The sequence below is a fragment of the Vulpes lagopus genome, chromosome 15 (assembly GCF_018345385.1).
Source record: "Vulpes lagopus strain Blue_001 chromosome 15, ASM1834538v1, whole genome shotgun sequence".
Lineage (NCBI taxonomy): Eukaryota > Metazoa > Chordata > Mammalia > Carnivora > Canidae > Vulpes > Vulpes lagopus.
The window spans coordinates 18,763,484-19,044,209 of record NC_054838.1 but is presented as its reverse complement, the minus strand read 5'-3'; the positions used below and the strand labels follow the sequence as shown (position 1 = coordinate 19,044,209).

The window sequence follows — 280,726 nt, the reverse complement described above, 5'->3', positions numbered from 1 at the left end:
TAGAACCTCAGAGAGGCAATGGGTTGAATCCTCTGCCACCTGTCTGCCAATCCTCGGCCTCTCCCCTGGGCCAGATGGAGAGAGTCTCTCATCTACCTGTCCTGTTTCTCTGGTGTTCTCTGGCAGCACTTCTCAAACTCATGTGTGCAGGGGACAGCTGGGGCATCTCATTCAAATGCAGACCCTGATCCAGTCTGTCTTTCCTGGGGTCTGAGATTCTGTATTTCTGTTAAACTCTTGGGTAAGGCCAATGCTGCTGGTCTATGGGCCAGACCCTGGGTGACAAGGGTCTGCAGGATATGAGAAGGCTTCAGTCCTTTACACTAAAAAGCTTCTCAGCAACTCCAACATTCCTCCCCTGTAGGGCCTAAAAAATGGGCTGGAGAGCACATGTTAGGAAGCCCGTTTCACTTCAAATCCAAGCCAAATCCACCAATTCAGGCTTATCAGATCAAAGCCTGTATATACTGATTTCTATTTGACATCTATCTATTCCTCAATTGGTTCAGAAGTCAGGAGAGAGAGGAGAAAGGTATTGTTATTTTACAGACAGGAAAATGGACACATAATGAAGCTGAACGAATGATTTCAAGGCACATGTGGAGGAAGTACAGACTCAGATGCAAAGCCTCTCAATTTGACCCTAGCATTTACCCCATTACCTGCTGTTTCATACTGCCCCCCTCAAAACTGCGCTGCCCCACGTGATCTGATTGCTGTGTTGCAGTGAATGACACTGCAGTCCCTGTCCCCTATTTTGTATCCCCCACACTAGTCACGGCTTCCTTATCCTTTTTTGCTTCTTGGCCATCTTCTTACCTATCAATATGCAGATCAAGGTCTGCCTTCTTTCTGAAGCTTTTCTTTGATGCTTCAGCAAGAAATAATCCCTTCCTATTTGTCTCTTGGTTTACTGTGTACAGAATCTCATTGGTTCCCTTGCCAGTAGTTATTGCATTTGTGTGTTACATGCCAATTTCCTCTACTTGGAAAGATAGGAATAGTGTTTGCTTCATCTTTTCTTCCCAGTGCCCTGCTCAGGGCTTACACTTATTAAGTGCTAAATATGTACTGAATGAATGTTTAATGCCAGTTTTGGAACTAAGTGGCTGAATGCTGCTGTGCCCCATCTTCCTTTCCCTCTCTCCTCCTCTTCTATCCCTTGCATTTTGTTTGAAATGTCCATTTCCTTCTCCACCATATGAGCAGAAATAGAGAGAGAGGGCAGGGGCAATGTCTTACTTGCTCATCACTTGGTGAGGACCTTGCACAGACTTGTGACAAAATAGAAGCTTGGTAATAAAATACTTCTGTGTCCTGAGAAGAGCAAAATACAACTTTTAGCTCAAAATTAAAAGAACCAGATATCCCATTAATGAGTGGACTTGTTATCTCAATTATCTGAACTTTTAAAAAGATTTATTTATATTAGAGAGAGAGGGGGGTAAGGGGAAGGTCAGAAGGAAAGGGAGAGGATCCCAAGCAGACTTCTTACTGAACATGGAGCCTGTTGCAAGGCTGGATGCTGGCTCAATGCCACAACCTGAGCCTGATCATGACCTGAGCCAGAATCAAGAGTCTGACACTTATCCAGCTGAGCTGCCTAGGTGCACTTAAATTATCTGAACGTTTCCACCCTTATCTGTAAGATGATGGTGTTGACACCAAAGTTTAAGGATAAAATGAAATAGTGCATCTTAAAGAACAGCAGGCACTCAATCCCCTAGCTTCCTTTTAGCCATCTTCACTGCCAGCATGAGGTTTAAGACCTCATCATACTTGTTTCTTTCTACTTCCCGTCCCTCCTGTTTTGGTCCATTCAGCATACATTGCCATGGCCCTCTCCCTAAACACAATATTCACCCTGATGCTCTTCTGCTTTATGATCTTGTCACTAACAAGATAAAATCCAAGCAGCCTTATTCCAAGGTGCCCCTTCAGCCTCCCACTGTGCCCTGACACCAGTTCCTGCTCCAGGCTAAGTGGGCAGCCTCTACTTCTTTGAACATACAGTTTACTTTCTTATCCCTGGGCAGTTTCTCATGTGGTTCCATTTACTAATTATACTCAACTATTGAGAATCCAAATCTTATCCTCAAAATATACTGCAAACCTTAATTTCCCAGGCACCATGTATAATGTGTGCTTGCTCTTCTGACCTGTGTGTCCCAATTAAGGTAATTGGCTTTGCATTTTCCTATTGGAATAGTACTTTTCCTATTGTTTGAAAAGCCCCTTTAATCTTGCTGCACCATTTTCCCTCTTCTACCAAAGGCAGAGTCCTTAGGAGCAGGGCCCATGCCTTGTATTCCACCTAACTTTGTATTCCAACCACTGCCAAACATGCAGTGTTTTGTTTGTTCAGCCCCATAACAGCAGTTTGCTCTATGCCAGGCACTAGTGTATGAAAATAAATATCAAGACATGGCATATGAGGATTTTTAACCTAATTATGGAGAAGCAGGTGTAACACAGGGGGTATGGTAGATAAAAATGTCCATGGATTCTGTGTAACTCCTTTCATCAAGAGGTGAAGTATATCCCCCTGTTCCTTGAATCTGGCTGGTCTTATGAAGTACTTTTCCAGTAGAATGCAGCAGAAGTGACATCATGTGAGCCCTTGCAGCATATATTCTCCTTCTCTTGGGATACTGCAACTGTGAGCCACTAATGAAAGCACATACATCAAAATACAGGCTGCAAGGTGCTATGGAGGGGGACATGAATTGTCTCACTGAGCTCCAGTTTTCTTCTTTTTGGCGAGTCTTACTTTTTGCAAGGTGCTATGGAGGGGGACATGAATTGTCTCACTGAGCTCCAGTTTTCTTCTTTTTGGCGAGTCTTACTTTTTGCAACTTACTTAAGTTTAGCTTACTGAAAAGCTAAAAAAAAAAAAAAAGATATTTCCTAGACTCTCTTTCAGCTAGGGTTCTGGATAAATTAGATCCTACCAATTTGATGGATGCATATATGATTTAGAAGGGCAAATTCCTGCCCCTTTGGTTATTTTCTCTTGGCAAGGTCCTGTGATTAGTCTGCTCCAGCATCCCAATGCCCATTTAGCAACTTTGTGGCTGCCAAGAGGCAATTTCGGTTGAGGTATTGACAGCTTTCCAACTCTGATCTTCTGATCCCTGGATCATAGGTATCATGTGTTTTCTTATGCTAAGGTCCGTTCTGTAGTGTTCTGAGTCATTTCAGAAGACCTATCCTAGAACCCTTGGAACAATTTTGTAATCATTTAATTCTCAGTCTTAAATCTCAGTCTGCTTAAAGCACTTAGTGTGGTTTCTGTTTCCTGTACTGAACATTTACAGATGGTATAAAAGTATATAAACAAAGTAATGAGAATCCAGCCAAGTGCATGACTAATTCTGCTTGGGAGATTTGGACAAATTTCCATGGAGGAAGTGATAATATTATGTATCTTGAAGGATGAGTACTAATAATTATTCAGTAGGCAACTAAGAGAGGGAAGGGCAGTGACAGCATTGAAAAAAGAACTCATGTAGAAACCCAGAGGTGCTGAAGATACCAGTGTTCAGGGAATGAGAAATAAACCTCTGAATTTCTACTGCCATTTCCAGCCCGTTTTCTAGTTATCTTCTTTTAATAATGCAATTATACCTCAGTTAGTATTTCCCCATGGAGTGCCAATTTTTTATAGAATTTTTCATGTCATAAGTACCAGTATGTATGTGTATATGTGTGTGTGGAATTAGATATACCTTTCTCATGTCCAACCAAGCAGTAGAGAGATGTGAGGGAGTAGTATATATAGTAAGGTGATTAGGTTATGTGATTGGGAATAAGATTGCCTTAATGATAACCACCCCCTCTATTTTCTCCTCCATAAAAATAGGGATAATAATAGTATCTTCTCACCAAATAATTGTTTGGAGGATTAAGATTAACCCATGTAAAATGCTGAGACCATAGTAGACATGCAGAATGCCCTCAATAAAGTTACTATGGTAATAGCTTAATCTTACGGTTGTACTGTCTCAGCCAGAGAGAGCTAGTGGACTAGCTTGTGCTCTTTGCAGTTGGAATGACCTTCACAAGTCTGTTTGTTTGCTCTTCTGTCATAGTTCTTTTTACTGTAATTTGTTTTTGAGAACTATTTTGACCCTTTCTGGCTATTAAAAGTTATGCCAAGAAGAGTGCTTGTAGTGCCACAAAATTGCCAAGGAGGAATTTCATGCTGGTGAAAATGCAATGTTTATGATGGTTCAAGGCATTTGATGTAACGGGCAAGGCAACAGAAGATAAATATCAGTAGAAATTGGTGCAAATCTTTTGACATTTTAAAGGGTATTGTTGTAAACAGTACTGCAGACCAATGATTGTATGACAGGACCTAGAAAGAATAATGTAAGTGGCATAGAGGCTCTGCTAAAACTTTAAAACTTAATACTCTCGTTTCCAAGAAAAGATTTACTAAACTAAAAAGGCTATGCCTGTACCTTCTTTTTAAATCTGTGCTCTTTGTGCTGTCCTCCCTGCCCCCCCCCCTTTTTTAAAATATTTTATTTATTTATCCCTGAGAGACACCAAGAGAGACATAGGCAGAAGGAGAAGCAGGCTCCCTGTGCTGAGCCCTATGGGGGTGGAGGTGGGAGTCTCCATTCCGGGACTCCAGGATCACGCCCTGAGCCAAAGGCAGAAGCTCAACCACTGAGCCACCCAGGTGTTCCTGTCCTGTTTTTTTGTCACCTTTGCACATTTCTGAAGATTTTGGGGACCTGACTTTTTATTGTCTATCCCACAGACTTTCCTGCGAACTCCCAGAAAAACTTCAACTGACAATTTTCGGTTCTAACCGTCGTTAGAACTACAATGTAGGCCCCTGTTGTCAGCAACTTTGACCTTCTCTTTCTATTAAGAGCTCCACTTTAGGAAATCCCTTCAGGCCACATTAGGGAAGGCATTCGGTCCCACCCCTTGAGTCTGTGTACCCTAGAGACCTTGACCTCTTGTTTTCATACCTTATCCTTAAATCTGTTCCATCACAGTACCCTTTTACCCTTTTATAAATGTCTGCAGTTGTTTCCTATTCTGAAGCAAAACCAAACCCTTTCCTTTGTTATTAATCTAACTATTTCTTAATTTTCTTTCTTTTAACAACATTTACTTGGGGAATCCCTGGGTGGCGCAGTGGTTTAGCGCCTGCCTTTGGCCCAGGGTGCGATCCTGGAGACCCGGGATCGAATCCCACGTCGGGCTCCGGGTGCATGGAGCCTGCTTCTCTCTCTGCCTGTGTCTCTGCCTCTCTCTCTCTCCCTCTCTCTGTGGCTATCATAAATAAATAAAAAAAAAAAATTAAAAAAAAAAACCAACAACATTTACTTAAGCCACTATTATGTGTGTTCTAGACCCTTGGGATTCAGAACAGGAAGACCATCCCTATTCCCAAGGAATATTCAATGTGATGGAACAAAGGAGTAAAACCTAAAACAGCTGGTGATTTAAGCAACTGCCAAATTCTGTAGGAAAACTAAGAAGGACACAGAACCAAGACTTGCTTGGGGAGCAAAACTGGTTAATTTTTATTAACGGTGTAAAGGAATATCCAACTTCATTCTTTTGCACGTGGTTATCAAGTTTCCCAGAACTCTTTGTTGAAAAAAAATTCTTTCCCCATTGGATGATGTTGACATCCTTGTAAAAAATTAGTTATCCATGGACATACAGGCTTATTCCTAGACTCTCCATTCCATTCCATTCCATTCCATTCCATTCCATTCCATTGATCTGTATATCTGTCCTTATGCCAATACCATACTGTCTTGATTACTGTTGCTTTGTACAAGCTTTGAAATAAGAAAGAGTGAGTATTCTTACTTGTTCATCTTTTCTGAAATTGTTTTGGCTGTCTGAAAAGGCCACATACTGTATGATTCCAATTATGTGACATTTGGGAAAAGGCAAAACTAATAGAGACAGTAAGCAGATCATTAGTTGCCAGAGGTTTAGGGTGGAGGAGGGTTGAATAAGTGAAACTCAGGGGATTTTTTTTAGGTTGATTAAACTGTTCACTATTCACGTGGCAGTGTAATGGTGTATATAGGACACTGTGCATTTTTCAAAACCCATAAAAATTTAAAGCAATAGAGTGAATCCTTAATGTATGCAAATTTTAAAATCATTTGGAGGTTGGAGATCTCAGGGTAGAATGCAGACTTTAGCAAAAGAATCTAATCATGTTACAATTATATTACAAAAGTGTCTATGGGACTTATAATATTCTCATTTTGTAAATGTTAGAAATTTTTCATTATTCTTTGTAAAGGTAAGTGAAATATGAAAATATATGCATGCATGCATATATGCATGCACACACATATAAAATCTGTGGTGCTGCAGATTCCAGTCACTTGAAAGCAAATGCTCAGTTGGAATTTACCATGCAAGATGTTTATTAAGGAGTGTCCTTGAAATTAAAACCTGTGGAAGAGAAGCAAAGGAAGGAAGCAGGAGTGTGTAGAGGGAAAAGTCAAGCAGCAATGTAAGGCCAACTTCAAGTGGAGCTCAGGAGCAAGAATAGTGTTTTAGAGTTTTCCCAAGTTGGGCCTAGCAGGCCAGGATTTTGTACTCCTGCATCAGTGAGTCACTGGATGTGGGATAGCCCAGGAAGGATTGTGACATCAGGCAAGGCAGCTCTCCGTAACCCCTAACGGGTCTGACAGCTAAAGGTTGTCTACTGACAACACTTCAAGCAGCTAAGCTGATGCAGCAAGTCCTTCCTTGAAATGGGATCTGAGCAGTGCAACATTGGGTCCAACACAGGTGGTAACCAGGTCATACAGATGCGAGAAGTCAAGGCGAGCCAGAATCTATGCAGGAGAACATGGATGGGTTCAAGATCAAGTAAGTTTCCAGAGTTCAGGGAGGTGTGCAAGAATATGCCATAAAAATGCTGGGGAAAGGAGTGGTGGGAAAGCCAAAGAGGCAAGCAAGAAAGGCTTCACAAAGCCTCAGCATGAGAGGGCTTTTGAAACTGTAGACAATTTATGACCTAGAAAGAAATTTTTCACTAAAAGGCCAGAGCCAGCAACTGACTATTGCAATGGGAAGGAGGAAAGAAGGAATAGTAACTAAGTGCTTTGAATGACCTGCTTAGAATTCCACAACTTGCAGAGAGATCTATGCTCATCCTGCTTAGTGATACTTAACGGTTGCCTGATAGGAGGGAGAAAATGCTTTCATTCGTGGAGAAGTCCCTCTCAATCGTTAAATCCTATTTCCAACCTAAATGTTCTAAGATTCATAATCTGCTTTCTAGATCTTTTCTCATTCCCAGAATTACCTTGTTGCTAAATGTAAAGAACTCTGATCAGATTTCTTTGTTCATGGATGCTACTAGTCATTCCACCTTGTATACTTAGTTTCTGAGAATCTGTGAGTCTTCTTACATTCTGCATCTTTCACTGGAACACTTTGCCTCTCACCGACAGACATCTCAGATAACCCTGTCCATCTTTGATTGAACCAATAGGCTCTGGGTCTTCACCTCTTTGTGCCACATTACCTGTTTGGATTGTCCAGCCTATTGACTTGTGGGCATTTCTAAATGGTAGGATATCTTTTCTAACATGTCTAGCGAATAGGATCATATACAAGATTAATGAAGAAAACTTCACTTATAACATAGGGGTCTTACATCCCATCTAGTGTCATGAAATGTTCCTCGTTACCTGATGATGAGGCATAGGTGTCAACTTTCTCTTCCTTGGTTCTCAGTTGGAAAAACTTTACCTAGGCTGCTCCTTCCAAATATCTATATTTGATCTTTCTGGCTACTTTACCTAGAATACCCTGCTTTGTCTTCTAAGTTTGTGGCTCAGCAATGACTTGTATTTTTTAGTTTACCAACCACCTCTTCTCTTTCTTCTAATTTTTATCTGTAACTTGTTATTTTTATGAAGGAAACATTTTAAAAGAAATATTCCAAAGAAATTCTTGCTGACTTCCTTAATATTTCTATTTAGTTAATAGAGATTTGTAGAAAGATACTCTGCAGAATGCTTCTCTGCAGGAGTCTTCCTCTGACTAGGAAGGTTTCCTACTTCACATTTCCATATCTTAAGCATATAACTTACATACATACATACATACACACAGAGGCTGATTCATTCAAATTCACAGTCATTTATAGGAATGGAGTCTCCCTTACCTTGGGATGGATGTATTGTCATATTTCTTCCAGATTTAATAGCAGCCTTCCCTCGTGTGATTGCTTTCTGTTTTCTAAGCTATGTGACAAGTTGGAATAAGATAGAGGCAGGTAATGTAGAGAAGGACATGTGTACACCAGGGCAGCAGACTAGAGATCCAAGTGTCTGAAGCAGCTGGGGCTGGGAGGAACTAGGAATTTAGTATGACTGGAGCATGGTGAATGAGAGAAGATTGTGGGAACTGAAGTTGGAGGGTGGGGATGTAGGTGGGGACAGGAAGTGCAGGTGTTTTGGATCCTTTGCGGCCACAGTAAGCACATTTATAGTTGTATCTGAGGAGCATGAGAAATCTTCTGTTCTCCTTATCTCTATTCAGTTTTATTTTTTCAGAAACATCTTTTAATTTTTTTCCAAAAATGTGTAACTGTGGTAAATGCACATAACATAAAACTTACTATCTCTACTATTTTTAATGTATAGTTCAGCTGTATTGTATATTCATGTTGTGCAATCATCACCACCATCCATCTCCAGAATTCTTTTAATCTTGCAAAATTGAAGTTCTAAACAGTAACTCACCATGACCCCTTCTCCACAGCCATTTGCAACCACCATTTTTTCTTTCTTTCTTTCTTTCTTGTTTCTTTCTTTCTTTCTTTCTTTCTTTCTTTCTTTCTTTCTTTTTTCTTTCTTTCTTTCTTTCTTTCTTTCTTTCTTTCTTCTTTCTCTTTTTCTTTTCTTTTCTTACTTTCTCTCTGTCTCTCTCTATTTTTAAAAGATTTATTTATTTGAGAAATAGAGCATACTAGCCCATGAGCTACGAAATATGCAGAGGAAGAGGGAGACAAGCAGGCTCCCCGCTGAGTACAGAGCTCAATGTAGGACTTGATCCCTGGACATTGAGATCATGACCCAGGCCAAACCCTAGAGTCGAATACTTAACCAACTGAGCCACTCAGTCATCCCTCTTTTTCTCTTTTTTTAAATCTCCCCTATTCCCTAATAACCTCTGGTAACCAACATTTTACCATATGTAGTACTATGGAGTTTACCTTTTTTTCTGTTTTATTTCTACATACAAATCAGATCATGCAATATTTGTCTTTCTGAATCTGGCTTCATTCTACTTAGCATAATGCCTTCCAGTTTCATCCACATTGCCACAAATGGTAGGGTCTCCTTTTTTAAGGCTGAATAATATCCCATGTTTTTCTCTAGGAGTTTTTTTGTTTCAGTCCTTACATTGAAGTCTTGAATCCATTTTGAGTTAATTTTTGTGAGTGGTGTAAGATTGGGGTCTAATTTTATTTTTTTTGCATATGAATGAATATCTGGTTTTTCCAACTAGAAAGAAGATTCTCTTTTTTGCGTTCAAAGTTAAATCCTATCTAGTCTCTGTTCTTCCTTATTTTATAAATTGTATTTTTAAACGTATTGACACTTGTTACTTAATTATGATTTTATGGAAATTTAAACTTTCATATAGTCTTTAATCATGTTTTTTTACCTTAAAACCAAGATTTGCCTTTAACTCTCATGTGGTTTTGTGATTTTTAATAAGAAATATATATTGTCTTTGTCCCTTTCTGGCAAAGCTCCTAAAACCCTTGGAATTTCCTAAGTGATGCGGGGGAAGAGTAAGAGGTGTCTTTATTGTGATAATAAAGTGACTATACATCACCTAAGGATGGCTACTGGTTGCCAGGAGGACCAACCATGTGATTGGAGGGTTGGAGCTTTCAGTCCTACCCCCAGACTTTTGGGGAAGGGAGAGGAGCTAGAATTTGAATCAATTGCCATTGGCCAATGATTCAATCAATCATGCCTATGCAATGGAGCCTCCATAGAAACCCAGAAGAACTCCATTCAGAGAGCTTCTGGAATGGTGAACTCAAGGAGGTGCTGGGCAGATTGTTCGCCTGAATGGCAGCTCCATTCCTTTTCCCCATACCTTGCCCTATGAATCTTTTCTATATGGCTATTTCTGAGTTACAGCCTTTTAAAATAAATCAGTGACCTAGTAAGTAAAATATTCCTTTGAGTTCTATGAGCAGCTCTGGCAAATTAATCAAACCCAAGGAAGGGGTTGTGGGAACTTTTGATTTATAGCCAGTTTATCAGAAGTGTAGGTGACAACCTGCTGTTGAGACTGGCATCTGAAGCCCAAGGAAGAGGTAGTTCAAACCTCCTCCTTTGTTGCTGGCACATCAGAAGCACTGGTAACAATCTGGTTTGGGAGTGGCATCTGAGGGGTGTGTGTGTGTGTGTGTGTGTGTGTGTGTGTGTCTGGCAGGGGTGTGTGTGGGAGGCAGTTTTGTAGGACTGAGTTCTTAACCTATGAATTCTGCCCCTGTTCTGGGAGGATAATGTCAGAATTGAGTTGAATTCTCAGATACCCTGGTGGTGTCAGAGAATTGCTTGGTTGATTTTTTTTTTGAGGGGGGGGGGATCCTTACCACCACCACATTGTAATTGGGTCCTAGAATCATTTTATCTCACTTCCCTGTCTAGCTAATATCCTATTTTGTTTTGTTCCTTTATAACTAAATTTTTAAAAGAGATTTTATTTATTCATTCATGAGAGACACAGAGAGAGAGAGAGAAAGGCAGAGACACAGGCAGGGAGAAGCAGGCTCCACGCAGGGAGCCCGACGTGGAACTCGATCCCGGGTTTCCAGGATCATGCCCTGAGGTGAAGGCAGACACTAAACCGCTGAGCCACCCAGGCTGCCCCATAACTAAATTTTTTAAAAAGATTTTATTTTTTTATTTATTCATGAGAGACAGAAAGAGGGAGGGTGGGCAGAAACACAGGCAGACGTAGAAGCAAGCTCCATGCAGGAGCCTGATGTGGGACTCGATCCTGGGATCCCAGGATCACACCCTGGGCCGAAGGCAGGCGCTAAACCGCAGGCACTAAACCGCTGAGCCACCCAGGGATCCCCCATAACTAAATTTTTAAAACAGGAGCCTACCTTCCCTTTTTTGCTTCATCTCCTAGTCATGATACAAATCATAGTGGTCTGTTATTCACAGAAGTGACTCTCCAGAAATATCTATTGCTAAATGCACAAACTACCCCTAATTGGTCAAATTCAATAAAACCACTTCAGTCCTTTTCATACATGTACTTTATATTGCCTAGTCATTTTACCTTGAGATTCTTTCGTTGTCTGGCTTCCAAACCACTTTTTCTTTTCTTATCTCTGCTAGTGCTTTGTTAGCTCCTCTCTCCATTCAGCTCTATATTTTGGTATTAACCAGCATCATGTTTTGGGGTTTATTACTTTTCTAAACACTTAAGTTGAATTATTTCATTCACACACACAATTTCAGTTACTGTGTAATAACCTATCAACTTCTAAACCAGTCTCTGACCTTGACATCTTTCTTGAGTTTATATATACTTACATGTGTTTATCTGGCATTTTTCACATTAATCTGTCACAGATGTCTGAAGCTGAACCTGTCCAAACCATAGTGTTTGCTTCTCAATTTATATTCATTAAGGCTAATAAAAAACACAGAAACCTTTTTTCCTTTTTTCCACTTTCTACGCTAATATTAAACCTGTTAATTCTCTTTGTCAGTAAGTCCCAAACCTATCACCTCATCTCAATTCCCACTACCCCTGTCTTAGTTCAGGTTATTATTATTATATTGTCTAGACTACTTAAATACCTTCTTAATTCCTCCTCCTTTAAACTTCAATTGCTTGATTATTATGGAAGTCTCACTTCATGGTCTGTGATGATATTTACCCCACTTCTTGCATATCCTCCTTTCCCATTGCCCCTGCTACATAATGATTTAAGTGCTTGATGAGATAAAATTTTGAGTTATAAGAACTTAACTGTACATAGAAGAGGCTTAAAGGAGTTTGTTTAGGGCATAAAAATGCCTTTCAGAAACTCACTGGGATTAGTGCTTGGCAGTGTGCCAATTTCCCCCTGTGATCCTAATATTTTCTGGAGCTGCCTATGAATAACAATCACAGAAGTCTCTTTCTTGCTGCATGGGGAGATAGAGCCTTTTAGTTTATTTTAACAGTTATTTCTACTGACTGCCAGATGTTAAGCCAGCCAGCTATAAAACCCTTATTCAGCCAATGTGTATTCTGTACCTAGTTGGTGCCAGGCACTGAGGTAGATGTGGGCACACCATGATGGCTGAAACAGCTTCACTGCCTCCTTGTAGTTTAGAGTTTCTGTGGACAGACAAGCATGTGAACTGGTAACCTCAGTGCAATATTACAAATACTATCCCATATATAGACAGGATGCTAAGAGAGTATTGAGGATGGTACACTTAAACTTGATTTGGAAGGAAAGAAAACTTTGGGGGAAGAGTTGACACTGAGGTGAGTCTTGAAAGGGAATAGGAGAGTTTATTACATTGACAAGGCCATGCCACAAAGAGGGAACATGTTGAGTAAAGTCTTGGATTTAAGAAAGATCATACGTAGGATAAAGGTCTCATGTTGTTTGGCTTTCTTACAATTCACATAGCCTGTTGAGAGGCAGGAAATGAGTATGGAAAGATATTCATGGCAAAGACCTTAATAGATTTTATATGTCAAGACAACAAGTTTGGTATTTTTCTTACTGATCATGAACATGAAAAACGATTTGTAATTTTCTGGCATTGGTTGCAGCTTTCTTTCTCCAGTTGGCAAAGTCAGTTACATTTGCCATTTGTTTTCCAACTCCCTGAATTTTGTTGCTGTTGCTTCTAATCACTTCTAATTCTTTGTTCCTTCCCCTTGAGAATTTTATCGCTCTTCTATAATGGGGGGGGGCATGGAAAAGAGGGGAGCTAGATGCATTTAGTTAATCTATCATTAGGAAGTCCTCATCAGCTTTTTATTTTGAAATTGCTCCCAGCTCTTTATTTTGAAAAACCTAAAAGATACATAAAAGTTGAAAGAATACTCTCATGAGCACTCATATCCCCCTTCACTCAGATTTATCAATTGTTAGCCTTTTCCCATAATTGTTTTCTATTTCTGTCTCTGGCAAGTTTTGGGCAATTAGAGGCTAAAAAACAATGATCTATTTTTGCTAATCCATTTGAAATTAGGTTGCAGATATTATGAACTACACTCCAAAATGTATGCAGAGCCTTAAGTACATGAAGAATAAAGAAATCCTTGTACATAAGCACATTACCATTTCACACCTAAAAATTTAACAATAACCCAAAGGAAATAGTCAACAAAACTAAAAGGCAACCTAAGGAATAGGAGAGGATATTTGGAAATGACATATCTGATAAAGGGTTAGTATCCAAAATATATAAAGACCTTATAAAACTAACACCCCCCCCCAAAAAAAATAATCCAGTTTAAAATGGGGCAAAAGACCTGAATAGACATTTTTCCAAAGAAAACATGCAGATGGCTAGCAGACACATGAAAAGATGCCCAACATCACTCATCAATAGGGAAATGCAAGTCAAAACTACAATGAGATATATCACCTCACACCAATCAGAATGGCTATATAAACAACATAAGAAACAACAGGTAATTGGTGAGGATGTGGAGAAAGGAGAACCTTTTACACTGTTGGTGGGAAGACACTGGTGCAGCCCCTCTGGAAAACGGTATGGAGGTTCCTCTAAAAGTTAAAAATAGAACGATCCTGATCCAGCAATTACACTACTAGGTATTTACCCAAAGGTTACAAAAATACAAATTCGAATAGGTACATGCACCCTGATGTTTACAGCCATGTTATCTACAATTATGGAAAGAGCCCAAATGTTCATCAACTGATAAATGGATAAATATTTTATTGATTTGTTTATATCAAACTTTTGTCTCTTTTTCCTTAACATGAAAATCTTGGTACCTGTATATTTTCTTTATTCCACGGTATACATTAAACTGTTTCAGAATTACATTACTGATATTACTACTAACAGTAAAATATAAGTTGTTCAGGATTTCTTTGCAGTTCATTTTGTCCTCAGAGTAGATGCCACTAGAAATATAGAGCTACAGTGCTGTATTCAAAAGTTATTTTAAAAAATTGTTTTCCTGTGTCATATCATCAATTTCAAAAATAGCTAGCTTTCTCATCTTATCTTTATGTTCAGTTGTAAATGTTTTCTTTTTAAATGTTTGTTCTTTAATTTTATATATTGAATATATAAAGCATGTACATTATTCCAAAATCAGAACTATATGAAAATGTATAGTCAGATAAGGATATGTGAAAGCATGTATTCAGATAAAGGTATACTTAGACACTAGCTCCTCACCTTACCCTCTCCACCCTTCTCCCCCACATGTTACATAACTGTAGGAGGCAATCACTCAATTTAGATAATCACTGTCATGTTCTGATCTTTCCTTCTTGTGATTCTTTTTGCAAAAGTGAGCATATATTTATATTCTTATTTTCTCTTCTTTCGTATATGAAAGGAAGCATTCTCTTTATATGCTCTTTTGTAGCTTTTTTCCTACTTAATTATGGAAATTAAAATGGAAATTACTCCCTATCAGTTTGTAGAAATCTTTCTAATTATTTTTAGAAGCATAGTAGTTTATTACATAGACATTTGTTGAGCCATATTTGTGACAGGAATTTGTGTTGTCCCACATTTCAATAGACTTTACTATTATGAAAATGCTGCAATGAATAAACTTATGCATATGCTGTATTATTCTTGTACCTTCAAGGTAAGTTCTAGAACTGGAATTGGTTAAAGTGTAAATGCATAAATATTTTTAAAGTCTTCTCCACAGGAGCTAATCAACTTTTAAAAATATCTAAGCTTAATACCTAACTACCTTTGTTAGGTAATTTTGATGCCTTTTTATAAGTAACAGTTTAAAAAATCTTTGCATACACCCTTCAAACATTAACTCAAAATAGATCACAGACATAAAAGTAAAATACAAAACTATAAAACTACTGGAAGGTAACATAGGAAAAAATCTAGGTGACCTTGGGTGTGGTGATGGCTTTAGGTACAACCCCAAATGTACAATCTTTGAAAGACATAATTAATAGTCTGAATTTCAGTAAAATTAAAAGCTTCATCTCTGCAGAATACATTGTCAAGAGAATGAGAAGACAAGCCACAGACTGGGAGTAAATATTTGCAAAAGATATATTTGATAAAGGACTGTTACCCAAAATATACAACTCACAAAATTCAACATAAGTACTCATAAAACTCAGCAATAAGAAGACAACCTGATTTAAAAATGGGTCAAAGACCTTAATAGACACCTCATCAAAAAAGGATATACAGATGGCAAATAAGCATATGAAGAATGCTCCACATCATATCTCATCAGGGAAATGCAAATTAATACAACAGTGATACCAGTACACACAGATTAGAATAGCCAAATTTGGAACACTGACAACATCAAATGCTGGCCAGCATGTGAACAACAGGAACTGTTTTTTTAAAAAATAACTTTTATATTTATTACATGGTGGAATGACATTTTGGATATTGGCTAAATAAAATATATTATTAAATCTTTTCACCTCTCTTCTTATTTTTAATTAAGTTTTTGTTTTAATGAGAGACACCTAACTCTGAGAAATGAAAAGGGGTAGTGGAAAGGGAGGTGGGTGGGGGGTTGGGGTGACTGGGTGATGGGCACTGAGGGGGGGCACTTGACAGGATGAGCACTGGGTGTTATGCTATATGTTGGCATATCGAACTCCAATAAAAAAATATACAAAAAAAAGAAAAAAGTTTTTGTTTTAATTCTAGTATAGTTAACATATATTATTATATTAGTTTCAGGTATATGATATACTGATCAACAATTCTATATGTTACTTAATGTTCATCATGTTAAGTATGTTCTTTAATACCTATCACCTGTTTCACCCATCCCTCCCACCCACATCCCTTCTAGTAAGCATGTTTGTTCTCTGTAGTTAAGAATACGTTTCTTGGATTGTCTCTCTTTTTTTCCTTTGTGCATTTTTGTTTCTTAAATTCCACATGTGACTGAAATCATATGGTATTTGTCTTTCTCTGACTGACTCATTTCACTCAGCATTATCCTCTCTAGCTCCATCCATGTTGTTGCAAATGGCAAGACTTCTTTTTTTTATAGCTGAGTAATGTTCCATTATATATATGTTCCATGTCTTCTTTATCCATTCATCTATTGATGGACACTTGGGCTGCTTCCAAAATTTGGCTATATCAACAGAAACTCGAATTCATTGCCTAGTGGAAATGTAAAATGGTGCAGTCATTTGGAATATAGTTGGGTGGTTTCTTACAAAACTAATCATACTCTTACCCTGTGATCCAGCAATTGCATTCCTTGGTATTTTCCCAAAGGAGTTGAAAACACTCATCCACACGAAAACCTGCACATAGCTGTTTATAACAGCTTTATTCATAATTGCCAAAATTTGGAAGCAACTAAGATGTCCTTCAGTAGGTGAATGAACAAATAAACTGGTACATCCAGACAATGGAATATTATTAAGTGCTAAAAGCAAATGAGTAATCAAGCTATGAAAATACATGGAGGAAACTTACATGCATACTAGTAAGGGAAAGAAGCCTGTCTGAAAAGGCTCTATACTGTATGATTCCAACTAAATGCCATTCTGAAAGGGCAAAACTATGGAGACAGTAAAAAGATGAGTAGTTGCCAAGGGTTGGAAATGAATAAGCAGAGCACAGAGGATTTGGGAGCAATGGAAATACTTTGCATGATACCATAATGTTGGATGCATGTCATTATACATTTGTCCAAACCCTTAGAATGTACAATATCAAGAGTCAATTGTATTATTGGCAAATCGAACTTCAATAAAAACAAACAAAAGAGTCAATTGTAATGTAAACTGTAGACTTTGGGTGACAATGATGTGTCAGTGTAGGTTTATCAGTTGTTACAGAGGTACCACTCTGGTGGAGGATTTTGACAATGGGAGGCTATGCATGAGTGGAGGCAGGGGCTATATGGGGAATCCCTGTCCTTTCCCCTCACTTTTGCTATGCATTTTTAATTGCTCTAAAGAAATAGTTTTAATTTAAAAAAAAAACACCAAAATATTTGCATGACCTTTTGAAGAACTAGAATTTTGTTTTATTTTAATCTATTATTTAGCCCTTTTTCCTTTAATGCTTTGATACCCACCTACATCCAGTTTTTCCTTGTAATTTCTCAATAATCTTAAAACGTTTTATGGATCCTTTTCTGGGACCCTATAGTTATGGAAGTATATTTTGTACTTCACAATTGTCTCTTGTTAGCCCACCCATGTTAAGATGTTAGCCGCTTATCTTTTCAATGTGTACCTCTCTGTAAAACCAGCTCAATCAATCACAGTATTCCTCAGAGGCATGGTATTTTCTGTTATTGTGGTTTGGGAAATGTTTTTCTTCTCCCTTCAAAGAGAATAGCAACTTAGCAAGATAATTGATCTGTGGTGAGAGAACATATCCCATAAGTGTTCTATAAGTATTATCCCAGACTCTTTGGTCCTCTAATCTTTAAGTTATGAAAGTAAATATCTTCTTTTCTTCCCACCTTTGAATGTTAGGTCTCCTCTTATCCTCGCTGCATGTAGTTCAAGTTCTTTGAATTTGTAATCTGAAATACTAAGAAACATATTGGTTTAATGCTGATGATGGGAGACATGTTAAATCTCTCTCAAATTCTAAGATATGTGTTTTTTTTTTTATCAATTCAGGAAAATTGTTATAGATCAGTTTCTTAGTTTCATAATTGTGGTTTAATTTTTTTTTCCATGTCTCCTTGGGTAATGCATTTGTTCACAGAGTAGCTTACATTTATGATACACCTCAGGCTTTATTTTCAGTTTATTATGTATAGTTAACATCCATTCTAGTTGCAGTGTCCATTCTGATCGGTTAGTATCCATTCCATACAGGTGTAAAATACATTTAATATCTCCCTAGTGTGATATCATCACACTAAATCAGTGGACCAGTGCCAGTCCCTGATGAAATTTGCATTTATCTCTGACTAATTGAGAAATATTAGGACAATAAAATCAGTTTGTAATAAAGATAAGGTTATTCAGTTTACAAAACAATTCATAGGCTGTGTCACTCCTAAAGTTTTGGTTACAAAATGATTGTTCTTTTGTGGAAAAAAAAAGGAAATTTAAAAATAAAACATTCTTATTTGGCTTAATAGAAGGATGCTAACACTGTCCTCAAAAATTTAAAAAGGAGAAAAAATCAATTTGTCAAATTCAAAAGTCTGGGAAAACTATTCTTTGCCATTGCCTGTAAGTTAATGTCCAAGCCAGTTAGTTGTTTTTGAATCTGTCTATATCATTTCTCTAGGATTAAGATTTGAGATTGAGATTTTTTTTTTAAAGATTTATTTATCTATTTATTCAGAGAGAGCGAAAGAGAGGCAGAGACACAGGCAGAGAGAGAAGCAGGCTCCATGCAGAGAGCTCGACGTGGGACTCGATCCCGGGTCTCCAGGATCATACCCCGGGCCAAAGGCGGCGCTAAACCGATGCGCCACCGGGGCTGCCCGAGATTGAGATTTAATTTTGTCTTTGGAGTTACTGAGCCTTGTTCCCTTCCTTTTGGCTATTTTCAGGAGTTTTTATAACTCTTCTTTTTTTCACTTTGATCCAAACCATTCAGTTCTTGTATATTTTTATAGTTGATGTTGTCTACTTCACATTCCTCTGGTTGCAGAGGCCAAGGAGCATAGCAATGGTAATAAAGAGAATCTAGTAATAAATGAGATTTTTCTGGCTCTAGTCTTCACCTACCATTACACATTTCCCACTCTGCAAATTCTCCTTCTGTTGTTTCCAGAAGTCACTAGTGAGCATTTCACGTGTGTGCATTAATCAGTTTCTTGGGTCCACTAGTTGCATGTAGCTCTGTAGCCCACATTGCTAATAAAGATGCTTTGTCATCATCAGTGGCACCAAAGCTCACTCTTGTGAATATGATGTCTGGCCAGTAATGCTATGTTCTCATACTCCCATAGATGAGGGCAATCAGTACTGGAAAGATTGAAACAATATTTTATTATCTGTAGTTAAAAATTGTATATTAGAAACTTTCCAGGGATCCCTGGGTGGCGCAGCGGTTTGGCGCCTGCCTTTGGCCCAGGGCGCGATCCTGGAGACCCGGGATCAAGTCCCACATCGGGCTTCCGGTGCAGGGAGCCTGCTTCTCCCTCTGCCTGTGTCTCTGCCTCTCTCTCTCTCTCTCTGTGACTATCATAAATAAATAAAAATAAAAAAAAAAAGAAACTTTCCAACAATTGGCAAAAAATAATATTAGTTTTTTGAGAAGGCATGTCATGGGCAAAAAAAATAATGCTCTAATGTATTAATAATAAATGGAAAGTCTAAACAAGAAAGGCCCTTCCTCAATACACACATACAAATACACACACACACACACAAACACATAAAGGCACTGGAATAAAATAATAATACATAACTGCATAATGGAAATAATAAAACCTTGATAAATATAAACAAAAGTTTTGAGCAAATATAGCAAGCCAGTTAAGAGATAGGGAGAAAAAAACATCTGTTAACTTTTGCTGCAATTCTAGGATCTAGAGTTGGAGAAGGAAAACAGGAGAACCTGGCAAATAGTCTAAAATACTAGAAACAAAGTAATAGGAAAAAAACATAGCACCTTTCAGGGAACACAGGCCAGAAACCAAGTAACTGAAAAGATCTGACCAATAATAAAAAGAGAAGTAAAGGAAAAAGAACAAAGTTCAGGGCCAAAGGTCCATTAAAGCATATTTTAAAAAAGCAAGAGAATAGACTCAGGGAGGAGGGAGGGCATGCATGGGGTGTAAGGCAGAGCTTGAAGAGTTTCCCATACAAATGGATTCAAATGAAATGCAAACGGAAAATATGTAGTTAGCAGTCACATCACAGGTGTTACAAATGCCAAGCTAATCGAATAATTTTCCAAGAGCTTAAAAGTTACACACAATTCTGATTAGCACTCCAACCAGATTTTAACTTAGAAAACAACAAAATGCCTCTAAATTTCACATGAAAAGTGAACAGATCACACAATCACAGAACCTAAAAGGAGTAGTGAAAGGCCTGTTCTACGAGTATTAGAACGTGGTAGATACTAAAATGTTCGGCTTCCGATTCTACCAAAGAATATAATAAATATTAGGACAGATTAGAACTCTAAAAACTGTGTGATGAAGCAATCAGCATCACAGAAGAACTGAAAAAGACCATGTATTAAATGACAAGTTGATCACTGGATAATACTTTGAGAAACCAGTAATTTAAATCCAACACATACCGAATTTATATCTCTTGCCAAAATGAACCCTTCACTGACTGTTTAACACTGGCCCCACTTTCCCTCCCGTGTGATTTGTACTTGTTACCTCTCATACAAGATTCTGAGCTTCTTGAAGAATTGATATACAATGTACCAAACACAAAACAATAAATATAAAATAAAGAAAACGTTTAAAATCAGCTGTATTGTATATTTATATTTGCAAGGGAACAGAGATGCATATGCATATGTGCATAAATATGCCTTTACTTTTATATGTGTAGGGAGAAAAGGAAGATACCTAAAAAATCACAAATATGTTTATTGCTGGAGAGTAGAATTACTCTAGGATAATGGTTTTCAATTTTTTTTTTTTTTTGTCTTTTGGCTCCTTTATATCCTTAAACATCATTGAGGACCCCATGGAGTTTTTTTCTATATAGAAAAATAATCATATTTTCCAAACTAAAAATATTAAGGAGAAGAGTAACATTGTTTTGCCTTTTTATAATTCTCTTTAATGTCTGGCTAAATAGAGACAGTTGGATTTTTATTCTGCTTTTGAATTTAATCTGGTGTACTGTACACTCCTGAGAGAGAGTATAAGAGGAAAATAAAATCTTAGTATTATTATGAAAATAGTTTTGACCCAGATCCCCCAACACTTCAGGAACTACTTTTCTAGAAAAGAGAGAAAGGTTTTTGTTTTCAGTGGAGATAGTTTGTGTTTTATAGTTCTCTAAGCCTTATCTATTAAATAGGAAAAATAATACTGCTTTATTGAATATTTGTGATGAATGTATATAATGTGCTTAGAAGAGAAATAAGCATATTTCAGGCAAGTAAAAAATGATAGACGTCATTATAATGGTAATTTATTATGATGATGGTTAAATGCAAAGGCAGGATGAAAACTTCTGAATTTAAATCCAGTACTTTTTTCACTGAGGCAACTTATTGCTTAGAGGCTGCATGGAGTTGCAAAGGCTTAATACAGCCTCCTTTCTCTGAGATCTCTGAAGAGAAAGGAGGCCAGAGAAAGGCAACCAATTAATCAACTCAGAGTCTTGTGTATCTATTGAAGGACCCACAAGAGCTTATACCCAGAACAGTATTGGGCACAACTCAAAAACGATAATGAAGCTGGTGGTCTAAGAAGTGAAGGGTGATATGATGGTGTTGAAAAGTAGAGCAGACACGTCAGAGTACAGCCTGCACTGGCAAAGCCAGGAAGCTCGCCCAAAATTTCACCTGCTCCCCAACACTCTTATGGTTAAGTCAGGTCAACATGGCTGGTTTTGGACAATGGAATAAAAAGGGATAAATAATTTAATATATACATTGTGAAGTGGCAGTTAAGAGGCACAAAGGAGATTTATTTGATAGAAGTCCAAAAGAATCTAAGAGAGGAAATGAAAAAAAAAATCTCAGGAGATAAAAATTGAAATTTTTACAATCAAATAAATATGGATCTTTAGACTAAATATGTACTCCTGGGAGCGCCTGGGTGGCTCAGTTAGTTAAGCGTCTGCCTTCAGTTCAGGTCATGATCTTTGTGTCCTGGGATCAAGCCCGGCTTTGGGCTCCCTGCTCAGTGGGAAGTCTGCTTGTCCCTCTTTCGCTGCCGCTCCCCCTGCTTGTGCTCTCTCTTTCCATTGCAAATAAATAAATAGATAAAATCTTTAAAAAAATGAAAAATAAAAAGGTATACTCCTGGAACCAAATAGGTACTTACCATGTGCCACACCTAGACATTTTACAGTGAACCTGTAGAGCATTGGGATGAAAGGAAATCTTTATTTTTTAAAAAATATTTTATTTGTTTATTTGAGAGAGAGAGAGAGAGAGAGTACAAGGAGGGTGAGGAGCAGAGGGAGAAGCAGACTCCCTACTGAGCAGGGAGCCCAAATTGGGGCTGGATCCCATGATATGAGCAGATGCTAATCCACTGAGCCACTGAGGTGCCCCTGAAAGGAAATCTTTAATACTATTAGAAGAAAAATACAGATTACATACGAAGCAACAACATTTGATAGCTGACTTCTTGGTGATAATAGATGGCAAAAGACAAAAGTAATATTGAATGATAAGCTATTAATCAAGATTAAGACAAAAAATGTTTTCAGCTTTTTTTTTTTTTTTTAGGAGGGAGGGGCAGAGGGAGAGAGACTATGTTTAGCAAGCTTCACACCCAGCATGGAGCCTAACTTGGGGCTTGATCTCATGACCCTGAGATCATGACCCTGAGTTTAAGATCCCATCCCTATGTTTAACTGAGCCACCTAGTGCCTCTTAGCTTTTCCTTAATAAGACCCAAGGTTAGAGGTTAGAAATAGGACTACATGTGTATGTGCTAAATATTGCCTGAGGCTCTACCCCCAGGTTCTATAGGCAGAGAAAGCCAGGAAACTGGGAATATATGGAAGCTACTAGGAATTCTAGAACTAAATCTGCCCCCAATATTGCAGTGGAGCAGTAAACTGAACAATCCTTAAAAGACTGGATACTAAGCTGGAGAATTGTGGGGATGCATCTGCAAAACCCTTAATAAGAAAAGGTAAACGCAGAGGAAAAAGGAAAAAAAAAAAGAAGAAATCTTTAACATTCAGAATTGAGCTTGCAAACCAAAACTCAAACATATTAAGAGACTTAATGTTAAGAAAACAGCCTACAAAATCAACTCCAAAATCAGGGGTGCCTGGGTGTCCCAGTCCAACTCTTGGTTTCGGCTGAGGTCATGATCTCAGAGGGTCATGATTTCAGGGTCATGGGATCAATCCCTGTGTCCACACTCAGCAGAGAGTTAGCTAGAGATTCTCTTTCCCTTTCAGTTTCCCTTTACCCCTCTCTCCCTTTCTTTCTCTCTCAAATCAATGAGAAAAAAAAAAAGTGAAAAGTTTATTATAGATGTGATTACATTTCTAGGACAGATGGTTATAAAGTCAGTGTACTAAATGTATTTGAAGAGGTAAATGAAGACAAACATCTCATTATAAAAATAAAAATAAATTATGTTCCAAATAGGCAAGGATAAAAACAGATTTTAAAAGGACAATTAAAATACCTTGGAAATGAAGAGTACAGTCATTAAAGTAAGAAGCTAAAATAATAATATAAACTCAATATAAATTCTTAAGAGAATTGGGTATTTGGAAGAAATAAATTTGAAAGTCATCCAGAACATAGTCCAGAGAGACAAAGAGATCAGAAAGTATATTTGTGTAACTAAGAGATGAGGAGATCAGAATAGGATACCTGCTTTTGCCATTTCTATTCAATGTTACACTTGGAGGTTCTAGTCAGGGCAGTTAGGTCAGAAAAAGAAATTAAAAGCATACAATTTGGAAAGGAAGAAGTAAAACTATCTCTTCACAGATGGCAAGACCTTGTATATTAAAAATCTCGAGGACCACACCCCCCCAAAACTATTAGAGCCAATAAATGAGTTCATCAAGGCTGTAAGATACAGTATACAAAACTCAATTGTATTTCTATACACTAGCAATGAAAAATCTGAAAATGAAATTAAGAAAACAATCCCATTCATAAGAGCATCAAAAAGATACGTTACTTAGGAATAAATATAACAAAAGTAGTATAAGACTTGTCCACTGAAAACTACATAATACTGTAGGATCATGTGGTATAGGTATAGGATAGACATATAGATCAATGGAATAGAATTAGAAGTCCAGAAGTAAAGCCATACATCTATAGTCAATTGATATTGAACAAGGGTAGGGAAAAAGTAATCTTTTCAACAATGGAGCTTGGACAACTGGATTGTCACACACAAAAGAATGAATTTGGAGCCCATCCTTTAAACCATATACAAAAAAATTAATTCAATATCAATCAAAGACTTAAAGACCTGAAGTCGTAAGAACCAAAGCTGTAAAATTCTTAGAAGAAAACATAGCAGTAAATCTTTGTGGCCTTGGATTAGGTGACATTTTCTTAAATAGGACACCTAAGGCACAAGCAACCAAGGACAAAGTAGATAAATGAGAGTTCATTGAAATTAAAAACTTATGTGTTTCAAAGGGCACTATAAAGAATTGAAAAGACAAACCACAGAATGCGAGAAGATATTTGCAAATTGTATTTCTGGTAAGGGTTTGATATCTCAGTCATGTGAAAATAAATGAGAAATAGTATTGGCATTGGGTTTTTCTTCAGCATTACAGAATGCAAGAAGACATCGACCTAATTGAGAATATGTTAGAAGCACTCCCTTTTAAAACAGGAACAGAAGAAATGCTATGTGTTCTCATGAAGAAGAAAAGTAATTCCAAATTCATCTATTGACTCAGTGTAATTCCAATTAAAATAACTAAAGAGCACTTTTACAGAATTTACTAAGCTAATTCTAAAATTCTTATGGAGAAATTATGGACCAAAAATAGAAAATCTATTTTACATAAAAAGATCAGGGGAAAGGTATGACTTACCATTGTGAGATTACATTGTATCCAAATGATTTCTAGACAGAAAGAGGAATAAACATTTATAATTAGTTTATCTCCAGTTTATGAATCTAGAATTCATTTAAATATTAATAACATCCTACTGAATATTTACATAGCTTGTACATAAACTGATAAATCAAATTTAAGCACTAAACAGATTAAATTTCCCCAAACACTTAAATGTTGATTGGAAACTTAATCAAACACTTCTAAACCTTTAATTAGAATCCCTTTGAATATATCAGAATCTCTTAAGTGCTCTAAAATTTCAAAGAGCTGTCAGAAATAACATGCAGTGTAATTATTATGCTGCTGATCAGATGTTCACCAGAAAATCACTGTATAAAGAGTTTAAACCAAGGTTTTAAAGTTATTTCTTTGTTATCTTCATTCTTATACTTATTTCTTACTGGAGTTGCCTTTAAGATGAAGTTTAGCAGTTTTTTACGTTTATACCTCCCTAAAATTTCCTTAGTTTTTCAGACCTCCAAGAAAAGAGGTACTCAGGTGAGAACCGCTGAGATTTCAGTCTGGGTTTGGGCTACCTCGCTGTTGGTGAGGACACATGAAGTTGAGTCCTTCTTTATAGTAATGCTTTCGTTGTTACGTTGTGAGACTGTTTCATGCACCATCTATCATATTGATATTAATTTGTGACACTTGGTATCTTTACCAGAAACGATAATGTATTTACTATTCATTATACTTTTCCATTTTTTTATGTTTCAAAAATTTTAAAAATTCAAAATGTGCAAATGTATATAAAGTAAGAAATTAGTGTCTCCTGTACAACTCATTACACTTTATTCCTACTCCCTGAGAGAAACTATTAATAGACTTTTTTCTATAACAAGCAACTATAACACACATGTGTACACATCCAAAAATATAAATATTAAATGCTGTATAACATAAATATAAAATTAAAGTTATATACCATATAAATGTGTCAAAATATAAAATATCTTCATTAAGCAAGCAAACAATATACATATTTTCCCATAACTCAGTATCATTCCATGTGAATATACACAGAACGGCATCATTTTAATGCTTATTACATACAAATATTTCTGTAAGTGTCTTAAGTACTGTCTTTCAGTTGGACATTGTGGTTACCTCTGATCTTTTAGCTCTTACAAATAATGTTCCAGTGAACAACCTTATACATTTAATTGTATACAATTGTGTAAGTATTTCTATAATTTATACCAGTGCTGTCCAGTAAGTCTTTCTTAGAAATAAGAATAAGTGTTTTAATAGAAATGTTTTATGTCTCTTCGGTCTAGCATTGCAGCCTCTAGCTATGTGTGGCCATTGAATACTTGAAATGTGGTTAGAGTGACTGAGGAAGTGAATTTTTTGTTAAGATTATTTATTTATTTATTCATGAGAGACAGAGAGGCAGAGACACAGACAGAGGGAGAAGCAGGCTCCCCACGGGGAGCCCAATGCAGGACTCAATCCCAGTACCCTGTGAACACACCCTGAGCCAAAGGCAGACTCTCAACCACTGAGCCATCCATGCATCCCTGAATTATTAATTTTATGTTTAAGACACATACCATGAGTTAAACCAAACTTCAGGGCAGATATCAAGTACTGTGGCCCTGTTAGAGTCCTCAGTTTTAAGTAAAGCATTTCCTTATGCTTTTGCTGGGTTTGAAACCCCAGTGACTCCCCACAAAAGAGGGAATTCAGACCATCCAGGCACTAGCAACAGTGTGAATTCCTTGCATGAAGGCAGAAAGAACAGCAGGACAGTGGAAGGCTATGTTTGTGGGATACCTGGGCTCTTCCATTATAATCGTAATTGTTTAGTGGTCTTCCTCTGCCACGTTTAGGGTTTACTATCATACCCAGTACAACTACATTCTTCCCTTCCACTAATTAAGGGGAATTGTGTTTGACATTTTAATGAGAATGAAAATTAAACCAAATCAGCGATTAAGGATTTATCTCCTTGTGATCAGTGAAACAATCTTAAAACTTAGGTGAGAGGGGATGAAGTGAGGCATAGTGCTGAACCACAACCCCTAAAATTACTGCTAAAAGCGGAGCAGTGCAGGAGGCACTGCCCCAGTGCCAAGGAGGTTGTAGCAGCTGAATCCCACCAGGAAACAGCCAGCTCATGTGGAGGGTTTAACTCCAGAGAGCTGCATGGAGGGGGCCAACAAGAATTGTGAAATACCCCTACGACCTGTAGCAGGAAGCAGGGACAACCCCGGGATGTGAAGAGGCTAGGAGAGGATGGGGGGGGGGAATCATTCAGTAAGTGTGTTTTGAAGTATTAAAAGTGTGTTATAAAGTATAAAATGGCACCCCTTTCCACCATTATTTCTTGGTTCTCAAACCCATGTATTCTCTAAAAGAGATGTTTATGTAAAGATTTTGTAAACATAATTATATGTAAATGTAGTCATGCATACCTTAATATTTAAATACGTTTTTTACTTTATATAAGGTTTTTTTTAAAAAAAGATTATTTATTTATTTATTCATGAGAGACAGAGAGAGGCAAAGACATAGGCAGAGGGAGAAACAGTCTCCCTGCAGGGAGCCTGAGCCTGATGTGCAACTCGATTCTAGGACCCTGGGATCACGCCCTGAGCCAAGGGCAGATCCTCAACCACTGAGCCACCCAGGTGCCCTACAGGTGTTTTTAAGACACATCTCTATCTATCATCTATCTCTATCTATCTATCTATCATCTATATACACACACATGTTTAAGGTATATATCACATTTTATCTTTATATCTATATCTATACACACACAAACACCTGTATTAAAGTTAAAAAATGTATTTAAATATAAATTTATATATAAATACAGTTACATGATTATATTTACATAAGTTTATATTCCTATTTGTATAAGCATATATTTATATATCTTTAAGACATATTCCTCATCCCATTGAATAGCACCATGGTTCACAGAATATTGTCCCATATTTACTGCCCTTGTTGAGCTTCCCCAGGCTGTTTGGCACTCCTGTCAGCCCAGCTGCTTCTAGGGGATTCTACAGTTAGAGCTCATTGCTACACTTCTTTTGCTGTAAAATATATTCCTTGGTTGGAAATGGTATTGTGTAGGATGACCTGACAGTGAATAAGACAATCCAACATCCAGAAATGGCAGTGTGAGAGTATATGGGAAAAGGATCACAGGGGTGCGTGGGTGGCTCAGTGGTTGAGCATCTGCCTTTAGCTCACGTTGTGATCCCAGGGTCCTGGGATTGAGTCCCACATAGTGTTTCCCGTGGGGAGTCTGCTTCTCCCTCTGCCTGTATCCCTACCTCTCTCTGTGTGTCTCTTATGAATAGATAAATAAAATCTTTCAAAAAAAAAAAAGGAAAAGGAAACCCAAATTTGAACCCCGATTTTGAGTCTGTGGCTATGAGGAGAAATCTCTGCCGACCCCATGATGGAAGGAAAATTGAAATAATCAAAAACATGTATCACTGGGGTGATAAAAAATAATGGAAAGAATATAACTCCAGTCTTGGAAGTAATGCATAAGGGGTAATTTATGTCTGTAAAGGTAGCTGTTTAAATTAGTAGGGAAAAACAAAGATTAGTAAATAAAATTAAGACAGTTATCTAGCCATTAAAAAAAATCTGGATTCCTACCTCATTTACTATACCAATGTAAATTCTTGCTAAAACCATAAAATACTAAAGCACTGATGAATACTTTTATAATCTTGGGTTGGGAAAGACCTAAGTTTGTCTCAGTATTAGAAAACATAATAGGAAAGGTTGGTAAACTTGACTACTAAAAGTGAAACTTCTTTGTAAAATAAACACCATAAGAGTTTGAAAAGTGGAAGACAAATTGGAAACTTATTTGCAAAATGTTAGACAAAGGATCAATATCCTAGATGAATAGAGAGCTCTTAAAAATCAATAAGGAAAATATTTAATGTTTTAATGGGAAAATGGGCAAAATACACTGAGGCAAGTTACCAAAGAAACACAGAGACTTATGAAAAATGTTTAGCCTCATGAATAATCAAAGAAATGCTAGTAAAATGTGAATAGTCATTGCCTCCATCAAACTAGCAAAGGTTACAATTATTGACAAACTTGAATTTGCAGTTCTGAGGGGCAGCAAGTCTTCTGCAATATTGTTGACAGTGTAGAATAGTCACATCACCTTAGGAAAGTAGTACAGCACTGTATCTTGAAATGTAGATTATTTCTAGCTGTAGCATACTTCTGGGAATTTACCCTAAGGAGATGAATGCACATTACTGCTCTATTTACAATATTGAAAATGTGAAGCAACCTCAATGCCCATCGATAATGGACTGAGAAAGTAAATTATGATGTAGGAATTTCATACAGCTCTTAAAAGTGGACTCTATATTTATTGACTGGAAAGATCTTGTTGAATGAAAAATAAAGGATTCAGAATACAGGCCACGTAAAATTAGAATAGATTTGTATGCCTATTTATGAATAAAGAGGTGCTTGAAAGGATGCTAACCCTCTCACCCTCTTTGCTCCCCCTAAAGAAAAGTAAAAATAAAAAATAAATAAATAAATAAATAAATAAATAAAACATGTTTCATGTTTAATTTTTTTTTTTTTTTTTTATGATAGTCACAGAGAGAGAGAGAGAGGCAGAGACACAGGCGGAGGGAGAAGCAGGCTGCATGCACCGGGAGCCCGACGTGGGATTCGATCCCGGGTCTCCAGGATCGCGCCCTGGGCCAAAGGCAGGCGCCAAACCGCTGCGCCACCCAGGGATCCCATGTTTCATGTTTAAAAAGAAGTCTGATGACACAGAAATGTAAAAAGGAAAAGGTCAAAGTGCTTCTCTCACAGATTCCACATAACACCTGCCTCCAGGGATATAAGCAGTGTTAATCAGTTGAGTTCTATCTAACCTTAAGATCTCAGAACCCATATCTGTCCTTGTGCTAACATGGGTGGATACAGAGATATATTGATATTTACAAAATATATGTTCTACTACTTTTAAATGTATTTCATGGCAGTATTGTTTGCATACATAAAAGTGCACATGCCACAACTGTACATCTCAGTCGAGCACACCAGAGTAGCCAGTGCCAAGGTAAAACAATGCCTCTACCACCGCAGGACATTACTGTCGCTCCAGAAGACCTCCTAGTGCCCCCTTTCCAGTCACTACTCTGACAGTGCTGACTTCTAATAGGAGTGAATCACGTGGCTAGTTTTGTATTTTAAATAAACATAACAACAGCAGGGGCAGCATCGATAATATGTGCATGTGTGCATTGGAGTCTGGCTTAGTTTGTTCAGTGTCCTATCACTGAGATAAGGCCACGTTGCTACATGGGATTGTAGATTGTTTATGCTCATCACCATCTAATATTCCACCATGTAACTGTACTCCAGTGTATTTATCCATTGCACTTTCCATAGGTTTCTGGAGAGTATTCAGTTTATAGTGCTGCTGCTGTGAACAACTGGGCATGCTTTTTGGGAATCATGCATATGCATTTCTATTGACTCTAAACTAAGGGGTAGAGCTAATGGGTCAGAAGAGAGTATAATATTCAGCTCTGGTGTACAGTTCAAAGACATTTCCCAAAGTCCACTTACATCCCTTATGATAGTTAATTTTACATGTCTACTTCTCTAGGCCACAGTACCCAGATAGTTGGTGAAATTTTATTCTAGATGTTTCTTTTTTTTAAAGATTTTAATTATTTATCTGAGAGAAAGAGAGAGAGCACAAGCAGGGGGAAGGGCAGAGGGAGAGAGAAGCAGACTCCCTGCTGAGCAGGGAGCCCAAAGGGATGTGGGGCTCGATCCTAGGACCCTGGGATCATGACCCAAGTTGAAGGTAAATGCCCAACTGACTAAGCCACCCAGGCGCCCCTATTCTAGAAGTTTCTGTGAAGGTATATTTTACATGAGATTAACATTCAAATCAGTAGACTTTGAATAAAGCAGATTGTCCTCTGTAATGTATATGGACCTCATTCAATACTTACAGGCCTGACCTACTTGGAGGAAGAGAGAATTTTGTTAGCAGGCAGCCTTCACACTGGAACTATATAGCTCTTCCTGGGTCTCCAGCCTGCTGGCCCAGCCTGCAGATTCTGGACTGCCAGCCTCCACAATTCATGAGCCAATTCCTTAAAATAAATCTCTCTCTATATTTACACATCTGGTTGTTTCCATGTCTCTGGAGAACTCTGACTAATACACCTCTACCAGACAGTGTTTGAGAATTGCTTTTCCTCCTCCACATACTTCCTAAATATGGTATTTCCTGTCTTTGATTTTAGCAGGCTGGTGGGTGTAGTACCACTTGTTTTAGCAGCATACTTTGGACAACATTTCACATCAAGATATTTGGCCTTTATTTGACTTTACAGGCTATACATCTTCCACTTTATGTCTATATCATCTTTTATTTAACTACCTCCTACTAATGGACATTTAGGTTATTGCTGGTTTTTCATTATTATAAATAATACTGCCGTGAAAAAAAATTGTGCAGAAATCCTTAAAAATTTTGTGTTTCTTGGGCCCCTGGTTGGCTTAGTTGGTTAGAGCATGCAGCTCTTGATCTTGGGGTCTTGAATTCAAGCCCCATGTTGGGCATACAAATTACTTAAAAAAAAAAAAAAAAAAAAAAAAAAACCAAAAACCTGTGTTTCTCTAAGCTACATTCCTGGAACTGAAAATCTGAAAATTGGCTCATAAACACACATATTTAAAGTGATGGTGAGTATTTTCAAAGTGTTCTCCAAATGTGTGCCAGTATTGTACTCCTACCAGTAGTGAGTTGAAATACTTAATTTTCCACCCCATTGCCAGGTAAGATGTATTTTAAAAACCTCTCTGATTTTCGTTTTTATTTTATTTGTATTTCTTTGGTTATTTTCTAGGTTGACTTTTAAAAATATGTATTAGTCATGTATATTTCTTATGGTTTTTCTGTTTATATCTTTCCCCCCACTTTTTCTATTGACTTAATTTGTCTTTCTAAATCGTATGTAAGAGTTCTATAGGTATCATAGATATTATTGTGTGGGATATTTTGTGATGCAAAGATTTTTTCAGCTTTTCATGTATTAAGGAGGCAATGTAGTACACTTGTTAAGCAAAGAGGTTTTAGAGTCAAAGTTTGTTGATAACTCAGCTTTGTTGCTAACTCATTGAATAACCTTAGGGAAGTTATTTAACCACCACCCCCTACCAAACCTCAGTTTTCATAATTTTAAGTATAGATGACAATAACTTTTTCATAATGGGATAATTGTGGAAATTAAATATTGCATTATAAATATAAAACACCTAGCCATTTTGTCATTGAAAAGTGCTTATTGTTATTGGAGTTGTCTTATAACTTCTTATATGATTTCTTGAGAAAGTTATAATTCTTATGTTAAATCAGCCAATTTTCATGACCTCTCAGTCTCCTGATGTCCGCCTGTAAGATAATAAAATAGTGCTCTTTGGTTTCTTCTAGTATTTACATAATTTTATGTTCTTTGAGATTATCAAGCCACATGGAATTTATTTTTTATATGTTATAGAGATTTACCTTCATCATCTTTCAAATAGAGAGCCAAATACCAAAAGTCATTTTTGTAATCATCAGGCATTTCCTCGCAGACTTTAAATGTCACTGTTTTAATACTAAAATAATATTTGTACTCGCATGTGTTTCTGGACTCTCTTTTATGTTCCCATTGATCTATGTCCTCAATTTTACACTGGCTGTGTGCTATTTTAGCTTTGCGGTGTTTTTTCATATCTGCTGGTCAAGCCTCTTTTTATTATTGGTCTTGTTTACACTGGTTCATTCTTATTTATTTATTTATTTATTTATTATATTTTTTTATTGGAGTTCAATTTGCCAACATATAGCATATCACCCAGTGCTCATCCCGTCAAGTGCCCCCTCAGTGCCCATCACCCACTCACCCCAACCCCCCGCCCACCTCCCTTTCCACCACCCCTTGCTCATTTTCCAGAGTTAGGAGTCTCTCATGTTCCGTCATCCTCACTGATATTTCCCACTCATTTTTTCTCCTTTCCCCTTTATTCCCTTTCACTATTTTTTATATTCCCCAAATGAATGAGACCATATAATTAATGTTTGTCCTTCTCCGATTGACTTACTTCACTCAGCATAATACCCTCCAGTTCCATCCACATTAAAGCAAACGGTGGGTATTTGTTGTTCTAATGGCTGAGTAATACCATTGTATACATAGACCACATCTTCTTTATCCATTCATCTTTCAATCTTACACCGGGTTCTTTTTTTTTTAATAAATTAATGTTTTGTTGGTGTTCAATTTACCAACATACAAAATAACACCCAGTGCTCATCCCGTCAAGTGCCCCCCTCAGTGCCCGTCACCCAGTCACCCCCACCCCCCGCCCTCCTCCCCTTCCACCACCCCTAGTTCGTTTCCCCGAGTTAGGAGTCTTTTTCTTCTCCCTTCCCTTAAATTCCCTTTCACTGTTATTTATATTCCCCAAATGAATGAGAACATACACTGTCCTTCTCCAATTGACTTACTTCACTCAGCATAATACCCTCCAGCTCCATCCACATTGAAGCAAATGGTGGGTATTTGTCATTTCTAATGGCTGAGGAATATTCCATTGTGTACATAGACCACATCTTCTTTATCCATTCCTCTTTCGATGGACACCGAGGCTACTTCCACAGTTTGGCTATTGTGGACATTGCTGCTAGAAACATCGGGGTGCAGGTGTCCCGGCGTTTCATTGCATCTGTATCTTTGGGGTAAATCCCCAGCAGTGCAGTTGCTGGGTCGTAGGGCAGGTCTATTTTTAACTCTTTGAGGAACCTCCACACAGTTTTCCAGAGTGGCTGTACCAGTTCACATTCCCACCAACAGTGCAAGAGGGTTCCCTTTTCTCCGCATCCTCTCCAACATTTGTTGTTTCCTGCCTTGTTAATTTTCCCCATTCTCACTGGTGTGAGGTGGTATCTCATCGTGGTTTTGATTTGTATTTCCCTGATGGCAAGTGATGCAGAGCATTTTCTCATGCTTACACCAGGTTCTTGATTGTTACTGCAGATTAATGCTTTCACACAGAATGCAGAATCAAGTAGTCAAATCAACATCCTGTGGCATGATGCGATTCCTCTTCATTTTTCTTTTTAGTATTTTTCTGATCTTTTAAACTCGTCATTGATTTTTTCTTTCTTCATTGATGTTTGGATTCAAAGAATATGTGTCCTCTGTAATTGCTCTGAGAAGGAAGAGATGGTTTTGATTTCAGTGTTTTCTTTTTTGTTGTTTCTATGCTGTGTTCATGTTATTTCCTTTCTGCCAATTATTTATCCAGAATGGGGAACAGGGCCACAATCCTAGGAGGCATTGTTCACAGAGTTGCAGTGCAGATCCTACAAATTTGTTGTACAGCAGGCCTAGGGATCAGTTGTATGGGAACTTCTATGGACTCAAGAATAGCATGCATTAATTCTCCTTGATTCTCCTCTCTGGTATCCTGGACACTATTTTAATTGTGGTGTTATATACTGAGCCAGAGAATCATTTGTGTCATGGTTTATCATCTCTGCAGTATTTCATTTACTGTTAGGGGACAGGAAGCCAGGACTGGAACAACCAGTGTACTGAGGCAAACTATTCAGAAAGGTGGTATCACGGCACTGTGGCAGATGGCCCAGCTCCCATGGTGGTTAGGTGTGGTCACATGACAAGTTCTTATCAAGGCAATGTGAGCTCAAGTCATGGGTGTCACCACAAGGATGAAGTGATTAAGAAGTAGAGAAATCTTTTCTACTGTGATATAGTGAAAATATGTATTTAGTCTTTGTCTTGTATTCCTGCCCTGGAGCTCTTAAAACCCTTGGAAACTTTCAAGTGATAAGAATGATTTTGTATGCAGGGCTCCTGGATGACTCGGTTAAGCATCTGATTCTTGGTTTCGGTTTGGGTCATGGTCTCTCTCTCTAGGTCATGGGATGGAGCCCGACTGCAGGCTCTGTACTCGGCATGGAATCTGCTTGAGATTCTCTTTCCCTTTTCCTCTGCCCACCTCCACTTGCACTTTCTCTCCCTCTCTCTAAAATAAATAAAATCTTAAAAAAAAAAAAAAAAAAAAGAATGTTGTTGTATGCTAATGAGATCACGCCTGGCTAAAGGGGTAGGAGGGTCTAGAAAGCTTCTGACTGGTGGCCAGAAAAACCAAGCCATGATTAAAGGTTGGGACCTGGGCAGCCTGGGTGGCTCAGCGGTTTAGCACGGCTTTTAGCCCAGGGCGTGATCCTGGAGATCCAGGATCGAGGCTCACATTGGGCTCCCTCCATGGAGCCTGCTTCTCCATCTGCCTGTGTCTCTGCCATTCTCTCTCTCTCTCTCTGTCTCTCATGAATAAATAAAATATTTTAAAAAAATAAATAAAGGTTGGGACGTTCAACCCCATCTCCTAACCTGGAGAGGAGAGAGAGGCTGGAGATTGAATTAATCGCCAATAGTCAATGATTTAATCAGTCATGCCTCTGTAATGAAACCTCATAAACACCCATAAATGATGAGTTCAGAGAGCTTCTGGTTTGGTGAATACATTGAGTTACTAGAAAGGTTCCATACCAAGCCATGGAAATTCTGCACTCACCTCTCTGTGTACTCCCTGCTTCACTTTGCCTCATGTATCTCTTCAGTTTGGACGTTTCTGAGCTGTATCCTTTGTAATAATAAGCAAAGTGCTTTTCTGAGTTCTGTGAGTCATTCTGGTGAATTATCAAACCTGAAGAGGGGGTGTGGGAACCCCTGAATTTATAACCAGTCAGTCAGAAGTCAGGGTAGCAACCTGGGACTTCTGACTGGTATCTGACATGGGAGTGGTCTTATGGGACTGAGCCTCTAATCTGTGTGGTTTGTGTTAATTCTGCATAGTTAGTGTCAGAATTGAATTGAATTGAATTGAATTGAACTGTTGGACACCCAGTTGGTGTTGAAGTGATGTCAAAAAAAAAAAAAAAGGCAACACATCCACCCTTTATATTTCAGTCTTCTATATAAATACTGTGAGGCCCTAGAGGAAGGTGAAACCACAAGATAGAAGGAGCCTTTGATCCTGAATGACAGGTAGATGACAACAACCACCAACCAGGAATGCTTACATTGGATAGCTATGTGAGGAAGAAATTACTTTTTATTGTATTAAACCATTCAAATTGGAAGTTGTTTTTTTTTTTTTAAAGATTTTATTTATTCATGAGAAACACAGAGTGGGGGGGGGGGCGGGGGGGCAGAGACACAGGCAGAGGGAGAAGTAGGCTCCATGCAGGGAGCCTGATATGGGACTCGATCCTGGGTCTCCAGGATCACGCCCTGGGCTGAAGGCAGGCTCTACACTACTGAGCCACCCAGGATCCCAGGAAGTTGGTTTGTTATAGGATATGCTTCCAAATAAAATGTAGAATAAACTAGCCACATGAATCTCCTGAGCCACGACCCCTGACCCCTTCCTTACTGGGTTTGTTTTGGTGTCTTTGTTGATATTTTGATTCAAAGAATACATTACCTCTTTAATTTCTCTGAGAATGTAGAAGATTTGATTTCAACATAGAATAACAAAAAAGGATATTGTTAGCAATATTCCAATTAATATTAATACCACCAAATATAACAAGTTGTCAACCCTAAATCATGATTCCCCTCAGCAATTTTTACACCCCTTTTAAATAAGTAGGACACTGATGGTACAATGTGAAGCTCTTTTGGCTTATATTTAGGACCCTTACTACATAGATCATATTTTAGTGATTTAGTTTTAATTTGTTTGATTTTTAATATCTGTTCAGTTAACTTTACAGCTGATGTCAAACTAATCTGATGGCCAAATTAATCTCCTAGAACTTGTATATTTATATTTTATTCTTATTGTCCAGGCTTGACACCTGCCACTCTTCTCAGTGTACTGTTGCATAGCCACACTTTATTCTTCTCATTCTTCAAATATATGCTCCACTTTATTTGTCCTCACCTTACTCCTGCTATGGCTTAGTCTGGGACAATTTCCTCTGTTTTCACCACTATGAAAAGCTTAACTAATCCCTCTATAGTAAGCTCCAATACCACTTTATCCATGAGATCATCACTGTATAAATTTTTCCTTTCTTGCAATTCTTCATAGCTTTCTTTGTATCATTTAGTTTATATTGCATTATAATTATTTACATGTTTATATCCACCTCCAAATTATCAAGGAAATATATTTTACTCACTATTGTATTTTCTTCATGCCTGGTATGGAGCCTAGAAAAAAGGGGGCATCATGAGATGATCACTGATTTAATGTCCCATGTTAATTAACTTAATAAATATCATTTAAGCACTTACTATATACCAGGCATCTGATACAAAGAATCTAATTTCAAAGTTGCTTTGTGAGTGAAGAGCTTCCATATTACCTGACCCACAGTTTATTCTCAGTGTGAATATTGTGATTGCATGTGGTTATTAGAGGAGGCATTTGCAAATAGCCATTCTTGGTAAATCAACATAAATTCTCCTACTTGGCCACTTCCTAACACAGATGGAAAATTTGAAACTCTCTCTCTTTATGACCAGTCTAGTCGGAGCATATATATAGGCTCAGTAACTCATTCAAGAATAAATAAGTTGCTGTGCTTGGCTGTCAGAGTTCAAGTAGGGTGAGGAGGTGTTTGTGTGGAGAGGCAGTCTGGTACAGAGTATGCATTCTAGTGCAGCTTGTGGAGGGTGTTGACACAGAGGAGCTCCCTGATGGAATTCAGGGACCACGTGGTATGGGGAAGGCACCCACACAGGTGCCCTGGAGTGGGATGCTAGAATCAGAGCAAGTAGAGTAGAGTATTCACATAGGGAAGAGGATAGGCAGAGTGATGGGAGATTGGTTACCTACCCTGGAGTTGGTAAAGTAGGAAATATAATAAAGATAATAGGAGTGAGATTTCTCACTATCACAGAAGAGAGTTACAGATATGGACAGAGATAAAACTAGGATGAACTGTAGTGTGTGAATTCATGGACTTCTCTAAATATAGGTAGATATAGAAATAAATGTATATATAAATGTATGTGAATGCTCTGTTGACTATGAGGCCTGGAGGCCTTACCTCAATAGGAGTGAGCACATGGTACCCAGATCTTGACTTCTAAATGTCATTTTCCAATAAAAGAAACCAGTGCTTCCTGGAGAAATGGCTGATCCTAAGGCTGGGCAGAGAGATGAGCCCAGAACATTTTTTCATACCAGAAAGCAAGGAAGTGCTCAAAGAATGATGAGACATGTCCAAAAGACACATGAGCCATCTTGAAGGCCATCACATCTGAGGATCAAAATATATTGTGGGAATAAAGGATTATAACCCATTGAGTAAAATAGGAACCAATAGTCTGTTCTGATAGAAATAAGAACATTTGATGAATAATGGGATAATTACATAGTTTTTAAAAACCTCTTCACAAATCACTTCCTAATTTCAAAGGAAAACAATGTAATTTACAGTAAAGAAGTGTAGCATAAACTACCTCATGAAAGTGAACATGATCAATAATGGGACAAACTGAAATCTTATGTTACCTGATGGGATGCAATGACAAGAGCACAGCATTATTCTCTGATAAATTAATCTGATTCTGATCATGAGGAGGTATCAGACACACCAAAAAAGAGACATGATGCAAAATAATTGGTCCATAATCTTCAGAAGTCATAAATGCAACACACAATTCCTAACAGTTAAATGCAATATTTAATTCTAGATTGGATCTTCTTGCTATAAAGGACATTATTGGGACAACTCGAAAAATCTAATGGGGGTGTAAGACTGAGATAGTATTAATGTATCACAATGGTTTCTTGATTTTGATGTTTATGTTATGATCATTGAAACAATATCCTTGCTTGTAGGAAATACAAGTCAACAATCCACTTTCAAAGTTTTTTTGTACTGTACACACTACTTTTCTGGAAGTGCAAGATTGTTTAAAAATAGAAAACTACATGCCAAAGAAAGAATAAAATGGTTTGTGGGATATTCTATCACCTTAAAATCAGAACTTCCATTTCTAGTCCCAAATAGGTTTTCCCTGAAGTGCATGCTCACCTTCACAGCCTCGAGCAGCTTCTTTTCTCAGATGGCTCACCATGGCACTGATCACACTAGCCACTCCTGTCTCCTCTTCACTACTGTTCAGTGAACTCTTTCTGGACTTAGAGTGTACTTATTTTTAGAGCCCATATTTTAACCATTAGAAGAAAGGTGTAAACACTTTAGGTGCATTTCAGCATATCCATGTTAATCAGAACTTGTGATCAAGTTCTCAGAGTCCTTAGTCGATATGATATTAAATCTGTATTTTTTGTTCCATTGCATCATTATATTTGATTCTCATGAAAACTTTTTTATTATGCAAACCCAATGACATTGCATTATGTATTTTCTCATATGCAGCCTATAAAAGTTTACATAGAAAATACATTTTATCTTATTTTAATAATTAAAACTTTTGAAAATTATCAATAATTTCTTTAAAGTTTGCAAATATATTTAGCTTAGAGAAGTGACAGATAAATATTGCAATGTATTGATATAAACATAGTATACTCTAAGTGTAGGAAACCAAATTATCTGTCAGGGAAAACACAATATGTTTATTGCCATCTGCCTAGATAAGTAAAAAAAAAAAGTATAAATCAACTAACTGAAGGAAAATTGAAATACCAAAGACACTCCCTTATGTGTCAGGGAAAGGAATATGATTGCTCAGCTATTTAGGTATTTCCTTTTGAATGGAGGGGCTTTGTAACAACTTGAAATAAATGCACTATTATGAACACTGCAATGGTTGTTTAGTATAGGGGTTAGAAGTATACATCAGTGGACCATAAAATAGGAAACTCCTTTGGCTACTTTGTCACTATGGTGGTCTAGTATGTGCCAGCCTGCTTACACCATGACAGTCCACTGACATTAACCCAATATGTTGCCTACCTGTCCCAGGAGGGCACTACATATGTCTTATCAGCTCAAAGTATGTCAGTGTGTGTGTACCATGCCGGCTCATGACCCACTGTGACAGCCCTATATATTAATCTGCATGTGCCATGACAACCAAGTATATATGACAGCACTGAATAGGTCAGTTCGTATACACCTGGAGAGCCATTTTACACTATGCAGGACCAGTATGTGTCAGTCTCATTCACCATAACACTCCCATATTCGCTGAAACAGCACAGAGTATGTCAGGATGTATGTATCATGACAGCCAATATAATCTGGGGCAGCACAGGATCTATGAGCTGGCATGCACTGTGACACTATTCTGCATATACCTTGGCAGCTCAGTATATATACCATGACAGCCTTACATGAACCACATTAGCCATCTTACACAAATAGGGGTGGCATTTCATGTCAGTCTGCATGTACCATGATTGCCTGGGGTAGATATCGTAACATGCTAGCAGACCAATATGGGTCAGCCTGCCAGTACTCTAACAGCCTGTGTACACTGTGACAGCACACATCTTATCAGCCTGCATGCTCCATCACAGCCACTGCCTGTCCTAACAGCCCAGCACCAGCCATTCTGCAGATATAATGACAAATACAGACTGTGATCACCCAGTGTGTGGCAGTCTACATGGACCGGGATAGTCAGTACATAATGTGATGGTTCATAATGTGTCCAGACTTTTGCTCCGACAATGCAGCTTGGTGTGTTGTCCCTGTGTATGTGTGCTGTATATGCTTAATTTACCTACACTGGTTCTACTTGTACTTCTTTCCATTGCATTGGCTTCTATTTCAGATTATTTGCTTTCTGCTTCCACTTCCTGCAAGTGTTTGTGTCTCATTTCTGTACCATCTTTTAGTATTTGCTTTCCTCATTCCAGAGGGCCACAACAGCCTATTGGCTGGCTATCACTTAATGTTTTTTTTTGAACTAGGAGCACTTGGGTGGCTCATTTGGTTAAGTATCTGACTCTTGTTTTTGGCTCAGGCTGTGATCTCAGGGTTGTGGGACTGAGCCCCACATGGAGTCCTTCACCAGGCTTCGTGCTCAGTGTGGAGTCTGCTTGAGAGAGATTCTCTCTCCCCCTTTCCCACTGCCCCTCCTTCTACTCATGCTCTCTCTCTCACTCTCTCAAAAATAAATAATTTTATTTATTTATTCATGAGAGACACACACAGAGAGAGAGGCAGAGACATAGGCAGAGGGAGAAGCAGGATCCATGTAGGAAGCCTGGCGTGGGACTTGATCCTGGGACTGTGGGACCATGCCCTGAGCCAAAGGCAGATGGATGCTCAACCACTGAGTCACCCAGAGATCCTTTTTTTTTTTTTTTTAATGTCCTTCCTTCTAATCATAGACTTCTCTGTGGAAATCCACTTGTGTGATTTATTTATTTATTTTTATTATTTTTTAAAGATTTTCTTTATTTATCTATGAGAGACACAAGGAGAGAGAGACACAGGCGGAGGGAGAATCAGGCTCCGTGCAGGAAACCTAATGTGGGACTAGATGCCTGGACCCGGGATCACGGCCTGAGCCAAAGGCAGATGCTCAACTTACTGAGCCACCCATGCACCCCTCAAATTTTAGTTTAATCTCCTTTCCTCTCCTTTGGTTGTCTACAACTATAACCTCACGCTCTCTTCATCTCTTTCCTCTCTCTGTCTCTCTGCTTCTCACTCTCTCTCTCACACACACATACACACAATGGCACTTACATCACATTTTTAAAAACACTCAAAGTTTCCCATTGCTAAAGAAACAAATTAGCATCACTGCCATGACCTCCCATGCTTTTCTTCAACTTTTCATTCCAATCTATTTTTGTATTATGCTTTGCCCCATTTCATGAATGAAGCTCTGCACTTTCCCACCATTGGACCTTGATTTGCTGTGTGCCCTCTTGGTATGATGTACATCTCTGAATATTTTGTAAGTTTGAGACCTTTCGCTCTTTCTGTCCAGTTTTCCCCCTTTCATTGACTCAAAAAGCTGAATATTTGATGGGGGAATAGTATTTCATTAAAAGGATAGAGTTCACATTAAGCATTTGTTTTTAATTGTGAGGGATTTTAGTGGGATATTAAACCAGCACAATTTCTTCTAACAAATGGCACCCCATCTCAAGTTCCAGTTTCAAAAAGATTATTCTACCTAAATATATCTGTTGACCAATCAATATTCTGTGAGATATGCATGATTTATTAGGATGATTTTCATTAACTTGTAATTAGAGGAAACTGGGTAGTCACACCAACTCCAAATCATTGGAACCAGTTTTTTACAACCTCCCTACCTTTTGGAATTAAAAATTTTTTGGAGGAAATTATTATTATTCACAATTATTGTGTGTAACAAACATTTTGTTTAGGTAATGAAAAAAATTGCCTATTGTAACCAAAGACCTATATTTTAATTGTTGGGACTATGTTAGTAATTTTTAGTGTTCTATTCAGTATACTAATAAATTTTTGTTTCAGTTTCACCATCTAATAGTTATTTGAATATGAACCAGATAATATATATAAGCCTCAGTTTCTTCATTTGTAACATAAGAAAGTTTTTTTTAACACTTACCTCATAACATTGTGAGGGGTAAATGAGATCATTTATTCGTTCAAATATTTATTGAATACCTGCTACATGCCAGTAACTAACTGTTCTTAGTGCTGAGAATATATTGATGAGCAAAACAGGGGAAAAATTATTTACCCTCAAGAAATTTGCATTTCTAGTAAATAGTAATGGTTACAGTATATTAGAAGTACTATAGAGACACAGGGTGGGTCAAGAGAGACTGAGTTCTGGGGTGGGGATGGGGGAAGTTATCACTGAGAAAGTGACATTTCAGCAGTCTTGAAAAATGCCCTGGAATAAATGAAGCAAACATCTTGGGGAAAGAGTGCTCTAGTATATGGGGAGCAGCCAGGACAATAGCCCTACAGTTCAAAGAACCTTAAGCATATTCAAGGAATGGCAAGGAGACCAGTGCAGCTGGAGCAGAGTGGGTAGGGGGAGAAGGAAGGAGATGAGACCAGAAAGGTAACAGAGACCCAGATCACATGGGGTATCGTTGGTTATTGTAAGAATCATGTGTTTACTCTGAATGAGATCAAAGACCATTGGAGATGTTTGAACAGAGGGATGACGTGAGCTTATTTACATTTTGAAAAATTTACACTAGCCCCTGTGCTGAGAATGATAGAAGGGTAAGAATAAAAACAGGGACACCAGGATTAAGGAGTGTACTTGTGATGAGCACTGAGTAATGTATAGAATTGTTGAATCACTATATGTATGCCTGAAACTAATATAACACTGAGTATATTAACTGTACAGGAATTAAAAACAGAATGAAATTTTAAAAAGAAGAAAATAAGAAGTCCAAATCCAGGTGAGAGATGATTATAAACGTAGAGAAAAGTGGTCAGAATCTAGATCTATTTTGAACAGAGTTCAAAGGATTTACTGATGAATATATGTGAAATATGAGAAAAAGAGAATAAATGGATAGCTGCAAAGTTTTTGGCTTAAGCAATGGAAAGGATGCCATTAGCTGGAATTTTCTAGAGTGCAGGTGAAACAGGATAGGGCTGGGTAAGAACAGCTCAAATTTGGACATGATAAATTTGAGGTGGTGATTTGACATTCAAGTATAGACGGGTTTTTTTGTTTGTTTGTTTTAAGATTTTATTTATTTATTCGTGAGAGACACAGAGAGAGGCAGAGACATAGGCAGAGGGAGAAGCAGGCTCCCTGCTGGGACCCCATGCAGAACTCCATCCCAGTACCCCAGGATCACAACCTGAACTGAAGGCAGATGCTCAAATTGAGCCACCTGGGTGCCCCAGGAGTTGTCATTTCGTACATGATACTTAAAGCTATGAGACAAAGAGGGAGTATGAATAGAGAAAGGAAGTCTAGGGATCGCTGCGTGGCTCAGCTGTTAAGCGTCTGCCTTCAGCTCAGGGCATGATCCTGGAGTCTCCGGATCGAGTCCCACATCGGGCTCCCTGCATGGAGCCTGCTTCTCCCTCCTCCTATGTCTCTACCTCTCTCTTTGTGTCTCTCATGTATAAATAAATAAAATCTTAAAGAGAGAGAGAGAGAGAGAGAGAGAGAGAGAGAAAGGAAGTCTATGGACTAAGCCTTGAGATCCTCCACCTTTAAGAAATCAGGAGTGGAGAAGAACCAACACAGGTTAGGAATGAGGATGTGAAGGAGTGGTCAGTAGGGGTGAAGAGTTACCAGGAGATAAGTAGTACTGAATGCAAAGTGTCTATTACTGCTTATTAGTCAGGTAACATGAGGATGTGGAATGAAATATTGAGTCAAATGGAATTTAAATACGGAATTAAACATTGGATTTTTGGATCTGGCAAAAATGGGGTCATTGTTGATCTTGAAAAAAGTAGTTTTAGTGAAGTAGTAGAAGCAAAGTCTGAGTGAGTATAAGAGAAAATGGAAAGAGAACCATATTAGTGAGTATATACAGCTCCTTAAATTTTTTTTTTTTCTGTAAGGGGAATAGAAAAACAAAATAGTAGCTGGAAACAGAAGTAAGGTTAAGAGAGTTCTCTTTCTTTATTTTTATTTTCTTTCTTCTTTCTTTTGTGGGACAAATAATAATATGTTCACAGGTTGATAGGAAAGTTCTAGAAGAGAGGGAAATTGTTTTTTCAGGAGCAAGAAGGAAAAATCACAAGAATGATATCCTTGAGTGACAAGAAAAGGTGAGATCTCGCACATCTAGTGGTGTTTCTGAGTCCTACTCATGCAAGCTCCAAAGACCAGATTATGAACATCTCTTTCAGCTCCAAGTTCAATGACATCAGATAGGCCATCTTGGGACTCTTTACACCACAGAAATCAGTAGAGGCTACAAATCTGAGCTCTTTTACCCCAGGAGAATAGGATATTAACATCTGTGAGCATACCACTGAGTCTGTCAGTGGAGGGGCTTTAGATAAGCAAGCACACAAAGTGTTCATCAATGGGAGAGAAAGGAGAGAAAGAATAAAGGTGCAGATTCTGGTGAATGGAGATATGTATGCACCATACTTGTCCCCAGTGACTATCACACAGTAGTGATTATTAATTTTTATCACCTCATTCAATCATAGCACATTGCCTCCAGCTACAACAAGGCTTGCAGACTATGTAGTATAACATTATGTCTTTAAAAGGAGGAAGATAAAATATTCAATCTCTATGGACTAAGACTTTAAGCTCATTGATTCTTTAATTCATTCATTCAATAAGCATTTATTGAGTGTCTATTAGGTGCTCCAAATTATGTCTTAGATTCAATTAAAGTAAATCCAGTAAATATTTGATAAGAAATGATACTAGACAAAGTATTTTAGTGGGTACAGTAAAGGACCAAAGATGAATTCTGGTTAAAAAATATTAAGTTTGTACATGAGTTCTAAAACATATAAGCATGTTGTGTGGTATAAGTATATAAAATAAATAAAATCAAAATAGCAGAACTAAATTTATTATATATAATTTGGGGAATTTTAGGCATAGGATAAGTGTCACTTATAAGTATGCATTTTATTTTTCAGTAATTCATTGATAATCTAATTCTATTCAATTTGGGAATAGGAGCTACTAAAGGAATCTTGGAACTAGAAGAAAGCTTAATACCAATTGTTTTCTAATTCTTATCCTATTGGACTTTTCTTTAACATATTTCCTTTTTTGGAAATATTTTATTCTGTTTTTGAAACTCTCCCCTCTTGGCTTCTTTAATCACATCATATTTTGGTTCTTCTATATCATTGACCTCTATTTTGAAAGAACAAAAGGTTATCTTCCTCTGCTCTCCTTCCCGTATTATTTTTATATTTCAATCTCCCTCAAGATATCTCATAGACACCTTAAACTCAACACAGTCACCTCCTGGAAACCAAGGAATTGCCTGAGTTCCTCCTCTCTCTCCCTACTGCATCTGCTCAGACATCCAGTTCTATCAGTTCTTCTGATAGATATTCACTGTCCCTGCCAATTCTTTAGTTTAGTGATTACTATTTTTATCTCAGTCATTGCTAACAGTCTCTTTAAAAAAAAATTTTTTGTTTATTCATGAGAGACACAGAGAGAGAGAGGCAGAGACATAGGCAGAAGGAGAAGCTGGCTCCCTATGGGGAGCCTGATATGGGACTTGATCCCAGGACCCTGTGATCATGACCTGAGCTGAAGGCAGATGCTCAGCCACTGAGCCACCCAGGTGCCCCTTGCTAGAGTCTCCTATTTTGTTTCCTTATGTCCAGTTCTTTTCCTTTTCATCCGAACTGTTTTTCTGAAGATTTGTTTTTTTATATGAGAGAATGAGAGAGAGAGAGAGAGAGAGAGAGAGAGCTAGCAAGAGGAAGGGCAGAGGGAGACGGAGAGAATCTCAAGCAGACTCTCCGCTGAGTGCGGAATCCGATGCAAGACTTGATCTCACAACCCTGAGATCATGACCTGAGCCAAAATCGAGAGTCAGACGTTTAATTGACTGAGCCACCAGGTGCCCATCAGAACTATTTTTCTGAGATACTCATATGATCAGATTAAATTCCTTCTAAAAATCTGCAACTATCTATCCTAAGGATATTGTGTAATATTTAATAGAAACACAAATGCATGTATGAAGATGTAAATCACAGTATTATATGAGTGAAAAAATGGAAATGACATAAATTTTCAACAATAAGGGAGTGGGTAAGTTGACTCCAATAGTAATAATTTTACAGACAACCAGAGCAGACTGAGTCTAAGGGATGCTTATTGGAGCTAGTGCAAATTTATGTTCTTATTTTTTTCTACAGCCCACACAGATTTCTGACTTAATCCTCCCAAAAAATTGCTTCGTGCTCATGGATATCACATACAATTTCAATAGATCTCAGAAACTTTGCAAATCTTTTTTTTAAGGTTTTATTTATTTATTCATGAGAGACACAGAGAGAAGCAGAGACATAAGCAGAGGAGAAGCAGGCTCCCTGCAAGGAGCCCAGTGAGGGACTGGATCCCAGGAGGACCTGGGGATCATGATGTGAGCCGAAGGCAGAGCTCAACCACTGAATTGACGTGTCCCAACTCTGCAATATTATTCCCCAAAAAACTATAAGCAGTTTCATAAAGGTGATCACCAACACTTCTGTGCCTGTGCTCTTGCTTTCTTCATCCCTGATTTTTGTCTCTTGAGCCCTGACCCCAAATTTAATATCCAATTCTAGTCCCATAGGCTTTTAACAAATTAGGACAGACAGTCTTCCATCACTCACTCAAGGCAACTGATGAGAAATGGTCACTGTGCTACCCCTGCAAAAGGGAATGCAGCATGCTTATATGAGGATGAGAAATTACAGACAGGAAACTGCTCTTGTCACATTGACAATGATGAAGTTTGAAATCATGACAGAGTATTCATAAGAATTGTGAGAAAAGGCATTCCTTGACCCAGTCTCCTTCCTAAAACTGATTTAAGGTGGTTGGGGTGGAGGGAGAGCAAGAAATGTCCATAAGAAATGCTCAGACTTTCTCCTGCATAAGCCACCTACAGTTTGTAGGGAGCCTTGAAAGAGAGGCTTTTCTTGCTGTTTGTTTATCTAAAAATGAATAATAAGCGGGTGGTCTCCATCCAAGTAGAAGGAGTCCCTTTTAATGGAATACAGAGGATTCTGGGACCCCAAGTGTCATGTAGTTAACATCCTATATCATATATATTTCCTTTATCTCCTTTATCGCCTGTGTATCCTGTGTTTAGGATGTACTGAATGCTGATAAAAGTGAACATTTCTCTCTGGCAAGGTAAAGAAGTGGGAGCCTTCCTATAGCTCAGCGTTTATCTTGCTGGTTTTACATCTATAAAGAAACCTCTCCCTTTTGTGGGTTGAGGAAAGACTTCATTTCTTCATGGCTATGGCCCTTCATCCCATACAGGGGAAGGAATATGTGTTCTATTCACCACTGCTTCCCCAGAGTCCAGTGCAGCATCTAGTAAGGAGGTGTTCAATAGATATTTGTTGAATGAGTGAAGGTATGATTGCCTCTTTGCCACACAGCCTCTGTCCTATTCCTAGAATGCCATTTCATGTGTGAAAGTTTCTACCTCTGCACAGAGACAAGTATATTCGTCCCTTAGTATAGTATTCCCCAGGTGTTATTAAATTTAGCCATCTGATTTTCCATACTGCTAGAGTACCAATCACCTCTTCAGTCTTCTATGATCAAACTTGTTCTCATCTAGTTATCAGACGTCTCCTTGTGGCCAAATCAAACTATTTTATCAGACCTTTCTGCTGCATATTACCCTAATTCTTCTTGAAATCTTCCTGTGCCTTAACTACATCTGTGAATTTCATTTTCAAAAATATATGTCTCTAGTCCTGATCTTGGTCTTCAGTCCCAGATATTCAATTAATTGTCAGAGAGGAAGCTCAGATTCGGTGTGGGAAAAATTTGGTTTATAATCATCCTCTCAGAAAAGCTTCTTTTCCTGTATTTATCATCGTAGTTAATGAACTGGATTGATCAAATTATGTTTGTTCCTCTTTTCATCAATTGATTTTAAAGTCCTGTAACCTATTTCAAGTTTTCTACTGCTTTCCTTACCTTAAATAGACATTTCGAACCTTTTTGTTTTTTTCTAGTGGTGTTAAGAATTAAATAGAAATTATGTTTCTGTCCTCTCAGTGATATAATAACAATAGCAGTGATGATGATGATAGGTGATGTTTATTAGGCACTTACTATATGCTGAATACTTTTCTAAGCCCTTTATATGTACTAATTTTAATACGTGTGAAATACTTTTCCAAGCTTAATATGAATACTAATTTATTTATTCTTCACAACACCCCTATGAAGCAGATGCTATTATCAAGCTTATTATACTGAGGAAGAAACCAAGGCACAAGAGGTCAAATAATATGCTCTTGATTATAATAGCTAGAAAGTGATAGAAGTAGTGGTTAAACTTGAGGATCTGCATTCTTGAATTTATTCTTACATTGTTATTCATTTTTGCTTACATTATGTCCTTTCTATTTCAAGAAATCTTTGTTAACAATTCCCACATACCTCAGGACCATAGTACCAACTGTTATTTAGATTGAATTACCACTAGTTTCATTGATTGCTACTCTTTCTTGTATATTAAATTTTCACCATCTTGAGATCTTTATGCTAATGCAATTTTCATTTGGCTAGAGTACTTTTATGAATATCTTTTTTTTTCAGAAAGGAAATATGGATGTAATACTTTCTAAGTACTTGCATGTCTAAAAATTCCTTGCCATCACAAATGAACAAAATTCGGTCGGATATGGTAATGCAGAATTACCCTCTCTTTTTTTAAAAAAATGCACAGATATTGCTCCATTGATACTGTATATCCAGTATTACATATGAAGATACTGGTGCCAACCTGATTAAAATTTTTTTTAGGTAACTGCTCTTTTCTCTGTGGGAGCTTTTAGGACTTTATCTTTTGATTCTAAAATGTCACTGGATATGTTTAAGTATACATAGATATTTTTCCAGTAATCTTGGCCAGTATTTGGTTTTTCAACTCAGAGAAATTTTCTTCCAGGTTAGCTTTTATTGGCATTTCTTCTCCATCAGCTCTTTTCTCTATTTTCAATTCTCTCATTATTCAGATTAGAGCACCTGAATTTGTCCTCTATGAGTTTTCTCATAATTTCTTTTGATCCTCTTGCTCAGCATTCTGGGAGAATGTGTGTTTCAGTAATTAAACTACATTCAAGAATGTAGCATACATTCTTCTGTTCATTGCCTCTGTTGAATGTTTTATTTTGGCAAATATAATTTTTATATTGAAAAACACTTTTTTATTGTCAAATTGCTCTTTAGTATGGCAGCCTGCTGAGTTTTATCAATCCAATATCCTATTAACAGAGCATAGGGTTTAGGGGTGCCTGCGTGGCTCAGTCAGTTATGCATCCAACTCTTGATTTCAGCTCAGATAATGATCTCAGGGTCATGAGATGAGCCCCAAGCCAGGCTGCATGCTCAGCTAGGAGTCTGCTTGAGATTCTCCCCACTCAGCCCTTCCCCTTGCTCACTCACACTTGCTTGCTCTCCCTCTCTCTCTCAAATAAGTAAATAAAATAATCTTTTAAAAAAGCAGAAAAGGGTTTAGAATTCTTTAAAGTCTTCTCCTATTTTTTACATTAACTCTTTTTTTTATGAAAGAAATGCGATTTCTTTGCTCTGATTACTCTGTTTAATACTCAGTTTTGAAGTACTAGTTTTATTTTCTCCATGATTTTGTTCTGCCTTGAAGAGCTACAAAGTTTCCCTCACCCTGGGGTAGATTCCTTCAAATTCTATGTAATTCTGATATCTGTATACCTAGAGAAGCAGCAATTGAGTTTATTTCCTAGAAGATCATAGATGAGAAGTGGGAAGGCCCTCTTACACAAGGTAATAGATGCATAGATCTTCACCTCAGGTGAGTCTTTTCTAAGAGTTAAATGACTATAAGAACCTCTCAGATTATATATGTGACTATGGGAATTCTTTCCTTTTGCCATGTTATATTTTTCTGGAGGCTATATAGGTTGGAGGTGGCAGAAATATGACTGCCAAGCAGACCCTCAATCTAGGCATCATCTATGGGTAGTTTGAGCTCATTTTGGCTTTATCTATTTACAGGAAAGTAAAATATCTACAGTCAGGTGGCATGGACCTCAGTTAGCCAAGAGAGCTGCCACCTAGCCAGCCACCAGTTTCATGCAGTGACTAATTACAGGCAGTAGACATGTGATTATCTTTTAAAGTCATTTTCCTTGGAACATAGTTTATGAACCTAACATTGCAGGTATGTTGGTTTGGTCCACTTCTGTTTTCCAGTGATGATAATTTTTCTGTGCTCTACTTTCATCATTTGTTGGGTTGTCTCAATAGCAAGTTGAATTTAGAATCCTATATTCTCAGAGTCCTAAATATCTTTTATGCCTTATTTTTCCTAACTTTAATTTTGAAGTGATGGTGGTACACATTTTTATCTCTAGGAATTGTCTCCATTTATCTCCACCCCTCCAATTGTATGGGCTACAGAACATTCAGGTAAAACTTACCAACCTGTCCTCACCCGTATAGTTCTCCTTGGACGATGTGGTCAGATGAGAAGTGCTATGGACACACAACTCACTTCGGCAAAATAGTCTCCAGAAGTGGGAAAGGATGGTCCAAATGAATCACCAGAAGCAAGACATGGTAGTATGAGGACCATGAAAAATTTTGGAAATTGCAGAAGATCTGGAGTGTCTGCAGTGGAATGTGGCAAAAGATAAGGCGACAGAGCTGGGCAAGAGCCAGATCCTGGGATTTCTTTTAATGGCATGACAAAGAATTTGAACATTATCCAGAAGGCAATCAGAAGTTGAAAGCTTTTAAGGAAGGGAGCAAAAACATTAGATGTGTGTTTTAAGCATATCATCCTATTAGCAGTCTGGAAAATGAATTGGAGGAAGAGAGAATGGCACGAGGAACCCCATTAGGAAGTTCTCAGAGAGGTTTAGGTGAGAATTTATGAGGCTTCTACTAGGGCCAGAGGCAATGGGAAGAATAGTCGAGATATTCAAAAGCTACTTAGCAAGTAGAATAAACAGACTTAGTGTTTGATTACACTTGGAATGAGAAGAAGCCAGAGCCTAGGATGGCTTGATGATGGGTATGTCTGGTGATATATTTCTTGAGGCAGGGAATGTATATTTAGAGAAAAAGAGGCCATATTGTGTATAATTTGTCTAAGACGTTTGTATGTAAATGTCCCAAGTATATCTAATATGTATACCACACATCACACATATATAACAAAATTGCTCATTAAGGATACATGCGCTAAATTTGTAGATATGCACATAGATAGCATATGGTTGATATGTAAAGAAAGAATATAATAGTGAATACAATTTCTGGGTTTTTAGTATGATCTAGATCCTATATTGGTGTTTTGAAGATAGACAGAGGAGTCTAGAATCTCAAAGATTAGAGCCAGAAGTAAACAGAATATGAAGAGAATGTGAGGTCAAAAACATGGAGGAGGGAAAGAAGGGAGTCTCAAAGTGTAAAATAAGCTCATATTCTAGAGATGTCAAATGAGTTGGGGAATAAAAAGTGTCCTTTGGAAATACAAATAAAAACCACAATGAGATACCACCTCACACCAGTGAGAATGGGGAAAATTAACAAGGCAGGAAATGACAAATGTTGGAGAGGATGTGGAGAAAGGGGAACCCTCCTGCACTGTTGGTGGGAATGGGAACTGGTGCAGCCACTCTGGAAAACTGTGTGGAGGTTCCTCAAAGAGGTAAAAATAGATCTGCCCTACGACCCAGCAATTGCACTGCTGGGGATTTACCCCAGAGATACAGATGTAATGAAATGCCGGGACACCTGCACCCCGATGTTTCTAGCAGCAATGTCCGCAATAGCCAAACTGTGGAAGGAGCCTCGGTGTCCATCGAAAGATGAATGGATACAGAAGATGTGGTCTATGTATACAATGGAATATTCCTCAGCCATTAGAAATGACAAATACCCACCATTTGCTTCAACGTGGATGGAACTGGAGGGTATTATGCTGAGTGAAGTAAGTCAATTGGAGAAGGACAAACATTATATGGTCTCATTCATTTGGGAAATATAAAAAATAGTGAGAGGGAATAAAGGGGAAAGGAGAAAACATAAGTGGTAAATATCAGAAAGGGAGACAGAACATGAAAGACTCCTAACTCTAGGAAACGAACTAGGGGTGGTGGAAGGGGAGGTGGGCGGGGGGGTGAGGGTGACTGGGTGACGGGGACTGAGGTGGGCACTTGACGGGATGAGCACTGGGTGTTATTCTGTATGTCGACAAATTGAACACCAATAAAAAATAAATTTATTTTAAAAAAGTGTCCTTTGATTTTGGTAATTAGGAAGTCATTAAAACTCTAATTAAGTTGGAAGTATAGACAAAGGATATGGAAGAGTTCCGGTTTCTTTCTTTAAAATTGGATTTAAAAAAAAATAAATAAAATTGGATTTGACTTTGATTATTCACCTTTTGAACAGGTTTTAATCTTGAAATTAGAAAGAAGCCTCTGGGAAGAAAATTGTGGTGGTGGCTTGTTATTGAAGGGTGAATAGAGCCCACTTCCTAAAGTGGGAGAGAAGGAATAAAGCAAATCTTGCTCTCAACACATTGAGGGAAATGAGCAACATCACCTTGATGTTTTGAGAGGCCTAACATACTTCTGCGTAAGAAGGGATGGGCAAGGCTGGGATACCTGAACAGGCTTGAGGAGAGTGACTTGGAGGAAGGAAGGGTAAATGTGCTGCATGTGAGGCCCATCTTCTAGATCCATCTTCAAGGAGTGAGTTTCTCATTCTTCCAGTTGTCAGGAAAGTTGACTGCTGTTTGTTTGTTCATGGCTGAGTCCTTCCACAGAAATTGTCCTTTTTCAAGGTTATGCTTCTTCCCCAGGGGCAACCTGCATTCAGTGACTTGTTGATGCAGGGATATCAGAACCTAGACCCCTTGCCTCAATTCAGGGTATCTGTGAAGAGCCATCTCGGTTTCAGAGCTACTATGAGATTGGCTGAAATCTCAGTGCAAGCACTTTAACCTCTCTTAGTAGAATCCAGTTTGTCCTACTCATTTACAGGTATTGTTCTCAAGGACAGTCTTCAGTGAACCTCTTGCATCAAATCTTGGTTGCAATGATTGTTTCTAGGGAACCCAACCTAACGGAGATACTATATATGTTATAATCTGCTTAATGTCTTCCAGATTTGGATCCAATTAACAGGAACAGATTTTTTATTTTGCTATTTAATGGACTGATCAAAAGATTCCAAAATGAGAAGTTAATGTGATTCTAAAGCAGTAGTTCTCATCTGGGAGCAGAAGTTAGAGGTAGGGAGGTATGTCCACCCTTGATATCTCCCTTCCCCAAATTCTGACACACCCCATAACACCTCCTTGAGAAAACACAATTTTAATACTGTGGGACTATCTGTACTTTGGGATGGACCTGTTGAGGAAGGTGTGACACTGCAAATGGAAAGTCTATCTGTGACACAGGTAGTCCCTAGAGGAGAGAGGGAAGAGTAGAGGAGAGCGGTCTTGTTTAAGGAGATACTTTACTATATTTATATTCTAGATGAAAGAAACCACTGGAGAGAGAAAGAGCAGTTGTGAATCAGGGGAAAGAAGAAATAATTGATAGAAGGTCACTTTGCAGGTGCCTGGGAAGCTCAGTTGGTTAAGCAGCTGCCTTCAGCTCAGGTCATGACCTAGGGTCCTGGAATTGAGCCCTGCATTGGGCTACCTGCTCAACGGGCAGCCTGCTTCTCCCTCTACCAGGGAGACTTCCCTGGTACTGAAGGGATTGGTGATATTTGACAGAGACTTCCAGGGCTTTCTCAACTCATTTCTAAATGACTTGGTCATCCTGACTCTCAGCTGCTGAGGGTCATCACGAGACCAGCAAGTTTCAGTGTCTTTGGGAGATCTTATGACTGTGCTTCCTGCTTACAGCTCTCCTGATGGTCTTGGAAGTTTTGCAGTGGTCACCCTTCCCCTTGAACCAAAACCCAAAGGCTGATAAGTCCCTTCACATCTCACAGCTGAGATAAGCTATAATTATGATGAAACAAAACTGGGAGTCCAAGTGAATGTTCCAACCACTGCAGGAACTGTGTGCTCAGGAGCGGTCATGCGATAAGGCTTCACTGCAATTAGAAATCTCTCCTGGATGTTGACACTTCCCTCTGAGTTTAAGTGGGAAAATAAATTGGATGAGAGGAAGGGGCAGGACATGCAAGAGGAGGCAGAAAATTTTAAAAGATGTCTGACAAATCACAGCTAAAAGGTTGAATTTGTTTAGTTTTGTTTTTTGGGTGTTTTTATTCGGTTGCTTGGTTTTGGGGTTTTGTTTTGTTTTGAACTGCTTTGGGGGATGAAAGCAAATTTCCCTGGTAAGAAATGATTGCTTTCCACGGCCAGTTTGGGGGCTATTAACCTGATATGACCTGAGTGCAGTACTCCCCACAGGTCATAGAGATGACTCTATATAAGAACTGATCATAGGGAAAATGATTGAGGCTATTATTAACGCATTACTCAATTACTTATTAATTACTTTAAAATGGATAGAAATGAGGCAATTAGGAGTTCACAATCCTAATTGATATTTGAAATCACAGAGAGTGAATTGATGAGCACCAGCTGCTCTGACATTTTGCCTGGTGATCAGCTACAGGGGAAGAGGCTATAGAGTGATACTTTACAGTCTCTCTTTTCACAGCACGGCCACACTGAGGGAGGGCAGATGGTTCTCCTGGGAGAATAAAAAAGCACTTGTACTGCCATTTGGCTAGACAGCCATGAAGTCAGGATCTGGCTATGGCATGCAGTCCTCATAGAAAGTAGGAGGAAATCTGTGTGCATTGGTCTTTCCTACTGTGGACACTGGAACTAAATATGAACCCAGGAAATGAGGGATGATTATGAGTATGACTGAGTTCAAAATTAAACTTTGGGGACGAGTGGGTTATTAGCTAGCCAGACACAGTATAAACCATTACTAAATCCCACAGAATCCTCCAGCTTGTTGAGAGTAGGCGGGCTAACCATTCATGACACCCTCCCTTCCTTATTCAGGTCCTCAGAAGGTCCTTGGTGTCTTTTGGTCATGTGTCCACTAATTTTGTGAAAAGAAGTCAAGATGCTCAAGGAAGCATCCCATGAATTTTCTACAGTTTTCTTTCTCCAAGGACATATCTTTATGATATTAAATATGTCCTAATATTGTTCTGTATATCTTTCTGTTCTCCTCATAGGCATCTTTAATCACATCCTTTGAAACAGGAGGAACTTGGGACACATGAGTGGCTCAGAGTCTGCCTTTGGCTCAGGGCATGATCCTGGAGACCTGGGGTCGAGTCCCACATCAGGCTCCCTTCATGGAGCCTGCTTCTCTCTCTGCCTATGTCTCTGCTCTCTCTCTGTGTGTCTTTCATGAGTAAATAAATAAAAATCTTTTAAAAAAACAGAACAATTTTCATCATGTCACAGCTGTGGAGAGCTAGTTTTCTCATTTTAGTAACTGAGTCAATATGAGAACAGTATTTCCTGAAAAGTCTGCAATTGTCTTTTTTTTTTTTTTTACCAGAAAAGATTTTAATTTCTATAAGAAAATCTAAAATATGAGGGAAAAGCATGTCAGGAAGGAGGAGAAGAGGGCACATGAGGTAAGAAGAATGAAAGATGGAATAGAATAAAAAGCCAAACAAAGAAGCAGAAGGGACTGAGAATGTAGAAAATCAGAGATATCTCCCTGTCCCCTTCTGTGTGGTTAATTTTATGTATCAATTTGACCAGGCCATGGGGGCCCAGAAATTTGTTCAAACATTATTTTGAGTGTGTCTGGGAGAGTGTTTCAAGATAAGATTAACATTTAAACTGTTAGACGGGAGTAGAGCAGATTGCTCTCCCAGTGTAGGTGGTAGTCACCTCCTGAAGGCCTGAAAAGAATAAAATGGCAAATAGAAGGAACTCACTCTCCTTGACTACTGAACTGGTCTTCTCAGCTTTCAGACTCAGATTGAAATATTAGCCTGGATCTTGAGTCTGTTCGCTTTCAGAGTGGAACTTAAATCATTGGTTCTCTTGGTTCTCAGACCTTCAGAGTCAGACTGGAACAAAACATCAACTTTCCTGGGTCTCCAGCTTGCTAACTGGGACAGTTGCTGGGACTTCTCAGCTTCCATAATTGTGTGATTAATACCTAATGATAAATATCATATCATATCATATCATATCATATCATATCATATCACATCATATCATAGTTATCCAAAGAAACAGAACCAATGGGATATATGGTATACATATACACATACATATATTTCACTATAAAGAAGATATCAGAATATATGTATTCTTTCCCTATTGGTTCTGTTTCTCTGGGTAATCCTGACCAATATACCATCCCAGACTTTTCTTTCTCTGTGTATTTCAGGGAAGAAGGATTTTTTTTTGGGGGGGGAAGAAGGATTTTATCTCATATCTACTTCTAGGCTACTTCATGCTGAAGACTTCTCTATTATCATCTAGTTTCTCATACCACTTTCATAAAAGCCTTAGGTGTCGACTTTGATATGGAGCCACTGCCTGGAGCTTTGGGACTGCCATCCTCCATAATGTTGATCCAGCCACCACCATGCTGGCCTCAATAGAAGGATGATTCAGAGAAGGCTATTTTTTTTTAAGTTTTTATTTAAATTCCCATTAGTTAACATACAGTTTAATATTAGTTTCAGGTGTACAATATGCTGATTCAACACTTCCACACGACACCCAGTGCTGATCACACAAGTGCACTCCTTGATCCTGATCACCTATTTAAGCCATCACCCCATCCACCTCCCCTCTGGTATCCATCAGTTTGTTCTCTATAGTTAAGAGTCTATTTCCTGGTTTGCCTCTCTTCCCCCCCCCCCAATATGTTCATTTGTTTTGTTTCTTAAATTCCACATTTAAGATTCCCAGTGAAATCATATGGTATTTGTCTTACTCTGACTGACTTATTTCACCTAGTGTTATAGTCTCTAGCTCTATCCACGCTGTTGCAAATGACAAGATTTTGTTCTTTTTTTATACCTGAGTAATATTCCAGTGTGTGTGTGTGTGTGTGTGTGTGTGTGTGTACACCACCTCTTCTTTATCATCAGTTGATGGACACTTGGGCTGCTTCCATAATTTGGCTATTGTAGATAATGCTGCTATAAACATTGGGGTGCATGTATTTTAGAAGGCCATTTTTCTTTAAAGTTTCATTTTAATTCTCTGTAGAGCCACTAATGGAAAGATGTTACATATAAGTTTAGAGATAAGTAGAAAGAATTTCTAGTAGCCTCTTGGTACCAATTAGTTTTGCTGTCCAGCATCTCTTCCTTTTTGTCTGGTTATAGCACCATTCTTCCATTGGGGAAACTGCTCCATTCCCATTCTATTTTGTTCTGGTAGGGTATCATCATGTGCCCACACCTCATGGCAACAGTAAGTGGCCCAAGGGAGTGACACTTGGCCCAAACAAGATATCAAAACTCTTTCTTGGGATTGATATATGGACACTGAGAAAAAGTGTCTATCTTTCCACTGAAGTTACTAAACTCAGAGAGTATAAATGTGGAGCTGCAGGCAACCATCTTCCTTAAATGCATATTAAAAGCTATCTCTAGTAGGAGAAAATAGGGCCAACAAGAGCAGAATTAAAAATTGAGGAGTAATATGAAAAGGAGAAGAAGGAGGAAGAGGGATCTAATATTTAAATTCCTGAGTCTAGCTATGTCTGAAGGAACTGTTAAGCCTTGGACTTCCCAGGCATATGAGCCAATGGGCTTCAGTTTTGGTAAGGTAGTTTGATTTGAGGTTCTGTTATCTCTAAATAATACCAAAGCACATAATCCATAGTATTTTGATTAATACTAATCATTTAAAATATCCAGATTAAAACCAAAGGTTGAGGGGACACCTGGGTGGCTCAGATGATTAAGCATTTGCCTTTGCCAGGATCATGATCCTGGGGTCCTAGGATTGAACCCTGTGTTGGGCTCCTTGCTCAATGGAGAGCCTGCTTCTCTCTCCCTCTGCCTCTGCCCCTCCCCCTGCTTGCGCACTCTGTCTCAGATAAATAAATAAATAAAATCTTAAAAAATAAAATAAAAAATAAAGCCAAACAGTGTACAGAGGTTGGAGTATTACTACTAACAGAGTCATAGTTGTAGAGCTAGCAGAGTTCGGGTATTGGTTAGTGAGGCCTCTTGCTGAGAAGTTGACAATTTGAGTTGAGTGGTTGTGAAGCAGCTGGTTAAACTTCTGTCTACTGGGTCATTAGAGTCAGATTCTGCCTACTATAAAGCTAAGACTTCAAGGGACTTGATGGGAAAATGTAAGGGATTTGAAGCATTTTTGCTATTCCTGGTGCCCTTTACAAACATTGTGCAATTAAAAAAAGATAAGCTTTGCTTCAAGATGGCGCATCTGAAAACAGTAAAATAGCACAAATAAGACAGCACATGGCTTCGTAAAGGATACCCTTTAGCCCTGGAACCAACAGTCTGAACCCATGGAGGGAAGGAGGGATAGGGGTCAAATAATCATAAATCTTTCAATAAACTTAATTATCTGCCTCTACAAAATCAAGAAAGTGGCAAAAAGTGGGAAATACAATTGGGATCTGAGATACTTATAGTATTTTGTGGGATTGATGCTTCCTTCCTTGAGATAGAGGGATTGTCTTTTTAAGGGTTGGAAAGATCCTTAGGCTCTCTTGCCTAAGAGATTATAGGTTTTTTCATAAGAAATTTTAAAGATAAGGAAATACAAGAATAATAATATAACAAATACCTAGTTTCCCACAACTCAGGATTAATGGTGGCAACTGCCTACAGACATAGGTAAGCTATATATAGCTTAATTTTTTAATTTACTGTGGAGTATTTCACAACATGATTATTAGCCTAAAAAGTTTTCTCTGTTCCCGTTGGGATTTTTTTTTTTTTTTTGGTTTCTGCTTTGTTTGTTTTTTAAAGAATATTTATTTATTTATTTGAGAGAGAGAGAGAGAGAGATCGATCATATGGGAGGAGGGGCAGAAGAAGAGGGAGACAATCTCAAGCAGACTTCCTGTGGAGCACAGAGCCCAATGCGGAGCACGAGCACGATTCCTCAACCTTGAGATCATGACCCAAGCCTAAATCAAGAGCTGGAAGTTCAACCAACTGAGGCACCTAAGTGCCTCTTGCCTGGTCCCTTTGTAATAGACATCGAGGTTGTCGGATTTAATAGATAAAAAGCAATAGATTAACTACTGTCATTATATGTTTTGTGGTGCATACATGTGAGAATTTTTTCTAGTTTGTACATCCAGAGTGAATTGCTGGATCATAAATTTTACATAGCTTCTACCAATTGCTCTCTGAAGTTGTGCTAAGTTATATTCTTGCCAGTAGCGTATGACAATTTCATTGTTCCCAAATTTTTGCAAATAATTGACATTGTAGAACTTTTTAATATATGCCTATTTGATGACACAAAAATAGCACTATGCTGTGGCTTTACTTGCTTTTATTTTGCAAAAACTAAATAAGGCTGAACTTTTTTTGCATATTTATTGTTCATTCAGATATCTTCTTCTATGATTTTTCTGTGTTTTTTCTTCTTGAATTGTGAGAGATCTTTATATATCCTGCATATGAATCCTTTGTTTGGGTAGTGTTTGTAGACTATAGGTTTTGACCCAATCTCTGTTTGAATTCTGGTTTGTTACTAAGCAATAAGTTACTTATCTCTTCTGTGCTTCAATGTTCTTATCTGTAAGCTAGAGAGAATGGTAGTTCCTCTCTCATGGTGCTTTCAGGAAGATTGAATTAATAGCTAGGAAAGGGATTTAGAGTAGTGCTCTATTACTGGTCAGAATGTGAAGGAGAGAAAATATGAGAAAAACGCAAAGAGCTCACATCCTTTTCAATTCTTTTACAGCAGCAGAAACAAAACAACCATTAGTAGCATAAATTATCCTGGTTCACACTTTATAGTATTCTTGTTGGTTCCTTAACTTTTCACATGCCTCTTCTTTTCCTGCCCCTCATTTTATGTGCTATTTGAGCTACTACATGTGTGCAAACTTAACACAAATAGTTTATGTTCATGAGAATTTATGAGATGATCTCTCCTTTGGGTCCCAAAGGTTCTTGAAAATACCTTGAACATGGCTCTTAGCTCTGCTCAGCTTGGTAAAGGAGTTAGGACCAAAGACTGCCTCATGCATCTAATAGCCCCAGTGGCTAGGATTATTACTGCCACTTGGAAGGGATTCTCTAGTTGACCATAAAGTTGAGGGTCCACTTCTGAATTCTCTATTCTGTTCCATTGATCTATGTGTCTGTTTTTGTGCCAGTACCACACTGTCTTGATGACCACAGCTTTGTATTACAACCTGAAATCTGGCATTGTGATGCCCCCAGCTTTGGTTTTCTTTTTTAAAATTCCGCTGGCTATTCGGGGTCTTTTCTGATTCCACACAAATCTTAAAATAATTTTTTCTAACTCTCTGAAGAAAGTCCATGGTATTTTGATAGGGATTGCATTAAATGTGTAAATTGAAGGAGGAAAGACTATCCACTGGAAGAAAGTCTCTTCAATAAATGGTGCTGGGAAAATTGGACATCCACATGCAGAAGAATGAAACTAGACCACTCTCTTTCACCATACACAAAGATAAACTCAAAATGGATGAAATATCTAAATGTGAGGCAAGATTCCATCAAAATCCTAGAGGAGAACACAGGCAACACCCTTTTTGAACTCGGCCACAGTAACTTCTTGCAAGATACATCCACAAAGGCAAAAGAAACAAAAGCAAAAATGAACTATTGGGACTTCATCAAGATAAGAAGCTTTTGCACAGCAAAGGATACAGTCAACAAAACTCAAAGACAACCTACAGAATGGGAGAAGATATTTGCAAACGACATATCAGATAAAGGGCTAGTTTCCAAGATCTATAAAGAACTTATTAAACTCAACAGCAAAGAAACAAACAATCCAATCATGAAATGGGCAAAAGACATGAAGAGAAATCTCACAGAGGAAGACATAGACATGGTCAACACACACATGAGAAAATGCTCCGCATCACTTGTCATCAGGGAAATACAAATCAAAACCACAATGAGATACCACCTCACACCAGTGAGAATGGGGAAAATTAACAAGACAGGAAACCACAAAGGTTGGAGAGGATGCGGAGAAAAGGGAACCCTCCTGCACTGTTGGTGGGAATGTGAACTGGTGCAGCCACTCTGGAAAACTGTGTGGAGGTTCCTCAAAGAGGTAAAAATAGATCTGCCCTATGACCTAGCAATTGCACTGCTGGGGATTTACCCCAAAGATACAGATGCAATGAAACGCCGAGACACCTGCACCCCGATGTTTCTAGCAGCAATGTCCACAATAGCCAAACTGTGGAAGGAGCCTTGGTGTCCATCGAAAGATGAATGGATAAGGAAGATGTGGTCTATGTATACAATGGAATATTCCTCAGCCATTAGAAATGACAAATACCCACCATTTGCTTCAACGTGGATGGAACTGGAGGGTATTATGCTGAGTGAAGTAAGTCAATCGGAGAAGGACAAAAATTATATGTTCTCATTCATTTGGGGAATATAAATAATAGTGAAAGGGAATAGAAGGGAAGGGAGAAGAAATGTGTGGGAAATATCAGAAAGGGAGACAGAACATGAAGACTCCTAACTCTGGGAAACGAACTAGGGGTGGTGGAAGGGGAAGAGGTTGGGGGGTGGAGGTGAATGGGTGACGGGCACTGAGGGGGGCACTTGACAGGATGAGCACTGGGTGTTATTCTGTATGTTGGCAAATTGAACACCAATAAAAAATTAATTTATTATTTTTTTAAAAAAGGAAGGGATTCTCTAAGTGTCCAATGACTGCCTGACAGGAGCTGTTCCCAACTGGAGGAAAAATAATGCTTTAAAAATCTGGTCCAGCCAATCAGTAAGTTCAAGGGCAGTAGCTTTACCAAATGTTAATTTTGGAATCATTTATTAAATATATTTTGAATTAATTGTTCAGTTGCACTTGGGAAATCTAGTATACATATATCATGTGTACACAGCACCTATGCACACAGGCATCGCGTGCACGCACACACACACACTCACACTATGTTGTAGAAATATCAGCAAAACCTTGGGGGAAAATGTATCTCACTGTAGCTCTTCCTGGAGCTCATCTTACTGTTTATTTAAAAGAAACAATTCTTTCCTTTTGGGCCTCAGTACAGAACTCTGCTAAACTGAGCTCTTGGGCTGGTAACACATCAGAGAGAAAGGAAGGTGTCATTTGGCAATTTGGCTGCTGCTGATGACACAGTCATCTTTCAGGAAAAAAGTTTGCTTCAGGGAGGGCTGTCTATTAGAGCAAAAGGATAGCAAGTTAAGAGAATCGGTTACTGCTAGCTTTTCTTTGCAGTAAAGCAAGCTTTTTTTTTTTTTTTTTTTTTTTGCTGAGTATGAGAAAATGCAACCTATTTATTCTGAGGGAGATAATACCAGGAAAGGAGAGGCTAAAAACTGAACATACAAATCTTGAGAGGCACAAGGACTGTATAGTCACTGGGGGAAGGAACCGTGCCTGTTTTGTTTTGTTTTTTAACCATTTCTATATGTACACTGAGCACCTGGCACAGTGACTGGCAAAACAGACCCTTGGTAAATATTTGTTAAATGAGTGTATGGATCAATGTCTCCCTTGTTTTAAAAGTATCTCTTTATCCTTTTCCTTCAAATTCTTTGAAGGAAAATATATAAAAATATATATTCTCAGTATTTTCAAAATTACCAAAACATAAAGAGACTAAAAGAAAACACATTCAGAATCCACCCATAAAGATAAAATTTGGTTTTGAATATTTTCCTGTAACATTTTTATGTCTGCACATGTATTAGTATTTGTTTTTATTTTTTTGGCTGTCTACTTTTTAAAAAATATTTTATTTATTTATGCATGAGAGATACAGAGAAAGGCAGAGACATAGGCAGAGGGAGAAACAGGCTCCCATGGGGAGCCAGATTCAGGACTCGATCCCAGGACCCTGGGATCACACCCTGAGCTGAAGGCAGACACTCAACCATGAGTCACCCAGGTGTCCCTCGGCTGCCTACTTTTAATTTATTTCTTTTAAGACCACCTTCTTGCAGGTCACCTGGGTGGCTGAGCAGTTGAGCATCTGCCTTCAGCTCAGAGCATGATGCCAGGGTCTTGGGATCGAGTCCCACATTGGGCTCCCTGCGGGGAGCCTGCGTTGCCTTCTGCCCATGTCTCTGCCTCTCTCTGTGTCTCTTATGAATAAATAAATTCTTTAAAAGAAAAAAGACTACCTCCTTGCAATTTCCAGAGAGAAAATATAACACAGAAAACAGACTTCATTTCAAATATATAAACACTGTGCTGGAATTTAAAGTATTACTGTTAATGTTGTTACAGAAGAATGTCTGCTTACTCCAGGGCACTTCAGTATTCCTGAGGAATAAATATGATTTCTCTTTTCCTCCCACTGGGACATTCTCAGGTATGTCACTGCTCCTGCTCTTTGACATATTTTCTATGTAGAAGATAACAGAGCCTGGAAGTGAGGGGTGCCTGGGTGGCTCAGCAGTTCAGCATCTGCCTTCCACTCAGGGCATGATCCCTGGATCCTGGGATCAAGTCTCACGTTTGGTTTCCACAGGAAGCCTGCTTCTCCCTCTGCCTATGTCTCTGCCTCTCTCTGTGTGTCTGTCATAAATAAATAAATAAAATCTTTAAAAAAAGAAAAGAAGCTAAGTGAAAAGCAAATCCTGATCCAAAAACCAGACTGCATCTGCCATGTACCCATCCCACTTTCTGCTGAGCTCTGAATCTGACATGTGTTGTTGTTTGTATATGCATGTGCATAGATATACACAAATTTATGGTCATGGTATATAAACAGGTTTTCATTCTAGTTTTTTATTTGCCTTGTGAATGTTTTTGAATGTCATAAATTTCTTTAAGAATTTGATTTATAATTGCTGAAATATTATTAATCTTTCAACATTTAATGATTCTTTTCTATTGTTAGATAATTAAACTTTTAAAATAGCATCTATTTTAATAACATGAACTCCAATTAATAAGGTTACTTAAGTCAAAGGATATTAATATATAACTACTTTGGCATACTTTTTCAAAAGAATTTTCCAGACAGGATTTAAATGCTAGGATAACCCTTAGTAACGCTGAGCATTACAGCTTTTTAAAAGCTTTTTCAAATTTGGAATCAGGAAAACATTGCTTCAATGTTATTTTAACCAACATTTTTTCATAACTAAAAGATCATATTTTTTTCACATTGTTTGCTGCTTCTGCCTGTTTGATGAATTATCTGTCCATGTCCTTTATTCATTAGAAACTCATGAAGTGGCAGTGTTCTTTCTGAGTTGACAGTAATTTTATTTTATTTTTTAAGCTTTTATTTAAATCCATTTAATGTCCAGTGTAGTATTAGTTTCAGGTGTGCAGTATAGTGATTCAACACTTCCATACAATACCTGGTGCTCATCAGGACAAATGCACTCCTTGATCCCCATCACCTGTTTAACCCATCCCCCACCCACCCACCTCCCCTCTGGTGACCATCAGTTTGTTTTACAGTTAGGAGTCTGTTTCCTGGTTTGGCTCTCTCTCCTCCCCACCTTGTTTATCTATTTTGTTTCTTACATTCCACATATGAGTGAAATCATGTTGTATTTGTCCCTGTCTGACTGACTTACTTAGCATACTACTCTCTAGCTCCATCCACGCTGTTGCAAATGGCAAGATTTCATTCTTTTTAAGTCTGGGTAATAGTCCATTGTATATGTATACCACACCTTAATCCATTCATTACTCGATGGACATTTGGGCTGTTTCCATAATTTGGCTATTGTAGATAATGCTGCCATAAACATTGGGGAGCAAATATCCCTTCAAATTAGTATTTTCGTATTCTTTGAGTAAATACCTAGTAGTGCAATTGCTGGGTTGTAAGGTAGTTCTATTTTTAACTTTTTGAGGCACCTCCATCCTCTTTTCCATAGTGACTGAACCAGTTTGCATTCCCACCAACAATGTTAGAGGGCTCTCCTTTCTCCACATCTCCACCAACACCTGTTATTTATTGCATTCATTTTAGCCATTCTAATAGGTGTGAGGTGATAGGTCATTGTAGTTTTTATTTGTATTTCCCTGATGATGGGTGATGTTGTGCATCTTTTCATGTGCCTGTGGACCATCTGTATGTCTTCTTTGGAAAAAAGTCTATTCATATCTTCTTCCAATTTTTTTTTATTTTTTTATTTATTTTTTTCTCTTCTTCCAATTTTTAAATTGGATTATTTGGTTGTGGGGTGTTCAGTTTTATAAGTTCTTTATATATTTTGGATACTAACCCTTTATTAGATATGTCATTTGCAAATATCTTCTCCCATTCCATAGGTTGCCTTTTAGTTGTTTTTCTTTTAAGATTTTATTTATTTATTTGAGAGAGAGAGTACATGCTGGGTAGACAGTACAGGGTGGGTGAGGAGGGGCAGATAAAGAAGGAGAAGCAGACTCCCTCCTGAGCCCTGACATAGGGCTCGATCACAAGACCCCATACCATGACTTGAGCAGAAGGCAGACGTTTAACTGACTGAGCCACCCAGGAGCCCCTGCCTTTAGTTTTGTTGATTGTTTCCTTTGTTGTGTAAAAGATTTTTATTTTGACAGGTCCCAGTAGTTCATTTTTGCTCTTGTTTCCCTTGCCTTAGGAATCATATCTAGTAGGAAGTTGCTGTGGCCCATGATAAAGAGGTTATTGCCTATGTTTTCCTCTAACATTTTGATGATTTTCTGTCTCATATTTAGTTCTTTCATTCATTTTGAATTTATTTTTGTGTATGGTATAAAAAAAGTGGTCCAGTTTCATTCTTGTGCATATTACTGTCCAGTTCTCCCAACACGACGATTTTTATCATGCATGGATGTTGTACTTTGTCAAATGCTTTTCATCTGTTGAAAGGATTGTGTATGGTTCTTATTCTTTCTTTTATTAATGTGGTACATCATGTTGATTGATTTGTGAATATTGAACCACCCTTGCAACCCAGGAATAAAGCCCAATTGATCATGGTGAATAATTATTTTAAAGTACTGTTGAATTTGGTTTGTTAGTATTTTATTGAGGATTTTTGCATCCATGTTCATCAGGGATAGTAGCCTATAGTTCTCAGTGGGGGACTTTTTCAGTGGGGTTTTTATCTAGTTTTGGTATCAGGGTAATGCTGGCTTCATAGAATGAATTAGGAATATTCCTTCCTCTTCTATTTTTTGGAATAAACTCTTCTTTCAGTGTTTGGTAGTATTCACCTATGAGGCCATTAGGTCCTGGACTTTTGTTTTTTGGGAGGTTTTTGATTAGTGATTCAATTTCTTTGCAGATTATCAGTCTGTTCAAGTTTTCTACTTCTTATTGTTTCAGTTTTGGCAGTTTATGTTTCTAGGATTTATTCCATTTCTCCCAGGTTATCCAATCTGTTGGCACATAGTTTTTCATAGTATTCTCTTATAATTATTGTTATTATTTTTTGCTTTGGTTGTTATTTATCCTCTCTCATTTGTGATCTTATTTGTTTGGATTCTTTCTCTTTTCTTTTTGATAAGTCTGCTCAGAAGTTTATCAATTTTATTGATTTTTTTTTTCAAAGAACCAGCTCCTGGGTTCATTGATCTGTTCTATTGATTTTTAAGTTTCTGTATCATTTATTTATCCCCTAATCTTTATTATTTCCTTTCTTTTTTGTGGTGTTAAGCTTCATTTGTTGTTCTTTTTCCAGTTCCTTTAGGTGTAAGGTTATTTATTTGAGATTTTTCTTGCTTCTAACGATAAGCCTGTATTGCTCTGTCCTTCCCTGTTAGGACCACTTTTGTTGCATCCCAAAGGTTTTGGACCATTGTGTTTTCATTTTCATTGGTTTCCATATATTTTTTTAATTTCTTCTTTGATTTCCTGGTTTGACCCATTAATTATTTAGTAGCATGTTGTTTAACCTCCTTGTATTTGTGATCTTTTCCATTTTTTTTCTTGTGGTTGACTTCAAGGTTTAGTATTCTGATCAGAACAGATGCATGGTATAATCTCAATCTTTTTGTACCTGAGTTTTCAGCCTGATTTGTGACCCATTATGTAATCTGTTCTGGAGAATGTCCCATGTGCACTTGAGAAGTATAGATATTCTGCTGTTTTAAGATGGAATATTCTCAATATATCTGTTAAGGCCATCTGGTCTGAGTGTATCATTCAAAGCCATTGTTTCCTTGTTGATTTTCTGTTTAGATGATCTGCCCATTGATATAAGCGGTGTGTTAGAGTCCCCTACTATTACTGTATTAATACCAATGAGGTCCTTTATGTTTGTTATAAAGTATTTTATATATCTGGGTGCTCCCATGTTGGGTGCATAAATATTTATAATTGTTAGATCTTCTTTTTGGATTGTCCCCTTTATTATGATTTTTTGTCATTCTTCATCTCTTATTACAGTCCTTGATTTAAAGTCTAGTTTGTTTGTTTGTTTGTTATGAGGATTGTTATTACAGCTTTCTTTTGATGTCCATTTGCATGATAAATGTTTTTCCACTACTTCACTTTCAGTCTGCAGGTAGCTTTAGGTTTAAAATGAGTCTCCCACGTGGATGGACCTGGAGGGTATTATGCTGAGTGAAGTAAGTCAATCGGAGAAGGAAAAACAGTGTATGTTCTCATTCATTTGGGGAATATATATAATAGTGAAAGGGAATATAAGGGAAGGGAGAAGAAATGTGTGGGAAATATCAGAAAGGGAGACAGAACATAAAGACTCCTAACTCTGGGAAATGAACTAGGGGTGGTGGAAGGGGAGGAGGGCGGGGGGTGGGAGTGAATGGGTGACGGGCACTGAGGGGGCCACTTGACGGGATGAGCACTGGGTGTTATTCTGTATGTTGGTAAATTGAACACCAATAAAAAATTAATTTATTAAAAAAAAAGAAAAAAAAAGAAAATGAGTCTCTTGTAGGCAACATGTCGGGGAGGGGTCTTGATTTTTTTTTTTTCCATTATGGCACCCTCCTTTGATTGGAGCATTTAGTCCATTTACATTCAGAGTAATTATTGGTAGATATGTATTTAGTGCCATTTTGTTACTTGTTTTATCTCTTCTGAGCTTTTCTCTGTGCCTTTGTCACTTTTGGTCTTTCCACTTGATTTGACAGTAATATATTGACAGTAAAATATATTCTAAAAATATTTTAAGAAGACTTAGGCTGTCTATAAATAATTTTCCAAGTTGTTAGATTTCTTTTAACTTTATTTTATGGTAATTGATAAGAAACACATTTTAGATTTTTAAGTAATTAAATCTACTGTTTTTCCACTTTGCGATTTCTTCTATGTCATTCATTCTTGGAAAATATTTTCCCTTTCTGGAGTCTATAAAATACTCATTTATGGTTTATCCTTGTTTAGTTTGGTTGACTTTTGTTTAGTTTTATTTTGTCTTAATTTTAAGCACAATACTAAGTCATTTCAATCTAGCTTTATTTTCCCAGCATCATTTACTGAATATTTCTCCTTTTGCATACTGATTTACGATGGGCACTTAACTATATTTTAAATTCTTATATAGAAGAACTTTGGTTTCTAGAATCTTTATATTGCTCCATTGATCAAACTGTCAATTCTTGCCCTAGAGACACAGGATCTTGATAACTGAAAGTTTATTGTAGGCTTTATTATCTCATAAGACAGATCTCTCTTCATTACTCTTTCCATCTTATATTATTTCATCTTTTTGAAACTTTACTATTCAAAACTATATACTTTTAAAATGAGCTGTATTACCTCTTTGTCGAGGAAAAATCGGAAGAATTCTTTTAAAATATTTTTATTGGAATCAGATTAAACCTTTCAACTATTTCAGAAGAATTAAATAATCACCTTTATAATATTTAGTATTCCCATTCAAGAACATGGTATATCTCTCCATTTATTCTCCTATTATATCTCTCTGTTTTCTAATTTTCTTCATAGAGATGACATACAATTTTCTAAATTGCTTTTCACTTCTTTCTTTTTTCTCTTTCTTTCTTTCTTTCTTTCTTTCTTTCTTTCTTTCTTTCTTTCTCTCTTTTTCTCTTTCTTTCTTTCTCCCAACACAAGGCTTGAACTCATGATCCTGAGATCAAGGCTTGAGCTAAGATCAAGAGTCAGGCACTTAAACTAAGCCACCCAGGCACCCCTTTAGAGATTTCTTATTAGTGTTTTTTGAGAATGTGCTTTATTATTTTAAATGACATAGAATAAAATAGTTTCACCATTATAATTTTAACTAGACTATTGCTGGTGAAAAGAAACACCTGTTATATTTGCATCTGGACATCTTCCTAACTTCTCTAATTAGTTTGAATAATTTTTAAAATTTCTTGAGTCTTTCTAGATCAACAAAGCAGTAATTTGTAAAATATTTTTCCTTTATTTTAACAGCAATACCATGTTTCCCTTTAACTCTTTTATTGTTTTGCAAATTAAAAAGTATTGTTAAGTAAAATGACATTAGAACTTTTTATTGTTAAAAAAAAATAAAAAAAAAAATAAAAAAAAAAAGAACTTTTTATTGTTGTTCCTGAATTTGAAAGGAAATATTTCTGTTGTTTAAGCATTCAGAATGTTGCCTCTAGATTTTTATATCATTGTAATGTTAAGGAAATTTTCTCCCTTGCTTATTTTCTAAGACTTTTCTCAGGAATTGATACACAATTTTATGGCATGATATTAGGGGATCTGTGGGAATGATCATGTTGCTCTTCTCCTTTGACCTATTACTGATGGGCTATACTAATAAATTTGCTATTATAAGTGAACTTTTTAAAAAGATTTTTACTTTTTATTTGAGAGAGAGAGAGAGAGAGAGGGAAGAGCACACAAGCAGTGGGGAGGGCAGAAAGAGAAGCTGACTCCCTCCTGAGCAGGGAGCCCAACACAGGGCTTGATTCCAGGACCTCAAGGTTACAACCTGAGCCAAAGGCAGAGGCTTAACCAACCACTTAGGAGCCCCTAAATAAACTTGTATTCTAAGAAAGAAGTCTGCATAATATTCTGGGCAGATTATTCTTCTAATTTAGTACTATATTATTTTCATTGACTTATTTCAGATTTTTACATCTTCTAAAATATTATGGAAATTATAACCTGGCTACCCCCTTCCCCATATTCTAGATGCCTTTTGCCAGGCGTGTCTCCTTTAAAAAAAAAATAATGGGACCACCTGGCATATTATATAATTAGAATGAAAGCTCCATAAGACTTTGTTTTATTTGTTGATGATGCATTTAAGACCTTAGAAGCATTCCTAACACACAATTGGTATTTAATGGTATTTGAATTTAATACTTCCCGAATAGATTAGTGAATTCTCTCTTGTACTGATCTTTACTTTCTTCTTCATTTATACTACAAATTACACATCCTTTTTTTGTTGTTGTTGTTTAGCTGGAATAAGACATAGAAGTATATATATTGTGCACAATTTTTTTCCATATGAATATGAGCATGGTGTATTTGCTGAAGTTTTGATTATCTGAGGATTTCTTCCTGTTGCTATCAGGAATAGAAAAATAGCTGAAGAAAAAATTCTTCTCATATACTTTTTTCTCTTCAAAATTGTACTATATTGTTTCATTATTTCCTGATACTTAGCATTGCTGAAGAGTATTATAAAGCTGGCTTTAGTTTCTTCATCTTCCAACTTTTCTTTTTGTTTCATGCCAGAATACTTCATTCTTGAATTTTAAAGAGAATGACAAAAAGAATACATTTGATTCTTTAAGAATATACAGACATATGTGTTATATAAAATGAAAATCCTTCTCACTACTTATTCCTTCTCTCATAGAATTCCTCCAAAATAACCTCACTCCTCAGCTATAACTACTCTAACTACTCTGACTTTCTTCTAGGTTTGCTTCTATATATTTATAAGATTATAGAGTTTCTGCTTTCTAAAATAAGATCATATTCTTGTAACAAGGTACCCGGAAGAGAAAAACTTTAAAAATATTTTAGCAATAGAAGCTGCCAAATTCTTCTTTGTATAGATGGACACAGAGATTCACATTGAAACAGATATTCTTGGCCTACTGCTGCTACTCGATTTTGTAAATATTAGAAGAGTAAGCACTTGCCATCCTAGGGAAAAGAGACAAGAGGGACTTTTGTATATTTGTCAAGGCTGCCTTTTCTGAGTGTCTCTAAGTATGTAGACATAACTGATCTTTGAGTGTAGAAAGTGGAAAATTTTACATAGGAGCCATGAAGCTGCCCCAAACGACAGATAAATGTTTCATCCCCTTCCTGTTGAAAAGTCAACATTACTAAAATCTCAGAGATGAATTACGATGGTCCCAACCTAGCACAAGGGTCCCAAAGTAAACAGACTAAGAAGAAATTTTGAGTCTCTAGAAGATTACAAAGAAATATGAGATGTATGACAGAGTTGGAGGTGGTGAAGAGCTCCAGGAACATGTCATGTCAGGAGGTTAAGCTAGTTCAGAGCATTCCAGCCAGTGAGAAATTTTTAAGAATGGAGAATGGCTAATATATTTCTAGGAACAATGATGTCTGATATTAAATTTGGAGGCATTTCCTTGATTGACTACTATTACCTTCTAACATTTCTAAACTTTCAGTAGAAATCTGTTATCTAAAATAACCTAATGTTTGTGGTACTTTGTAGGTATGGAGGAAGAGGAAAAGAGTCTACACAGACCCAAAAACAAAGAAAATCTTTCAGGAGCAGGCTGTGATGAAGCAGTGGGATTCAGGATGGAATGGAATGTCAGAACACAAGCCCTCCCTGGAAATCCAAAGGACAATACCAGTGGTAGAGGTAGGTGTACTTTGTACAGTATTAGGATGGATGCTTGAACCATCTTATTTGGGTAATAGGATAAGACTTGAAAGATGGAGAATTTGGGAAGTACTAGATTGTAAATGCTTGAGTATAAATAATTCCCAGTCAGAATGACCCTGCTGTAAGGGGTGTGGTGGGCGGCCTCTAAGATGGACCTCAATGATCCCCACCTCCTGATATTCATGCCTTTGTGGAAGTCCCTCCCCTTGATTATGGGTTAGATTTAGTGATTCACTTCTAGCAAATAAAATACGACAGCAGTGATAGGATATCAATTTTAAGATAAGATTACAAAAAGATTACAGATTTCATCTTGGACATGCTATCTTACTCACCCTGAGAAATGCCAGCTACTGTTTTGTGAGCTTCCTACTGGAGACATCCACATGTCAAAGAACTGAAGAAGGTTTCCAGCCACTAGTTAGCAAGAAACTCAGGCTCCCAGTTCGACAGCCTGCAAGGAACTGAAGTATGCACACAACCACATGCATGAACGTGGAGAGAGATTCTCCCCATCAGATCCTCGGATGAGACCATAGCCATGGCCCTGTGGCTTGACTACAACCTCCTAAGAAGCCTTGAGCCAGCTAAATTGCACCCGGATTCCTGACCTACAGAGACTGTTAGAAAATGAATGTTTGTTGCTTCAAGTTCCTAAGTTTTATTTGTAATTTGTTATGCAATAAGAGATAATTAATTCAGTGGGAGAAATAATCAAGTGTATATCAGATAGTTGATAAATTTGGGTGAAGACTCTGATTTGGGATTCTGAATGGAATTAAATGTTTAATAGAGCCAGAGTATAGGAAATGCAATGATATGTTTAAGGATGCATCATTGTATAAAAGCAGCATGCCACAGGATATTATACCAAAGCATCTGTTTTCATGATTCCACTTGATTTTTGAGATATGTATGTAAATCTGTTTTAGAAGAGGCAACTCAAAGACTCAGGGGGAGCCTAGCAAGGCAACCTTGACTTGTCTTCCCTTCTTTCCCAGCAATCATACCCTGAAAACACAGAAAGTTACATAGGAATACTATTCAGAAGTCTAGTAGATTCCAAGTAAAGCCAATCATCAGAGTGTAGCGAGGGCATTAAGTGAGGAGAATCCAAGAGGCCCAGGGACTTTACCCACCAAAGGCTACAGAAGAGCCACTCTCCTTGGACCTCTCTCCCACTCAAGCCACACACAACAGTGTCCACATTAATACCTCTCTTTCTGGAAGCTTTTAGAGAATTGAATTCCCAGGATTCAACCTAGCTAAGGGCATAATATAGACAGGTGGGGGAACACTGTATCCAGAGATATCAGGCTGATTGTATAAAAGAGTAGAGACAGAGAAAACACTACAGCCTCCTTACAATTATCAGTATATTTTTAAAAATTACAGTCATAGGTTGTTACAACAAATTCCTAGTGTTTCTTATTCTTGTATTTGCCTTGTTATCATCCTAAAAATCAATCAATATCTAAATACATAGTTGCCAAAGTTCTGTTCTATTTTATTTTATTTTTTTTATTTTTTTATTTTTTTAGTTCCGTTCTATTTTAAATTGTGATTTTATTTAATATTAACATTACATGTCCATTTCTAGAACCTGGCTCTAAGGGGCCTGGTTAGTCAGAAGGTGTGGTGTTGCAGTTAATAAAACAGTCTCTAGACAGACTGGTTGGATTTGAACCCCAGCTTTCCTACTTACTGGCTGTGTCACCTTGGGCAAGTGACTTAATCTGTCAAGGCTTCAGGTTCCTTATTTATAAGATGGAGATAATAATAGCACCTATCTGATAGCATTATTTTGAGGATTCAGTAAGTCAATGCTTGCAAAGTGCTTAGAACAGCAACAGCTCCACAAATGGGTCCGCTTTCTGTTGGCCATTAGTTTTGTAATAGAACAGCAGATGATGGGGGAGGGGAGGGGTGTTAGTGGACAAGAAGAGAAACTTTAAGCTTGCCCAGTACAGAGTTCCTTTTGCCTCAGGAGTCATCTTGACCCAGAAACAGTATAAGTGGTGTGACATAAGGCTGTTTTGTGTTCCCTGAAAATAACAGATTAATATTAACACTCATGGGATAGTCTCTGGAGGCCCAGACTTGGACCTGCTTATGCTTTAGCCCTGCTGGGCCTTACCTCATACATATTCACTCAGACAAGTATGGTTTAAACTGGGAAAAAAGTCAGCTTTGGGGGCCTTTGTTTTTTATTTTATGGTTCTTTCTTTTGAAAACCAGATGATTTATGCTCTTGCCCCTCTGGGAACAGAGCAGGTCATAAACTGAAAACAAATGTCTACAGAAAAAAGAAGTTTCCAGACAACAGTTCTTCTAACAGACAGAACATTATCTATTCAGTAGAGAAAGCCAAGCTTGCTCGCTTACTGTTTTTTAATACTCTAAAAAAACCAAAAACCACACCCCTGAGAATGGCCACTTTACCATAGTCATCTTTATCTAAAGCTTCACAGTGAATTGACTCCTACCTACAAAGAATAGGAAATGGAGGCCCAAAGACTGACAACAAGAGATATGAACCCCTACCTCAGGTAAGAAATTCTGAGATGTTAGAATAGGAGAGAAAGATGAGTTTCAGTGCATTAGCATGCATTTAGTGGATACCTACTGTGGGCCAGGCAGTGCCCCAGGGATGACTGTGACATCAGTCCTACTCCATAATTGTCTAACAAGGGAGGTGAAACCAATACACATGAAAGAGACAATCCAAGGTCAAGGTTATGCTGTCAGTGCTTAAAAGGACCTGGTTTTGTCAAATGTGTTAATTTTGACAATGGGATCCCAATATCCAGAAAGCCATTTACTTATGGCCACACAACCAGATAATAGACAAATGCTTCTTAATAGAATGACTCTCTCCATCCCTCTTAATTGTTTTGTAATTCCACATAAACAACAACAATAGTAACTTTAGCATGGTTCTGTGTTTTACCTAGGTACCACAGTTTTTTCTCCAGAAGTGGGAGGTCCCATAAGGTAAGAGCTGGTCTTATACATTTTCAAACCTCACAGTGACTAATACCATCATAATTATCCAGAAGGTGCTCAATTCATCAGCCTAAAGTGATCTGGCCTAGTCCAGGTAGTTTGCTATTGGCGTAGGGCTCCATTGGTTACACAAGGAAGCAACACAGGTAGTAAAGAATTAAATCTAAGATACAGATTCAAGTTAAAAATACTTCAAACTTGGCATAAAAACTACAGACATATTTCCAAGTCCTTCTGTTTCCTTATCCATTTTGACCTCAGGTCTTGTATAATTATATGGACAAAGGTAATGCGTTTTTATTTCAGCTAGCAGGAGAAGGTCAAGATCCTCAGGGTGCTTTTGATTCTTCATATTCGCAGACAGATCATTGAAAGGTTTTGATATATTTCTCTTGGGGGTTTTCTGAAATTATACCAGGTTACCCTATCATCAAACATTTATTTCAATAAGAATTTTTTAAGTCATCGTGCCAAACACTGGGCAAGTTGTTGGCTACAAATTTGCCTGGCTGAATTATTGAACACATACTTTATGCCCAGAAAAAATAACAGCAAAGGTGTTGTATTATTTTTCCAGGGCTTCTGTAACCAATTGCCATAACCTTGCTGACTTAAAACAACAGAAATTTATTCTCTCATAATTTTGGAGGCTGGAAGTCCAAAATCAAAGTGTTGGGTGGGGCCAGACTCCTGGAGGCTCTAGGAGGAATCTTCCCTTGCCTTTTCCTAGCTTCTGGCGGCTCCTGGCAATTCCTTGACATTCCTTGGCCTGTGGCTGCATCACCCCCATCTCTGTCTCTGTCATCTTCTCTGTGTCCTCTCCTATTCTTAGAAAGAGTCACCCCTAAATACAGAGTGATTTCATCTCTAGATCTTTAACTGACTACATCCACAAGTACCTTGTATCTAAATAAGGTCACATTCTTGAGGTTCCAGGTTGGCATGAATTTGGGGGGACACGATTCAATAGCTGTCCTTGTACTTTGCTTGCTTTGGTCTGTAGTGACAAAACTGAGAGTGATAGAGATGGCCATGGTGGGGGAAGCTTTACTTTGTTTCCATGAACCAGTTCCTCCCATCTTGCTTCTCGTTCTCCGCAGTCTTACCCCCTGTCTTGCATATACCCGGATCCAGACTGCGACTCTTCAACATATAACACTGGTTCTTATGTGTTCCAAACCAATGACCCATACTGTCATGAGTACCCTGGCCCATCAGAATTTGAATGCTGCTTGCCATCATCCAACTTTTTTAAATTAACATATATGTACTGGATATTTCATGAGAGTCAGGCCCTGTCTTGGATGCTGGATTCTCAGTATGACAGGCAAGGTCCTACCTCATGAGTAATGAGGGGTGGGAATAGGGGAAAAACAAGCAAATTTGGCATATGAAACAGTTTCTGGTACATAGTAGGTGTTCAATAAATATTTGTAATTTGGTAGAATTAGTAAGATTGTTACTGATAGTGATAAGTGATATGAAGGAAATAGATTAATATGAAGTGAGGCATTTAAATAGGATCAACACGGAAGGCCTCTCTAAGAAGGTGATGTTTAAGCTAAAATGTTAAGAACAGGAAGGAGCCAGCTGAGGACATATGTCTCAGAAAGAGGAAAGAGTAAGTGAAACATCACTGAACTAAGAACAAATGGATTGTATTTGGGGACAGAAAGAGAACAATGTGACTTACAGAAACCCAGCAAGGGGGAGAATAGTATAAGATAGTGTTAGAAAGGTAGAAGGAATTGTGCTCAGTTATGCTAGACACTATGGATCAGATAAAGGAGTTTGGATTGTTAATGTCCACTGCACTTGGAAGCCATTTGGGGTTTAAGTAATGAATGTGATTTAAACTCATGAAATAAAATGAATTAAAAGATCACTATAGCTGCTCTGAGGAGGAAGGATTGTAGGAGGAAAGACTGGAAGAAGGGAGAAAAATATTTTAGCACATAAACAGGTTATAGGTGTAAAAGATATCGATTCCTTCAGTCTTTAGTGTAACCAGGAGAGGACCGAGCTGACCAAAGCCACAGAATTGGTCTGTCTACAGACTCATCCATTAATCTGAGATTACTGAATAAATAGCATCATTTTCCATGTCTGCCACAATGTGAAAAAGATTGGAAAGCACTGCACTTATGAACATTTTTTTATGAACATTTTTCATGTTTTTTGATCATCAAGCTCCTTTTGCACACTCTTCTTGTGTTTAGACAATTTCCTGTTGTGGTAACCGGCCTCCATGATGGCCTCCAGTGATCCCCCATCCCGTTCGTCACACCTCTGGTAGTCCCCCACACTCAGTACCAGGGTTTATTTTGTGTAACTAATAGAATGTGACAGAAGTGATTGTATATAACTTCAAAAATTAGGTCATAAAAGACTGTGGCTTACATCTTGGGCTCTGTCTCTCTCTTGGATGACTCGCTTTGGGGTAACCAGCTGCCATGTCTTGAGAATACCCAGGTATTAGGCCTATCCAGCCCTAATTCCTCTCACACTCCCCCACTCTATCACTGAAGGTCTGTGTTCAAAGGCAACAGCCACCGTTTGCATTTTAACTTTCATCTGCGTTTGAAGTTCTATAGAACAGATTCACTTTACTTTAAGAGAGTTTCACCCCTGAATTGAGCCTAAAAACTACTGGAAGTCAAAGGAGATTAAGAATGTAATTGAGGGTGAAAAAACTTTAAAAAAAACTTGTCTAGTTTTTCTTTCTTGAATAATATATGCAAGGCATTTTTCTCCAAAATGGCATCTTAAAAGGCAAACACAAAAATAAAAAACAAACAAACAAAAAACAGCTCACAAAACAAGCTTTGAATGTATCTTGATGGGATGAGCACTGGGTGTTATTCTATATGTTGACAAATTGAACACCAATAAAAAATAAATTTATAAAAAACAAAACAAAACAAACAAAAAAAGAATTTACCTTTTAATATGCCAAGCATTTTAAAACAAAAAATGAACAAGAACACCTCTGCTAGTTTATTGAGTCAGTATCCTAAAAGTAGTTCACAAATAACATTATGTTGCTTAAAATAGAACGATTTCAAATAGGATAACCAATATATAATGACCCCCTTTTTTTAGATCTAAAAGAAAATTAAGGCATGTACTTTGATTTTAATCAATGAGAGTTAAAGGTATAGTTTAAAAGGTACCCTTCTTCTAATTAAACCCTCAAAGTCAGGCAGCCATCTACAGTTCATTAAGGTTCAGATTTTGCACAAAACCTTCATTATCTGAACTTGATGAGTTTCTCTTCCTTTCAATACATTGTACCCTCAACAGAAGATGTCTGATCTCAAAAGACTCTTCAAGAAATGTGAAGTAAGCCCTCACCCTGGCTCACTGTTGTGCCCTGACAAACCTGAAGAATTCTAACCTTTTTCAGAAACAAATACTCTTCCAGAGGGAATAACATGGTTCAAAAGAAAAAAGAAATAGCTTATTTGCTACATCCATATGTATCTAGGGAAGCTGCTTTGTACTGCAACAGAGTCCATTACTTCCTCTACAGGGCACGCCCTGAAAAGAGTTCTCTTTTGCTAACAAGATGCTAACAAGATGCTAACAAGAGATTATTTAACACACTCACACGCACGCATGCACGCATGCATGCACACACACACACACACACACACACATACACACACACAGAGCACATATTTTAGATACCATCATGAAAATGAGAGAAATAAGGTAATGGAGAAATAGTAAAGTACTACTCGTGTACAAGGAGATAAAAAGTATTTGTGTGGTAGAGGATAGCAATTATTTTACAGTTCCTGAATAGGAGGAGAACTTATATCTGGTTTGTGGAAACTCATAAAGATTTGTTTATTTATTTGAGACAGAATGCTGGGGAGAGGCAGAGGGAGAGAGAAAATCTCAAGCAGACTGTAGGCTGAGCATGGAGCCTGACTCGGAGCTTAGTCTCATGAGCCCTGAGATCATGACCTGAGCTGAAAGGTTAGTGGAAACTCTTTATGCAAAATCTGAACTTTCATAAGTTACAGATAGAAAAGTTGCGGTCTCTGTGGATGAAACTGTGATTCTAAGCTGACATGAAAGGCAGAAGTGCAGAAGAAAAATAGGAAGAAAATGCAGGCCAGGAGAAAATCAGTGGAGCAGATCCAGACTACAGTGGGACCGCAGATTTTTAGGTCAGGTGGGAGTGGGTTGACAAAATAATAGAAGATCAGAGTGTTTTACTGGTAGTTTATCATAAAGTCACTTGGGCTTTAATCAGTTCTTTAGTAAGCTACATGTAATTCATTTTACAGTGTGGATTTGGTTTTCCTGCAGTTGTCCAAGGGGATCATAAGAGTTGCCAAGAATATACATAAAACTTGAAAACTCCTGTAAGACAGTTCTGATAACAAATTCATGGGGAAACATATTGTGTGACAGTTAGATTTTGGTTCTTGGAGTCTCCCCAACATGAGTTCGAATCTATATTTCATCCTTTGCTAACTGCACCACCTTAGGCAGGTAACTTAGACCTCAAAGTTTTAGTGTTGCTGTCTCTAAAGTCAGGATGATAACAAGTATTTCAAAAGGTTGTGATTCAGTTAAGCCAAGCATGTATATGGCATGCTTGGCAATTGTTCATACAGTATATGGCATGAGGCAATTGTTCAATAAATGTCCACTATAAACAAACACTTAAGGCAGTCTGGAAAGACCCCACAGGACATAAATGTACATTGATCAGATCCTGCCCATCTTCACTTGCAGAAAACAAAATCAGGGTGTAGCTCTGATCGCAACTACCAGAGTTGGTAATGGCATGATGCCAGTTTCTGCTCTTTTGGCCTTTGGGTTCGTTCAGCTTTGGGATGTGGGCTCTGTGCTCTCACCTGAACCCAGCATACCCACCTGCAGAGGAGGACAGTGTTCAAGGCAGAGCTGAGGATCACACAGCCCATCATGACCACTGACTAGCTTTGTGACCTTGGGCTGGCTACTTGAATTCTGTGCTTAGGTCTTCTCAGTTGAATAGCAGGGATACTTAATAACAATACCCTGCTCATGTGGTCGTTATGGAGATTATATGAGCAATATATTTAGAATACTTTTTAGAGTGTCTGGTGCATAGCGTAAGCTAAAAAATCTATAGTAAAAAGTAATATAATAATTCTAATAAAGTTTTGAAATAGACCCCTGGCATCCCAAATTCTACTTTGCTTCCTGACAAAAGCTTTGCATAATGGATTTATGGAAACAAAATGAGAGAGAAGAGGATGAAGAGCAGGTAGGTTAGAGGAGGCAAAGAAAGGCAGGAAAATTTGCCATAGGGATAACTCAAAGTATAAGCAGTACTAAGAGGATGAAGTTTTAAATTACAAAAGATACAAGAAGAAAGCTTAAGTATGGAAATTTAATATTCATGTCAGAAGTTGTAACAAAAACCCCTTGCATTTAGTGAGCACTTAGTAGACATATGATTAATTGGTTGATTAAATGTGATTAAATACTGAACTTTTCAGTAGACAACCTGAAGCTTGGTTCTTTGGATAGAGTGAGGGATGAGGAAAATATACAGTCTTATGGTCTTCTGAATAAGGCTAGAGAGGCAATGACATGAATTCTCTCCCTCCCTCCTTCCTCCTTCCTTCTTTCTCTCTCTCTCTCTCTCTCTCTCTCTCTCTCTCTCTCTGTATGACTAGAAATTTTTGTCCAAACCATTTATCGCCAAGCAAAAGATCAAGAAAGGGATTGTTGAAATTTTTCCTTAAGTGCTTAATGCTTACATTCTTGCTCATAAATCTGCACATTGACCCCTTTTCTTAATAAGCAGGCACTTGAGTGCAAGTCAACCTATTTTTAACACTGAGGATAAAAGGAAGTTTGATGTGGAAGACAAGAAATGGTACTGGCTATTTGGAATCTTTTCTTCTGTCACCTCTTTAGCTGGTTGGATATTTCATGACCACTGTGACATGGTCCAGCCAGTATTGGACTCCATCATCCTCTTTTCTCTTTGCAGCATCCAGAGTGACTCCAGCAGTTCCCTAGACCTGTCAAGGGTGAGGACATCAGCCACTTTGAAAGGCAGCTCCAGGGACGCAAAAAGTATTATTAAAAAATTACTTGGTGGCAGAAGGTACCTAGGTGTAGGTTTTTATCGGTCAGCAGAGATCTGACCCCTGCTCTCTCCCCTGTCCTCATTCTGAAAAGATGAACAAATGTAGAACGAGTGTCTACTAAAAAGAGACCGCAGAGGAGTGCCAGGCCCTCTGACCCGGAACATTGCCTTCTGTTCCTTTTAATATACTCCTTTTATGGTGTATCTTTTAAATACTAAAGTTAATAAATCTCTACTTTTTTTTTAAGTCAAAGAAATTGTAGCTATAACTCTGTAACCAGCAATCATAAAACTGAGAAGGAACTGCACAGCTCAGGAAGGAAAAATAAAGATTTTGAACATTCCTGAATAACCTATTTGGTGTAATGATTAACGGACGCATGGGCCAAGTGGGGCCCCCCAATCCAAAATCTGCTTTCATTTTATCTCTCAAAAAAAAAATTCACTCCAAATAGGGAAGAACTAAGCTCACAGACTTAAAAGGAGGGTGATGCCCAGGATGAGAGAATGCTTGTCACAGAACATGAGCTCACTTCTCGTCTCCTGGTCCAGGTGAATTATAGGGAGTGCAAGCTCTACAAGTGTGAGGATGAATTCCTATCAGGATTAATTAAGCAGGAGGTCTGGGAGTATTTTATAGGAGTGGTAATCACTGGGAAATAGCATGGGCTCACTAAAAACAAGTGCCAGTTGGATCTTACTTTCTTTTGTTAGAGGCAAACTGTCTGGCAAGGAACTGAATCAAACAAAATGCCAACAAATAGGAAGTTCTGCCATTAGGAGTGCCAAAACACTTCCCAAGAAACAGAATATGGGTATTGAAAGCAGGAGTAAGGATATGGCCTAAGAGCAGCATGGAAGGCTTACGGGATTTTTAAAAAAATTATTCCCCCCCCCCCCAGCTGGATGTTATACTCTATGTTGGCAAATTGAATTTAAATAAAATGCAAATATAAAATAAATAAATAAAATATAAAAATTATTTCCCCCACTTTTATTGAGGAATAATTGACAAATAAAATTGTATATATTTAAAATGTAAATGTATACATGATCTGGTATACATAAAGATAAAGTTAATTAACACATCCATCACCTTGTAAATTTTTAACTCTTTTTTTTTTTAATTTTTAACTCTTTTAATAGAGTCTTTTAACTGAGAGTTTGTATCCTTGTACATCTCCCCATTTCACCAATCCCAACCTCTGGCACCCATCTTTCTACTCTGTTTCTATGAGATCAGTATTTTGGTTGGTTGACTGGTTGGTTTTATAGGTTCCACATGCAAATGATACCATGTGGTATTTGTCTTTCTCAGTCTGGCTTGTTTCACTTAGCATAATTCCTTCCAGGTTTATCCATATTGTTAGAGATAGCATGGTTTCTTTCTTATTTAAAGCTGAATAATATTCCTGTGTGTGTGTCACATTTTCTCTTTCTCTATCCATTTGTCCATCGATGGACACTTAGGTTCTTTCCATGTTTTGGCTATTGTGAATAATGCTGCAGTGAACATGGGGCTGCAGATATCTTTTCAAGACAGTGATTTCATTTCCTTCGCATATATATCCAGAAGAGCAATTGCTGGAAGCTGGATCATATGGTTGTTCAACTTTAATTTCTTTTTAAAGATTTTACTTATTTATTTATTTAGATTTATTTATTTATTTTAGAGAGAGAGAGAGAAAGAGAGCATGAGCAGGAGAGACAGAGAGAAAGGGAGAGAGAATCTCAAGCAGACTCCATGCTGAGCACAGAGCCCTATGTAACCCTGACATCACAACTTGAGCTGAAACCAAAGTCAGACGTTCAAGTGACTGCGCCACCCAGACATCCCTATTTTTTAAAGGTTTTTTTAAAAATTATTTTTTAAAGCTTTCATTTATCTATTTGAGGGCAGTGGAAGGGCACAAGGAGAGGGAGAGAAGAGCCTAAGCAGACTGCGCTGAGTGCAGAACCAGAGGAAAGGCTCGATCTCACAATCCTGAGATCAGACCTGACCTGAAATCAAGAGTTGGATGCTTAACCAACTGCACCACCCAGGTGCCCCAAGATTTATTTATTTATTTTACAGAAAAAGACGGGGATGGGGGGGAGGAGAGAGAGAGAGAGAGAGAGAGACTAGAGGGAAGGACAGAGGGAAAGCATCTTTAAGCAGACTCTCCACTGAGCTCAGAGCCCGTTGTCTGTGGGGCTAGATCTCATGATGCGTGAGGTCACAACCTGAGCTGAAACCAAGAGTCGAACACTTAACTGACTGAGCCACCCAGGCACCCCTTTAATTTTAATTTTTTGAGGAACCTTCATTTTGTTTTCCATAATGGTTGCACCAATTTGCATTCCCACCAGTGGTGCATAAGAGTTCCTTTTTCTCCACATCACTGCCAGCCACCATTCTGCCATCACATCACTTTCCCATATTCTTTTGGTTAAAATAAGTCACAAGGCTAGCCCAATTCAAGGGGGATGGGAAATAGACTCAATTTCTTGATTGAAGGAGTGGTAAAATCACATTGAAAAAGGATATGTGGAATGGGAGGGATGGTTTTGGCAGTCTGGAAACAATCTACCAATTTGTCCTTGGGAAAATTATTTAACTACCTGATTTCACATTCTTCACCTGTGAAATAGGAAATAACACTTACTGCTTAGGAATGTTGTCACTAATAAATTAAGAAAGTGTGTTTAGCATCTCATACGTTGTAGTAGACACATAACAGCCATAAAAAAAAAAACAACAACAACATATATTGACTGAGCCTGTGTTGTGTGACAGCACTGTTCCAGGTCCTTTTATGTAATCTTTATAACAATTCACTAATGCATATATTAGTATTATCTGAAGAGAAACCCTAGGCACAAAATTTTAAGTAACTTCCACAAGGTTGGTTCCAGAGCAACTATTCTAAATAGCATATGTCATACTGCCTGTTACATCCAAAGGGCACCTCTTAGTCTTTGTCTGTGTAGGCTCTGTTGATAATTGATGGCTGTAGATCACCCCTCCATCAAATGTTCTTCCTCCTTTGGCCCCCACGACTCCCCTCTGTCCAGTGTTTTCTCTGTCACTGCTGCCTTTCAATCTCCTCCTCACTGAACCACATTTTAAATGACAAAGCTCTCTCCCATTTTTCCAGCTCTCCTCGCCTGGAGGAATCCATCCAATATGGCAACTTAATATCTCTTTCTATGGATGATTTCCAGTCTCCCCTCTCTCCATAACTCTAGGCTTCCAGTTCTAAGCATTTTCCATTATTCACCACATATGACCCAGGTCAGTTTGTGAAACTTCTATGTCTTTCATTCTATCTCATCCCATTGACTGCAGTCCTGTCAACTAATACTTGAAATGTTTTTCCAGTTTAGATGTTCTTGCCAATCTGCTAGTGCCTTTGGCCTGATCTAGGCCCTCATTATATCTTAACTGGCTTATCAAAGTAATTTCTTCTTTTTTTTTTAAGTTTTTAAAATTTATTTATTCATGAGAGACAGAGACGGAGAGAGAGAGGCAGAGACACAGGCAGAGGGAGAAGCAGGCTCCATGCAGGGAGCCTGATGTGGGACTTGATCGTGGATCTCCAGGATCAAACCCTGGGCTGAAGGCAGCGCTAAACCACTGAGCCATCCAGGCTGCCCTCAATGTAATTATTTGACTGGACTCCCGCTTTCAGTTCCTCTCTGAGGTGGTCACATCGGTAGTATATTTATACATGCTTGAACATACACCTCCTCCCCACCATTACTATACTAGCCCTAGCCCCTTGCTCTCTCTCTGGTTCCCCCTTCACCATTACATGGTTCCCTCCTTTCAGGGACCAGCTTCTGCACTACCTCCTCCACAGGCTCCCCCCTCTTCAGCTGGCTTCATCTCCTTCCTTGTTTTCCTAGGTCAGAGAGTCAACCTGTCTTTTCACTGTCTAGTTATCTTTATAACTCTGCATTTTCTCTGCTGTTCTAATAGAAGATGCTTGAGGCCCTAGCACCGTTCACAGCAGGATTTCAGAGCTCTGTTCAGTGAACACTCTGGCATCCTGAAATACCTTCCTGCACAGTATTATTTGCTATGAGGTGTCCCTAGCAACAGCACAACCTATGGCTAAGAGTGCCAGCTGTGGAGAGTCAACTCTAATTGTTTTATAGCAGGGCCAGGACACTAATTTTACTTGAAGCTAATAACAATAATAATTATTATTATTACTGTGTAATAATACCATGCCTCCTCAAGTATGAACTCGGGCAAGTGATGCCTTTCTGAGTCTGAGGTTGCTAAAACGAGGATAACAGTTATATAGACCTTGCTGGGCTGTCAAGGGAATGAATTGAGATAATGTATGTCAAAGGCTTGGGGCTCTAGAGCCCGGCGCCCCTCTTCTTCTCCCTCCCGCCCCCCAAGAGTTCAGTACTTCGAAGTCATTTCTGGGCTTATTGCCTGGGAGGCTGAAGAGAGGGGAGTTCACGAGAGGCGCCCAGAGTTCCCTTCCAAAAAAGCTCTGATTCTGTGATACTCTAAGTTGGTGGATATGGGAGAACAGGTTGGCAAGCCCCGGATTTCTCATCAGTTGCTTAGAAAACCAGCCAGGATCTGTGTCCCGGCGTCTGTCCTCGGGAGCCATTCGTGTGACCTTAGTACGAGTGCTTGAGCCTCCCCCTCCAAAACGCGGCGGCATCGAAAAAGTCCTGCACGTGGGAAATCCTTCCTTTGTTGGCATATCTTGGCCTCGAACCCGCATTTGGGGGGGGGGGGGGGTCCAGAGCCCTTAGGCCCATGTTTTTTTTGCCCAGACGGCGCTTTCTCAAGTTCGACACCAGGACCCGGTTCTGCAGACCGCGCGGGTGGGAGGGGGCAGGGCTGGCGAGCTGAGGACCGAGCCCCGCGGGCCGGGGACGCGCCCCCCCCCCCCGCCAGCGCGGGACCGGCCCCCGCGATCCCCGCCCGCGGCGCGCGCCCCTGACCCGGCCCCGGCCCCGGCCCCGCCCCCGGCGGCCGCGAGTGGCGGGCGGGGCGGCGGGAGAGGCGCGCGGGGCCGTGCGGCGCCGCCTCCCCCGGAGCCGGGGAGGGACGGAGCGCCCGGGCGGGAGAGCCAGAAAGCCCGACCGACCGGCCGCCGCCGAGCGCATGCAACCGGTGGGGGGCCGGGCGGGCGGCGGCTGGGGCTCGGGCCGCGGCTCGGCGGCTCCCTGACGGCGAGCGCGGACGGCCCGGGGGCGGCGGCTCGGGGCGGGCGGGCGGAGGGTCCGAGGATGCGGGGGGGCGATGCCCGGGGCCGGGGACGCGCTCTGTCACCAGGCGCTGCAGCTGCTGGCCGAGCTGTGCGCCCGCGGGGCCCTGGAGCACGACAGCTGCCAGGATTTCATCCACCACCTGCGGGACCGCGCCAGACCCCGGCTCCGCGACCCAGGTGCGTGCCGCCGCCGCCGCCGCCGCCGGAGGGCCCTGGGCTGGGACCGGGGCGCCGCGGGGCCTGGGCAGGAGAGCGGCGCGGACTCGGGGGGGCGGGGGCGCGGAGCCGGAGACGCGGCCCGGGAGGCGGCGGCCGTGGCCTGATGCCGGACCCGGGCGGGGACCCGGGGGGGGGGGGCGGCTGGAGGGACCACGCCCGCCACCTGCGCTCCGTCTCCCGGCTGCGGGGGGCGGCTCCCGAGCGCCGGGCTCCGCGCTGCACTTCCCGGGCTCCGCGCTCCGGGCGAGGGGAGGCCGCGGCCGCTTGGGCGCTGGGCGGGGGCACGAGGCCGGAGGAAACTCTGGGAAGTTGGGAGTTGGGGACGGCCCGGCTGCGGCTGAATCCGCCGGGGCGCTCCTCGGTCTGCGCCGGGCAGGGCGGGGCGGGGCTGGCGCGGGGCCGGCGGCGGGGAGCTCCGGGTCCCGGGCAGCCGGGCCTGAACCCGGTCCCCGCGGGCCGCCCGCGTGGAGGCGGCCTGGGCCTGCGCGCCCGACTCGCCGCCGCCGCCGCCGCCGCCGCCGGGCGCTCCCGGGTCGGTGGGCGCGCGGGGCGGTCGGTGGGCTCCCGGGTCGGTGGGCGCGCGGGGCGGTCGGTGGGCTCCCGGGTCGGTGGGCTCGCGGGGCGGTCGGTGGGCTCGCGGGGCGGTGGGTGGGCTCCCGGGTCGGTGGGCTCGCGGGGCGGTGGGTGGGCTCCCGGGGCGGTGGGTGGGCTCGCGGGGCGGTGGGCTCGCGGGGCGGTGGGTGGGCTCCCGGGGCGGTGGGCTCGCGGGGCGGTGGGCTCGCGGGGCGGTGGGTGGGCTCGCGGGGCGGTGGGCTCGCGGGGCGCGGGGCGCGGTGGGGGCGCCGCAGGCCTCCCCCGTCAAAGTCGCACAGCTCCTAACTTTGGAAAGTTCGTTTATTTTGGCATTTGACCAATTAAGGTTGGAGGAAGGAGTTTTAGTGGAGCCATTTGCTTCCCCTAAGGGCCCTGGGTCTCCCACGTCTCACCCACTCCTGGTTCCTGGAAGACACACCGCTTCCAAGGGTTTACTTGAGATTCTTCTTACCTGGAGAAATCATTTTTCTCGAATATTCTCTCTCCCTCTCTCTCTCCCTCTCTAGTCTTCTGTTAAAGGTGAGGTGAGAAAATGGCCTTCACCCCTGATATTCCGGTGTATCAATATTGGAAATGAACCATTGCCTCGCAAATTATCCAGTACAAATTTACCTATTTTAAGACCATCCACTAGATTATATATATATATATATATATATATATAAATAACATATTAACATTTACATACATGTATATAATATAAAAGTCTACTTTCAGAAAGGGTAAGTTAGGGAATTATTTGATTTATAGAGAGATATATATGGAGCCTGACTTAAATAGCATTTCCTTGATAGTATCTTCAAAATGGGCCTGTGTGGTGAAGAAAAATCATCTGCTCAAAGTTTATATCAGATTTTCCCTATTTGAGATCTATTTCTCTACTGAAAAGGAAAGATTGTTTCCCATTGCCTGTGGTTACATTAATTAAATTTATCGGATGATCACTAATGTCCTACTTCAAAGTACAGAATTAAGTCAAGAAATACTGTTGATCCCCAGTGATCTCCCTGGAGGTTCAGCGCTCAGCCTTTGTGTGGCTCATTGCTGGCTCTGATATGCTGCACAGACCACAGATAGAAATAAGATCTCCTTGTCTCATGAACTGGGAGTCCGGGATGATGTCCTAAGTGGGGAACGTTTTCTCTTTAAGCTTCAGGAACGAGAAAATTATTTGGCATGCTTCACCCCAAGCAAGTGTTAGTGTTGAAATGTCCCACTTTCTTGCCCATGACGGTGCCACAAGTTTCCATTGTTTTCTCACATAAGTAAATAGTCGCCTTCGGCTTCATAAGAGAAGATGGATGAGGCCTCTTGATGAGTCTCCTGTTTAATAGTCGACTTCTTTTTGTATGATTTTATGCCCCTGCTTCCTTTAATACATGGGCTGGATTCCACATTCTGGGGCTTTACTCAACCCTTGCACTGGACTGCCAGAGTCACAGAAAAAAAAACTCCATGCAAGAAACAAATCATTCCTTGGCTGGGAGAGAGCCACAGTTAAGAGTATGCCTTGCTATTCTTTGAGTTCCTAAGAACACTGTTGCGCTTTCTGAACAAGTGGTTTTTAGGTAGCCCGTGTCCTTCTGGCTCTTTGGATTGGGTTAGAAGTAGCCTGCTCGTGAGACAGGAGTGGGGCACTGTGAGCTAGAGTGAGAGGAACTAAGGCTGAAGCTCACAGAGTGCATCCTCTCTTCCAGGGCACTTCAGCTCAGGCCAGAATCTCTCTTCATTTCCCTCCTTCCTCTCCTTGCCTTCATTAACTCTTACATTAGATGCATTTATCTCCATCCCTCTGATGCTGTTTGATTGTCTGGACCAAGAGTGGCTTTCATTTCAAGCCCTAAACGCTGAGTAACTGGAGTAGCTGTATTGTACAACACTGTATGTGCATGGTGCCCTTGCTGTTGTCTTGTGGGGAACCAGAATGAGCTTACACAGCAGCCCGGGGACATGGGTCCCTGAGAGAGTTCTCTCTGTAAGTGGATGACTTCCTTTCCTGTGAAGGAAGTTGCCCTGGGCGCCATGGACCAGCCTTTTCTGTCTGTTGCCCATCCATGGCTACTCATTGGTAGTTAAGTTTTTCTCAAGCTCAACTAAGGAACTTTGGTTTCAAAAGAAGAAAACAGACATGATTCCCTGTGGGCAGCAGAAGGACACTGTATCCGGGATGTTTGTTCAGTTTTTCAGAGGCGGGCTACGCCCAGGTCACAGACCAGTGGGCCATCTGAAAGGATTATTCTCTGCCCAGGTAGCTGCGGTGCTCTGATGTGGAAGTATAGCACCTAGTCTTACCTGACCTGGTGTTAAGAGAGGATTTGATGAAAGAGCAATTTTTAAAAGCAAAGCTGTGTCACAAGTGGAACTGGAACGCCTCACCCAGCCTTTCATCTGTACCAACTATGGAAAGTAAAGTGCTGATCTTGAAGCTGAGTGGGAGCACTTTTTTCCATAGACAGCAATTAGCATCCTTCTGTTAAGTATCATTACCTTGTTCATACATTGGCAATGTGGGACATAAACTTGCAAATCCCAGAGGATAGCCTTCGTGACAAAGGGAAGAGCAAGTATAGAGGCAGGGGCATCCTTGATGTGATTCAAGGAATGGTGAGTTCAAGAGTGGCTGGAGAGAGAAAAAGATTGAGAATGACAAGAAATGTGGTTGAGGGCTGCAGGGTGGGGGGGTGGATTGGGGGGAGGGGAGATCATGCAGGCCCTTGTAACCAGTAGGAGGACTTTGGATTTTATTCTGAAGGAGAAGGAAGGGGTTGAGAAGTGGCAACAGCACTCTAGCTGCTTGCTGAGAAAATGCTGTTGAAGATCAAGAGTGAAGACTGAGAAATGTAGCAGGAGGCTATTGTAGTAATCCAGACAGAGGGGAGAGTGACTTGGCCAACATCGTCGTAATGGAGGTGGCCAGAAGTGACTGGGTTGTGTACACGTCTGAAGGTAACAGTGCTAGGATTTGTTGATGGAATGGATGTGAGGGGCGAGAGAAGTGGAGTTAAAGACTCCAAGGCTTTTGACCCAAGTAATTCTATTTACTGCAGAGGGGAGGACTGTAGGAGGAGCAGAGTCAGAGTGGGGAAGGAAATGAGGTTTCCGTTTTAATTTAAAAAATATTTTCTTTTGGGTACCCCTGGGTGGCCCAGCGGTTTAGCACCTGCATTTGGCCCAGGGCGTGATCCTGAGTTCCCGGGTTTGAGTCCCACGTCGGGCTCCCTGCATGGAGCCTGCTTATCCCTCTGCCTGTGTCTCTGCTTTCTCTCTCTCTCTCTCTCTCAATTTCTGTCTCTCATGAATAAATAAAGTCTTAAAAAATATATATTTTCATTCCTAGTGTGTGATGTCTCTTATTAGTTCAGCAGTCCACCTAAAATGTGAATGTATTCTTTAATATCATCAACTGCTCTATGCTCACATTTTGTAACTGGAGACTTCATGTTCACTCCTCAAGAGGGCCAGTTGATTGTAGGGCAACATTTATTGTTAAATGATTTTTCCTGGTGTAGAATGAAGAGCTCCACTGAACTTCCACTTATGGACCTTGGTTGCACTTTTTTGCAATTGAAAACAATGTTGTTGTTGTTGTTGTTGTTTTTTCCTTTGGCTGTAAGGGGGTAGAGATTTCAACTTTTCTGAACCTGCTGTTTTCACATCTGGAAAAGAAAGGAGGATCAGATCATATATCTCTGGATTTTCAGCACATTTTATTATTTTCCTTGTTAAGTTTTTTCTTTTGTAGGACACCAACCACATCAGTGCCAGGAGTTTTAGGTAGGTCATTTCATTTAATCCTCATGATGTCTTCTAAGATATTGCTGCTCCAAGTGGACCTGTGGACCAGCAGCATCAGCAGCATCTGGGAGCTTATTAGAAATGCAGACTCTCAGACTCCACCTAGACCTACTGCATTTGAATCTATGTGTTAACAGGATACTCAGGTGATTTGGAGGCACATTAAAATTTGAGAAGCATGGCTAAGAGAGGTTGGTATGTATGAATAAACTGAAGCTCAGAGCTAAGCACCAAGGCCATGGATCCCATTTTGAAAAGGTTGAATCTAAGTCAAAGTAGTTTCTTAGGGAAACACATCACATTGTACTAAGAATCTGAAAGTTATCATCAATGAAAATTTCCTAGGTATTTTTCAGACCTACTTTGTCTACTTAGTTCTTCTGTAAAGGATTCAATTATCTTACTGTAGCTTAAATTCTATGCAGTTATGAAAGTTCAGCTTAATTTTTAGGTTATGCATTCTTTTTGTTTAGGATATTGGGTTTACATTGGCATTGCAGCTTTGTATTTCAAGAGATTTTTCTTCATTTTCTGGTCAAGGTGTGAAGCAGAGTCTTATATCTCATCATTAATGACTCTTCTTTTCAAGTGGACATTAACCCTCCTAAGGAAAAGCTTTTTCTAAGCAAATGGTGTTCAACTTTGGCTGCACGTTGAAAACATTTAGGGAGCTCTAACAAAAATAAAACAAACAAAAAGCTACCAATGACTGAGCTTTTCTCTAGAAAAATTCTTTTTTTTTTTTTTAAAAAAGATTTTATTTATTTATTCATGAGAGACACAGAGAGAGAGGCAGAGACACAGGCAGAGGGAGAAGCAGGCTCCCTGCCGTGCACCTGATGTGGGACTCCATTCCTGGATCCCAGGACCACGACCCTAGCCAAAGGCAGATATTCAACCCCTGAGCTACCCAGGTGCCCCTCTCTAGACAAATTCATTCAGAATCTCTGGGGGTGGGGCCTGGTATCAGTATATTTTTTAAGTTCTTTAGTTGATTCTAAAGTGTAGCCAAGTGGAGGACAACTGTCAAGACCATCAAGCAAAGGATGAAACCACCTGAACTTCTCAGCTCAGCTCATATTTCTTTCCTGAAAAATTAGGAAAGATGTATCAAAAGTCAGGGGCCTTGTAACAGTTACTACACATATCGACTGATTCTTTACTCTCTTTTGATAATATTACCTCAAATTTTTATTTTGAGGGTTCTATAAAAATATAATGAGAATCCATTACGTTCATGTAACTTGAGGGAAAAAAAAAGAAGAAAATTTTGTCCGAATAGTATTTCATTAAAGGGCTAGAATGTGGAACCTTCACTAATGTCATGTTATACTGAATTAGAATGTAATCATTTATTAGGAGATATACATACAAAATAATAATTAAATATAGTTTCTAAGGAAAAATCTTCTAAATAATCATCAAAACTAAATATAAGTCTTAAAACTTTCAAAGATAGTCAGAAGACTATCTTTGGATTTCTTTATCACTGGATTTTTTTTTAATAGGTGTTGGTATTATGCACAATGCGATTAATTTTTAAAAATTAATGTTAATTGCAATCAGGAAATAGACTTCTAAGGAATGAGTGGCATATTGGATGCACAATATGTGAAGATAATTTGCATTTACTTCAGTGACATTTTAGGGCTTCTTCATAAATATTTTATTTAAACAAGTGTGTTTTCATCTCTGTGGGATTCTTCTACATGGACCAGTGAGTGGTTTAGTCATGAGGTAATTATCAAGGGGGAGAAACAAAAGCAAACTGTGGTAAAGGCATCACAGGCAGCCCTGTGGCCAGCTGCCTCTTTCAGAATAAACAATCAAAAGCACAAACTTTTTGATGTGAGCTAACCTCTCAAGGAAGAATTAAGCTGACACCTAAGGGAAATCACCTAAAATTTCCTATTATGTACAGAGCATAGGCATTGCTTTCACTGTGCAAAACATATCCGCACTTTTGTGTTTGTTTGTGCACATGTGTTTTCCTACATGATTGGCCTGAAAAAATTCATAATCTTTTCTTATCTGAGTTACTTGAAGGAACCGACAAGTTTACATGCTGACGTGTATAGAGAAAGGGGAGGAGCTTAGTGAGAGGCATAGGTAGGGGAGCAATCTCACTTTTCAAAGGATAGGTATGGAGTATGCTTTTCTACTTTCTAAATGAAATCACAATTTAAGCCACAATGTGCATCCTGACTCTTTCTTTTAAGTCTTTTATTGGGTTAGTTCTAGAAAGGGCTTAAAACCAAAGCAAACCCTTAATGTCTAGGTCTTCCAGATCTCATTGAAATATTCATGTGTCTTTGTGCATTTATTTTATCATACAAAAACTTATATATCAACATTGATGGAACTGCACCTGAAGGGGAAAAAAAAAACTCACCCAGGAAATCAAGATGACAACGTGGAATAAAGCAAGAGCTTAAAGTCAGAATCTGATTGTGCTCTTACTAGCTTTATGACTTAGAGCAAAATATTTAACTCTTCAGTTTATTCATCTGTAAAATGGGAGTGGAAGGCTGCACAGTGCTCAGACTAAGTGCTCCAGAGATTTTGGTGGCAGTGGTGTCTTCTGTCCTCGTTCCCTCTCAGCCATGATTCATGGGCATGCATATGTTTTACCCATTTATAATCACTCAGAGACAAAAGGTTTCCATTCTGCCTTTTTTGTATGCTTAGCATTTTATCAGTGCTCATTAGCTGTATGTCCCTAGGCAATCTCCATGTCTTAGTTTCCTCATCAGTAAAATGGACTGCCAGTATTCAGATAAAATATAGGATGCCCTGTTCAATTTGAATTTCAGATGAACAGTGGATAATATTGCATGGGACAGATGTATACTGAATATCTGTTATTTATCTGAAATTCAGATTGAACTATGTACCTTATATTTTTATCTGCTAAATCTAGAAACCCTATTTTAGTACCTATCTCACAATGTATGTGAAATCTTACCACAGGGACACCCAGATGGCCCAGTGAGCTAAGTGTCTGAATCTTGATCTCAGCTCAGGTCTGGATCTCAGGGTTGTGAGTTCAAACCCTGCATTGGGATCCATGCTGGAGCCTACTTAAAAAAAAAGAAAAAGGAAAAATAAATACATACTTACCATAGTACCTGGCACATGGTAAATGCTCAATAAATACTAACCATTATCATGATTATTGTATTTTTTCTGTGATGAAAGTCATTGTGCAATTTTTACAATGACTATATATATATATATATATATATATATATATACACACACACACATATATATATATATATATTCCAAAGAGTAAATGAATCTTTTTCACTTAACCATGCTTTTGGCATTTCTACCTTCTGATTTTTTTGTTACCTAAAAATACTATTTTGTGTCTATAGTATCCTATTTCCTTTTGGGAAAATATCTTCCCTTCCCTTTCCCCTTTCCCTTTTCCATTTCTTTTTCCTTCCTTCCTTCCTTCCTTCCTTCCTTCCTTCCTTCCTTCCTTCCTTCCTTCCTTCTTCAGTTAGTGAAAAGGAAACTATATTGAGGTCCCAGGGCTCTGGGGCTTTGTCAGGAGGCTGCCTTGCCAACAAAAGAAGAGCTAGTGGAGGGGCCTTATTTGACCTTCTTGGGGTGCAGGTAGTTGATGTGCCTGCACTTTTTATGGCTGCTGATAGTGCAGGGGTAGACGTGAACATAATACTTAAGGCAGATCATCTTGTTGCAGTTGTATTTCTGGACCAGCTGATGGAGGAAAGGTTCAATGATGCCATCCTGCAGGCCAAGCACCCAAGTGCAGGGCGGACTCTGGATATTGTAGTCCCAGAGTGCAGCCATCCTCCAGCTGTTTGCCCACAGAAGTCAGATGATGCTGGTCAGGTGGGATGCCCTCCTTGTCTTGGATTTTGGCTTTGATCTCAGTGGTGTTACTGGGCTCAACCTCAGGTTTGATGGTCTTGCCCGTCAGGGTCTCCACAAAGATCTGTACCTCTACATCTGCCATAAGACCATAGCCACCAATCCGCTCGGCCGCCCCCTTGAAAAGGAAGAGGTGGAAAATTTCTTAATGATAAATTATGAACAATGGGTTCCAATTACTTTCCTGTAGATTGTTAACCTTACAAATAAAAGTTGCCTGATATTTTACCAGCAAAAGATGGGTTTATTCAGGAATAAAAGAGAATTGACATCTGGGACAAACAAGCTGTGGCAAAACCACAGAAGTCTGGAGAACAAAGGGATACTTTTTGAAGTAACCAAAAGACCAAAAGACCGTAGGAGTAAACTGGGTTCCAAGTGCGATGGCTTCTCATTGGCTGAGCCATTGAGTGGGTGGGGCGATAGAAAATCATGTTTTCCTGGGCTGGGATAGTAAAGTACCTCAAGCAAGGTCAAGTCCATTTCTTCCTGTTGGGTCTGCTGTTGATTAGGAGTGGTGGGATGATAGGGCATAGGAGCACCCCTTCCCAAACCTCCTGACTCCATTTTTAATTTTTCACATTTTAAAGTTCCCTATTATTAATTTTGACAAGATTGAGCCAACTATCCCTGCTATGAATCAACCAGTAAATCCACTAGCATTAGGTGGTAATGATGTGTACAAAAACTTGCTAATTTAACAGGTTTTAAGTAACTACCTGGTTGTTGTTTCAATTTGTATTTTTTTATTGGCAGTGGTGGGATTGAATATTTTTAATATTTTAAGCCTGTTTATATGTCTTTTTTTTTTTTTTAAGATTTTGTTTATTTATTCATGAGAGACACCGAGAGAGAGGCAGAGACATAGGCAGAGGGAGAAGCAGGCTCCACACACGGAGCCCGATGCAAGACTCAATCCTGGGACCCCAGGATCCTGACGTGAGCCAAAGGCATCTGCTCAACTGCTGAGCCACCCAGGCGTCCCCCTACTTCTATTTCTTATGTGAATTTCCTGTGTTTAGTGTCCATCATGTGGCAGCTTATTTTTTTGAGAATCTTAATGGTTTTATTACTAATTTGCATTAGTTAGAATATAAATATTCTGACAGATTAGCTCACAGAAGGATTAGTTCACAGTTCAGTGAATGAGCTCTCATAGTCTGACTACAATCAATCATTAACTAGACTGCCTTTTAAATTTTTAAGGGTGCATCAACAAGTAGGGATTCATTGTAATACTCTTTTTTGCGGGGAGGACTTAAGCTTTAATTGAACAATGTTGAGAATTTAGTGTTTTTACTTTCTGCCCATAATGGCAAAGAAAAAATTGACACATTATAACATTCTTTCCAATGCAAAGTGTTGCCTTTATTTATGTATGTGAAATATGAAAAGAAATTGTAATATAACTTGGATCTCTCTTTCTCTATGTTCTTTTTCCCTTTATACAACTCCTCCTTCCTTCACAGCACTTGTGAAGCCTTACTTACTCTAGCCACACTGACCAGATCATTCTTTTCTAATTATAATTAAATTAAATTAAGAAGACATTGGAATGCCTCATAATTGCCAGGTACTAGATTAGGCATCGTAATTCAGCGATCCATTAGACATGGTATGGTGGCTGCCCTTATGGAACTGAGATAAAAGAATAATTGCAATTAATAAAATGAAGACAGAAAAGGAGATGTATATGAGACACAGTGCATTAAAAGAAGAGAGAAGTAATTAGCTGGCTTGCGTGGATCTGCGAGGATTCCTAGAGAAGTTGATTCTGGGTCAGAGTACTTTGCCTGGAATGTATCAGTGGGAAGGACATTCCAGGAATTTTAAAGATCCTATGACAAGAGAGGATGAATCTTTGGTAGTAATAGTAAGCAGAGTATGTATTGAGACTGTTAAGGGATGAGTCTGTTCTAGTAAACATGGGTCAGTTAGTGGAAGCCTTGTATGCCATTGTCAAAGTCCCACGGAAGACTTGAGCTAGAGCACTCTGATCCAGAAATCTTGAAAGAACCACAGTTTACTGTGATGAGTCCAAACAACCCATTCTCAGCAAAGTACTCCAGGAGATTTCAGGATAAGAGAAGTTCTGTGGGTGCACATCTCAAGTCTTTCTGGTTCCTCATGGGAAACAAGCTCAAGTTGGTGGTGGTGATGCTCTTCCTGTCCAAGGGTAAGGTCCTGACAGATTAGAATCACTTAATGGGAGATCACCTATTTTAAATCCCCAATTATGTCACCCTGAAACTCAGGTATAATTACCTCACATAATTGCCTTAGCAAGTTAGTCATCTGGTTCAAACATCTGGGCTCCAGATATAATTTCAGATTATGCCAACAGTGACATCTTGCTTCCTCACTTGTTTATTTAATAATGAAAAAACAACGTGTTCAGTTGCATTGCAACCACTCAGCTCGTGGATATGCACAGTCTGTTTTTTCTGATGTTATAGGGCCCAGGAGGAGGTAAAAGCATGGCATGCCTGCCTAGTGCCTACCAAGCTATGCTGTGGAAATGGTTCTTTATTGTGCATACAGGGGCTTCCAAGTAGTGGGAACACTATGTTAAAATAATTCAATTGAATGCCTTAGATGGGTCATATACTCTCCTCTTATCCTCCTGTCCCCTGCCCTACACGAATGTACGTTAGTCATCACATTTATGGTATATGCCTGGCTACTGAAGACATTTCAGTTTGCATCAGCTATAGCACTGCAGACCCATTGAAGAGTTCTAAGCTGAAAATTAAGGTGAACAGATTTATCTTCTTATTCTGTCACTCTGCAGACAGGATGAAGGTTGATTGGAGAAGCCATTTACTAACTCATCAAATGATTATTGAGCATCTCCTATGTGCAAGGTTCTGTTGTAGGTAGGGTACATATCTAGATAAGTATTGTACATATAGCAGGGAACCAAACCAAGCAAAAAGCTTGCCTTGGTGGAACTTACATGTGGCTGAGAGGAAAAATGATAATACATAAATAAATTAATTAATTACATAGTAGTGTTAGATGGTAATAAGTATTAAGGAGAAAAATAAAACATGGAAGAAGAATGGGGGACCAAAATGGCATCACTGAGAAGTTGTTGAGTACAGGTCAGAGGGAGATGATGGGAGCGAGGCATGTGTGTATCAGGGGAAGAGAATTCTAGGCAGGGCAGCAGCAAATTTAAAGGTCCTGAGGCAGGCACATGCCAGGTATTAGCCAGGAGCAAGGAAGAGAGACATAGCAGGTGAGGTTGGAACAGGGATGTGAGGGCCCTATAAGCCATTTTAATGAATATGACTTTTACTCAGAGTAAGATGGGAAGTTGTTGGAAAGTTTTAAGCAAAGCAGTGATAATATCTGACTTAAGAATAGAAAGGATCACTTCGATTAGACTGTAGAAGAGTAAGGGTAGATTCAGGGAGAACAGCTATGTGATTATTATAATAATTTATGTGAGAGATAATGGTGGCTTGGACCAGAGTGATGGCAGTGGAGATAGTGAGAAGTGGTCAGACTCTAGGTAGCCTAGAGGTAGAGTTGACAGGATTTATCAGTGAGTGGATGGGGGGTGTAAAAGAGAAATCAGAATGACTCCCAAAACTTTTGCCTGAGCAAGGGAATAGAGTTGTATGAGAGGTAAGTTTGAGGGGAACAATTAAGGGCTCAGTTTTGATGTGTTAAGTTGGAAATGCTTATAGTGAGTCAAATGGGGTACAGATTAGGAAGTTGGATATATGAGCCTGGAGTTACAGAAAGATGGCTGGACTGCAGATATATATGGGAGCATTGTCACATAGAGATGATATTTCAGATGAATCTGGCTGAAATGATCTAGGAAGATAGAGGAAGGAAGAAGACCAGTATTGAATCCCAGAGCTCTCCCAACACTAAAAGGATAGAGAGAAGTTGAGGAACCAGCGAAAGAAGACTAATAAAGATGGACCAGAAAATCCAAAAGTGTTGACCTGAAAGCCAAGATGAAAAGCCAAGAAAAAGCTATATCAAAGAGGAAGGCATAAAAGTTGTGTCAATGCTACCGTTAGGTCAGGTAGAGTAAGCACTGAGTACTGACCACTGCCATTGGTATGTAGGGGTCTTTGGAAGTGATGTTGACAAGCAGTTTTGGTAAGAGGCAGGGACAAGAGCCTCATTAGGGTGGCTATAAGAAGAATTGGCTGGCAAAAGTGGGATAGTAAGTATAGACTATTTCAAGTTTTTCTGCAGATGGCAAGTATCTATCTGATGTGAGGGAAGTGAGATCAAGGGTTTTTTTTTCTTTGTTTAAAATTGTTAAGAGAGAACATCACTAATGTGATGGGAATGATCTGGTGGAGAACAAAACTACATGATGTAGGACAAAGGGGGAGAATTTTTGGAGCAATATCTTGAATGGGTATTGGGATATCCTTCCTAGATGCTCAAGAAACAAGGGTAGTCTGTAGATGCATTTAGGAGCATCAACATAGAGATGGTATTTAAAGCTAAGAAACTAGATGTGCTTAGCAAGCAATGAATGAAAATTAAAAAAAAAAAAAAAGAAGTCGTCACACAATTAGTGAGAGGTTAGGAAGATGAGAAGGACCACCAAAAGACTGAAAAGGATCAGCAAGTAGAGTGGGAGAAAACAGAATTACCATGTGACCCAGTAATTCTAATACTGGATATTTACCCAAAGAAAACAAAACCACTTAGTTCAAAAAGATATATGCACATCTATATTTATTGGTATTATTTGCGATAGTCAAGGTATAGAAGCAACCCAAGTATCCATGCATAGATGAATGGATAAAGACATGGTACACAGACACACACACACACACACAGACACACACACTGAAATATCACTTAACCATAAAAAAGAATGAGATCTTACCATTTTCAACAACATGGATGGATCTAGAGGGCATACATAATGCGAAGTGAAATAAGTCAGACAAATACCATTTCATTCATATGTGGAATTTAAGAAACAAAACAAACAAGCAAACAAAGAAAAAGGAAGCAAAAACAAAGTCTTAAATATAGAGAACGAACTGATAGTTACCAGAGTAGAAATGGGTAGGGGGATGGGTAAAATAGGATCAAGAGGACATTTATTGTGATGAGCACTGATAATGTATAGGTTTGTTGAATCATTATATTGTACACCTGAAACTAATATAATAGTGTATATTAATCATACTTCAATTGAAAAAGGGAAAAAATGATGTAAGGGATTGAATTGCCTGAGTGATGTACTTGAGTAGGTGGGTTTTCCAAAGGATTTAAAGAGATACGCACCACCGCAGGCATGGGTGTTTTTCCCATACATGCACTTGTGTTTGTGCAGGCAAGGAGTTGTGTTTAAGACGGGTTGTACTTATGTATGATGTTGAGAGAGTGGCAAGAGTTGAGGGTGTAGAGTGAAGGGGTTGAGATCTGAAATCTCTGAAATCTCATCAGAGTTAAGGAGGGGAAAGTGGACAGGTGGAGGTAGTGAAAAGTTTATAGGACTAGAGTGTTGTAGGTCCCCTGGTGTAGGTCAATTATGGGGAATGCAGTGAAGAGGAAGGGCTGCAGTTGTTGGTATAATCAAGTCTGGGGTATGATAGTGGAGTGAGGCCCTCAGGTAGGGAGAAGGACAAGTTACTGAAGAAGACAGGAACAAGAACAGAAAGAGCATGGTTTTGGAAGTATTGAATTAATCACAAGTTAAGACAAAAGTAGTGTTGGAGAGAGTGACAAGAAGCCAGGAATGGTGGGGGAGTGGGGAAGTGACCTGAGGAATATAGATATCTGTGATGAGGATGGGCAGTTGTGGGATAGTGGTGCAGTTAGGCAACATGAGATTCAAAGCTTGGGGATTTTAGAGAAAATACCAGAAATAATAGACTGTTAGTATTTATCTAGGCTGAAATGTTGAAGGAACGTTTTAAGGCAATGGAGTTAGGGAAGAAGGGATTGATATAAAACATATTAAAGGGGTAAAAATAATCAGTATATTGATACTGAGTAGAAGGATCCTAGTTCTCTGATTTTTGGCATAAGTGCCCGGGAGGATGGTCACATGATTTATTAGGTTTATGACAAAAAGTTGAGCATGTTTTATGGGAAAAAATAAGATTTTTTAAAGATTGTATTTATTTATTCATGAGAGACACACACACAGAGAGAGAGAGAGAGGCAGAGACACAGGCAGAAGGAGAAGCAGGCTCCATGCAGGGAGTCTGACGTGGGACTCGATCTTGGGTCTCCAGGATCAGGCCCTGGGCTGAAGGCGGCACTAAACTGCTGAGCCACCCGGGCTGCCCCAAAATAAGATTTTAAACGCATTAAGTTTGAGAATGTCTAGGAGATCTGATGCAGACAGTTGACTGGGAGACCATAGGGAAGATATACCAAAAATCATGGTTGAATGCTAAGGCTCCTTCCAGCTTGAAGGGTTTGGGGAAGCGATTCTCAGTTCTGGGTATGCATCAGAATCAATTGGGAGAACTTTTGAAGTCATAACTGCGCCATTCCCTAACTAAATCAGGATCTTTAGGAATGATGCCTAGAGTATGCCTACATATGAGTCTGGTGTGCATCCGGGGTTGCACATGACATGCATTTATGGCCTTTATGGATTTAAATGATTTCTCACAGCCCCATTGTCAAAATAAATGCTTCAACCGTCTGTATAAAACTGTTATAATATAATAGGCAAGGAAATCCAAGCATGAAAATGCTTTTGCTATCTATCATTGATCCTTCTTTTTTTTTTTTTTTAAACCACAGTGGGAGTTAACCTCAAATTATTAGTACAGCTGCTGTTGGCACAACTAATAATACATTCTATAGAAAATTTAGCTGTAGGATGTAACTAGAGCATCCTGGCATTGACTAAAATCATGGTCTTCTTTATTGCTAGACATGTAATATGATTATCATTTATTTTTAATTTAGGATAACCACACTGTAAATAAGCTCTGTAAAAACTCTAACTAGGCTGAGCTTAGACACTAACAGGGTTGCTTGATTCCTGTAGTCTATCACTTGTTTCTGCTGATATGTTCATTTCCTATCAGAAGAACCTGGGAAACAAAGGAAGGGGCATATATGAAGATGAATGCGGGGCCACATTCGAACCACTTTTAACACTTTACATTGAAAATCTCAGGTCAAACATATTTTATTTTGGGACAAGTTAGTTCAGAAGGAATGAGAAGAGTGCTGTTTGCTGTTCTTTAATCTGTTCTACTGTACTTTAGATTTCATGTCACTGTAATATACTGAATTTATAGGTCATCTTTTTTCTGGGGCTTTTAAAGTACTTTGTGTGTATCACTTTAATTTTGAGGTAGCTAAAATTCATCATGTTATGGAATCTATTTCAGAGAGAGTCTACAAAGAGAACTAGAAAATCCCCCAAAGTGTTTCTTTTTTTCCTTCCACATGCTATTGGGAGAAGCATCCATTGATTCGAACTCCACACTGCTTCCGAGGCCATTTATGTGTGGATTACTGTAGGCTTCTCTGGAGGCAATCTAATCCCTGTAGGTTAAGTTTGAGAGGATCCAGTCTTTAGGCCAATAAAGATTACAATCACAGCTCTTTCCCATTACCTTGATTTCTTTATCTTTTATTTTTTATATTGTCTTACATATCAATGTCTTAATCACAGCTGTCATCCTAGGACCTCTGTATGTTGGAAATGGAAAGTTGAATTGGACAGATTCACAAGACAAGGGCCCGTATAGCATATGTCTTTATAGTAAAAGGGGATGTTTTAGGGCTTGCAGTCACAATACTAAAGACAGTCATCAGATTTGATCCAGGGAATGGACAGAAGTGGGTGTTAAATAGTGGCCTTAATAATGCAACTTAGAACATGGGGAAATGTCAGGAGGATTCAGAGTTGAATGTACACTCCCTGATTTTTTATGTGTTCAGGAAATGACTTCATTGAAAATATTAAGATAACAAGTGTAAAATATCTGTGGAGTTTTAAAAAATAATTATTTTGAGAGAGATAAAGAGGGAGAGCAGGGGGAGGGGAAGGGTTAGAGGCAAAAGGAGAGAGAGAATCTCAAGCAGACTCCTGCTGAAGATGGAACCAGATGTGGAGCTGGATCTCACATCTGACATCATGAACTGAGCCAAAATGAAGAGTTGGACGCTTAACTGACTGAGCCACCTACGCACCCCTCTGTGGATTTTATATCATCTTTAACTGCTTTTTTTCTAAGACTTCATGCTAATCAAACTAACATTCCTATAATAAACACACTGAATGTGACATAAAAGTCATCACAATGTATTTTAGCTTTGTAATAGTGCTATAAACAATGCAGACTTACCAGTCATTAATTTTTAATGAATGAAGTAGGATTCAAATATATTGAACTAAGTTTGTTCCAACTTCAGAAGTTAGAAACATCAGAATTATCATGGAAGACTTCACTAATAATGACATATTAATAGATAAAAGAAGAGGATAGAAATGATGTTGCTAAAAGTTTGATTTATATGAAATACCAATGGAATTTTCTACTTACCAAGGGAGAAATAATGTTCACAGAACATTAAAAAAATGGGTCAGTACCATAAAAAAGAAACATTAATTCCAAAAGACCAAATTTTATGAGCCATGGTTATAGACCATAATGCAATAAAACTATCAATAAGTGAATAACAAGTAATAACAACACCAGAACCCTAGACACTTGAAAATTGAACTCTTTCAGAGATCTCTTTAATTAAAAACTCAGATATAGAATCAAAAGTTATAGACATTGAAAATACTGTGGAAGTGAAAGCACATATGTTAAAAACTGTAAAGTGAAGCCAAAGCTATATTTAGGTGACAATTCATAACTTTCATTAGTTGAATACATAGAGTTATAGGAAAGGAATATATGAAGCATTAAATTTACAAACCTAGAAATGGAAAAATAAACCAAAAGCATGAAGTAGCAAAGCATTAGTAAGATCAAAAGAACGTATTAATCAATTAGAAAGTGAAGAATAAAAAACACAAACAAAAGCAGTATTAAAAAACAAAACTGTGTTTTTTGAAATATACATAAATATTTTGCTATTCTGACCAAGAAAAAAAAATGTGAAAACACAAAATGAAAGGAATGAGAAGGTTTTAAAAGCAGATATAGAAGAGGTTAAATGAAAATGCCATATATGCCAGTGATGTAGAAGTTGTAAACGTCTCAGAGTAGGTATAGAAATATTTGGAAGAAACTAAAAGGTGGTCAAAGAACTATTCCCCCTAAAAAAGTATAGGCCCAGATATGTGTATAAGTCAAATCTATCGAAATGTGAAATAATGCATCATCCTCTTCTCTTCTGTTGGAACCCAATAGTCATTGCAAATTTGTTTTAAATTCTCATTGCAAAACAATATTTACATGAGCACAAAAATTAAATAAAGGTCACTACCACTTTCACTGTCCGGAAAGAGTCATTGTTATTTCTTTTTACTAGAAATTGGATTGCTAGATCTAGGCTTATGCACTTTATTTATTTATTTTTTATAGCCACAGGTTAAAATTTTATTATATGTAACTGGAAAGGTATTGCTAAGGAACAGCTGTATGTCCATGTTATAATTTAAATGAGTGAAAATATCAGTGAGGGTGACAAAACATGAGAAACACTTAACTCTGGGAAATGAATAAGGAGTAGTGGAAGGAGAAGTAGGTGGGGGGTTGGGGTGACTGGGTGATGGGCACTGAGGGGGGCACTTGGTGGGATGAGCACTGGGTGTTATGCTGTATGTTGGCAAATTGAACTCCAATTAAAATAATTTTTTAAAAAAATGCTACCACAGGAACGCCTGGGTGGCTGGGCCGTTGGGCGTCTGCCATTGGCTCAGGAAGAGATCCCAGGATTGAGTCCCACATCAGGCTCCCACAGGGAGCCTACTTCTCCCTCTGCCTAGGTAGAAGCCTCTCTCTCTCTGTATCTCTTATGAATAAATAAATAAAATCTTAAAAAAAAAAAACAACGCTACCACAATTGAACTTAAGGTTTGAGGGTTTTTTAACTTTTGAATGTAATGTATATTATATTTGTAATAAAAATACATTGTATCTTTTTATTAATGAGTTAAATATATTTATAAAAAGTGCTGTGCATTGTAGTGGAAGGAGCACTATATGGAAGTCTAAAGTGTTGGTTCTAGGTTCTACTCTGAAACCATCCAGCTCTATAATCTCAGATTTAAAAGTTACTGTAGCATTCCTGATTCTTTTTTTTTTTTAAAGTTTTATTTAAATTTAAAAAAAATTGGGCAGCCCCAGTGGCTCAGAGGTTTAGCGTCACCTTCAGCCCAGGGTGTGATCCTGGAGACCCTGCATGGAACCTGCTTCTCCCTCTGCCGGTGTCTCTGCCTCTCTCTCTCAATCTGTGTGTATAAATAAATAAATAAAATCTTTAAAAAATAATAATAAATAAATTTTAAAAAAATTATTTAAATTCAATTAATTAACATATAATGTATTATTGGTTTCTGAGGTAGAGGTCAGTGATTCATCAGTCTTATATGTCACCCAGCGCTCATCACATAATGTGCCCTCCTTAATCTCCATCATCCAGTAATCCCATCCCCTTACCCTCCTCCCCTCCAATGACCCCCAATTTTTTCCTATGATTAATAGTCTCTCATGGTTTGTCTCTCTTTCTGATTTCATCTCGTTTTATTTTTTTCTTCTCTTCCCCTATGATCCTCTGTTTTGTTCTTAAATTCCACATATGAGTGAGATCCTATGATAATGGTCTTTCTCTGATTGACTTATTTCACTTAGCATAATACCCTCCAGTTCCATCCACATTGTTGCAGGCTTATGCACTTTAAATATTTAATAAAAAAAACTATCAAGTTGTCCTCTGGAAAGATTTGATTAAAAAAACTGTCAAGTTGTCCTACTTTTAAAACTATTTCAAGCATAGAAAAGATATAGAAAGCATCCTAATTTCACTTTATGAGGCTGATATCAAATATAAAAAATGAGAAAAAAGATCTTTATTCACATAAAAAAATCAAGCACATAAATGCCCAAGCTCTATGTTAAATAATAGTAAAATAAATATAGCTTTGTATTAAAAGCATGATATATTGTCAGGGCACTTGGGTGGCTCAGTTAAGCATTTGACTCTTGATCTGAGCTCAAATCATGATCTCGGGGTCATGGAATTCAGCACCAGGTTGAGCTTCACACTGAGTGTGTAGCCTGCTTGGGATTCTCTCTCTCTCCCTGCCCTATCAACTAGCCCTTGCTCTTTCTTAAATAAAAAAAAAAAGAAGGAGAAGGAGAAGGAGAAAGAAGGAGAAGGAGAAGAAGAATGATATAGTATAACCAGTGGAATTTTCTACTGGGTGTTTACTTTGATAATATGAGAAACCTATCCCTGCATGAATAGGATTTATTGTATATACATATGCACACACATATATGCATATATATAATTGTTTTAAGTTTTGATCCTGTTTATACAAAATAACTAACGTAAACTTCTCCCATTTTTTCCAATTAATCTTCATCCATTCCCTCATTAAAAAAAAATAATAACTTTAGGGGCACCTGGGTGGCTCAGTGGTTGGGCATCAGGTTGTGATCCCGGGCTCCTGGCATTGAGTCTTGCATCAGGCTCCCCACAGGAAGCCTGCTTCTCCCCCTGCCTATGTCTCTGCCTCTCTCTCTCTCTCTCTATGTCTCTCATGAATAAATAAATAAAATCTAAAAAAAAAAAACTTTATTGAGGCATGTTTTTACATATTCTGTAATTCAGCCACTTTTAAAAAGTATGCAATTTGGTGATTATTTAGTAAATTAATTAATTAATTAATTTATTTATTTATTTTAGTAGATTTATGAAGTTGTGTAATCATCACCATAAGTTTGGAACATTTCCATTACCCTAGTAAGATTCCTCATGCCCATTCACTGTTACTTGGTTCCAGAAGGCCTCTAATCTACTTTCTGTCTCTAGATTTGCCGTTTCTGGACATTTCATTGAAATGGAATCCTACGTAGGTGATCTCTTTTGTGACTGAATTCTTTTATTTTGCATGCTGTTTTTGAGGTCCAATCATGTTGTATAATGTGTCATTAGTTCTTTATTTTTTATTACTGATTAATATTTCATTACATGGATATTCCACACTTTATTTATCCATTCACTGGTTCGTGGGTGTTTGGGCTGTTTACAGTTTGGGGCTATACTAAGAACATTTATGTGCTAGTTTTTTTTTAATAAATTAATTTTTTATTGGTGTTCAATTTACCAACATACAGAATAACACCCAGTGCTCATCCCGTCAAGTGTCCCCCTCAGTGCCCGTCACCCATTCATATGTGCTAGTTTTTGCATGGAGGTATGTTTGAGGAACTGCCAAACAATTTTCCAAAATGGCTGTAGTAATTTAATTTGCATCAGTAGTGCTTGTGGGTTCCCATTTCTCCACCTTCGTCATTTCTTGTTATCTCTCTTTTTTGTTATAGCCATTCTAGTGTATATGAAATGGTGTCTTATTCATAATACATAAGTTTTTTGAGAAACAAATAAACACAATCATGTCAGATGATGCCAAAAAAGCATCTGATGAAATTCAATATTATTCTTGATAATACCTTAGGAAACAAAAAAGCTGCCATCTTAATATTAAGAATGATGATGGTGACAATGATAATGTTAAAAATTTCAACTATTAATAATAATAATACCAATGAGACATAGTAGTACTTGATGCCAGATATTGTTCTAAGCTTTTTATGTAGTACCTCATTTAACACAACCACCTTGAGATAGGTTGTAATGCTATCTCCATTTTACAGAGGAGGAAGCCAGAGTGTCAAGTAAGTGATTTGTCTGCCTCCACACAGCCAGTAAGTAAGTCATGGAGCTGGAATTTGAATGCAGAGTCCACCCTGTTAATCCTTATGCTGTAATGTGGAGAATCTCATTTTATCTAGGCCCTCAGTGCTGCTCAGTAGTTCTTACTTGTTATCTGGCCTCTTCCTTGCCCTTCTCTCCCTCCTCTACTCTCAACTTCCACTTCTCAGAGAAAATAAAGACTATGCAAAAACAAACAAACCAGTCTAATAGAACAGAAATAGAATAACATGCCATTATTGTATTTGGTAAATGTGGCATTTCAAATCAGTGGGGGAGGAAATGGATTATTCAATAAGTGGTGCTGGGAAAAGTACTCTATTTCTGCTCCATTCCCCAAATTTATTTTAAATTTTACAAAAAGTGGGACGCCTGGGTGGCTCAGCACTTGAGCATCTACCTTTGGCTCAGGGCATGATCCCGGATGCTCAGTGGTTGAGCATCTGCCTTTGGCTCAGGTTGTGATCCCGGAGTCCTGAGATCGAGTCCCACATTGGGCTCCCTGCATGGAGCTTGCTTTTTCCTCTGCCTGTGTCTCTGCCTCTCTCTCTCTCTCTCTCTCTCTCTCTCTCTCTCTGTGTCTCTCAAAAATAAATAAATAAAATCTTAAAAAAAGAAAAAAAGGAAAAACCTGAATCTTAATTTAAAATAAACAAATTTTACAAAAAGTAAAATCATTAAAATTCTAAAGGAAATTATAATTTATATAATCAGGATCCTCTACATGTGACAGGAAAACATTAATAGTGGCTTAAACACAGAAGGTACATTTTAAAAAAATATTTATTTGAGAGAGCAAGAAATAGAGTAAGAGAGTGCGAGCAGGGTGGGAGACAGAGGAAGAAAAGAGATAGACATCCCAAGCGGACTGTGGGCTGATCACAGAGCCTGTTACAGGGCTCAGACCCATGACCCTGAGATCTCAACCTGAGCCAAAACCAAGAATTAAATGCCCAACTGACTGCATCACCCAGTTGCCCCAAGCCCAGCCTCATGGCCTAAGATGGCTGCTGGAATTCCAGCACTCACATTTACATTCCTGAAAAAGACAAGAGTCCACCTCCAGCCCAAGTCTGATCTTAAGTAATCTTTTTGGAAGCCCCTGTCAACACTTGTGCTCTCATCTCTTGATCAGAATTTAGTCACATGGCCATACCAAAGTTGGGAAATGTGGTCTTTTGGTGTCAAGCCAAATTCCAAATTCAATTTGTTTCATTGTTTTGGGGGAAAGGGAAAAATAGGTACTGGGTAGCAACAGCCAGTTTGGGGCATATTTTTGGTAGGTAAAGCCTCCCTTAGGGTGATCCCAAAGCCCACAACCATAAAAGACAAGCTTGACAGATTTTGGCAAACAAAATAGCAACAGTGTTTTCTTTTGCAAAAGGCATTATAAACAAAATGACGACAAACCATAAAATGAGACAGAGTAATTGCAATGAATGGCATGTAGTTAATATTCTTAAAATGTAAACAAATATACTAATTAGTAAGAAACCTGATTGCTTTTGCCTTTTGGAGAGAAAGCATCAGTTCTTTGGTTTTTCTTTAGGTGTACATTATAGACTAGACAAGACTTAATCTTACATGTACTTTTTAAAAAAAAACCATGTTGACCTTTTAGCAAGGAGAAACATTTTGTTTTAGGCGTTTTTATTTTAATTCTCTACCCCTCAGAGGGACATACTAGGCTCATCTGTTTGCTGCTACCCTCTATTAATACATGTACATTTCTGGGTTGTTTGATTTAGGACAGATTCGACTAGATTACCAGAATGCTCAATTTACTGCTATGGTTAGAATCATCTGCTTTCAGATTAATAAGAAGATCAAATCAGTAGCCATTCTCAGTTTGGTGCTTCATCAGGAAGTGAAAAAGTGAAACCATTAGCGGTCATTTTTCTAAATACTAATCACTGAGTTTTAAATCCTAGAAAAAGCCTTGCATGTTTTTAATGATTATTATAGACTGGAATGTTTTTAACTGAGTTCAGGACTGAGGGACAATGGGAGGGGGTACTTTCTTGGCCAGATTACTTAGACAACAATAATTCTTCACAGCTTTCTGTTAATATCTTCTGATTAACAAGCAAGTTGGAGCCAACTGATTTCGGCTATTTGGTATCCTTGGTAACCACTGTTAGATGATGAATTGAATCAGTTAAAATTAATTTCTTGTGAAAATATGCTTCCATGAGAAAGTATTGACTTTGATATCTAGATAACACAAGAAATATATATGTATATGTGTATGTGTGTGTGTGTGTGTGTGTGTGTGTGTGTCATCAGATGTGGAGAATATTTGTAGATTAAAAATCTGCAAAGCCTAGTAAATTCAAAAAGTGGGGAAGATGAGGGAAGGCTGCAAGAGCTCTGCCTTTAAGGATTCTGCTTCTACCTGGAGAGGGACGATCTAAAATGAAGGAGCCTAAGGCATAATAGCCACTGTGTGAGCCTTTGTTCAGCTACAGGAGTAAGTAGCCTTCTTTCCCTTGCATCTATGAATGCTGTCATGACAAAGCTATTTTATTGTTATAGAAGTTTGGAAAAAGAGAACAGTTTTTTTCCATTATAAAATAATGCAATATGTATATTTTAGCTCCAAGCCCATTTTTAATGTCAATTTATGAAGGGTTTTCCTTTGGCCCTGATGGGTGCCTTAGCTGAGGCCCATATCTGCTGCAAACTGTGCATTTCCAGAAATTTACATTTTGGGGGTATTGCTAGAACATGGAAATGCAGTGCTGGACTGTGTAGCATGAGCCAGGATTGCTGGTTGCTGTGATAGCAGCACTGCTACACAACCCCCAGGCCCATATGCAGCCTGTAGCAAAGGGTGGGCTAGAGCAACCTCACTATATAGATGTCACCTAGGTCCTTGTAGGCCAACATTTCCCTAGACAGGGCTGGCAGGAGGAGGGGGAGCGTCATGGATGGTCCTGAGATCAGTTCCATGTAAAATTTTGGCAAATTCTGGCTTCAGGACAGTCTGCTTGCTCTCAGAGGAGCTATGTAAGAAAAGAAGGAAGAAAAGCAGGAGCTGAGCTATCACAAGGTAAATCACAGTTTCATTTATAAGATTTGCTGCTTAGAATTTTTTTTTAAACCATCAAATCTGGCCTTTGTTCTACAGTTAACTATTTCCTGGGCAGTGCATGTAGAGTGGGTTCAAAGACGACTTCAGCACTTTATATTTGTATAACTTGAGGATGGTTACCTAAATTATTGGTGCCTCAGTTCCCTTATCTGCAAAAGGAAGATGGTAATGTTGATAGGGGAACTGTAAGATAAAATTGAGATCGTGGATTTGGGACAGGACCTGGCACTCAGAACTCAGTTAATGTTAGTTCCCTTATTACTCCCCTCGAGAAAGATTTGTCTGAGTTTCATGAAAATCCGCACAGGTGACTTTTACTGCATCCTTTATTTTTTGCCTTCTTTTACCCTGTTGCATTAATCTCTCTTCTTGTTTTCCACTCATCTTCTGATGCCCTACTCCATTAATGTTTTCTCTCCTTTTTCTTCATCTTACTCCCCCTTGCTTCATTTTATCCTTCAAACTTGTTACTGGCTCTTTTCTGCGGCTCTTTATAAATGAAGATGTCATGTAATCTGGCTAACCATTCACCATATTTAACATCAAACTACCGTGTGTGAGATGCTGTCCTTGGTGCTGGAATTATTATAATTGAGAAAGGCATGGTCCTTAGTCTCAAGATGACCTTCTAGTGGAGGATACAGACAAGTAAACAGGCAATTACAATTGAGCGCAATAAGGGAAAGTGTGGTGTGTTAGGGAAGCACATAGGAGGAGCACCTAACTCAAACTTGCCAGGAGTGGTATCAAAAACAGCATCTCCAGATAAGAAGTAAAGAAGCTCTGATGTGTTATGGAAGTGGGAGTTCAAGCAAAGCATTCAGAGCAAGAGTTTTTAGTAAAGAAAACAACACATGCAAAGGCTTGAATACTTGAAGTAGGGAATGACCTTAGGGAGCCTTATTGGGTTTAGGGTTGGTAAAGTTGAGTTTGGGAGATGGAGTGGCGGGTGTTTGTGTGATCAAAGATAAAGTCAGAAAGGTAAGTAGGGGTCTTGTGGGCCATGGTAAGAATTGAAATTTTATCCCAATGGTAATGGTGATCTATTTGATGATAGAATTTGTAGGGCATGGAGTACAGTGGGAGGGAGTTGTAAAGGAAGTCTGAGGTTTCTGAATTAGGTCATACAGAATGCACAAGAAGGAGCAGGTTGAGGGAATGAGAGAGACTGTGTTGAGTTTTAGGAATGTGTGTCTGCAGATTATAGTAAATATGAGTTATAAGCATGGGTCTGAAATGGAAATGCAATTTCAAATATTTTGAAATGATGGTAGTGATCACGTTTGTTACTGCTAGTAGTTTTCTTGTCTTTTTTTTAAAGATTTTTTTTATTTATTTGAGAAAGAGAGTGTAGGGAGAAGGAGAAGCAGACTTCCTGCTGAGCAGAGAGCCTGACGTGGGACTCAATCCCAGGACACTGGGATCATGACCTGAGCAGATGCTTAACTGACTAAGCCACCGAGCCACACCAGTTTTCTTGGGTCTTTCTGCATGATTCTGGTCCTTCTGCTTGTCTTTATATTTTGGTATGCATAGCTGGGTAAGATGACTCAATTATATGTATCCAAGTGGGATCAAAGTGTGAGAACATAGTTGTGGTGAGGAGAGAGAATCCAGGATGCACTTCCTGTGAAGGCAATTAGAATAAAATGGAGAATGTTTAACCTTTGGTATAGGAGTTGCTTATAGGAACTTGGGAGGTTAGCTTCTTTCTAAGAATCAGAAGTGCCATTCTAAGTGAATCCTGTGGCCAGAATCATGACTGATGGTGGCCCCAAGGGAATTGTATGAGAGTTTTGGGGTGGGTGATAAATAAGGTCTTATCCTGCCTACACTCAGCCTTCAAGATGAGAAGTATTTCTAAATCAGCTAATTTCTGGGCAGCCCAGGTGGCTCAGTGGTTTAGCACCACTTCAGCCCAGGGAGTGATCCTGGAGACCTGGGATCGAGTCCCACATCGGGCTCCCTGCTTCTCCCTCTGCCTGTGTCTCTGCCTCTTTCTCTCTCTGTCTCTGTCTGTCTGTCTGTCTGTCTCTCTGTGTCTCTCATGAATAAATAAATAAAAATCTAAAAAAAACCTAAATCAGCTAATTTCATTTAAGAAATAACTGTGGTTATGTTATTGCTGAATTTATCTAAAAATGTTTAGAGTCTATTTTTATTTCTGGCTTCTATGTCCTTTGAAATGAAGTCCTATGGTAAGTTTATTACCTGCTGAGCTGTGTAGAGCTGCCTTTGATTAGTCAGAGCCTGACCTCCGCTTTGCTTCTAGTGCTTCTCTTTTGCTGCTAATATCTCAGATTTTGTTGACCACATCCATGTGTCTGTAATTTACACCAGTCCTGATTGTATAATCTTTGCTCATACCTCTGTAAGTTCATATTTTTATGATGTTACTTTGTATGGTTGTTTTTTTTCACAGACAGGTGGGTTCTTATTTCCATCACTGCTCAAGTTTTCCCTTTTACACCTCCCACATCCCACTTGATACATGGAACTGGACCTGACCTTGGACTCTGAGGCTGATGCCTGATGGTATAAATGGAGGAACGAGGAGTTTTCCATTATAGGATATAGTATCACACATAAGGCCACCTTCTCAGAAAATCCAGCAGGGGCTTCCCAACCCCTTCCTCATGGCCAGGCCCCTCCACCGAAAAACATCATTTGTTATGTTTTGCTTACAGTGTCTTCCATGACACCCAATTCCTCATATAGATTTGGGAAGACTTCTTAAAGGCTTCTGCAGTCCACTGGAGTGAGGAAAGCTAGGTAATCTAACAGCTCTATCCTGGCCCTGTGAAGTCCGGGGCATGGCCTGGAATGAGTTCTTGGGAGGCAGGGCTGCACAAAGCCAGCTGGCAAAGCATGCATGGCCTCTGCTCCAGCTCAGGGCATGCCCCCTGGCCTGCCAGCACTGCCCCAGCTGATTTCTCCAGACTCGACAGATTCTGGATTCTCCTGGTATAGATATTCTCTCTGCTACCTGTTACCTCTCCATATGACCTCTCTCTTCACATCCACACTCTCATAAGATGCCTTATACTTGCTGGGTTTCCTTCTCAACTTCTTCAAACTCCTGTCATCCAATTTCCTCTACTCCCCAACCCCCCTACTCCTCTGAGGTTGCTCTTGTAGAGTCATCAAGGACCTGCTAATTGCTAATACCAGCAGCCACACTGCAGTTATTAGAATGCTGCTTCTATGGGCATGGTGTTCACTGCTTTCTACTTTCTTGCATTTTGCAACACTGAACCCATTCCTCTCCTTCTCCTTCATGGTTTTCCTTTTTTTTTTCTATTTGCCACTTAACTGTTTGTGTGTCTTAATTACCTAGCTTGGCCACTGCTTTTCTCACTTTCTGCATTTTTCCCCAACTCATCTCCTCTACTCTCAAAATTCAGCAGCCTCTAACACATTGACAGTTCTAAATACACTTCTAGCACAGACTCCCCTGAGCATCACCCCTGTATATTTTACTGCCTTGGATGTCTCCATCTGGATAAATTAAAGTCACCTCAAATTCAACATGTCCAAAACAAGAGTCATAATTTTGGCCTTTACACTGATGTTCTTCTGCCTGGAATATGCTTCCTACTGGTCCCATGGGGCTTACTACTCTCTTCATTGAGTCTCTCTGCTCAGTGAGCATCTTCTCAGAAAGGCGCCATATCTACCTGTTTCTTCCCTGACTTTTTTTTTTTCCTTCAGAACACATATATCTGAATTGATATGATAGAATTACTTTTACTTGTTTAGTGTTTGCTTCCCCCCATTAGAAAGGAAGCTCTCTTTATCTACCTAGTTCACTATTATATTTGTAGGATCTGGACCAATTTCTGCAACATAGTAGGTACCCAAATCCTGAGTGAAAAACTAAATTATCCCTCCCCCTCACTCCCAGACTGATTTCCATGTTTTGTTATCTTGATGGGTAACACCACACCCATCCCTAATCATTCATATCAGAAACTTGGATGTTATTCCAGAAACTTCTGCCACTGATACCCCAGCCTTCCTTTATCCACCAATTCCAGTTAGTTTTATCTCATAATTATTTCTCAAATCTGTCTTCCAACTCGGTTTCTCTGACTACCACTTTATATTAGGCCTCAAACCTCCCTCTTGCATTACTGAAGTGCCTAATGACCTGCCTCTATTGTTAGCACCCAAATTGAACCCCTACCCAAAGTCAGAGTAGTCTTTCTGAAAAGCAGATCTGACCCTGCTGCTTTCTTTTGAAAAACTCGTCATTGGTTCTAGTCGGCTATAGGATCAAGTCCAATCTCTTTACTATGACCTGTGAGAGGCTACTCCAGGCACACACTGTGCCAACCCTCGCTTTACTAACCGTAGAGTGTGCCATGCAGTCTCCTGCCCTCTTACTTAAACTGTCCTCTTAGCCTGGAATGACTCTCCTCGCTCCCCTGTCCCCTTCCTTCTAGAGGAGTCTTTCATATCCTTCTGTTAACATTCAGGTGTAGATCACTTTCATATGGATTCTCTGTGCTCTTCTCCCTTTCACCGTACCTACACTTAAAACATTATCTGTCCGTGTATCTACCTCTTACATTTGAGAATGCTTTGATGGAAAGGACTGTGTTGTTATTCATCTTTCTATTCCCTTCCTCTTAATCTTACCCACTGGCTGAAGTATAATAAGTACTTGATGAATACTTGAATAGATGAAAGAAAGAATGAATAACCTGTCAAGATGGGTGTTTCTGGCTGAAATCTGGTCATTGTCATCAAGTTACGGCAGAGGATTGCATTTTAAAAACCTGGAAGATATTAGTATAATCTGCAAGATGAGGGTTCTTGTGTTCTATATGCTATAGAACATTCTCTTTAAACTTGCTTGTCAGGAAATGCTATGTCTTCCCTTTCCTATTGTTCTATTAAGACCCCAAATCAACAATAACCAAAAAGAAAATAAAGGGCCACTGGAAGATTACGTTTCCATGTTGTGTGAGTCTGAAGGTTTTCTGAAGCAAGAATAAAAGGACTTTTTTTGCAATAGTTAAGTAATTGTGTTATTATAACATGCATTGTGTCAGCTATGTGGGCATTATGGCTTAGTAAACAAATTCTTAAGGATTTAGAGTATCTGTAGTTGAAAGTCACTATTCCATCCCCCAGAGTACATACTGGATTTGAGTTTTCAATGTGAAAATAAATGTTTCTGTTGTGGAATTTTATCATCAACTTGTTGGAATCCATGCCCAGAATTTTTTGAGTTGAACAGTTCTGTCTCTGTGGCATGTAGATTCACCAAGAAAGGCACTGTGCCAGTGATACTGTAAACTTGTTCAAAGCTACGAAAGCTGCACATTACTTAAACGGCAGAGGGAAGTCAGTCCTAAATTGAGGTAGGCACTTAAATCTTCAAAATGGTTTTAAAACTCTGGTTTCATGAGCTCTGATGAGATTCTGCGACATTGCCTTGGCTACACTTGAACCTAAGGTGTGAAAGTGAAGCTTCCCTTCACTCTCACTGAACCTGAGCAACACTACTGGTATCTGGTTTATAGTAGGTGGGTTCCTTGTCATATTTCCCATGATATTATATTTGGCTTGATTTGACTGAATAGAGCTGGACTTGTGTTTTATAACATGGAAAAAAATTGTAAGTGAACACAACTAGGTATAATTTCATGTAGTCAGATTCCAAATAGCTTAAGTGGAATGAAAAATGTAGAGGACTCTACATTCTCATATTCTAACTCTTGAAAGTAGAGGAGGAGGGGAAGACCCCATTATCTTAGAAACTAGGGCCAATGGGCACAAATGTAAAGGGTTATGACACCCAAATGAAGGGGCCAGACAAATATAATCCAGGAATTTTGAGGAGGCATATGCTACAAACATGTTTCCAGGAATGCTGGTGGCAAGAATGAATTGGTCAGTATTTTGGAAACATCCAAGGAATAATCTGAAATGTATTCTTTTAATTTATGTTCAAACCAAGAAGGAAGCTATCTCCCTGCCTGGGGAGAGGGATTAATAACAGATGCCAGGAGACATCCAATAGAGCCAGAAGCCATGCCAGCAGATAAAACTGGGCAGATGGCCCAGTCCTCACAGTGGAGGATATGTGGAATCTAGAAATTCAAGGCTTGCAAACTTGGTGTCCATCTCTGGCAAAGTCCTAAGCCAATTTAGCAGATGGTTTGTGATCACCTAGGAAAGAAAATGTGCCCCAGAATTGGCTTATTAAAACCAAGTCATAGTAATTGTCCTGTGCATCCTTTCTTGATTGAATCCTTCTTGACTTTAGCAAGATTTTTCATGAGGCTGCTTACAATACTGAGCACAAGTTATTTTTCACTGAGAATGAAGAAACTGAGTTGGGGAAAGGGTGTGTAAGGTGAGGCTCCTGTCAGCTGAAGAGAAAAGCCAACAGGCAGGACAATACTTCCTGTGGCCAGCTTGATGGAGCCAGGGAGAGTCTGCTTGAAAAGGGAGTGGGGAGCGTCAATAAGCTACTATATTTGGACTGCCCCCTCACACTGTATTTCTCAAACAGGGAGCCAGGAGCCACCTGCCTTCAGAGATACTTGGTGATACTCATTTAAATGTAGATTCCTGGGCCACCCACAATCAGGATCTCTGGAGGCACAGCTCAGGAATCTATACTTTTAACAATCTTCCCAGGCAATCATCAAGCGCACATAAATTTCAGAACTATTGTTTTAAAGATAAGCTCATGTACTGTAAAGAAAGTTACCCAGGTAGAGAAGTATTGGTGTTTTTTTAGTTGTTTTATAAGCAGATTCTTTTTTTTTTTTTTGTATATGATTATGACCCAGAAATTTCTGATCTTTCTCTGTATCTAATTGCCCAGGGTCAGACCCAACTCTGTTACCATCTGGTGATAGTCCATTTATGCTGGAAAAGTAGGGCTGATGAGGCAAATCTTTTGAGCACTAAAATGAGAATTCAGCATCAGGTAAAGACCCTATGTAAAGAGCAGTGGAGAACATACTTGAAGAAACTTAGCTCTGTACAGTTCCTTAAGAAAGTCAGTCTCCATGATGCCTGAATTGGGGTGCTGTTCTATGTGGAACAACCATTTATGCACAGCTTTAAAAATAGGTGCATAAATATACACACATATATTTATTGTAAATTTTACAATAAAGGATGTGCAGCACACAATTCATAATATACATACTTTATTGATTACATTACAGTTGATTCTTACAGAGTGCCTTCTGTGATTTTTGTCAAACATCTATATCCATAGCAACCTTTGGTTGCAATTGACCAAGTGTGGATCCATCATGCATGGTGGTTGATAGTTTCATGTATGTTAGCAAGTAAAATGAAAGTGAATAACAGTAACACATGCCCTCATGTCACTCATTCCTCAATAACGGAAGCAGCCTCTTTGTTGAATCAGGCAATTGGCTGAATACTGGAAGAATGTATCTTTAATCTTTTGTGCTGTTCACAGTGTAATGGCATGATACACTTTTAATCTATATTATTAACATTTTCTCCATCACTCTCTTAAGACTAGTCCATCAACAGAATAAATCAAGCCGTGATTTGTTGTGTTTGAAGTCTCCATGGTGTAAATGCTTCTACCATAGCTGATTTTAACCTACCAGTATGACATCACTGAACTCAAGAGTTGGGAAGGCACAAGCAGTAGCACATAATTATATAGTATTTACACCATACAGGTGCAATATATCTAAATAACTTTGGGAACAGAGATCATAGTAAATGTAGTCAAATGGGTAGGAAATGGCAACTTTTGAATATTTATTACATTTGTTTTCAATATAATTTATACAATTGTAACTTCTGTAATTTAATTTTTTTCGTGTAATTTAATTTTAAAATAATGGCTGTGTTTAATAACCAGCTTTCAAAATCCGTGAAAATTTAACAATTGGCCCTTACACTCTGCTGTGAGCTGGCTCTAACCCGATGCTGAATAGGGGCGCATTTTCTGAACCTGCAGATTGGTTACTTGGTTATGTTCCTACTTTTATGCGGGAGTACAGATAAGATATTCAGGCACCTTTTCATATTTGCATAAAATGCAGCTCTTCTAAGCCAGAGCACAGCAATAACATGCCTGACAAATGTGTCCTGCCCCTGGGCATCAGAGTAAAGAGGAATTCCTAAACAGATGAGTTCAGATCCAATAGAACAGGTTTCCCCTGTCATGTCTGGGAAACTATTTATGACTCATGTTCTTTGCCAGCTTCGAGTTTTGCATCAGTAGATAATTTGACATGTAAGGGTACCTCTCTTGGTTGCATCCTACTGATTCCGGCAAAACTGTTTTTGATATTTTGACACTCCAGTCAGGAAAACCTGAATACAAGTATGTTATGATATTATTATTTCTTTTCTATTTTCTTCTACACCTGTTCTGTAAAAGGGCAGTCAGTTTGTTATTAAAATTTGATGCAAGACTAGCTGTGGGCATTAGAGTAGATTTTTTGGAGTCATTTGCCCAAAGCCAGATATGGAATTTGCTTGCAATTTGTAAGTTTTTGGAGCTGGAAGTTTGAGGCTATCTGCCTCAATATCCAAAGATAATTAGGATTTGAGCTGCACTTTTACCTGAATTCTTATTAAAACTGACAGTGCTGTGCAGTATTGTTTCTTTGATAGAATTTTTGGAGAGTCAGGGAGTAAGTAATATGCCTCCAGTGCACAATCACATCCTTTCTTCCTGTTTTCTCACTGTTATGCTTACAAGCACATTGTTGAGTAATTTCATCCTTCTCCCCAAGAGCATTTCCTGAGGTGCATTTGAATTTCCCACTGTAGGGACTTAGGCTCTATCAATATTTTCTGTACTGACCCTTGTAATTATGGCACTGGGACCCACTTAAACAGACTTTCGCCTAACAAATATAAATGCAAAATTGCTTTAAGTTGCTAATTGCTCTTTCCTGCTGTGGATATTGGCTATATAATCCAGTAACTTGGCTGCTATTTCAGTCATAAGAAATCTTCTACAGGCTCTCAAATACTTCTTCAAGTTAAAATTCTTAGGGCACTCCCTGATTATTAATTGGGGTAAAGGAAAATTCACTCCTAATATTGTAAGAAAATTTTACATTTATTAAATGAACAAAACCCATTTTTTTCATATCATAAAAAAACCCATAAAATGAAATCCAACAATCTTTTGGCTGGAGGGAGACCCTGAACCTATTTTACAGTATGGACACCATCTTCCCATTTTTCTCTTGAAGCCAAATCCATGTTCATAGACGCTCTCTCTGTGTGTGTGCAGCTGACTCCGTGATTCTGGTTCAGGGCAAAAAGTGGAACCATGACCAAGGGCTTCCATAAAATGCCCTTTGGCTGGGTATGTATCGAGGTGTGAATTCACAGAGGCAGGCAGGTAGACAGATGGCAGGCTAGGCACCCTGGGCTTCACGTGCGTGATGACAGGCGGTGCCTAATTACAGATCCTCCAGCATGTACCTCCCAGGGCCCTCTGAGCAGGCGCTGACCCAGGGACTCCTGGGAAGCCATCTGGGTCCCCCACCCTAGGGTTACCTGCCGGCAGCTCTGTGGCAAGTTTCAGAGAGCAGAAATCTTCCCAGGTGCTTTTGTGTGGCTTTTGGCATCTGCTTCAGTTGAGACAGAGCCCCTTCTGGGTCCTTAATGATCTTCTTTCACCAGAACTGGGCATATTTCAGCTTCCTGATTTAAAGCATGTTTCCTTTATGTGTACTATATTTAACTTCTCCACATCTTATTTGCAGTTTTTAATTATAATTATCTAAGTAATATATATGTTTAGAAAGTGTTTCAGGAAACCACGCAGTACTGAATAAAGGAGAAAGAGAAGCTTTATTTCTTACTTGCAGGTCCACTCTCAGAGGTGACCATTTTCATCGGCTCTTTACTAGGTTAGGTTTCTGGTAATTGCCTTCACAATGTAAATAATATACTTGTGCTTCAGCTTTTTATTTATCAACTTCATGATTTCTATTTATTTATCCGTGAGAGACGCAGAAGAGAGAGAAACACAGGCAGAGGGAGAAGCAGGTTCCCTGCAAGGAGCCTAATGTGGGACTGGATCCCAGGACCCCGGGATCATGACCTGAGCCAAAGCTAGATCTCAACCACTGAACTACCCAGACACCCCTATTTATCAATTTTATATGGTAAACAGGGTGAGGAATGTTCCCATTCCCAAGTTTTATTTGTTATTATGTTTTGGATCCTTTTATTGGTTACTCTAAAAAATATGTAAATTTCCATATCCTACTGTATCAACTTTAGTCATTATTTCCGGGTCCTCTGCTTTGTAGGATGAAGATAAATTGGTTGACTATCATGCTGTTACTATGCTGTGATGGTAACATTCTTACATTCTGTATTGTAATCATGAAGTCATCCATGCTTTGCCCATATGTTAATCCTAAATATTACATACCAACAAACTGTGTTTTATGGTACACTTGAAGCTTTCTTAACTAACTTCCAGTTGTCTGTTTGGCTGGAATTATCAGGGCTTTCCATTTCTTCTAGAAGACATTTCATAAATACCATGAGAAGCTGAGGGCCCAGAGACAGCAGGCTTTTCACTACAATTCATGTTTGTTTCTGCTTCCATGAGTTAAGTGGAAGGCTTCCTAGGAAGCAGTTATTTTTGTTCTAGAACTTATTTATTCTGGTTGTATTTATTATTTCAATTATGTAATTTAATTAAATATTACATATGCTGGTGAAATATGAATACTAAAAGGGAATTATTGTTTCTGTGACAATTGAACTAAATGCTCCCTAAGACTTACTAAAGGTAAGTCGTATTTTTAAATGTTGCTGATATGGTAAGAGTAGAGGAGCGATTGTGAAAGACTGAAAACCATGGTAAAAACCTAGGATGCTCTATCAGATTGCCTCACAAATATCTTTAACTTCATATTCTAGTTTAAACAAACTCGCATTGAACACAGTCTTATGGGTATTTGTGACATAAGAAAGACAACACAAAATTATAATCCAAGGACCCATATGCAAAGAGAAGTGCTTTACCCGGTATCGAAGAATTGGTGAATTAATATTTTAAGTTAAAACAAAATGTTTACATTGAGATAAAATATTTGAGGTATAGGGGAGGTGGGGTTTTTTCCTTTAACTGACTTTTTCAGTTAACTGGCACCCAACCACATGAGCTAAAAGTGTTATTGACTGGTAATGTTAGAGCACAGTGACTGAGTAGCCTTCAACAAGTTACCTTTCTGTAGGCAGGTTTCCTAATCTGCTAATCTGTAGTGATCATAGGGTTTCCGTATGATCAGTGAATTATCACACAGGTGATGCTTATCACAGCATTGGCCCTTGTTAGGTGCTCACAGGTGGAGCTATTATTACTGCTATTGTCTTTTTGTGATTTTGTAAAACTCAGTAACTCCTGCACCATCAAGTGGGATTGGACCTCGGAAAAGGAAACACGGTTTTATGTTGTTAACCTTGTGCCACTTGAAGGATTTGGTTCCTTGGATCCAAAGTTTTCAGTTATGTGCCATCACTTGTTCATAATTTTGTTGTATTGTAATTAACTTGATATCTGACTGTAACCTCCCTTTTTTTTTTAAATTTTATTTATTTATTCATGAGAGACACACACAGAGAGAGGCAGAGAGACATAGGCAGAAGGAGAAGCAGGCTCCATGCAGGGAGCCTGACGTGGGACTCCGTCCCGGGTCTCCAGGATCAGTCCCTGGGCTGAAGGCAGCGCTAAACTACTGAGGCACCCTGGCTGCCCTGTAACTTCCTTTTATGGCATTTTGTGTTTCTTGGACTATCTTACAGTATTTTCTATCAGCAAATATAAAAGGAAGCATATTTCTTCACTTTATTATCAAAAATAGCCAGTCTCTTGATCATATATATGGTATTGGGAATCTACTTTCTTCTTGATAGTTCCTGCTCTCATCTAGAAATATTCTCTCTAACCTAGACAGAGGTGCTGTCCTGGGACCCCATATCACTGGCACTTGAAGGTTAAGTACACTGTTTATTAGTTTCCCTACTTTCTCTTTTTTGAATTCCTTTTATTTTTATTTAGTTAGAGTACATTCTCAAGTAAATTTTTCAGAAGATGGACATAGGATATAGATACTGAGTTCTTGCATTCTAAAAATGCTTTTATTTTGCCCTCATTTTTATGGATGATTTGGCTAAGCATACATTCTATAATGAGAATAATTTTCTCTTGGATATTTAAAGGTACTGTTTCACGGTCTTCTTGCATTACAGAATTGCTTAAAAGTCTAAAGGTGCTTGCTTCTAGATCTCTTTATGATGTTTCTCTAGCCTTGGGGTTTTGAAATTTCATAGCAATGTGTCTGAATATATGCCTTTTTTCATTCATCTTGCTCAGCATTTTCTGGGATATTTAGTCCAAAACCATATGTCTTTCTTTCACTCTGGGAAATGTTATTTTTATGAGAACTTCTTCCTCTCCATTTTCTCTTTGAGGGGGACTCCTGGATTAATCCTCTTTGTTTCCCAGCTTCTCTGCAGCTTTTTTCTTTCTGCTCTGTATTCTTAGTATCTTAGAAGGCCAAAGTTTACATCAGAATAGCCTAATGTGGTGAATCCTTTGTTTCCTCCTCTCATTTCTCCATACTTTTCTCTCCTTACATGACCCTTTAACCCTAATTTTCCACATTCTCCCCCTCACCTAATCATGGGGTTTGAGCATTGAGAAACAGAAAGACAACTCAGTATGAGTTTACTCAGGCCATTGGGTTCTATTTCCACATCCTGGGGGCCACACTGTCTTAGTCCACTTGGGTTCCTATAACAAACTACCATAGACTGGGTGACTTATAAATAACAGAGATTTATTCCTCACAATTCTGAGGTCTGGAAAGTTCAAGATTAAGATATAGGCAGATTCAGTGTCTGTTAATGGCCCACTTCCTAGTTCATAGATGCCATTTTCTCACTGTGTCTTTACCTGGTGGAATGGGCAAGAGAGCTCTCTGGGGCCTCTTTTATAAGGGAACTAATCCCATTCATGAGGGCTTTACCCTCATAATCTCCCAAAGGCCCACCTCCTAACACATTGGGTATTAGCACTTAATATATGAATTTTGGAGGTATACAGTCTATAGCACAAGCTACTCCTAGATCCAATTTTAGGGAATTTTGAGACTAAAGTTCAGCCAGGCTTCTCTCTTTTCAATGCTCATATTAAATTAATGGTTCTTAGGATACCTGGGTGGCTCAGCGATTGAGTGTCGATCCCAGGGTCCTGGGATCGAATCCCGCATTGGACTCCCTGTTCTGCGGGGAGCCTGCTTCTCCCTCTGCTCCTTGCTTCCCCTGTTTGTGTTCTTGCTTTCTCTTCCTCGCTATCTCTGTCAAATAAATAAATAAATAAAATCTTTAAAAAAATAAGGATACAGATTATCTCAAGGTGAAGAAGGCTGTAGTAAGGAGCTTGATCCTCTTCTAAGACAGGGAGCAACTCAATTTCTGCTCAGACCTTTGAACAAGTAAGGGTAGAAACCATAACCACCAGCAAACTGAGAAGCCAATGTGGGTAAATATGTCTAATCATTACTTGATGTTATCTTAGGAAGAAGTAAGTTGACTTTGCTGAAAACCACTTCTGACTAATGTTGGTTGCAGAGTTCTGAACCTTACACTCATGACTTTATAAAAAGAACCATTAATTAATTAATTTTTTAAAAGATTATTTATTCCTGAGAGACACAGAGAGGCAGAGACACGGACAGAGGGAGAAGCAGACTCCTGGCACAGAGCCCAATGCGGGACTCAATCCCAGGACCCTGGGATCATGACATGAGCCCAAGGCAGACACTCAACCAGCTGAGCCACCCAGGTGCCCCTGTACCCTTATTTTATTTTTTATTTTTTTTTTAAAGATTTTATTTATTTATTCATGACAGACAGACAGACAGAGACAGAGAGAGACAGAGAGAGAGGCAGAGACACAGGCAGAGGGAAGAGCAGGCTCCATGCAGGGAGCCTGGCATGGGACTCGATCCTGGGTCTCCAGGATCACACCCCGGGCTGAAGGCGGCATTAAACCACTGGGCCACCGGGACTGCCCTGTACCCTTATTTTAAACCTAACTTGATTAATAGTGATGATATCTAATTGCAACTTTTTCTTTCTCATTTGGTACAATGAGATAGAGGCCCCCTTTTAGTTTCTAACAAATTATAAATCAGCAAACATCTAGAATTTTCCAAAACAGTATATAAGTTATAAAGACAACCAAACACTTTATGCTTTCATTCCCTTTCCTTATATATTTTATAAGTTATTTATGGAAGTTGAATTGTTTAGGCTCTGATGCACCACATTTTCCAAGTGGTAGATAGCAGTCCATATGTTCACAGTGGAAAGAAACATCATGACTTCATGGCAAATGGCAAAGATACTCCTAGACTTGATTTTACAAGATTGTCAAAGGCTCTTCTGACACAGACTCCGGAGTCACAACAGTGGGAATAAGTAAGTGATGCTAGGGCTCTGGGAAACCCTGGAAGGAACCCCAAACTGTGGGGTGGGCAATACTCCATTAAGAGTATTTTGGTAGAGGGACTTGAGAGAGACCGGGTGCCTGGCTATTACTGCTAAAGCTGTGGAGTTATGTATGTATTTGTTAGAAATGTAACTCTTCACAACCTGCTCCTTGCATAGTAATTCTTGTATTTTTATGATGATGTCTCATCCTTTATGATCATTTCAATAATTCTTATTTCTGTTTAATTGATTAAATATCTCCTGGGCACATAGTTGCCTCCTATGGGAGGCAACTTTAGCATTTTATACCTAGGCCTGCTGGACCATCATTCTTTACCTGCTACAGGGTAGGAAGGACTCCTGTCTTTCCACTTCTTGTGTTTTCCTATGAGTCTCCCTTAGGCAATATGGTAGATAATAATATCCCACTTAAAATGAGCCACTCTGTTTGGCTCTGCCATCTTTCAGCTGAACCTACTGCTTGTGTCCTGCCTCTAATGTGTACTTGCTGCTCCTGCTGTTTCTTCTTCCAATGTTGCTCCTGTGTTCCTCGCCTTGGCTGCCCGCTAATCTCTGCTCTGTCCTTAGGGCCCCCTGCATGATCTACTGCTAGTGGTCTAGCCACAATTTCTTTTGCACCTTTATGTGTGAGAACCCTGCCCTCTCTACTTGCTCTTTGGAGTTTTCATTACTCGTGTCTCTAGCACTTGCATTTTTGGTCTTTAGGAAAACACTTTTCCTGTCTCAAGCCTTGTTTGTATAGAGTGTGTCATGGCAGTGTTGCTTGGACTGAGTGATACAGGATGCTGATGAATGACAGAAAAGTGGGAGAAGGTCTATGCAGCTGCAAGACAGCACATTCCATCCAGGGTCGGGGAACTGGCAGAATGTTAGTAAAACAATTACTTGTGGCTCCCTTTCCCAGTTAAGTCTCTGAAGCATCATTTGGAATGGCCCCCCAGGCTCTCTTGTTTACTCGGCATTTTGTAGCTGCCTGCCTGTGCTCTCTGGCTGACATTGTCTTCAGTTCTCTCTGCACTTTTGAGAGGTGAAGAGCCTATGTAGGCTTCATTAAAATGAAGCACACTATTTGGCTTATCAGAGACATGGAAAGTAGAACTGTGGTTACCAGGGGCTGGGGAGAGGGATGGAGAAGTGAATGGGAGGTTATTGTTTAATGGGTGCAGAATTTCAGTATGGGATAATAAAAGTTCTGGAGGTGGACGGTGGTGATGGCTGCACAAGTGTGAATGTGCTTAATGCCACTGAAGTGTGTGCATAAAAATGGTTAAAATGGTAAATCTTCTGTTTTGCAGAATTTTACCACACCAAAAAAAAAAAGTGGAAAATAAAACCCTACCCAATATAAAGAGAAGTGAAGACCGCAGAAAAGTCTTAGGAAAAAACATCAGTGTGTGCTTATAGCTATAGTTGTAGCCACTTTGCCTGTTAGTCAAAATTTCTGTGACTCAAGGAGAGGCAGGCCTAAAGAGAGAATTTTTGAGAAGCATTGGTATTCTTTGTATCTTCCAGTTAGAGTTAAAAGTAATTTGTATTGAAACCTAAAGTATTTTTTTTTCTTTACAGCGAATGCTTTTTAGAACAAGTACTACTTTTTGGGGTCATATACCAGTATTATTAATCATTCTGGTGTTGAATAGATTCCACTTTCTATACCTAACTACTAATGAAAATGAATGATTTAAGAGAAACCATCTTCATTTTGGCAGCATGAAATAGTTACTGAAAGGAAATTGACTTAAAAACATAATTTGTAGAAAATTAAGAGTTAAATACAAGACACGAGAGCCCATGCTTTTAATCAGTTGCCAGTTATTTAAGCCTGACTCTCTTGCACAGGCAGATCCATGACCTGGTGGGCACATTAGGGTTTCACATATAGAAGTCCAAACTAGTAAAAAGTTATATGTTGGAAGAAGCCTGTTCCCATGGACCAGGGTTCAAGACAGAGAGAGGGGAAAAAAATAGGGAAGAGCTGGAGCCAAGAGTTCACTCTCTGTTCTGACTTAAGCATCCTGTGGCTTGGAACCTTTCTTAGGAGAGGTGCTTCTAGGGTTATTGTTGCCCTAAAAGCAAGACTATCTGGAGACACTATCTGGCTGTAAGAATGTCTCCTGAAAATGTGATTTGTCTGACATACTCTTTATAGGTCACTCTACCCCTAATTACATAATAATTTCATCAAGGCAGCTCAATACAATGCATTGTGAAGTTCATTTAAGAAATGATGCCTGTCTACAGAGCCCATGCTCTTTCCATTGCCCTGCACTGCCTCTATAGAGTCTTAAATGTTCAAAGAAGCATGGAATACTGTATCATTTTCAATCGTGATGAAAAGGTTATCTTAACGCTCACTCTATATATACTGAAGCACATGACTTCTTTGGCAGTTTCTTTTCCTGAAGCACATTTTTTTAGTGGATACAAAAATGGAAATGATACACAGCTTAGAATTTTATCATTCATCAAACATTGAGTGCCTCCTGTGTGCCAGACATCATGCTAAGTTGTAGAAGAGACTTTAGATATAAAATTTCTCTCACTCAAAACGTGAGATCTGGAAGGACCCTTCTATCTCATTGCATCTTATTTTATATATTAGGAAACTCAGGCTCAAATATGAGTTCAGGTTCCCTGAGGTTAAGCAGGTGACAAGAGGTAGGGCCTAGAATATAAAACAGCTCATTCTACAGCATATCATTCTGGGTCCCAGTGGAAACAGGCACTGTGGTCAAACTGGGTAATTTGAGGATTGCTTAATAAGTGAGTTTTACAAAGGCATGGTCAGGATGCAGGGAAGCCAGCAAGGGATGGTACAGTACTCCAGGGCTTGAAATAGTAGAGAGCCATTGCCACCCATGAGCCTGAAAGAATCCAGAAAAGGGTCTATGGCTTCCAGTAGCGGGACACATATGGCCTGGTAACCTAGCTGGAAGAGAACTGGGGGAATAAATACTGTAACTTCATTCTCTACTCACCCTCTGATTTCCTATTAGGGCCTCTTCTTGGCCTAACTCAACAGAAGCCAAGGCAAGGGACCTCATGGATACAGTCCATTTGAGTCAACCTCCATGTCCCAAAATGAGACAGAGGGGGAAGGAGATGGATTTGGGGTAAATGGAAGATACTATGGGGCTTCTGGGTGGCTTAGTGATTGAGCATCTGCCTTCGGCTTGGGTAGTGATCCTGGGGTCCTGAGATGGAGTCCCACAATCAAGCTTCCTGTAGGAAGCCTGCTTCTCCCTCTGGCTATGACTCTGCCTCTCTTTCTGTGTCTCTCATGAATAAATAAATAAAATCTTAAAAAAAAAAAAAAAAGGAAGATGCTTTCTAATTGAGCAACCAACCCCCTTCACCTCTGAAAGGAGAAGAGGGTAATGATAAGGAGCATTTAGGGAAAAATCACTCCTCATGGGAGCCAGGAATGGGAAGAAGCATTGTCACCCTAACATTCCATGTTGCTTTATGAGATTTTTCTAAATGCTTGTTCACAAAGGTGGTGGTCAGCAACCTCTTGATCTTGTTCCACAGGGTAGAGGAGAGATTTCAATGGTAATTGGATCAAAGCAAGACCAGATCTGGTTTAGGAAGTGACTGGGACTGATGAAATTTGGAAAGGGGTCCTGTGGAGGGTACAAATTATTGGGTCAATGCAGCAGTGCCAAGCTTAAGGAGAATCTCAACACTATGAAAGCATATGGAAGGCTTTAAATGGATGCAAGTGCAGCTAACTTTCAAAAGAGCCAGGCATGGAGGACTTTCCTCACCCCTTTTAGAAGTAAACAACGGCCCTGGAGAGGTTGCAGGCAGTCCCTAGTCTCATACAAAAAAAAGAAGTGGACATCAGGTCTCCCGATTGCTGCCCGTATCCTTCTGCACTGCTGGGTGGGCTAGGACTCCCAGTTTCCGCAGACACACACCAAGGAAGGTTGCCGACCTCTTTGGGTTGTGTCTAGCCCCCACATGTTCTTGGGTTCCACTTCACGGTGTTCTTTTCAGGCAAAAAGTCCTCATTGTCTGACCCCATACATATCAGATTTTCTATTATTTCACAGGAACCTGAGTACATCTGAGTGTTTCTATTTACTCTGCACAGGCCAGAATCCCATGATATGGAAAACACTGTATTTGCAGGCACTTCCAGTGAAGCTACAGTGGGTGGTAAAAGATTTTCTTAAGTAGATTTTGTTTCCAGTTAAATAATTTCTGCAGAGAATAACAAGAGACTGGGAGCCCAGTGGCAAACCTGATAATTCTGAACCCTCCTGTTGTGCAGACAGGAGGGGCTCAGGTGCCACAGGACTAGAAGGGCAGGGGAACCAGAGTTAAAAGCCAGCTGTTGGTGTTTGTGGTTGCAGCCCCAGTGTTGTGGGAGCAAGCCCCTGCCCCGTGTGGCCGAGGCAGAGGGGCTGATGCCAGTGTGAAGAGGAGTGGGTCACGCTGATGAGGCTGTACTTTGTAAATAGAAGGTGCGACAGAAGGTGTTCTCGCAAGGCTAATTTTAGGCCAGCTGTTTAGTAAACATACGGGATCACTTGGGCAGCCTTTTGAGGAAGGGATCTGAGGGCCTGAGACACAGTCCTGCTAAATGTGCTCCACCTTTTATGTCAATCACAGGAAAATGCAGTCATTGCCAATTTCCATGTTCTAATTCATTTTACTAGTCCACGGGCTTCTTAGGGTTTTTTTTGTTTGTTTGTTTGTTTGTTTGTTTTTTTGCTTCTTAGGGATAAGGCAGAGAAGAGCTCTGTCTGGCTCAGGACCTTCATCACGGTATGGACCCTGCAGGCTTGAGTTAATGCTCCTTAATCCTTGCAGTTTTTACCATGAGCTAGTGCTAAGAGGACCTGCTGCAAGCATGAAAAAGTAGGAATGATCCTAAACTGTAGCCTCCAGTTGGATAGCACCCATTGGCTTGTGGTCACTAACGGGAATGATGGTAATGATTTTAGCTCTGGATGCAGATATTGCTGTGAACCCAAGGTCATTTGGCATCTTCACACGAACCACAGAATTGCAAGAGCCATGCCCCAGACCTTTATGACAGATGAGGAAGACCATAGAGAGGCAGTGACCTACACAAGGTTATGAATTACAAATGCTGGCATAGCTGGTTCTAGAGCTCATGGAACATGCCAGTTCTTTCCTGGAGCTTCCTTATACATCTGGCCTTTCTTCTAGTAAAGTCTTTTGATCACATGGCCAAGTGATCTGAGTTTGGACTTTGTATAAGAGAAGTAGTTATAAGTAGGGCTTGGCTCCCTCCTCTTTTATGGTAAGCCTTTTCTAAAAGCCAGGTTGGGTTATGTATCCCCCACTTCTGGGCTTCAGTAGCTAGCACTCGGTGATTCGGTGATTCCTGAATAACATTGTTGAAATTCTCTTGACTAATGGTTCCCTGAGGGCAAGCAAATACCAGGTGCTTAATAGGCCCTCCTTTTTTTTCTTTTTGTCCTCAGTAATTAAGCTCCATAAGCACCTATTAGGCACCTGATGTTTGCTTGTCCTAGCCCATTTCATCAAGCTACAGGAGGTCTCACTATTTATTAACCACACTGACCATTTTTTGACATAAGAGTAAGTCTGGATAAGCAGTGGCTGAATCCTGAAAACACAAAACCCAATAATTTATTGAGTGCTAGGACCTTTCTAAGCACTCACTATAACCCCAAGAAGTAAATACTATTATTATCCCAGCATTGTTACAAAGAGAAATAAGATAAGGAGAAATCTAAGTGTGGTTACACCACTGGTGTGGGGCTGCAGACCTTGACTACGTGATTCTAGAACGCGTGCCCCTAACCACTGTGCTGTTGTGCTTGCAGTATAATTAAAGAGAAAGTTCTGCAAGATTGCATTTCCCAGACAACTTAAGTGCAATCATTTAAACACCAAAACATCTAATTTTAGTCTAAAATCTATTATATACTTTTTTTTTCTAAAGATTTATTTATTTATTTGTTCATGACAGGCATAGAGAGAGAGAGAGGCAGAGACAGGCAGAGGCAGAAGCAGGCTCCATGCGGGACTGACGAGGACTCCCTGGGCCAAAGGGGGGGGGGCTAAACTGCTGAGCCACCCCGGGATCTCCTATTATATACTTTTATCTAAGATGCCTGAGGGTCACCATCCAGAAGATGCCTTCTGGGCTACTGAGGTGTGTATGGAGCTGAGTTCCCCTTTTCTGGATAACTCCAGAATGCTGTGATTATTAAACACAGCAATTTTACTATATTATTCTCTTTTTAAATTGTAGAATAATACATATTCATTGTATTAAGGCTAAAAAGACAGTAAATAAAGTATTCAAATGAAGGCCTCATGGTCACATGGAAGGGATTGTTGATGAGGGAATTCTGACATGGGCTGTTGTGGGTGATCACTCAAGTTTCTTGTAGTACAGGGTTTTTCATGTTGGTTCCGTTCCCTGAAACACCTGACAGCTTATCCTCAAAGCTGTCTGGTCTTGCCTGTTCCCTCCATCTAATTACATTACTTTTTTACCTACAAGGCACCAGTTAATAGCCTCAAGTTGTCTGTGGCCTGTCTAACTAGATTTTCCAGTGTTATCTTTATTAGGCCCTCAAGACACAATTGTTTTAGGATTAGGAAGGCGTCTTGTGTTCTGAACCACTATGTGTCTGTGTGCGCACATGGATATATGTATGCCTTATGTATAGATATACATCAGGTGTACTCAGTGTTATCTATATACTGTCTACATTAGCTTAATCTAAGATTTTAAATGCTTATTAAAAATGGAAATTAAAGGTCTTTACCCCAAGGCCTATTAAATAAGAAAGTCTAAGATTGGAGTCAGGGATCAACATTTTTCCTGAGCAAAACATGTTTTGTTTTTTATTTTTCATTAAGAAATTGTCAGAAGTAAAGAGAATAATAAACTCCACATACTCATTACTCAGTTTCAATAACTATTAACCCGTGGTCAATCTTGTTTCATTTATAATTTGAAATAAATTCCAGATATCATTTCAATGTTTTCATTTGTATCTACACAACATAACCGCAATATAATTATTATATCTAGAAAGTAGTTAACAGTAATCTCTAACATCATTACGTTTCTAGTTCCAATTTTCCTTGTCTAAAATGTTTCTTAATTGTTTAGTGTTTTGGATGCTGAATCACATAATTATTTATATTTCATTCTTTTCTCTGACAAGTGGGATGTTGGGAGCCAATTCTCTAGCCACTTCTGGCAACTTTACAAAACTTCATACATGTTTTTTGGCTATGTACCTTACCCCTGACTTCATCTTCATTTTGCTTTTATTTTTCTTTGGTCCTGATTTCCTCACAAAGTTTATTTTATTTTATTGTGCTGTATATTAATTTTTTAAAGATTTATTTATTTATTTTAGGGAAAGAGTGTGTGTGCAAACATGTGAGCAGGGAAGGGGCAAAGGCAGGGAGAGGGAGGGAGAATCTTTGGGAGACTCCTTGGCAGAGCATGGAGCCCGTGGGGGGGCTGGATCTCACAACCCTGAAATCATGACCTGATCCTCAATGGACTGAGCTATCCAGGCCCCCCAGTGTGGTGTGTGTGTGTGTGTGTATGTGTGTGTGTGTGTGTGTGTATGTGTGTTATATATATCTTTTAAGCTGCCTCTAATCCTTTGATTGAAAGGTAAGTCGTATGTAGATGAATGGATCAGTGACATTGAGCCACTTGCCTGTCTTCATTTTGCAGTCTTCTAAGCCAGTTCCTATCATCTGAGCTTCTGACTTTGAGTTCCCTCTTTTTTATGTCCCACTCCATCTCAGGCCCAGTGCTTAGCACCATTTTTCTGGTTCTGATCTTTTATGCTTTCCCTCCTCAATTGTGATTCCCAGCTTCTTTTGCCTACCCTGGAAATACCACATTTCCTTCATCCCGAGTGTCGATTGGCTTCTCTGGGTCTTCATTGTCTGTTTCCTTTGGCCAGGAGAGGACTAGACACAGACCCTAAATCTTTAGGTTCCAATGTAATCCTTTTGAAAACTCCAGTCCTCTGGGACAATGTGAAGTTGGAAAGAGATAAGAATAAAAAATATTTCTTGATCAGCCCCCATCACTAGTTGGGCCTGGGTGATCCCATGGACAATATCTCCCTAATATACATCTCTAAATTTTCTGCAAAGTGTCCAACTGAGTGGTCAGTAGTCTACTTAGCATCTCCTGTTAGAATTTCCATAGGTATCAGATTTTCCACTTTGTTGCCTATGGTTCCTGAATATGCAGTTTGTGGTTTTCTAGCCAGAAGCTAAGCTTCTTGAGGACAAGAGGATGTGTCTTCTCTTCATTCCTTTCTGAAATTTATGCATAGTACTTGCTTACTTCATTTAGGTTCAACAACAGGCAAAGTAGTTCTCAAAGTATATCCCAGACCAGTAGCAGCAGCAGTGGCCACACCTAGGAACTTGTTAGGCAGACCTACCGAATCAGAAGCTCTCTGCCCTCTATGAAATTTTTAATTTGTTTCAGCAGTCATGTTTTTTACTTCTAAGAACATTGTCTAATTCTTCATTCATTTACTAGTGATCTACTCTAGTTTTGTGGACTAAAAACCTTCTGGAAACATCCTGTGAATGAAAAATTCTTATTTCCTCACCGATTTTATCTGTTTTCTGTAGGAACCTCTTTTTGGCTTCTCTGCATTGAACTGGATGCTATAAGATTTCCGTACATGGCTGATGATTCTTTGTAGCTTAGTCATATTTAATAATGAGGTAGTAGAAAAGCTATGAGGCTGTGTATCTGTGGGTGATATTTTATTTTATTTATTTTTTTGTGTGTGTGTGGGTGATATTTTAACAGGCAAAATTTACTTTAATGGGATTTAGGGGGTTAGATTTTTTTGCAAGAATGTGGCGGATTTTGGCCTTGGGCACTAATTCTCATACTAGTTGCCTTGGTTTCTTCCTAGATAGATCGGACAATATTTTCGTGAAGATTTTCAATCCATGCCCATATTTTTAGCTCTGTATCTCAGTCTTAGCTGCCTCCATATTGGAAATGTCTGTGTCCTGAAGCTGAGGTCAGTAGGTGAGGTTGCCTACCCTTTAGGTGTATTACTTTCTGCATTCCTCTCCTGCTTCTCTATCCACATACAGTCTTCCAGGAAAGTTTTTCAGTTTGTCAGTTGTCTTGTGCTGTACTCCCTGTTATTATCATTTATATTTTTTATTTACTTCCTATCACTTAATGGGGGTCTCCAGAAGAAGAGGATATTAACATGTATACAGATGTGTCACTATGAATCAAAGTCCCCCTTAAATATTTCATATACATATTTGTACTCATGCTTCCTTATCAACATCAAGTCGAGGTATCGATAATTTCTACATGCTAACAATATAGGACATTTAATTTGTTTTTACTTTTTTCCTTCTTCTGCCTCCCATATTTTGTTGGAATTGTCGGGATTTAAGTGTGCGGATAGTATCCTTTTACTCTTTTATGTGTTTTTTTTTTCCTGAGAAGTTACATTGAACTTCATAACCTCATAACAGCAATAACTTAGATTTAGTGCACTCTGTGCTATTTTCTTTGCTTATCACTAATTCTTGTGATACACAGTATGTAAGTCTATATCTTATATAGTATATCTTTCCTTTTCTTGGGTTCTCTATTCTGACAAAAAAATTTATTTGTTTGTTTGGAGAATTTCTTAGGTTTGATGCAGGAGAAGGTACATGAATGGTGTATTTTCTGAGTCACTGACTGCTTAAAAATGCCTTTTTCCCCCTCTTGTGATAATGTGGCTAGCTGTAGAATTCTAGGGGTACAATCTTCTTTTCTTAAAAGATCAGGTGGGATCTCAAGGCTGTCTGATTCTGATCACTACTGCATCCATATTTCTTAGTTTTATTCACTGTTTTATAAATCTTACTGAGTATAGGAATTAATTTGCCTCTTATGTTAATTTGTTTAATGTCAAGGGCCAGTTTATTCTAATGGCTCAGCTTGGTTAACTTCTTTTGAGGTGCTCATTTGTCCCATAGCTTTTCTTTGGTTGTCAGCTTATGTATTCTCTTCCTGCCCCTTCACAGTTTAGGGGAACAACTACTATTCATCTGTCCATGTACAGTGTATGGACTATGGACTTTGAAGCCTTTCTTTCATTGGACAATAATATTTGCCATTCCAAAACAAGTCTTTAGGCTTGCATGGATCTCTTAGAATTATAGATGTATAGGGATATCTGTTGAGTGTAGGGATGTCATGGTGTCTTGTATCTGGTGTTGAGGGGTATTGCTACAGTACATCATGTCCAATGGCTACATCTAATAGCAGCTAGAAGAGAGTTCTGATGGTCAGACCTGATTGCAGGATCTTCTGTGCCACATCTTCCTTGGAAAAATGTACTCAATGTCTGGTCTGGGTATAGTTTTCATGCACAGTCACCCCCAAGCAGCAGCACCTCCAGGGATCTGGAGCAGAACTGGGTTGCCATTTGCCTCCCTTCATCCCTGAATCACCATCTGGTTATTCTCTTGGCTCTTGGACAAAAGAACTAATTATACTTTCCCATTTTTAAGGAAATTTATCTTTAGAATAATCATTTTTTGATGTTACTATTTTTTCCATTTTTGTTATGAAATATGCCATAAATGCCAAAGAATATATATATTGATAACATATGGTTTCAGGATCAATCATAAAACAAATGGCCATGTACCTACCACCTAACTTAAGAAATAACTTCTCTTCTAAGCAAAGCTATTGTGTGATTCTGAGCTGATTCTCTTCCCTATCCTAAGATTGTGAGTCTGAGGTGGCTAGTATCTATGGCCGTAGTGACTCCACAGCAGTTTTTTCTAACACTTTGTTCTGAAAAAAGAAAATTGTCCAGAGGGTACCCTGAGTTGTTTGCAAAACAGAAGCCCAGATGATTGTACTCAGTGGTTGGTGTGTCTGTGTAGGTCATCATTGGTTTCTTCTGGAAGATATTCCCTGGCCCATTGCTAACACACATGCACTTTAGTGTGAGTAAGAAAAAAATCACTTTTGTCACTTGCAGAAATTCTCTGTAATACCTGTATGCTCCCAAATCCATAATGATTATGAGGATGAGTAGCACCTCCAAGGGTGTGTAGGCCACAACCATAATTCATGGTAAATGTAGCAGATGGCTACAGCACTCCTCGGGTGGTGTCATCAGACGTTTACTGAATGCCTACTATGTGCCAGGCATTCTTTTAGTTGTTTGGCATTCAGTGCTGAGATAGACAATATTCTTGCTCTCATGGATTCCCCATGACTGGACTTGTGAGCCCCAAGCTGAGGATTTTTTTTGGTGCATGAGCTGAAGTCAGCTAACAAGCTGGGGACATTCTTGAGTTGGGTCAGGGCCCTGTGGTTACTAGCAAAAGTGACCCCAGGCTTTAATTTCTTTTATTTAGTATGTTGTCTATTCCATGTTAACCCTGTGATGTTATATTGTACCAAGGTGATGAGTCCAGAGTGACCATATGCTCTAGTCTACCCTGGGTACTGTGTGGTCTCTTGTCCCAAATGATTATTAATATCACCCCTTCTCTCTCTATATATATTTTTAAAATTTATCTATTTGTTTGAGAGAGAGCATGCGTGTGAGCAGAAGTTGTGGGGGGGAGGGCAGAGAGAGAGGGGGGAATCTCAAGCAGACACCCCACTGAGTTGGGCATCCAATGCAGGGCTCAGTCCCACAACCCTGAGATCATAACCTGAGCCAAAATCAAGATTTGGACAGTTAACTGACTGAGCCACCCAGGCACCCCTCTCTCTTAAGGTGTCCCAACTTTAGACAATAAATTATATGGTCATGTGTTAGTCAACGTTTTTTGCCATGGTAACAAACATCTTCAAAATGTTAGTGACCTAAAACATCAACTCTCTAGGATTTGCTCATGGATATGTGGATCAGCTACAGCTCTGCCCCACAGCTGGTTCCGTCCTAAGTTGGAAGAGTGAGCTTTATTTAAGATTTCTTCTCATGGGAGAAGGTGGAGCCAAGAGTACTCTGGTCAGAGGTGGCATGGGCCATATCTACTCTTATCAACTAGAGCAAGTCACATGGACAAAACCATTATCTAGGGGTTGGGATTTATTCTCCTTCCTCGGCATAGGGGGGCACTGTGGTGGAGAGAGGGGAGAGCAAATACTGGGTGAATAACAATATAATTAGTACATTGTACTGGTGAACACTACTGCTTTCCAGTGTGCCCCAACTCCAGTCTGGGCTGGTGTCTTGTAGCAGTGTCTTGTGTCAGGACAGTGCCAAAGTGATTAACAGACAAGGAGTTTTGTCTCAGTTTGAATAACTATGTGTTAAGGGATTTCACTGTGTTGTGGAGCCTGTTTTGTTTTTAGATTTTTTTTGGACAAGGTAGGAGTTGATGTTTGCTGTGGCAGTCTGATTAACTGGGACAGGGTCTCCTCCCTTCTGTGTACTACCTATGCTAGAATTTTGTGTTGACAAATTTTCCATGCTAGAAGCAGTACTACCTATGCTAGAAGTTTGTGTTGACAAATTTTCCATGCTCCTGTGTGAGCCATCAGAATGCAATGGAGCCTGTGGCTGGACCATGCTCTCTCCCTGCCTTGTGTTAGGGCTCCATAATGTGTGATTTCTGGTGCCCCTTACTTTGCCCCCACTGACTCTCCTTCCTGTTGCCATCCCTGCCCTTGCTGCTCTGCACCTGGGAGTTTTAGTTTTTATTGTTTCCTTAGTGTCACTTCATTTGCTTGTGTTAAATGTTCAGTACTAATTAGCTTTAACTTTAAAACAATTCTAGAAATTCCTCAACGTTACTGGTTCACTGATGGATTGATGGAACCCATCCTTGTTTTCAGTTGCTGTAGAGTTTGCTAATCCCCTTTCAGTGGGACTAGAGGAGAGAAAGGTGGCAGAGTTGAGCTCACTAACCCATGTGAAACTCTTAGTATTGTCGAGCAGAGATAGAATACAATTTCACCAAAAGGACAAAGATTGATGGGGAGGCATAGAGGAGATACATTAGATCCATCACCAGCCCTAGCAGCTGGCGTTCTCTCAAGAGCAATTTTTCATGAAGAAACTGTTTTATCATTTCATAAGAATGATCGAGTATCTTCAGAGTCATGCTGAAAAGCACACGGATGGTGGGTGGTCAGCTTGGCTCAGTAGGTAAGTGACTTGCGGTTGGGCCTCACACGCATGTCTCAGCAGAAAGACCAGTTGTTTCATGTCGTGGATTGTTGGCATGCTGTGGATAATTGATATTGTGAAAATTAACTTATTCCTAATTATCTCCTTCATAAGAATATGAGTCTATGAATAAAGTATGGAATGTGTCTGTCATGTTTTCCCTTGTACAATTTCCTAAACCGAGCACAGTACCTGGCATGTAATGGACATTCAGAAAACTTGGGCTGAAGCAATGCAAATATTTTGATGATGGACAGTAAAGGCAAAACCTGGGAGAATTCTTGGAGCTCCTGAGTGTAATGGAGCACAGTAAGGGCAGGTGCGAGTGTCCTTTAAAATAAGGGGTTTACAACCACCACAGTGCCAGGAATGAGTTCAGGTTGATGCCTTAGCCTCCCTGACTCCACTGAGGCACAGGGCAGAAGCCTGAAGGGGGGGTGGGCTGTATTCTGGGAGTTAGGGGCATAGCTACTGCACTGCCATGGGCCCTAGCTGAGGTCACACGGTCTAGGTAGCAGATGCTATGGTTGCCTTGCCATATCCATTCACCCTCACCACTTCAGCGCGTGCCTGCTGACCTCCAAAGGCCAGCCTCTGCATTTATTTGAATGTGGGAGTTTGGGACTGCACCACTTGTGCTGCAGGTGGGAAATGCCCCGTGAGAGCTGCCCTCCAATCCCTGACTAAGGGAGCTGACGTTTTACGTAACCCAGCTCCTTGCCTCTTGTGGGGGTGACTGAGGTGTGACTCTTGCCCAGGAGATGTAACCTCCATCTGTAGTGACTGGCTTGGTAAAGCCTCTTTTGCTGGCCGCCTTCCCTGGACCACTTCCTTACTCCTCTACCTGTGTTTTCTTCACTTTCTAAATAAACCACCTGCCCTTGAATACTTGTCTCGGGGAGTGCTACTGGGAGACCCAAACTATGATGGCTGGTGCTGGGTCCCGGGCACCCGGCCACTGGCTGTAGGATATCCTTGAGGCTTCAGAGGACTTGAGCTTCACGTTGCTTAGATTCTTCAAAATCAATATCAGAAAGAGAAAGAAAACATTCCAGTTTCTTTTGATTTAGAAAACTGTTACACAACTCCCAAATTCTATTACACGGCTCTCTGAAATTACCGAGTCATTTTTAAGGACTGCTGAAACTGTCCTGCTCACAAAACCCCAGTGATTTATATTGTTCTGGTGTAGGGTCTCAGTTGCCTTAGAGGGCATTCCTAGTCTCCCTGAATATATCCTGCCTCTTGCTAGAGCAGACCGTTCATCGTTTGGAAATACTGCCTGCCTGTTACCTTCCCTGTGCTGTCTCTGAGTCTCACTGTCCCCACGCCAGAATCAGGTGACCCTGCGGCCAGCTCCCGAGGGATGAATGGATGAAAGGGTCATCTGCCTGCAGTGTGCAATGGATGGGCCCAGGAAGAGCAGCCACACTGACCTTTGATCTTTGCTTCTTTGCAGATATCTCGGTGAGCCTGCTGACCCTCGTGGTCACTGCCTGTGGCCTCGCGCTTTTTGGCGTGTCTCTCTTCGTGTCTTGGAAGCTCTGCTGGGTTCCGTGGCGAGAACGAGGCCTGCTGTCTGGTAGCAAAGACAACAACCGGGAACCTCTTAACTACACGGACACAGAGACCAATGAGCAGGAGAACAGTGAGGGCTTCTTAGACCCTCCCACCCCCTGCCCTGACTCCTCCATGAAGATCAGCCACACGTCCCCGGACATCCCCCTCTCAACCCAGGCGGGGGGGCCGGAGAACTGTGCCCATGGCGTCCGTGTACAGCGCCAGGTCACAGAGCCAACCTCGTCGGCCCGGTCAGTAATGCCCCCTTCCTTTCTGAATGCAAGGCAAGGACCACTCTCTTTCCTCTCTTGCCAGTAGTAGCATTGATTAGCGCTGGAGCCCGTAGCCTTTCATACGTCCATTCAGTATTAGAGACATGAAGATGGGAACATGAAGGAACCAGTGGGCTCCTCCTTCCCTCTCCTGAGCTCCCTGCGTAGGCTTCACTTAGCCATAGTAGTAGAGTTACATCGCCAAGACTTCCCATGTCAAGTACTAAGAACTTCATAGGCATAATTTTACGGTAGTTCACAACTTTGCACAAGATGCCAAAGTTATCATTTTCATTTCACAAAAGAAGAAACTTAAGTCAGAGAGTTTATTTTTTTTAAAGATTTTATTCATTTATTCATGACACACACACACACACACAGAGAGAGACAGAGAGAGAGAGAGAGGCAGAGACATAGGCAGAGGGAGAAGCAGGCTCCACGCAAGGAGCCCAACGTGGGACTCGATCCCAGGTCTCCAGGATCAGGCCCTGGGCCAAAGGCGGCGCTAAACTGCTGAGCCACCGGGGCTGCCCAAGTCAAAGAGTTTAAATTTTAAAAAGTCATATGTTGATATGCCCTGATTCAGCCAACACCAGAGCCTGAGCTCTTAACCACTCTTCCTGCTGTCCTCCTGGTGCTATTGAATTTATGCCCCATGCTTCTGACCTGCCCTAGCTGTCACACACAGGCTGTCCCCATAGTACACAGAGTGGCTCCATGTCTGACCTTCTTCAGGCTTTGAAAGGCCTAGAGCCCCCAGGCCTAGGGTTACTTGCTTTCTATGGGTGGGATGCTCTGTGCTTTAAGCAGGAGAGAAATCCTTTAGTGCAGTGATAAGCAGCAAGGGTTCGGGGGATCAGGTGAACTGGCTTTACTTATGTGCATGACACTGGACATATTACTTAACCTCCATGTTTCCATTTCCTTTTCTGTGAGAGAGGAATAGTAATAATAGCAACATGTGGGTGGTTTTAAGAATGAAGCATTAGCATGTACATCATGCCCTTTGTACAGGCTGCATCTGGTAAGCACACCAAAGCCTGAGCTGCCATTTTGATTGCAGTATTGCCTTGGTCATGATCATTTTCATTGCAACTGGCGTCTCCCAAGACTCAGATGGGGCACAGATGTGGCTTTGAGGTTAAATAGCCAATTCCCAATCGCTGGATGTAAAAATCCTCTTTCCGTAGGAGATTTCAAGAAGAGAGATGGAGAAAGCAGCTTTTTTAAAATGAAAATTTGCCTGAGCGATAGAGGAATAGCATGTGCTGTCATTTGGAAAGTATGAGCACAGTTTGGGGGCATTTTTAAAACATCTTTTTTTATTTGTTCTCTAGAAACAGAAATAAGATTTTACCCTTTTTTTATGTTAATCGAGTTTATCCTAGAGACTCTGCTCATTCACATTAAGTGGGATGGAATATGACAGTTTATAATTTAATTTTTCCACAAACCTATTTTAGCATCATTTCCAATTCTGAATCAAAGAACTAAACCTAAAATATTCCTCTGTAAGGAAATGAATGGTTGTTTGCCATTTGATTTAGAAGAACTCCTCAGATTTTATCACTAGGATTTCTCTTTAGATATAGACTTAAATATAACTGGAGCTCTGTTTGATGCTGTCATGGCATTCATGTAGTGGTGCAGACTTGGAATAAAATTCCTTCAGTATTTCAAAAACTAGAATCTTTCAGATGAAGTATCCATTGAAATCATCTCCTATTTGTTTTTACTCTGCCTCTTAATTTTTCTGATCGAGTCCCCATTGATACAAGGTGATAGTACTGTGCTTTTATTAGATTATGTAGCTGAGGACTGCTATAATTCTAATGAATTTATAGCAGTTGTATCACTATAATTATCACTATTTATTCTAGAAAATATATAAGTAATCTACACCTCAAGAAATATATTTCATTTAAATATAAAAACTGTGGTAAAAAATAAAAGTAAATAAAAACTGGTATCTTCAACATTGATTTATGGAAATTGAGTACAAGGAAAAAAAGATAAAAAGAAGCAGCAAAGGAATTATCCCTATAAAATGAATTTTACATTTAGATTTATTTTAGTTTTGGAGTCACATAATTATCTTTTATGATGGCCAAAATCAAGTTTAGTAAAATCTGACTTACCATAAGAAAACTAAATTCTTTCCAGCTGCATTTGATCTAATACTGATAATCTGCATCATTATGCATTTAAAACATTCTTACCTAAATTACTACTGACCCAGTTTTATGGGTTATGTCTGGAAATACATACTATGATTCATGGTCTCACCATAATGAGTGGTGTGTCATCTTCTAATTCTTTAGGAATTGTGTTATATTATAAACAAACACAAAACCTTTTTACTGACAAAATGGGAGAAATGATGTTCCAAAGCATTTTTAACATTGTTTTTTAATTAATATTTTTGATACTGAATTTGGGGAGGGAGCAGGTACTCTGTACTGAGATACCTCTAAACAGTCTGCTCTGCTAGTTCTTATTTCCTTTTCTTCTCATTATGCTCTTTATTTTCTCACTCCTGTCTATTTCTTTCTTACTGATTCTCTCCTACAGTTGTTGTGATTTGTTCCAGGGGTCTTAGGACATCTCCTTGACCCAGAGCACATAAGACCTAGACTCCCAGTTAAGGGTGTCTCTACTGTCCCCGAGATCCATTGGCATAGCTTCTCTCATAGCATTGACATTGGGAAGCTCACCGTCTCCTGGCCTCTTGAACTTGACTACATGTGGCCCCCCACCAATGTCTATGGAGTGCCCTAAAGATGAGCGTTGTGTTATCTTCTCAGAAGGTTTCTGGTCAGGATGACTTTCTCTTGTTTTCCCAAGATCAAGCATGTTAACATTCTATTTCTACTTAGCTCAGTTACTATTAGAACCCTCCAAAGTTCCTGTTAATTCTTTGCAGTTTAGATGAAATATCTTTTCTGTAATATCCTGGGAATATGGATTTTTTTTTCAGAATGCTTCAATACCAGAACATTTTTAAGATCTGTCTTCCAAATATATAAAAATCCCTGAATCCTCAAAATAGAAGGAACCTTGACAGGCCATCTAATGCATTTCCTGGTTCACATCCCGAGATGAAAGTCCAACCTATTTTATTAAGTCTTCTCAAACTTCCTAGGTAACACTTTGGTTTTATAAAAATTTCAGTGACCACACTGCCATCTTTTTATCAGGCCTGTTAGGGCCTACACGTTGTTGCCACAGTCTCCTGTCAGCTCACCAAGTCAGCGCCACATGGCACTACCCTGGAGGACATGGACTCACTAGGAAGCTTTATCTGGGAAACCTTGTCACGTTCCACCTACCCTAGCCTCTCTCTCAGTGACTTCAGAACCTCCCACCTTTTCCTGCCTTGAGGCCTTTGCACATGCTGTTCCCTCTGCCTGGAATGCTTTTCCTTTTCCTCTCCAGCTCCAGTGTCCCCCCTACAGAATCACCTCCTCAGAAAGACCTCACCAACCACCCTGTCTGAAGTATGTGCTCTTGCCTCCACCCCTTTGCACTCTTCATTCCCTCACATGCTGCCTTGCTTGCATTTCTTCACAAGGTTGAACTCTCCAACTAAATGATCATTCACTTGCTGGTTGCCTGTACCCCCTCTCTAATCTGTGAGTTCCATGAGCTCAGAGACCACATCTGCTTTGTTTCTCCCTATATATCCAAACCTTGTGCAGCCCCCGGCATAGAGCACATAGAGCAGACTTAGCATGGATGACTAACAGAATACCTTCATCAGTATGCAGCCACTTTTCTCGTGTTCTGCTGACAAGAATGGCAAAAGGCCAGAAGTGTAAACTGAAGAAGGGCCTATATGGGATGAAGCTGGAGGAAGACCTTTTGTAACCTGTTTTACCTTCATCCAGAGCCTTACACGAGGACTTTTGGCCTTATCTCTGGAGTCACAGAAATATTCTGACAGAGTTGAAAGAAGATGACAGTCATTGAACTTTAAATTTGGGTCCCATGGCTGGCCACAACTTGGTATGCTGGGGTCAAGTGTCATGATTACTCAAGAGTACCATGATTCTATTAAACTATGCTTTTGTAGGTGTGTGGTGAAAACATTAGTTAGGTGTAAACATTCAAAATGCAACAGTTTTTTGAATTACTCTAAGATGTTTCTTCAGATTTTAATACACTGACAGCTTCAAAAATGGACGCTGCTTAGACCTCTTTTAATTCTCATGAGGTTCTGAAATTAGATGTAAATGTACATTTTCTCTACTGGGATTTAATTATTGGAAACCAAACCATATGTCCTTGGCATTCATATATTTCCTCAAGACACTTGTATTAAGCATCTGCTACATGCAAAGTTCTATAGCATGTGCAGGTCATAAAAAGATAGATAGATAGATAGATGGATAGATAGATAGATAGACAGACATCCCTGACCTCAACAGGTCCATAGCCTAGTTGGGAAAATAGGTGAGAAGAATACCAGTTACACACATTGAAGTGCTCCAGTTGTTCTCTAGATTAATCTGGCAGGAGTGTCTCAGATGCTTGGGACAGGGTGAATAGGGGCTATAAGGGGCTGATTCAGGCCTGTAATGATGAGGCCTGAACTCAGTTGGAAGCAATGGGAATGGAAAGAGGCATGAGTTGTAAGCTACTTTTGAGAAGGTGTTGGTGGACCTAGGCTTGTCATATAAATAGGGAATAAAATATTCTAAGTGAAACCAGGATTTCAAACTTGTTTAACTTGGGGGATGTCGAGGATGTAGGTCATGTATCAGAGTATCCAACTGCACTTGACTACATACCTCCACGGACCAAGGTGTGATGCTTACATCTTTGTTATATCATCCATTCTGGAAACCTCTGAATCCTGTGCTAAGAAAGGTCCCCATTTCCTTCTGCCCTGTAGTCAGTTCACTGCATCTGCTCTGAGACTTCCTCTTCCGAGTCTGCCTGTGGCTCAGGACAATCCAGCTCTCTCCTCTCTATTACCCAGGGATATCAATCGTATCTTCATTGTTCCCAAACTGCCCTGTCTTGACTTGAACCTAGTAAAGAAACCCATGTGGTTCTGAAATCACAGTTTGCTTCTCTCTTTCCTCTCCTTGAATCCTGAAGCTCTGTCAACACTGGTGCTCCAGATTCAGGGAAGGGATAGGCCAAATTTCACCTCTGAAATAGGGTCACTGAGGTGATGGTGGATAGAAGAGCACATACTTGCCTATAGTTGCATGGGAGATGCAGAGGTGGAAGGGATTGTGGGAATGATGAATGTTGGCTCTCCCACAGACCCTGGATGGAACATGTAGGCATATGTAAGGAGAAAGCTTCGGGGACACAGAGTTGAAGATCCTATCCTGCTGGAGAGCTGGGATCCAAGATGGCAACTTACTTAATTTCCCTATTGAGGTCTATAGCATCAGCTTGGAAGCTAATAATATGAGGCCAAGTTAATGTAGCCAGGCTCTATGAGAGTGCCATTTCCTCCATGACCATTTCCCAAGCCAGGGGCCTCTCTCTCTGCCTGTCTGGCTCCTTAATGTCTGGTCAATTCTTATCCTCTTCTGACCTGCTGTGTAGTCAGTGTTTGACTAACTTGCAGGCAGTGACTAGGGTTTGCGTTTCTATGCCCTCTACCCTACCTGACCCCTTGCTTTGCACATTCATATTTGGTGAATTGTGGTACTGCCCTCTTTCTTAAAATCCAGTGGAGGTAGTTGGCTATTTGGGTGATGGTTCAGGGACTTAAAGTGGGACCCTGGAACTGGTTAATTCAATTTTGAGGAAAGAGAGAAGGGAAAGCTTTTTACATCTGGGATCTTGCTTCTGCTAACCTGAGGCTACATATCAGCAGGAGGCTCATAGTCCTTCAAGCATTAAAGTGTTTTTGAGTTTGTTGTGGGAAATATGCTTTACAGATTTTGTTAATCATCTTCAAAAGTAATCTTTCTCCAGGCTCAACCACCAATCTTCCAAATCAGATTGGCACAGCAACCTCCAATCTTTCAGTTCTCTTCCACAATCTGAAAATGTCCTCCCCCTGCACGAAGGGAGAATGGGAGGTGGGTCCAGCAGAGGATCTTCCCCTCACTGTCCAGCCTCTCTAAGGACAGCATCAGAGTATGACTTATTTACAGAGGACCTTGTCTCTCAGCTTTCCCTTTCCCACCCCAGTCTTTGGAATCCATTCTTTCTCCTTCCTTTCATTATGCACATTAAGTCCTGAGAACACCCAACATACAGGACTCCTCAGACCCTCTCAGGGGACTGTCTGCTTCAGACACAGATCCCTCCTTGTCACATACTCTGTGACAGTAAAATTCCAGACCCTTACCCTGGAGGCTTCTAGTTTACTGTAGTCAAAGGCCACCTCCATTGACCATTTTAGAACCGCCTCACCTGGGATGGCAGGAGCCAGATCAAAAGATTCTGTCCCCCCCTCCCCCCGTGCCTCGATTTGGACTTGGTTTTCCTTCCCACCTCCATGTGAGCAATCTATGAGAGCTATGGGATGGATATTGATTTTCCATTTCCTCTCCTTTGTCTTCTTCTCATCCCTGGGACAGCCTTTTTTGCTCATGTCTCAGCCCAGAGAGCTGCAGAGGTTATGTGGAGGGGCAGTGAATTACCCTGGTTCCCTGACTGCTTTGAGCTTCTCTGGTCTGCTCACCCACCCCCCAATTCCTGTAATCCCTGACTCTCTCCTGAAAGGAAATTGAAAGTGATTGAAAGAGAGCCCCAGGGAGCGAGCACTGTCATGGCCTGTTACAGTCTGTGCTGTCTGCTTTAAGCCACTGCCTTATAGTTGGATTTAGTGGGTTTCCTAATAGTAAGTGTGGTTCTGATTGGAGGCAGAAGTATTGAGAATGAAATTAGTGATGAAGAACATTTGGATAGATGATTGTGTTCAATCTGTGTTTTATTTAAAAAAAAAAAAAAGACTCTAGCTCTATTACAATTTTGAATGGAGGCATCCTGTGCAGTTGGGATCTTGCTTTGGTCTTTGAAGTAAGATCTCTTTATGATGTCCTCCCCACCTTACTGCCTCGATCTCCTGGCAATCCATTGTGGTTAGGAAAGGCAAAGCACATGGGACTTATTTCTTCTGTTCAGATTTCCTGTCTAAGAAAATGTATAAGTAAAACAGAATATGTTCCATTGCTAAGCAGTCAGAGTCATGTATTTTAAATTTAAATTTACATGGCAGGCCTAGCCTACAGATAGGGTTAAGACAAAATGTTGCTATGATGAGTCTAAAACCAGTACTCAAAAAACTCAAGGTAAGTTGTTAGGCACAGACAGTCTGCTCAACAACCACCTTGGGAGAAAAGTGGTAGCCAAGTGGCAGGGTCTGGGTCTGGCATAGACACAGGACTGGTGTTCCATCAGACGTTGGTACAAAGAAGGTATGTATCATGGGCCTTGAGGAAGCACTTTTAATATTTAAGCAGGATCACTAGACAGTTCTGGAATGATCTGTTGTAGGTGGGAACTGACACCAGACCCAAGTATGACCCTTATTTCAATCCAGCGTAGAAGGAAAAATCAACATCAAAGGCCAGAACTGGTACTAGCCCCTTATGGCCTGTGCAGAGGGCTGGGCACTTGCTGCTCCCTGCCAGTCTCTTCTGCCCACAGACCCCAGTGGAATGAGACTGGAGCTCTGTTCCAGGCCTACAGAGGGCCAGTGTCTGGACAAGGGAATGGCTGAGCTTTACCAGCACAGGGAACCACTTTTAGGTGTTTAACAGCATCCCTTCCCCCTCTCCCTCCCCCTGAGAAAGCATAAGATGCAGAGAAGACTTCAGATGGTAGACTTCTTTGTAAGAAATTAAAATCTGACAACAGAGACTTTCAGATGACACAGTTTTTGTGCATACGGGAATGTATGTGCCTTTGAGGTATCCGCTTGCAGTGGATTTGTGTTGGCCCTGACAGATCCATGTGACAGTTCCATGACTGTGTTTTTGCTGTGCCGTGGAGGTGATTGGTGACCAGGAGCATATCTGAGGATGAAGAGCAATGTTCAGCAGCACAGCATCTACACCACAAGGGAGAGTAGTTTCAAACATGTTTGGGGGTCTCTTAATCCCATTTTACATCTTTATTTCATAAAGTCATCTCAGGAAAGGAAGAGAAGACAGACTCAAATGTTTACTCTGCCTCTCCAGCTATTTATCAATCCCTCAGAGACAGCCTGGCTATTCCTTTCACCTAATGGTGGAGAGAGGCTACTTTGGTTAGAAAATACAATATAATGACTCTGAACTCTGAGCAAAAACAAAGATAACATGAAAAACAACCTTGTACGTAAATGACTACGTCTCTCAGTTTATGAGAGACCTGTATCTCACACAGATACAGCAGATTTCAAAGAGAATTCCAGGGAAACTACTCACCGAAACCAATAAGCTGATAGGGTGAAGAGTAAATTCTCTCGGCAAATATTTAATTTGCAAATATCAGTATTCGACCTTCTCTGAATCCCTACATACATTTATATGGCTTACCTTTAATTTCTATACTCTTAGAGTTTATTACAGAAATAAAACCCTTCCTCTTGATCACTGATCACCCACATAGTGTGACAGGAGCTCCGTCAGGGAGCTGCCACTTGTACCTGTCACAGACAACACAGTCCACTGCAGGCAGACACATCCTGTCACATGCATTCTCACAAGAGCTAAAACTGTTCTTGGGATGAAATGCTTTGATTTGAACCAGCAAGAATTTACTTACTAATAAAGTTACAAGCCAGTGACGGGAAGTACTATGTGATTTAGAGACAGATGCATTTCTCCTAAGACAACACAAAGCTAACTATTTCAGTTTCAGGATGACATTATGTATAAAGGTGAACAATTTTATTTTGAAAGCAATTTGTACAAATCTTTACATTCTACCAGCCGAATAAGCTTCTTTAATGGCATATTAGGTTAGAAAGTGCATTAAACCTTAAAAGCTCCAAGGTCACATGTTACTTGGTTCATTTCCTGATCCCGAGCCTCAATTTTGAGCTTCGAGCCTTGGGGAGCAGCTTACTCACATTGATGAGCATTTTGAATTTAGGCCAAAAAAAAAAAAAGGCCCACAGATGTAAGCTTTTAAAAGGGCATAACAGGCTACCTACATCCCAGGCACAAGTTTCTGAGAGACCTGTAGCTAATGAGATTGTAACTTTGTTCTCTCTTGCTCTTCACTCAAGGCATAATTCAATCCGAAGACAACTCAACCTGTCAAACCCAGACTTCAATATCCAGCAGCTTCAAAAACAGGAACAGTTGACCGGAATTGGTCGAATTAAACCAGAATTATATAAGCAGAGGTCACTGGATACTGATGATGGGACTAGGGGTAACAGCAAAGCCTGTGGGAAACTGAATTTCATTTTAAAATATGACTGTGACTTAGAGCAGCTCATCGTGAAGATTCACAAAGCTGTCAATTTGCCTGCCAAGGACTTTTCTGGAACTTCAGATCCTTATGTCAAGATCTATTTGCTTCCTGATCGGAAAACAAAACACCAGACTAAAGTGCACAGAAAGACCTTGAACCCTGTGTTTGATGAAGTGTTTTTGTTTCCAGTTCCCTACAATGACCTTGCAGCACGGAAGCTTCACTTCTCTGTGTATGACTTTGACAGGTTCTCTCGCCATGACCTAATCGGCCAAGTGGTGGTGGATCACTTCCTAGACTTGGCTGATTTCCCCAGGGAGTGCATCCTTTGGAAGGATATCGAGTATGTCACTAATGTAAGTCCAACATTTCTCCATTTGGGGGGCGACTTCTTGGTCTGCGTGCAAACAGATTATTTACACCTTCTTTTATTTTGGGGGCAAAGTATAAAATTCATGTCAATGTCCAGATAGCTGTTGTTTCAGAACCTTCTTGTACCTTCTCAGAAATGGGTCTTTACCAATATTCATTTTAAAAGTTCCCAGAATTACTCATGAAACAGTATTAAAGAATAACAATCTCTCTTTTCTACTTTCTAATTCTTAGCTATCCCCTAATTGGCAGTAGATATTATCTGCCCTCCTTCCCACATTTTCTGTAGAGCTTTCTTAGGTTATTTGCACTAAATGGATCTTTGCATCCTATTAACTGTAATCTACAGCTACAAGACCGTTGCCAGACTCTCTAGAGCATTAAATCCTTGCCCATGTTCCCAAGTCAGCTCAGTTGCATTTTCCATGATCAGATCTTCCTCTTTAATCCCAGAAGTGAGAATGATTGAGAAGAGTTGGCACCACATTTTAAAATACAAAGTGACAAGGAGTTCAGTCTGAAAAGATGTGCAGATAATGGCAAAACTAATCTATGGAAGGTCAAATCCAATTTAGAGCTCAGGAGAGAGGGCAAAAGTGCTCTGTAGTGACACCACATACCTGTGTTTACATTTTAAATGAGATTACAGTGGTGATATTATTACTCCATTTACATCCTTTCCACTGTCCTGCAGATGTATTGACACTCCTGAAAGAGGAGAATGGACTCTCTTAGGGTAACTCTGATACTTTAAAGCCACTTCTTTCTTCCAGATTCCCTCAAGCAACTCTGCTCACACATCTTCTAGAATACAAGCCCTACTGAGGCCAGCATCGTTTTATTCTCTGCCTTGGCATGCAAAGGCACCAAGCACTATAATCCTCCCTCAGCTCAAATGATGATCCAGCTTGGAGTTTGGAGTCCATTAAGTGAAAGGCTCTCATTCTGTTCAGGAAGAGAACATGCAAAATCTCTGCCCAGTGACCAAATACCCACACTAGTACTTTCTCACTCTTGGCTGCCTTTGTGAACTGGGGATTCACTCACACTTTTGCTGTTTCAAAAGTCACCATCTCTTCACGTGCTGCAAGATACCAGTGCCAGGTTTGTCCTGACTCAGATAAGCAAAGAGTAGCATAGAGTTTGGCTGGCCCTTACCATAATGACGAAGAAAGGGAAGAAAGAACTGGAGAAGGTGCAGGGAACATCAGTTGATGAAACTAAGATGATTTGGGAGATGGGAAAAGGAATAGATCTCTTCAGTCTTGAAAAGGTCTGTAAATCCAAAAATGGATGCTGGGGGAAGCAAGGACCATATAGCAAATCCCATTTGCCAAAATCAGGAGGTAGCATGAGAAGCTTTAAAGAAACAAAATGGACAGACTGTTTATACTAAGATGTGAGTGGCTCAAGAACAAACTCTTTTACTGAAGTATTTACCAGGTTCCCTGGGGAATGAGCTGAGATATTGCTGGCCAGTAGGGACACTACTTGACAGAGCTTGGTCACACAGTCTGGTGTGGCATCCATTTATATTTTTTGACAAATGGATTCCACAAAATAGCTGGGATGATTATCAGAAAGCTCAACAGGGATCCTGCTCTGAGTGAACTTCTGAGAGACTTTATGGGCAGAGTAACACTGAGTACACAGTAGCTGATAAAAGTCTGGATAAGGCTGATCCCTGGTGGAAACATCTAGAACAGTTTCCCATGGGATGAGAATAGAGAATGGCAGAGACCTCCTGCCCCTGAAATCACTGCCATTTTAGCACTTCACTGAGAGTAAGAGTTTCTGTGTCTATTGTTGGAGAATCCTGGATTTCCACTGAGTGGAGTAGACTGTAATATTATTTATTAAGGAGGAAAACTTACAAGGCTAAAGACTTCAGAATTCTCAGCTCTTTCCTCAGGCGAATAACAAATATTCTGAGCATTGATTTAGACCTTTGGATGGGCAGCAGGGGAGAGGAGGTTTGAAAATGGAATTACAGCTTATGTCATAATCTGCCATATAGTTTTTTTTTTTAAATTGAAGTATAGTTGACACATAGTGTTACATTATTTTCAGGTGTACTGCCCTATAGTTTTTAGAATCCCATTTTCAAAATTGTTATTTGAGGCTATTTTGATTGTGACTTTGTATAGATACTGAGCATGAGGGTCTGAGGTTTGCCAAGTTTCTATTTTTGTAGTATAGCATGTAGGGGCACCTGGATGGTACAGTCAGTTAAGCATCTGACACTTGGTTTAGCTCAGGTTGTGGTCTCAGGGTCGTGAGATCAAGCCCTACTTCAGGCTCTGCACTCAGTGCAGAGTCTGCTTTGGATTCTCTCTCTCCCTCTGCCCCTCCTGCTCATCATGCTCTCTTTCTCAAGTAAATAAATAAATCTTTGTAATATAGCATATATATAACACAGTATAGATAATGTACACATACAGAGTAATGAGGGAATAATTAAATGAACAAGCATGAACCCGCTGTTCATCTGAAGAATAGAACAGAACCAATATTTGTGCTGACCCTTGGGTTGTCTTCCCTCCTCACATTCCCTCTCAGTCCACTCCTGCCAAGCGGAAAACACTATCCTGAATTTCATTTATATTGTGACGTATTTGTAAGACAATATATTGTCTGGTTTTGTCTGTTTCTGCTTTTCATAGCTCTTCTTTGACTACTTTTTTTCAGCCCACTTTGATTATGACGTTTAACAATAGAGTTCAGTAGAGCTGCGGTTCATGTATTTTCATTGCTGTTTAATATTCCATTGCATTATAGGTGACAAACTAGCTTTCCTGCATTGATATTTGGGTGGTTATTTGTTTTTAATGATTCTGAATAATACTCCAGAGAACATTTTGGTGCCCGTCTTCTAATTTACAAATGCAATGCTTCCTCTGGGGTGCATCCCTGATAGATGTAAGGTGCACATGCGTTTAGCTTTCCAAGGCCACACAGAGTTCCTTTCCACAGTGACTGTCCAGACTGGCCCTTCCATTGGTGGGATAGACAGTTCTTGCCTTCTACCTCCTCATCAACTCTTACAGATGCCACACTATTTAATATGTGTGTATGTGTATGCCCGTGACATGGTAAATAATTTATATTTCCTTTGTTGTCAAGTTGAGCATCTTGGATATGTTTATTGGTCATCCGCATTTCCTTTCTTGCACAATGCTTGTTCAGCGCTTTTACCTCTTCCTTATTGATTTCTGTATGCTCTTTGTATAGGCTGGATGCAAATCCTTTGTTGATGATGTGTATTAACAGACATTATCTCTCAATTTATGACTGTCTTTGTACTCACTTGATACTGTCTTCTGATCAATAGAAGCTCTTATGTTTAAAGTAGTAAAACATAACAGTATTTTCCTTCATAAGTTAGTGCTTTTGTGTCTTTTTAAAGAAATCCTTCCTTACCCTGTGTCATAAAGATATTTCTCCTATTTTCTCTATTAGAAGTTTTAAAGTTTTGACTTTCCTAGTTATGATTTTCATCCACCCAGAATGAAACTGTAAGTGTATTACAGGCATCCTGTATTAGCTCAGGCTGCTGTAGCACCATATCGTACGCTGGGTGGCTGAAACAACAGGCATTTATTTCTCACAGTTTCAGAGGCTGAAAAGTCCAAGACCAAGGTGTTGGCAGATTCAGTTCCTTGTAGCTTTCTTCCTGCTTTGCAGACAGCTACCTTCTCAATGCATCCTCACATTTTTTTTTTTTAAGAGTTTTTTAAGTAATCCCTACCCGGCCCTCCTGGGTAACCTTCTCAATGCATCCTCACATTTTGGGGCTCAAACTCACAACCCTGAGATCAAGAGTTGCACACTCCACTGACTGAGCCAGCCAGGTGCATGCCCTTCTCTTAAAATGCACTAATCCCATCATTGAGTCCCAACCCTCATGACCCCATCTAAACTTAATTGTTTCCCCAAGAATCCGTCTCCAAATACCATTGTGTTGGGGGTTAGGGCTTTAATATATGAATTGGGGAAGGGTGGGGGACACAAACATTCAGTCCCTGGTGCATCCATGTTTTTCCATATGGATAACCAGTTTCCTGGCATATCTTTTCAAAAATCTGCAGTGCATGCTCTGTCCCACATATATTTCCATATATCAAGAATCTATTTCTGAAAAATTTTTTATTCTGTCCTTTTTGACTATATCTACCTATAGTACAATTTGCAAATTACTGTCATTCTGTAATAAAGTTTAATATCTGAAAGGACAGTCATCCAACCTGCTTTTTCTTCAATTCAGTCTTGGCTGATATTTGACCTTTCACATAAATTTTAGAATCAAATTATCAAGTTAATAATTTTTCAGGTATTTGTTTGGACTTGTACGAAGTCTGTAGATTAGAGAAGTTTTGCATGTTTTGTGATACTGAGTCTATTCACAGTATTCACAGTATTCTTTCATTCAAGGCTTGTAATTTTCTTCACGAGGATCTTGCATGTCTCTTGTTAGATTTATTGGTAGGTGCTATACTTTTCATTATTTCAGCTGCAGTTGACCCTTGAACAACACAGGTTTGAACTGCTCGGATCTACTTATACATGTATTTGTTTCATAAATCCAGTTCAGTGCTGTAAATGTATTTTCTCTTCCTTATGATTTTCTTAATAATATTTTCTTTTCTCTAGCTTACTTTATTATAAGAATACAGTATATAATACTTAAAATATACAAAATACATGTTAGTTGACTATGTTATCCATAATTCCAGTCAACAGTAGGCTATTAATAGTTAAGTTTTGGGGGATCAGCAAGCCTAACCTTCACGTTGTTCAAGTATCAACTGTAGCATTTTTTCTAAAATTACATTTCCTCACTTTTGCTGCTCTGCCTTACTAATGCAGTTTAAATTTTGTATATTTATCTTCAATTTGACAATCTTGAAAAATTCTTATTAATTCTTATAATTTGATTGCAGAATCTCCTGAATTTTCTTTGTAGATAATTAGACATGTGAATTGTGATAGTTTTGTTTTTTTTTTTTTTTTCTAATCCGTATGCCTTTATTTATTTTTAAATTGAGTTTACAGACTAGGATTTCCAGTATAATGCCAAATAATAATTGTGGTAGTAGTCATCCTTGACTGTTCCTACTTTTAAGTGAAATGTCTTTAGTATTTCACGGAGTAGGGGATGCATGGGTGGCTCACTGGTTGAGCATCTGCCTTTGATGCAGGTCATGATACCGGGGTCCTGGGATCCAGTCCCATATCAGGCTCCCTGCAGGGAGCCTGCTTCTCCCTCTGCCTGTGTCTCTGCCTCTCTCTCTCTCTCTCTCTCTCTCTGTCTCTCGTGAATAAATAAATAAAATCTTTTTTTAATATTTTATTTATTTATTCACGAGAGACACACACACAGAGGCAAAGACACAGGCAGAGGGAAAAGCAGGCTCCACGCAGGGAGCCCGACATGGGACTCAATCCTGGGTCTCCAGGATCAGGCCCTGGGCTGAAGGTGGCACTAAACCACTGAGCCACCTGGGCTGCCCAAATAAATAAAATCTTTTAAAAAATTTCATGGAGCATGATTTTTCTGTAGATATTTTATGGACGTCTTTATCATATTAAGACTACATCCTTCAAAAAAAAAAATGTATCCTTCCATTCCTAGTTGACTAAGACTTTTTATTATAAACATTTGTTTTGTCAAATGCTATGATCCTGTGAGGTTTTTCTCTGCTTTACTTTTTTTTTTTTTAAAGATTTTATATTTATTTTAGAGAGAGAGAGAAAGAGAGCATTGCTGGGGGTGGGGGGTGGAGGGGGGGAGGAGTAGCGGAAGAGACAGACTCTGCAGTGAGTGTAGAGCCTAACACCGGGCTTGATCCTATGACCCTGAGATCATGATCTGAGCAGAAATAGAGAGTTGGATACTCAACTGACTGAACCATTCAGGTGCCCCAGGTTTTTCTCTGCTTTAATTTGCTATGATTCTATGAAGTTTTTCTCTGCTTTAATTTTCTTCTTTACTCAATCACATTTATCAGTTTTCTAATTTTGAAACAATCTTATATTCCTAGTATGATTCAAACTGACTTTGATGTATTACCTGTCTCATACATTGCTAATACTTTGTTTACATTTTTTTTATCTGTGCTGATGGGTGATGCAAGTAATTTACTTTTTTATGTGGTCCTTATCTGGGTTGGAATCAAGGTAATTCTTGATTTATAAAATTACTTGGGAGACTATTTTGGATACTTTCTTTTTTATTTTATTTTATTTTATTTTTTTATTTTGGATACTTTCATTTGCTCCCCCTTGGTGCTCCTGGAAGCTTTGCAGGGTTTTGTTTATTTTTCCCTGAAGTGAAAAGACCTCTTTTAGTCTCTGGCTTCTATTTGGGTTTTGGAAGTGAGCAAGGGAGGAGAGCGAGGTTGGCATATTTATTCCCCTAGATACCCTCCTCAGGTCATATGTAGGCTGGCAAAAACTTTCAACTGAAAGCCTCAGTTCTAAATATGTCATTTTTTTGCGGTTGTTCTTAGAATGTTTTCCTGAGGATTAAAAGTGAGGGACTTAAAACTCTCAGCTACTTTGATTCTGGCATTACAAAGCTATCATTCCATAGTCCTCTGACCTCCATCTACATTTGAGAAGTTGACAATTAGCATAATATTTATTCCTCTGTGTGTATAATTTTTCTTTTCTTTCTTATTGCTTTCATTATCTTGCTTTCTTCTTTAGGGTTCTGTAATTTTACTATGACATTGCTAAGTGGTGATTTCTTTTTATTTATCCTGACAGATTTATTGGGATTCCTGAATATGAGATCGATTCTTTTTATCAGTTCTGGAAAATTCTTACCCATTTACCTTGCCTAATATCTCTGATGGTCTCTTTTGTTGTTCTTGTTTCGAGCATACTTTCAATTCCCTTTTTTATTTCTTTCATTATTCTGTACATAGTGTTTTTTATATTCTGTGACTCCTAACTCCAACTTGGCAGCTCTGATTTTTTTTGTTTAGTATTTCCATTGGCTCTAACTCATCATGCCTTATTGCTCCTTGTATTAAGTGATTTGTGATTGTACGCTCATCTAGCTTGGAACTTTGTCAGTGGAAAATTTCAAGCTCTGGTTTTAAATGCATTCCTTCAGAGATGATTTGTGAGCTGACCAACATGGAACCATTCTAACTAAATTTCAAGCTTGAGGGTTTGGGGGCAATAGAGAGTCAGGGTGAATATAGGCTCCAAATGTGTAAGTGCAGGCTTGTATTAATGGTTAGATTCGGGCAGGGGAGCCTTTTACCTTGCTTTACCTAGAGCAAGTCCAAGACCAAGTATATTGCCACATCGACTTATGCAGGGGAGAAGTTCATTTTTGCTTAGCCTTTAAGGATGTGTCCCTTAATCTTTAGGACTTTGGCTTTATGCATGATTCTCCTATAGTCTTCTAAAAACCAGGCACTAAGCCACTGGAGATTCACATTTATTTCCATTCAAGCTCCAGATCCAGAGCCTATTTACTTCCATGGATTCATATTTTCTTACTCTTTCTGGCCTCGAAAAAAAAAAAAAATTCCATTACTGTCCCATCAGCTCTGCAATGCATTCAAAAGGATTTTGTGATCCAGTATTTTTAGCTTGAGGAGTTTCTGTGAGCATTTGCCCTATTGCTGGAAATACCATGTGCTATATTATATTGCTCAAAGTTTGTCCAAAAAAGCAGTTTTTACTTGTATTAACTGAGTAGTAATCTCTGTATTGTATGTTTGCCTTGTGGCAAAGAGCCAGAAAGAACCTTAGAGGTTCTGTAATCTGAAATCCTCCTTTGGCACATAACACTGAAGTGGAAGGTTCAGCCAAGGTCACATAGCTGAATAATGGCCACACAGGAATTAGAACTAGGGTTTTCAACAACCAATTCATGCAGTTCATGAAAAGGTGTCTCAGAATTATCGTATATGCTGGTTTACTTCTCTTTACCTAGCTAACTCCTATGAAGCTCTTAGATCCCAGCTCAAATGCCACTTTCTCAGAGAACTTATATCTGAGACCTGGAGTAGGAGAGTAGGTGTTTTTGGTATTTGCTTTTATGACACTCTGTACTTTTGTCATTACTCATCGTGCCTTCTCATATGTATTTATTCAATTTTTTTCATTCTCCATTAGACTATTCTGGAAGTGCATGGACCATATATGTCATGTTCACTACCGTGTGCCCAGCCTCTAGAATGGTGCCTGGAAGTGAAATAAATAATATACACTTACTGAATAAAATGCAGCTCCTTAGGAGGGGCTAATTTGGTGAGGCTCTAGGGACTGATTTGGTTAGGAAGTGTTACACAGTGCTGAAACATAAACTAATCTTTTCATTTAAAAATTTTTTGTTCTTTATTTCCCCAAGGAGATTATGGGCTTTGTAAATTTAGCAATCAAATAAAAACTAATCCTCACACTTTCTTGTGAAAGAATAAAATATGGCAATTATTGAGTGTAAAAACAGTAGTTTGATTAAACCTCTCAACAAAGCCATATGAATCAATCATACTAGGATGCATCTCTGTGGGACATGTGTCAGTCAGTAGAAGAGAAGACAGCATCCAGGGGAAGGTCGGAGTTGGGAGGACACGAGTTCAGTGGTTTGGGTGAATGTTGGTTGTCCATACCTGAATCTAGACATTTTTGTATACCTTACTCATCACTGGCTGCCTCACAATAGGCATTGCATGTTCAGGAATCTCTCAATGGCACTTAGAAACTGATTCAGAGGGACACCTGGGTGGCTCAGTGATTGAGTGTCTACCTTTGGCTCAGATAATGATCCTGGGGTCCTGGGATATAGTCCTGCATTAGGCTCCCACAGGGAGCCTGCTTCTCCCTCTGCCTATGTCTCTGCCCCTCTCTCTGTGTCTCTCATGAATAAATAAATAAAATCTTTTAAAAAAAGAAAGAAACTGATTCAGAGACTTTTTTTGAGAATGTACCATCATCTCAGCAAGACTCTAATTTGGGGGAGATGCTGGAGTTTTCACAGGGTAACAGCAGAAGTCATGAGGTTCCCTCCATGCCAGTATGGATCCCAGTTCAGAAAAGGAAAAGGTACAGTTTACAATAGTATAGAATCTCTTTTAATGTTAGGAGTTTTAAAACTTTACATTTCCATCAAATTTTGACTTGTGAGTCATTACAAAGTCCTGTATTTTTCAGTAGGCTGGTTTAGGAATTATCCTGTTCCATCCTCCAAGTTCCTGAGGCCATTTTTAGACCTGATAGAGGTAGATACCTGGAACTACTCAGGAGCAAATATAAGTATCCAGGGAAGCCAGTTGAATGCAAATGGGGCAGGCAGTCTCTGTTACTGAAGAAGTTTATCAGTTTAACCCTGTTTCAGGGATCCCTGGGTGGCTCAGCAGTTTAGCACCTGCCTTCTGCCCAGGGTGTGATCCTGGAGTCCCAGGATTGAGTCTCATATCGGGCTCCCTGCATGGAACCTGCTTCTCCCTCTGCCTGTGTCTCTGCTTCTCTCTCTCTCTGTGTGTCTCTCATGAATAATAAATAAAGTCTTAAAAAAAAAAAAACCTGTTTCATTCTATTGCACCATTAGTCCTGAGTTACCATCATAAGATTGTATGGCTATGTCAGATTCGGTGTCGTCTTGGTAGATGTGTAACATCTGGCTGCTAGGGTGGAGGAACAAGAAGGGGGCCTAATTTGTAGCATTTGTTTATTTCTGTGGTGTAAATACTCTTAGCAGGGCTGATTTCAAGCTATTAGTGTGACATCACTGAAGGTGGAATTGGCAAATGATGTTCACATTGGCTCTTGCAAGCTGGTGCCAGTTGATAAGAGCTGGCTCCAGGACACCACTGCATTTAGTGCTGAAAATACTAAGACTGGTTGGATAACTGATCCTAAGGGAACAGCAATTCGTAAAATCCCATAGAAGATTCTGGCTTCCAGCTGACGACAGGGAAGCCAAGTTCCTTCCATAATGTGGATGTGGGTGCAGTCAGCTAACCCTGGAGTCTCATGAACTGAATCTTCATGAAAATCCACGGAATCCCACGCTATCATTTCTCCCATTCATGATCCTTCAGACATGCTGTCCCCCTGACATCAAGATTATTCAGAAGTAGCAAGAAGTGGCACAAGTGTAGAGCAAAACATCTGAAGGAAGAAGCTACTAAAGCTGCAGGTCTCTGACGGAGAGACTTGGATAGGCTTTATCCTTTCAGAGAACAAACATTTGCTTTTCTAAGTGAAATATATGACAAATACAGTGTATATGTAACATATATGTAAGATTTGACAATACTAACAAAATCTACATTAGTCAATCCAGAATTTAGTTCAAGAAAGAGAACATCATCCATCTCTTTGAAGCTCTCTCTATGCCTTTTGTCTATCCCCCAAATCTCCCCAGAGATAATTGATAAACTAAATTTTTTAAATTTTTTTTAAGAGAGAGAGTGAGCAGGCAATAGGGAGGGGCAGAGGGAGAGGAAGAGAGACAACCCTAAGTAGACTCCTTGCTGAATGCAGAGCCCGATGTGGGGCTCCATCTCACGACCCTGAGATCATGACCTGAGTCAAAATCGAGTCAAATACTTAACTCACTGAGCCACCCAGGCACCCCAATAAACTGAATTTTATCTATAGTTCTCTTGTTTGTAAAATCACTTTACCACATAAGAATAGGTTGTTCGATTTTGCCTATTTTTGAAATTTATGTCGATAAATTATATGTATTCTGCAAACTGCTATTTTCAATATTTTGTTTTGAATCATTTATGTTCATGTATATACTGTAGTCCTTTTTTGTCTTTTTAAAATTTTGGGAAGGGGTATTTTAGCATTCCATTGTATGGTGTACCATACTTATCTAGTCTTTTGTCAATAGATATTTGAATTAATTTAAGTTTTTTTCTATTTTAGGAAATGCTGCTATATGTATGCTTTCTGTACATGTCTCCTGGTAAAAATGTGCAGGAATTTCTGTGAGAGTATACACCTAGGAATGCAGTTGCTAGAGCAAAGAACATTATATCTCAAAGAGATTTGACCAGTGAACAATCCCAGCAACAGTACATGAACCTGTCTTTCCAACACTTAGTATTACTCCATTCTCTATTAAATTAACCACAGATTCTTTGGAATTTTGTACAGTGACAGTTATTCCATTCATGAATAAGAACAGTTTTGTTTTTTCTTTTCATTTTGAGTTGTCTCCCCACATCACCCTTTTTGCTTGCTTTGTTGTATTTGCCAGGACTGCTGGTACAAAGGCCCATAGAGTAATCTTTGCCTTTTTCCTTATCCTAATGCTTTGAAGGATGCCTGGGTGGCTCAGTCAATTAAAATCTGACTCTCGATTTTGGCTCAGGTCATGGTCTCAGGGTCAAGAAATCGAGCCCTGCTCGGGCTCTGGGCTCAATGTGGAACCTGCTAAAGATTCTCTCTCTCAAAAAAAAAAAAAAAAAAAAAAGATTCTCTCTCTCTCTCTCTGTCTCTGTCTCTGTCTCTGTCTCCCTCTGTCTCTCTCTCCCCCTTTCCCACCCTCTCCCTCTGCTCCTCTCCCCACTCCTATAAATAAAATAAGTAAATCTTTTTTTTAAAGGAATCCTTTGAATTTTCATACTAAGCAGGACATTGGCTATAAATTTTGAAAACCTGAATGGATATTGAGTTTTATCAGATAATTTTTATGTATTTATCTAGATGATCACATATTTTTGCTTCTTTCATATTTTAATGTGATAAAGTATGTTGTGTTATTTCCTAATTTTGGTAAAAACCACATTTCTGTGGTAAATCCAACTTGTCCATGATGTGTTTTTCATATACATAGATATACATAAATGTATATCTGTAAGTAAATTAATGAGTGAGATCAGCTTCTAATTTTATTTTCTTGTTTTCTGTTCATCTGGTTTCATGATCAAAATGAGTTGATGGAGCATTCTCTTTTCCTATTCTCTTGAGGATTTTGTGGACAATTGAAATAATTTTTTCTTTCAATATTTAGTAGAACCGACCCATACAACCTTCTGCGTCTGGTATAAAGGGTCTGCCAATGTTAATTCTCTCAGTTTTTATTTGTTTGAAAGTAACACTATTTCACATTTACAACTGAGAAAACATGAGTAGACAGGTCTTTTGTGGATAATTTTTTTTCTCAGCAAATGAATCTATTATCTCCTTGCCTCCAAATGCTTGGTTTTGAGAAATCAGGTACAATCTAATTGTAATACACTTTTTTCTTCTCTGTATTAACATTTCTCTTTGCGATTTGATAACATAAATGTTGTGGATTTAAAAAAAATTATTATTTATCTTCCTTAGGATTCACAGGGTGTCCTGAGTCTGGGGATGAGTATCTCATTAATTCTGAAAATTCCCAGCCACAATCTCTTCAAGTATTGTTTCTCCCTGACACTTTCTGTTTTTTCCTCCTGGAAATACATATTTTTAGACCTACTCACTCTGTATTTTATGTTTGTTCCTTTGTTTACTTTTTTCTGTTGCTGATGCATCCTGGGTAATTTTTAAAGATCTGTCTTTCAGTTCTATATATCTCTCTTTATCCATTTCTAATTAGCTATAGACTGAATCCATTGATCCTACCAGTTATTAATGCAGTTTTCATTCCTAGAAGCTTTGATTCCCAAAGCTTTGGTCATTTGTATAATCCTCTTTCACATATTCAAGATCTGTTAAAAATTTCTTTAAGCCTATCAATCTACTTATATAATACTTTCAATCAGACAATTATAAAATAATACGATTATAGACTTCACTTCTGCCTGCATTTGAGACAAAAGGAAAGTGTCAGAAAGAAAGAGTAGTACTTACTACCTCTCAAACTTTCCATCAGGAAAGTAAAGCTTTCTTAGAAGTCACACCAGTGTCTTCTGCTTATTTCTTACTGGCCAAATCTGTGTCTAATAACCACATTTAAGAATGATATTGAAAACACAATTTTCAATTTTTCACCCTCTATGCTGGAATGTGACCAGATGAGGGGGTTAGAAATTAATGTCAAGTTATTTGGTCCCTAGGGTCTGCCCCAGTGGCACATGAGGAGATGCTCAAGAACTTCTCATTGAATATGAGTCTGAATTGCAATATCCCATCTAGACACACAAGTAGGTGGGCAAGGAGAAGGACAGAGCAGAAAGCTGAGCAAGCAGGCTGGCTCTGTTGGGATTCCTGTGTAACGTACATGGAGGCAGTACCAACAGCTCAAGAGATAGCAGGGTACTGATATTTTTCTCTATAAAATCTACCTATATTTTCATTTTTTAGGTGGAATTTGGAAAAGAGAACATTTATAGGAGAAATAAAAACACTTATAAAAAAACTCTATGGATTTGTATGTGAATTTTTACAGCAGCCTTATTCATAATTACCAAAAATTGGAAACAAATGTCCTTCAGTGGATAAGTGGATAAAATATTACATCTATACTATTAATACTATTGATGCTACTGAATAGTATTCAGTAATGAAGGGAACAATGTGTGCATGATGCACACACAGTAACATGGATGAATATCAGATGCATTATGCTCAGTGAGAGCAGACTGAAAAAGCTCCATGCTGTAGGATCGTGTATATGATATCAAAAAAAACAGACTACAGGGATGGAGAACAAATCAGTGGTTGCAAGAGTTGGGGCCAGGAGATGCAGTGGGTGCAAAAGGGCAAAACAAAAACAAAACAAAAAAAAAACCAGACTACAGGGATGGAAAACAAATCAGTGGTTACAGGAGTTGGGGCCAGGAGATGCAGTGGGTGCAAAAGAGCAACAAGAGGGAATTTGGGGGAACTGATGGAACTGCCTATATAAATGTGGTGGTGGGTACAAGCCTATGTGCATAAGTCAAAAATCTCATTCAACTAACTGAATTTTACTGTATTTAAATTAAAAACAAAAATTTCAAAATCACCTTTGAAAGGGAAAATAAATAATTAAATGAGAAAAAAAAAAAGCTAATGAAAAGTCAGAATAGGTAGAGTTTGAAAATACCGAGAGAGTAGGATAATCAATAGAACAAGTTCCCTGAGAAAATAGGGGACAAAATCCAAAATACAGGTCCAGGGGTTGACTTTAGATACACACAGGGACATTGTTTTCTTTGTTAACAGGGGTTAGTAGGAAAAGGACAGGAGCAGAAGCAGGGAAGTTTGTAGATTTGGAGATGCATAATGGAAGATAAAACATAAAAATGTGTGTGCCAAAAAAAATGGCATGAAGATTTCACATGGAGGATCAACATTAATCAACTGGTGGTAGCTGACTAGAGGGCTGTGGGAAGGTTTAAGAAGCAGTATCATAGCCCAGCAAACGAGAAGACCAGGATCCAATAGCAATGACTGCCATAAGCCTTGGACAACCAATTCTCTTCTGTGATTCCAGTTTATTCTCTCTAATTGCTCACTCATGTATGTGTTCTCTATACATACTATTCTTTGTCTGCAATGACCTTTTTTTCCTGCTCCTCTTCTCTGTTCAACTAAATGTTACTTGTCTTAGAAGTCCCACACTCAACCATCACCTCATTAAGTCAGCCCCCGCACCCACTGTATCCACCCAGAACAGATCAGGTGTCCAAAGTATCCTATATGCAACTCTTTAGAGCCTTGATCCCATTTGACTGGAGGTATCTGTTGATCCTGACCCACCCCACTAAGCTAGTTGCACCTTGAGGACAAAGTCTGTGACCATGTCTTTCTTTATTAACCCAAGAAATAGATGATAAATGCTTTTGAGTAAAAAAAAAAAATGAATAAGTGAACAAAACGAGCATAGCTCCAATATAGTGTGTGTATCTGGAGTAGGGATTCCCCAGAAGTAGAGGCTGGGAGGGATCCTTGTGCAGGTGATTTCCTGAGGCACTGCTCTCACGTGAAGTCTGTAAGGAAGTAAGGGGAGGAGGATAGGCAAGGGTGAAGGTCTGGTGAGAGCCTGTCTTGAGCCTGATCCCATAGGCAGCTGTGGAGCATGAAAGGCACCACAGGGGTATCCCATCCTGAGTCAAGCAGAGTGGGCTGCCCTTAAACCCTGAACTAGTTTGTCATCTGCTGCAGGCCATTTCTGGGGGAGAGGGTGTAACTTGTCCGTGATTTTTAAGGTGACTGCCTTTGGCAGAGGGCAACTCTCCCAAGAAGGATGCAGCTATGAACTGTTAGCAGCCAGCAGTCAGCAGCTGAGGAATGGGTGCAGCAGTCTGGCCAAGGGGATGTGGGCATGACACAGTGGAGTCTACCGCAGTGTGATAGAACAGCACATGGGGACCCAGGGGAGACCCTGACTCGCGTGGCCTCTGAGATGGAGGGTAATGATGAAGGAGGGAAGGGACTCTTTCCCACCCACCCCCATCCCATCTTGCATGCTCTTTTTACAGCCAAGAGTCCGCTTGCTGCCTGGGGGAAGGTACCGAAGGCAGGTGTGCGCATTGTGAGCCCAGCGCTCCTGCGGGAGAGGCTGGCATTGCATGGAGCTGGAGGGGGCTCTCCTTGGCCTCCCCTTTACACAACCCAACAGCTCCTCAGCTGAACACGTGGGGACAGCCTAGCTCAATGAAAATCTCCTGCAACCCTGAAACAGCTAAAGGAAAAGTTAATGGAGTTGTCAGGGCAGCAGTTTGATCCCTGAAGAAAGGTGCGACTAGTCAGGTAGGATGTTCCCCTGGGACGGCTTTTAATGATCTTCTACCTGTGGAAGCATTCGTGTCCAAAATAGCAAGCCAGTTCCTGATGGAAAGCCTGATCCCATGGATTGGCATTTGCTTGCTTAGAAATGAGTTTTGAGCCTTTGGAGAATCAAAGCAGTCTGTGGTATTTACAATACAGCCTTACTGTCCAGTAGCTAAGTATAGTCCAATTCTGACAGATGGCTCTCAAGGGAAATTTTCTTTCAGATTGGATTCTGCTTCCATGCTGAAATGCTCTAATTAAGGGGAGTCTATAAACATAGTGGGGGAGTAAACGAGAGGGGAAGGTAGGCTGTTTCTTAGGAAGCTGTTCTGGAAAATGGCCATGTTTGCAATCTTTATCTTTCCAGCCCCACACACTCAACTACACTGAGAATCTAGGCCACTGTTTGCTAAAAAACATGGTAGTGCTGGGTCCGTGGTCACCTTTCTGCAGGAGGCTGTGATTTCATTTCCTGCAAGGTCCTGCCTCTCTTTCCTCTTCTTCCTCCTATTTCCTCCATGCTTTGTTAACTGTCTCCTTAACTAACTTTGTGACTATCTTGGGGTGTAACTTTCAGAGTAAATGTATCGTTACAATGAGCATGACTGACTTTTTAAAAACCTCAGCTGATCTATTAGTTCAGCTGTGCCAAACATTGCTAACTTTTCTAAGTCTAATATTTTGGTATTAAAGTATTTAATACTTAAGCTATTGCTTCATTACATTTCCTAATTCTTACCAATTTGAGACATAAGTAATTCTAGAAAAAGTCTACTTGGCTGTCAGATACAGGATGGATTTTGCATGTGTGGGTTAGGAAAAATCTAATTTGGAACTCAGGAAGTGAATTCTTAGTCTATCATTTATTCAGCAAATGTTTTTGGGTACCTACTATGTACAAGACAATGTACTAGGTATCAAGTACTGTCTTAGAGCTTATGGTCTTGGGAGATGGAATATGAGGAGAAGGGAGAGTAAAGACAAAAATTACAGAGACAATTGATTACATATGTATGTGGCTGGTTCCACAAAGGAGACAGAGGTAAGTGTTACTTTCAAGACCTAACCCATCAGTGCATCAAAGAAGAATGGCTAGAAACCATCAAAACTGTGACAAAAGGAAGGTTGAGCGTTCATCTGGAAAAAGGCCAAGTCCAGGGACTGACTTGTGCAAAGGCCCTGGGACAGACACAACTCTGGCAAGTTCCAGGACCAGAAAGTGCAGAGTGGTTAGAAAGAGGGAAACACAATGGAATTGTGAGACTAGAATTCAGGCAGGAACAAGAATAAGTGTTTCAATCTTTATGAGTAATTTTCGAAGGATTTTGAGCAGTGAAGTGATACAAGTAGGTTTATGTTCTTCAACAACAACAAAACACTTTGGCTGCAGCATAGAGAATGGATAAGGGGACCCAGCAAGGAAAGGGTCAGGCTGTTGTAGAAGGCCAGGAGGGAGATGAAGATTTCTCCCTCCAGGCTGGTGGTAATAGACTGGGAGAAAAAGAATAGATTCTAGATTTTTAAAAAAAGTTTTGTTTGAAGAATAATTGGTATACAATGAACTGCATGTGTTTAAGGTGTACAATTTGACAGTATTTGACATGCATACATTTTGTGGAACCACTTACACAATCAAAATAATGAACATATTTGTCACCCCCAAAACTTGTCTTCTACCCCTTGGTAATCCCTTCCTGTGTCACCTCCCTGGTATGTGTCCTCCAGCCCTCAGACACCTGTCAAGCTAGATTCTGTCACTGTAGGATGGCTAGGATTTTCCCAGAATTTTATATACATAAGAACCATACAGTATGTTCTCTGTTTTGTTAGGCTTCTTTCAATCAAAATCATGACTTTGAGATTTTTTTCTGTGTTGTACATATGAGCAGTTCACTCCTTTTATTGCTGAGTACTCTTCCATTACATGGATATACCACTATTTATCCATTGCTTGTTTGGATTATTATTATTATTGGATTATTTGGATTCTTTTCAGTTTGAGACTATTACAAATAAAGCTGCTGTATGGGCATATGCTTTCATGTTTCTTGGATAAGTCCCTAAGAGTAGACTGCCTGGGTCATATATATATATATAGTAGTTATATAGTTACCGTCTAAGAAACTGCCACACTGTTCACCCAAAAAGCTCAATCATTTTACCTCCACACTAGCAGTGTATAAAAGTCCTTGTTGCTCTGCGTTACCACCAGCACTTGGTAGGGTTGGTCGTTAATTTTTTACATTCTAACAGGTATAAAACGGAATCTCATTGGGCCTTAATTTGTGTTTCCCTACTGACTTATGATGTTGAACATCTTTTTATACTTATCTACCATCAGCTTATCATGTATGATGAAATGTCTATTTAAATCTTTTGTCCATTTTTAATTGACTTATTTGCTTTCTTATTATTGAATTGTGAGAGGTCTTGTGTATGATGGATGCCACTCTTTTATCAAACATTTGAGGTGCAAACGTTTTCTTTGCAGCTATAGCTTGTGTTTTTATTCTCTTACTATTGTCTTTTGAAAGGGAAAAGTTCTTAATTTTGTTCAAGTCCATTTTATCCATTTAATCTTTTATGGAGTGTGCACTTACTGACATGTCAAAGAAATCTTTGCCTAATTCAAATTTATATAGTCTGATTTTCTCCTGTTTTCTTTGAGCAGTTTTATACCTTTAGCTCTTAAATTTGTGACTCTGATATATTTTGAGTAGTTTTTATATATATTATGAGGTATGGATTGGAGTTCTTTTTTTTCTGTATATGGTATTCAGTTGTTTGAACAACACCATTGACAAGACTATAATTCATCTATATACCTGCCTTTTTCACTTTTGAAGAAAATCAGTTGATCAGATATGTGGATCTGTTTCTGGACTCTATCTTCCATTGTTTATTTGTCTGTCTTCTCCAATATACCACAGTGTCTTGATTATTGTAGATTTATAAGTCCTGAAATCAGGTAATATAAGCATTCGATTTTGTCCTATTTCAAAGTGGTTTTTATTATTCTAGGTTCTTTGCATTTCTGTATGAATTCTATAGCTAGCTAGTCTTAATCTCTCTCACACACATACATACTAATGTACATGCTGTTGGAATTTTGATTGGAGTTTCATTGATTATAAAATTATATAAAATTTGATTATAAAAATCAAATTGGAAAGAATGGATATCTTAAAAATACTGAGTTTTCCTAATCATGGAGAGCATATGTCTCTCCATTTAACACATCTTTTCTAATTTCTTTCAGTGGTGTTTTATCCATATTTCTCCTCCCAGGACTCTAGCTGGGTTGATCTTTCTGGACTCCCAAGTGCCTTTCCCCAGTGCTCGGAGCCCTCTGGGCTCTGCCAGGGGTTTTCATCTCTCCATGCTGTGTCTTGAAAACTCTTTCCGGGTAGTGAGCCTAGCTCCTTGTAGGACTCGTCTCCTTTCTTTCTTATCACCCAAGTATCACTTATCCTCCCTGCCTGGTGTTCAGTGTTTTGGAAATCGTCATTTCACGTACTTGGTCCAGAGTTTTAGTTGCTGAAGATGTGAGGATAAATTCTTTCCCTGTCTCTCCGTTATTTTCTCTGAGACTTGAAGAATGGACATCATCAAAATTATTTCCTGGTTTCCAGAGTAAGAACCACCCCCTCCAAAAAAGGTGCTGGTATTTACCAAGATAGGAAGTGTTAGATAAAGAAGTATTTATATTTTTGGTGTTGATAAACTCATGCATGACATTTTTAGCCTATGTCGTTTGTGCGTCCAGTGACACATTCAGTGCAAAACACAAAAAGTGATTGGATACCCAAGGCTGTGGTTCAGAAGCAGGGTCTGAGTTGGAAGTAAGAATTTATGAATTGTCAACATGTACTGTTTATGCCCTTTGAATCTTAGAGGTTGAGGAAGTTACTTAAGAATCCAGGGTGAAGAAAGGAGAGTGCGGGACCAATTCCTGAGACTTATGGTAACCTGAGGGGGAACACCCCAAGACTGAAAAGGAAAACTGGCTGAATGTGTCACAGAAGTCACTACAAGAATGTTTCAAGGACCTGGGGGGCGGTCTGGTAGGTTTAAAAGTTGCACTGGTGTGTCAATTAAGAAAGGACTGAAAGAACCCATTGGAGTCTAGGATGGGAAATACCTGGGAGGCATTGTGTCGAAATAGCTCTGTGACTCATTTGTCTGCAAAGAAAAGAGATTGGAATTAAGGCGGTTTTGTCGAGATGGAAGGGAACCTTGAATTGCTGAGCGGTGAAGAGGAAGAGTCTCAAGATGCAGGAGAGCGAGAATGAGTGGCAGAGGGTGCCCCATGGCCAGGAGCCCCAGGAACAGTGGGACTGGACAGAGGAACCAATGGTGGCCGGCTGGGGTAGGGCACTTCCTCCCCTGTCACAGCGGATGGGGAGACCCCACACAAGCAGGAGGTTGAGTGCAGCCCCATCCGGTGACTGTCTTCTCTGAGAAGGGTGAGACTGAGCTGGGTGCTGAGAGGGTATATGCAGGAGCCCCTGCCCTCAGGGAGCTTGTCGTCTTTTGATATGTGCTGGTCTGGTCCAGTGAGTTCTTTTATGATAACTACAAAATGCAATTTATTAAACTTAGTCTCCCTTTAAGTTTGGTCTGTTCTATATTTTAGGATATATTTTACTTTTCAAATCAAGTTGTTGACTATTTCTTTTATTGGGTGATAGGCTCAAACCAGAAACCTTGAGTAAGAGCAGAAGGATAGATAATCCTGAATACAAAGTCATTCACAATCCCTCTGTCCAGAATCAGACACTGGACAGGTTAAGGTTTGGATATGTCTTTCCCATGTGATCTCTGCCCATGGCTATTCGTTGGCCATTTTGATAGAGTTGTGACATGATTTGGCCTGCTTCTTTGCTTTCATGTGTTTCGGGAAAGAAGCAGAACGCACCATTGTGTGTCTCAGAGGGTACCCTCTGCAGGTGGGTGTGGCCTCTGTCCCTGAACAACTGGACAGGCCTTTAATTCCCGTTGTCCACATGTCCTGAGGTCAGGGTTTCCCTGGCAGCCAGGCAGCCCTGGACAAATCCAGTGTGCAGCCTTCAGAGGAAGCTTGTCTGTCTTCTTCTCTCTCTCTTTGGAAGCTAAGGGGTCTTAGTGTGTCTGAAAGAAGTGCTGGCACCAGTTAGCCAATACTACTTTCAAACAGTTATTATGCAAATATTCCAATCAAATTAATGGGTAGTGCTTGCAGGGCTAGGCACTGGGGAATGGGAAGTCTCAGGTGCAGCTGTCAGGATCTTAGGACCAGCATCCCTGTACTAAAGGATGCTGCTGGCCCTGGGGAGCAAGGAAGTTTGCAGCTCTGCGGTGCTTCCACATAGGCCTAGAGGGAAAGTTCTCAGTGTTCTTTCACAGCAGATGTAGACAGCAGCTTGTTGAAGAGATGGAGGCCCAACAGAGGAAATTTGGGAGTCTTGTCGTATTGAGCTGGAGATCTATAACTCAGAGCAGAGCATGAAGGGAAGAAGGGTCCAAGGTCCGGTGAACCAGCAAACATTGCTAGTTAGGCTGGATGCTAGGCCCTGGGATGCCCATAGAAACTGAAGGAGAAGCCACCATCTGGCAGACACCGAGTCTGTGGCATCAGAGTGGGAAGCAATTCCAAGAAGAAGAAACTCATCTCTAGCTGCATTTATTCCCCTCTCATCTTGGAAGAGTGAGAGGAAGGAAGCAAGCATAATTCCTAATGAGGGACTTCTCTTAATACCTGCATTTCATGTTAATAAATTAGAATTAAATTTCAGAATTAAAAGAATACTCTCTGCATAGAAGGAGTCCTCCATAAGATCATGCAATGCTTAATGACTATAGCTGGACCGCAGTCTTCTAGAAAAAAGTAGGGATCCCTCCCCCCCCCCCCACAAAAGACGTACACTAGCTCCAGGAAGCCACCTGAGAATCTTGTGTTGGCCTCTGTACCACCCTCCCCGGTCTCCCTTAATCTGTTCCCAAAAAGAAATGTCACCAGATGGCCCTGCAAATGTCACCTGGCCATCAGCATGGCTTCGCCCAAAACAAGGAGGCGTTAGAGAATCTAATCCATAGTTCATTTTCTTCATTTCAGGTCAGTTTTGGATCCTTTCCTAGGCATTTAGTATTTTATTAACATACAGGGCTGGACGGTAAGGTCCATAATTGTGCTGCTATTAAAGAAAATTGCTTTTGCATTTAATGGAGGAGGCTTCCAGTGACTCACAGATCCCAATCATTTTGGAAGAACTCCTCTCTTGTTAGCATTTAATGCCAGGTTTTACTGCCCTCTGCTTCATGAACTGTGTACTCCCTCAGCATTCTTAATGCTTTGAGCTATTTTTAGCATTTAATCCCTTCCAGGTATCAGAGCCACCAGACTTTTTTTTTTTTTAGAAGACAATCCTTCTGGATTTTCAGATTGTGGATGAGTGGTTTTTAGGAATTGAGCTAGTCCTTTTGCAAAATGGGTTTTGCTTTTACTGTCTCCTTAGATCTTTAGATTTCCTACCCAGACGTGGACGTCAGATCAGGTCTCATCCTGGCTGTGGTGTGTGTATTTCTCAATTCTAGCAGTTATCAGAAGGTAGTTGAAGTCGGTTTGATCCTGGAGAAGGGAAGGGAGCCAATCTCCACACACTGAGGAGGTGGGGGTGGGGTGGGAGGAGTATGGAAGGCCTTTCAGGCAGAGGGGCCATACGCCATGCCATGATGTGGTTTTGAGCTCACTACAGCTTTTGGGGAGTGACTTGCAGAGGGGTCAGAAGATTCACAAGTGGATTTGGAATAGGAAATTTCAGGTGGGTTCCTGCGCTTAGTTGTCACCACCACCCACTCTCCTCGGTGGGAGTTGTCAGGGGATGGGAAGGGGAAGTGGGTAATTAATAGATATAGCATGTCTGGGATAATGCAGAAGTTCTGGAAATGGGTAGTGATGACGGTGGCACACAGTGCATGTACCTAACGCTACTGATTTGTATACTTACAAATGGTAAAAATTGTAGGTTTTGTGAAATGTGTATTTTTTCCTCTATGAAAAACAACAACACTCCACCAGGAGGTGAAAGAGACCTATAGCTAGCAGAGGAGAGCCTATAGCAGAGCATACAGAGCTGCCCTGCCTCCACTGGGCATGGAGACAATATGGTAGGCATGGTTCCTCCAGTATGGACCAGGCTCCAGGAGATGCGAACTGGCCTTTTTTCAGCTCCTGGAGACCTGGGTCATCACCCATGGGCACCCATCCTTACAAAATTCACTCCTTTTATTTCACTTTCTTTGAATTCTCACTTGTCTCAATACCCCATCCATGCAAGTCTCTCTCCTAGGTGCTGAGTATACCCACTGGGGGGAAAAAAAGTCTAAATTGGAAAAATTTTTCTTTCCTAGAAATCATTGGGATGGTCAACAAACAGCTCAACAGCAGTTGAACCCTGGTTGGTACTGGATTCTCTACCAGTTTCCAGGTGGGGTGGGGGGGAGGGCAGGCAGGATGTGAGGCAGGAGAAAAGAACTCGAGCGATACACACTTCCTAGGAGCCAGAGCCCAGTTTCAGGGCTTTTATGTATCCCAATGAATTTTTAGAACTGGGAAATAGGTGTTATGCCCATTTTACAGAAGAGGGGATTGGGCATAAAGGAGTTCATTCCTTGCCTAAGGTCACAAGGTAATAAGGGGCAAAAGAAAACTTGAATGTTAGGCATATTTAAAGCCTGTGCTCTGAAACCTATGTTTTTTCCATTATACCACACTTCCAAATATCTGTTCCCAGTATAAAAATAGGCTTTGAACAATGCCTTCTCAACTCTGTAATGAAAATGCGTCTGTATCCTGGTTTGCGTCTAGCACACCAACGAACGCTGCTAGTGTTCCTGGTGTTTCCATCACAGATCCCCTCCGCCCTATGAATCACTTGTGCCAGTGGGATCCACCTACAGCATTTTGTCCCCCAGTGTAGTTTTTGATGAATAGATGATACATCAGAGCTTGAATCAGTACAGGCTGGCCAGACAGATTTCCAGAGAAGTAATCAATAAAGGATGCTAAAACACTGTGGTGGAGGAAACTATTAATCAAAATTTCTCTCCAGGAGAATATTACATGTAGTTGGAACAAGTACCACAATAAGCCACAGAGGGAGCGCATGGACATTCCTGAATAGCCCCGACAGCAGTGGATGCTCATTGTCATGTCTTCTGATGATACTGGTCCACTTCATGGGAAGATGGTGATGGAGGGGAGAGCAGTGCTGCCTCCAACAACCATCTTTCTTGACCCACCGGTACAGGCAACGTATCTTCTGGTAAATACCGAGGAGGTATATAAATAATGCCACTTTGAAGGACAGCCCATGGCTCCTGCCTGAGCTGCCCGCATGCGCTGGTCTGTTGTGCAGGCTCAAGCCTGCAGTCCTGTCCACCCCCATCTGCCTCACAGACATGGACCTCCAAGATGCAGTCCTGTGGCCTATGCTGACTTCCCATCATCTTCCTTATTCCAAGACTCATTGTTCAGGCCTCCCTATGCCTCTCTCTTTCTACTCCTCTCCCCCATTGCCACAACCCCCGCTCCTTTTATCACTGGTGTTGCTATTATTGCCACCACCAACATTCAACCCGAGAGCATGATTTTTCCAAAAGAAATGAGGGCGGGGCAAGAGGTAGAAAATAAACCCTATACTGAGTGCCTGGTTAACTCAGCTGGTAGAGCAGGTGACTCTAGATCTCAGGGTCTTTTTTTTTTTTTTAAGATTTTATTTATTCATGAGAGACACAGAGAGAGAGGCAGAGACATAGGCAGAGGGAGAAGCAGGCTTCTTGAGGGGAGCCCGGTGTGGGACTCGATCCTCGCACTCCAGGACCATGCCCTGAACTGAAAGCAGACGCTCAACCACTGAGTCACCCAGGCATCCCCTAGATCACAGGGTCTTGAGTTCAAGCCCCACATTGGGCATGGAGCCTACTTAAAAAAAAAATTAAGAAAAAAAGGGAAATAAATACTCTGTGTGTTTTGACACTGCCTAAAAACAAACTTCCAGCACTTATAAACTTGTCTAAAAAATGTGTAAAGCAACTGCGTTTAGAGGATTCCCAGCTCTGACCCTGTCTCTAACCCTCATCTTATTTGGGAGTGATGATCACATAGAAGTGAGGCCAGGGATGAGGGTAGCACCCACTTGATAATAAAATCAGTGATTTTTAGGATAGAATGCTCTTGTCTTAAAACCATCCAGATTCAAATGTCTGCCTTAAAAAGTTCTGCTTCTGTATGAATAGCCAAGATTTTAAAAATAATTTTTAGTGATTTTTTTTGTACTTTGAAAATATAAAGTGGTATGTAGTTCCTATTTTTAATGGTTGAATATCATGAACTTCGGTGGGGGAAGAAACTAATAGTTCAACAGTTCCTAAGATCTCTAATAGAAGTAAAGTATTATCTGTGTGTCATTTGGGGCAGTGGTTACATTTTCAAGATTCCACCATCTGTGCTAATTGGCCAGGGATGTGGCTAACCAGGGTCAAGCTCCTGCAGTCGGTACAAGAGAGTTCCCATGGCTTTGGGCAGCCTGTCTGATGGGAGTCACCTAATGCTTGATGCAGTGGTGAGGCTGGCCTACTTTTGAGAATAGCTTCTGAGTTACGGGCTCCCCGTATGGGGGGTGTGTTGGACAGAAGCGCCAGACTGCTCATTCCCTGCCCAGACCCTTAGCCTGTCAGCATTGATTTGATGGGGAAAGAAAGCATTTCCTTTTGTAAACACCACACCAGTGTCTTCAATAAGATGATGTAATGGGATTAATGATGCACTTTCCAGAATGCTCATCGATTCTGAAGATGGAAGTGGAAATTTGAGATGAGGCTGAGCTCTGTTTTGTCAACAATTGGCCACTCCGTTAAGCAAAGTATCCTCAGACAAACAGTGGGCTTAGTTGAAAGATAGGCTGCTATTTGAATACCCAGGACTGGGAGGATTTTATCTGAGTTACAGAAATAGCCAGGAGTGTGACAGGCCTGAGAGTGAGCAGAAAGGAAGAAAAAACTAATGAGCAACCAGCACCCTATGCCAGAGCCTACTGTATGGGTGATCTGGGATGACTGGCTTGTGAATATGTTTTCCAGAAAGTAAACCCCATGGGAGTAGGAGGAACAGGATGGAGTGAGGGGAGCAGAGAGACCACTGGCCCTTGTTTTTCTTTGCAGGTGTAGGTCTGCTATGAGCCTGAGGAGGTCCCTAATGGTGAGCAGTTGTGTGGTTCTTTGGCCAAGTCCCAACTGGCTTGACAGGCCATCTCTGAAGGTTTGGGAAATGTGTGCTTGTGTGTGTTTGTGTGTGTGTGTGTGTGTGACAGAGAGAGAGAGAGAGAGAGAGAGAGAGAGAGAGAGAGAGAGATTTTACTCAGTGACATCCCCAGGGAGGGATTTTACACATCTTTAGACTCCTGACATAAATGATCTCAAAGGAAGTGGGCTTTTTCCTTCCAAAAGAAACATAAACACAGAAGTTTCTATTACAGGTGCTGTCTAAGGCACTCAGAGATGGAGAAGAGATAAGGGTCTCTCCAGTAAGACAACTGGGTCTGCATAGCTGCCTTGAATGTCTGTACTGGGATTGAGAGAGTATTTATGTAAACTCATTAGAAAGTTGTACAACAAATGTTCCAACTGACAACAACAAATGCATTTTATTAAGTGTGCTCTTGCCTCGTATCCTTTGAGGACTGAGTTTTAAAAAAGGACCCAGACATCATAATTTAAACTTTGGAAGCATGTACTTCCTCTGGCTCATTGTTATTTGAATAGTAAAGAAAAATGGTGTTCAGTAGATATTGATGTTATTTAAGAATAGTGGATGATGATGGATATATTTGTGGCATAGTTTGGGGTGATAGTTTTGGGGGTGTAGGCATTATCTTCAAACTTATCAAGTTGTATACATTAAATTGTCTAGGTTTTTATATGTCAAGTGTACCTCAAAAAAGTGGTTTTGCAAATAAAAAGAAGAGTCAGTGACTCAACTATTAGCAAGTTTGTGACGACTGTGATTTTTATTAAGCCCTCTGGGGAATAGTATAGTGTGACCTGTGCCCCTGCTGTTGTTGGGCAGCGGGCGGGGGTGAGGTACACTTGTGTGACACTGAAGGAGCAGTACATAGCGGGATTCATATAGGAGTGGAATGAATGAGGAGATTATTATGAGTTACAAAGATGAGAAAGATGTCACAGAGTAAGTAGTTTGGCTGTGGTCGCTGACAAGTTTGAGTGGAGTACATTGAGGTGCAAGAATAAAATAGAATTTGGGCAGCCCCGGTGGCGCAGTGGGTTAGCACCGCCTGCAGCCTGGGGCGTGATCCTGGAGACACTGGATCAAGTCCCACGTCGGGCTCTGCATGGAGCCTGCTTCTCCCTCTGCCTGTGTCTCTGCCTCTCTCTCTGTGTCTCTATGAATAAATAAATAAAATCTTAAAAAAAAAGAATAAGATAGAATTTCTATTTATATCATCTTTGTGGTTTCTTTTTTGTGTATATTCTATGTAATTTGTTAGAATTTTCTGTAGGTAAATTATAAGTAAGCAAATGTACATAGGTTGAGGATAATGCCCCAGTCTTTGTACTGCATGTGCCAGTTATAAATTTATTTCCTCTCAACTCCAAATTAATCCTTCATTGCCTGCTCTCGAAAAATTAATTGGAACCTTTGAATATTTTACCTTTACCACCTGACACAATGCTAAGCTCTGGCAGTAGAGGGCGCTGGACAGACAATGGAGCAGGAAGGGATTTGTGTTCCTAGTTTTGGTGTTCTCAGGCTCCCACCAGGAGGCCAGGCTTCTCCAGCACCCAGCACGGCACCCCAGGGCCCTCTTCCTGAAATGTGAGCATCTGTTTCAGCGCCGGCCTCCACAACGCAGATGGCCTTTCCAGCACTCGGTGGCCATCAGCTTTCCCTGGCACCCCTCTTAGGTGGTTTTCTAGCAGAGTACCTTTGGTGAGACATCTCATGAACAGTCCTTCCTGGCACCTCAATGGCAGATTCTTGGCAAGTTCCAGAGGGTGGATTTCCAGTAAGCTCTGCTGGTGCAGCACTACAGCGACTTCTTTGTCATTCAGTGAGTGAAAGCTGTGCCCTCTCCAACAATGTCTGGGGCTCTTCCTTGAAGGTGGGAAGGATCTTTTCCTTGGGTGCTCTATCTCAGCCCCAGGAAAGTGGCTGCTCCTTTTTTTTTTTTTTTAAGATTTTATTTACTTATTTATTTATTTGAGAGAGAAAGAGAACATGAGCAGGGTCAGTGGCAGACATAGGTAGAGGGAGAAGCAGACAAGCCCGATGCGGGTCTCCATCCCAGGATCCCAGGATCATGACTTGAGCCGAAGGCAGATGCTCAACTGAGTTACCCAGATGCCCCTCGTGTGTTCTTTAGAGCTTTCTTTCCTCCTTGGTAGCCACTCTCTCTTTACTCCAGTCCTTTGGTATAATTAGTGATTCTTCATATTAAACTTTGCCTGTCCAAATTACTGGGTAGTTTTCTCTCTCCTGTCTGGACCCAGACTCATAACAGTGCAGTTCTATTAGTTAAAAAAAAAAGAAAGAAAAAGAATTGAGCCTTAACTGCCAATATATGTATATTTTCTTATTATCAATTATAGTCATGAGCTATTTTACTAATTTCCGTAAATGTGTTAAAATATACATAAAAATTTTAATAAAAGATGAAATATTGTGTATTTGAAATTTTGTTTATTAACTATCTTGCTGATTATAATAGTTTTATACCATCATTAGTGAATATCTCAAGTAAGAGATATTAGCAAATATCTCAGTAAAGATCAAGTATGGTTAATCATTAATAATTATAAATATCTACATTTTAAATAATGTTTCTGATTGAGATCAAGAGAGGCTGCCCACATCCATCTTTATATTAAGTCTAAGTCTACGCCTTCTCTCCTTTCTAGCTCACTTCACAGTCCACAGCCATCATAATCCAATAAAAAGCATGTCACTCTCCTGCTTAAAACACTTCACTGGCTCTCCATTGCTCTTATGATAAACTACAAAGCATATCATAGACCATTCTGAGAAGGCCACCAGTTTGCAAACATGTATGTCCTCATGTAATTCAAGGTCCTGCTTCCTCGTGCTCTCAGCTGAACGGTGTTATCATCTATTCTCCCTCTTCAGTATAATGCTGTGCTTCTTCTAGGCAAGAAGCTGCCTATGTGTTGGGCCCACAATAATGCTTTATAGTTTGTTCTCAGAGGTGTGCAGGGGCCATGCAGATATGTCCATTGTCTTATTTGCCACTTGGGAACACTCTCTCAGGCTGCTCCTCTGTAAATGCTATGTCTTATTTGCCACTTGGGAACACTCTCTCAGGCTGCTCCTCTGTAAATGCTATGGTCACTGTTTCTCCCTATGTCTTTGTCTTCTCATATGGAAAAGATATTAATACTTGTATCTACCTATGGAGTTGTGAAGAACAACTGAGTTAGTGTTTGGACTGGTACTCAGAGTAGATTTTTTTAAAGATTTATTTATTCATGAGAGGCAGAGAGAGAGAGAGAGAGAGAGAGAGGCAGAGACACAGGCAGAGGGAGAAGCAGGCTCCATGCAGGGAGCCTGATGTGGGACTCGATCCCGGATCTTTGGGATCACGCCCTGGGCTGAAGGCGGCGCTAAACCACTGAGCCACCCAGGCTGCCCTAGAGTAGATATTTCAGTAAACACTAACTTTTTTTTTCAAGGCCTACACGAAGACAAAAGTATATATGTCCATAGGCTTTCTCCTCACAACTTTGCTCACACTGCATACTTGACCCTACTTGAAACCTAAAAGCAGCAATTTGCTCCTTCCTGTCATCAGACTCTTGCCCAACTGGCATGCTGTGGGACACAGGGGTGCCAGATGGCCTACAGGTGTGCTGATATACTGATTTCTCCTCAGTTTTCTGGGAGGCTAGGTGGGCTCCCACCACCACCAGCCCTCCCACCCACTCTGGGGTGCACTACAGTTAAAGGTTTGTTTGCCACAACACAAAATATTAGGGAGGTGCTGTGTTGGAGTCACCTTCTACTCTTCTCCTGTCTCTTCCATTATTCCTTTTGGCTCCAACTCTAGTCCTATCCCTCCCTTAAACTCTCTCTGGCCTTCCTCAGCCAGAAGGAGTAGAGCATCTGTCTGGAGCAGATTACCCCACCTTCTTTCATATACTTCTACCACAGTTATTGCCTAATCCGTTGATTAGTTGAAGAGATATTTCACCACTGCCTTGGGACATCTCTTAGATGCAAGTACTGGGTTAGAGAATGGGGAAGGCACAGTGATATGGGTGGGATTGCCTTGAGAGAAGCTTTACTAAGATTCAGTGGAACTAGTTTAATCCCCTGGAGCTGGAATTAGAGTGCCAGGATTCTCATAACTAGTCCACAATTGTGCTGTTTGCATTTCTTGTGCTGTGTCTTCTCTCCCTGGTTATCTCAGGAGCAGCTTGGAGGCCCATTGCTTTCCTTATTGATTTGTGTCTGCCTGGCCCAGGGCCCTGTACAAAGTAGGAGCTCATGAAATGTATCTTATTGAACTTGATTGGTTGCACCCAAGCCTTTCCCTTGGATTTCATTTAAGAATCAAACTTAAATCATTCCAGTGGAATGGTAGTTTCTCTTATGCTCATCAACTATCTCAAGTCTAGCCTGAGATAACTGACAAAGTATTTGAGCTTATGCAGGAGCTGAGCTTGGTCACTGAAGTTCAAGTCACAAATGGTAATGAGCTTGGCCTAAGGATGGAAGAAGCAGTTCTGTGATACCAGTTGTCTGGATCCTAATATAGTTCTAGCACAGAAAGAAAGACTGAGCTGTTTGGTTAGTCCACTGTTTGCATCTTCAAACTTGACTCATCTTTCTAGTTCTTGAAATTTAATTGTAGTACCTTTGCAATTTTGACACTCAGCATTTAGATTCTCCCTTGGGAGAAATGGCCACTTTCGTATTTCAGTGATCTAAAATAGGAGCAGTGAGCATCCAGGCCATAGTCTAACCTAACCTTACCTGGTTTAGGGGCTTGCTCTTTTCTGCCCTTGCTATCTCTCCTTCCCAGCATGGCTTTGACTTCATATAATGCAGCACCCCAGGGAGGGAAGAAGAGGATGCCCTGTTGCAATTATCCTCCTGTTCTCCACTAATGCTACTTTCCCCTTGTGATCCAATTACTTAAACCTATGACTTGAGAGCACTTTTTGAAAGATCTAAAATGAGTCTTTTATAGACAACTGTCAACATTTTACAGTAGATGCAATGAAAAGTAAAAGATCATCAGTACTTGAAACTCCACTTGCAGGTTCTGTTATTTGGAGAATCATTATCTTTGATTCACTTTTTTTTGAGTTGTAATATTAAGACATGCTAATTCATGCATCCCACAATAGCATGTTGAATGGTTACTGTGTGCCAGGCATTGGCTGGCTACGTCTGAGGGTCTCTGTTTTCGTGGTGTTTCTACACGGAGGGAAGGCAGATAGATAGATATTCAACAACTAATTACACAGATTCCTATTTAATTGATAGTGTGAGAAGTGGCACAAGAAAAAGTATCTGACACTCCAAGAATCGGTAGAAAGAGGGCAGAACTTGTTCTGAGGCCTGAAGGAAGGTTTCCCCAAAGTTGTAATGTTTCTGCTGAGGGCAAAGTGTGACTAGAAGCTAACCAGAAGAAGAGGATGAAGGAGAAGTTCTGGAAAGGGCATTTCATGATGAAAAAACAAGCCATGTTGAGTGTTTGGGATTTTCCCCCCTTAAACAACAAGTAAAAACCTACTGAAGGATTTTTTAGGAGGAAAGTGACATGAAATTATTTGCATTTTTAAAATAGCCCTCAGACTGTTATGTGAAGAAGAGATTGTAAGGTGTCTAGGGAAATTGTCAAGGACTATATTGGTATTGTCTTAATGTTGTGAGATTACAAAAGGGAGCTAATGTTTGCCATAGGATATGAATACCAGCATAAGAAGAAAAAAGTAATATTATGTTTACACTGGTCTTTAAGACCTGATAATAAAATTTTTTAAATTATTGGTATTACTAAACTTTGTCTCCCAAGTGAGGTAATGTAAACCAACCAACCATAATTGGGTGAGTGTCCTAAAGGTAAAGAGACAATGAGAAGTAAACCCCTGATATGATAGTTTTCAGATAAATGGATAAGCGGAGACCCCAAACTTAACTCCTACTTTTTTTAAGGGCACTTTGGCAGGAGCTAACAAAATTAAGACATTACCCAAAAAGAGCCACTGCTCATCTGTCATCAGTAACATCCATTTTGGGAAAATATCCACAATTTTAAAGATACTCTGTCCTGGGAACAGGGGTTGACTGAGAAGTCAGGAAGATTAGAGTGGGGAGAGAATGGATGGCTAGTTAATTCCTTCCATTGTCTCTCTATTTTTTAAAAAAAAATATTTTATGTATGTATGTATGTATGTGAGAGAGAGAGAGCACAGAGGGAGAGGGAGAAGCAGAGAGTCAATGTGAAGCTCAATCCCCAGACCTTGAAATCATGACCTGAGCCAAAGGCAGATGCTTTACTGTCTGAGCCACTCAGGCACCCCTACATTGTCCTTTTTATTTGTCTTTTATTCCTGATATTTTAACTTATAGAAAAAATCCAAAAAAAAGCCCTCAGATGTTCATATGTTAATATCTTGCCATATTTGATTCTAATATTTTTATAGTTATAAAATAGTACAGACATAGTCAAAGCCCTCCCAACCACCTGACCTAGCCACTGAAGTTGGTGTATATCTTTTCCATGCATATCGTTAGTTTTTTACTACGTGATTATGTCCATAAACAATTTAAAATTGCCATGTGTTGAAATTTTTCATAAGTGGCATTACAATTTGTATGTCCCTTTGTAACTTGTTTTCTTCTTATTTATTTTCTCAAGGTTTATTTCACATTGATACTTGGATGTATAGATAATTTAATTATTATTCAGAATTCCATTTTGTAAATAAATTAGTTTGCTTATCCATCTCCTGCCTGCTGGATAGTTGCATCGATTCCACTTTCTGCTAAAAAAAAAATCTATAATGAGCATCCTTCTACATGTCCCTTTGGGATATTACTAGAAATGAAATTGGTAAGGGTTGGAATAGACACATAATTCAATTTTTATTAGGTATTTAAAAATTGCGTCCCTAGGTAGTTATCCCAATTTATATTCCCAACAGAAATGTATAATTTTCAGTATCTGTATGTGTTCCTCCAAATTTGGTCGTTTGGTTAATTTTGACAGTTGTAGCTCATTATTTTAAGTTACATTTCCTTATATTTTTATTGCATTTATATGTTTTGCCATTAGGATTTTTTGCAGATTGCCTAATCATATAGTTTAGTCATTTTTCTTTTAGGATTCCTGGGTTCATTAATCGTTAGGATTTTCTTTTTTTTTTTTTTTACTTTCTAGTTATAAATCATTTTTCAATTATAGATGTTGTAAATCCCTTCTCTCATTCTAAAGCTTAGCTTCTAACCTTGTATGTTGTATCTTTTGCCCTACAGAAGCCTTTACTTTTAACATGGTCAGAATTGTCTCTATCCCTATGGTCTGCAGTTTTAGATGGTTTTAAGAGATCTTTCCATACCTCAACTTTATAAAAAGAACCTTTTCGACTGTCTTCTAAAACTTTTTAGTTTCGTATCTTACAGTTTATTCTTTGGTCTGTGTGGATTTTCTTTTATGTGTGCGGTGTGAGTGTTCTCTAAAAGAAACCTGTCTTTTTTCATAAAGATATCTATATCCATTATCTAATGCCATAGCAACGTTGCATAAAAAATAACCACAAAACCTCAGTGACATAATTATTTTGCTCCCAAGCTTGGCTGTTGTGGTGATCGGAGGAGGGCCTAAAGGGCCTTGCTCATGAGTATGTTATCTGCTAGAGGCTGGCAAGTAGCTCTGCTGATCTTGGCTGGGCGTATTCACTTGTCTGGAGCTTCCATTGGGACAACTATACTTTGCTCTGCTCCATGTGGTTCCCCAAGCTTATTCTCCTGGCAGAGGCTCAGGAATTGGAAAGTAGAAGCACATAAGGCCTTTGGAGGCCTAGGTTTGGAACTGACACACAGGCACTTTGGTATCATCTTATTGGCCAAAGCAAGTTTCAGGGTTGGCCCAGATTCAAGGGATGGGGAAATAGACCACCTTTTTATGGGAGGAGCTGAAACCTGATTTTGCCAAAGGTATGTACAGAGAGTGGTGGAGCATTGGAGCCATTTTTATAGGCAGTCCACCATAACAGCCACGTGTCTCAGCACCATTTATGAATAGTCCATCCTTTCCCCTGTGAGTCTGTAAGTCTACTTTTGACATATGATAAATTCTCAGATAGACACTGTTTTTCCTCTGGGCTCTCTTCCCTTTTCCATCAGTTTTTATTTCATCAATTTCTATAGCATTTTATTTGTTCATTTCTTTTCATTTAAATTCAATTAGCCAACATATAGTACATCATTAGTTTCAGATGTAGAGTTCAGTGATTTATCAGTTGCATATAACACCGAGGGCTTATCACATCATGTGCCCTCCTCAATGCTCATCACCCAATTACCCCATCCCCTCACCAACCTCCCCTCCAGCAAGGGAGAGGATTGTCTCCCTCTCTATAGCATGTTAGTAACTGTTGAATCTGGCAGTGTGAGTCTTCTGCTCAACTCTGTTCTCAGTTTCCCTCTCCTCCCTCTTATGTGAATAGGCTATTTTTAACCTTTCATTATTCCTTAAGAATTTTAGGGTCAGCTTATTCAGCTTCATGAAAAAAATGTAGACATTTTTATTTAAATTGCATTGAACTGATATATTAATTTGACTAGAATTGACAAACTTAAAACACTGATTTTTTTTCTACCCTTAGATACTTGATTTCTCCACTAGGTTAGATGTTCATTAATTCATTGAAAAAGTATTTATTGAGCCATACTATGTGCCAAGCACACTATTCCAGAGACTTATGCAGCAGAGAAAAAAAGCAAAAACAGTGCTAACTTTGAGGACTTTATATTCTAGTAGAGGAAACGCACAATAAAAAATACACATGGTAGAAGGTCAGAAGTATCACTGAGAAGAAAAAGTGATGTGCAAAGGAATAAAGAATGACAATAAAGTTAGTACTGTTTTATATAGGACCTTTTTTTGTCATTCAGTAATAATGTTCCCCTTACATTTTTTTACAACATTTATAGATTTATTTCTCAGTACGGTATAGTTTTGTATGCTACTGTGAAAGTTATCTTTTAAATGACAGTTGTTTTGGCTGCTGAATAAAATGCTATTGATTTTTTTCAATATTGATCTTATATCCAGCAAACTTTTATATTTGGCTATTAGTTAAATTAGTTTGCAGAGTCTCTTTAGGTTATAATTTTAACAAAATACAACTTCGTTTCTCTTCATTCCTTCTGCTAGTTGTTTCTCCTATTTGGAACACTGTATAGGGCTGTCTATAGTTTTTGATGTGGTTTTTTTTTTTGTTGTATCCTATGACTCATTCAGTTCTAAGTAGCTTCTGTTTCCCATTTTAATACCTGTTTCAACTGGTGAATTATTTAAAAGTATGATTTTTAAGTTTCCAAGTTTGTGGGTTTGTTTAGCTTTCTATTGTTGATTTATAATCTTATTGCACTTTGCTCAGAGAACATGATTTGAAGAATATCGGTGTTTTGATTTACTGAGGCTTGCTCTGCAGCTTTATATGTGTTCCATGGTTCTTTAAAAAGTATGTATTTTCAACTTCTGGTTTCTGGTTCTTCATGTGAGGAACATGGAAATTGCTTCTCTCTCCTAACAACTAAAAGACTGAGCCGACTGAAAAACACCACCAATTCTTTTAGAATCTAAAATAGAGGTGAGGACACAGAACAAACCCCCAAGACTGGAGAGACCAACAGGCAGTACGGAGCATAACAACTTCTGGAGTGAGGTCTCACTCATGGAAACCACTGCTGGTCATTTTTCCTCCTTTCCCCTTTAAAAAATGAGTGGGAAATATCAGAGAGGGAGACAGAACATGAGAGACTCCTAACCCTGGAAAACAAACAAAGGGTGGTGGAAAGGGAGGTGGGCCAGGGGGGTGGGGGTGACTGGGTGACGGGCACTGAGGGGGGTACTTGATGGGATGAGCACTGGGTGTTATGCTATATGTTGGCAAATTGAAAAAAAATATGTAAAAAAATAAAAAATTTAAAAAATGAAAAAAATGAAAAAAAAATTAAAAAAAATTAAAAAAAAATATGTAAAAAAATAAAAAATTTAAAAAATGAAAAAAATGAAAAAAAAAAAAAAAGGAAACCACTGCTGGAACTAGTGCTTGGGTCAGAAACCTGATGAATTGCTAGAGGCTCAGTGTAGACAACTCTGAGAATTAAAAACTCCAGGGGAACCCAATCATAACTTCACAATTTTGTAAAATTTACCTCCAGTTCAACCAGGTTTCCATAGTAAATATCAGAAAAAAATCCCTTCTTGCTTCTGGAAGGTGGAAGGGAGAAAGAACCATTTTGAACTGTACCAGGTACCCTGTTCTACTTAACAAGACCTGCCCTTAGGAGAAAGTTTAACCAGAGACTTACCTGCTGGTATATTATGAAAGCCTAACTAGGGGAGGAAAGTACCCAACTCTGGCCAGCTCTAGCCATCCTCCCCCACCTGAAGATGGGAGAAAAAATAATTAAAAACACTTGTGAAGGTCACAGTCCAGAGGCACAGGCTCATAAACAGACTGAGTCCTAATTATAGAACTGTAGAATGCTTCCTCTCCCCCACAACTCAGTACCACATAACTAAAGGCCTATTTACAGCAGTTCCTTTTACCCAGTACATCATGTTCAGCTATCCATACAAAATTACAACTCGTGCACCAAAAGGCAAAAAAAAAAAAAAAAAAATTTTGAAGAGACAAAGCAAGCATCAGAACCAGACATGGCAGGGATGTTGGAATTGTCAGACTAGGAATTTAAAACAACTATGATTAATATGCTAAGGGCTCTAATGGATAAAATACAGAGCATGCAAGAACAGATGGTCAGTAAGCAGAAATAGGGAAATGCTAAGAATTAACCAAAAAGAAATGCTAGAGATAAGAAACACCATAGCAGGAATAAAGAATGCTTTTGATAGACTTATGAGTAGACTGAGTACAGCTGAGGAAAGAATCTCTGTGCTTGAGTATATCTCAGTAGAAACTTCCAAAACTGAAAAGCAAAGAGAAAAAATACTGAGAAAAAAAAAAGAAATATTCAAAGACTTTGGGACAACTACAAAAGGTGTAACATACATGTGACAAGATTGCCAGAAGAAATTAAGATACTAAAGAAATATTTGAAACAATAATAACTGAAAATTTCCCCCAAATTAATGTTAGACACCAAACCACAGATCCAGGGAGCCCTGAGAACACCACAAAAGATAAATGCTGAAAAACTACACTGAGGCATAGCCCTTTCCAATTGCAGAAAACCAAAGATGAAGAAAAAAAAATCCTGAAATCCAGAAAGAAACCATACCTAACCTATAGAAAAACAAAGGTAAGAATTACCTCTGACTTATTCTCAGAAACTGTAAGCAAGAAAGAGTGGAGTGAAATATGTAAGGTATTGAGAGACAAGAACCAACCAAAAATTCCTGCAAAATTGTCCTTCAAAAGTGAGGGAGAAATGAAGACTTTCTTTGACAAATAAAAACTGAGGGAGATTTGTTGCCAGTTGACCTTCCTTGCAAAATGGTTAAAACAAATTCTTTAGAGAGAAGGAAAATAATATAGGTCAGAAACTTAGATCTGTATAAAAAAGGAAGTAGATCAAGGAAGACTTAAGCAAAGATAAAAATTAAAACTTTCATCTTTCTTATTTTTAATTGATCTAACAGATCAATTCACAGATAACATTTTGTCCAAAATAAGAACAGTGTAATTGATGATGTATATTTATGTATAAAAAAGAATGTTTTCTCCTATTATTGAATTCAGGCTTCCATGTATATCCAATAGATCAAGCTCATTTATTGTGTTTTTCAAATAATTTATACTTCACATAATTTATTTGCTTGGGTTATCATTTACTGAAAAGGCTATGTCATAATGTCCTACTATGACTATGAATTTGGTGTCTCTTTCTGGTACCTATATGCTGGTTCAGAACTATTATATCCTAATGAATTGTTCCTTATATCATTATGTCTGCTGGAAATGAGATCAGCTGCATGTTATGGAAAACCAACTAGAGTGGCTTAGTGAGAGAATATCATTTTTCTCAAGAAGTAAGAAATCTGATAATAGATAGCTCAGGGCTGGTCACACTCTAAGGAAGTTTTCAGGGACTCAGATCCTTCTAACTTCCCACTCCACTATTCTTAAAATCGTACTTTCAAATTCATAGTCACTGAATGCCTTTTCTACCTACAGTATCAGTTCAGCATTACACATAAGAAGATGGTAGGAAGTTGAAAGACAAGTGTCAGCTAAGACTATTCTTTCATATCAGGAAAATAATAGCCTTCTGAAAAGTACCATCCAGTAGATTTCCACCTATATATTCTCAGCCAGAAATGATGACAGTCATCCATTGCTGCAAAACAGTCCAGAAAATTGAGTATTTTTAACTGGGCCCATTGCTGCCTCAAACAAAATTGGGGTTCCATTAGTCAGGAAATGGGAGAGGTTGAATATTTAGTAGAAAATCAGCTGAGTATGCCGTACTTGCTTTATCCCTATCCCACTTTAAGGTGTTTTTCACCTTAAAGGCCCTTTGTCCAATATCATATGAACTTTTGGTTAGTGTTTACCTTGCATATATTTTTCATTTCTTTGTTTTCAACATTAATATGTTGTTGTATTTTAGGGATGTCTCATAAAGAACTTAGAACTAAGTTTTATGTGAAAATTTAATCCACATGCATATATTGCTGTTACTTATATATGTATGAATTTATTTCACTGTTTTACTATTTTTCACTTTAACATAGTTGATATCTTTTTTGCCTCCTCTGTCTTTTTTCTTGTTGTTTATTCAATTGGCCACTATACCTTTTTTGTACCAATACCTTTTTTGCACCAGTTACTTATATTAGGAATTCAGAACATCTCTCTCTACTCTTCTCTTGTTCTCCTCAAACATTCCATCAATCACCAGCTTTTGTAAATTTCAGTTTGTACATTTAGCTTGAATCTCCCTTACTGCTACCTTGGTCAAAGCTATTATCATTCCTCTGCACAGTCTCCTAATTGGCCTCCTGGAATCACTCTTGCTACAATTTTTGAGTGATTTCACTGAACTGGATAGAGAAATTAGTAAGAAAACAACTAACCTAAATTTTCCCGTATCACCCCACATGGCACAAATTGAGTGCTTTTCATACCAGAAAGTCATAAAAAGAAAATGATGATCCTAAGTTTTTTCACACTAGCATCTAGGTGAATGGTGATGCCATTTATTGGAATGGAGGATACTAGAAACATGTTTAGAGTGGTAGGTAATGAATTCAGTTTTGTATGTAGTGAATTGGAGGTGTCTGTAGGCCATCCAAGTGGAGATGCTGGATAGGCCCTTAGATGTGTGGGTGTAAACTGAAAGGTAGGGCTGCCCTGAGCATATTGAAGGCAATCATCTCAGATCTAGAGGGGAAAGAAAGCAATGCCTAGTGCCAAACCATAGGGGCTTTCTACATTTAAAGGTCCAATGTAGTGGAAGCCTAACCAAAGGAAACTGAAAAGGTAGAGTCAGAAATAAGAAAGAAAAGCAGGAGAATCTAATGTTGTCAAATCCAGGGGAAGTAAACTCTTTCACAAAGAGCATATGGCTCATTTGTGACAAGTGCCTCTGAAAGGTCAAGATGAAGATGGAGAAATGCCCACTGTATTAGTAGGTTTGTGAGAGCAGTTTGGATAGAGCCCTGGCTGCATAAGCCAGGTAGATGTGGGTTGAGGAGCAAGTGGCAGGTAAGTAATTGGAGCTATTTTGTCTAAACAACCCTTTGGAGAAGTTGGACCAAACAAGAAAGTGGCAGGCAGTAGCTGGGAAGAGGGCCATATTTTCAAGGACGAGATTTATTTAGGGCACGTAGGTGGCCTCAGTCTGCCTTCAGCTCAGGTGATGATCCCGGGTTCTGGGATCAAGCCCCATGTCAGGCTCCCTGCTCAGTGGGGAGTCTGCTTCTTCCTCGTCCTATACTCTCCCCAGAGGGCTCGTTCTCTCTCTCTCTCTCTCTCTCTCTCTCTCCCTCTCTCTCTCTTTCCCCCTCCATAACTCCCTCCCTCAAATAAAAAAAAATAATTTTTAAAAAAGATTTATTTAAAAATTCAGAGTATGTTTATTTTTTTTTAAAGATTTTATTTATTTATTCATGAGACACACACACACAGAGAGAGAGAGAGAGAGAGAGAGAGAGGCAGAGACACAGGCAGAGGAAGAAGCAGGCTCCATGCAGGGAGCCCAACGTGGGACTCGATCCCGGGTCTCCTGGATCAGGCCTTGGGCTGAAGGCGGCGCTAAACCACCAAGCCACCCGGGCTGCCCCAGAGAGTATGTTTAAACAGTGATACAGGATGCATTGGAGAAGCAAAGGGTGAAAAAAAATGAGGAGAGCAGAGATAATTCATTAAGTTCCTCAAAGGGCTTAGTGGGGTGGAATGTCAGTTCTGCCTCATCAGATGAGGAACACGTCTTCCAGCTCAGGAAGGAGAATAAAGATACGGAGGTCTTTGTCAGGATGTCGAGGGAGCAGCCCAATGACTTCTGTCTTCTCCTCAAGAGAAAAAGTCATTTGCTGATGTTGAAGCACAGGTAAAGTTCAGAGAGGTTTGAGAAAGACTTAGAAGCCTTATTTACAGGTAAACAATAGCTTATGTTTTTTTAAATTTCTAGTGTCAGGGACATATATTATTTCTAATAATCACAGATAACCTATTTATGGGGCATTGGAGTAGCTCAGTCAGTTAGGTGTCTGACTCTTGATCTCAGCTCAGGTCTTGATGTCAGGGTCCAGAGTTCAAGTCCCACATTGGGCTCCATGCTGGACATGGAGCCTACTTAAAAAAAAAAAAAAAAAAAATCAGTGCTAGTACCTTCACTCTAGAGATGTGAAAACAAAGGTTCAATTTTTTTTGATCAAAGTGGTCAGCAAAGCTGGGACTAAGCCACTGATCTGTTTGCCTTTCAACTGACCCTTTAATTTGAAACACTAGAGCCTGTGGCAAAGACCAAACGACCCCCTTCCAGTTTTCCCTGGCTTGTTCGAGTTCTCGGCCACCCCTTTCACTGTCCTGTTTATACAGTTCACAGGGATATTGACCCAGTTGAAAAGTCTAACCTGAGTGAGCAGGGTTTGTCGTCTTCTGTGGTTACATTTATTTCTGTTAAATATAAGGCATCACTAGGACTAAAATAGAATTTGGGGTCAGATTCCTTCATGGCTGGGGAACTCTGCAGCTGTGACGGATGAGGGAGCAAATGCTAGCAGGAGAAAGGGAAGAAAAAAGATCTGTCCTAAACTGAACCTTGTATCGGGACAGCCTTGCCTCCTGGTACAGGTTCTCTGGATTGCTCGGGGCCCTTGCTGTGTGTCCTGGGGTATCCGAGTGAGTATGCTGTTGAGGCCACCAGGCTCCCTCTTCCCAGGCTAACCCTCATCTCCTCTCACTCCCTTGGGTAGTGAAATCCTGCAGTAATCTGTCCATTTCCAATGATATGGAGAGCTGTGATGATGTACTCAGTTTTTGTCATCAGGATTGTGGAGAGAAGAAACAACTTAGAAATCGTCCAGATGGGGTGAGAGAATGGGAACAGATGACTTGTCGGGAAAACAGACACCCCAGTTTAAAAAGTACAGCCTTTATTCTCCTCCCATGTTATGGTGAAAAGCACGTTCTCCATTTTTTTTTTCTCAGCCAAAAATGAAAAAAAAAAAAATTTCACATTTCTCAATTTGTGTCTTTGCAAACCTAAAAATGTTTTAAGACTTCATAGTATACCATGTTCTGATAATGTTTGCATTATGTTTAATTGCTGGGTGTATCTGATTTGCATTTCTGAGAAAACAGGATGAGATGGGAACTCCTCAGGGTCTGGAGACTCTGGTTCACCTTTGCCAACCCCAAATTCTAGCACCTCGTGCCAAGTTTGACATCTCGTGAGTGACAACTTTTTTTTTAATTAAATGAATGAATAAGCAGATATACTTTTCTTGCTGAGTATTCTCACCAGTTTTATTTTTTTGTATATTTTTTATTGGAATTCAATTTGCCAACATATCGTATCCAGCGCTCATCCCAGCAAGTGCCCCCTCAGTGCCTGTCACCCAGTCACCCCATCCCACCTGCCCAACTCCCCTTCCACTACCCCTTGTTCGTTTCCCAGAGTTTCCCAGAGTCCCTCATGGTTTGTCACCCTCTCTGATTTTTCCCACTCATTTTCTCACCTTTCCCCTATAATCCCTTTCACTATTTTTTATATTCCGCATATGAGTGAAACGATATAATGATTGTCCTTCTCTGATTGACTGACTTGACTCAGCATAATTGGCTTCTGATTCTCTTTGCTTTTTCTCTTTACTGACATTTTCAGGGGATTTCTCACCTGTTTTAATTTTTGTTTTTTTTTTTTTTCTGGTTGTTGTAGTTATTCTTTTAGTCTGAATAGATCTCACAGGTTTTTTGTTATCATAATTGAAGTATTCTCTGACAGGCAAAGTACAGATTTTGATATAAAAATTTGTGTTACAATATTCCTGAAGATGAACATCATTTTATATATTTATTGACCATTTGTTTTTCTTTTTCCTTTTGTGATTTGTCCGTTTCTTTCATTTGTTTTTGTATTGGGATTTGCATTTGTTTTTTCTTAGTAATTTTAAAGATCTTTTTGAAAATAAAGGTGTCAGTCTTTGCTTTTTGACCTTTTTAAATGTATTCACATACATGATGTTCTTCTACTGAAAATTCTGCCTTTGGATATGTGCTTCGAATGTCCCTCCCATCTCCACCGTCATTCCTGAGATTACAAAAATCACCCATACCCACAACCAGAGCATCCAGGACTAACATTTACTAAGCACTTAACCATTTGCCAGCCCCTGTTCTAAGAGCTTTGCACATGAAATTTTCTTTATTCATCACAAAAACCCCCTAAGGCATATGCTGTTATTATAACTTATTTTACAAATGAAGAAACTGAGGTACAAAGAGGTGAAGTGATTTTTTTAAGTTTAACATGCTGAGTGGCAAAGCCTGGACTCAAGCCCAGATAGTCTGACTCAGAGGCTGCAATCTAAATCGTACTCTCGACTTTAAAACTTGAATCCACTTAGAATGAATTTGGTGTACATACAAACTAGCGATCTTAACTAATTTTTCCCAAATTATTGGTTATTTCAACCCAACCTGATTAAGCCAACATTTCCTAAACTGCCAATATTGTCATATAACAAATACTCATATTTTTAACTTTTGTGCAGTCTGTACCTTTGAGACTTATACATTGACATCACTAAACCACCTTTTATAGCCCAAATTTAACATTTAACACATCAGCTGATAAAGCTCCTGAAAACTTTTTAAAGTGGCATGGCTGGAACAGAGCAGTTTCAGTGATGTTTTCATCTTCATTTGATTAGTGATATTTATATAATTGTTTAAAAATTCTATCTCATCTTGCCCTTATTTTGAAGCCAGACACAGTAGAACATATATTGTATGATTCCATTAATATGGAATTCCATTAGTATGGGATGTCCAGAAAAGGCAAATCTATAGAGATCCAAAGTAGATTAGTGGTTGTCTAGGACTAGGGAGGTCATGGGAAGTGATGAAATAGGTGTGAGGTTTCTTTTTTTAAATGATGAATATGATCTGAAATTAGATTGTGGTGATGTTAACGGAATTTTGTAAATGTACAGAAATTCACTGGGCTTTACGCTAAAAGCAGGTGAATTTTATGGGGTGCAAATTATTTTTTTGCAAAGCAATTAAAAAAGAAAAGCAAAAACCTCCACACGTGCACACACAGAAGATGGGAAATTAAAAAGTGCTGATATTAATCATAAAGTATAACCCTCAAAAATGTAATAAAATTGGGATAAATATGGAAATAATTAGAATTTGAAAACAGTTCACTGTTATCCTCAGACAGATGCTGTCTTGCACTTAGCCTGTTGATTCTGGGATCTCTTGTGAATGAAAGAGAATGTTGGGAACATGTTAAAAATTGTTCTGCTAAAGTAATGAGTGATTAGGGTTTTAATAAGAAATTTAGTTCTTAGAGAATAGAAACCCCTTTATTTAAAAAAAAATACATCTCTTGAGTTGTATGCATTTGTATCCCTTATGTTTTAATGAGATAATTATGCATCCAAGTAGGGGACTGCTTATATAGTTGGTCTATTTTTGTACTTTATGGGGTTTTTTTTCCATTCATCTTCTCTTTTTTGGTAGCAGTATACTGGTATTAGAATTACAGTCTCTTAACAATACATTTTACTACCTAGTAAGACAAATGTCTCATCTTATTCTTATAAATAGTGAAAAGATTGGTTATTTCATGGATGTAATCTTCCAAGTAATCCTTTATATAATTTCAGAAAGATGTTTAAAAAATGAATTGTGACATTTCTGTGGGATTTACTTATGTTTATGTACAATTTTGGTATGAATGAGCATCGTTACAAATTTAAAGATTCCCATCTGGGAACATAGAATATCTCCATGTACTTTGGAATCTTTAAAAAAGTCATTTAATAACATTTTGTAAAATTTCTTTATCTGGATTCCTCACATTTCTTTTTAAGATTTTGCCTGTGTACTTCATATTTTTGCTGCCATTGAGAATGGGAATTTTTTTAATTTTCAAAATCTGCTTCACTGATATATATAGAAAAGACTTTTTAAATTGAGATATAATTTACATTTGATAAAATGCATAGATCTGATGTGCTCAGTTTCATGAGTTTTAGCATTTGTGTTCACCCACATAACCACCATCCACAATAAGGTATAGAACATTTCCGTTGTCCCAGAAAGTTCCATCATGTCCTCTTCCAGTCAGTCCCTCTATCCTACTCTAACAGCAGCCAAATTCTGACTTTTATCAACACAATTTCCTGTTTTTATATTTAATAATTTGTGTAGGAGGCAATTATTTTGCTCAGCATAGTTTTTGATATTTAACTATGCTGTGGAGTATATCAGTAGTTCATTCCTTTTTTTTTTTTTAACTGAGTAATATTACAGCATAAGAACACACCAGAATATGTTTATTCATTCTTCTGCTTTTGGACACTTGGGTTGTTTCTAGTTTGGGGTTTTTTTCTTTGTTTGCTTTTGTTTTGGCTAATATGAACACAACTGTTATGAATATTCTTGTATAAGTCTGTGGATAGACATGTGGTTTCATTTCTCTAGAGTAAATATCTAGGGTAAAATTCTTTGCTCATAAGGTAGATATATGTTTATAAGAAATGCAACTAGTTTCTTAATACATTGTTCTATTTCATATTCACACCCAGTGGTGCATGTGAATTCTAGTTGCTTTGTGTCCCTGCCAATATTTGGTATTATCTTTTTTATTTTGGCTACTCTAGTGATGGTGTTTCATTGTGGTTTTCCCCTATGACTACTGATATCAAGCTCCTTTTCTAGCTTTCCATGTATCTTCTATAAAATTTATGCTTTAGCTTTTTGCCCATTTTTAATTGGGTTGTCCTTGATTTATGACTTTTACAAACATGTAATTACCTACCTGTTGCATTAGTTTCAGTAGTTACTCATGTAGTTGTCATTGATTTCCAGATAAGCAATCATATCTTCTGTAAAGAATTGTATTTACTCCTTTCTTATAATAATTTTAGCTTTTATTTATTTTTCTTACTTTGTGGCATTGGCTAGAACTTCCCAAACTGTTGAATAACAGGAGTGATAGCCAGAATTCTTGTGATCATGAATTTAATGATAATGCTCTTAATTTTGCATTATTATTTTATTAGGAATAGGTGTTGAATTTTATCTACTACCTTTTCTGTTGAGATGCTTCCTCTTTAATCCATTAATGTATATACTAGTTTTGAAACATCTTGGCATAAATCCTATGTGGTCAAGGTGTATTATTAATACCAATATATTTTGTTAATATATAGGATTTTTCAACTATATCCATATAAGAATTAACCTATAGATTTGTTTGCTTGCTTGTTTATTACTGTTTTGGTAGAGGTGCTTGTGACTTTTGTGCCCCTCTGTCAGATATTAGTTTTAGGGTTATACTAGACTCAATATAAGAGTTGTTATTATTTTCTTCCCCTTTGGAATATATGTTTAAGTAAGTCAGTTATGTATGTCACATTTTCATTCCTATCCTCCTATCCATTTTACCCTTCAGTGATTTTCCTTAAGCTTGCACTTCCTCTTCCCTTATTGTTATTGGCCAGTACTGAGCTCCAGGTGTTCCCAAGCCCCCTGTTGACCTGCTCTTGGTCTGACTGCTTCAAGTACAAACTTTATCAGCCTCCTTTGTACAGGCTGCCCTGAGTCATTGAGGCTTGCATTTTATTTTGGAATGAGTTCTCTTGTACTAAGTCAGAGGGCATTTGTGAGAGCATTTAGGGCAGCAGCAAGTTCAGTTTACACTGACTCTGAACCATGAAATAGATTGAACTATATTAAATTACTAATAGTCTATCATTTTTTAACTACAAAAGTGGAACTTTCACATAATTCAACCTAATACTTGAATTCCCTCCTCCCAGATGTCTAGAAGCATCTAGAGGCTAAGGAAGCCTTCACATCTTTTGTTTTGGAGAACCTAGAAGGAGCTACCTATATTAGGTATGACTGAGGCCTCCAGCATTGGGAAATATTGCCTGGTGAACATTTTCAAAGTTATTTTTACATTTTGCTAGATTGTCCTGGAGAGTTATGTTTTGATAGCCCAGAGTTCCTGGGAAAAATAATCATCTAGTCCCCTATTGTGAATCGTCCTAACCAAAAGGAATGTTGTATCATACCCTATAGCATCTGACTAGATGAGTAGCAGAGATGTGTATATAGCGAAAGCAGTGGCGAATTCCTTAACCAGTTAAGCCACTTCTTAATGACTAAAGAGACCTTAAAAAATCCAAGATAATCTTAGGAAAATAGCTAAAAACAATAGACACTTGAATAGGATAAGTTGCAGGCTTATTGCAATGGCCTCCTAATTGGTTATCATGATCCTATATTGCCTCCCTGCTTCATGCCATTCTCTACACAAAAACTAGAATGATCCTTTTAAATTTTTGGTTAATTCTTGTCACTTCTTTGCCCTCAATCCTCTGATGGCTACCAGTTTCATCAGAATAAAAGCCGAAGTCCTCCAGAATTTGGACCCCATCTCCCATTACCTCTGACTTCATCTCAAGTCCTTTCCAAAATGTTTTCTACATTCTAATTACACTAGAGGCTCCTGCTGCTGTTCAGATGCTTCTGCCTCAGGGCCATTTTCTCTGCCTGAACCACTTCTCCTAGATATGCATAGGCCTTGCCTCTTCACTTCCTTCAGGTCTGCTTTTCAGTGTCATCATCCCTGAGGTCTTCCCTGACCATCCTATTTAAAATTGAGTTTCCTTCCACCACCTCCTATCTGCCTATAATTTATGGTAACCCTTCTTACCACTTAACATACAATATAGTTTACTTTTTAAAATTTGTTTGTTGTTTGAGTTCTAGAATATCAACTGCAATGGCAACTCCATCACAGCAAGGATTTTTACCCTTTCTTACCCCTTTGTATTTCCAGCACCTAGTATAGTGCTTAGTACATGGTGGGTTTTCAACCAACACTTGTTAAGTAGATTGATGAATAAATTTAAAGCAAAGACTCCGGCTCTTGGGTGGCTCAATTGGTTAAGTGTCTGCCTTAGGCTCAGGTCATGATCCTGGGGTCCTGGGATTGAGTCCTGCATCAGGCTCCCTGCTCAGTGGGAAGTCTGCTTCTCTCTCCCTTCTGCTCTTACTCTCTCTCTCTCTAATTAATTAATTAATTAATTAATTAATTAATTAAAAACTCTCTCTTTTTAAAAAAATATGCCTAGGTCTCCCTTGCCTCCCACAAAGCTGCCTTTCTTGTCCTGCATGAATGAACTATGCCTTTGCAGACAGAAGATAGAATTCCTACAAAATGAGACTCTAGGGAGTCAGGGAATTCCTCAAGTGATCAGGGCAACGTTGGTGCCCAGGTTTGTCACCCAAAACACCCCAACACACAGAATGGTCGTGCATCATCACCAAGAAGTAGATTGTCTGTGGCAGTTGACTTCCTTTTCCTAGAAATGCCTGTGAGCCTCAGCTGGAGCATTAGGTGGAGAAAACTGTAGACTCTGCTGAGTCCTGGGAGTTAGAGTGGGAGGTTTGTTCTAAAGTTCTAATAGGATGGTTTGACACCTTCTAAAAGTCACTACTTTTGATTGAAGACTTGGCGTCACAGCCCAGGGAGATAGAAAATATCTTCAGATCCATTCTTGACATTGGTGATCTTGACTTTGGTGAACTTTGTGACCATAGGCAGGTTGTTCAACCTCTCTGATGGTATCTAATAACCTTCTGTAGCTCCTAGGGCTGTACTATTTTAGAAGGATATTTTATTTGTCTTCTTTCTTGTATAATTCTTTTCATAGTTTAGGAAATTTCTGTAGTGTCTGTGTGTCTCCTTTATCCAGCTAGCAGATCAGGATGTAAGAGTGTTTTCAAATGTGGATTGAGCTATTGGAGAGGAATTTTTGCTCTGTGCTTTTTCTGATGAGTCTCTCTTATCCTTTCCATAGAGGTAAGTGATACATTGTGCTTGATAGTTCTAGACCTCCTCTGTGCCATGCACTGCTCTAAGAGGTGCGGGAGCCACACAGATAATGAGTTAACACGTACTTCAGACATTGTGTTAAATGTTTTACCTATATTAGTTCATTTAATTTTTAAGAGAGAGACGATTATTATTGTCTTTGTTCGAAGTACATCTGAAATGCTTTCTAATTACACTACACTTCCCTTTATTGTAACCAAATCTCTTATTTCCCTAAAGAGTATTAGGAACATTTAGTGGATATAGAAGGAAATGGTCTGATGCTTGTGCAGGAAGGAAAGGCAGATCCTCTTTTGCTAAAGCCCCATTTGCCCTAGTTTTCAAATAGGATTCAGTCAAAGTCACTTCTCTTTTTCCTTTTTTCTCTCCCCCACTAACTGCAAAGGCAGAAGTGAGTACCTGCTGATATAAAATAAAGATCAGCCGTAAGGGTAGAAACCTTGTGTGGTAAAGGGAAGGTTCTGGAGACTTGTATTTCCCAGTTCAGCTCCCCCATGCTTCCTCAAGTCTCTCTCCACCATACAAGAAAGGAGAATTTGGCCACCTTCTCCTTTACCATCCTCTGAGAGCCTCTTGGGCTAGGCAAAGATTCTCCACTTGGGAGCACTGTAGGTTCTCCAGTCAGGCTGCCTGGTTGGGGCATGGCTTCAGCACTAACTAGCTGTGTGACTATAGGCCAGCTACTTAACCTTTCTGACCCAGAGTTCTCTTCTTTTGAATGTCTGGGCCCCTGATAAAAGTGCCAAAAGAAAGGAGATATAGCTCCTACTTTCAGCATCTCACAGGCTAACACAAATATCTCTAACTTCATGCAGTAATGGAAAGATGGACAAAGAGCTTCCCCGAGCAGAGAGCACAGGCTTGGAGGGACCTGACGTTTGCACAGTAGGGATTACTTGCAAGTTGGGCATTCAAAGATACAAAAGAACATTTCATCAGCAGAGAAGCAAGCAGTCATTCAGGAAGAAGCAGCAGCACACAAAGCAATGAAAGGGTAATGTATGTGCTGAGAGTTAAGAATAGTTCAGATTGATTGGAGAATTGGAGATGTTAGGAGAAATAAGAAGAAATCAGCTGGACAAGTCATCATTTGCAGGATATGCTAAGGGCATCTGGGATCTAGCAAAGGTTTTAAGCAAGGAGTGGAGTGATCAGATCTGTGTTTCCATGGAGGGTAGATTAGAAGAAGTAGAACTACCACCAAGGCATCTTTCAGAGACTAATGCAGAGGGAATAGAGAGGAAGTGTTACAATGAAGACACATTTTGGAGGTCAAATGAAGTGAGTGACTCAGTGACCCATGTACTAAACTCTAAGAGTCATATAGTGATAGGGATGGAGGAACAGATGATGGGGATGTCTAGTGCTTGTCTCCAGTAAAAGATTAAAAACACCCAAATCCTGTGATTCTCTCTGAAGCATGTCTCCATCCATGGTAGGGTAAAAATAATGTGTTTATGATTATTCTTACCAATGAACGTGGTTTCATTCACTTACTGCTATACTTCTTTTTAGAGGGTGTTTTTTACTAGAGACTCTCATTCTCCCATCTTCAATAAATGTGAATTCTTAGGGTTTTTTTAAAGATTTTTTTAAATTTATTTATAGAGACACAGAGAGAGAGAGAGAGAGAGAGGCAGAGACACAGGCAGAGGGAGAAGCAGGCTCCATGCAACAAGCCTGATGTGGGACTCGATCCCGGGTCTCCAGGATCACACCCTGGGCTGCAGGCGGTGCTAAACCGCTGCGCCACCGGGGCTGCCCGAATTCTTAGTTTTGATGGACATTTTCAGAATGACCAGAATGTTTAGAATGCAAGGTAGATTCCTAATTATCTCCAACTTATCTTAATGTTTTGATTTCTCCAAAAGCCACTGATACATGTTGTGGCCATCAGAGCCAACACACAGCGCCCAGGCTTCTAAGGATGCTCTGATATTATCAAATGAAATTTGTGCTTTAATAAGAACAAATGTTCATCTCCATTTACTTCTGGGTTTTTATTCCTATTGAGAATTGGTAGATCTATAAAAAGTCTTCAGAATAAATCATTTTACATTCAAATTCAATACGAAAGCCTTTTCTGTAGCCCTTTAACTTCTGAAACCTATTTTTACAGAGGACAGTCTTTGACTAGACATGCACTCTGGTAAAACAGGAGCATTAAAAAAAAATCATGTGTAAATTTCAAAGTATCTATTAGGGAAGCATGTTGAGAAAGATTAAGAAGGTTCAGGAAGACTCCCATACTCAGTATTCCTGTGCTAGGTGCACCAAGGCTTGAAATTCACCTCCTCTTTCCCATGTCCCCCTTTAAAGTATACGTGCTCCTGAGACACACAATTGAGCTTTCTTAGTCAACGGCCATTACTGCTCTGACCTCCCAGTCTCCAGATCTTTCCCTCAAATACAGTTGCAAACCCCACCAAATCTTATCTCCTAATTTCACTTCTGATAACACAATTGCCTTGCTCCAAAACTTTGTCTCACTTGCCTGTCAATTCATGTCTGAGATCAGGAAATTGCAGGATACCAGGGCTGGGCAAGGCTTTACGTTTGTTTACCCACCTCTCCATATTCTGTTCTTCTTCAAAGCAGAGTAGCCCGCCCAACAGGAAGGGAATTTACCACTTTCAGAGATGAGCAGACTGTGACTCTGTGTTGTGATAGAGAAAAATGTTCTACATCTTCCCATTGCTTCTACTTTTGGGTCCTAGTTCTAATTCTTGGAAGCATTAAGAACAAGCTGAGTCCTTCTTCTGTGTGACACCATTTCAAATATGTGCTGCCAATAACCTCATCTTTCTTGAATCTTTAAATCCTTTCCTTAAAGCTTAATAGCTCCTCGTTGCTCCTCCTATAATCCTGACGCTCTCCCATGTGATTGTTCTCACACTGTTTTCCAGGTGATTACATATCTCTAAAATTGAGATGCCCAGAAGAGAATAAATGTTTTGGGCGTATGGTGACTGGTGTATACTTTCCTTTCCTAGACTCTACTTCTATTGATGCAGCCCTCAAACAAAATCAATTTCTGGTAGTTATATCACATTTTGATTGAAGGTAGAATTAAGCCATACAGGCTTTTATTTTTACATAATTGCATCTACTTCAGAGGTTGCATCATTGACTTTGTAGGTCCTCAAATAATTTATCTTAATAAGTTTATATTGTTAGGCTTTATCCATCTCACTTACCTATCAGGATTTTTATGAATCTTGATTCTGGGCTCCAGTGTACTTATTGTACATATTGTGTCATGCCCAAATTCTAGGTTTTCTTCCAAATTATTGACACAATACTAGACTGGATAATACCAATTGTTGAATCATTAAGTAGCACCTTTTGGTATGGTTGTCCAATTAAATGGTAATCCATCTTTTTTTTTTCTATCATCCAGCCTAAATTTATCCAGATTATGTACAAGGGGACTGGGAAAAACTTCACCAAATACTGTGCTGAGGTCCACATTTACTGTGCTTACGAAAGTACCCTGATATGGGAGTCAAATCAAAAAAAGGAGGTGATGTTGGTCTACTGACTCCCATGTTTAATGAATCCATGAAGACTCAATAAAATTTTAGAGCCTTCAACACCATGGTTTTAAAATAATCAATCTCGGGACACCTGGGTGGCTCAGTCAGTTAAGCATCTGCCTTTGGCTCAGGTTATGATCTCAGGATCCTGGGATCAAACCCCATGTCAGGCTCCCTGCTCGATGGGGAGTCTGCTTCTCCCTCTCCATTTGCTTCTCCCCTCGCTCACACTCCCTCTCGCTCTCTCAAATAAATAAAATCTTAAAAAATAATAATAATAATCAGTCCTAATAAGGTGAGGAGGGCACCAAGTGTCCTTTCCCTGGAAAAGGGCCTAACTCTATACCCTGAGTGTATGGTTTCCCTCTGCCAGCTAGCACCCTACCCCTGCCTGTGCTGAAGCTCTGTGCATCATCATAGGCAGTCAGTCCCTCCAGAGCACAAGCCAGTCACCAAGCCTTTCTCTTATCCTCTAGTGCTGAGAATAGTTGAGTACCTCATAGGCCCTCCATGAGCTACTGTCAGCTAAGTATGTCACAGAAGAGAGTGCCTGCCAAGTCACTACATCTTCCCTGGCTGTGTTGGGTCATGTTCTAAAATATGAAAAACTCAAATCCCAGCAGAGTAAAACCAGCCATCATGTCACTCAAGATAAACCAAAGCTGCCTCTCTTTTATGAGAGGGAAGAGAGGTTGCTGAGACTGAGCTCTTAACATTCTTCTCGTCGGTGGGTTTTCCCTCCTGTTGTTACTATTAACAGTCTCGTCTACCATTGCAGCTCTAGGGGACAGCCACTTCCTGTGTGGTAGGGGCATCTTGGGAGCTCCCCAACCCCCAAGCCATACTCCAGAAGTCTGTAAGGGAAAGCACCAATCACAGGGGCAAGTAGGGAACTACAGGATCCTCTCACTGGTGGGACCAGTCCTTTCCTGAAGTTCTGTCCATGTACTCACCAGTGCACGGGACCAGACTAGGAATCCCAGATAGAGTCATGTTGCAGTGGGGGTTGAGGATATGTAAGCAGGCAGTGAAGGCTTCCTTCTACCTTGAGCACCGTGAGCCATCGGGGAGCATGCTCTGTGGGCCTAGAGCAGCCAGTAGCCTCAAGGACTCACCTCTCCTTTATCCTTTACTGTTCTTCAGTCGTTCATGTGAGAGAGGTGACGGTATCCTGGAATAAGGAAGTGTATGGAGAAGGAGAAAATTGGACAGACTCGAGATATTTTGGGAGGGAGAGATAACATGACTTGCAGATGTGGGAGGGTGAGAGGAGAGGAGGAATATAGATATGCTGACTACCAGATTGTGAGCTTCAGCTTCTGGAGGATGTTTTTACCAAACTGAGATGAAGACAACTTGGGTGGGAAGGCTGGGGGCAGGAGAGGGAAGTCAGCTCCATTTGTGAACTGTCAAGGTTGGGTTGCCTGTTAGTTAACTAGACATCTAGAGAACGCACCTCGATGTATGAGTCTATAATACCAGGAAGAGCCTGAAATGGAGACATAAATGTTGGGGACAGCCATGCAGAAGTTGCATTTTAAACCAGGGAGCTAGGGATGCCTGGGTGGCTCAGTGGTTGAGTGTCTGCCTTCGGCTTAGGTGGTGATCCCAGGGTTCTAGGATCAAGTCCTACATCGGGCGCTTGGAGCCTGCTTCTCCCTCTGCCTGTGCTTCTGCTTCTCTCTCTGGGTCTCTCATGAATAAGTAAATAATATCTTTTTTAAAAAATCCAGACAAGGAGCTGGATAAGATCAGATAAGATAGGATACTGAATGTTTAGTCAACCATGAAATACTTTACACACATGTGATGTTATTCTCTGGTCTTCTCCTAGCCGAACCTATCACTAGTCCAAGCAAATGCTGTCTAATGTTGGGCCAGTCCTATGGAATGTGACTTGGAGTCATATGAGGAAGCAATTCAGAGAAGGAAAAGGAGTGGGCTGACCACAACCCCATGCAGCACCCTGCATGGGCTGCTGGGTTTATTTGTGCCCCAGCACCGATCAGAAAGTGTCATCCTCGAGGCTCACTGCCAGTGCAATTAATCATGTTAATATCTATAAATAAAGTGCAATCAACAGTTACTTTAACAGTGCATCGCTAATTATTGGTAGGATCTGTCACTGGAGGATGTTTCTGCCAATTTTGTCATGTCTGTGGCAAGTATCGGGAATACAGTTGAAGTTTCTGAGAAAACAGGATGATCAAATCATGAACAGCTTCCATGTTACAGGTGGGGCAGGTTTGGGCCATCACTGTGATTATTACAGTAGAGGATTCATAACACTCGAGGGAAATGTTACAACTAGGATTTCCTCTCCACTTGCTAAATGACAATTTCATGCTGCTGTATCTCACAGGGACTTTGTAGTAGGCCTTCTCAACGAGTCAGGGGTGCTGAAGAATACGGGCAGTTTGTAGTGATCACATGTCCCATTGCATGGTGGCTCACTGGAAATTTGACCAAAAGGCCCCAGGAAGGTAGGCTTCTGAGGCTGTAGCAGGTGTCTCAGGACCCTTGTACCAACTCTTCATTTGTACATCATTTCATTAATTCAAGTAATACTGACCAAGTTCCTCCTAAGTGTTGGCCACTGGGAGAGGTGAGTGAATGGGACTTCTGAAGAGTACATAGACCAGTGAGAGTGAGAAACATGTGATCAAAGACAATGTGGTAATAGATACCTCGTATTCAGTACTGACATATATAGCAAGTGTTTTTTCACACTTAATCTTTTTTTAAAAGATTTTATCTATCCATTCACAAGAGACACACAGAGAGAGGCAGAGACGTAGGCAGAGGGAGAAGTGGGCTCCCCGAGGGGAACTCAATGCAGGATTCGATCCCAGAAGCCCGGGATCATGCCCTGAGCCAAAGGCAGACGCTCAACTGCTGAACCATCCCGCCATCCCACATTTAATCTTTTTAACAACTCTGTGCTTTAGATATTAATTCCAGTCTCCACATGAGGAGATGCTGAGAAATTATGTATCTTGTCTAAGTTTGCATAATAGTAAGTGAGGCGCTGAGACTTGAATTCAGCTCCCATTAGCTGCACTACATCAGGGTCTTTAAAATACCAATTTATGTCATCAGCAGGGTCTTTGCCAATTTATGTCATCATCTTTATGTTTATGCATCCAATTCCAGTTTACAGTGGAAACTTTGAGCTACTTTAACCATTTCTTTTAAAATACACCTCCATATATTTTTAAATGCTTTATTTTGTTTTTAGTTTTAGCTTCTATTGAATTTTATTATGGAAGATGAGAGCGTAGCTCCTAAGTCCACTGCACATGCAAACTCTTCCCCATCTTCTCAAAACAGTTATAAATGTGTGGAAGTAATTATGTCTAGGCCATTATTATGCTAACTTGGTTTATAATTGAACCATGAAGTGTGCTGTCATTCTCTATTTTCACCTAGGAGTTGGTCATTTGTATCTCTAACCTGGCTCTTTCCTCTGATCTCCATACTCATGCCTGATTGGCTGCGTGACATCCCCATTTGGGTCTCACATTTAATGTACAAAAAACTGAGTTCTTGATCTTTCCCATAGCCCATTGTCTTCTCCCTCTACCTGTAGAAATGAGGGTTAATAGAAATTCTACCTTTCTATTAACTCAGGCCAAAAATACTGGAATCATCATTGACTCCTCTTTTTCTATTATTTAATCTACTAGAAAATCCTCTTATCTTCAAAACCTGATGACTTCTCCCTGCCTCTACTGCTTTCTCTGGACGAAACCACATTACCTCTCACTAACTGATGATAACCTCCTTAACTAATGGCCCTGCTTCCACCTTCGTCCCCTCAGACTATTCTCAATGCAGCAGCCTGGCTGATCCTGTTAAAATAAAGTCACATTGTGCTACTTTTCTGCTTTAATCCTTTTAATGGCTTCCATTCCCACTCAGAGCATAAGCCAGAAATCTTTTGATAACCTACATGATCTGGTCCCTCACAGCCTCTCTGATCTTGTCTTTTTTACTCTCTTCCTTTTTCCCTATCTCTTTTTCCTTCCTCTGGAAGAGCAGATACACTCCCACCTCAGGGCATCTGCCCTCACTCTATGGTGTGTGTGGAGTCTTCCCAGTTAGCTGCACTGCTAGCTTTTTCACTTCATTTCCCCAAGTCCTTACTCAAAAGCCATGCTATGATGAAGCCTTCCTATTTAATATTTTATTTAATCCTTTGACACTACTTAAACCTCTTTTCTACTTTGTTCTTTTCTACATTTCATTATATGTGTGCTATACGTGTATTTAGGAGTGTGTGTATGTGTGTGTATGTGTGTAATTTATTGTGCTTGTTGTCTAGCTTCACAAGAAATATAAACCTCATGAAGGCAAATTATTTTTGCCTGTTGGGTTCACTGATGGATTCCCAGCACCTAGAAGAGTCCTGAAAATTAATTATATTCCATAAATGTTTGTTGAATGAAGAACAAACAAATGAATTATCTGGGATTATTTGCTGTATGAGATGTGTCCATATTCCTATCACTAATTCATTCCAAACTCTTATCAGATGTTTAAATCTCTTAATATATATACCAGGTTTTATTTCTTACTGTGGAAAACAGCCTTTTAGGGCATAGAGCAGGGAGTTGTGTGGAAAGGCAAATGAAGATAACCAGTACATAAAACAAATGTCCATACATACACGGGTCAGTTTCTGGGCTCTCTATTCAATTCTGTTGGTTTGTTTACTTTGCACAAATGTTACACTAGTCCAGTCCATTGTGGACATTAGTCCAGTAGAATTCTAATTAGTTTTCCTATCTAGTGAAGTCTCCCAATGTTCTTCTTCAAGAGAATTTGGACATTTTTGGCACTTTGCATGTCCACATAAAATTTAGGATTACTTTGTCAAGTTGTAATCTGATTGGAATTATATTTAGTATGTAGATCAGTTTTGGAGAGTATCTTCATAATATTATATCTTCCGGTCTATGAACATGGGATATCTCTTCATTTATTTACACCCTCCTTAACTTTACTCAATAATGCTTTATCTTTTTTTCTATAAAAAAATTGGACATTTTTTGGTAAACATATTCCAAGGTATTTGATGGGGTTTTTTTTGATGCTATTTTAAGTGAGGGGTTTTTTTTTCTTTCTTTTTTTTTCATTTTTTTTCTGGTATGTAAAAAGAAAACTTATCTTTGTTTACTGATCTTGTGGCCATTAATCTATCAGTTATTGATAAACATGCTTATTGATTCTAATAATTTTTCTGTAGGGTTTGTTGGATACTTTTACACATCATATCAGCTAACAATAATGACAGAATTAATTCTTCATGTCAAAACTTTATGCCTTTATATCTTTTTCATGCCTTATTTCCCTAATTAGGACCTCAAGTATAATGTAGAACAGAAGTAGTTATGTGTCTTATTCCTAACTCAATTGAGAAGCTTTCCACATTTCACCATTAAATACACCAATGCTATATAGCCTTGTTTTTAGATGCTGTCCTTCAGGTAAGTAAATTCCCCTGTCGTATATGGTTTGTTAAAGGTTTTCGTCACAAATAGATGTTTGATTTTATCATATTTTTCTATATTAATTTAGATAATTATATGATTTTTCCCTTTATTCTGTTATGGACAATTATGATTTTTAATTTCACATGTTAAATTAACATTGTAAACTTGAGATGCAAAACATAGGCTAATAATGTGTTATCATATTTATGTTTTTCTGCATTGTTTTCTAATATTTTATTTAATTAAAAAAAATCTCAGTTCATAAGTGAAATTGGTCTGTAATTTTGCCTTTCTTGTAATGGGCCTCTTATATTTTGGTACCTAAAATTTAATGGCTTCAAAAACGAATTTTTTCTGTTCTCTGAAAGTGTTCGTACAATATTGGTTTTATTTCTTCTCTAAATATTTAATAGAATTTCCCATGAACCCAACTGGGCCTGAAAGATGTTTAATTATAGATTCAATTTCTTTAATGAACAATAAAAATTCAATCTTTAATTCTTCTTATATTAATTTTATAAATTTTGTGATTTGAAAAGTTCACCAATTTTGTCTAATTTTTAAAATCTATAGGTATAAGGTTGTTTATAAATTGTTTTTTTTTCTTTTTAATGTTTTTAGTAAATATCTGTAGTGGTGTTGCATTTTCAACTGTGACATGGTTATTCATACATTTTTTTATTACCCTGCCCCCTTTTTTACTGTCTTTAAAAGAGTTTAGTAATTTTCATTAGCCTTTTCAAAGCTAACTTTGTCTTTGTTTGGGTTTTTGACTCTTTCTAATGTAGTTTTCTAGTTCATTAATTTCACTCTTAGAGTTATTATTTCCTTCCTTCTACTTTGGGTTTAGTTTAGCCTTATTTTGTTATGCATTTAAAACTAAAAATTTTCCCTTAATCTGATTTTTAAGCATTTATGTAGAAAAAAACCCTACCATTCTCTTCCTATGTGTTTCTCCTTTACTCTCATACCACTGTCACGCTCACAACACGTCTGATGCCAAATATGTGGGGTTTTCCCAAGCATTTCTGTGACACAACTTGGTATCCTAAAATTTAACTCAGTTATGATACTATATACCTGGAGAGAGCATCAAGATCTCACAGGTGAAGGGCTTAGGCTCATGAGATTGCCTGTACTTTGGATGCCAATCATAAGTAGTGGGTCCCTGGGTTACTCACAACTTTTGTCCAACATGGCTACAAATCAGGGATTCCCCTGACCTCTTTTCTGTTGGGATTTGATTATTTGCTGGAACAGCTTATACATTCAAGGAAACACTTATTTACTTTTACCAGTTTATTAAAAGATGTGATAAAGGATACAGGTGAGCAGCCAGATGAGAAGATACATACATAGGGCAAGGTCTTGGAGGATCTCAAGCATAGGAGCTATCCCTGTGGAGCTGGGATGTGTCACCTTTCCATTATACAGATATGTTCACCAACTTGGGAGCTCTCTGAACCTAGGACTCTTGCGATTTTATGGAGCCTTCCTCATGTATGCATGATCACTTATTAACCCCTTCCATCTGGCTCTCCTCTGGAGAATAAGGAGTGGGGCTGAAAATTCCAAGCTTTTTATCATGCCTTTGTCTTTCTTGTCTTCCAACCCTCATCCAGAAGCCCACACAGAGTTGCTTCAGTAGAACAAAAGATGCTCCTCATTCTCTTTATCACTTAAGAATTTACAAGGATTTCAGGAACTCTGTGTCCCAGGGGGGACACAAACCAAATATACATTTCATTGCATAAATCATAATATTACAGCATTGTACATACTTTGAAATGTATTATTTTCACTGTCATCTGATTCAATATACTTCTAATTTTTATCGTGATTTTCACTTGTACCCATGGTGTATTTGGAAGTATATTTCTTAGTTTTCAAAAAACAGAAACATTCTAATTATCTCTTTTGCTGTAGATTTCTAGCTTATGTGCATTATGGTCAGCCCTCATCTTGCCTAAGGTCTCTGCCAGGTCCTGCTGTTAATTAACCTCTTTCCAGAATGTCTTCCATGACATCAACTGTTGATCTCTAGGTTATGGTTGGGTACAAAAGCATTGGACAACAACCACCTCTCCCCTTTCCAGTACCAAAAAATATGTCTGAAAAAGCAAATTGAAATGAGAGCACTGACCGCATTCAGTAAAGGGTTAACTCAGTTAGTTTTGGGTACTCAAACCCATTTTATTTTATTTTATTTCATTTTATTTTATTTTATTTTATTTTTAAAGATTTCTTTCATTAATTCATTCATTGATTGATTCATTCATTCATTCATTCATGAGAGACACATAGAGAGGCAGAGACCTAGGCAGAGGGAGAAGCAGGCTTCCTGCAGGGAGCCTGATGCAGGACTCGATCCCAGGACCCCAGGTTTATGACCTGAGCCAACGGCAGACAGACGTAACCACTGAGCCACCCAGATGGCCCAAACCCTACACATTTTGAAGAAAGGACTGGTCCTTGACTGGTTTTTGAGAGACAACCTCTAAGTCCTTAGAATATCCTGCCTGATAAGAGTTCTTTATATAATGGACCTTGGACCACACCAGATATTTTACATTAACAATATGATAATGGTGAACACCTGTTTTTGTTCATGTAGGGCCCTGAGCCATGCTTTTGGACCTCTGATGAGGAGAATGAATACTGACTAGTTAAAGTCAGTCATGTGGACACTCTTTGCCACCCACGATATGAACCTTGGACATCAGGGTTTAGATAAGTTTCCCAGTTGGCAATACTTGATATGTGTCATCACACATCATGGCCGAGAGAATTAGGTGCTATCTGTGACTCCACTGGGAGAAGCCAACTGGAAACTCATGCCTGGTTTTTCCTGGACTCCACCCTATGTATCTTTTTCCTTTGTTGATTTTAATCTGAGTTCTGCTGTTGTAATAAACCATAGCTGTGAGAATAACAGCCTTTCTAGGTTCTAAGAGTCCTTTTAGTGAATCATCAAACCTGAGAGTCATCTTGGGAACCTCCAGTACAGTGGTACTTAAAAATATTGAGGAAACTGGGGTATCAAAAGTCTGTCAATAATGATTCTCTTTGCCTAATTTGTGTAACCTTCTAAAAGCCAAAGTCCAGTAATTTTGTAATGTTAATATTACACAAGTAGCATTAAAGAATAATTCATCAGAACTAGTTAAATACATCAGATGAAAAATATGAGATTGCCTCTACTTCCTCTTGGAACCCCTCATAAAATAATAGTAAAGGAACTGCAAAGGTCAAAGCAGTAGTAGACTTTTGCTTTGACCCTTTGATTATAAAGATAGACAATTAGGGGTATCCGAGAAAAACCACCATCATGGTCCAAAATAAACAAATAGATCAACTGATCACTGGAGAAAAAGACATTAAAAGAAAAGAAAGAATTCTAATTAACATAGATCATTGAGAGCCAAACAAGATCAGTGAAAACAAGATATCCAAATACCTTTTGGGGAAATTTCTGAAGGTTTAAGTACAAAGTAAAAGTACAAAGAGACAATCTTAAAACCTTCTTGAAAGGAAAAAAAAATCTACAAAAGAATGGCATCAAACACCCCAGCTGGAACATGAAGTTCTTAGAGACATTGCGACAATGTAAAATGATTCTAAGAGAAAATAATTTTAACCTAAATTCTGTACCCAGCCAACTTTCTTTTAAGAATTAGACAATAAAGATTCTTTTAACTGTCTATGAGCACTCACTGGAATAAAAGGTCTCAAGGACATACTCAAGCAAAATGAAAAATGTATCTAAAAGGGGCGGGGGGATGATGTGGGTTTTAAGAAACTTCAGTAAGCAAAGAAATGGAAATATTTTAGCCATAGTTTAAATGTTTGTTAATTTGGCTGGGAAACATAATTGAATAGCAAAAACAAAAACAAAAACAAAAACGTATTTTAAAAGACAAAAAGCATAATTAATTAAATTCTGGGAGGAAGAAGATTCAGATACAAAATTAACAAGCCTGATTTAATCTACATAGAAATTTGGCCCTGGCAGATGGAGAATACACACTGAGCACATTTGAGCACAAGTGAATGGGACAGGATAGGATAGAATAACATAATATTTTAAATGGTTGAAATCATTAAGACGTATTCTCTGAACTCAAGGCAGTAAAATTAGAAGAGTATAGTCCTCTGCAAAATCTGTCTTTTCAGAATTTTTAATGCCCATCATTAATTTATACACAATGAAACTCACCAATTTTAAGTGTACAAGTTTTGTCACATGTATACAGTCATGTAACCATCACCATAATAGTGGCATAAAATATTTCTGTGAAAGGTTTCCCAGTGCTGCTGCAGTCAATCCCCTCCTCCCACCCCCCAGTCCCTAATTCCCAGGGATGACTTTGTGTCACTGTTATTTTGCTTTTCCCAGAATTTGACATAAAGGTAATTATGCAGTGTTGCCTTTTGTGTGTAGATCCTTTCACTCAACATAACGCTTTTACAATGTATTCCTGTTTTTTTTGTGTGTTTTTTTTTGTTTTTTTGTTTTTTTACTAATGGTTTTCCTTTTAGTTGCTGAGTAGCATTCCATTGTATGAACATACCACACTTTGTCCATTTACCATTTGGGTTTCTTTTGGTTTGGTCTCACAACAATTGCATACAAATCTTTGGTTGGATATGTGGATGGAAAAATAACCAGGTGTGGGATTTCTGGGTCATTCAACAAGTGTATGTGTAGCTTAGGGGAATCGCCAGTTTTTCCAAAGTAGTTTCAACATTTTGCATTTCCAGCAGAGCTTGTGAGAGTCAATTGCTCTGCATCCTGGGCAATAAGTCATATTGTCAGTCTTTCATTTTAGCTGTTCTAATGGGTGTGTGGTGGTATGTCACTATGGTTTAATGTAATTTTGATGAAATGCCTGTTCAGCTATTTTGCCCATATTTTTGTTAGGTTCCTTCTCTGAGTTGTAGGAATTTTTTATGTATTCTGGATATAAGTCCTTTATTGGTTGTATGTTATGCAAATATAATCCTTCCGCCTGTGGCTTACTTAACCTCTGCCTTTCCTAAGTATGAGTTTGAAGAGCAAAAGATTTTTAACATTGGTGACGTACAGTATTTTTTAGTTTTTTCTATTATGCTTTGTGCTTTTAATGTCCATCTAAGGAATCTAATCCAAAGTCACAAATATTTACTCTTGGGCTTTCTTCTAGCACTTTCATAGTTTCAGTTCTTACATGATCCTTTCCATCAAATTCTTCCCTATCATGTGAAGGAAGGTCATGGTTCTTTTGTTATTGTTGTTCCATGTTCCAAATAGATAACCAACTATTCTAGTACTATTTGTTTAAAAGAGTATCCTTTATTAAATTATCTGGCCCCTCTCTAGAAAATCACTTGACCAGATAAATGAGGGTCTAATTCTGGCCCCTTCATGCTGTTCTGTTCATCAGTATGTCTGTCCTTTTGCCAACACCTCCTTGATTATTGATTACTGTGATTTTATTCTGTGCTTCATAGACAGGTAGTATTAAGTCCTTCAATTTTTTTTCCAAAATTATTTTGATTATTCTAGGTTCTTTATATTTCCACATACATTTTAGAATCAGTTTGTCAACATCTGCAAATGGTATGTTGAGCTTTTGATTGGAATTGCATTGCATTTATAGATTATGGAAGAATTGATATCTTAATGATATTGAATCTCTTGAATGTAGAATATGTCTCCATATATTTATGTCCCCTATCTAATTTTTCTCAGCAGTGTTTTGTAGTTTTCATTGTATAGATGTTGCACATAATTTGCTAAATTTATCTGTGAGAGTATAAACTTAAATATATTTGAGGGGGTACCTGGGTGGTAGTTGGTTTAGTATTTGATTCTTGATTTCAGCTCAGGTCATGATCTCAGGGTTGTGGGATCAAGGCCCGCATCCAGCTCTGTGCTGAGCTTAGAGTCTTCTTAAGATTTATCTTTCTTGGGAACCCTGGGTGGCGCAGCGGTTTAGCGCCTGCCTTTGGCCCAGGGCGCGATCCTGGAGACCTGGGATCGAATCCCACATCGGGCTCTTGGTGCATGGAGCCTGCTTCTCCCTCTGCCTATGTCTCTGCCTCTCTCTCTGTGTGACTATCATAAATAAATAAAAATTAAAAAAAAAAAAAGATTTCTCTTTCTCCTTCTTTCTCTGCAGTTCCCCACTCACATGCTGTCTCTCTCTAAAAAAATTTTTTTAATAATATAAATAAATGTAAATGTATTTTTAAATTTGAATTCTTAATTGTTTCATTTCTAGTATATAAAAATAATGTTGCTTTTGTATTAATCTTGTTGGCCTTGCTAAACTTGTTTTTGTAGCTTTGTATAGATTCCTAAGGACTTTCTCTGTAAACCATCATTGCATCTGCAAATAAAACAGTTTCACTTCTTCCTTTTTAAGGTATACGTTTTTAATTTCTGCCTTATTTCACTGGCTGGACTCTTTTGCACAGTGTTGAATAGAAGTGGTGAGAGCAGATGTCCCAGCCTTGTTCCCTAATCTTAGGGGAGAAAGTCTATCATCATTAAATTAAATGTTAACTGTAATATTTTATAGATGTCTTGCTCGTTTCCTGAGAGCATCTATCCTGAATGGGTATTGACTTTTTTCAAAGGTTTGTTTTGTGTTTGTCGATACAGTCTTTCCTTTATTGTATGTTGATATGGTGATTTACTTTGATTAATATTTTCAAGTGTTAAGCTAAACTTGCATCCCCAGGATAAATCCCACTAGTTCAGGATATATCTCCTATTTAATATATTGCTGGGTTTAGTTTGCTAAGATGTTATTAAGGATAATTGTATCTGTGTCCATGAGGATGCTAGTCTGTAGTTTTCTTATAATATCTTTGTCCAGTTTTAGTATCAGGATATTGCTGTCTTTGTATAATGAGTTGGGAAATGTTCCCACCTCTTCAGTTTTCTGGGACAGCTTATATAGAATTGGCATTATTTCCTTCTTAAATGGGCTTGACTTTTCTTTGTGAAAAGGTTTTTAACTATGACTTCAGTTTATTTAGTGGAAAGAAAACAATTAGGTTATCTATCTTTTCCTTTAGTATGAGTTTTTGGCTTTCAAGTAATTTGTTCATTTTATATATGTTGTCAAATTAATTGGGATAATATGTTCATAATATTTCCTTATTATTATTTTAGTGTCTATAATTATAATCTGTGTATATGTAACTGTGTAGATGTACCCAATTCCATTTTTTATATTGATGATTAGTATTTCCTAATTTTTGCTCCTGATCAGTCTTTTTTTTTTTTAAGATTTAATTTATTTATTCATGAGAGACACACACAGAGAGAGACAGAGAGAGAGAGAGAGAGAGAGCCACAGACACAGGCAGGGGGAGAAGCAGGCCCCATGCAGGGAGCCCAACATGGGACTTGATCCCAGATCTCCAGGACCACACCCTGGGCTGAAGGCAGCACTAAACCCCTGAGCCACCCAGGCTGCCCGCTCCTGATCAGTCTTATTAGGATATTGGTTTCATTGGTTTTCCTCTGGGTGTTTCCATTTTTTATATTTCATTGTTCTCTACTCATATTTATTATTTCCTTCCTATCTATGTTGTGTTCAATTTTCTCTTGTTGTGTTCCTAAGTTGAAGATCAGATCATTGTTTTGAAATGATACCTCTGTTTGAATGTAAGCATTTTTTAAAGATTTATTTATTTGTGTGAGAGAGAAACAGCAGGGAGAGGGGCAGAAGGAGAGAATCTTCAAGCAGACACCCACTGAGCACAGAGCTTGATGCCTGGGCTCTATCTCATGATATATGAGCTCATGACCTGAACTGAAATCAAGAGTCAGAGGCTCAACCAACTGAGGTATCCAAGTATCCCAAAAATGTAAGTATGTTTTCCCATAAGCACTGCTTTGTCTGTGTCCTACAAATTTTGATGTTATATTTTCATTTTTATTCCTTTCAAATTAATTTTTAATATCCTTTATATTTTTTATTTGACTTGTGTATAATTTAGAGAAGTATTTTTTAATTCTCAAGTATTTGTGGGTTTTCCAGATAGCTATGATTGCATTGTAGTTTAATTTTAGTCTTACTTGGAAAATACTTTGTGTGATTTCAATCCTCTTGAATTTCATGAGAATTATTTTTATGGCCCAGAACATAGTTTATCTTGGTGACTGTTTGGTGTATAATTGAAAAGAATATGAATTTTGTTGTTATTAAATAGAATAATAATGGGTAAAGTAAATGACAATTAGGCCAAGCTGTTTGATATTATTGCTCAGGTCTTTTATATCCTTACTTCTTTTCTGCTTGTTTATTCAATCAACTACTGAAAGGGCAGTGTTGAAATCTCTAACTTTACTTGTGGGTTTGCCCATTTCCTCTCTTAATTCTATCAGATTTGTTTAATGTATTTTGAATTTTTATTGATGAATATATACACATTTAAGATTATGTCCTCTTGATGATTTAACCTTCCCTTCCTAGTATTGTTCCTTGGTTTGAAATCTTCTTTGGTATTAATATAGCCTCTAAAACTTTCTTTAGATTAGTGTTTATATAGCCTAATTGTTTTTAGTCTTTTTGACTTATCTTTGTCATGATAATTTAAGTGGATTTCCTGTAGACAGCATATATAGTTAGGTCTTGCTTTGTTTTACCAATTAGTTTTTTTAGTGAGTACTCTATTGTTTGAAATATACATCTTACATTATTTTACCTAATCTTTATTATTTCCTTTCTTCTACTTACTCTTTTTTTTAGTAAAGATTTTATTTATTTACCCACGAGCCACAGAGAGACAGAGAGAGAGAGGCAGAGGGAGAAGCAGGCTTCAGGTAGGGAGCCTGTCGTGGGACTCGATCCCAGGTCTCCAGGATCATGCCAGGGGCTGAAGGCGGCACTAAACTGCTGAACCACCCGGTTGCCCTACTTACTTTGTTTTTATTAATCTTTTTAATTTTCATTTATTTATTTTTTTCTTCTTAATTCTTAGAATGGAAGCTGAGGTCATTGATCTGAACTTTTTTTGTTATGTAATATAGGCATTTTGGTGGTATAAATTTCCTCCTAACTGCTGCTTTAGCTGCATTTAACAAATTTAATATATCGTGTTTTCATTTCAATTCACTTCAAAATATTTTCTAATTCCTTTTTTGATTTCTTCTTTGATCCATGGATTATTTACAAGTATGATAGTTCAAAATATTTGGAGATTTTCCAGATGCCTTTTTATTATTGACTTCCAATTCATTTCCACTGAGGCCAGAAAATATACTTTGAATCTTCTCAAATTTGAGACTTGTTTTATGGCCCAGAACATAGTCTTTCTTGTTTGGGTTCTGGGTGCCCTTGGAAAGGATGTGTATTCTGCTGCTGTTTAGTGCTTTTGTAATGCCACTGGTTACACTGAGTTATTTGACAGAGTTGTTCAAGTATTCAAACCTCTAACTATAGCTTGTCTATTCTCACAATTCAGTCATCTTTTGCTTTATGTATTTTGACAGTGCTCTATCTGGTGCATAAATATTTAGAATTGTCATGTGCTTTTGATGAAATGACCCTTTATGATAATGAAACAATTCTCTTTGCCCTGGTAATATTCATTGCTCTGACATATACTTTGATATTAATATAGCCACCCCAGATTTTTTATTAGTGTTAGTATGGCATATCTTTTTTTATTCTTTTACTTTTAATCTACTTATATCTTTATATTCAAAGTACATTTCTTGTAGAGACCATAATATTGAGTCTTGCTTTTTTACTGAATCAATCTTTGCATTTTATCTGGATGCTTAAATCATTTATATTTAATGTGTTTGTGGAAATAGTGGGTTTAAATTTACCATCTCATTTGTTTTCTATTTCTGTCAGATTTGTCTCTTCTAATCTTATTCTCTTTCCCTTTTTTTCCTGTCTTCTTTTGGATTAATTTAATATTTTTAAAGCATCCATTTTATCTCCTTTTTTGGCGTGTTAGCTATAAATCCTTTTAATACTTTAATCATTTCTTGTGGACTTATAGTGTACATCTTTAATATATACAAACAACCTAACTTAAAGCAATATTATACTATGTGTGCTATATACAGTACAAGAACCTTAACAATCCTACTTTCATATCATCTCAACGAGTAATCCCAATAAAATGATAATTTCTCCATTTCAGTATCAATTTTTCAATCCCAGAGAGGACTGCAAGTGGCCTTGCTTGGGTTTTATACTCATCCCTGAATAGACAACAGTGGACAAGGGCATGAATATTTTGCTGAGCTTTGCAGCAGCTGTTCTAAAACTTCATAGAATTGGAAAGTTGCTCACCAGAAGAACCTAAGAAGAGGAATGCAGAAGTGCACTAATTAGACAAAAACTAGAGCTATCATGGACCACTATAGGTAAACATACCACATTACAAATTGGCAGGTAGAGAATTCACACACACTTGCTATAAATTCTGAACTTGGCTACACAAAGCGGAGCAAATGAAGCATTTCTTTATATGACATTTTCTTTCCCCTTGTATCCGCCAGGGCACACAGCCACCAGTGACACTCTACATATCTGATTCCTGTCAAGCTGAAAAAGAAGCCAAATACTCCATCACCCTTTTATATTTGACTTTTATCAGCACTCTGGAAGAATTTTTATGAATAATATTAGGCACTTCTGTGTAGGGCAGTTTCTCAACCTTGAAACTATTGACATTTTGAACCAAATAATTCTTTGCAGGGAGGAGCTGCTATGTGCATTGTAGGATGTTTAGCAGCATCCCTGGACTCCACCTGCAAGATATCAGTAACACTTGCCTCCCCCGTTGTAACAATAAAAAATTTCTCCAGATAGTGCCAAATGTCCTCCCAGGGGAGCAACACTGCTCCTAGTTGAGAACCATTGGTTTAAGGGAGTGTTTGCAAACATCAGAATCTATAGGTTCTTGATCCCAAATCAACATCAGGGGGTGAGGAAAAAGTAGAATTAACATTAGGTGCCATCTACTCCTGTTGTATATCCCTGCAAGCCCATCTGTCCTTAAGGGACTGTGTCTGTTGTTCCCCCACTGCAAAAACAGCTCCCAGCACCTGGAAAGAGCAATGTTCAACCATCACAACCATAGCCAATACTAAAGGAATAAGTGAGTGAGTGGATGGTTGGATGGATGGATGAAAAGAAAATAGCAATTATTCACAGTGTTACTCTGAGGATAGGAGTGACATAGATGTTATATGCATAAGAAAGGGGGATGATTACTATTTCACTAAAAGTTTCTATATTTGAATTTTATCATCATTTTTACTTTCATGACTTAGAAAATGTTAACTTTTATTTTTAAAGCACTTGGAAATCAAATCAAGCATTTTCTCCTTGGTAACTACATTTTAATTTTCTGGGGTTTGGGGGGTTTTAAGTAAAAATGTGGATTTTAGGCCTAGTTGACTTTTCAAATACTGTATCACCAGGTCTGAAGCTTGATTTTTTTCTTTTAAATTATGAGCAAAGAGCCATATTATGAGTATTTGTGAATGTGGTTTATATTGGGAAGAAAAATGTACTTAGCACAAAGTAATGGACTCGTCACATTCAGTATGTGTACTGGGCTTGAGGGCAGGGTCTGGCATGCACATCTCGAACCCTACAGAGCTTGGGTAAGCCCAGGTCTTCCAGAATTGTATGCTAGTGACGATTAAGCTTCATAGGCATGATTTTGGTCACTCCTGTTTTACTTTGTCAAACTCTGATTTTCTGGGCAGGAGGAGAGGAAGTGGTGGTGATCAAGGAGCAGTGATCAGAATGCTGAGGGAGGAACAGGTGTTTTAGCCTTTTTGCTTAAGAAAGACAGAAATCAAAGGGCAAAGGAATAGGACAGGGAATGTAGAAGGAAAAAGATAATTTGTAGGAACAGCTGTTGTTTCTCTTTCTCCTCTACCACCAGCAGGAAGCTGGGTCAGATCTTCCCTTTTTAGGGAGACCACATACTTGTCCTGCAATGGGGAGTCCAGCAGCATGAAACTGTCCAGTGCCCACCCCGTGTGACACCCCCTCTCCTGTAGAATCCTTGTCTCTCCTCCTCACTCTACCCCAGAGGGAAAGGACCAGCTACCTGGGTCTCTTGAGATCCGGGCTTCAGAATACAGGAAAGCCTTGCCTGCAAAGTGAGGTCATTTATTTACAAGAGGCAAGCGATGCACGAAGATGCAGAGCAATCCATCTGCCTTAGCGACCAAACAGATTCCCTTCGCCTCATCATCCTGCAGAAGCGGTCAAGGCAGGGAGGTTGGGCAAGGTCACCTTCCAGAACTGAATCTTTGCTTCTAAAAATAGAAGCATCCTTGGCGAATGGAGGAGGGGAGGGGAGGCTGTGGATGTTGAGGGCAAAACCCAGACTCCCCAGAGCATTGTCAGTATGAAACTGTATTAATTAGACCCAGGCACCCAGCTCGATAGCATTAGGTATCACAGAAATTGAAACTAAATGAACTGGCTTTTTTCCCCCTTTCTGATAACACTCTCCTTGGGCTAAAGAGGAGGAAGAGAACCACCTATTTGAACCACTGCACACTGCCTGGGGAGATGTGTTCCCCAGAGGAGGGAAGCAAGGGCTCCTCATGGGACACACCAAGAGAAAGTAAGAGGTATAGCCAGGTGGGAGGCCCTGAGGCCAGCAGTAGGGGGGTCATCACCCCTCTCCCTGTGTGGAGCCTACACAGGGCTCTATCTGAGGCTGGACAGGGCCAAGTGAATGTCTGGGTGTGTCTAGGACTGTGAATGGCACATATGGGTCAAGGGGTGCCACTCTCAGCCTTCTGCAGAGTGTTTGTCTAGAGCCAGATGGTAGAGACTAAGTATTTCAGGATAGGGCAGAACTGTATGTTGGCCTACACACATAGTATATGACCAGTTTGTGTGCAGTGCTCTGGTGGGTGGAGGGTTGTGTCTGTGTGTGTGTGTGTGTGTGTGTGCACATGCATGCACCTGTGTGTGTTTTGGGGGTGCAGTGTTTGCAGGAGTGTGTGGAAGTATGGCAGTCCTGTGTTGGGGCGTATGTAGGGCTGTAAGGGAAGGAGGTATATGGCTGCTGACTATCTGAAGGACTTTGTGGACTGATGTGGGGCCTGTGGGAAAAACTATGGGGGAAGTTCTAGAGGAAGCAGGGAGGGACTGAACGGGGAGCTGTTTGAGAGGCTGCAGGAGGCAGTGTGGGGCTGTGTGCAGAGCATTCTGGGCTGTTGGTGGGGCTGTGCACACCTATAGAGCAGCTCTTCAGGCAGCTTTGTCCTGGGGACCCTGGGGGATTGTGGTGGGACTGTGAATGGAGCCACATGGGGGACTCTGTGGAGAAGAGTTGAGGCTTTGGGGGCTTTATCCCTGGGGGCTGCATTCAGGGCTGCGGGGAGCCATGTGAGGCTGAGCAGGGCTGCAAGCTGCCAGCTAGAGAGTGGTAGAGGCCCTGCGTGGCTCCATAGCCCTGCCATCTGAGCAGGGGCTGTACTTCCTTGGGGGCAGGGACCCCCAAGTCCAAGCACCTGTTCCTCTCCGTGTGGCTGACATGAAGGGAGAGATACCAAGGACTCACAAGATGAGCAGAAGTGCTATCCCTTCTAGGGCTGCCCCACAGCTGATCCGTGTACAGACCAGGCTCAGGACACTTTCTAATGCATCAGTTTGTGCTTTCTCAACAGGACAATGTGGATCTTGGAGAGTTGATGTTTTCCCTCTGCTATCTTCCAACTGCTGGCAGGCTGACCATTACCATTATAAAAGCAAGGAATTTAAAGGCAATGGACATAACAGGAGCATCAGGTGGGACATTCTCAAATTCGGACTTCCTCATAGGCTTCTAATGTAGTGCTTATGAAGTCTCTAGTAGAGTAACGAGGTGCATGGAACCAAACTACCTAGGTTCAGTCCCAGTGCTAGACCTCATGGCTGTGTGACCTTGGGCAAGTCCCTTAACCTCTCTGCACTTTAGACTCTCCTTCTGTAAAATGAGAGTAATAATAGTATCTGGCTCATCGGCTTGTTGTAAGATTAAATAAGTTAATGCATATAAAATTGTAAGAATAGTACCTGGCACATACTAAATGCTATCTAATGTGAATAATCATTATTATTCTCTCTTAGGTCTTCTTCACCATGACTGTAAACTAATCCTATAGTTTGCACATGCTGATACAGCTTATCTAACTGGGTCCTTCCTCAGACATAAACAGTTACCATCTCAGGCCTATGGAAGATTGAAAACAATCTTATATCCTCAAAAAAGGCCCATCAATGAGCTGTATAATTTGGTATTACCAGTGAATCAAGCATGTACACTTAAATTCTAAACCCTAAACCAAAAATGCCCCAACATGCAGTTCTTTCAATATAAGTTCATAAGCAGCCTCTGCAGGGGCTCTCAAAATACGGTCCTAAAACACCCAGTCCACTGGCTATTGATCACAGAAACCAAAGTATATTGGATGCAATATATCCTGTTTACTGTCCTCCAGTATTTTTCCAAAAGAAAAAAGATGTGGCCCCTTCTGAGTCCCTCCTGGATGGTGTACGGGGAGTCAGGGCAGTGCATGGTTATGTAGGTAAAGAGAGAGAACCCACCCACTGAGCAGAAGGATAGTGAGGTGGAACCAGAAAGTCCCACTGGAAGCAGAGACCAGCCTTTCACCTGTCACCCTGTGCTCGTGTTGCACCGCAGGCAAGTCTTTGGCCTTCCTTTCCTTGCAGCTGCAGGCAGCTCTGTGGCTCGAGGCCCCTGCTCTCCCCCAAGTCTCCCTGTCATCTAGATATCCTGTCCATCCCTTTTCTAAAGACCTAATGTTTAGGAAGAGTCTCTGGGGTGGCCCAGAGTCGAGGCCTGCAGCCCATTTCCCCTGCCTTGGAACACCTTGATGTCTCTTCCCATGGAAGCCAGGCAGGTCTTGCATAGAGCTGGAATGTTTTCTTAGTCGGTAACAGATGTTTTCACAGTATCTTTAAATTCCACACACTTTGAGGAGTCCTTTGCTTTTTCTTGAATGAATGTCTTAATTATCCTAACTCTCATCACTGCCCAGGCATCATATTAATTAAAATCCTCAACTCCCGTTGATAGGCAGGTAAGGGAGTTCTGCATCCCACAGTCCGTGAGCTCTGCCGTGATGAAACTGGCCCCCAGATCCACATTTATCCTCACATTTATCCTTTCTGCTTCTCATGGTTGTACAGATCCCTATGTGAAAGTGTCCCTGATGTGTGATGGCAGACGACTGAAGAAGAGGAAAACATCCACCAAGAGGAACACTCTGAATCCTGTTTACAACGAAGCCATAGTCTTTGACGTCCCCCCCGAGAACATTGACCAAATCCACTTGTCCATAGCCGTCATGGACTACGACCGGTGAGATGCCTGGAGCTCTCTCTCAGGGTGGCTCTTCCATGCTCAGGGCAGGGAGGGCAGAGGGGGCGTGTGGCCACAGACTCTTAGCTGGGGTTCCATGCTATGGGAACCGAGTCAGATGAGCCCCATGGGGAAAGCTGACTGACCAGGAGCCAGCATTTTCCAAACCTTGCTGTAGTGGTTTGCTCTCCCCCTTTTCATTTCTTTCTCCTTCCCCACCCTCCCCACCCTCCCCACCTCCCAGCCTCATACCTTCTCTGGCCCTGCACACTCCCCAGAATCTCAGCCTGGAAAACCATGGCCCCACCGCTCTTAATATTCTCCTGTGCAATCCTGCCTGGCCTTTTTGGGAAGATTCCACTCAAAATAGAAGAGTGATTCCTTTAGCTGCATTTCTAAATACATAACTCTGTTATTTTTTCCCTTCTCTCAATGTGTTTAATAAAGATCATTTCCATCCACTTAAGTCTGAAAGCAAACAGAAATGTTCTCTTGAAAATGCTAGAATCAGTATGGATGACAGGGTACATTAAAATGTATAAGATGCTCGACTTTCTAATTAATACAGCACAGAAGAGATATTTATAGCCTGCATTGTAGCCAATTGTGTATTTAAAGGACAGATTTGAAAAACAGTCATTTTAATATGCAAAGGAAGTACCAACAGGGAATTAGACATGTTAAACCAGTCATTAGACTGAAATGCAGTCTCTTTTTAATTGGAAACCTCCCACGTGGTCTGGGCACAATTATAAAAAAATCATTCTGACTTCTGATAGAATCTTACAAATATTATTTGTAGCCACGAATTTTCCCACATACCCCTGAAATGTCAGTAAGGCAGCTTCAGCTCCCTGAACACTCTTTCTAGCTGACGCCTAGGTCAAGCAGACCCATCTTCCAACGCAGGGAGCCCATGGGTTGGCTCAGCTGCCCATGGGTGTGACAGCCCACATCCAGCGATAGACCTCATCCTGTCCTCCCTGCAGGAAATGCAACACCAATAGTGTCAGGCCACAGGAGGGGACATTGCCCACCAACTGTGGAAACCTAGGCCAGCTTTTTTCAAGCAATTGCCAAGTTTCCCGCATCGACAAATCTGATTATATGAGCTCTGCTTCAATTCAATTCTCAGTAAACTCATGAATCTGCCTGGAAAAATCCATAGCAGAATTCATGGGGCTTCTGCATGCAACTGATTTTAATGAGCATAGACTCGAATATCCCTCACTCTCCCCTACCCATGTCTCACTCTTATTCCCTACAAACAAATAAGGAGAAAAACCATTCATCTTTGCAGGAAGGGAAAAGAAAGTCCATGAGTTTGGATCCCAAAGAGTTAAAGGATGGGTCCTATCATTGTAGGTATGCAGATGACTTCTAACCAAAAACTGCTAAGGAGGACAAATTGTCCTGAGGCAGGGACATACCCAGGGAAAGTTTCAGAAGTATTAACCCTAATGTTACACAGGCGAAATTATCTTTCTATAGTAGGGAAATCAAGTTGGATCAAAGAAGCACAGATAGACTTGGAAGGAAAGAGGGTAGGGCATGAGAACACATGTTCTCTGAAGAGAGGGGTTGCAAGAAGACCCAGGAGCTATCTCCACCCTGCCCTCTTTATAAGCTCAAGACCACAGCTGCCCTCCACAGCACTTCTCCCTTACCCATACTTGGTTGCCTCTTATGAGAATTTGAGCAGCCATTAATGCAAGGAACTCCTTTCAGATGGTCTCCTCTTTGGTATATAGGTTTGAAGACCTAGAGGCCTAGTTCTAGAATTAGAGTCATCCTTAGCAGGCATCAAGAACAAGCCAAGCCATGCCAGTGTGACAAAAGCTGAGATGTATAATGGCCATACTCTGCTCCTCCTCTCTGTACCACCAAGTACAATATTGGATCCCAAGTTCTATTACCTGTTATGCTGGTCCTGTAGTTTTAAATGAGGGAATGAAAAAAACCACCCTTTCCCTAATTCCCACTCATTTAATTGAGTAGTTGTTGCTGTTGCATACCAAAATTTTAAGCAAAAATTATTGTGGGCCATTTTCACAGTGTAGGTCATAATGAGATCATCGGCGTGTGTCAAGTAGGCAACGAAGCTGAGAGGCTGGGCAGAGACCACTGGAGTGAAATGTTGTCATATCCTCGGAAGCCCATCGCACACTGGCATTCCCTGGTGGAGGTGAGACCCTACTCCCACATGTTCCATTTTATGGAAGAATAAATGCTTTGCTGTTAAAATGCAGGAGCCACCAAAAGTGTGAGTGTACCAGGGTCTGTGGTCACTGACGGGTTTCTCTGGTTGCCTTTCCTGGGGCTGTTGGAAATTGCATTCAATCTGAGGTTGAATCTATGTGCCCCACCTGTCTAGTAGGTTTTAAACATGGATCACTCATCCCTCACGTTGATTGTCTTCAAAAATGTTCAGATTTTCTGATTCCCTGTTTATTGGCTTTGGGTTGACATTTCGAAGGTATCTGCAAGATCTGGATGAGTGTGGAGTTTCAGGTTGCCATATGGTGACTTATGTGTAGCATCAGAAAGAACTGGAGACTGGGAGGGAGGAAGCCTGGATTCCAGGACTGGCTCTAGCATTAACCTATGATTCTGGACAAGCTGATTAGTAGCAGACTCAACTACATGTGATTTAAAAAAAAAAAATGCAATGGAAATTTCTCTCTCTCTTACCTAAAAAAAGGTCCAGAAGAAGGCAGTCTAGGTGTTATAGTGGCTCTCTGATCAATAGAGACCTAGACTTCTGTCTTTCTGCTTCACTGCCCGAGTATGGGTTTGTGGGTTTGGTTTGGTTTTGAGGCTACCTCATTGAATAACATGGCTGCTAAGCTCCAACCATCACAAATCTTCCAGGTTACAGAAAAGTTGAAAAAGACAAAAGACAAAAGCACACACATTTTCTTTGAAAGGATTTTCCTTGATGTCTTGTGCAACACATCTACCTATATTTAACTTAGTCATAGAACAGTCACATGGCCACATATGGGAAATGGATTCTTTTGTTGGAAGAAGAGAGGAGTGAATACTTGCATACGGTGGGCCATCATTCTGCCGCACACGTTCATTCATTTCCGCCCATCACTTACTTCTCATTTTATGCATCCCCCACTGGCCCACTCTCATTTTTATTTACTGACTCATTCTCTCAAAAACAAATTGCATTCACCAGGTCACATTTGTGAGAAAATAGATGTGAATAAGCAGCCTTTCCCTGAAGAGCTTATAGACCACAAGGGAGACAGAAGAAGGCATGCAAACTAATCATTAAAATGTACGGTCATAGGCTTAAACCTACAGTAGGTGCTGCAGGAGCGCACAGAGGAAGGAGGTGAGATTGCCCAAGAAGTGTTCTCACCTCCTGCTCTTGGTAAGTGAAGGGAAGTGAGCCCCCAAGACCCGGGACTCCAGGGAGCATGACTTCCAGGCAGGGAACATCCCTCTTAGTCTCCCAGGGCAGGCAGCTCTGCTCCCTGCAAAGCCATCCTGAGAGGCCAAGGCAAGAGCCTTGTCAGTGTGAGACCTGCTACCACTGAGAGTCAGGAGCCTTAGGTTGAAGTTGACATGCGGGGCGGCTGTGGAGAGGCAGCAGGCCTGGGGAGGAAGGGACAGTCTTTCCTTTGTTGGAGGTGATGCCAAAGGAGAAGAGTAGTATGGGCCTTATGGATTGATTCTAAGCTTCAGGGCCTCTGGGTGTATTTGAGCAGCACCTAGGGTCCCCTCATTTACAGGTCCCTGAGGACACCTTTGCCCCTGAGCCATCGAAGCCAGGACTCTTTCTTTCCTGGACTCAAAATTAATCCCTAAGGGAGACCCACAGTCCCTGGGAAGCACCTGAGAAGTAGCTGAGAGATGGAAACCGACCCAACTGCCCCTTGCTTCTTCAGCTTCTCGTGGAGCTCTCAAAGGAGTCCACGTGTGGGCTTATTATACCGCCTGGGTCTGTCAGTAGCAGTGGCCATCAGAGCAGTTGTAATAGACTTTTTGCACACTAATGAGTCACTGCTGACTATAATTCTTGCTTATAATCTGGAGTGTCACAGAGCTCTCTGCTTCTTAGGACACAGGATGGGGAAGGAGTGAGGTTTAGGGGTCTGGTGTAAGGCTGAGACAGGAGCCCCGATTCAGTGCACAAGCCACTCCTTCTCAATGCCCTTTGCTGGGAAGTAAGGATGGGTGGTGCGTTGCACGCTGGGCCCAGCTGGCAGCACATGCATGGTACCCGACAGGAAGTGTAGAAAGCGGGCTTTGGGAGCTTCCTTCCCTGCCAAGGAAAAAACACTGTTTGACTTTACTCACCTAGGAGATATTCCCTAAACTCTGAGCACTTGGCTTTTTGCAAATGTGTGTATGACAGCTATGTAAGTGAGAAATCAATGTTTTTAGGGTTAAACTTCCGAAATTTGGGAGTTATCTTTTGCAGCAAGCAACTAGAATGACTCCAGCTGGCACACCAGTAGTTTCTCAACTGCTGCAGCAGAACAACATGCTGGAGCACCCATGTGAGGGGCAAGCAACTGTCTCTGCCCAGTTGCTTCCTGTCTCTTTGAAGTATGTACCCAGGGCTCCACATCCGTCCTGAGAATGGAAGCAATACTTTACCTTTCAAAAATAAAGTGCAGCTAGCAGAATTGGGACACTGGTACCAGAGGAGATGACAAGCAGGATCGAGGGGGTCACCATGACAGCTCTAAGGACAGAAGTGGCAGGAGGCTGAGCCATAAGGTAGAGGTGTTCACTGTGGAACTGAACGGACCTGGGTTCAAATCCCTGTGCTGCCACTTGCAAGTTGTTTGTTTTTCCCTTTCTGAATCTCAGTTTTCCCATCTGTAAAGTGGCCATAACAGCAACTGTCTCCCAAGGGTGAGAGCACCGTGGCGACACATAATAAACACTCTGTGAAGTTCTCCATTATGATCATTATTCTGTATGTCGCACATTGTGAGGGACTGCTGTGTGTCCTCATGGTCCTATCATCCATAATGTTTGTCACAGAGAGTAAAAGGGAGGTTGGAGGTGCCCCCAACGGATTGGGGGGAGGGGTGACTTGAGACGTGACTGGACGTAGGTGCAGGTGCTTAAATTCTGTTTCTTCTCCCCTCTCCTTGTACTCTCTAAGAACCTTTACATTTTTCTGCTTTAAAACAAAAACAGCAACTAAATCGCAGTTCTGTATGTGTGGGTGTGTTTGTGTGTGTGTGTGTGTGTGTGTGTGTACATATGCGTGTGTATGAATGAATGAGAGAAAGGGAAGAGAGAAGACATGGGGTAGGTAGGATTTAGTATAAAGGGAGGCTGACCTGCCAGAGGCTCTTCACTGCTGGGGGCTGAGGGACCAGGTTAGTACTGAACCCCGACCCCTGCAGAGGTCTGGCAGTTGCCTCCAGGCTGCATCCAGCACACCCTGACCTTGCCAGGGCAGGTGGCAGATGGAGTCTTCAAAGCCAGTGAGTTCAAAAATCCATTTCTCTCTCAGGGTTTCTGGACGGCTTCACTGCACACTCAAAGGTCAGCCAACACAGCTCCCTTTACTCTCCATGATGCCAAAGGCTAGGGAAGTTGTACAGACTCCCCCAGAGCTGGCTGCCTGGGACCTGGGGACAGGAAGGAGTAGCCCCTCCGTGGGGCCTCAGGAGGCAATAGAGCTCTTGGAGCTCCCACCACAGCCTTGTCTTCTCTCTATCCCAGAGAAGATGGTGTTTGCCTGGCCGCATCCCAGCACCTGTCCCATCCTCCTGCATGTGGAGCTGGCCTCCATCATGAACCTTTGGCAAGAATAATAAAAACAGCTCTGGGTTTTCTTTTCTTTTCTTTTCTTTTTTTTCTTTTCTTTTCTTTTCTTTTTTTCTTCTTTTCTTTCTTTTTTCTTTTTTTTAATTGGAGTTCAGTTTGCCAACATATGCCATAACACCCAGTGCTCATCCTGTCAAGTGTCCCCCTCAGTACCCATCACCCAGTCACCCCAACCCCCGCCCACCTCCCCTTCCACCACCTCTTGTTCGTTTCCCAGAGTTAGGAGTCTCTCATGTTCTGTCTCCCTCTCTGATATTTCCCACTCATTTTCTCTCCTTTCCCCTTTATTCCCTTTCACTATTTTTTATATTCCCCAAATGAATGAGACCATATAGAGTTTGTCCTTCTCCAATTGACTTACTTCACTCAGCATAATACCCTCCAGTTCCATCCAGGTCGAAGCAAATGGTGGGTATTTGTCGTTTCTAATTGCTGAGTAATATTCCATTGTATCCATAGACCACATCTTCTTTATCCATTCATCTTTCGATGGTCACCAAGGCTCCTTCCACAGTCTGGCTATTGTGGACATTGCTGCTAGAAACATCGCGGTGCCCTACGACCCAGCAATTGCACTGCTGTGGATTTACCCCAAAGATACAGATGCAGTGAAACAGTGGGACACCTACACCCCAATGTTTATAGCAGCAATGTCCACAAAAACAGCTCCAGGTTTTCACCGCGTCCCATTGGAGTGCTCTACAACCTCTGCATCAACAGGGAGTGACCTGGTCTAATGGAAAGATCAGATACAGACACTGTTTGGCTAAATAAAATTTTAATTTTCTAAAAGAGCTAGAAGACAGAATATCCATCAGAATGTATAGTGAAGGGATGCCTGGGCTGGCTCAGCCGTTGAGTGTCTGCCTTGGGCTCAGGTTGTGACCCCAGGTCTGAGGATCTAGTCCTGCATCGGGCTCCCTGTGAGGAGTCTGCTTCTCCCTCTGTCTGTGTCTCTGCCTCACTCTGTGTATGTTTCTCATGAATAAATAAGTAAAATCTTAAAAAAAAAAAAAAAGAAAAAGAAAAAAAAATAATGCATAGTGAAGATCAGTAACATTATCCTGACTGGCAGAAGTAGAAGATTATAAACCACAAAGTCCTACGCAAGTTGTGCTCAGGTGTGGATAAGTCTCCTGTCTCCAAACTCAGCGTTTCACTCGTATATGTGTATAAGGCTAACGAGGTTCTGTACTTGGCTGGTCTGGCGATCTGCAGGGCCATCTCACTGAGCCCAGTGCCCCCTTGCAACTCAGAGTTATTCCCCAGGGTAACTGAGGGACAGGTGTGGCATTGTACACCTGTCCGGCATGAGCAGAGTACTCATCTGCCACCCTCTGGAGCCTCCTTAAAAGTGTAAACTTAGAGCTGTAGAGCTCAAGCAAATGTCAGTGGCCTAGACTCCACTGTGAGTTACATGAGCAGGCCCTTAAAACCAGCTCTAGGTAGTATCCATCAGGTGCCCAGCAGGGCCTACCTGGAGTCTTTGAGGTACACATACTCTCAGGGGAAGGCATCTGATTGCCCTGGTTGGGTTAAGTGTCTCTCCCGACCCACTTTGCTGTCGGTCGGGGGTCATAGGAATGTGAGCCAGGGCCCATTTCCACTTCCTGAGAAGGGCTCAGGCAGGATGGGGAAATTGACATAGGTGAACCCTACTGCTACCCAGATTTTGAAGTGAGGGAGTCAGAGGCCTTAGCACTTTGGGCAAATGGTTATTTATAAAAGATTGAAGAAACAGGAGTGATTCTCCAGAAAAGGGAGGAGTTGGCTGGAAAGAACCAAGCAGGAGATTGGGTTCTTATCAAAGGAATTTGGGTTTTTTGCAAGGCTTGAGTCCTGGTGAGGACTAGACTAACAGAGAAGAAAACTAAGACTGGTTGGAATGAGGAGAGAGGATCACGGACTGAGGGATAGGACAAGAAGAGCCCTAGAAAGTGCTGCCACTCAGAAGCAGGAGGGACCCATTGCAGGTCTTTGGAGATACCATGAATCCAGTTCCAATAAGTAGGGAATGAACTGAGGCTGGCAATCACATGCTTTGCCCTCTGAAGGGGTGGCTCAAGAACTGGGTCAATGAGCTGAGCATAAGCCTAATGTGTGTGTTGGGGAAGTAACGGAGATGAGGATTCAGTACCCAGAAGGCCACGAGCTATCACAGTATTATCCCCATGTTGTTACATGCTCCCTCCCCCCCCACACACACACATAATCCAACAGAGAACAAAATGCTTGCTCTGGACAGAACTGAGAGAACAAGAAGCATTTAAAGTATATTAAAATAGTGTAAGAAAATGTAAATTTCTGTATTATCTAAAATGAATACCATCCTGGTAAGAAACAGGAAGGGGAAAAAAATAAACTTGATCTTGCTAATTCATGTTTCTGATCTTTTCTAGATAATTTCAGTCTCTTTGGGATAAATATTCAGTCAAATTTAATGTTCAAATTCCCTACCAGATTTTCTCCCTTCTTCCTAGAGGCCCCTTCTTCCTCCTTCCTAAGCTGTGTCCAGGTGGCAGGGGTGGACCGCATGCTTTCATCTGACAGGGGACACTGTCCTTCTTGTCTTTGGGCATCAGATACTACCTGTCACTGCCTGTGCTGAGGATCTCTGCTCATGTAACTTGGAACCTCTCCTCACAGTACAAGCCAGGTAGGATTGCTCCTTAGGCGTTTGGCCCCTTCAAGGCTGACCAAACCTGAATTTGGCTCTTGCCAGCCCTATAAATCCCAGCAGTCTGGTGGCACCTCTCACTTGATGCCCAGCCTAGGAAGCCTGGAAAGTCTTTGCAGCCCCTGCTATGGGGTCACTTCCCCACTTGTTGCTGGACCCTGCTCCAACCCTGTCAGCTAGCTGTCACCTTTCCACACCCTCCAAACATCAGGGACACATGGGAGCTACAGGAGACTTGATGACATAGCAGGTGCCCTCTGCATGCCTATTCTATTCTTTTAAGGTTTTATTTTCAAGTAGGCTCCATGCCCAATGTGGCAAAATCCCAAGATCAAGTCACACATTCCACCCACTGAGCCAGCTGGGCACCCCTTGTGGCCATTTCTACATTTTTCCTTTGGCCTCATGTGGGCAGAGGGGTGACATCCACCTTCAGCTTCCTCCTCAATCCACCTGAAACTTGGAATTTCAGGCCTGGGGGGTGAAGCCAGGACCTCACATGAGAGCCTCTATTCCCCTCTCTCTGTCGCTTCTGCCAAAGGCTCTCTATTTCCTCCTCTCAGCTGGTGGAAACTTCTGTAACTGAACTAATGTGAGTTTGCTCCTTGGTGAATTCCAGGTGGAGACTACCCCAGGAGGAGTTGTCACACAAAGAAAACTTCATTTGCAGCAAATAAGGAAATCACAGGGAATAACTTTCAAAACTATGACCACCACTCCCCTCCCCCCAAGCAAGCATGAGCAGGTTCTGCATGAGCAGGTTCTTTTTATTTAAAGTTTAGGATAAAATAAAATAAAATTGAGGATGAATATTCAGAAAGAGGAGCTTTGTCATCACTTGTAAAGACAGACACAGATTGTGTAGACATACTTAGAAAACATGACTATACATTCATCCTATGTTATGTTAATGAAGCTTGTACTCCTTTTAGGGGCCTGATGGTATAGTGAAGCAGAGGTAGCTGTCAGACAAGGGGAAGGGGCTCTGGGCATGCTCCTGGAGCTCAAGAACAATATAAACTGCCTGGAGTCTTGGGGTCCTTATCTGGGAGCCCACTGCAGGTCCTTGCTTACTTTTGAAACAGCACTGGGTGGTTTTACCACTGATTGATTGTCTCTGATGCAAACAGGCTATTTCCTGGCCTGGTAGAGATTAGTGGTTTTTGCATGTCTTTGTGATTCTGACACATCCTAGGAAGTTCTACAAGAAATGTGCTTGTGGGGCAGCCCAGGTGGCTCAGCCGTTTAGCGCTGCCTACAGCCCAGGGCGTGATCCTGGAGAACCTGGATCGAGTCCCACGTCAGGCTCCCTGCATGGAGCCTGCTTCTCCCTCTGCCTGTGTCTCTGCCTCTATCTCTGTCTCTGTCTCTCTGTCTCTCTCTCTCTCTCTCGATTAAATAAATAAAACCTTAAAAAAAAAAAAAGAAGTGTGCTTGTGCAAGTAGATCAGAAAAGATAGCTGGGGACCTAAAGGACTTCTCATAGGTCACTGAAGCTCTATCTCATCTTTCTTTGGTGGGGGGGACCCCTAACTCTTTCTGCTTATACTTCCTTTATATCTAGCATGAGTCCTCTTTGCTTATGCCTTATGTTCAGATCTCCAGTATTTCCTATCTGCATGTAAAAGGAACAGTTGGAATTTATCTCTTCTCTCAACAAGGCCCAGCTTTCCAGACTATTTCATGAGGGACTAGCTGATGACTGACCTTGCGTTATTTGCCTTTAGCTTATAGGAATCTATGGCATTGATTCATTGCATGGGACAATATGATTTTTTTTTTTTTTTTTTTTTTTTTTTTTAATTTATGATAGTCACAGAGAGCGAGAGAGAGGCAGAGACACAGGCAGAGGGAGAAGCAGGCTCCATGCACCGGGAGCCCGATGTGGGATTCGATCCCGGGTCTCCAGGATCGCGCCCTGGGCCAAAGGCAGGCGCCAAACCACTGCGCCACCCAGGGATCCCTGGACAATATGATTTGCAGAGAACAGAAACATTACTTCTGTTATGTAGGTATTGAATTAGTATTGATGAATGAATGAAAGAATGAATGAATGAATGAGACATATAGTGAAAGTATTTGGGTTCCTTTAGTTCTAAAGTTCCACAATTTTCCAATCAACAGAGTCCAAAGTAGAAATCCGTTCAGGGCAAGATGTAAAAGGTACTGACACTCAGTGGGCTGTTCAAATGAAAATGGCCTTTGATAAGCTCCAAGTTTTGATTAACTTTTCTCCATTTAGGAAACGGATGAGAAGAGGTCATTTTCTTTCTCTGTTCCCACTGTTTAAAAAAATAGAAAGTCAACTGAGTAAATTTAAAGATCTTATTGGCTTTATCCAGTGATTCATGAATTGGGCAGCATCCCATCTGGCAGATAGAAAGGAGCTCTGAGGAGCTGTAAAAATGAAAGACTTCTGTAGGCAGAACGAGGTGAAGCAAGGAAGTTGTTCTAGCAAAGAGTGGATTGTTTCAGCAAGATCACCTTCCTTTGGGGGAAGAGAGGGGCTCAGCAGGTTACCTCGCTAGCTCTGACCAGGTAAGTCCAGACTGGTTAAAGGTCACATATACTGGTTAAAGGCTGAAACTGCAGTTGGTATTAAGTCTTGATTTGCTGACATGGGGCTTTAGCAAAAGTGACTCCATTTGGGGCCTATTGTTTCTGCCATCTGGTGATAGCTTTGCATTTTGAGTATAATTGAGAAATATTCAGAACAGTAATGAGGCACCATAGTAAATCATGAAGGACCCCCCACAAACTGATGTAGGTGGCCGGGTCCTAGAGTACTTCAGTGTCTTCTTTTATATTAGACAGAGGAAGCAAAAACACCATAAAGACGTCTATGGCGAGTGGTAGACAGATATATCCTGATGAGAACTAGTCAGGAGGGACAAGGACATTAGTCCGTAAGTTAGCTTTTCTCACCAGGGAAACACTTTAGCAGCAGTTTTATACAATGAAATGATTCACTCCACCTACCTGTGATGATAAAAAAGAGAAAAATACCAAGAAAGTATTTTTTGGACAAAATGAAGAACTTATAATTGAGTTTTTTTTTCCAAAAAATAAACTTTTTATTGATGATATTTAGCATGCCAGTATCCATAAACACCTCCAGGGCCACTGAAGCAAAACCAATTGCAAGGAGCATAAAGATATGCTACATGTTTGGGGATCTGAAAAACATTAACAAACCTTTCAGCATCTGTGCCAATTGTTACAAGCAGCCAGAATGTTGTTTGGACAAGTAGGCATGGTTAGTGTTAATGGGGCATTGTATTTCCAGCTGGTAGAGGAAATGGTCAGCAAGCAAAGCCAAGAGCACTCAGTCGCTCCCAAGCAAGTCTTCTTTCTTATATTGAATTAGCTGTAACAAAAAGAGAGAGAGAGAGAGAGAGAGAGATGTTAAATATTTTATCATCTTCAGCTGGGATGCAAAATCAGCATTCTTCCAAGTGTCTGTAGAGATAGTAATCATACAAAACATGGAAACATTTGAGGGTAATACTAGAGATATAAGAGATAACAATAATGTGTTAGAAAATAACATTTCTGCCTGAACAAAAAGTCAACTGCATCCGAACTCTCCTCTTATTCAAAAATGACCTTGCCCCAGCAGTCACTGCCCTGGAGTGCATCTGCTGCACACTTGAATAATAATTAAATAAGAAAGTGGTTAACAATGGGCTTGGGTCTTCAGCAATCCTCCATCTCCAGGAATGGCATTCAGAGGCGACGGTTTATACAGTGGGCCAGTGGGCCAATTCTTCCCGCACAGATGAAACCCACTCGAATGATTCCTGCCAGCCTCTGAAAGAGCCACACCCCCACATGGTATCTGGGGGTAAGAGGGAACCTCCTGGGTTGAGGAGCCTGGAGCAAGGGTAGTGCATCTTGGCAGAGGATGGAGGAGTCTGGAATTCCACTGTTCCTGCAAAGAAGTCTTTCAGGAGCTGAGCCTGTTGAATGCTGCTTCCGATATATCATCAGAACAACCGTTGCTAGGGTAAAGCTGAGTTTATTGTTTGCCTGGTATGGAATGGGGGTACTTGGTTAGGACTCAGTGAAGATCATGATGTGATACTTTAGGTAGACACAGCAAGATGAGGATTATGAGACCAAGATTCAAAGAGTTTTAGGGTAGGGGTGTCTGGGTGGCTCAATCAGTTAAGAATCTGACTCTTGATTTTGGCTCAGGTCATGATCCCGGGGTCCTGGGATCAACCCCACATTGGGCTTCTTGCTCAGCAGGGAGTCTGTTTCTCCCTCTCCCTCTGCCCTTCCCCCCTGCTCATATTCTCTCTCTCTCTGTCTCTCTCTCTCTCTCTCAAGTAAAGGGATGAGATCTTTGAAAAAAAAAATTGGAGGGAAAACTGCTTTGCTTTTGTATCTTACTTTGCAAAGGGAAATTCAAACCCTGTATGTACCTGAAGGACCTGTGCACAGCTCTGTATCTGATGATGGCTCCTTGGGTTGATGAAGGCACAGTTCCTCAGGAATGAAGATCAGTCACATGCTTGTCATTTCCCTGTGATGTCTCTCCCCAACCATGTACTACAATTCCTCTGTTAAGAATGAAAATAAAAATCGATACTCTTTTTAATGACAGTATTTTGAGCAACTCTAACATTATCTTTTAATTCCATTCTTATTTTATTTATTTATGAGCTATAGCTCAATTGTATGTTTAAAGTCTGTGATCAGTTTACACATTTTCCCCCACTTTACATCAAGTTCAGAACATGAAGTGTAATGACATTGATCATTCAAATGCTTCGAAATAAAGAAACAGGGAAAAAAATCATTGAGCACTTACAAAGTACAACTTTAACTCTGAGGCTTAGGGTGTACTACCATGAGCCGTGCTCAGATTATCAGGAGAAGCAGTTATGAATGAAGGGCAGGGAAACAAAGATGTGCCTTCTTCCCCCTGGGTAGCTGAGGATCTGAGTGGAATGTGCTTTCACACTGTATACATATTGATAGAAAATGTCCAGATTTAGAAAGTTTACTAGAAAAAGGTCATAAAGCCAATCAAGAAAATGCCATCCAAAGAGACTCAAATTGACTCAAATTAAGCAATTTAAACATTCCAAATTTTCCTTCCTGATATTAATGCTTAATGAAGTCTCTGAAGGGGGGGACATGAAGATGCAGATTCAAACAGAGTGTTATTAGTTGGGCTTTATCTACATTCTCTCCCCCTGTTGCCTGGAATCATGGTCACATTGAGGAGCGGATCTGAATTGGTACAGGCAACACCTACTCATGAGGGGAAGATGGGCACAGCGCCCATAGAATCCATAACTAAGATACTGAGATGGAGCATCTAGGGCACCCTTCTTATTTCTGGAAGCTTCCATACAGGGTCATGAGTGGAGCCCTCCAGTGGCAATAACTGTAGCTGCAGATTCAACCTCTAACGAAAGCCAAGAGCCAAGGCAGGGATCAGGGCAGTTAGCACTAGGCACTAGCATTCTGATAACTTCCGTTATTAGAATGATGGCAGAGATCTTCACGGCAAACTTTGAGGATTGAGATAGGATCCAAGTAGGATCTCAGCTTAGAAGGCTGGATCCATCTGGTGGTGGAGGCGAAGGGTATAGGAGTTTGACCCACCTGGGCACCTAAGGTCTTCCCCTGGAAGATGGCCTCACAGGACCTTGAAGTGCAGCAGGGCAGCCACAGAGCTGCAGTTGTGCCTCTCCAGCCGCAGCCTGCAGGGTGAAGTCAGCAGTGCCTCCGTAGGTGAGTGGTGAGGAGTGACAGGATCTGATCTTACACTTGCATTTAAAATTTTATGTTCCAGGCAGCCCCGGTGGCTGCGGTTTAGCACCGCCTTCGACCCAGGGCGTGATCCTGGAGACCCAGGATCGAGTCCCACATCAGGCTCCCTGCATGGAGCCCGCTTCTCCCTTTCCCTGTGTCTCTGCCTCTCTCTTTCTGTGTGTCTCATTAATAAATAAAATCTTAAAAAAAATTTATGTTCCTTAAAGGCACAAAATGTCCACTTCCAGGATTGATGCTAATGGCTCATCTCCTACTGCTTAAACATAACGTGAGTGTTCTGTTGTTTCTCAAGTATGGAACCAAAGTATGGTGTGAATGTGGGCATACCTAGAACTAAACCTTTTACCGGGAATAAGGATCCAGAGATCCTTGTAGTAAAAGAAATAGTGACTCAGGGAACCCCACATTCTCAGGGTAACAAGGAGAAATCTGAGATCCTGCCGTCACTCACAGAGTCCAGCAGAATCTAAGCCATCCCACATAGTGTGCCCACCACTCCACTCTGCGTCCTGCTGCTGCTCTCACAAGTCAGTGGGCACCAAAGTGTTAATAGCAAAGGCCTTGGGAAAGCTGTGCTTTGTTACAGCGAAATAGCTTTTAGCTCCAGCCGCTGCTACCAGAGGAGATGCTTGAAAGCAAGAAAGGGAATAATAGGCAAGAAAAGGACTTTTGAATCACATGGGAGTCTTCAAGGACTACTCAGCCCAGAAGATGTTCTTCTTACTGCTTTATGCCACTAATTCTCTAAAGCCCCCAGCACAGATGCAGCTTCTTTCAGTGTCTGCAGATGCTGTTTGAGTTCATGGGAGCCCAGGAAACTGCCCCGCTGCATAAGGACCTCCTCAGTAGCTGGAACTAGGCACAGCATTCATGATAGGAGCAGCCCTGGAAATGCAGTGCTGAGCCATGTGTTGTCGTCAGCATGGATGGCTCTGAGCTTTGTGAGAGTCCTTGAGCAACTGCAGACAGAGACTGCTCTAACTCTTTGCTTAGTGAATCAGCTGCCAAGACCAGAAGGGGAGTCCATGAGCCAGGGAGTGCTGGGGAACCAGGGCTATGAAAGATCAAGCAGCTCTGGATCAGACTCAAGGCTTCACCTATTCCCTGGAAGGTCAAGGCCAGCCCCCTCCACCATCTCCACCCCACCATGCTAGGAGAACATTAGGTGGCCTCTGTTTTCAAGGCTCTGTGTTGCAGGATGGGACCTGCCTGCTAAATAGCTACTGAGTGGGATGGGGTAAGAGGTTGGATAAGAAGCCCTACAAATGGTTGAAGAAGCCGAAAGAAGAGTAGGTTTGGGGGAGAGGATTGGGGGGCAGTAGCCAGCCACAGGGAAAGGAATCTGGTGGACTGGGGGATGCTGGGAGATGAAAGACATTTTAGTGAGATCCAGAGTCAGTTTTATTGGCCAGAGATAAGATAGCCTTTATAGCTCCAGGAAGTCTTCAATAGGATTGACATGGATCTGCATTTAGATTTTAAGGTGAGAACTTACTGGATCTGGCCCCCAGACTGGAGGGTCCATGGAGGTCCTACATGATTCTGAACTATTTGTAACCCACTCTTTATATGCATCTGTAAATGTGCAAATTTAATAAGTTAGCTCTTTGCAAATTTAAGCATATACCCAAGGGCTTAAATTAATTTTTAAAGACAGTCGTGTCCAATTTGGGGGGCTGGGGTTTGTTTTGTTTTGTTGGTGAACTCTTTCCTGAAGTCAAATCTAATTGGAACCTGAATGAGTAAAACAGATAAATGCAAGAGCTACTGTGATCGAAGCCGGCAAAAGAGATGGAGAGCAAAATAATTTAATCAAAGAGGAAGGCATGACCAGTTACACGTCCCAGTGGGCTGGTCCAGTTGTGCCACATTACTGGTGTCTAACAGGGAGGGGAGCCTGATTCTAGTCTGCCCCTTAGAGCTCTGGTAATCTGCACCAGAGCAAATTAGCTACTCCCTTTCAGGTCAGTTTCCTCCAAGGCAAACTGAGGCAAAAAGAACTGTTTAAATGACCATTGTGATGATTAAATGATACAGCATATATGAACGCACCCAGCATAGTCCCTGGCAGTGAAAGATGCTCAGTAAGTGTGGAACAAGTGGGAAAACACAACCCTACCCAGACTTTCAGCCACTAGATGTTGAGGACATTCTTGCAGTGCTCAAATAAGGTAACTTTCCTGGGGGATATTCCACATTGTAGTTTCTCTGGCTTTTGGAATTTCCAGAGACTTCAATGTCAAGAACGCGAGGGGCAGCATTGTATTTCAGTAAGCTCCCAATTGTAAGGGAATAGAGCAGTGTCCTCAAATGATCTTAGCTATGATTTAGGGTAAGAAATACATTTTACATCATGACATACCAGATATAAAACTGAAATAAGCTTTTTATGAAATAATACACACATATTGATGCATTTTTTTAAAAAAAGAAATTTTTTTTTCTAAAAAAAGCATACTGGTCACAACCATTAAATTGGCTTCACAACCCCAGTAACAGGTCACAGTTCACACTATGAAAAACGCAGAGGTACAGGATATGCACCTTTAGGGCCACTGTGATTTTGATGTAGTGTGGGAGTTTTAGGAAGGAAATGTGGACCATAACTAGCTACATGGCATTTTTTAAGGACCATCCAGAATGCTTTTTGTCCAAAAGACTGGGATTTTAGGCTTTTCATCACATGTTTTTATCAGGAAACACCACCATCCGCTGGCTTTAGTTTTTCTATGTTGGATGCCGCAAGCCTGACTTGATGTTGACTCATGTGTGTGAACACAGATAAGTTATTTTTAATCACAAATATTTAACCTCCTAGTTTGGAGCTGTACTTAGCCTTACAATGCTTTAAACATCTCAGAGACACCAACTGTGCATTTATAATTGAAGAAAAATGTTGTGTAAAGCCACAGAAGGAAGAGAGAGGCAATTCTTGTTGGATGTATGTGTTGCTGCTTCCAGAGTTCCCTGGGGGTAACTATCTCTCCATGGACTCCTATACCCCTGCCAGGTGCTGGGTACTGTCCTAAGCACTGAGGACCCAGTGCCCATCTTCAAGGAGTCTGGTGGGGGAGTCTGACAACAGACTGTATTATCATTTTCAAAATCTGTAAGGGAGCATAGATGGGAGTCCCCAGCCACCCAGTGGAGAAGGCTGGCCAAAGAGAGACACGCTGGTCCACTGGGGAGGCTCCGCATAAGAAGTAGGGATCTTCCCAGAGCAAAGAGAAGGCCAAACACATTCAAAGTCATGGAATGTTGATGGAAGGCTGGTGCCTGGGGCAAGGGAGTTCAGGATGATTGAAACACAGGATCCATGGGGATGGACATCAGGTGCAAAAGGGAGGGAAAGGCTTCTTCAACCATGCTAAGAAATTTGAACTTTCTGCTGGGACAGTAAGGACCTTTGGAATGATATGCAGGAAGAGCTGCGGCATGCCCAAATCGGTGTTTCAAAAGGATCACACCGACCACCTGGAGGAACTTGAGTGACAGGGATGTGGCTGGGGGCAGATGCCGCTATAGGGTCCAGGTGAGCTGGGCTCATGCCCCGGCCTGAAGAGGGCACAAGTAGAGGCATCGATGGGAAGACACCAGATACCACCACTCTGCTGAAACTGCTCTCCTTGAGGGGCGGGGTGATATACAGACATAAAAACTCAGGGCAGTCAGCCCAATCAACCCATGCATATGGAAACACAAGAGTGCTCTCCTTCTCTCAAGATTTGATCAAAAATATTTGAGAAATTTGAAGGGAAGCAGAGAGATGCACATAGTATTGAGGAATGATTTTAAAGTATCATTAAGTTTGACAATGATTTGAACAGATTTTGCTAACCTTCCTTCTGTCTTGCCCTGCTCCGTGACACCACCTTGACACTGACTACCTTACTGTTACTCTGTCCCCTTGTGCCTCTCCAGTCCTTGCTCCCTCACCCACTCCTTGTTTGGAAGACACCCATCCATCTGAGCCCCTTAGAAACAGTTGTTCCAGAATTATTTTTTCAGTCCTCACTCTAGGCCTCAGTGGGAGAGGGACATGCTTCGAAGACTCAGCCTGTGTGAATGGATGGCCCTTCTGTTCACAGTAGGGTCATAGCCGAGCTTGGATTCTCCAGTACTGATACACAGGCCATGTGGGAAAACCCACAACCTCCCTTAATTCAGGGAGAGCTTTTGTTGGTAAAGCTCAGAGTTTTCTGACATGCTCTTCCTCACGGGATCCTGGGTTTAAAATCAGGCTAATTAGCCTTTTGTCAGCAGATTATGGGCATGGGCATTTTCACCCAGTGAAAATGGTTGAGTGTCTGTCTTTGGCTCAGGTCGTGATAACAGGGTCCTGGGATCAAGTTCCACATCAGGCTCCCTTCTACCTGCTTCTCCCTTTGCCTATGTCTCTGCCTTTCTCTCTGTCTCTCATGAATAAATAAAATCCTTAAAAACAAAAACAAAACACAAAAATGGGTGAACAAATCTGCCTTTTTCTCCATGGCCTTGAGCCCAGAATGTGCTGAATGTGACTGGCTGTGAGCTGAGAGGAGGGCAGGAGGTAGAAATGCAGTGTGGGTGTGCATGCATGCACGTCTGTGTGTGGGGGTGAGTAAATGGTCAAAATTGAAGTAACTTAGTTGTGGATATTATATATCTTCAGAGGAGCATCTTTTAGAATGTACTGTTTCAAATGTCACTGCTCTCCGCACATGGTGAAACTCTTTCATCTCTCCACTCCTTGTACGCTTGTACAAGCTCTCTGCGCTCTTTTCCTGCACCCAAACACCCTATCCCTTCTCTACCATCCTGTAGCTCAGCAGACGTCAGGATCATCCATTCAGTCAGCATCAGCAGCCTGGGAATCTCCCCAAACTCCTCTCCCTTCCTGGCCTCCCATAAGCCTCAGCAAGACTCTCTTCAGAGACAGATGAAAGGTTAATAAACACAGATAACTCTTTCACAATTCTTGGCTGAAATGGGAAGGCAAGAGACAGGCCAGTCACTAGAGAACGATGTGAGGATTTTCTAGAATGAGATTTTCTTTTTCAGAAGCAAGAATCCCAAATTTTCAATGGAGAAGGAAAGGTCAAAGATACAAGGGAGAAAAGGGATGACGGCTGTGTGGGCATTAACCTGGAGACACAGGGTCCTGGGCCTATGCCCAGCTCCTCTAGCAGAGCACACAGATGCTCCTCCCACCTGGTTCAGGCACAGCGTGGCTCCATCTTGCCTCGGGGGCCTATGGAAGCAGATGCCACTCCATAGGCGGGGTTGATGCTGTGCAGAGCACCCAGCATTTACACAGTGCCCCTTTCCACCTCCCCTGATGACCAGAACTAAGGCCCAGATGATCCCCTGACTCCTCTCTTCTGGAGCCTCTGGGTCCCCAGGTTTCCTGTGTATACTTCCTACACACTGCCATGTCCTGAAAGCAGCTGGTCCTTTTTCAACCTGGCCCCACCTTGAAAGGGCCTCTTTCTCCACCTGGATCCTGCTGAGCCTTTTGCCAGCATCTAGACATTGCTCTTATTCTTCTGCCAACTTTGATCAGATTATCTGGAATGGCCCAGCCTCCTTCCAATGCTCTGTCTGCACTTTGAAACTGACCCTTCAGATCAACTGCACCCTGTCCTCCCATGCACCTCCCAGCGTCCCACGCCTGACACCTGAATGGGCGTGCCACGCCTCTGCCTAGACCTCATCTCTCATTTCAGCATCAGCCTTGATGCAGAAGCTTCTTCCTGCTAAGTCCTCCTCCTGTTTCTAATTCATAGCCCCCACCTCCATTCAATTCCAGCAGGTCCTGCTGTGGACAGTCTTTGAGCATTTATTCTAAAGTCCTGAAGCGCTGAAAGCTGATGTGAGAGGCTGCCCCTCACAACTCAGAATATGAACACTCGCTGTGCCCTTTTGGCCTTAATCAGACAAACTCTAAGATGTTGGAAGAGATGAAACAGCATGAAAAAAGGTTCCTAAAAACCCAGTTTAATAGAGGAGACAATGTTCCAGGAGAGAATGGAAGAAATACCATAAGCAAGTGGAGACACTGAGGCATGCACACACCATACAAGAGGAGAGGTTACTGTATCACTAGAGTTTCATAATGGTGTGAAACCTTCACTTAGAATGTGAATTTAACCTTCTGGGAGGTTTCTCTGTTCCAGCAAACAAGGAGAAGGAGGCTAGGGGAAGCCAGTGTTGGCACACAGTGTGGGCTGATAGAGAAGAGGAGCATGTTTGATCCATGTAGCCTGTGCTGATGCCAGCAGGTTGGCCAGTGCTCAAGAATGCTGGGCCGTACCTACTGAGGCTTGGTAGAAATGTTCGATGATAGTGGACGCCCTGGCCAAGCCACAGGAGCTTCAGTCAGGCAACACTAAGTCAGCAGATAGGCTAAGAGGTGAGAGGGCTGTAAACTGAGATTGGAGAGGCTGAGCAGACTTCAAGGGCGGAGGTGAGGAAAATGAAGCAAGGATGGGACACAGAGCAGATGGGAGGCAGAGCCATGCAAGAGAATTCCACTGAGTATGTTACTCACGGTGCCTGCCCTATCTCAGCCTCCCTTGTAGGCACACACAGCTCCACCCCGACCATCTGTTGAAGAAGCAGTCCTAATCATCGTGGTTTGTAAAATGTATCTCTGGCCACAGATGATTGGATCAAGAGGGGCACTTACTCCTAGCAGCCAGTCTATGGGCTGCCCAGTAACATACGACATGGTCACATGATACCCTAGGGTAGGTTGGGTCCATTACTGCCAGTGACCCTGGATATGTCAAAAAAAAAAAAAAAAGAGGCATCAGCAGGACTATGAGATAAAGAGAGGCTTTAGAGGTCTCGGTTGGCCATGGAAAAGCCACATTCTAAGTATGCTGAAATTGTAGCAAGTAGAAGTATATGCTCAGTAGAAGATGAAGAAGCCAAGTGGTAAAAAGAGAACAGCACCGCTGAATTCAGTTAATAATGGACCAGAGCGAAGATCCAGAAGTTGTGATGCAGAGGTTCTAGGAGTTACCTTGGACCCAGAACAAAACTCCTGCCCGATTGCTCATAGGACCTACGCCTACCAGGGTTCTTGCTCTCGAACTTCTGTGAGATTCCATTCCATTGTTGCCCTGTGAGTGTTTTCATGATAAATTACACCATCCCTGGCTAACCTTTATATTGATCTACCTTAGTGAGCCTTTTTTCCTTGTAGCTCAATGACTTAGCAAAACATGTATGGATGTCGGGCTCCCCAGAAGTACATTTGGTGAGTGTTGGATTTGGGCCACTCCCTTTGTTGTCACATAATTTGCCACAATCCAGCTGTGCTTAGGATGAAACCTGAAGGTGGTAGAAAACTCCCTCGATAGAAAAGAAGCTATAATGAATAGAACAACACACAAGAGGAATAAGATGTATCCCACTGAGAGGAAGCCACCGTTTCTGGAAGAGAAGCACAGATGAAGGAGAAACCTTAAGAACTTGAGTGTGAGGAAAGCTGCGTGGAGGGAAGCTTTAAAAGACCCTGGTCAGTGATTCCCTGTCATGAGACAGTTGCGGATGGATCCAAATGACCTGATGGCAGGATGGCCTCCTGGTGGTCAATGAGATATAATAGTCAGATGAGACTGGTCAACTTACTGTTTCTCATGGACAACCCACTAGGAGCAAACATGGATGCATCTTCAGAGATAATGGTTTTGCGGTGAGAAAATGAACATTGAGAGGTATTTGCCTTACTCCTTCCCCTTGTCCTTTGGAACACTGGAAAGGAATGCCTCAGAGATGATCAACAGTTGCCTCAAAAAAATCAGGCTGATGTTTAGATGAGGTTCTGAACCATGGCTTAAAATACCAGACAAAATCATTTTTAGCCAAGAATGCAGATCTTAAAAAGAGATGGAGGAATTAGCAACTGTTTGATTAATCCCTTCAAGAGGACTTAAAAGTGAATACCAAGGGGAAAGGGGAAACAACACAACAAAAGAGATAGCACACCAGACTAATCCTTATTAATATTAAGTAGAATGTGGGAAAAAGAGTTTTGGGACCAGGGATGTCAGTGATACACAGAAGGTAAGATCAGAAGCCCAGCTCTAAGTGACCTCCAGCATCCTAATGTATCCCACACAGAGAACAAGTCCAATAACCCAGCGCAAGGTCTGTGGACACGCAGACACGTCAGCAGGATCACTTAGAAACGGACAGGTTAGAGACGCCTGGGTGCCTCAGTGGTCGAGCATCTCCCTTCAGCTCAGGTCGTGATCCCAGGGTCCTAGGATCAAGTCCTGCATCACGCTCCCCGCAGGGAGCCTGCCTCTCCCTCTGCCTATGTCTCTGCCTCTCCCTGTGTGTCTCTCATGAATAGATAAATAAAATTTTTAAAAAGGGAGAGAAATGGGCAGGTTAGTGTGCTGTACCCACCTGCAAAGCCATGCACCTATGGCAGAAAACTCAACGACAAGGGTACATGTGGGGCTTAGTGGAGTGATCACAGGCAGAGGGGCAACACTGTCCTAAAGCGAACCATAACCCTGGTACAGAAGCAGAATCTCCCACCAAGGAGACAGGTCCTGGAAATCCTCTTTGATTAAGAACAGAGGATCTGGAAAGCTCTTGAGTTGTTTTGCTGGCAAGATGTATCAAAAGACTTTAGAGGTGAAGGACAAAATCCCACCACAACTTGATTAAGCAATAAGAAATGTATTCATCTGGCTGAGGAGGTGGAGTTAGAGTTGGACAGGGCTTGGGAATTATAGGTTCCCTACAGTGGTTAATGAGAAGATCAGGAACTCTGGATCTTTCTATACTGCTGTGCCATCTTTCCTTTTTGGTCCATCTTCATTCAGGTTGGTGGCAAGATGGATCTCTAGGCTTTGTGTCCTGACATGAAAAATAACCAGAGGAAAGTGTAATTCTTCTAGCTTTCTGTTGGGGGCAAGGAAAGAATTCCCTGAGCCCTCCACAGACTTTCCCCTTACATGTCATTGACCAGAAGATGCCAATTTTTGAATCCACCACTGGCAAAAGGGATGGGACCATGTGGACCAAACAGATCCGACTCCAGAGATGGATCCTCTTCCCCAAAGTTACAGAGGTGCGTGGGGAGAAATGGAAACCTGGCAAATTCAGGATTCCCTTAGGAGGGAGGACATTAGGGGGCAGTGGGTGCTGGGCAGGTCATTCACAGTATGACATCTTCTGAAAAATGTAGACCGTGAGTTCAAGTGAGAAAAAATAATATATTAAAGTAGAAAGAGAAGAAGAAAGAAAACATGTAGAAAAAAAAAACGAGAACTCTTTGGCAAAGTAGAAGTAATTAGGCCCTTGGGGAAAATTACTGTTTCATCCTAGAGATCATGGTAGAGAAAGCGATAATGTTCGGATAAGGTCAGATTCTATTATCAGCTTTCGAATGAAGATTTTTGAAAACTCAGAAGAAAAAATAGGGAGGCATTATCAATTGCCGGGAGCCTAGATGGAGAGACGGCACGTATTTGGAAAGCTCTTTCTGACTGTATGGTCACAAATGATGGGAAGGGAAGGACTCAGAGGAAGACCTGCCTACTGATGCTTTACATGAACAGGGACAAAAGCTGAAATGAAAACCATAAGGAAGGTGCGCTCTTGCCTTTGTCTTACTACCTGGTCTCTCTCTCACCACTGTGCAGAGTCCTCGTCCTTCTGCCTCTCCACTGCACTTCCGCTCTCTGGAAAATATAGACCTTGCTTGTCTCACCACTTCCCTAGAGGGGCTCATGCACTTAGAAATCTGGTCTTCTGTCTCGACTGGGAAGCTGAGCTGCTTCAAGGAACCATGGACTTGACCCAGGGCCGCTTGTTTTTCACAACTGGGACATGTGGAGGCATCATGCAGCAAATGTGCTTCCATCAACGCTGTGGTCAAAAAACCTGAGGTTATGCACCTCTTTATATCCTCCCCGGCTAAGGACCTCCCAAAGCTCCCGACACTCAGAGCATCCTGAAAGACTGTGTCCCACTTACCACTTGGGATAGCTGGCAGTGTCACACGCATCAAGGCACAGAGGCCTTCCTTTGATTTGGAGGACGCTGTCTTTCACATTGTCAAGGAACACCACCTCCTTGTCCCCTAGCAATGTCTGTCTAACCTTCCAGCTGTGACTCCCTCCATTCCCCTGAGGCCCGCCCACAACAGCTCTGGGCTCCATTGTCCTCCTGAAAACAAACTATTTTCTAGCCAACATGGGCACCACAGGACAGCGAATCAAGTCCGCAGCTTGTGTTTGCCGGATCAGCAGCCCCCACTGAGTAATTGCTCCTCCAGGTGGGACGCAGTCCTGGCAGGCAGCCAAGGCCTGTGCCCCACCTGTCACCTGTCACACCTCTGCATGTGCCCTCAGCACTCTGTGCACCGGGGAAAATCGACTGAGATGAGGAGTGCTTCCAATGACCTGGCAGTCTGCCAATCCCCACACCAATGGGGGACCTTGGGAGCATCCCTCCTTGCAGCCCAGCTGGTCTTGGCCTTCTCCTCCTACTGTTCCTGAGCCCAAACCGGGCCGGGAGGTGGTATCAGGCCCGGCTTTCGGAAACTTGTCACTTTAAGAACCAAAGCTCCAAGAGTCAGTCTGGAGCTCCGGGAGCTGTTCTGCACAAGGCTTGTGCTGCCAGCACTGTGACTCTACACTACTGCCCTTGGGATCCTGGACATCAGCCCCTCTGTCCACGCACCAGTACTCCAGCTATGGCCCCTAGCCTCTCCAGCTGCCCGCTCAGGTTGGTCCCCCTACTTTATGACACTAGGCTCCATTGGACTTCTGTTGGCAATGTTCTCAAGTCCTGGCACCTCCAGTGTCCCCAAATATTCACATGAATAATAGAACTTTTGCCTCCATGCCGAGCGATCCCCAAAGAGCAAACCTCTCTCTCCTGGGGCTCTGCCCTCAGCTCTGCTGCCCTTTGCTGCCCTCCCCTGGCCATCAGCATCACTGCAGGCAACCCTTCAGCACCCTGATGCCTTTACTGATGCTCTTCCTCAATAGATACTTATTTGGGACCACTTTACTACGTAGTGTCTAGACACTGAGGATTCAAGGATAAAAACACATGGCACTTTCTTTCCAGGAGCACAGTCTAATGAGGACAAGTGTAGAGCAAAAGAGAGAGAATGGGAATAGATGAATTCTAGTGGACCCCTGGGGAAGCCTGGATTTGCTCATCATTCCATAGACGCCACTGCCCAGAACCTGCACCTGACATGCCTTCCCTTTTGGGGTGGAGTTGAGGACCTTTGACCTCCCTCCAGCAGTAGAATGTGCCCACCCCGTCTGCCTTCTTCCCCCACCCCCCGCTCCGCCCCAGCACGTTTGATTTCATTGATAAACCAGATATTTCTGAGCAGGTGCCAAGCATACTACCAAGCACTAGAGATACCCGGGGGGCAAATGCTACCTCCATTCCCCATGGAATTTAGAATCTAAGGACATAGACACAGGTAAGTAATCAGATGGATAGCACTTACGGTAAGCATCACCTTTTGCTACATTCTGCCCCGTTCACATCTAGTAAGAGTCCTGCACAAGCAAGGATCGGGTATGGGATCCATAGTTTGGGGGTAGAAGGAATGAAACAGGGGAGCAGAGCCTGTGCACATGATGAGCGTCTCGGGAGGTGTGATGGAGGCTGCAGACCCGAGGTCTGAGAACCAAGCCCATTGCCTCCAATGAGCTATGCTGAAACCAGCAGCTCCCGTGCCTCCTCCTCAGCCACAGCGCTCCCACCCCTTCCTGACACTGTCTTGTGCCCTCCTTATCTCCACGTGCAGCTCCAGATGTGTGAGATCTTCAGCAGGTTCCTGGTCAGGTCAAGGATAACTCGAGCAGCATGGTCCAATATTACAGGAGCCATATCCTCTCCGTTCACCTTGGAACACCCAGTCCTTCACCCAGCACCTGGCACACAGGAGGCACACCCTCATGCTGAGGTGGTGGCTGAATGAATACATGAATTGCGCATAAGTATCCTGGCAGGAGCTTGGGCTCCTTTGATCCATGGAGATAGCCATTCTGGTTAATCTAGACCTGAATCTATAACCTAATTTGGTTATAACCTATAACCACCAACAGGGCATAGACTGTGTTGTAGTGACGGTCAGGGCCAGGGGTGGAGCTGTGAGAAATGCAATGGTGAGAACACCTTCCCCAGGTTTGGGAGCCGAGCCTCTGCAAGGGCCGCAGTCCCTGTGACGAGTCCTAAGGAGCCCCTGTGCTGCTAGTGACAGACTTTCACTCAGTCTGGCAGGGGCTTCAACACATTTCGCTTAAAACTACAGCTGGTTTGTAATTTCGGCCTCAGACAGTAATTACAGCTGCCAGGGCTCCTTGGAGAGATAATTACAGAAAGGATTCAGCACATTCATTTTATCTACACACTTAACCATCAATTAAATCATTACCGCCTAATCCTATTCCAGGGTCTGGAAATGTTCTGTGAATGTATAATTTTGAAGGCATGAAGTTTGTTTTCAGATGGTTTTAAGTGAAAAATTACCCAATTTCCAGAGCCAACGGAGGCCCGTGTGTGTGCTTCCCCCGTGGAGGCAGAGCCAGGGATATTTCTGGTCCTGTGGTGGCTGCTTCCCTGGAAGCCTGCCATGGGAGGGGCCAGGTGGGAATGGGCTGGTGGGGTGGCACCAGCTTTGCCTTTGATCTGTCTTGGAGCTCATGATTTTCCAGAGCAGGATTACTACACAGGCCTAGAGGTCAGCTGCTGGGGACAGACGGGAGGGTAGCTCATCTTCCCAACAGGCTTCCAGGAGGGATTTTTCTAGGAGCCCTAGGCCAACACCCGCCAACAGAAAGCCAAGGATGAAGTCTTTTCACTGTGGGAACCCAGGAGAGCATGGTATTAAAAACATAAGCTCCAGAGTCAGACCACGGGGCTCCCGTGTTGCCTCCACCACTTCTGAGCTGTGTTGTTGGAGCACATTTCTGAACCTCTCTGAGCCTCAGATTATTCACCTCTGTAACGGCACAGCAATTGACCCTCCCACATGGAGCAGCTTGAGACTTAATGAGAAAGTAATGTAGCATGTTTGTTTAATACGGTGTCGGCCCTTAAAGGATGCTAGGTAAATTTTGATAATTGTAGTCACTTAACATACATATATGTCCACGGGAAGGAGAAAAGCAGAAGGGAAAACCAGACTGTCCAAAATGTGCCACGTCAAGGCCCGATGGCCTCTGGGAACAGATGGCAGCAGGCCTTAGGCTTCGCTGGCCAGCTGGGACTTTACAGCCCTGCCCTCAGGCCTCAGTCTCCCTCCATGGTGGCCCACCCAGGAGCTCCTGACTGCAGCCTCACTCTGTGCCCCTTCTGCCCCGATCCTCCCCTCTCTTGGCTCCTGCTGGCTCCCAGAACAAACTTGTTTTCCTCTTACATCTCCAACTGCCCTTTCCTGTCTCATATTCAGTTGGGCTCACAAAGTTGGATCCAGTCATGCCTCAAGTTTATGTTTTGACATAAACTTTCTTCTGTGCCACACAAAGCAGCTTTTGGGGACGGGGCACTGGATGCAGTTGATGCCAGAGACACAGTTCTTTGAATAGGCACAGCTTTCGGGCAAAATCAGCTACTGAGACTCTGTACCTAGAGCAGGGATCCCAGAGGCACCGTCTCCACCATGGGGCACTGGGAAGTCCCCTATTGAGAAGGTGACGTTTTCAGACTGCCACACCACTAATGGCCAGCCTCTGGGCTCAGCTGGCCCCACCCTCCTGCGCTCAGGACGTGCCTTTTCTGCTGAGGTTGCTTCAAAGCCCAACTCATGTAGCCAGAATGGCACTGACCACAGGGCTGGCTTTTCTCCCGACGTAAGCAGCAATTACATGGCAGCCCCAGGCTGGGAACCGGCCCCAGGCTCAGCACCATCCAGGTGCCAGACCGGCCTGGAGCACCCACTGGATCCTACAGCTGTGCAGCCAGGACTGCAGAGAAATGAGACACTCCCAGCCAGTGACGTCACAGAGCTGGATGCCCAGTCTTTAAGTTCATAGACGATCGTGGTTATTGTTAGGAAGGCTTCAGGTGAAGATTATCTTTTTAACTACCTGCCAGAGTTGTAAGAATTAAATGAGCTAATAAATTTAAAGCTCTTATAAGAGTACCTAGTGCCTACCATATACTCAATAGATACTAATTATTATTTATTATCATTATCATTATTATTATTATTATTAAGGGAGAAACCAGACTCCATGTGGCATATAGAGTCCTGGCCCGCCTGCTTTAGGACCTCTTGGAAGGTTTGGTCCTCCTGTCCACACCCAGTGATATCATGACAGCTTTTTGATTCTTTTTGATTCCTAAACTCAGCATTTGGGACCATAGGCACCACAGGCTGGTTCCTGAGGAACCTGGATCCTGGCACTGCCCAGAGGGAGAGAAGGACAGGCCCTCCCTGCCCATCTTCCCTCAACACCCACCACTCACATGGCCTCTGTGTTGAGTCCCTCAAGGAGAAGCAGGAGGGGAATACTCTGTGAGCTCCCCATCCAGGGCTCAAGGCTGGTACACACTGGTACCTCCCAGCTTCCCCTGCCCTCTTCCTGGGTAATGTGAGGAGGAGGTTCTTGCCCTGCCTCTCTGCCTGTGAGCCTTGGCCTTGGTCTGTCCCCCAGGTCTCTTGCAATGACTCCTGAATAATAAAATGCCCATCCAGTGGGAGGATCCAATCCTTGAGAAGAGCAAGGGAAGGAAGCATAGGGCATACTTTGATGCTAATACCACCTGGGCTATCCCCCCTGGGTCCCAACAGAACTTGGCCATAATTGCAACACAGCTGTCATTCCTGAAGCCAACAGGCACACACATCCTCGTGTCTTTTAGCTTTGGCATATGGGGTTTGGCCACATGGAAATATACGTGAGGCTGCAGGACAGGTGAGAACATTGGCTGATGGAACTCAGCCTTCCGGTTCTGTGAGATGCTGTATTTTGGGGTCTGACCAGTCTAACCTTGTAACCAGAGCTCTTTGGAGCAGGAGACAGATGCAGCCAGCTTTCCCGTGCTCCAGTGGACACATCTGAAAATTGTCTCCCACTACATGTCTCACCCTCCACCTTACCCCAATTCTGTTTTTCCCTCCAGCTCTCCCAGGCTATTACTGGTAGACCCCAAATTCCTGAGTGTGCACACACAGGCCTACACAAGCTGGCCCCTGTCTGTCTGGAGTCCTAGCCCATCACGGCCCTTGACATTTTATGCCCAGCCACACCACATTCGCTGCTCCGAGGATGTGGAGACCCTGTGCTCTGTGATGTCCCTTTGCCTTTGCCCGTGCTGTTCCACCTGCCTGGGATGCCTCCCCAAAACTTCCCTGCAAACACGTACTTCCTTTAGATTCAACCCAAGCATAACCTCCTCTCTTCACAGATAGACCTTTGATCCCATAATGCGATTTTTGCCATCTCATATTTATGTTCCTGAACAGACCATGAGTTCCTTGAGAACAGGGAGTAGATCTCATTCATCCCTGAATCCCTAGACCCTTATCTGGCCCCAGCAAGTAGGTGCTTGCCATTGGCTGGATGAGAGAGAGGCAGAGGGCCCAGCTTCCCACATGTCTCACGTGAGGTATGCAGACCCTTTCCTGATCACAGATTGGGCATCCTTCACTGACAGCCTCTGCGTGATCTCAGCAGATTGCCTGGTTTACACATGTACCCACTGCAAAGCTGAATGGGAAAAAGCCCTCCCTGGCAACACCTCATGCCTTGCCCCACAGCATGGGATCTCCCTCTCTGGAGGGGCTAGTAGGGAAAGTCTATAAGGCTCACAAGGAAAGAAATACACCTGGGCGTCAAGGCCCCTGACTCTGAGATATGTCACATTTTGAGATGGTTGGTGACTTTGCTCATGAAACAATGAAGGCAGGTGATGGAGGGGTGGCAGGGGTAGAGGCCTTGCCCTGCAGAAAGGCTTCAGAGTCTGTTCTGCAAACAGCCTTTGCCATCCAGTGTGCCACACTCAGTTGTGAGGATGTAGCTTGAGGCTGGGGGAGCCTTCAATGGCACCTATGAGAAGGGCACCCCCTCGGATCTCAGCTTCTGTGTGCTCCCCGCAAGGTGGAGACAGGTAGTAGCAGCATGAAACCCCTGCTCTGAAGAAGAAAGCAGCCCATGTGTGTGCTTGCGCTGGCTTCGGCAAGATGACTGTGCCTATTTATTGCAATTTCATGCTGTGATTATCCCGCTTCGGTCTATGCTGAAAATGGCAACTGTACCCACTGTGTCTCCAGAGTTGTGTCCTGCATGGTTTTGTTTTCCAAACTTACTGAAATCCTTTGACAAAGTGGCAAAATCTCCTCCGCTTCAGAGCACAGAGAGTTCTCTCAAAATAACTCACCTTTTATAGGTCCTCCAACAAAATTTTGCAGGGAGCACAGTGAGTTAGAGGCCACCTCTCTGCAGCTTCCCCAGAGATCTGAATTTCCGTCGACACCCCCACAGCCACAGTGACCACCACTGCCCTCACTGCTGGCCACGGTTCCATGGTGGGATGGGTTGGCACCAACGTGAGACACCCACGTGGACTAGTTACCAGTGTGGGGCGATCACAGGGCCGGGAGCAGCAGATACCTTAGTCTTCATTAAACGAAGGGGGCTGTTCCTGGTGATAGCAGGAAAAAGAGGTCCCGGAGGTTTGACGAGAAGGTGGAGGAACAGAGGCATCAAGGAGCAATAGAGACAATGCCACCACCCTACCCTGCGAACCAGGGGACATAGGGGCCTAAATGGCCTTCTGTTGGGAGGCTTCTGAGTTGTAGCTCCGAGAGAGAGAACTTAGGGTGGGGAGGCTGGTGGAAGGTTCGAATGAAGAGTCAAGGACGGAGAGGATGGCATGTGGAGAGCACCAAGAGGGCCAGAGTTGGTTCAAAGAGGGGGTTCCTTCAGATAAAGGGAAGTACAGAGCAGGATATGGGGGACATTGTGAAGAGATGAGATGACTGGACAGTGGGGGCAGAAGGTAAGGGAGTGAGGCCTGGTTGATCAGCTTCAGGGAGCAAAGTATGCCTTCCCTCAGGGAAGTAAGGTGACCAGGCTGTCCTGGGGGTAGGACGATAGGGCCACAGCCACCCTCGGACTAGCTGCCCTCACAGAGTTGTTTGTGGGGGGACTTGACCTGAACCATCTGTCATCAGTGTATCCAGTCATTCACACATCACCACCCAGTGCTCATGAGTCTTGGGCCTAGTGTGCCCATGGCCACCAGTTTAGACACTTACCAGCCTACCTGATCACCACCTCCCCTCCCGCTGCCCTGAACTGAGCCCATCTAAGCTGGCAATGACTGTCCCACCTTCCCGGAGCCAGTCACCACCCTCCAAGCAGATGCACTTTGCCTATAACACAGTACCTCAGACTAATAATAATAATAATATCATGTTAGCTTTCCTAGCAAGCACCGACTCCAGGGCACCGTGCTAAATACTGTACATGCATCATCCAATTTCACCCTCACAATACAATATCATCTCCTAAAACACTGAAACTTGGCTAACTTTTCCAACATCATGAGGCAAAAAAGTGGTAGAGCTGGCATAGGTTGCGTTGTTTGGGCCTTGTTATCCGCGCTCTCTACGCTCTGCAAGGATCTCATACTCTGGTTACTCTGGATGAGGCCCTCTGACTTGCTTTGCTCAACAGACAGGGCGATAGCTCCAGGTGAGGGCTTTAAGAGGCAGCGCATGTTTCTACTCATCCCGTGGAACTAACTTTTGGCATCTGTTCGGGAATTACGTAGGTCCTGGAATGAGAAGACGCAGAAGCAGACCTCTCCCTGTCTGGAGCCAGGTCTAGCCCACAGCCCCCTGAGCAAGAAATATGTGTTTGTTGTTATAAGTAGCTAAGATCGGGGAGTTGGTTGTTATTGCAGCAGAAGCTGACTAATACAGATTTTTCTGATTCCGTTCACTGCTTTTAAAATCACCATGTTCTCCTGCCCTGGTGCTTCTTGGGCATCAAGATACCAAGGCTGTTCTGACGGGGTCTGAATGTGGACCTCATCTACCCTCTCAGAAAAGGCTCTCTCCTCCTGTCTTCATCAGGTAGCCTATAGCTGTTCCAGTTGCTCTCTGTTCCTAGAAAAATACCTGCCCATACCTACACATCTCAGCAACTCTCAGACCCACTTCTTTGCCTGCCAGAGAGCTTGCAAGACACCGCGGCATTAGTTGGACACAGCCAGTCCCTCACAAGGCCAGGCAGTTTATGGGTTGCACGGCTCCACTGGTGCTGCGAGATCTTTCTCTTTGGGCTTGTTATTATTCAGCTCAATTAAGACTGTAAAGCCAAAACAACGCCTGAGAACCTTTGGAAAATTCTTTTGTGTTCCTCCCGCTTATGTTAATCCCCTATCCCTTACAACCTCACACTCCCAAATGATTCCTCATGAAGTTTTTTTTTTTTTTTTTTTGTGCTAACTTCCTTTCAGTTGTCGTGTATTAGCTGTTTCTCCTGCACCTCATCCTCTGCTGCTTCAACATGATGATAATTTTCAAAACCAGGACATTCAATGAACAATATGCAGTAAAACTGATTAGCTCAAACCCTTTAAAAAAAAAATCCTAAAAGCTAATGGAATACTCTTGTGTTTTAACAGTCACATTATGTTCTCTGGGTTTTCTTCTGCAAGTGTGTCTTGAAATGTTGTGTTCTGATGAGACTAAACTCGATAGCAGCAAAGACTTTTTCCTTCGAATAAGAACATGATTTTCTCTTAATGTGAAAGGCTCTGGAGTATGAACTTGTGTTTTGCCTCTGCGGCATTCCTTCCTGGGATAAAAAGACCCTGTTCTCCTTGAGGACCCGCCACACACCCCTCCACCCCTGTGGTTTGGGGGGACGTGATGCGGCCCTGTGCCCCAGGAGCACAACTGCATCTGTGTCACCTCTGCCTGTGTCTGATCGGCACACTTGGGCATCGGTTCAGGGTGATGACATGACCCAGCTTAGGCCCAGGGATTTTGCTGGAACTGTCAACCAGTCACATCTTTCCCCCAGACTGGGAGCCTGAGGATGCCCATGTGGAGTCACTCCTGCTCTGTCGCCCTCACACAGCCCAGCACAGAGCAAGTCAGAGGAGAGCCGCGGTGAGATGCGGAGAAAGTGATGATGAGTCCGGGTGACACTTGGTCTGAACGTCTGGAGGGAGGGAGAGATGGAGAGGCAGACTGAGACACCGTGAAGTCGTGTTGATAATGTCACTCAGCATCTCAGCGTTGACTCAGCAGCGGGGGCGGCTCAGGGTGGAACTGGCCTGCCCCCCAGCCCCTGACCAACAGCAAGCCGAAGAGAGGAGTGGCAGCAGGTGGCTGGGGCTGGGGCGCCTCAGCGGTGCGGGAAGGGTAGCTGCCAGGGCCCGGGCCACAGGGACAAGTTCCAAGACTGACAGAGCCAGGCAGAGTCCGCGGGGCAGAAGTGGTAAACTGAGGCCGGGACCAGAAGCTGACCAGTCAGGACAGGGCCCCCCTGAGGCAGGTGGGTGGCGGTGGGACCTGAGGGTGAGTGGGGTGGCTCTGCGAGCCCTGGCAGCTCAGGGGGGCTGCGGTGGTGAGACCGGGCCCCCCTTCGTGCAGGGCTGGGCTTCTGCCCTCCCTGACTCACCACCTCTACTGGGGAAGTGCAGGTTGCTGTCGGGGAGCCTGGGGGCCCGGGGCGCTCGGGGTGTGCAGTGGCACAGGCACCCAGCACCCTCCTCTTTTAGTTTATTCTGGCTACAGCTCAGAGAAACCAAATGGAACTAGCTGGGGCTATTTTGTGAGGAGAGGGAAATTCTTGGAATTTGAGAACAGAAATATATCTAAGTTCCAGGAAGGCCTGGGACTGGCACCTGGAAACTCTGGGGAAAGCAGATGACATTTATTTTCTCTTTCACCCTGCTCTCTCCTCCTTTTTACTTCTTCTCTCTCTCCCACCCCTCCCCTCCCCTGCCCCTCCCTCCCTCTCCCCTACTGCATCTCTCTCCTCCCCTCCCCCTCCCCCCACCCCTCTCTGTCTTTCCATATTCTCATTTCTCTCTTTTCCTCTCTCTTTTCCGTCCTGACTTTCTCATAGGAGATCTTTCATTCCCACATCTTGGGTTGGGTGCCCACTGCGGCCGGGTCAGCTGGGATAGTGGGGGTGCGGGGTACGGGGGGGGGGGGGGTTGGATAAAGGGACAGCCAGGTCCTGCCAGTGTGGCTTCCAGGACACAGGGGACCCGTGTCACTGCACAGTACAGTGACAGTGACAGAGAGGAGGGGGTGTCATCAGCGTGAGCTAACTGCCCCCCCACCGTGAGGGGGGGGCTGGCCATGGGCACATTTACCACCGGCTCCCAGGGTGGGCTCCGGCTGTTCTGATGGCTGCCCTCCCACCGTCCTTCAGCGTTCACTGGGCACCTGCCACGCGCTGCCTGCCGCCCGGGAGGGGGGGGGATGAGGCCACCTTCGTGTTGGGCGTGGCCCTTCGCAGAACCTGGGCCAGGAAGCAGCCCGCGGGACAGAGACTTGGGCAGAGCAGCAGAGGAGGCGGGTGGCTAGGACGCCGAGACCCAGGGAGTCTGTCCCCGCCAGGGCTGCCCTTGCTCTTCTGCGCCCCTGCCCCTCACCAGGAGCCCAGGGGACGGGCCTTGGCCTTGAGCTCAGCCTCTCAGCCTGTCCCCTCTGCAGGCTCATCGCGTCTCACAGGCCAGGTGCTCCCAGCAGAGCTGGGAGAGCTCAGCCTCCCCGCAGGTAACACCAGCCCCTAATCCACCCAGAAGAGCTGCTTTTCCCAGTCCTGGCTCCTCCCCATCACTTTTCTCCCTTCTCCCTGCGTTTCCAGCCCCTTGATGCAAGGTCCGCGGGTTCTAGCTGTGTGAGCCTGGGCCTTTGTGTCTGCCCTCATGGACTTCTGTCCCCACACGGCTCGGCGAGTCCCTGTCTGAGTCCTACTCCTTGCTCACCCGTTCTGCCCCCAGCTGCGCTCCACGTTTCTCTGCTGGTCATCCTCAGAGCTCTCAGGCCTTCTCCCCCAAACCGACAGCCTCTCCCTGTACCGCTTACCCCCAGCCTGGACCCAGGCCCTCCACGGGTCCCCGGAGCACAGCTAGTGCCTGGCCGCAGCATCTAATGAAGCTTTCCTAAGGGCTGGGGGTGACGTGAGCAATTACAGGACTAACAGATCATATGAAACTAGAAATTCTATAGCCAGGGAAGGACACATCCACCTCATGTCGTGGCTATCCCTGCCAACGGGACACTGCCTGCAAGGAAGACACGTCACACAACAATGCAGCCTCCTGTGATGGCAGCCTCTCAGGCCAAGATAGGTTCTTACCTGATCATCTAAGGCCCAAAAGGGACCCGCATCCCCAAGTGCTTCTCTCCAGGGCCTCACCAACACTCTGCACGTGGTTCCTGCAGCAGGGAGCCAGGCTGAGGGGAGACATGAAGCCAGGTCAGCTGTCTTCTCTCACCAAGTGGTGAGTGTGCCCAGAGGGGCTCCTGTTTCTAATTCTTGCAAAGACCCAGCGTTAAGGGCATTGTGGAGGGATACATTCCATGGCCGATTGCCGGGCAGATGTTTCAGAAGAGAGCAGCTACTCAGATAAGAGAAAATTGTGCTGATAGGTTTATTTGTTTATTTGTTTGTTTGTTTGTTTGTTTGTTTGACATTGTGGGAGGCTGAGATGAAAAGACAATGGTAGGAATAATACCCCAAATATTGATATTATTTATAACTTTATATAAGCCTCTAAATCTTTGGGAAAAAGAGAGTGTCTTCTATCACACCCTTTTCCCAGACAAGAAACACATTTAACGATGTCTCTCTCCCACAGAAAAGTAAGCTGCAAGACATTACTTTTTTTTTTTTTAGTTACCACATAGTTAATTAATTGACTTTTCAAGATGCAGTTCTACTCAACTTATTAGATGTATTTATTCCCTACAACTACATCCCAGAGTTTAAGCTCATTCTGAGAACTTCTCCCAGGTTTCTTCCAGAAAAAATACATCCATACTCACACCCAGAGAAGGAAGGGGGAGCATAATGGACCTGGGTAAGCTGGTGGGGGTGGACCTCTGCTTGAAGCCACCACATAGCAGGGATTTTCTCTCTTGTGGTGCCGTAATAGGCTACAAATTCTACAGCTGTTCTCTTTGGCCTGTGTAAACTCTGGGCACGGATGACCATCTCCTGTGTCATATCTGCTGAAGTGAGGATCACCAGCCAGTTGGGGTGAGGCTGGCCCCAACAAGTGCCCAGGAAAGAGGCCCCCCAGTGCCTGCCATCCCCACCCCCTACAACAGTCCCTTGGCTGTTTCCTTCTCATTTTAAGCCACTCTCCTTAGGAAGGAGAACTCAGATTTTTATCAGATCTCCCTCCTTCAAAAGCTTCTGTTGGCTGGCCATGCCTATTTATGTTCCCTAAATTAATTTTCTATTTTTCACCTTTTCTCGTGTTGCTGCCTTTAACCTAGAGTACCTTTCCTCTACATCCTTACTGTATAAATCCCACATTATCCTCAGGGTTCAATTTAAGCGCCACCTCTTCTGTGAAGTCTCCAGTGAACTGCGCCCCACTTAGCATGAAGTACTCCCATGATACTTTGATTGTGATTCAAATTGACCACTTACTGCCTCTAGCTTCCGCTTTATACTGAGTTAGATTCATCTATCTTCAGTCTTGACTGTGAACCCCTTGAGGTCTGAGATTATGTTTCCTCCCCATAGTGAAAAGGAAGGGCTTTCATTATTCACTCAATTGATGTATTTAGCTGACATGAGCTCATTGCTGGACTTTTACTACAGATAGTGACTGAGCCTTTCCTCTGTGATCCATAGAGAAGTTTCCCGAATGTGATCAATAGGCAACAAGGGACTGGTCAGTGTGAAACCCCCAAGAAAGGATTAAGACACATGCAGTCTGCGTGTGGCTCTTCAGTGTGGCACCCAGAGGAGAGGTACAAATTACACATGCAGCAGACTGGGTACATCTGCCTACAATGTCTCCCTCATGTCAGGCAAATGAGTGCTAGAAGATACTGGGGTCTTGTTCTTTAGTCAGAAAATGGTTACCATCCATAAGAGTAGTGGTGATATCCTGGAGTAAAGTTCACAGGTGAACAGATGGAGCATTCGTTTTATTGTATACTACACATTGGTGGGTTGGGAGGTGGATACATGACTCTTCATTCATTATTTCTTTGGTATATGTATGTGTAGCTCTTCATTATTTTTCAGAGTTCCGTTTGTCCCTTTTTAGGAATTGCTGAATTTAAATACTCTGGTCCAGTTTGAGAACCAGCCAAAAAAGTTTCTCAGGAGCCAAAGCCAGCTACCTCCTCTCCATCTCCATCTAACCAACACTTTTGTAGGGCCAGGGTGAATGAGGACCATGAAAGCAAGAGAAGTGCTTCAGCTGCTCCTACATGGTCGCTTCACCCTGGGTTCCCTGCTCTCCTGTGTGCTCTCCCAACCAGCCTCTGCACTGCTTGCAGGGTCCAAGTCCTAAAATACAAATCTACCATGCTCCTCCCCTACTTCAATAGCTGCTTTTTGCTCAGACCAAGATCAAGTTCCCTAACATTGCCATTCCTGGTCCTCTGTGACCCTGCCTTCATCTCTTCCTTGTACTGTATGTTGAGGCCATGCCCAGTTTCTGGTGGTCTGCTCCATGCTTTTTCTTTTTTTTTTTTTCTTTTTTTTTTTTAATTTTTATTTATTTATGATAGTCACAGAGAGAGAGAGAGAGAGAGAGAGGCAGAGACATAGGCAGAGGGAGAAGCAGGCTCCATGCACTGGGAGCCTGATGTGGGATTCGATCCCGGGTCTCCAGGATCACGCCCTGGGCCAAAGGCAGGCGCCAAACGGCTGCGCCACCCAGGGATCCCTGCTCCATGCTTTTTCTTCATCTCATGCTCTTGCTCCTGCTTTGACTTTGTTTTTTTTTAATTTTTATTTATTTATGATAGTCACAGAGAGAGAGAGAGAGAGAGAGAGAGAGAGGCAGAGACACAGGCAGAGGGAGAAGCAGGCTCCATGCACCAAGAGCCTGACGTGGGATTTGATCCTGGGTCTCCAGGATCGCGCCCTGGGCCAAAGGCAGGCGCCAAACTGCTGTGCCACCCAGGGATCCCCTGCTTTGACTTCTTATGCTATCCTCTCTACCTCTCTTTGCTTGGTTATATCCAGCTCATCTTTTAAGCATCAGATCAGTTGTCATCTCTTTCAGGAGGCATTCTGGAGAGCTCCCTACTATGAGTTAAATGTCTCTTGTATGTGTTCTCTTCCACTGGTACCCTGGGCCTGCCCCTACCATAGCATTTGGTGCCACTTGATATTATCTGTGTCTAAGTCATCCATGGCACATCCAACTGCTTCTTGACGATAGCAATTATTACTCATGGCCATATAACCAGGACCTGGCAAAATGCCTGTCACGGAGTCAGCATTGAATAAATTCTTGTTGGATAGAATTCCAATTTCTTCTATCTTACAACTTGGAAAACAGTTGTGGATTTGTTAGATGAACTCTGCATGTCATATTTTCAAAACTGCAGGTACAGGGTTCTATTAATGTGTAAGAGTAACACAGTGCTAGCTAGCTCTGAAAGCCAAAGAAGCTCCATTTTCTTGGACAAGCTCTACCTTCCTTCCAGCTCTCAGTTCTCCAAGTATGAGGCAACACCCATGAGCATTACAATAGTGCCAAGTTCCCAGTACTGGTTTAGAGGGGATTTGCAGTGACAAGAAGCACAGTTCTCATAAGGGTCTCTGCCAGAGAATCATCTTAGTTTAAAAACAGGTTGGAGGAATGGTGACCACTTCCTCCAGAACTTCTATATGTTCAGACTCACCATGCTGGCTACATATCTCCACAATCTTTCAAGATGCCTCTTTGCATTATTTGCATCATTTGTCTGTATTGTGGCATTCTGTTCAAGTTTCCTTTAAACAATCACCTGGGGATGCCTGGGTGGCTCAGCAGTTGAGTGTCTGCCTTTGGCTCAGGGTGTGATCCCACGGTCCCAGGATCGAGTCCCACATCAGGCTCCCTACATGGAGCCTGCTTCTCCCTCTGCCTATGTCTCTGCCTCTCTCTCATGAATAGATAAATAGAATCTTTAAAACAATCACCTTGCAGAGGGATGTGGGAGATTCAGTCATTTATTTATTTATCAACAAATATTGATTGAAACCTACGATGGGTATACATCATGAGAAAAAAGACAGTAATTCTTGCCCAGGTGGAGCTTATATTCTAGTGGGAAAACCAGAAAATAGACATTGTAAATGAGCATATTATGTATTGTTGAAGGTAATAATCACTAATCAATAAAAAGAAAAATACAATAGGACAAGTATGAGAGACCAGAAATATTGTAGTGTTTTGTTTTGATTTGTTTTTTCTTGGTTGGTTGGTTGTTTTTTAAAGGGAGGTGATAATCGTAATAGAGGTAATGCAGAACTGAAACAATTGAGCAAACAGTTGGAGGAGATGAGGGAGGAAGCCATGTGAGTATTCGGGCCGGGCCCTGGAGGTGGCCAATACAAAGACCTTGGGAAAGTTTGTGCAAGTAGCTCTGAGAACAATGGGAGTGATGCAGAGTGGAGGAGGGTAATAAGAGATGAGATCAGAAAAGTAACAGGTGTGCTCAGACTACATAGAACCTAATAGATCTTTATAAGGATTCTGGTTCATACTCTGAGATGAACAGGAAGCCACTGCAGGATTTTGTAGAGAGATTTGATGTGATCTAAGGTTATAACTGATCCCTTTGATTCTATGTTGAGAATAGACCTTAGGAGGTGAGGTAGAAGGGGGAGATCTACTAGGAGCCTACTGCTATTATCCAGATGGAAACTGTAGAGGTTTGGACTGATGTAGAAGCAGGGTAGTGGTGAGCGGTGGTTACATTCTGGATATATTTTTGGAAGGAGATTTCCTGATATAGGATATTCCTGATATAGGATTTCCTGATATAGGATATGACAGAGAGAAGTAAAGGATGATTTCAACATTTTAGACCTGGGCTAAGAAGACAGCAGGTGGAGCACCCGTGTAGGGCAATCAGAAGTTGGCCCTCCCAAGTGTGAAGCATCTCTTAGATATCTACAGGGAGACATCAAGTGGAAGTTAGATGCAAAAACCTAGAGTTTCAGAGAAAGGTCAGGCAGACACTGTAACATATAAATGGAGAAGAGAAGGGTCCAAGGGCTGAAGGGCTTAAGTCCAATACTTAAAGGGAGGAAAAAGAAGAGAAACCAACAGAGACTGAGAAGGAGAGAATCATTGAAGTAGTAAGGAAACCAGGAGTGTCCAAAGAGGAGAGAAGATACTGTTTCCAAGACAAGGCAGTGATTAGATGTTGCCAATAGGACAAAGAATATGAGGACTGAAAACAGACATTGAGTTTATCAACTCAATTGGTGGAATGAGATACTGGGTTGATGGTGTCTTCCCAAATCCTCACCTACCCTGAACCTTTCTTGGAAATAGAGTCTTTGTAGATATATTTAGTTATGTTAAAATGATGTCATACCAGGGGTGCCTGGGTGGCTCAGTCAGTTAAGCATCTGCCTTTGGTTCAGGTCATTATCTCAGGCTCCTGGGATTGAGCCTCATGTGGGGCTTGCTGCTCAGTGAGGAGTCTGTTCCTCTGTGCTCGCTCTCTATGTCTCTCTAAAATGAAATCTTTTAAAAAAATGACATCATCCTGGATTAGAATGGGCCCTACATCCAATGACTAGTGTCCTTATAATAAGCAGATCATGTGATGAAGGCACAAAGAGAGCCAACAAAGAGAATTCAGCGTGATGGTGGAGCAGAAATTGGAGTGATACTGCTATGAGCCAAGGAATGCCAAGGATTGCTGGCAACTGCCAGAAGCCAGGAAGAGGCAAGGAAGGATTCTTCTGGAGTGCCTTTGGAAAGAGGAAGGGCCCCTGACACCTTGAAATCAGACTTCTGGCCTCCAGAACCGGGAGAGAATAAATTCCTATTGTTTTAAGCCATCCAGTTTATTGTATTTTGTTATGAAAACCCCAGGACACTGATGCACTTGGTGCTGTAGCTTGGGCTGCCATAACAAAATACCATAGACTGGGGGGTGGGGTGTGTATACACAACAGATGCTTATTCCTCCCATTTCTTGAAGCTGGAAGTCAAAGGTCAGGGTACCGGCATAGTTGGGTTCTGGTGAGGACTCTCTCCCTGGCTTGCAGATGGCTGCTTTCTCCCTGTGTGGTGATGGAAAGAGAGAAAGAGAGCACTAGCTTTCTGGTATCTCCTGTAAGGGCTCTAAGCCCATCATGAGGGCCCTACCCCTCAGGACTTCATCTCACCCTAAAGTCCCACCTGAAAATATCATCACATTGGAGTTTAGGGTTTCAATATATGAATTTTGTGGGGTACAGAATTCATTCTGTAGCACTTGATAAAGCAGTCATTTTACATAATGTACTTTGACTTCCTCATCTGTAAAATGGTAATAAGAGTATGCGCACATCAGAGAATTGTGGCGAGGAGCAAGTAAATTAACAGATGTAATATTCTTAGAATAGTTCATATGAAATGCTGTGTAACATTAACTATTATGATGATTTATAAATCCAATCATTTTGTTTTGAAATTAAAATGCTCATTTTCATTTGTTCTTTGTTTAATTCTCAATTAGCTCATTAATTTGACAGATTATACTTCCCTAAACTGCTAAACACTAATTTCACACTTAATCAAATTCTCTTAAAAGTTCCAAATTAAAGAAAAAGCCTTATAATTTAACATAAAGTTCTCCTACTATGTAAGCACCATTTAAGCAATCGATTGGCTACATTCCCTAAATATTTCAAACTGAAGTCACAAATTTAAAGTGTGATTATATCAAAGGCTTCAAACATCTAACACAGTAGGTGTTACAAAATTATTCTCAAGCACTCTTAACTTTTTTAAATAAATTTTATTTTTGTAAGAAGTTTTAGTCTCACACAGAAAAACTGAGTAGAATGTATAGAGAGTTCCCATATAACAGGTGCATATATGCACATCCTCCCCCACTATTAGCATCCCCCACCAGAGTGGTACATATGTTACAATCGATGACCCTACATTGACACATCAATATCACTCAAAGTCTCTAGTTTGCATCATGATTCACTCTTGATGTTGTACATTCTATGAGTTTACACAAATATATAGTGGAATCTATCCATCATATAATGGCATGTATCATACAGAGTATCTCCATGTCCTTAAGATCCTCAGTCAGACACTGTTAACTCTTATAATGCTAATAAATAAAACCTTTATTTAAAAAAAAAAATAAAAATAAAAAAATAAAACCTTTTACATTTAGATTAAATTACCTTAAGCATTTCAGCATCTTCAAAAAATAAATTTATGAACTCATATTGGATTTTCCTAAGCATTTAAATGTTGAATAAATGTAACTAGTCGATTATCCTAAATATATCCATTAAAATCAAAAATCTGGTAATTTTATTATATTGTATTATTCAGCACTTACCTCAAAAACATAAAGTAGATCACAAAATGTGTTATTGCACTGAAATAAATATAACCTACACAAAAGTATTATTCATCATTTAGAATTCTTATGTGTTATACTGTTCTGGTGTTAAAAAGTTAATTTTCCAAAGAGCAGGAACAGAATTATCAGTTCTGAGATGATAGATGGTTATTCAAAGGTCTGAGTCCCAAATTGCAAAGGTAGGATACTTGCGCACAGATATGGGAAAGGGCTGGATTGCCACCCCCTCCCCCAGGAAATGCCATCTCTGCATTAACAAGGCAAGTCTCTTCTAGTTGGCTTCTGCTAGCTGCACTGTCAGTGGAAGATAACACCAGGCTTTTTTAGTGGGATTTCATTTCACAATTCAGTGCATCTCATATATCCTAGGAACGTTTCAACTTTTACCCTGACCCAATTGTTTTTATAACTTTTTTCCCTTTTCTTCCTTGATTTGGGTAGATGGAATTCTGTATGAGTGTGGGCATATGTGCACACGCACATATACACTCTATTTCTCTCCCTCCCCCCAATCATGGGACTTACAGTAAGCTTCTTTAAAAAAAAATTTTTTTTTAATTTATTTATTTGAGAGAGAGGGAGGGAGAGACCACAAGCAGGGAGGAGGGGTAGAGAGAGAAGCAGACTCCCTGCAGAGCAGGGAGCCTGATGTGGGATTCGATCCCAGGACTCATGACCTGAGGTATAGGCAGATGCTTAACAGAATGAGCCATTCAGACACCCCTATAGTCAAGCTTTGTTTTTTTTTTTTTAAGATTTTATTTATTTATTCATGAGAGGCACACACACAGAGAGAGAGAGAGAGAGGCAGAGACACAGGCAGAGGGAGAAGCAGGTTCCATGCAGGGAGGCCGACTCGGGACTCGATCCTGGGTCTCCAGGCGCTAAGCCGCTGAGCCACCAGGGCTGCCCTATAGTCAAGCTTCTTGATGAGACCTCATTTACTCTTTTCTTGCTCAATGTCCTGTTTCTCTAGTCATTTGGTGACAATTGCAAGCTCCTCAAGAGTATGGTGTGCATTGATCATCTTTGAGTTTCTAATGGTCTGCACTTTGGTCTGGTGCTCAATAAATGTTTGTTGAATGAATTAATGAATAAATGTAATACATTATAAACTTGGAGTAGCAAACTCTAAATATCCTCCATGCAACTCCATCAAGTAGAGTAAGTTTTGCCTTGCCATAATTCCCTAACTTGCCCTTTCATCTGAAAACTCTGACAGCACTTCCCCAGTACCTTTTTAATGACACCTCACTTTCAGCTCTTGCCTCTTGCTTGTTTCTGCTGAACCTTCTCAGTAACAGTGTACATGTCACTCATGCCAACACTCACCACCTTTCCCCTATTGGTTGACTTGATAGTGGGTCTTAGTACACTTTCCTACAAAGTCTGGACTGTTCAGAATTATTCTTTGAATTGAAAGTCCTTTTTAGAAAGGTGCTGTGATGGAGTTAGCATTTAGGGGGCAATGACTTGCCATCCTGATCATGGTACTTAAGAGCATACATTTGGAACCATAAACACATGATGTCAGACCCTGTCTCTGCCATTCACTACCTTTATTTGGCCTTTCTCAGACTGTTACCTCTGTAAAAAATGTGATTGTAGCTTCAATCATAGAGAGTCCAGGCAAGAATTGAAAGAGATAAGCTATGCAAAGCTCTTGGGATAGAGCAAAGTGCTGGAGTGCTCCACAAAGAGTAGTTATTTCCCAAGTGGATTCCCCTTTTCCGGCTATCACCCCAGTCTTCTGACTGAAAGTACAGTTACATTCACACATCTCTAACCTGATTTTTAAAGGGGTAAGGGGCAATGAACAAAGAACGCATTGGAGAAAGAATAAAGATGCTAATCAGATTCTAAGCAGGAGGGCATGATATTTCCTCATGTGTTTTGCATGGCAGGGCTAAGTAATAGTCAACAAAATTACAAGATTTTTATGGTTTTTAAATAAAAATTTAAAGTACAAGCTTAATGATAATAAGCCCATGTAAGATTGAATCATGTAATGAGTCACTTCAATTTCTGACAAGCTTCTTAGTTCAAAGCCCTTAGATACTTCCTGTAATCAAAACCCATTTTCAAATTCACAGGAAGATATTATCTAATGATCCACCCAGTCTTTTCATGTTCTTAATTTGGGGTCAGTTTCAATGGCCTGTCTCACATCAGCTGTCATTTTTATGATCGAAATGTCACTTCACATTACAGTTTTCATTGAGACTGTTCTCATCTTTGGTTTCAATTCAATTTAATTCAAATAGGATCTGTGTGTCTCAGGACAATTGAATTCACTTCAATTCCCCTCTGTTCTGATAAGATTGTAACCACTACTTCCTATTGATGCCACTGAAGTTCCTGATACTTTCCAAATCTCTGGCGCTGCCAGGGAGGCCACTGGTCAGATAACAAGGACACTGCCGCTTCCGCCCCCGTGAGATGGGCTTGGTGCCAGCCCTGGAACCCACTAGGCCAGCCTTCTGGCAGTGTTTGCACCACCATTGCTGTCTCTGGTGCTGGTGCCATAGTCTCTACCACCACGTCCCCCCTCCCCTTTAAAACCCTGCTGAGTCACTGCTCTTCTGAACTATACAAAAATCCTTCCATACACCTCATTTTATAAAAATCTTGCCCGAGAAACAGCCCATTCGGTTATAAGAGTTTGGAAAAGTGTTGTAACTTACTTATTTTGTTTTCTTTGGTTGAGTTTTTCCAGTCTTTCCCCCCACAAGAGACACACAGAAGGGGTTAGGCCACAGCAAAGTTCACCCATGCCATACTCAAAATTGTCCTTCTTTTGTGACAACAACTATTTTTTTCACACCTGAATTCTATATCTGACTTTCCCTAGGAGAAGTTCATTTCCAAGAAGCTTCTCTTGCAAGACCCTTAGTAGAGATGACCCTACCATTCCAGCAGACATTGAAATTCCTTTATCCTGTAATTTTATGGGCTGGCAGACCAAAAACATCCTGGGGCCTTCATGGCACTGTCCGAGTAGAAACAAAAGGATACTGGGACCAGACAGGATCAGAGCCTGGAAAATCAACCCAGCTAAAGAAGAAGATAATAGGCCACTCCACAGTATTCCCAGAGGCTGAGTTTGACTCCAGCTAGTTGTATGTGCAAGGAACCTCACCAAGTGAGCAAAACCCAGCTATGAAGGCAAGTCAGAGCTGGCCCCTGGTAGCGTGGGCTCTGCTTAATAGTATCCCTGGGTATGGAGACTGATAAAAGATTGGCTAAAGTCACAGCCCAGCCCTTTATGCAGGCTTCAGGTGACGCCATAACACACCAGGTACAGAGATGGTTCCTAAGACAGGGAACTTTGGGAGAGCTCTACCCAAAGCAGTGTGAAGGGCTGCTCAAATGGAGAGGAGAAACTAAGGTGAGAACAGGGAAGATTGAGGTTGTACGTAGAGCTGAGGGAGCAAATGAGGTACACACGCAGGTCACTAGCCAGAGGAATCCCAAGAAATGGAATAATGAAGTTGGAAGCCATAAGTGGACTGTGGCACCTGCTACATGTTACTGACTCAGACTAAGGTTCCTGAAAGTTCCTTAATCTCAGTTACAGTATCTAAAAAAACAAGGCAGAAGCTCAAATGTATAGACTGGACTTACAGAGTGAATTTAGGAATGATGTAATTGCTGAAGCATTGACTTTAAAGTTAGAAGTCTTGAGTTCAAATTCCAGCTCTGACACTTAGTAACAGTGTGGCTTTGGGCAAATTAATCTTTCTATATGTCTGTATCCTCCAGTAAAGAAACTCGTAGATCTTTGTTTAAGGATTTGTAAAGTTCATATCCTGGTGCCTGGCACATAATCTGCACTCAAAAACTGAAGGAATATGGTACATGGCCTAGTTGGCTAATAGCAACACAACTAATTCTTTGGTGGGGCTAAGCCTGTTGACAATTTGCCTTCCTAGATAAAAAGGACTGAGGGACAGGGGCTGGCAAGCTGGGCCTGCAGGGTCTCACAACTGAGAGAAGGGGCCCTGGGAAGATCCTGCTGGATGTGGGGGGATGCAATGGGAAGGAGATCCATTCATAGGCTAATCCAGCATCAGCTAGTCTGGGAAGGTTGTTTTGAATCACAACATAAGACAAATATCCACTCATACTTCCCTTCTAGACTCAGAAAAGAACATCCCTTTCCCAGGGGTCTGGGTGTGCCCACAGCCAGGCACACACTTCAGAGTCAAGGGTTACAGTCAGACACGGCTGTTCATCTACAACGTATGCTCTGGCTTTATTGCTTGCTCTAAGTTAGAGCCTCACGTGTGAACATTTGACCCATGAAATACAATCCATATATTTCTGTTTCAGAATGTTTGTGGCCCTCCCATAGTTAATACATATGTTTTTTTGTTGTGCTGTGTCCTTGGGAGCGACTCTGGTTTTCTTTCTCTCTAGGCTGGCAGCATTAATACCCTTAATCTGTATTGGAACGTGCCCTGAGTTTAAATTAAATCGATGTTGCACTGAGTGTGAGACAGGAGAGATCCTGCTGCTCTGAGGCTGGGCTCCCCTGAATGAGCCCATCCTTCCCAGCTTGAAAACAAGGAATGGATGTTGTGCCACAAAGACCCCAGCCACCCACCCACTCCTCTTCCTACCTTATTTCCTTCCTCTCTACTCCTCACACCAAATCCTACCTATTCCTCCAATGCGCCATATGCTTTCCTGCCTTTGTGCCTTTGGATGGGCTCTTTCCCCTGGCCAAAACGGCGTTCTCTCCTTCTCTCCTGATGGACTCTCCTTTAGACTAAATGGCCCAACTCAACTTATCTTTCAGAATCCCCTTTGTAGACCTCCTCAGGCCCCTCGTCCTTTCCTCCTCTTTGCTCCTATGTATTCCACGCACACCTCTGTTACTCAGCTTCTAACCTTGTAACTTCTCCCCCTGGGAGCCCTTTGAAAGTGGGGTATGTGTCTTACTCGTGGGATCTGTATCCCCAGCATCTATCACAGTGCCTGGCTACATTAAGAAATACATGCGTGATTACTACAGCTTTGTAGTATATCTTGAAATCTGGAATTCTGATACCTCCAGCTTTGTTCTTTTAAGAGATTGCTTTAGCTATTCAGGGCTTCTGTGGTTTCATACATATTTTAGTATTATTTGTTATAGTTCTATGAAAACTGTTATTGGTATTTTTACCAGGATTGCGTTGACTCTAGATCGCTTTGGGTAGTATGGACATAATAACAATATTAATTCTTCCAGTCCATGAGTATTAGAATATCTCTCCATTTGTTTGTGTTGTCATCAATTTCTTTCATCAATGTTTTAGTTCTCAGAGTACAGATATTTACCTCCTTGGTCATGTTTATTGCTGGATCTTTTATTATTTTTTTTGTGGTGTAATTGTAAGGGATTTTTTTTTGAATTTCTATTTCTGCTACTTTATTATTAGTATATAGAAATGCAACATATTTCTGTATATTAATTTGTATCTTACAACTTTATTGAATTCATTTATCAGTTCTAATACTAATAGCTTTTTGGTAAAGTGTTTAGAATTTTCTATATATAATATCATGTTATTTGCAAATAGTGTAAGTTTTACTTCTTTCTTGCCAATTTGGATTCCTTTTATATCTTTTTTGTCTGAATGCTACAGCTAGGACTTTCTTACCATGTTGATTAAAAGTGCTGAGAATGGACATTCTTGTCTTCTCCCTGATTTTAGAGGAAAGCTCTCAGTTTTTCACCACTGAATATCATTTTAGCTTCAAATTTGTCATATATGTGGCTTTTATTATGTGAAGGTATGTTCCCTCTAAACACCAAATGGCATGGTACTGACATAAAAACACACATAGAGCAGTGGAACAGAATATAAAGCCCAGAAATAAACCCATACATATATGGTCACTTAATCTATGACAAAGGAGGCAAGAATATACAATGGGGAAAAGACATCACTTCAATAAATGATGCTGGGAACACTGAACAGCTACATGCAAAAGAATGAAACTGGACCACTTTTTCATACCATACTTAAAAACAAGCTCAAATTAATTAAAGACCTAAATGTGAGACCTGAAACCATAAAACTTTTAGAAGAAGACAGGCGGTAATTTCTTTGACATTGGCCTTAGCAATATTTTTCTAGATATGTCTCCTCATATGCATGCAACTGGTGTTCAATGTTAGAATGAAAGTTAATTGCCATCTCTGTTAGAAAGGCATGCATCTCAATGGCATAAGCATTCTGGAATACCCTTTTCTGAGCATGCTTGTCCACTGGGGGAACAAAGGGGAAACAAAAGCAAAGATAAACTATTGGGACTACACCAAAGTAAAAAGTTTTTGAACGGTGAAGGAAACCATCAACAAAACAAAAGGCAACCTACAGGATGAGAGTAGATATTTGCAAACAATATATCCGAAAAAAAAGGTTAATATGCAAAATATAGAGAGAGCTTTTGTAACTCAACACAAAAAAGAAACCACCACAAATAATCCTATTATAAAATGAGCAGAGGACCTGAGTAGATATTTTTCCAAAGAAGACATTCAGCTGGCCAACGGACACATGAAAGGATGCTCAATATCACTCATCAGCGGGGAAATACAAATCGAAACCATAATGAGATGCCACTTCACACCTGTCAGAAGGGCTAGAATCAAAAACACAAGAAATAACAAGTGTTGGTAAGGATGTGGAGAAAAAGGAACCCTCATGTGCTGTTGGGGGGAGTGCAAATTGGTGTGGCCTCTGTGGAAATAGTGCGGTGGTTCCTCAAAAAATTAAAAGTAGAAATGTCATATGATTCATAATTCCACTAAACTCCAAAGAAAATTCCAATATTCCAAAGAAAAACACTAATTTGAAAAGATATATGCATCCCTGTTTATTACAGCATTATTTACAATAGCTAAGATATGGAAGCAGCCCATACACACACACACACACACACACACACACACATACACACACACACACACACCACAATGAACTCTGATTCAACCATAAAAAAGAGTGAGATCTTGCCATTTGTGACAACACGGAGGACCTAGAAAACATCATGCAATGTGAAATAAGTCAGAGAAAGACAAATACCATATGATTTTACTTATATGTGGAATCTAAAAAAACAAAACACGTGAATAAACAAGTAAAAAAACTCTTAAATACAGAAAACAAATTGGTGGCTGCTGGAGGGGAAGCAGTGGGGGGAATGGCTGAAATAGGTAAAGAGGATTAAAAGATACAAACTTCCAGTTATAAAATAAATAAGTCATGGTGATGAGAAATACAGCATGGGGAATATAGTCCATAATATTATAATAATGTTGTATGGTGACAAATGGTGACTACACTTATCCTGGTGAACCCTGAGTAACATATAGAATTGTGAATCAGTATGTTGTGCACCTAAAACTAAAATAACACCATATGTTAATTATACCTCAATTTAGAAAAATAAAAAATATATATATAGATGAAAACCAAAGCATTCTTTCTGTTTCTTCTTCCTACAGAAACGATGACCATCGGTAAGAGGATTGTTTGTGCCAAGGACACAGTGGGACAACCACCTTACAAAGATCTTAAGTAACTTTTCTCATCCAACAACACCCAGACGACTCCAGTGACCAAATGCTGAGCTGTAACTACGGCAATAACTGGCCCTCTTTCCAGATTAGGTTTGGCGAATATGAGCGTTCTGGCCATCTTCAAGTGGCCTAAGGTGGTGTGGGAAGCACGGCTGTCATGGCCAAGAACACGATCGGACTATGGAAGAAACCACCCGATGTAGTGAGAACACTAAGAGTACCCTCGATCACTAGGATTCTTAGTGATTAACATGAGGCCCTTGGTGATGGGGCCATAGCACCTGCCCTGGCAACGTCACTCTGACATGATATTTGCTTGGACGCCCTGGAAGGACAGAATATTTAAAAATATATCCAGGTGCTAAATAGGCAGCAGATCCAATTCACACTGGACTACCTTTGAGCTAAAAAGAAAATAACTTTACCCCAAAAAGTGCTTCAGCCTTGCAAGGAATAGCCCCAGGACAGTAAGAGGATAAACAGGCTGTTCCCCTGGAGAAAATCTAGTGCAAGGAGGGCTGATTCACAGCAAATTCACTGCCCCCTCCCATGCATATGGCAGAGAGTTGATCATAGTCCTCTCTGTGCTAAACCCAGATTCTGAGGAGTCAGAATCCCTGACAGTGTTTTCTAGATGGCCAGCAGCCACTTCCTTGCAACTGGTGTTCAATGTAGAATGAAAGTTAATAGCCATCTCTGTTAGAGAGGCATGTGTCTCAATGGCATAAGCATTCTGGAATACCCTTTTCCGAGCATGCTTGTCCACTGGGGGAACAGCCACAGGGACAGGTGTACCGTTATGTATAAGTTGATGGAGAGGTAACACAACCCTCCCCTGAGGAAGGCACAATTTTTGGACCTTCTTGGCCTGAGTGCTTTCTGGGGTATTTCCATATGCAACAGCCCAGGGGCATAGCCTTGGGCAGCCACAAACAGGCTTCCTTTCACTTCCAGACACATATATCACTTTCATAGCACTTGGGGAATGGAAATACCTACAAGAGTGAAGGTCAAGGGCTCTCCCCGGGTATCTCATTCATTACGCAGCTTCCTTTGTGACCACATCAGCCAACCCACTGCCAGCTCTGCTCCTCATCCTCATTGCTTCTGCCTCCATACAAATGAAACCAAAGGCCTTAGCATACCTTGGGGCGGGGGAAGGGGGGTGGGTGTTACCTAGTGGTCCTCTCTCTCCTATTATGGGTGCAAGGTACCCCAACCACACATTGCGCCACTTCTCCAAGATAACATCCTCGGAAGCTCATTATCTTCATTTGAATTAACGTTTTGCTGTGGGACTAACTGGGTGGAAGCAGGATCCTTGCATGTCTGCAGAAAGTTCTTACTGTGGCAGCTGCCTGGTGCAAGAAACTCTACACGGATTTCACTTCTTAAAAGGAGAGAGGCCTTTGGTTGTGTGAGTCAGTGTTACTACACTGTAGCTTCACGCATTCCCCAGCCTGCCTAGTCCATTTCCATCTCTGATTGGCTTTCAACCACCTGGATCCAAAGAGAAGCCAAGGTTCTGCCGGTGTCTGATGATGTGAGAAGAATTCAACTTTCCTTGCCCAAAGTTCCACCCTGCCTGTTCCTCCCCATCCAGACATCCTCCACCTACCAGTGTTTCGAACCAAAGCATGAAGGACATGTGCCAGCAGGATAGCCAGCAGAAAGACTGTCTCTAGAGCCAGGCAGATGAGCCCAGAAGAATGGTCCCAGAGAAACCAGACTGGCCCCAATAGATAGCAGGCAGCCGTCTCAATAAACTTTGACATGTCCTTGGCACTAAGAGCCTGGGTAGGAGATCTGGGGCAGCTGTGCCTATTGTTTCTCCCCTACCCCCCAAAGATCTTCCTGCCCAGAGAGCTAGCAGCCCTGGGTACTACTGAGTATGTTACTGGCTTGTTGGTGTGAAACAGAAGGTGGCTTTGTAGAGGCTAGCAGGCAAAGAAGCCCGGCTGCATGGCAGGCTGGTGGCTTTGTGTCTAGAAAGGTTAGCCTAGCCAGTCTAGCTGTGGCCAGAGGCTGTTTCTGGATTTGAACTCCCCGAGCCCATCTGCACCTCTGCCTCTGTTCTCTTGCATTCTGTTTGGTTTCCCTTTAGTTTCCTAGTAAATGTTCCTTTTGAAAAATTCCAACTTTGTCTCATTGAACTTGGGGGGAAGAGGATTCTCCAGTGTCTTTCCCAGGTTAGAGAAGGGAATTAACATGCCTTGAAAAAATGGGAATGGCAGTGAGAGGGTCAGATCTTAGGAAAAGACTTTGGGGAAAGCTGGTGCCAAGAGATGGGAGAGGCCAAGTGTCTCCCCCACCCACCTGGCCCTGATCCTCAGCCTCTTCCTCAGCTCCTTGCTGCCTTTATCTTCAAGCTGATCTGTCTCAGATGTGTGCAGCTGCCAGGGCATCTCCCCAGCAGCATACTGGGCACATTCAGCAAGTGATATGATGTCCAGGAAGTACACTGCTGCATGACCAGAGGAGGAATAAGGGAGGGAAGCAGAGCAGTGGTTTCTATAGTGTGGATGTTTTCAAAATGCTCCAACAATCCTCTCAATGAGATGACTTAGCCCTCATGACCATCAGTAGAACTAAATTTCATATGAAAAGAAGAAAGTGTTGCATGTTCTCATATTTAAGCCAAGGAGACTGACAAAAGGTAGACATGGAGAGCTATCTTCATGGCATCCTGTCCTGCAGCGGTGGGTGTTCCAGTTATCTGTCGCTGCATAACAAAGCACTACAAAGCTTACTGATTTAGAGGGAAATTCATTATCCTTCATGGTTATATGGGTTGGCTGGGCTTAGGTGATCACTCTCTCTTGGAGTCTCATGGTTGCAGTCAGATGGCAGCTAAGGCTTCATCTGAATGCCTGGCAGGGTGGAATATTCATGATGGATTCATCACTCACATATCTGGCTCCTTCTCTGGGGTGACTGGAACAGTTGGATGCTGGTTGGGCATCTCTCTCTACATAGTCTCTCCACATGATTAGCTTGGGCTTCCTCACAACATGGAGGTCTCAAGGTAGTCAGACTGTTTGCATAGTACTGGCTTCCCCCAGAGCTAACATTGCAAATGTTCCCAGAACATGCTGCACGGTCCTTCTAAAAAACCTTTCAAGTAACAGAGCCATTCCTGCCACACACTACCGGTCAAGAGCAAGTCATTGCGTCAGGCCAGTCTAGATTTGGGGGACAGGATTACACAAGAATGGAATAGAAGGTGTGGCTCACTAGGGCTACTTTGGAAATAGCAGGGATGGGAGTGGAGGGGGAGATGGCACTGAATCAGAGGGCTTCCTGGATAGCTGTCACATTAAAAGCCCATGCAATGCTTAACATGCACAAGGGTGGGGTGAGTGAGGCAGTAATTAGGGGTGGGGGGAGGTGTGTGGAGGGCTATCCATGGACACTTAAATAGAGCAAATTCTAAGGAAACGCAACTGGCTATCACTGTTACAGAACTTACAATGTCACAAGAAACTTTGGAAGAAAAATGTGATTATCATAATTCTACTGAAAGCTCGAAAGCTTAAGTTGGACACTTTCCATCTCTAAGCCAAAGGGACACTTGCCACAAAGGTGTCCCCTTAGGTCATCACTAAACTCCATCATAGGATAGATTTCTTCATGAAAGCTAGATGAGTGTTGCCAGACATTTTAAAAAGTGTAATTATCAGTAAGAAGTTAATTGATGATAAACACCATGGCATCTTATAGTTTACATCACATGGTGTTGCTTTTACCCATTTTCCTTACTTTTTGAAAATCCAACTGTTATTCCAAACCGTAAAGGTAGTAAAAAAAAAAAAAAAATTACTATCTTCTTGGCTCAACACTAAATCTATTGTAGCTATTAGTCCAGTAATTATCAATCGCATTAAAGCTATTTCCAAACCAGCATCTGACGTAGTAATACTGATAGTTTTCCTATCAAGTGAACATCATCTCAAGACACTGATTTTAGCACAATTTAGATAAAGTTCTTTTTGCATGGCAGCAGTATCCAGATTTGACTTTATCAAAGAAAGGCAATTTCTCTAATTTATCCAACTCAAAGCTGTCAGAGAATAATAAATACCTGAAGATACTTCTGTTCAGGTCTTCACAGATCAGCTTATGGGCTACATAAACTAGTAAATAAATCTTCCAGAAACAAGTGGGTTTTTTCCTTACGATATTTATTTATTTATTTATTTATTTATTTATTTATTTATTTATGAGAGAGAGTGAGCATGAGTGGTAGGGAGGGGGGCGGGCAGAGGCAAGAGGAGAAGCAGACTCCCCGCTGATCAGGGAGCCCGACACTGGACTTGATCCCAGGACTCCGGGATCATGACCCGAACAGAAGGCCGACACCTAACCGACTGAGCCACCCAGGCACCCCAGAAACAGGTTTTTGTCTTCATTGCAAAAAAGTAATGATTTTTAAAATGTATTTCCCCCCAGGAGTTTTTAGAATTAAATTAAAGATTTTGAGTATAACATTTGGTTTCAATCATTACCTTAAAAATGTGCTAGAAAGTGTAAGCAAGAGAAGAACCCAAGGAGAAAAAGCAATGCTTTGCTGTAAATGGTACGTTTCTTTACATTTCTTGAAGGGAAACAAATGCACTAGCCCTGTCTGCATGTCTATCAACTCATACCGGGCCTGCTGGCTCCAGTGACATTCATGAACTTTCTTAACCAAGCAGCAAATCTGCATTATGGTCAACATTATGGATAGTATTTTTCAGTTATGGTCAGTGTTTTCTGAGAGCAAACACAGAAATTCTCTTTATTGAGAATAAGACGCAGGCAGCCCTGAGTCAAGCCCCATGGAGAGAAACAGTATGTCTCAGCTTCTGTTTAAAAAGGAGGAGCTGTTCTATGCTACTTTTCAAATTAAAGCTCTGGGGTTGAAAGTACTTCAACCAAAGTAAATATTGTTCCAAAATACATATTGGTTTTATGTTGCTCTCTGCGAATTTAAGTGAAACCGTATCTTGAACAGCACTGGTAGGTTCTAAAAAAATCGTATTTGTTGGAGTAGAATTAACCAGAAGATGTGTAAACTTCACCCTCTGGTGTCTCCCACACATGAAAGGCACATTGAGGTGCCACTGGTCTTGCAGGGTTGGCGTGAGGAAGCTGCCTACCTGACCTACTGTGGTGAATCGGTGGCCCGAACTAGTGCTCTTAACACCTACTGGCCCTGCCACCTTGAGCCCTAGCCTAGAGATACCCAGGCCTTGCTATAGCAGTCCACCTTGCAGCTTTGACAAAAACCTCTGGGGCTTCTGGGTCGGGATAATGCCATTTGGGCAGCAACTGCCACTTTGGCCCTTTGGTCCTCAAAAATCCAAAGCAAGGGAGAGTGTACAACCACTGTGTGTGCATGTGTGTGTGTGTGCAGGGGAGTGAGGCACACATAATCTAGAGCTGACCCAAGTGCTGTGTTCTTATTTTTTTTCCACATTTTAAAGTTTCTTGATCCTGGATTTTTAAGGGGAATAAAGATGAAATTTCAAAAAATGTAAACAGTGGACTTAAAAGAAATCCAAGGGATCTAGCTGTGACTTTAAAGAGTCTCATAAAACCAGAAAACGTAGGTAAATTATTCAAGCATTTATTAGATCTGATGGACCACATGTTGATGTTTGGCTGAACAGCTCTAGTATGTCATTTCCCTGCCCAGGTAAAGTAGCTGTTGTGGGTGCTTCTTAAGGGCTGCTCCTATATGTAAAGCCTTAGTATGACCCGCTTCCCCTCTTGGGTCCTTTATAGTTTGGAAGAAGAAAGAGTCTATTTGGGCAGGCCCAGGAAACCTCAGTCTTTATGTCTCATGTTTCCATGGGGAGGGTGGGTCTCATGGAGGAAAGCATTTGTATAATGAGAAAAGAACCCATGACCTTCTTTGCTTCAAGGGACAACATAAAATCACCAGCTTAGTTTAAGAAAGGCAGATTTCAGGCTTGAAGCTATAATTATATGAGGGTTAAGGACCAGGAAGGAAGGTCAACTAAATGTTTACCCGCCACTTGAAACTATTCTAGTGCGTGATCTCACTGCTTTGGTTCTAACTGTAAAACATTTGCCTTTTTTGGTGGACAGAGCAGTGGTAGAGACCAGCTGGCCCTATAAGATGCAGAAGGATCTCAAATCAGTTTCCTCCGAGCAGAGTGCTGGTTGGAAACAGTCCTGCCCTGTGGTGGGGCTGAGGATCGACCCCATCACTGACCAACACTGTGACCTCCAGGCCTTACCTTTCTACTACACCCCAGGTCCTCAAGTGTTCCTGCCCAGACCCTTGTCAATCCCCATGCAACCAGATTACACACATGCCAGAGAGAGAAAAAGTAGTGCACTTGTGGGTGTACTTGGCTCCCACTCTTCTGGGGTTAAGAGGATTTTGGCAATCCTTGAAGAGCTCAAGCACACAACAGAAATGTGACACGGACTTTCTGCTTTGACTTAGCCTCTTACTGTTTTACTTCTGGTGCTCAGTATCCCTACTGCATCCTTTTATGTTTGGGGTCTCCTCTGTACATGTGCACACACATGAGCACAAATGCAATTATTGTGCAGGAGCACTCAGAAGAGGCTGGTGCAGAGCTTCCTGTCCCTCCTAAGCAGGAGAAAATGATTAATGAAACATGGGCCCCTTGCAGACCCGGGAGACTTAATCCTTACAACTCTGCAACAAGGAGTTCTCTGGATCTTTTAGAAATTGCTGCGTGGAAATATCAGAACTAAGGCAAATCTTCTTGCGTGCACTTGCCCGCCTAGCACAAGTGGTCCACTTCTCTCAAAGCCTCTTATCTCCTTAGACACCCA

General features: G+C 40.8%; 1 protein-coding gene and 1 pseudogene across 2 annotated transcripts; one reads left to right on the top strand and one right to left on the bottom strand.

Moving 5' to 3' along the window:
* Positions 1-86,703: 86,703 nt before the first annotated feature.
* SYT9 (synaptotagmin 9) lies at positions 86,704-276,045 on the top strand. Of its 2 annotated transcripts, none has more exons than XR_005983967.1 (7): positions 86,704-87,039; positions 140,480-140,831; positions 150,043-150,589; positions 221,832-221,952; positions 223,357-223,528; positions 225,589-225,713; positions 273,836-273,854. XR_005983967.1 is itself a non-coding variant. In XM_041730690.1 (7 exons), exons 1-7 carry the CDS (start codon positions 86,895-86,897, stop codon positions 273,842-273,844), a joined length of 1,476 nt encoding a protein of 491 aa, XP_041586624.1. In that variant the 5' UTR covers positions 86,704-86,894; the 3' UTR covers positions 273,845-276,045. The 2 variants fall into 2 exon arrangements, 1 of the variants encoding a protein (XP_041586624.1); XM_041730690.1 differs by having other exon boundaries at positions 225,584-225,713; positions 273,836-276,045.
* LOC121476597 lies at positions 95,071-95,735 on the bottom strand (annotated as a pseudogene).
* Positions 276,046-280,726: the final 4,681 nt, after the last annotated feature.

What these genes read in the sequence shown, in the direction of transcription:
- SYT9 (XM_041730690.1), top strand. Translation starts at nt 86,895, where the DNA reads ATGCCCGGGGCCGGGGACGCGCTCTGTCACCAGGCGCTGCAGCTGCTG. An exon ending in ATATCGAGTATGTCACTAAT is followed by an intron (nt 150,590 to 221,831) that starts GTAAGTCCAACA and finishes CTTTCTCAACAG; the next exon opens with GACAATGTGGATCTTGGAGA. An exon ending in GCCGTCATGGACTACGACCG is followed by an intron (nt 223,529 to 225,583) that starts GTGAGATGCCTG and finishes CCATTTTCACAG; the next exon opens with TGTAGGTCATAATGAGATCA.